The sequence below is a fragment of the Eleutherodactylus coqui genome, chromosome 3, assembly GCF_035609145.1.
Source record: "Eleutherodactylus coqui strain aEleCoq1 chromosome 3, aEleCoq1.hap1, whole genome shotgun sequence".
NCBI classification, from domain to species: domain Eukaryota; kingdom Metazoa; phylum Chordata; class Amphibia; order Anura; family Eleutherodactylidae; genus Eleutherodactylus; species Eleutherodactylus coqui.
In genome coordinates, this window is record NC_089839.1 from 132,299,844 (window position 1) to 132,547,041 (window position 247,198).

The window sequence follows — 247,198 nt, forward strand, 5'->3', positions numbered from 1 at the left end:
ACAAAACTGACCTTCCTGTGAGCAGATTGAGTTTCTGGAGCATCACATTTGTGGGGTCAATTAAACGCTCAAAATGGCCAGAAAAAGAGAACTTTCATCTGAAACTCGACAGTCTATTCTTGTTCTTAGAAATGAAGGCTATTCCATGCGAGAAATTGCTAAGAAATTGAAGATTTCCTACAACGGTGTGTACTACTCCCTTCAGAGGACAGCACAAACAGGCTCTAACCAGAGTAGAAAAAGAAGTGGGAGGCCGCGTTGCACAACTAAGCAAGAAGATAAGCACACTAAGCACATTAGTCTCTAGTTTGAGAAACAGACGCCTCACAGGTACCCAACTGGCATCTTCATTAAATAGTACCCGCAAAACACTAGTGTCAACATCTACAGTGAAGAGGCGGCTGCGGGATTTTGGGCTTCAGGGCAGAGTGGCAAAGAAAAAGCCATATCTGAGACTGGCCAATAAAAGAAAAAGATTAAGATGGGCAAAAGAACACAGACATTGGACAGAGGAAGACTGGAAAAAAGTGTTGTGGACGGATGAATCCAAGTTTGAGGTGTTTGGATCACAAAGAAGAACGTTTGTGAGACGCAGAACAAATGAAAAGATGCTGGAAGAATGCCTGACGCCATCTGTTAAGCATGGTGGAGGTAATGTGATGGTCTGGGGTTGCTTTGGTGCTGGTAAGGTGGGAGATTTGTACAGGGTAAAAGGGATTCTGAATAAGGAAGGCTATCACTCCATTTTGCAACGCCATGCCATACCCAGTGGACAGCGCTTGATTGGAACCAATTTCATCCTACAACAGGACAATGACCCTAAACACACCTCCAAATTGTGCAAGAACTATTTACAGCAGAAGCAGGCAGCTGGTATTCTATCGGTAATGGAGTGGCCAGCGCAGTCACCAGATCTGAACCCCATTGAGCTGTTGTGGGAGCAGCTTGACCGTATGGTACGCCAGAAGTGCCCATCCAACCAATCCAACTTGTGGGAGATGCTTCTAGAAGCGTGGGGTGCAATTTCACAAGCTTACCTCAACAAATTAACAGCTAGAATGTCAAAGGTGTGCAATGCTGTAATTGCTGCAAAAGGAGGATTCTTTGACGAAAGCAAAGTTTGATGTAAAAACAATGTTATTTCAAATACAAATCATTATTTCTAATCTTGTCAATGTCTTGACTCTATTTTCTATTCATTTCACAACGCATGGTGGTGAATAAGTGTGACTTTTCATGGAAAACACAAAATTGTTTCGGTGACCCCAAACTTTTGAACGGTAGTGTATATATAATCTACTTTTAACCCGCATGAGTTCATATAAGAAATACATATAATATGTTTTGTCCTTTTTTTCTTCTACTCTCCCACCCTCTACCTCCTACTCTGCCTTCTAATGTGTATTTTATAGCTTGTAAGTTTTAAACACCTGCTAAACTGACTAAGGGGTTATCCCCGAAACGCGTTTCCATAAGCTGATCACGTACTTTATTAAATAAAAGAAGTTTTCCACACCTTTGGTCACTTCCTACTTGCTTTAACCTGGAATGTTGCGCCTTCTCCACTGCCAGTTTTTAGTCCTATTCTCTTACTCTATCATGCCCACCTAGGTGGTGTGTCATCTGGTTAGGCAGCATCTCCACTATTGAAGTTATCACTCTACTCTCTTCACCACATATGTAGTATCATTGTTCCCAACAAACACAGCTGTACGGGTTTTGCTCCACCCCTCTCTTTCTTCCTCATCCACAGAGAACAGTGTCAGCGAAACCATATTACAGCCTGCAGTTCTCCCCTTCTGACAGCATCCCATCCTCTTCTCAAGTGAAGATCGCCACCTAGCGGTGAATGTAATATAAGCACAGATCTCCATCTACATTTGATTTTAGCTGTATGTCTGGCTTCCGGGAGCTATATTCCTCCTGAAATATGGTAAATAAAAAGCTGCAGTCCAGCTAAAGAGTTCTCCACTGTACGGGGTCCCTCTAACACTACGCCATGTATTGTGGGTATCAGCCACGCCATTCCTGCCACTACACCACCTGGCGCAGCACATTATGCCATAACACCACCAGCCGCAGCATCACCTGCCACAGCACCACCAGCCACAGCATCACTTACATCAGCTCTACTAGCTGCGGCATCTCCCGCAGCAGCATCACCTCTAGTACATGGTGACACCCTAACGCCACGCCACACAACTTTGGCGCACCCTCGCAGCTACTTACTGTGGCCATGTAGTCACAGAGCTGCGTAGCTCTGCACTGTCACATTCAGCTTTCACAGCATTCAAGGTCCACATAATCGAACCTATCACTTTGCATTTCATTCTTTTCATTTGAATGGCCAGAGGAGGCCGTAAAAAGACCAAAATATTACTTAAGAGTACAGAACAATCAGTAGTAGACTTTCTAGAAATGGCGTCCACTCGTTCTAATACACAGGATAAACTGCATTCACCGATGAAACAGCAAACAGGCTCATTGCGGAAATCATCCTCAGCCTAAAGCCAAATGACACCTGATCCTTTCTCTCAGACACCGCATAGCCCTGACTCTGACTTGCTGGAGTTCCATGTCCAAGAAGGTTCTGACCTCACTCCCAATACACAAGTAGATCAAGAAAACCTTGCCGCAACCTCGGTACCAGCCCCTTGGTGCCAACCAACTAACTCCCCAGATGCCATTCTCCTCTAAATTTAAAGAGATGCTATCCAACGAGCTCTTCAAAACTACAGCGACTATAACTAAAACTCTCAGACAGGACCTATCGGAGATTGGGAGGAAACTGGATTCCTTGGATTCTAAGGTGAATTCCACAGTGTCCAGAGTGAACCAGAACTCCAAGATGGTGTCTGACCTACAAGAACGCTTGGAAGCCGCCAACATGAACATAGAGGATCTTGAAATCAGATCCAGAAGAAAAAAATTTCAGGATTAGGGGACTTCCAGAAAGTATCCCAGACATTCCCAAAGCAGCCCACTGGGCCCTGACAGCACGGCGCAAGGAGGAGATATCATTGTTAAACCGCATTATTATTCCATTAAAGAACAGGTAATGCAAGCTTCCAGAGGGAGTCATTCCATCTCCATCGCAGGCCACGAGGTCCAAATTTTCTCAGATATTTCAGAGGCAAACTGAGGCCCTTACTGCTCTGTCTGGCAAGCAGAGACATATGCTATCGTCTTTCCCTTTTTGCCTTTGCTTTTTATACAAGAACAAGCAATACGGATTTCAATCCTTTGCCGAAGGCAAATCATTTCTTCTTCAACTTGGCCTCCTTTCAAAAGAGCCTCCCCGCATTATTCAAGACCACTCTCACCACTTTGGAAGTCCACAACTAAGTCGAAAGCTGGACCCACAACATGAACTTTAGTGGTAACAGCGTTTCATAAGGGATCTCCCTTATATTTTTTTTTCCTCTTTTGCATTGAATGTCATGCAATAATACCTTTTTGTTATTAGATATTGGTGGGCCATGTATGTCTCATAGGCATCTTTCTACTTATAGTCTCTGGTAGAGGTTTATAGTTGTTTTTCTGTATTTAACTTTGATGTTCATATTTTGCACCTTCAATGTGATCGGGCTTCAGGAGCTTCTGCTCCCTACCACGATGGACTGGTGGTGGATAGTCATATCCATTATCTATCCATTCTATGTCGCTATTGCAACACTACTTTAGGGAATATATAACCCACTTTTATAGTTTTTTTTGTTAGTATTTTCGTGTTCTCGGTCTTTCCCTGTTGTATGTCTGTTGTCTTCCCTATTGTGCACTCCACCGTTTCCTTCCTTTCAGGGCTCTAGACATTGTCCATTATGGCGGGGTAACCTGGACAGTTTTTTTCTAGGTCATTTTGATCCCCAGTTCCCTCACATTTGGACTATTTAGTTTAGAAAAAAAGACAGCTGAAGGGCGTTCTAATAACTCTGTATAAATATATCATGTGACAATACATAGATCTCTCTATCATCTTTTTATACCCAGGGCTGTGACAAGAGGGCTCTCTAATAACTATGTATAGATATATCAGGGGGAAATACAGAGATCTCTCCCATCATCTATTACACCAAGGACTGTGACTATCACAAAGTGGCACTCTTAAAACTATGTATAAATATATCAGGGGTCAGTACAGAGATCTCTCCATCATCTATTATACCAGGACTGTAACAAGGGGGCGCTCTAATAACTATTTATAAATATATTAGGGGACAATACAGAGATCTCTCCCATCATCTATATATACCCGGGACTGTAACAAGGGAGCTCTCTAATAACTATGTATAGATATATTAAGGGACAGTACAGAGATCTCTGTCATCATCTATTTAACCAGGACTGTAACAAAGGGACTATCTAAACACAATGTATAACCAGGACTGTGGATTAAAATGCTATCCCTAACCAACGCTGGTGTGGCAGACCCTGCCTAAAAGCTGAGTGATTTCCCTGTCTGGAGTGAAGGCACTCATTGGTGTCCAGTGCTGATTGATAAAGCGTGTGCCTCGACAGCACGGTCATGTGTGCCGCAGCTGACGTCGTGACTGGCTCCACTTCCTGAATGTAGCTGGTGCTCTGCAACACTATTTTAGTATAATATAAGTTTGAATAGGTCTAAAAGTTAGGTGAATGAATTGAAAAAAATAACATTACTTATTTAAAACTGCAAAGGCACTAATATTGTGTGCAATGAAGTAATAGTACATTTCTAGCTTATGTTGATAAGCATTTTCATTTATAATAGCTCCAGATAAATTGTTAGTTTTGTTGTTCTTTGTTAGAGCAGTAATTATGATGCCAACATTACTCAGGCATAAAAATAAAACAAATTACAGTGTTCCAAGAGAAAAATGTCAGGCACAAGTTTTGTCAAACATCGAAAAATATATAAAATCTATTATAAAACAAAATAGGATAATCACAGTTTAATATCTAAGTTGTATGGATCTATTTTTTTTGCAATTTTTTAATAATCAAATGTCTGTGTGTGACATGTATGTAGCAGAGCCGTGTGAGTGTGACATGCATGTAGCAAAGCTGTGTATGTATGATGTGCATGTAGCAGAGCTGTGTGTGTGACATGCATGTAGCCAAGCTGTGTGTGTATGACGTGCATGTAGCAGAGCTGTGTGTGACGTGCATGTAGCAGAGCTGTGAGTCTGTGTGACGTTCATGCAGCAGAGCTGTGTGTATGACATGCTTGTAGACGAGCTGTGTGTGTGTGTGACATGAATGTAGACGAGCTTTGTGTGTCTGTGATATGTATGTAGACCGGTTTTTGTGTCTGTGACGTGCATGTAGCAGAGATGTGTGTGTGTGACGTGCATATACCCAAGTTGTGTGTGTGACATGCAGGTAGCTGAGCTGTGTGTGTGACATGCATGTAGCAGATTTGTGTGTGTGTGTGATATGCATGCAGCAGAGCTGTGTGTGTGACATGCATGCAATCAAGCTGTGTGTGTGATGTGCAGATAGCAGAGCTGTGTGTGTGACGTGTATATAGCAGAGTAGAGTTTGTGTGACGTGCATGTAGCAGAACTGTGTGTGACGTGCACGTACCTGAGCTGTGTGTGTGACATGCAGGTAGATGATCTGTGTGTGACGTGCATATAGCAGAGTTGACTGTGTGTGACATGCATGTAGCAGAACTGTGTGTGTGACATGCATGTAGCAGAGCTGTGTGTGTGACATGCAGGTAGCCGACCTGTGTGTGACTTGCATGTAGCAGAGCTGTGTGTGTGACATGCAGGTAGCCGACCTGTGTGTGACTTGCATGTAGCAGAGTTGTGTGTGTGTGACTTGCATGTAGCAAAGCTGTGTGTGTTACGTGCATGTAGAAAAGCTGTGTGTGACATGCATGTAGCAGAGCTGTGTGTGTGTGACATGCATGTAACCAAGCTGTGTGTGTGTGACGACCACTTGTCTGTGAGTGAGTGACTGTGTGTTACCTCATGTGATCAGTCATAGGGGCTCTGAGCTCCACCTCTGATCACATGATGGTGACATAATCACAGGTCCTTCATTCCTGTGCACCGAATGAAGGTTGAAGGGCAGACTACATCCCCCATAAACTCACACGGCCTCAGAAGTACTCAGTCTGGCAGTTTGTAACTGGTTGTGAAACAGCTGGACACCTGTGTGGAGACTCCAATAAATGACACCTCACAAATGTACATATATATAGTGGTGAAGCATAGACCTTCATCTCAACCGTTGTCCAGTGTTGAAACAAACCACCAACATGTCACCACAGAGTGTTCAACGCAACTGTGAAGCTAATGCAGCTCACATGACACAGCGACAAGCCACAATTTCACCTCATCCACCAGCTGAAGTTTGTACATCACGTGCAGCTGATATGTGAAAGCTACGAGCGAACATGTTTGCATTGTTCAGCAAAATTGCAAATAATTGCAACAGCTTACTATTTGCACGGAAATATTTTGACCAACTCCTATCCCTTCCACTTTATTATATTACTAAATGGTGCATTGTGCCACCAGAAACACTGGTACGAGTATAGCTTTATATGCGTTGCAGGTTGATGTGAGCTGTATACATGCAACTTCAGCAAGTCTCACTTGTAGTGGCCTCAGGTAGTCAAATGATTTAATAGAGTTGTCTGAATGGTTTGTGCCTGACCACTGTGGCAATCACTAGAACAAAATGGCAATGGTGCAAGGAAAAATCTATGCTACCTTACTGGGTGGTCTTCTTGTCATTTTCTAGAGGCCGCATGCATAAACAATGAATATAATAGGCTGACTCAACAGACTGCTGAGCAAGAAAAGAAAGGCTATCAGGAAACAAACTGGCACACTTTTCTGGCACCACTACCAGAGCCAGATTAAGGATCTGCTGGCCCTAAGGCACATTTTGATGGGTGGCCTGAAAATACAGATATTTGAAGCTCACCAATAAAAGGAACAAAGTTAAATTTAACAACAGAAAATTTATTTCAAACAAATTCTGAACCACAATTTTTTTAGACAGTACTTTAATTACTATAAGATTACATTAGCTAAATTACAACTTGCATGCTTCTGTAACTGGAAATTTTTTTGAGTTAGGTTTTTGAGGTCAATTTTATGAAGCTAACCCCTTTCAATGCAGAGAAGTGCCAGTATCCCAGGACCCACAGTTTATCGTTTAACATCTTTAATTCTTTTTAGTTGCAAAAAGACTGTTTCCCTCAACAAATCAAAGCCATTATAATTAAATAAATACATTCGGAGTGCTAGTTCCATGTTTGGAAATGTATAATGAATAGAGATGAGCGAGCATACTCGTCCGAGCTTGATGCTCGTTTGAGTATTAGGGTGTTCGAGATACTCGTTATTCGAGACGAGCACCACGCGTTACTCGAGTCAATAACATTTACTTCCAATGTTAGCGCCATTTTCTGGCCAATAGACATGCAGGGAAGGCATTACAACTTCCTCCAGTGAGGTTCCAGCCCTATCCCACCCCTCTGCAGTGAGTGGCTGGCGAGATCAGGTGACCGCCGAGTATTTAAATCTTTCCCGCCCACTGCTTGCCTCAGACACACGCCGGCAGAGATTAGAGAGAGTGCTGCTGCTGCTATAGGGAGAGTGTTAGCGTCTTCAAGAGCCCCAATGGTCCTTCTTAGGGCCACATCTCACTGTGTGCACTACTGTTGTGGCTGCTGGGAGCAGTTTTGCACAATTTTTTTTATTTTTTATATCGGACGTGCAGGCTATAGCGTTCTCAGGCTGCAGTCTGTACTACGTAATATAGGGGCAGTATTGGTCAGGTAGGGACAGTGGGTAGTGTACAAGAACCCCAACGGTGCTTCTTAGGGCCACATCTTACCGTGTGAATTACAGTTGTTGCTGCTAGGAGCAGCTTTGCACCAAATTTTTTCTTTCATCTTGGGCTCTGCAGACTATTGCGTTCTCAGTCTGCAGCCAATTCTACAGGGGCAGTATTGGTGAGGCAGGGAGAGTGATACTGTAGAATCCTGTCAACAAGTACCCCCAAAAAGCACCTGTTTAGGGCTATCTGTGACCGTCTGCATTTAACTCCGTGGCTGGTGGTAGTTGTAGTACCTCATTATTGCACAGCTAGGTGTGCTTGCAGTCTTCAAAATAATTTTTTTCCTGGCTGCAGTTTGCGCTGTCTCACTCCAACTGCAGGCCAATGAGAATTCAAAATTTTTTTACACTGCCATGTGTCTGCTGTAAACTGCACGCACGGTGACAGATCCCCAACAGGAAAACTCACATTGGCACAATATAGCGTGCATTGCATTGCATTGCACAAAAATTACCAAAAAAAACCTGAAAATCCTTACGGCTAGCTGTGACTCTCTGCATTTCACTGCGTGGCTGGTGTGAGCTCAGGAGTATCAGTATTGCATATTGCACAGCTAGGCGTGCTTGCAGTCTTCTGAATAATTTTTTTCCAGGCTACAGTTTGCGTTACATAAGCGCTGTCTCACTCCAACTGCACGCCAATAAGAATTCCAAAATTTTTTATACCGCTGTGAGTCTGCTGTAAACTGCACGTACCGTGACAGACCCCCCACACAGGGAAACTCACATTGGCGCAATATAGCCTGCATTGCATTGCACAAAAATTACCCCCAAAAAACCAGAAAATCCTTACGGCTAGCTGTGACTCTCTGCATTTCACTGCGTGGCTGGTGTGAGCTAGCTGAAGCTTTCAGCTGACTGGTAGAGCAATGGTGGCTTCCAACTTGTTGGTACTGCTAAGTCCAAAGATAAGCGTACAGCTGAGGTCAGAATACAGGTGACTATAGAACACAGCATCCCTGCAGGGCAAGGGACAGAGTAGCAGCAGGCACCGATCCTTGGTGGAAGCAGGACAGCTGAGAACCACATACTCCCTGAATGATTTTGGACTGACTGATGACGAGGCCTTTACTTGTGATCATCTTTGGTAATTCCTAAGAAAGATGCGTGGTAGTAGCCGGAAACTTGGATTGCTATTTGCTAACACTTTGAAATGGACAACAGAAAACATATGAATGAAGCCTTTCCATATTTCAGCTTAAGATGAGGAGTAGTGCAGACTTTCAGTACCTTGAATATCCTTTTCATTGCAATCAAATGCCCCTCTCTTGTCTCAGAAAATTCTATCTTTTCCACATAGGTATCGTTTATCTGTCTATACTGTTACTACTGAAATCCCACTAAGGGCTTAGTCAGACGGGCGTTTTTTGCCGCGATTTGCGGATCGCATGACGGCATCCGCAAATCGCGTGACCGGTGCGCGCAAGTCGCCCGCAAATCGCCCGAAAATCTGCTCCTAGCCGCGTTTCATTAGAAACGGGCCGGAGCTGTCCAGCGCATTGCATTCAATGGAGACGGCAATACAGCCGTCTCCATTGAAAGCAATGCGCTGCGGGCGAGCCGGGGATGAATTGTCGGTAAGGGCTTAAATATGCAATTCATCCTAAAATGTGTTAAAATAAAAAAAAATTGCATACTCACATTCTGCCGGCAGCTCCGAGCGGCCGTCCTGCAGTGGGTGTGAAGGGGGTGTGAGTCAGACCTGCCCCCTGATTGGCTCAGCGCTGAGCCAATCAGAGGCATGCCTCACTCACACCCATTCATGAATTCATGAATGGATGTGAGTCAGACCTGCCCCTGATTGGCTCAGCGCTGAGAGGCAGCAGTCACTCACCCATTCATGAATGGGTGTGTGAGTGTTTTCAGCCTCTGATTGGTCAGGGCTGTGACCAATCAGAGGCAGATCATTCAGCAGGCGGGGATTTTAAAGCCCCGCCGGCTGAATAGTGCAGAGAAGCAGTTCAGGAGAACTGACAGCGGCCGCGGCTGGACTCCGGCTGCAGCGGAAAGGTGAGTATACAATTTTTTTTTATTTTAACACATTTTAGAATGAATTGCAGGGAAGGGTTTATATATTTAACCGCTTCCCGACAATTCACCCCGCGCACGCCGGCAGCCCATTGCTTTCAGTGGAGCGGCTGTATTGCCGCTCCATTGAATTCAATGGGCAAACATCGTTCTTCTCTGCCACAGCTGTTACAGCTGTGGCAGAGAAGAATGATTTGTCTTCTATATGTTCTCAATGGGGTCGGCGCTGCTGCCGCCGGCCCCATTGAGCGCATATACAGAAGCGAACAGGAATCGCAGATCGCAGATAGGTGCGATCTGCGATTTTTTGTTCTATAATTTATCGGACGAGCGCATAAAAAGCGCTCATGTGTCCGATACCATTGCAAAGCAATGGTTTTAAAAAATCGCCGGACGCATGCGCAAATCGCGGCAAAAAACGCCCGTCTGACTAAGCCCTAATACTGGGCTCTGCCTATACTGCGGTTTTGGAAATGTTACAGGGGTCTGTTGATACCGTTGCTACTGAAATGTAACTGATACTGGGCTCTGCCTATACTGCAGCTACTTAAATGTTACTGGGGTCCGTCTATACTGTTACTACAGAAGTGTTAATAGGGTCTCCCTAGACTTCTGCAACATAACTGTTAGTGGGGTCAGCTTATACCTTTGCTACAGGAGTATTACAGGGGTCTGTGCATACTACGGGTGCACTAAGTGTTCCCATCGCGGTGTTCAATGTACGTGGCCCCCCAAAAAATTACCCAGACTGACTAGGCCGTCAGAAGTCTACCTGCATTTTATCTCACATTACCTTAGCTATTCGGGGCACTGCAATGTTATGAATAATTCACAAAAAAGACAAAAATCCAATACCCCTTACTCTTCAAAGCAGACACGGTCGCCATAGGCAGTATCGCCACAAGGCAGGCACAATCGCCATCGGCAAAATCACAGTAGGACAGGCGCAACCGCCATAAGCACTACAAATATGCCGGCAGCCAGACAATGCTGTGAAGGACAAACTTGTCCATGGCAGGCTAATATGCTGTCACTCACTCAACCCACCCTGTCGGTGGGTTCCAGGGAGCCACCCATACTGTGGGTGCACACAGACTTCCCATAGCGGAGTTCTACGTACTTGTCACAATGTAAATTACACATACTGACTGGAGCATGCAGTGTGGGCCAAAGCCAACCTGCATTTCTTCCGCGTTACCTCAGCTTTAAGGGAGGCACTGCAATGGGATTTATTTATGTACCGTCGGTGGCTTCCTGGGACCCACCCCTGCTGTGGGTGCACACAGAATTCCCATTGCGGAGTTGTACCTGCCTGTGTCTATTTATTAAAAAAACCCAGTCTGACTGGGGCATGCAGTGTGGCCCAAAGCCCACCTGTATTTAATCTGATGTAAGCTCAGCTGTGCAGGGCACTGCAATGGGATGTATTTATGTACCGCCGGTGGGTTCCAGGGAGCCACCCATGCTGCGGGTGCACACAGAATTCACATAGGGGAGTTGTACCGGCCTGTGTCTTTTTATAAAAAAACCCAGTCTGACTGGGGCATGCAGTGTGGGCCGAAGCCCACCTGTATTTAATTTGACGTTAACTCAGCTGTGCAGGGCACTGCAATGGGATGTATTTATGTACCGCCGGTGGGTTCCAGGGAGCCACCCCTGCTGCGGGTGCACACGGAATTCACATAGGGGAGTCGTACCGGCCTGTGTCTTTTTATAAAAAAACCCAGTCTGACTGGGGCATGCAGTGTGGGCCAAAGCCCACCTGTATTTTTTCTGACGTTACCTCAGCTATCCGGGGCACTGCAGTGGGATTTATTTATGTACTGTCGGTGGCTTCCTGGGACCCACCCATGCTGTGGGTTCACCCGGAATTCACATAGGGGAGTTGTACCGGCCTGTGTCTATTTATAAAAATACCGAGTCAGACTGGGGCATGCAGTGTGGGCCAAAGCCCACCTGTATTTAATCTGACGTTAGCTCAGCTGTGCAGGGCACTGCAATGGGATTTATTTATGTACTGCCGGTGGGTTCCAGGGAGCCACCCATGCTGTGGGTGCACACGGAATTCCCATGGCGGAGTTGCACCTGCCTGTGACTATTTCTAAAAATCCCCAGTCTGACTGGGGCATGCAGTGTGGGCCAAAGCCCACCTGTATTTTGTCTGACGTTACCTCAGCTATCCGGGGCACTGCAGTGCGATTTATTTATGTACCGTCTGTGGGTTCCAGGGAGCCACCCATGCTGTGGGTCCACTCCACACAGACTTCCCATAGGGGAGTTGTACCTGCCTGTGTCTATTTATAAAAAAAGAACCAGTCTGACTGTGGCATGCAGTGTTGGCCGAAGCCCACCTGTACTTTATCTGACGTTACCTCAGCTATCCGGGGGACTGCAATGGGATTTATTAATGTACCGTCGGTGGCTTCCTGGGACCCACCCATACTGTTAGTCCACTCCACACAGACTTCCCATAGGGAAGTTGTACCTGCCTGTGACTATTAATTAAAAAAACCCAGTCTGACTGGGGCATGCAGTGTGGGCCGAAGCCCACCTGTATTTTATCTGACATTAGCTCAGCTATCCGGGGCACTGCAATGGGATTTATTTATGTACCGTCGGTGGGTTCCAGGAAGCCACCCATGCTGTTGGTCCACTCCACACAGACTTCCCATAGGGGAGTTGTATCTGCCTGTGACTATTAATTTAAAAAAACGAGTCAGACTGGGGCATGCAGTGTGGGCCAAAGCCCACCTGTATTTAATCTGACGTTAGCTCAGCTGTGCAGGGCACTGCAATGGGATTTATTTATGTACTGCCGGTGGGTTCCAGGGAGCCACCCATGCTGTGGGTGCACACGGAATTCCCATGGCGGAGTTGCACCTGCCTGTGACTATTTCTAAAAATCCCCAGTCTGACTGGGGCATGCAGTGTGGGCCAAAGCCCACCTGTATTTTGTCTGACGTTACCTCAGCTATCCGGGGCACTGCAGTGCGATTTATTTATGTACCGTCTGTGGGTTCCAGGGAGCCACCCATGCTGTGGGTCCACTCCACACAGACTTCCCATAGGGGAGTTGTACCTGCCTGTGTCTATTTATAAAAAAAGAACCAGTCTGACTGTGGCATGCAGTGTTGGCCGAAGCCCACCTGTACTTTATCTGACGTTACCTCAGCTATCCGGGGGACTGCAATGGGATTTATTAATGTACCGTCGGTGGCTTCCTGGGACCCACCCATACTGTTAGTCCACTCCACACAGACTTCCCATAGGGAAGTTGTACCTGCCTGTGACTATTAATTAAAAAAACCCAGTCTGACTGGGGCATGCAGTGTGGGCCGAAGCCCACCTGTATTTTATCTGACATTAGCTCAGCTATCCGGGGCACTGCAATGGGATTTATTTATGTACCGTCGGTGGGTTCCAGGAAGCCACCCATGCTGTTGGTCCACTCCACACAGACTTCCCATAGGGGAGTTGTATCTGCCTGTGACTATTAATTTAAAAAAACGAGTCTGACTCGGGCATGCAGTGTGGGCCGAAGCCCACCTGTACTTTATGTCACGTTAGCTCAGCTATCCGGGGCACTGCAATGGGATTTATTTATGTTCCGTTGGTGGCTTCCTGGGACCCACCCATGCTGTGGATCCACACAGACTTCCCAGAGCGTAGTTGTACCTGCCTGTGACTATGAAAAAAGGCCAGACTGACTAGGGCAGTGATGGCGAACCTTTTAGAGACCGAGTGCCCAAACTGCAACCCAAAACCCACTTATTTATTGCAAAGTGCCAGCACATCAGGGGGCGGGGCTTATCACGACGTATGATTTTACCCCCATTGTTCTAAAAAGGACAGGGCCACTTCAAAAAAGACGGGGTGCAGATTTTGACTGCTTTTTGGATGCGGAAACACTGCAGAATGTCCTCAGGGGGAATTTCTGTGGAAAATTCTGCAGCATTTCCGCATCCAAAAAGTAGTCAAAATCTGCACCCTGTCTATTTTGAAAGAGCCCTGCCCTTTTCCGCCACATGTCAACATTCTCCAGCGGTAATAGTGACACCCCACCCCCCCACCCCCAGCCGTAATAGTGACCCCCACATCACAGCGGCCCCAGCGGTAATAGTGACCCCCACATCACAGCGGCCCCAGCGGTAATAGTGACGCCCACATCAAAGCGGCCCCAGCGGTAATAGTGACCCCCAGCGATAATAGTGACACCCCCCAGTGTCCTCAGGGTTAATAGTGACCCCCACCCCACAGCGGCCCCAGCGGTAATAGTGAACCCCGCCCCACAGCAGCCCCAGAGGTAATAGTGACCCCCGCCCCACAGCGGCCCCAGCGGTAATAGTGACCCCCCACAGCGATAATAGTGACCCCCACCACACAGCAGCCCCAGCGGTAATAGTGACCCCCACCCCCCAGCAGTAATAGTGACACCCCCAGCGATAATAGTGACCCCCACCCAGCAGTAATAGTGACCCCCACCCCCCAGCGATAATAGTGACCCCCACATCACAGTGGCCCCAGCGGTAATATTGACCCCACAGCGGCCTAAGCAGTGATAGTGACCCCCAGCCCACAGCGGCCCCAGCAGTGATAGTGACCCCCACCCCACAGCAGCCCCAGCGGTAATAGTGACCCCACAGCGGCCCCAGCAGTGATAGTGACTCCCACCCCACAGTGGCTCCAGCGGTGATAGTGACCCCCACCCCACAGCGGCCCCAGCGGTAATAGTGTCCCCCACCCCCCAGCGATAATAATGACACCCCTAGCGGCCCCCCAGTGCAATAGTGACACCCCCTAGCGGCCCCCCAGTGCAGTAGTCACACCCCCTAGCGGCTCCCCAGTGCAGTAGTGACACCCCCCCAGTGCAGTAGTGACACCCCCCAGCGGCCCCCCCATGCAGTAGTGACACCCCCCCAGCGGCCCCCCAGTACAGTAGTACAATAGTGACACCCCACAGTGGCCCCCCAAGTGCAGTAGTGACACCCCACAGTGCCCCTCCCGAGACCCACATACTTACCTTCTCCTCCTCCTCCCCCTCCTTCTCCTCCTCCTCCTCCTCCTGGAAGCTCAGTTCCTCTTCTGGTCAGTGATGGTCCCAGCATGCATATTAACTTTTTCTTCCGCACTTCTGCCTCAATAGGTAATTCCCAGCAACCTGATTGGTTGTTTGGTGAATCACCCAACCCAAACAACCAATCAGGTTGCTGGGAATTGCTGATTGCTGCAGAAGTGGGGAAGAAAGTGTTACTATGCTCCCGGCACACACTCTGACACATACGCTGCTGGACGTCTCCCCCTCCCGGCGGAACCAAGTAGTAGGAGACGTCGGGGCAGGGGGGAGAGGGATTCCAGCTGCACGCTGAAGTCAGTGTGTGCCGGGATCAGCGCGGCTAGCAGTGCCGTTTGTGAATACCGGCAGGGGAGCCGCGGCCCCTGCTGGTATTCACAAGTGGTGAGCGGCCGATGGGGTGCATGCCAGTAGGGAGCGCTCTGCGTGCCGCCTCTGGCACGCATGCCATAGGTTCGCCACCACTGGACTAGAGCATGGAGTGTGGGCCGAAGCCAACCGTTAGCTCAGCTATCCGGGGCACTGCATTGGGACTAACTAGAGGAGCAATACAGCGCTAATCAGATGTTCACAGCTACGCTAGCATAGGACCCACCTATGCTGTTGGTGCACACTTAGTTCCCATCGCGGTGTTTGACCTGTCTGGCCCAAAGACACTGACTGACTTGGGTAGGGGGAAGAGTGCAGATGGCTTTCCCCTTGCAGTGTCGATTGAGCTATGCGACACCTAGACAAAATGAATACTGTGTGGGCACATGGATTCACCATTGCTATGTAGCTCATGCCCACGTTTGCAGCTCCTGACGGAGGTGGCACAGGATTGGAATGAAGATCGAACGTCAATTTCTCATTGATTCTCTACAGCATTGTGGGCTATCGCCCCGTCCCTTTTAAAGAGGGTCACTGCCTGGCCCTGCCAACCCTCTGCAGTGTGTGTCTCCAGTTCCTCCTCATGGCAGACGCACTTATAAATAGACATGTGGGTGGTGTGGCTATGCAGCCAGCGTGTGGCATGAGGGCAGCTGAAGGCTGCGCAGGGACACTTTTGTGTGCGCTGCGGACGCAGGATCGTGCATGGGGGTTGGGCACCATGTAACCCAGTAGAAGAGTCAGCGGTGTGTCCCGCAGGCAGTGCTTGTGCTTGGTTGGAGGTAGTGTGGTGCTTAGCTAAGGTGTGCCTTGCTAATGAAGGTTTGTCCGAAGTAAAAATTGTTAGGGGCGGGGGGTCCACTCTTGCCGCTATTGTGGCTTAATAGTGGGACCTGGGAACCTGAGATACAGCCCTGCATGTTGCCTCTCACCTGCCCTATCCGTTTCTGTGTCGTTTCCATCACTTTCTTGAGTTTTCTAGATTTTCACAAATGAAAACCTTAGCGGAGCATGGGTCATATACAAAAATGCTCGCATCGCCCATTGACTTCAATGGAGTTCGTTACTCGAAACGAACTCTTGAGCATCGCAGAAAGTTCGACTCGAGCAACGAGCACCCGAGCATTTTGGTGCTCGCTCATCTCTAATAATGAACGGCAGTAGTGTGCAGCATTTCAAACATCACCTGGGCACTTCCAGTTGGTGCTATTTCATCGGGTCTCTGCTCTTTATACCAGCATAGAAATTGCCGAAATTCAAAAGGCCAAACCTCTGCAGCACCATGGAATATGCCTCAATACATTTTTGTAGTGCGCCCTTCAGTTGATCGATGATGACATAAAAGGTGTTGACTTCAAACTTTTGCTGGCCCGAAGTCCCTTCCACAGCATTTGTGGCATCTCCATCACTGACATGCTTCTTACGCTTAAGTCCAATAAAAAAATAAAACCCTAAGGCCTCGTTCAGACAAGCGTATTTTCGTGCGCAAATATGCGCGCATAAAACTGCGCGCCTATTTAAAACCATGGAGTTCCTATGAAGTGTTCACATGGGCGTGTTTTTACTGCGTGCGAACGCGCGCAGCAACGAAGAAAGGACATGCGTGGCAGTTTGCTCCGTACTGCGCTGCTCTTAGCATTGGCTCCTATGGGACACGCTGCACGCGAGTCCGCTCATGTGAACGACCCAATAGACAGCAATGTAAATTTTTTTTTTTATGCTAAAGCTAAATGCTTTTGTGTCTTTCCCTTGGCATAAAGCACTCCATGTTGTGTTTCGGATGTGGTTGTAAACACCAATTAACGATGTGCAGCCTGTTATATAAAGGAAGAAACTTAGTAATCCAAAGTTCGCTGGGGCGCGAAAAATCGTGTGTCTCACAACTATCAATACTTAAAATACTGCCGCCATGTATAATGGCTGGGATGCTGATACAGCTCAAGGTATGAAGTGCATCTACATGCGCTCCATGCAGCCAAAATCACATTTGCTAACACGCATAAGTAAAGCACGGACCTTCGTTCACGCGCATTTTTGCGCGCACGTTTACACACGCGAATGTACGCGCGAATTAACGCATACGCTCGTCTGAACAAGGCCTAAATGGTTGAAAATCAATGACTAAATAAAGTATTATAAAGTCATTTAACCCCTTGAGTGGCGTGTTTCCTACCACCCTGTCGTGCCCACCAGGGCAGGTTTTTTTAAATGGTCTAATCATTGAATTTCAACTAATTTTGCAGTTGCGTCTCAAGAGCCATAACCTTTTCATTTTTCCATTGACATGGCCATATAAGGGCTTGTTTTTTGCGGGACAAGTTGTGATTTTTTTAAACAGGGGGGAGGAAAAAAAGAAATGGGGAAAAAAGAAAAAAAGGGGCCATGTCATCAAGGGGTTAAATAATATATTAACTTCCTTCTATGGGCCATTACGACGCATGGATACCACATGTGTGATTGTATTTTTGATTTTTTAGAAAGTAAAGGGAGACAAGTGTTTTTATAATTTTTTTTATAATTTTTTTTTTTTTTTATAAATTTTTTTTTTGTCCCTTTAGAGGACTTCCACAGGGACCCATCAGGACCCCCTGATCACATTCCGGGGGTCCAATGGTGACAGCCCTTTACATGCTGCAGTGACAGCCCTTTACATGCTGCAGTCACATAGACTGCAGCATGTAAAGGATTAACACAGCGGAGATCGGAGGTTTTCTCTGATCTCTGCTGTAAGAGCAGGTACCTAGCTGTCCTCTCACAGCCAAGCACCAAGCTCTCCCTGCCACAGAGACCATCCGCTTGCTTCTGACAAGCCGATGGTCTCTATGGCAACCTGTAAACAACGCAGGAGATTGCCGGCACATCGGCAATATCTTCTGCTGGTTTTTCAAAGCCCTTGCTTTGTTCTCTGTGGGACTGTGCAGGCAGAGCACACTGTCACAGCTTGTGGCATTGTGCTCTGCAGCTCCCATAGTGATACATAGCCCGGAAATCTTCCGGGCTATGTCGCTATGAGCAGTGGAGCTCGTCCCGGAAAATTTCCGGGCGTGCCACTCAAGGGGTTAAGGATCATTGCATGTATACAAAAATGGTAAAGAAAAACCTGTAGAACGACAGGGCCTGTCACAAGCTGCCTAGCGAATTGATAGCATTTACTTGTAGAAATTGACTTTTATTTGGTTTAAAATAAAATTCGTAGAAAACACAACTAAATAGGATAAACTTAATTATTTAATAAGATTTGTGTATTTACCTTTGTACAAAAGCGTAATCTTCAGTTATACTTCGGTTTAAGTTAAAATTCTTTCTCAAATAATGGACAGGCACACCTGAGATTTAGACTTCTTTCACATGAGCGCATATTGGCCAGCCATTTCACGGCTAGCCGATATGCATTGTGATCTGATGCATTGGATTTCAATGCATCAAATCACATGGGCGTATTTGAGAAACGTAAAAGCGCCCGGCCAGCCCAATATAGCGCCAGGCATTTTTACGTTGGACCCAAAACATAGTCCTGAAACTATCTTTTGGGCTGGAATATGTCGGCCGCTGCATGGGCTACTATAGGAGCCCATGGCAACGGCTGTAAGTGGGAGGGAGTTTAGCAGCGTGGCTGCTAAACTCTTTCCCTCTGCTCTCTTCCCCCCCAGGCAGGCTCACCTCTCTTCCTCCCCCCTTGTTCTGTGCAATAGGAGTGGGCAGGACAGGGGGCATAGCCAAGCGCCAGTCCGCTCCGCCTCCTCCCATTCATGCTATGGACAAGGGGCGGAGCTAAGTGACCACCCTCTCCCCGCCCCTTGTCCATTGCCATCAATGGGAGAAGGCGGGGTGGACCAACGCTTAGCTCTGCTCCCCCCCATTGCACAGAACAAGTAGGGAGGAAGAGAGGTGACCCTGCAATGAGGAGGGAGGGGAAATGGGAGATGGCGTGGTGAGGTCAGCACCGGCCTTACAAGGCCATATGAACGTGCGCACAAACGTTCACCAGCTTTTTCTCCCCCAATGTGCGCTCATGTGAAAGAAGCCCCACACTGAGAGAGAGTGGCACGGACAGAGTGAAACTTGAAAATTCCAAGTCTTCTCATCACCTGATAATTATATTATTTTTACTTTTTTTTTGTGGCTTGGATTTTTGGCTGGCCCTAAGGCACATGCATTATCCGGCACTGACCACTACCACTTTGCTTCAGAAATCTCTGGAGTCACATTGGTCACACCCACTAACAATCAGATGTAGATAGCATAATCTAGTATTACATACAATAAATGTATTTCCCAAGACAACCTTTTTAACTTTATGACTTTAAAAACTACCATGTTTGTAATATTTCTTCTTACGTTCTTGCTGTTGTTTATCAATTTTTATAGTTATTGCTGTCAACAAGCTGATAGCCATATTCAATAAACAAATAAACCGTGTAAGTCAACTGCAGCACTCTCATAGAATCTATGTGATCAGATTCTGATATTCTGCTGTATAAGCAGTGAGGAGTAAATGGATGCACCAGCCCAGTTTGGTCTGGATCAAAACCTTGTAGTCATCAGAGTTGCAAAGTGTAGACCAGGCAGCATCAGATGTAATTTCAAATAATTTTCAACCTTTATTCCTCCATAAAAAAGACCAGCGACGTTTTGGCCACTACTTAGGCCTTTCTCAAGCTTAGTCAGCCAACATACAATGACACATATATATATACCAAAAAACATAATGACACATACTCAATAAACAGACTTCCTCATTACCTTGCAATTATTGATTATTAAGTGAATACTTAACATACGCATATTGGGTAACTTTTGTATGAGCAGGGCTGCAGAGGATGAGATAACTAATCCAATGAGAACAACAGCTGATTTACAGAAAGGGGCCATAATGCCGTCAAGGTGCTAAAAAGAAATACCAATTTAATAACAGTAGTTGCTTAATGCCTTTCCATGTTATACAGAACATTACAGGTAAAACAAATTCTGGTAGCAGCGCAATTTCCCACAGAGACAGATATTCGGTTATCAGTGGCTGATAGCAAAAGAGTAGAGCAGAGTCAGTGGACCATGTAATACCAGCTGTACATATATAACTACTAGCTGATATACCCGGCTTCGTCCAGGTTAATTTGGTACTGGTGTTTATCTGGTGTTCACACGGAAAATCTTATGAAGTTGTGGTTACTTTAGAAATACCGAGGAAAAAAATATGTTCACCATTTTGCATGGTTCTTTGCGTTACCCAGGAAACACCATGTGGAGGTAACCATGCAACGTTTCCTTTATATAAAATGACCTCAGGAAGTTAGAGCATTAGATTACGTACGTAAAATTTGGACGCTAATTCTTTTGCGCTTAGAATTGAATAATCGAAATGGGACACATTAACTTTCCCTATTCATGACACAATCAATGCCCCGTGCCAAATTTCAAGTGTCTATGACACCGGGAAGTGAGAGAATTAGATTCCGTACGTAAAATTTGGAAGCTAATTGTTTGCGCTTAGAATTGAATAATCGAGTTGGGACCCGTTTACTTTTCCTATATTGGACATAATCTGTGCTTGTGCCAAATTTCAAGGTTTTATGACATCGGGAAGTGAGAGAATTAGATAACGTACGTAAAATTTGGACGATAACTCTTTTGTGCTTAGAATTGAATAATCGAGTTGGGACCAACTAGCTTTTCCTATTTATGACATAATCAATGCTTGTGCCAAATTGCTAGTTTCTATGACATTGGAAAGTGAGAGAATTAGATTCTGTATGTAAAATTTGGACGCTAATTCCTTTGTGCTTAGAATTGAATAATCGACTTGGGACCCATCAACTTTTCCTATTTATGACATTATAATCAATGCTCGTGCCAAATTTCAAGTTTTTATGGCATCGGGAAGTGAGAGAATTAGATTATGTACGTAAAATTTGGACACATTCTTTTGCGCTTAGAATTGAATAATCGAGTTGGGACCCATCAACTTTTCCTATTTATGACATAATCAATGTCCGTGCCAAATTTCAAATTTCTATGACATCGGGAAGTGAGAGAATTAGATTATTTACGTAAAATTTGGCTGCTTATTCTTTTGTGTTTAGAATTGAATAATCGAGTTGGAACTCATTAGCTTTTTCTATTTATGACATAATCAATACTCGTGCCAAATTTCACATTTCTATGACATCGGGAAGTGAGAGAATTAGATTACGTACGTAAAATTTGGACGCTAGTTCTTTTGCGCTTAGAATTGAATAATCGAGTTGGGACCGATTAACTTTTCCTATTCATGACACAATCAATGCCCCGTGCCAAATTTCGAGTTTCTATGACACCGGGAAGTGAGAGAATTAGATTCCGTACGTAAAATTTGGATGCTAATTCTTTTGTGCTTAGAATTGAATAATCGAGTTGGGACCCATTAACTTTTCCTATTTATGACATAATCAATGCCCGTGCCAAATTTCAAATTTCTATGACATCGGGAAGTGAGAGAATTAGATTACGTACGTAAAATTTGGCCACTTACTCTTTTGCGTTTAGAATTGAATAATCGAGTTGGAACTCATTAGCTTTTCCTATTTATGACAATCAATGCTCGTGCCAAATTTCACATTTCTATGACATCGGGAAGTGAGAGAATTAGATTACGTACGTAAAATTTGGACGCTAGTACTTTTGCGCTTAGAATTGAATAATCGAGTTGGGACCCATTAACTTTTCCTATTCATGACACAATCAATGCCCCGTGCCAAATTTCAAGTTTCTATGACGCCGGGAAGTGAGAGAATTAGATTCCGTACGTAAAATTTGGATGCTAATTCTTTTGTGCTTAGAATTGAATAATCGAGTTGGGACCCATTAACTTTTCCTATTTATGACATAATCAATGCCCGTGCCAAATTTCAAATTTCTATGACATCGGGAAGTGAGAGAATTAGATTACGTACGTAAAATTTGGCCGCTTACTCTTTTGCGTTTAGAATTGAATAATCGAGTTGGAACTCATTAGCTTTTCCTATTTATGACATAATCAATGCTCGTGCCAAATTTCACATTTCTATGACATCGGGAAGTGAGAGAATTAGATTACATACGTAAAATTTGGACGCTAGTTCTTTTGCACTTAGAATTGAATAATCGAAATGAGACACATTAACTTTTCCTATTCATGACACAATCAATGCCCCGTGCCAAATTTCAAGTGTCTATGACACCGGGAAGTGAGAGAATTAGATTCCGTACGTAAAATTTGGAAGCTAATTCTTTTGCGCTTAGAATTGAATAATCGAGTTGGGACTGGTTTACTTTTCCTATATTGGACATAATCTGTACTTGTGCCAAATTTCAAGGTTTTATGACATCGGGAAGTGAGAGAATTAGATAACGTACGTAGAATTTGGACGATAACTCTTTTGCGCTTAGAATTGAATAATCGAGTTGGGACCAACTAGCTTTTCCTATTTATGACATAATCAATGCTTGTGCCAAATTGCTAGTTTCTATGACATCGGGAAGTGAGAGAATTAGATTCTGTACGTAAAATTTGGACGCTAATTCTTTTACACTTAGAATTGAATAATCGAGTTGGGACCCATCAACTTTTCCTATTTATAACATTATAATCAATGCTCGTGCCAAATTTCAAGTTTTTATGGCATCGGGAAGTGAGAGAATTAGATTATGTACGTAAAATTTGGACACATTCTTTTGCGCTTAGAATTGAATAATCGAGTTGGGACCCATTAACTTTTCCTATTCATGACACAATCAATGCCCCGTGCCAAATTTCAAGTTTCTATGACACCGGGAAATGAGAGATTTAGATTCCGTACGTAAAATTTGGATGCTAATTCTTTTGTGCTTAGAATTGAATAATCGAGTTGGGACCCATTAACTTTTCCTATTTATGACATAATCAATGCCCGTGCCAAATTTCAAATTTCTGACATCGGGAAGTGAGAGAATTAGATTACGTACGTAAAATTTGGACGCTTACTCTTTTGCGTTTAGAATTGAATAATCGAGTTGGAACTCATTAGCTTTTCCTATTTATGACATAATCAATGCTCGTGCCAAATTTCACATTTCTATGACATCGGGAAGTGAAAGAATTAGATTACATATGTAAAATTTGGACGCTAGTTCTATTGCACTTAGAATTGAATAATCGAAATGGGACACATTAACTTTTCCTATTCATGACACAATCAATGCCCCGTGCCAAATTTCAAGTGTCTATGAGACCGGGAAGTGAGAGAATTAGATTCCGTACGTAAAATTTGGAAGCTAATTCTTTTGCACTTAGAATTGAATAATCGAGTTGGGACCCGTTTACTTTTCCTATATTGGACATAATCTGTGCTTGTGCCAAATTTCAAGGTTTTATGACATCGGGAAGTGAGAGAATTAGATAACGTACGTAAAATTTGGACGATAACTCTTTTGCGCTTAGAATTGAATAATCGAGTTAGGACCAACTAGCTTTTCCTATTTATGACATAATCAATGCTTGTGCCAAATTGCTAGTTTCTATGACATCGGGAAGTGAGAGAATTAGATTCTGTACGTAAAATTTGGACGCTAATTCTTTTACGCATAGAATTGAATAATCGAGTTGGGACCCATCAACTTTTCCTATTTATGACATTATAATCAATGCTCGTGCCAAATTTCAAGTTTTTATGGCATCGGGAAGTGAGAGAATTAGATTATGTACGTAAAATTTGGACACTAATTCTTTTGCACTTATAATTGAATAATCGAGTTGGGACCCATCAACTTTTCCTATTTATGACATAATCAATGTCCGTGCCAAATTTCAAATTTCTATGACATCGGGAAGTGAGAGAATTAGATTATGTACGTAAAATTTGGCCGCTTATTCTTTTGTGTTTAGAATTGAATAATCGAGTTGGAACTCATTAGCTTTTTCTATTTATGACATAATCAATGCTCGTGCCAAATTTCACATTTCTATGACATCGGGAAGTGAGAGAATTAGATTACGTACGTAAAATTTGGACGCTAGTTCTTTTGCGCTTAGAATTGAATAATCGAGTTGGGACCCATTAACTTTTCCTATTCATGACACAATCAATGCCCCGTGCCAAATTTCAAGTTTCTATGATACCGGGAAGTAAGAGAATTAGATTCCGTACGTAAAATTTGGACGCTAATTCTTTTGTGCTTAGAATTGAATAATCGAGTTGGGACCCATTAACTTTTCCTATTTATGACATAATCAATGCCCGTGCCAAATTTCAAATTTCTATGACATCGGGAAGTGAGAGAATTAGATTACGTACGTAAAATTTGGACGCTTACTCTTTTGCGTTTAGAATTGAATAATTGAGTTGGAACTCATTAGCTTTTCCTATTTATGACATAATCAATGCTCGTGCCAAATTTCACATTTCTATGACACCGGGAAGTGAGAGAATTAGATTACGTACGTAAAATTTGGACGCTAGTTCTTTTGCGCTTAGAATTGAATAATCGAAATGGGACACATTAACTTTTCCTATTCATGACACAATCAATGCCCCGTGCCAAATTTCAAGTGTCTATGACACCGGGAAGTGAGAGAATTAGATTCCGTACGTAAAAGTTGGATGTAAATTCTTTTGCGCTTAGAATTGAATAATCGAGTTGGGACCCATTAACTTTTCCTATTTATGACATAGTCAATGCCCGTGCCAAATTTCAAATTTCTATGACATCGGGAAGTGAGACGTAAAATTTGGACACTAATTCTTTTGTGCTTAGAATTGAATAATCAAGTTGGGACCCATTAACTTTTCCTATTTATGACATAATCAATACCCGCGCCAAATTTCAAGTTTCTATGACACCGGGAAGTGAGAGAATTAGATTATGTACGTAAAATTTGGATGCTAATTCTTTTGCGCTAGAATTGAATAATCGAGTTTGGACCTCTTTACTTTTCCTATTTTGGACATAATCTATGTTCGTGCCAAATTTCATGTTTGTACGACATCAGTAAGTTGGAGAATTAGTGGTGAGTATGTCAGTGAGGGCTTTCGTCTTTATATATATAGATTTACAGATACCCAGGTTATACCAGCATGGTCCATATCACTATATACTGGACTAAAACGAACAGCACGAAGAACTCCATTGACTATAATGAGATCCGTCCACTTTCCACCCAGCTATCTGGCTTTTGGACGAAAGAAAAAGCACTGCATGAATGAGGACATAATATGGCACCCCAGTTGGAAACTTGGGCCCAGAAATTCTTCAAAGACCGCTCCAACTTTTAGCCTATAATGGGGGTAAATCTGCTGTGCTTAAGTCTCTTGGCGACCTCCTGAAATTTCTAGGAACTTTTGATCTTCGCATGATAGATTTATCAAACTGACCTACCCACCTCCCAGCTCCTTGCGCCCCTTCCATACCCAGAGAGACATAGCATACTGTGGAAGGAAAACCACAGCGTCAGCCTAACAGTTCAAAGTCAGGACATAGTTGATGCTCTTAGCCTTACTTATATTTATTTGTAGTCATACTTTTCTTGCCTTAGACGGTCCATTCATTTAATTTTTCAGTTATTCTTGTTGTGGTGGAAATGATGTGGGAAACACCCCTTGCTACTGGCTTCCTCTAACCCTCTGTAGGACCTACAACACTAGGTGCTGTTTAGAATTGTAATTTTATCTGCATAGTTTGTTAATGTTGTAGGAAATAGTTACCTGGTATAGTTTTTGTTATAGTGCCCCTCCCTCCCTTCCCTCCCCACGCAAAAGGGGTTGGGCATTTGACTGTAAGGTTACTCCTATATCACCATGATTATTGCAACTTTTTGCAGATACAATACTAAAGGCCTCAATGTCCCAGAAAAAAGTAGTCAAATTTTATATCACATACACAAAAAGAAGATCATAGTGGCCTTATTTTAGGAGACCCATTGTACAGCAAATAACATTTCCAGGTGCATCTCTAAATCTTACACTTCTTGGTTCCAAGCCCCCTCCAGAAAGGCCTGCGAGCTGTTAATAGACCCAGCAGGCAGGTTTCTGTTTTTGAAAATATCTGTATTGAATGATGTGCTGACTCTATCTAATGTTTATTTTCCTAACCGTGATTTTGCAGAATTCGAGATGGTTCCAACATCCTATTAGGAGGAGACTTTAACCTGGTGTTCGACTCGGCAATAGATACTTCGTCAGATGAGTCCTTGGTCTTCCTGTCAGCACTTCGCACAGTAGTAAAAGAACTGAGAGCCCTACATCTTGTTGATTTATAGAATCTTCTTCATCCAGGTGTCAGGGACTATAGCTATCTCTGTATGGCACATAATAGTTATAGCCACAGTTTTAGATCAACTTTCCCTAGGATTCCGGGATAAAGTTAGGAGAGCCTTCTTTAAATATGAGGACAATTGTGATCGATGGTTAGCCAGAACTCTTCACCCCTGGTCACCTCAAACATGTCTCGGGGATCCAATCAAAGCAGTGAAGTGATTAACCAAATGGCAGACATACTAGACGAGATCCGAGCATTTTACAAAAAGCTATATAATATAAAAGAAGCAACGCTGGTGATTCTCCTGGCCCCATAGGTTTGTTAGAGGCGCAGCAAATGGATTCAGGCTTCTCAATAATTGATTTGCTAGAAACAACAAAAGAGTTGAAATTAGGCAAAAGCCTGGTCCAAATAGTTTCTTCCTGAGATTTTACAGAATGTTTAAGCTCCTTTAATGTGATTACGAGTGGTTGCCTCAATATGTGGTAACTATTCTCTAAAAAAATAGTGGTACCTATTGTTACATCCGCGCACCACCAGAGCACCAAGCCTCAGCATGGACGCTGGGCGGCATTCACACAAACGCCATAAGCACACACACAATGCACACTGAACACCAAAAGTAGGATTGCATACTGAACTCATGGGCAGACATAACATTTCCCTACTCTAAAGAAAAAACAACCACCATGGGAAATCTTGCCTTCAAGCAGGGTGATCGTCCCGATAAGGACGACCCTGTGCTGGAATCTAGAGACCTAACTATCCCTGGATGCAAAATGATCCACAGCAGGACAGGACGCAGCTCACACCAACTCACAAAACAGGACGGCTCACACCTGGTGTCTGGAAACCTACACAGACACTGAACATGTCGCTGTTCACACCAACACACTAGGCATTGCATGGAGAACAGAACAGGACTCTTCATACACTTTGTCTGGCACCTTTACAGACCCAATGAACACAACACTGTTCATACACGTTTGGCCACCTGCACAGACACACAGCACACCTCATGCATAAAAGCAAAACTCTAGGGTGACAGAGAAACCCCACACGGAAATACCACTCAGAGCTCACAAGCATACAGATAAACCATTGCTAGCACAAGTGTACTCACACCTAGGGGAAACAGTCCGACACCAAACTGACATACAGGGAATAGTGTCAGGCATCACCCATCTGACACACATATAAGACATCAGATGTCTGGAAGCCACACCTTTTAAAGGGAAGGTAAGAGGGGATCAGCATAAGATGCAAAAGAGGACTACAGGTGTCCAGACCGTCCTCAGGGAAGGTGAGAGAGACACTTCAAACTAAACATGCATACAACCAAGCACAGAGTGGGAATAACACAGAATTCATAAACATGATAAAATGACCAGCATTCTCTGGCAAGAGTATGTGCAGCAGTCCAGAGAGATTGGCTGGTGAATACCCCACCCAGCCAGCTCAATTAACCCTCCCCTGTGAAGACATGCTCATGGAAACCTTTAGAACCATAGGTCCCAGCCCCACAACCTAACACCTATACAACCCCATATTCCATGCCTAATCCACAGGGAACAGGTAGGTTTTGTTCCAAGAAGAGCTGCGAAAGATAATGCCATCAAATCATTGTCACTGATTTCTCAGGCTCCTCTTTGCTTTCTGGTGGTAGATGCAGAGAAGACATTTGATAGGTTGTTGGACATTTTTAGAAACAACCCTTAGGAAACTTGGTTTGGGCCCCCATATGAGAGAATAGATTATGGTATTATATAATGGGCCTACTGCTCAAGTATGAGTCAATAGTGCCCTGTTAGACTCATTTCATATCTGCAATGTCACACTCCATGGTTGCCCTCTTTATCCATCTCTCTATATTTTGGGTATGGAGTCTTTAGCTAAGGCAATCAGACAAAATAACTCCATAAGAGGTGTTTCAGTGGGCACTTCAGAGCATAAGATGTTGCTTTTTGCAGACTATTTGCTTTTATACTTATCTTGTCTGATCATGGGTTTACCCATGATGCTTAAGAAGTTTCAGAGCTTTGGAAGGGAACATCACGCTGCCACAAAGTGATGGTGTCGCACTTAGAGAGAATGAAAAAAAGGTTTGGTACCATGTTAGCCAGTAGAGCAACGTGTGATTGTTCTCAGTGAGAGAAACCAAGTTATCTTGTAGATATGATGCCTTTTAATGGATAACAGAAATACATGATGTTACAGCTAGCTTTTGGATCCTCTATTGATCCTTCCTCATTTCCACTTCCATTTTAGCCTGAGGAAGGATCCATAGAGGATCCGAAAACTTTCTGTAACATCATGTATTTTTGTTAGCCATTAAAAGGTATCATATCTGTCAGATAACTTGGTTTCTCTCACTGAGAACAATCACACTTAGAGAGAATTCACCTTTACCCCCTTGAGTGGCACGCCCGGAAATTTTCCGGGACGAGCTCCACTGCCCATAGTGATATAACCCGGAAGATTTCCAGGCTATGTTTCACTATGGGAGCTGCAGAGCACACTGCCATAAGCTGTGGCAGTGTGCTCTGCCTGCACAGACCCACACAGAGCAATGCAGGTCTTTGAAAAAGAGAAGCAGGAAGATATTGCCGATCTGCCGGCAATCTCCCGCTTCTATTTTCAAAGTCCTGGGCTTGTCAGAAGCCAGCCGATGGTCTTCGTGGCAGGGAGAGCTGCTGCTTGGCTGTCAGAGGATAGCCAGGCACCAGCTCTTACACAGCAGAGAATGGAGAAAAACTCTGAGCTCTGCTGTGTTAACCCTTTAAACACTGTGGTCTATGCGACTGCAGCATGTAAAGGGCTGTAACCATCGGGCCCCCGGAATGTGATCAGGGGGTCCTGATAGGTTTCTGTGGAAGTTCCCTAAAGGGACAAAAATTAAAAATAAAAAAAAGGTTAAAAAAGAAAAAATTTATAAAAAAAATAAAGATAAAAACACTTGTCTCCCTTTACTTTGTAAAAAAAATTGAGAAAAAAATTACACATGTGATATCCCTGCGCCGCAATGACCCAGAGAAGGAAGTTAGTACATTATTTAACCCCTTATTGACATGGCTCCTTTTTTTATTTTTTCCTCTTTCTTTTTTTCCTACCCCCGTTTAAAAAATCATAACTCCTTTATTTCTCCATCGACGTCACTGTATGAGTGCTTGTTTTTTGCAGGACTAATTGCGTTTTTTAATGGTGCTATTTAAAGTACCATATAATGTACTAAAAACCTTTTACAAAATTCTAAGTGGAGTAAAATGAAAAAAAAATGACATTTCGCCATCTTTCAGTGCGTTTTGTTTTAACAGCGCACAAACTTCAACAAAAATGACATGATAACTTTATTCTATGGATCAGTACAATTGCGACGATACCAAACTTGTATGGTTTTTTTTGGCTGTAGTACTTGTATTTTTTTTCAAAGACATTTAATTTTTAAAATTTATTTCTGCTGCATCTTCTGCGAGCAATAATTTTTTACTTTTCCGTCGACGTACTTGAGCAAAGGCTCATTTTTTGCGAGATGTCCTGTAGTTTACGCTAGTGCTAATTCACAATACATACGACTTTTTGATCGCTTTTTATTGCATTTTTTCTGGGAGACAGGGTGACTAAAAAAGTGCATTTGTGGCGTTCTTTATTTTATTTTTTTTTACTACATTCACCATGCAGGGTAAATAATGCACTACTTTGATAGATCGGACTTTTACGGACGCGTCGATACCAAACATGTATTTTAATTTTATGATTTAGATTTTTTTAAACTGTGAAAAAGTTGCGAAAAAGAAAAAAACTATTTCAATTTGGTATTGGCATAATTGTACCAGCCTGTATAGTGACTTTGATACATTATTTATACTGCTCAGAGAATGCAGTGAGAAATAAAAATAAAAAACATGCCAGAGTTACAGATTTTGTTAATCTTGCCACTAGAAAACGTTTTTTGGAATGTGACGACACAAAAGCAGACCTTTAAGAAAAAAACATGTTTTAAATGTACAAAAAAAGGCAAAACATTAAAAAACCTGTATAAACTTGGTATCGCTGGGATTGTGTTGACTCATATGTTGAGAATAATAATCACACTATTTATTCTGCACTCTGAACGCCGTAAAAATGAAATCCAAAAAGCAATTTGGATTTCCCCAATCTCCCTACAAATGTTTTTTACAAAAGTTATGCAATACATTATATATACCCAAAAATTATGCCATCAAAAAGTACAACTCGTCCCGCAAAAACAGCCCCCCGACCCGGAACCCCCCCGACAGCGACGAGTTGTCAGCACCCCGACCCGACTGGTTGTCAGCACCCCGTCCCCGGCGGCAACTAGTTGTCAGCACCTCGACCCCGACTAGTTGTCAGCACCCCGAGCCTGCGAGCGACTAATTGTCAGCATCCCAACCCAGACTAGTTGTCGGTACCCTGATCCCCAGCAGCGACTAGTTGTCAGCACCCCTCCCCTGGCAGCGACTAGTTGTCAGCACCCCTCCCCCGGCGGTGACTAGTTGTCAGCACTCCTCCTCCGGCAACGGCTAGTTGTCATCACCACTCCACTGGTGGCGACTAGTTGTCAGCATCCCAATCCCGACTAGTCAGCACCCCGACCCCGACTAGTTGTCAGCACCCTGACCCCCGGCGGCGACTAGTTGTCAGCAACTTGACCCAACTAGCTGTCAGCACCCCGACCCCCGGCAGCGACTAGCTAGCAGCACCCCGAACAGTTGTCAGCACCCTAACTATTCACAATAGTCACAGGTCACCTCCTCTCCTCCCTGCACAGACAGGATTACACTAGTGTAAAGTGACTGCACCCCACAGTGCCCCCCCTCCACTAGTATAATGTGACAGCACCCCCCGCTACTATAATGTGACAGCACCCACTGCCCCCCCCCCGCTACTATAATGTGACAGCACCCCCTGCCCCCCCCACTACTATATGACAGCACCCCTTACCGCTAGTGTAATGTGACAGCACCCCCTGCCCCCACCCCACCCCCACTCTTCTAATAGTCAGCACCCCCACCCCCACCACCACCACTAGTGTAATGATACAGCATCCCCCCAGCTACTATAATGGGACAGCACCCTCTACCCCCCCCCACCCCCCCGCTACTATAGTGTGTCAACACCCACCTCCACCACCACTACAACGTGTAATGGTACAGCATCCCCCCCAGCTACTATAATGTGACAGCACTCCCTGCCCCCCCCCCCCCGCTACTATAATGTGTCAGCCCCCCACCACCACCGCTAGTGTAATGTTACAGCATCCCCCCCAGCTACTATAATGTGACAGCATGTGGTACGTTGGTGGTCATGACTCTAGAGGCAGTCTTATTAAATATACTTAATGGGTCTAATTCTAATATTAAAAAGGGCCTGCTCTGTTTTTTCGAACTTGCAACCAGACAAATCATTCCTAGATTGTGGTTGTTCACTACTGCACCTTCCAGGGTGATGAGGGTGGAAGGTGGCAGGAAGAGAGAGGCCAATTTGTCATGGATCGAGTAATCCGAGCACGCTTGCCACTACCAATTGTCATGGTGGAACCTCGATCGATCACTCTAGCAGGGTTGCAAGCGCAGAGTCAGAATACAGGTGGATGTCAACGGTAAGCTGGAGACACGGACTATGAATTATGAACACAATTTTCGAAGTTAAAGTTCATTTCAAAATGGACAAAGCTTGACTAATAAATTTCAGATTTATTCTAAAAAAGACTTGCAATGCTAAATATCTGTATGTATTCAAAAATATACAGAAAAGGACGTTACAATGGAGAAAAGTTTTTTTGAGACATACACAACCGACATTAATTTAAAATAAAACAAGGAGAGAATAAATAAACATACCAGATTTGGGATATTCGCCAAGGTTCTGATTTGTGCGGAGTCAGTGAAGCAAACGGCAAAGCCTTACGCCATTGCATATCCCTGAAGTCTCACAATATGGGTTAGTTGAGCCCCGAGTTATAAAGGAGCCCCCGTAACAGACCTTTTTCCCCGCCTCTGAGATCATTTAGAGAGGAGTGGATAGTGAATTGGAAAGCCTTATGCCATAGCGTATCTCCGAAGTCTGATCCTAGAAGCTCCTTGAGCGGCAAGTTATAAAGGATTCCCCAGAACACACCTCCACCCAGCCCCCTCTGAGGTCATTTAGAGAGGGGTGGGTAGGTGTGGACGACCTCTTAAAAAACATAATTGAAGATTTTAGGAATATTTCCGCAGCAGGTACTCTAAACTGTAATATATGCCTAGCATATTTCTGGTTATGATTTTATCTATTCAGTAATATCAAGCATGACATGTAAATTATAACCAGGTACGCGGATACGCCATTTGGGGGTGTTTTGAGGCCCAAACCGCAACATATGTAGATGCGTTTTATCATGCTGGCCTACCCTATTTCAAAAATAGAATTCATATTGGGCTAAGCCCTTCACACAACTAATAACCCCTTTTTGAAGAGATTTTCCCTTAATAGAAATTTTGGAGCTAGGATGTCTCTATGATATACTGGAGGTGTCACATTTCGCTGGCAGAGGGGTAATTAGAATCCCCCTGTCACTGAATATATTGCCATTATAATCAAAGACTTACTGGGGCCACATGGTCATCAAAGGCCTAGCAGTTGTTAGGAAGGGGGGAAGATATCAGTTCAACTTTCCTGAACAGCAGCTGATGATACTGCATTAATCCTTATACCACACTTCTCCATTTTAGAGTGGGTCTAGTAGGTTAATCCCCCAGATCACCTACTAAGCCCATCGCAGCTGCACTCCCCCAACAGGACAACCCATCATCTTTATTATGCTCACTGCCCTTTCTGAGCTGGATTGTGAAATCATATTCCTGCAGCATCAAGTCGGAGCAGAGCAGTTTACCATTGGCACCTGTGGCACTATCCAGCCAGCTGAGTGGGTTGTGATCTCGCCCATAGAGATAAGGCTGCAGCTTTTGCAGGGCCCACATGATGGCTAAGCACTCTTTTTCTATGGTGGCATATGCCACCTCTCTGGGCAGAAGCTTACTTCTCAGATATAACACTGGGTGCTCTTCTCCGCCAGAGCTTACTTGGCTTAGAACAGCACCCAGGCCATATGCGCTAGCATCAGTCTGCATGACAAACCTCCTGGTGAAGTCTGGTACATGTAGAGCTGGAGCCCTGGACAGAGCAGCTTTTAGGGCTGTGAAGGAACGTTCACCTGAGGAAGTTTTTTCTTGGTCAGGTCAGTGAGAGGCTTGGCCAGGACACGTAGCGAGGAACGAACTTGCAGTAGTACCCAGCAGTACCCAAGAAGGACATAACCTGTTTCTTGTTTTTTGGGGTGGGCCAAGCCAGGATGGCATCCACCTTCCCCAGCTCTGACTTTAGCCTTCCCCCTCCTACTCTATACCTTACATACTGCACCCCCAGCATGCCAATCTGGCACCTTCCAGGTGTGATAGACAGGCCTGTGTCCTGGATCCGCCTGAGCACCCGCTGCAGCTGCTCTAGGTGTTCCTCCCAAGTGGGGCTGAAGATGGCAATATCATCGAAGTATGCAACCTCACACTCTTCAAGCCCCTCAAAGAGATGATCCACTGCTGATAATCCAAGTGTTGGAAAGTGGCTGGAGCCTTCTTCATGCCAAAGGGCATCACCCCAAGCGGGGTGATGAAGGCAGACCTCTCCTGTACTTCTGGGGTCATTGGTATCTGCCAATACCACCGACTCATAATAGTAAGGTACTGGGCCCCGGACATCATGATGGCATTCAACCTCTTGTAGTTCACGCATAATTAGGTCATCCGTTCCTTCTTTGGTACCAGGACTACATGGGAGGCCAATGCACTCTGGGACTTCTGGATGATGCCCAAATGCAACATCTCCTCAATCTCCTGCTTCATATCTGCCTGCACCTCCAGGGAAACTCAGTAGGTGGGCTGCCTGACAGAGGGGTGGTCCCCAGTGTTCACATGGTGAACGGTCAACTAGGTCCTCCCTGGTTTCCTTGTCAACTGGGTCCTCCCTGGAGAGCTGCAAGTTGAAAGCTGCATCCTCGATGGATCCACCCATCTGATCTGTGGCTAGCAGATCCACTAGGATCTCTTCTTTGCTTTCTTCAGGGAGGCTGCACACGGGCAAGGGCATTCCCCCCATTGATAATAAGCCTTCATCATATTTACGTGGATGGCTGCCTGCTTCTTCTGAGCATGACCGATTGTGCAATTGTGATCACGTAGATCACCTTGTTGAGTTGCTGGTGCACAAGATATGGGCATTCCCAAGCAGCCTGGAGCTTGTTGTGAGTCAGTGGGACTAGGACCCACACCTTCTGAGCCACCTCATAAGCTTTTTCTCTGGCGTTCCGGTCATACAACTGTTTTGCTGGCTTGGGCCTGTACCACATTCTTGTGCACCAACTGGGTAATGTCTGCATTTTGTCACGAAATGACATGACATAGTCAATGACTGACACTTCAGAGGTGACCAGTTCTCCTTTCCAGAGCCAGGGGTCCCTGTACCCGCCTTCCATACAGGAGCTCAAATAGGGAGAACCCTGTTGAGGCCTGAGGTACCTCTTGGTAAACAAACAACAGGTGTGGGAGGTACTGCTCCCAGTTGCATCCATGGTACTCAACCAACATCTTGCACATTTGCTTCAGGGTGCCATTAAACCGTTCACACAGACCATTAGTCTGGGGGTGATACAGGCTGGCTACCAGATGTTGCACCTGCATCTTCTTACAGAGGCACTGCATGAGGCTGGACACGAACTGGGGCCCCTGATCGGTAAACATCTCCCTGGGAAATCCTACATAAGAGAATACAGCTATCAGGGTATCAACCACCTTCTCGGCCCACGTGAAAGACAAGGCCACGGCCTCAGGGTAAGGCATGGCATAGTCAACTATGGTCAGGATGTAGCATTTCCCAGAGCTGCTGGGGATGGCCAGAAGCCCGATAAGATCAACAGCAGCCCTCTGGAATGGCTCCCCAATAATCGGCAAAGGAACCAATGGGGCCTTGGGGCTGGGCCCCGATTTCCCCATCCTGTGGCACATCGCATATGACCGGTAATAATTCGCTATGTCAGTCCCTATCTTAGGCCAGTAGAAGTGGTGGGCTAGCTGGGGTTTTGTCTTAGCAACCCCTAAGTGTCTGGCCAGCGGGATCTCATGGGCAACTCAGAGCACCTCTCCCCTAAACTGCTAGGGCACTACTAGTTGGGTTTACTTCAACCAGTCCTGCTGGGGGTTACACGGGATGCTTTCCCGGTATAACTTCCTTTGTCCCGAAAGATGCTCTCCTTGTCAGATTCAAAGGGTGTCTTCCCTGCGAGGTCCCTTAATGCCCCCAGGCTGGCATCTGTTTGCACAGCAGCCTAAAATTCCTGGCTGGGCGTAGCCAGAAGGGACATTAACACTAGGTCCCCACTGGGCTTTTCCAAGGCAGGCTCTGGGCCATCCTCAGTCCTACTTGTTCCCATGGATGAAGAGGGAGAGTGTCCAAAAGGGAGAGGGGTCCCTACATTCCATGCACTCTGGCTGTGGGTGACCACCAGTATGCCAGCTGGCACCTGGGGGGGGGGCTAAACCACTCCCCCTTCAGACAAGCATATTCCTGGATCAGTGTTGCCTACCAGTCAGTCTTCTGGTATGTATAGGCTCCAACAGAGGGCAACCCACATTGTTACCACATTTTGGTTCAAACGCATTTTATTTGGTCGTACAATCAATCAATAAGAACAGCTTCTTACACAGTCACAGCAAAAAATAAAAACATCTTGTTCATATAACTTTCACTATATGAGTATCGAGTCTTCCATATATAAAACTATATCCAACATCAACAAAATAGTTTGAGGATGTCCTCGAAAGGAGAGTCTCCCTGTGCAGGTATAAAATATCAGGACATAGAGTAGCGAAAACAATCGAGATGTTACCACATTTTGGAACACTGTCACTACTTATTACCATAGGTATTGGAGGATCCTCAGGAACAGGACACATGGGTATGACATCACTGAATTCCGCTGTGCCACAGGATACATCACTATTATGACGCTGAATCAGTTCAATGAGTTCGAGAGGAGTGCACACTACATTCTCATTATTGTCGCTACATCCCTCTCAAGCATCACTGACCTCAGCAGGGTCCCAGATCACATTAACATTTTTATCAGCAAAAGCATTGTCATTACCCTGTTCACTGGATCTTGGGCGCTCCTCAGCCACTACGGGTTCAGGATCTTCCCCCAATAACGCATTTGTTGGGAGGGCCTCATACACCCCTGCCTCCTTCACCCCCCTCCCCACACCTCAATCCAGGTACACATGGGCCATCAGCAGGGAAGGGGATTGTGCTCCCAATTCCCATAACAGTCAGAGTCTTTCCGGGAATTACATCAGTGGGGGACACGAGTTCAGGGTGGACGTGGCTCATCTCTGCGCCAGTGTCCTAGAATCTCACAGTCACTGTCTTGCCCACAGTGACTGGTTGCAAGTTGGAGTTGACTCGCCCACCACACCCACCCACAAGGAAGATACCTGAAGCAGACCCGGGTGTCTTGGGAGAGGGAGCACTCTTTCTTGTCTTTGTCAGGACAGGTAATACTGAGATGACCAACTTTGCCACAGGTGAAATACCTGCGGAAATCCACAGTCGGCATGGGCGGTGAAAGGGGGCTGAACCCTGGGGGGTCTGTTGGCTAGGGAAGAGGGGTTGGAAGAGTCATGTTTTGGCTTACCCCTCTCCAGCTGGTTGCAGCTTTCCGTGCTCTCGCTGCCCTGTTGGCGATGTGCTTGCTGGCGATCTCGGCCACTTCAACCGAAGTCTTGGGCGTATGGTCCGCGATGAACTGTTGCACATGCTCCTAGCAGATCTCTGGAAACTGTTCTTTTATCATCAAGTCCCACATATTCTCCACTGTGGTGACGGTAGCCAAGCCACTCTGTGCGGTGGCATGGCTGTCTTTGGGCCCACTCTGAAGAGACTGGAACTTTAGGCAGTACACCTCCAGATTGAGGTTGTACTAGTGGGCCAAGGTTGCTTTGAGAGCTTGGTAGTCCCCATCCTACTCTGCGGGAAGTTCCACGAATACTTCCAGGCCTTTGTCTCTAAACCTTGGAGTTAGGAACTTAGCCCATTCTCCGGGAGGTACCAGGTACTGGCGACACCCCTTTTCAAATCCTGCCAGAAAAGTATCCAGGTCCTTGTCTGCTCCATCACAGGGAAGTCATTTGCCCCGGGGCCCAAGGATGCTATGTCGCAGGATTCACAGGCCTGTGGGGTGGAGGCTTGGCTATCGATTTGGGCCATTTGCAGTTGGTGCTTATATGCAGCCTTGCGCTCAGTCCGGTGTTCACGTTCTGCAGCCTCATGCTCATGGTGACAGAGTGCAGGGCCTACTGGAGCCTGTGCATCCCTGTCCTGCAGACTCCTGCCCACTGCTCCGATAAGCCAGCCTGCACCTCCATCTAGTTGCGGCCACTGGGCAGAGGAGTCCTGCGGTTTCACAGGATCATCAGCTGATCTGGTGGTGCGGCGCTTGACAAGGCCGGTCACCGCTCGGATAGCAGTGGGGAGACATATCCCCTGGCAGTGCTCTCTTTCCCAGTGTCTGCCAGCTCTCTCCTGCATCTAACAGCCCTAAGCAGCTGGAGGCTGCAGCTTGAAATCACCAAATGCCTAACCCTGAGGACGGTAGCCTTTTAATAAAGACAACGTGCTTATAATCAGACAGGCAAAATGGTAAAGCACACAAAAACCATAATCACTGGCAACTCCAGGGACCAGCCTGGAGTAGGCTCAGCCTACTAAAGAGTGCATTAGAGATCTCTTTAAGGAATTCAAGTTAGAATTGACCCTCTCGAAGATTCATGTGCCAAGACGATCAACTGCGCAGGAAAAGTCAAAGATATTTTGGTCGATAAGCATAAAGAATCCATAAACACGACCTGGAGAACTGCTCAAGATGTAACAATATATGCATATGTGGAGTCCCAGAAAATATCCTTGACAAAGAGATTCCCACCACCCCCTCCCAGATCTTCAGTAGTCTCCTCAAGAGAGAGAGAAAGCTGCAGACGTTGAACTGGAAAGGGCCCACAGGGTTTTTAGGTCTAGATCTGTGAAATCTGACAGGCCATAGAATATCCTCTGCCTACAAAGCTTTAAAAACAAAGAAAAAATTCTATACAGAATAGCAAAAAAAAATAGAATACAATGACAACAAGGTCCAAATCTCTCCAAATTTACACTACATCTGAGGATGTGAAGGTATATGTATATATTGCCATATGTTTTTTATGCTTTTATACCCGTATGCAAGTTATATGCAATGCTAAAATGCCAAAAACTTAATATGTAGCCTTAAAAATTATATCAGATATGCCAAGGCTTTGCAAGGCGAAGACAAATGTATCTTGAAAACCGCAAGGAAGAACCAGATACGAGGGCCGCGTGCTTGGCTATTTTCCCAGTATCTAGAAAAAAACTGTTTAACTACGTATATGACTAATATTGCCTCAGGCGGAACTGCGGACATCACATATATGGTTATGCGGTGGATTTGAGCCAATAAGACACACTTCTAATGACGTGATAAGGGGTATAAAGCCCCATGTAATCTGTAATAAAGTGCGCAGTTATTTCCCCTTGTGAGGAACTATACCAGAACTCCGTGTGTGATGTATCTTCCTTACCGCCGGCAACGGGGCATTGGGGTGGGCCTGATTGGTGCTGTACACAGAATTTCCCTGACAAGGAGACAACTGCAACCTTACAAGAGCATTAAGAGATCAAAAAATACCTTATAAATGGCTTTAGGTTTAGCAATCTCAAGCCCAAACAGAACAGATATCAAAATGCCAGAGGACCTCCCACTGGTTCTAAACATGCTAGATGAAATCCCAGATATCCACAGAGGAATTGCTAGATCTTCCTCCTCTCCCCAAAAGTCACTGCAAACACGCCAAGGAAGGTGAGAAGATTGGAGCAGGACCATACTAGTTCCCCAAGGGAAGGAACTTGTTGTTTGTATAGCACCAACTTATTCCACAGCGCTTTCATGTAATTTGTTTACATGCAAGCTGGGTACTCATTTTACCGACCTCAGAAGGATGGGAAGCTGAATCAACCTTGAGAAGGCTACCTGGACCATGCATAGATTAAACCCACAACCTTCAGGTGGTGAGTGAGAGCTTAGGACTGCATTCTGCTGCCTTAACACTCTGCACCACACATATCTAACAACTTGTTAGATAAATATGCACTTCTTGCTATCTATCTATTGCAATTTGACTATTTAATGTTGAATTTTTTCATGTTATTTTTTTTATCACGCTGGGAGATCTGACTTGACAAATCTAATCTGATCCAATCAGTTCAAGTAGCTGACATTTGTTGATATAGAATCACAAACAATCCTTCTTTGTTTGCTCCCCTTCCCCCATAAACTTTTTTGCTTTTGAACCCGAGCCCAGCTGCAAAACGTTACTAATTGTTTTTTTTCTTTAATTTCATCCTCATGTTAATGTTGAAGTTTTACCTTGTTCACTTTCATTTTAACCCCTTTACTCTAGAGAACTCTGCTGATCTTAACACACCCCATACAACCAATGGCTAAACTACAAATTACTACCTTTACCGTCAAAGGCTTCAATGTTCCCCAAAAGAGATCCCAAATCCTACACTATTTAGAAACAAACAAAACTGAAATAGCTTTCTTACAAGAAATGCACTTCAAGAAGTGCTACACTCCACTGTCCAAAAACAAAACATTTACAAAATGGTATAATCCTTCTTCTCCACTCAAACAACATAGAGGCGTGGCAATCATTTTAAATAAAAATCTACCATTTCAATTTATCAATGTCCAAACAGACCCAGAGGAACGATATATATTTCTCAAAGGCTCTTTGCACGAGTAAATATATAAATTCCCCAATATCTATGCCCCAAATAGTAACCAAGTAAGCTTCTTCCTCACACTCTTTGACCAATTAGATAAATTCAGTTAATTGTAGGTGGGCGAAATTTATATACCCCTACAGCCCTCTATTGATACCTCAAATGGTGCATCTTCAATATCCTACTTAAAAAAATATATTTTATGAGCTAAATCTAATTGACCACTGGAGGATGCATAACCCCTCTACAAAACCCCTCTTTGATTTTTCCTTCTATTTACTCGTGCATAAAAAATATTCCAGAATAGACTACATCACACCATTTACTCAGCTCTGTGATCAAATCAGCTTAGGACATACTACTTTTTTCAGACCATGCCCCCTTCTCTCTGGAAATAGTCCTTACAACAAACTGGATATTAAATGACAGCCTTCTCCTAAACAGAGAGGATGTAGCCACAATCAATCATAATATCCAGATATATTTTAAAGATAACGCACACTATTCCACAAAATCAGCAATCCTGTGGGAAGCACCAAAGGCGGTAATTAGAGGACTCCTTATACAAGAAGGCTCCAGAAGAGGAGAAAAGTAAGCTGACCTTATTGAACAAATCAAAAAACTAGAACTCCAACACAAAAAACAATTACATGTCTTATTGAAAAAGACCTTTTCGACTTACGCACCAAACTAAGGAAACTACTTAACCTAAACACTGCAAAATACCTCTTTTACGCCAAATTTAGGCACTATGCCCTATTAGACAAATGTGGGAAAAGATTAGCTTAATTGATCCAAAAACAAAACTCCAGAACCTTTATCACTAAAATTAAAAATAAAAACAATCAACTCCGTTACCCAATAGATAACATAGCCAAAATACTACTCTGACCTTTATAACATTGACAAACAAGAGAACTCAGAACCACATAAAACTAGGCAAATCCAAAAAATTTTAAATTCCATCTCTCTCTCACAGGTCACAGCTCCCCAAAAATTAGCGCAAAGCAACCCTATTTCTCTAAAAAAAAAATAGAGGATGCTATTAACGCCCTCCCCAAAGACAAAAGCCCAGGCCAAGATGGCTTTAGCTCTATCTACTACAAGACATTCAAAGATACCCACATCAATGCCACAAACAATTTCCTAAAAGAAGCTCTTATTTTCCTCATTTCATTAATCCCAAGGAAGGGAAAGACAACTCTCTCTGTAACAGCTACAAACCAATTTTATTAAGCAACAATCACATCAAGTCTTACCCTAAAATTCTCGCTAATAGAATTAAGCTTCTTCTTCCAAACCTCATTAATATGGAACAAGGGGGTTTTACTCCCTTTAGGGAAGTAAAAGACAACACTACCAGACTTATGAATGTAATACAACATGCTAAATACACCAAAACCCCTCTGGTGCTCAATACAACTAATGCAGAAAAGGCTTTTGACAGGGTAAACTGCCTATTTCTTAAACTAACCCTACAAAAATGTAGTTTCCTGGATAATTTCATCGACAAGATTATGGCCCTATACCAAAATTAACTAACAGAAAAAGCAGCTAGATACAAAATATATACTACAGGGAAGTCTCAGACACCATGTACCCTAATAGCATGCGACAAGCCAGATTGCAATATAGAGGAGCAAAAGGGTTCATATGCAGACTAATGAGCAGCCACTCAACTCAACACAAGGTGGGGGAGGGGTGACTGCTGACAAACCCAATCTGCACATTATGAACTATTGGATGGCAGCATTCCTTCAAATCAATGTCCAACACTTTATAAAGGTCTTAAAGGTTGGGAGTTGAAAACCAAGCCAGATTCCATTCACAGACAGCTGTTTCGGGGTATTTGCCCCTTATCAGTGTGCAGTAGGATTCTGGCATGGCTAGTGAGAGGCCTATGACATGAGTCAGGAAGATTATTATTTGCATATTACCAAGAGGAGCATGCATGGCCATATAAGTCTCCTCACCCACCTTCTAGGTGCTCTCTGTGCATGGAATCTGGCTAGGTTTTCAATTCCCAATCTTTCTTAAGACCTGTATAAACAGTTGGACATTAATTTGAAGAAATGCTGCCATACAATAGGTGGCACTGCAGAGGTACTGTTCCATCTTCTTTATTTGCATTGCTAGAATCCTAGAATGGTAGCGTTGAAAGGGACTTCCATGGTCATCGTGTCCAACCCCCTGCTCAATGCAGGATCACTAAATTATCCAAGACAGATGTCTGCCCAGTCTCTGTTTGAAGACTTCCATTGAAGCAGAACTTTCCACCTCCCGTGGCAACCTGTTCCACTCATTGATCCCTTTTTCTGTCTAATATCTAATCTTTGTCTCCTTCCTTTCAGTATCATCCCATTGCTTCTAGTCTTTCCTTGTGCAAATGAGAATAGGGTTGATCCATTTGCACTATGACAGCCCTTCAGATATTTGTAGACAGATATTAAAGGGGTTGTCCGGCCACGCAGGGTAAAAATGTTTATAATGCTGCTGCTTCCCTTTCAGTAAGGATAGTAACAGACAGCATACAGGGGCTCAAACCGGCCGGCAGATCAGCTGGAATGTCAGTTTCTTACCTTAGAATCTGATCTTCACTGCAGCTTTCAAAGATGGCGCCTCTGTGCTGCCTTCCCACAATGCTCTGCGCTCTCCCTCTTCTGTGTGCGCGCTCCCGATGGTAGTAAGAGACATGAAAAGGCAGGATTTCCCTCAGCTCACGTCCTAGCCCCGCCCATGACACGCCCACCTCTATTGAACTGCTCTACAGTCTCTCCCCGCCCAGGCCCCGCCCCCTGCTGCATACTATAATCAGAGGGGGTGTGGCCAGGGGAGACTGCGTTATACACTCATGTCAGGATAAAATCCTGGTATGAGTGTAAACAGCATTACTGTGCATAGTGAATGGAGAGGGGCTGGGGAGAGCCAAGAGAGAACTCTCCTGCAGCCCCCCACTGCAAGGCTACCTACTGCCCCCCCCCACCCTGCTAAAGTGAAACAAAACATTTTCCCACACTCACATGCCCTCATAGTGCCCCTCCCACAGCGACCCCCCCTCACAATGACCCCCCCTCCACAGTGCACTCTCCCACAGTGCCCCCCTAATGATCCCCCACAGTGCCACAAACAGTGCCCTCTACAGTACCCCCTACACATGCCCCCCAGTGTCACCCCTACAGTGCCCTCCAAAGTAGCCCCCCTCATTCCCCCCAACCACAGCATTCTCCACAGTCCCCCCTCAACAGTGCCCCCCCCCAGTATTCCCCCCCACAGTGCCCTCCGCAGTACCCCGACTACACATGCCACCCCCCCAGAGTCCCCCCACTGCACTCCAAAGTAGCCCCCCTCCACATGCCCCCCATCCACAGCGTCCCTATACAGTGCCCCCCTGTGACCTCTCCCACAGAGTCCCCCTTTACAGTGCCCACACACAAGTACACTAACAGCACCCCCCCACTCCCCCCTCCCCCCTCCCCCCGGGACCTCTGACAGCCGGGTCTCCTGACATTGCACACACACACACACACACATCACATCACTGCACCCCCCCTCCCCCTCCCCCCTCCCCCCGGGACTTCTGACAGCCGGGTCTCCTGACATTGCACACACACACACATCACTGCCGCTGCCGCCCCCCCCCCCCCCGGGACTTCTGACAGCCACTTGCACACATCCATCCATCCATCCTCCCCCCCCACAAGAGCCCGCCCCTCCTCTCATTCTTACCTTGGAGTTGAAGAGCCAGCAGACACGCCTCCCCTGCAGGCAGAACTGAGCTTCCCAGGCTGAAGTTCTTCTGCACATGCGCAGAGCTGTGCTGGAGAGGCGCGTCCCCGGTCGTCCCGACAAGAAGAGGACTAGAGACTTGTCGGAACCAGGAACCATGGCAACCGAGGAGCAACACAGGGGGGGGGGGCAACCCTAAAGGTAACTGAATAACGTCTGTTTGCCTAATTTACAATGCACAATGTATATTACAAAGTGCATTGTATTGGGCAAACAGAAGTAATGAGACCTAATGTTTATGGCCGGACAACCCCTTTAAGTCTCCTCTTGTTAAGTACCAATATGTCAGTCGCTGCCCACTGTTCAAGCTTGTCTGGATCTTTTTGAATCCTCTCTCATCTCCAGTGTTAGGTATCCCTCCCAGCTATGTGTCATCAGCAGACTTCATTTCTCCTTGTTAAATACCATTCTGTTAGTCAACGCCCACTGTTTAAGCTTTTCTAGATCTTTTTGAATACTCTCTCTCTTCCCTATCGTTAGCTATCCCTCATAGCTTTGTGTCGTCAGCAAATTTGATCAGTTTCCCCTCAACTCCTTCCTCTAGATCATTTATAAAAATGTTGAACAACCTTGGGCCCAGCACAGAGCCTTGTGGTACTCCGTTTGAGACATTCTTCCACTTGGATGCGCAGCCATTTATGACCACATTTTATGTACAATCACCTAGCCAGTTGTGGATCCACCTAACTGTTGTCTTGTCAATCCCATATTTGGTCTTGTTTTTAATAAGGATGGTATGAAATACTTTCTCAAATGTTTTACTAAAGTCAACATATACTATATCCTACTGCATTTCCCTGTTCAACCCAGTCAGTAATTCTGTCATAGATGGAAACTATGCTGGCTCTGGTTAATTACTCAGTCGCTGCCCACTGTTCAAGCTTGTCTGGATCTTTTTGAATCCTCTCTCATCTCCAGTGTTAGGTATCCCTCCCAGCTATGTGTCATCAGCAGACTTCATTTCTCCTTGTTAAATACCATTCTGTTAGTCAACGCCCACTGTTTAAGCCTTTCTAGATCTTTTTGAATACTCTCTCTCTTCCCTATCGTTAGCTATCCCTCATAGCTTTGTGTCGTCAGCAAATTTGATCAGTTTCCCCTCAATTCCCTCCTCTAGATCATTTATAAAAATGTTGAACAACCCTGGGCCCAGCACAGAGCCTTGTGGTACTCCGTTTGAGACATCCTTCCACTTGGATGCGCAGCCATTTATGACCACATTTTATGTACAATCACCTAGCCAGTTGTGGATCCACCTAACTGTTGTCTTGTCAATCCCATATTTGGTCTTGTTTTTAATAAGGATGGTATGAAATACTTTCTCAAATGTTTTACTAAAGTCAGCATATACTATATCCTACTGCATTTCCCTGTTCAACCCAGTCAGTAATTCTGTCATAGATGGAAACTATGCTGGCTCTGGTTAATTACTCTATTCTCATCCAAGTGCTTGCATTCATGCTGTTTAATAATTTTTCAAAGATCTTACGCAATATAGAAGTCAGGCTCACAGGCCTGTAGTTTCCTGGGTCCACCTTCTTCCTTTTTTTTGAAGATATGGACAACATTTTCCCATCTCCAATCTTCTGGGACTTCTGTTCTGCAGGAATTTTAAAGATTACGGGAAATGGTTCAGCAATTACCTCTGCTGTTTCTTTCAGTATCCTAGCATGTAATTCATCTGGACCTGGAAAATTGAATTCATATGTTAGCCAAGTGTTCCCTCACCATCTCATCACTATGCATTGTATTGAATTATACAAAATTGAAGAGAATTGTCAAGGTTTTTATGTTTTCTGCAGTGGTCTATTAGGACGATAAAATGACATAAAATAAAGAAATGCTCTGCTGTTAATGGGCCACGTAGGACAGCTATATAGTCCTACTGGTTAACGGAATATAGTCAAATTGGTTCAAGTAAGGTTAATATTTTACATCTGGAATTGCTGAGAAATAGATGACTGAAAATAGGAGTCTTTGGCCGCCTGCACATGGGCGGAAATCCCACGGCGGTATTTCCCGCGGGATTTCCGCCACTGAAAGTTTGCATAGGAGTGCATTACAATACGCACTCCTATGCAGACGGCCGCGGTTTGGCCGCGCGAAATCTCACGCGGCAAACAAACCGCGGCATGTCCTATTTCTGTGCGGGGCTCGCACTCACCCGGCCGCCGGCTCCGGTCTGCGCATGCACCGGCTGCGTGGCAGCCGGCGCATGAAAGAGCCGGGGCCGCCAGGCGCGGGTGAGTACGCGCTCGTCCCTGCAGGCTCTCGCTGCCGGATCCGACCCGCTCGTCTGCAGGCGGCCTTACTCTATTAGCTGTAGAGTGTAATGCTTTTTACTCCATAATGTTTGCAAATGTTCTTATTGCATAATAGTCAAAGCGCCATCTTTATGTAAGAATAAAATAAAATGTTGTTGTAGCCAGATGGGTTTTAAATGAAAAGAACAGCTGATGCAGGGCAGATGCTAAATTTAATTTCTACATCTTGCAAGATACTTTACATAATTGTGTGGAAACAGATGTTAAACAGCTTTTTTTAATGGTATGAAGAAATCACAAAACATTAAGTATAATAATCCTGCCAATCATATAACTTTTACTTTAGTAATACTGCATCAGTAATAATACAGAACAGTTTTTCTCTGAAATTTCATTCTAATCATGAGGCTAAATGGTTTCATTTTAAATGTTCCATTAATTAATATAGATACATTGTTTTACAGACTTTGGTGTAACACACAGCATATATTTCACTGCAATGCAATGGAAATAATTATGGCATAACTGTAATTCCCACAATTTTCTGGTACCTGGAACAATTTCCTTACTCCCTATTAGATAAGTGTTGACAACGGTTGATCGTGCAAGCTTACATGTTTATTTCCCTAGGGAAATAAAAACTGAATAATGGATTGGCTTGTGTAAACAGGTTCATCTATGAATAACTGACTGTTCACTGTGAATGGAGGCAGAGGGCCTGGCACAATCTCTGGCCTCCTCCACCTCCATTCACTAGCAATGATCATTCCTGTGTAAATTATCACTGGGGCAACCTGTCAGGCATCGGTGCCCAACAGGTCATTCGATAAGTAGTTATGCCAAAGATGGAATGTTTGGACGTGAGAAAATGGAGAAAGTTTGAGAGAGAATGTAAAGGTTGGATAGCATATCATAATGTAAAGTAATTGGATTAAAGTGTCTCAATAAGTCTGTGCTGAAGGTTACAAATAAGTTGAATTGAAATGCTGTTTTATCTATGGTGACTTGAATTTGACTGAGACAAAGGAGGACATGGAGAGAAGGGAAACTTCAGTTGTTGTGGTCTTGGCCCTGCCTCTTTGTCTTCTGCTGACAACGCAGCAGTGCAGGATTTGTACTAACTGTGGCCAAAAGAACCTCCTACTGCTGACTATTGTATCAGGGGGACCAAGGCTTCCAATCCCTGGTCACAACAACTAGAGTAAAACAAGAAGATACAGGAGCATACAGACAAACACCATAGATAGTTTTAAGCCACACTGCTTAAAAAACCCTGTAAGAAAAAAAAACAGACTGAATGATGCTGTTTAAAGGATTTCTTAATCCCAGCACTAGTCCTATTGGATTTTCTAGACAACTGTAGACTATTTAAACAACATACTTTGCTACCATGGCTGACTTGACTTCACTGTTTTTTGCTTACAAGGGTAATGGGTAATTACTGTCACAAATAGAGCCATACTAGGCTAAATGTAGTGTGGGAAAACCAGAGAATGAAAGAATAGGAAGGGATTTTGTGCAGTGTATACAACGTTGGGCTAAAACTTAGCTGGATATGAGCCCTATGGCTTTTGAGCACATCCACAAAAGAAAGACAGAAACTGTGATGAACTTTTACACCAGACTACAGATTCCATAGTTGGACAAGGGGTTTAAATCATACTCAGCAGGGAATGAGAGAATCCTCCACTGCTCATTTCTAGATGGGCTACATGCACCCATCCAGAAGGCAGTGATCGTAGCCAGACTGGAGGGTAAGACTATGACAGCTAGTGGCTAGTGGTCTACTGATCTGTATAGTTTACATGGGGACAGACAGACATCTGAAACCTTTGTCGTACAAGTTCACCAATCATGCCACGGGCAATTTACTAAATGCAATGGCCTACCTCAGCCGAGGAGAGATCTGATCCAGTCCAAATGTTACAATGGCCAGCAGATGGGTCACTATGCTCGCAGTTGCCAACAAGACCGTTTGCAGGAGCCATAGGGTGGTCCCCTAAGCCAACAGGAAGTTGGTAATCTGGATGTCTTGCACCCCCTTATTGCATTAGCCGTCTTGTGAGGAGAGAGTCAATCTGCTACAACTACCCTTACCCTACCAGGAAGTGAACCAATCAGTTGCTTTATGAACACTGGAGCAGCCAGATCAGTTTTAAGGACATCTGATGTGCCAACGGAATTGCTTTTGGGGGTGTTGACATATGGGATGAGACTAGTAAAGAAGTGGAGTTTAAAGAGACAAAACAATTAACTGCAACTTTACATGACACTCAAGAAGTTGTAGGTAGATTTTTTGTGTTAGAGACTTGTGGAGTTAATCTAGTAGAGGCAGACATACTTAAAGCAATACAAGAGACAATCAAGTATACCCCAAATGATATCAAGATGACCAGCCCTCTAACTAACCAACAGTTAACTATAATTTGTACTGTGATTAGTGTTACCGACTTTCAGGTAAATCTATGTAGCGGTTGTAAGCACTAGATTGGAGCCTCAGGTGTAATAGCAGCAGGTCTGGAGAATAGTCAGAAGGAAAGCCAGGGATCGATATCAGATGGTATCAGTTGCAGTACAGGTGGATAAGGCGAGCAGTGTAGTCAGAAGGGAAGTCAGGGGTCGATATCAGAAGGCTTCAGTATAATTGCAGAGGAGCAGGCAGAACTGAAGCTTGATTAAGGCTAAAAGCACAATAATTGTCAGGACTTGAGCCAGGAACCACTTGTAGTGCAAGCACTGACCCTTCTTATTGAGCTATCCAGTTTGTGAACACTTTCCCTGCAGAACTCTCAGCCTTGTTCTCTGATCCCAGTTATCTAGCTCATGCCTACTGTTCCTGACCCCGTCTCTTGCCATGATTGCATCTCCTATAAAAAGCCTGGCTTTGCCACTCCCTTAGTGCGTGATTATTGTGTTTCCTCGCCTTGAACAAGCTCCTCTTGCTCCGGCACCTCTACAAGCTTACTGATACCTACAGCTGCTGACCTTTGGTTTCCATTGAATATGCTTCTGTCTCATCCCATTTGTACTGCATAGCAATACATCCTGCTGCTGGCCTTTGGCTTCTATTGACTATGCTTCTGTCTCATCCATTTGTTCTGCATATCGTGACTTCCCAATAATGACTCCCGGCTACTCTGACTACTCTCCAGTGACCGGCTCAGCTACTACACCTGCAGCTCTAATCAAGCATCAGTAAGACACGACAATAATAACGCACAGGTCTAAAGAGTGGTAAGAAGGAAAGCCAGGGGTCAGCAGCGAGAGGTCTCAGTTCGCAATACAGGTGGATGAGGCGAGTAGCGTAGTCAGAAGGAAAGCCAGGGGTTGATATCAGAAGGTTTCAGTTACAGTACAGGTAGATGAGGCGAGTAGAGTAGTCAGAAGGGAAGCCAGGGGTCGATATCAGAAGGTCTCAGTAGAATTGCAGAGGAGCAGGCAGAACTGGAACTTGATTAAGGCTTGGAGCACAATAATCACACACTGGAGCAGTAGCAGGGTCAGGCTTTTATAATGAGCCTAATTGGGAACTGAGGTGGAGTGGGACCAGGGGGCAGGAACTAGATAACTGGGATCAGGGAACAAAGCTGAAAGTCATGCAGGGGAACTGTCCACAGACTGGATGACTCAGTAGTGAGAGTTACAGACTGGAGTGCAGGAAGTCCCCAGTTAGATTTCTGACAATCTATCTCCCTGTATGCAACAAGCTCTTGCATTAGTGCCAGGGATACTGTTGGCTAAAGACAAAATGGATATTGCATGACTGTCTGTCACTCCGGTAGATCTATACTACCCCAGCGTTGGGTACTCCAGCACTTTTAGAGCCATTTCCTATAATTAGGTGTATATACATTTTAAATGGTTTATCATGTGTTAAATGTGTGTGTTCCTGCAACCAAACTCTGCATGAGTCAGGTAAATTACCCCAACTCTCTGCTTTGTATGTCAATCACCCCTAGCTAGCTCAGGAATTGCCTAGTTACCTAACTAGTTGCCAGGGCTCCTGTGATTGGAGGATAGTCCCTTCATACAGATTGGGTGAGATAAAGAGGGTATAAAAAATAGAGGGGTAGGAGCTAGGTGAGTCTGGTCTGGGTCAGAACCGAGGAGAGTCAACAAAGAAAGAACATCTAGAATCAGCCAGTGCAGTGGGAAGGAAAATGAAGTGTGAGTACCAAAGCCAAGTTATGCTTGTTGGACAAAGAGTCAGCAGAAGAGAGAGGTAGAGAAAGGGGGATGTTCAGTCAAAAGAAACAGCAGCAAAGTGTTAGTGGAAACAAGCAACAAAGATGCAAGCAAATCTGAATAGTCAAGGGCAGAGAAATAAAGCTGGAGTGTAAAGTCAGGAAAACAAGGAGGGGAAATTCAACCCTAAATTCTTAAATCTAAGAAAAGTGTTTCTCTATCTCAGTTGTCATTATTTACTCAAGTAAATGAAATTTAAGTTGCGTACCTGATACAAAGTAAAGAACTCTCTTTCTCTCCCTGCTAATAAATTGTTAAAGTATTTTACCATTTAATCCTGCTTCCTGGAGTCCCTTCCCACTATCTACAACATCTGCACTGAGTTACCAGACTACATTCTCCAGGGGCAAGGACTATTACCCCATTTTTATTTAGTGCTCCACTTTTTGTAAATTATTATTTTTGTTCGGAACGGTTCCCTACCTGTTTATGGACTGGCATCACGACAAATTACCATCTTCCCCTACTCAACTACATGGGTAGCATCTTTGATTTTGCATCTTTTTGACACAGTAGAAGTTTTGTCAGATCATCAGGTGAAACAATCCAGAACGCAGAAGCAGTGTTGCTGTTGTACAAGGCTTTAGCTCTTCCCAAACAGGTAGCCACCATCAAAGTCCAGGCTCACACCAAGAAGACAACCCCTTGGCTTAAGGGTACCAGAGAACAGATGCAGCAGCCAAAGTAGAGGCTCAGCTCCCCTTGGATAATTTAATGTCCGTTAACCTAGTTGCAACCGAACCAGGCTTGGATATCTCTCTGTTGTCTATTTAGCAGGAACAGACCTTAAAGCAAGAAAAAGGAGTGACACAAAAAGTGTAGTGCCGGATGAGAGGGAAGTCTGGAGAAAAGGTAAACACCTATGCCTCCCCAAACACTAACACAGTATGTAAAGCCGAAAAAAAGACATATGCCCATCCAGTTCTACCCATCCCAGCTTCCACCCAATGTTGATCCAGAAGAGGGCAAAATAAAAAAAAATTTAAGGAAAAAAATTCCTTCTAGACTCCAGTCTGTCAATCGGAATAATCCCTGGATCAAAAACGCTTCTGAAGTCATAAGTGATTATAACATATAATATTATATTGCTCAAGAAAGGCGTGCAGGTCCATCTTAAGCTCATTTAGTGAGTTCACCATCACCATGTCCTCACACAGAGAGCTCCATAGTCTCATTGCTCTTACAGTAAAGAAGCCCCTTCTATGTCGGTGTAGAAATCTTCTTTCCTCTAGATGGAGAGACTGCCCCCTTGCTACAGTCATAGTCCTAAGTATAAATAGATGATGGGAGAGACCTCTGTATTATCCCCTAAAATATATATATATATATATGTATATATATATACATATATATATATATATATATATATATATATATATACATATACATATACACACACACACACATAGTTATTAGGTCACCCCTCAGCTGTCTTTTTTCACTAAATCCTAATATTGATAAATTCTCTGGGTATTGTAGTCCACTCATTCCATTTATTACTTTAGTTGCCGCCTTTGTACTCGCTCAAGCTCTGCTATAACCTTCTTGAGTACCGGTGCCCAAAACTGTATACAATATTTCATGTGCCGTCTGACCAGTGACTTGTAAAGAGGGAGAACAATGTTCTTGTCATGTGCCCTTAGACCTTTTTTTATGCACCCCATGATGCTATTTGCCTTGGCAGCAACTGCCTGATACTGGTTGCTCCAGTGACACTTACAGCTAACTGTAAACCCAAGTCATTTTCCATATCAGTATTTCCCAGTGATTTCCCATTTAGTGTGTAATGGTGACAGGTATTTCCTTTGCCCATGTGCATAACTTTACATTTATCAGTGTTAAACCTCACTTGCCACTTTTCTGCCCCCAACTTATCCAGATCCTCCTGCAACCGCATTCTGTTCTCTCTTGTGTTAATTTCTTTACATAGTTTTGTATCATCTGCAAATATTGATATTTAACTGTACAATCCTTCTACAAAGTCATTAATAAATATATTAAATAGAATAGGATCAAAAACAGCCCCTGTGGTACCCTACTAGTAACAGTGACCCAATCAGAGTATGTACTATTAATAACCCCTATCTGAGCCAGTTAGTTAACCACTTACTCACATTCTCACCCAGACCAAGCATTCTCATTTTATATACCAACCTTTTATGTGGCACAGTATCAAACTCTTTGAAAAGTCCAGATACACAAGATCCAATGATCCTTTGCGGTCCAGTTACTTACTTCGTCATATAAGCTAATGACTTAATGAGATTTGTTTGACAGGAGCAATCTCTCATAAACCCATGCTGATATGAAGTTATACAGCAATTGACTTTGAGGTACTCCAGGATAACATCTCTTAGAAACCCTTCAAACATTTTAACTACAATAGAAGCAAAGGCCTGTTTACAGACAACGATTATCGCTCAAAATTCGTTCAAACGATGTCTTTTGAGCAATAATCGTTGCGTGTAAATGCTACCATCATTAGCTTTTCAGCCAAATGATGATTTTTAGTTCAGCATAAAAACCATTGTTCAGCCGGCCAGCTGATAGCAGGGACCACACATTGTTTTCAGCTGTAGTCCTGCAGGAGAACAATGGAGCTGTATGCAGTTAACAGACCACCCACTGTTATTTACATACAGAGAAGGGAGCTTTATTTAAATTAGTAGTGATGCAAAATGATCACTCAAACTGTCTTTTGAGCGAATTTTGAGCGATCATCTTTGTGTGTAAATGGGGCTTTTGATTTACCGGCCTGTGAGTTCAAGGTTCACTTTTTGACCCCTTTTTGAGTACCGACACCACATTGGCTATGTGCCAATCCAGTGAAACAGACCCCATCACTATAGAGTCCTTAAATATAAAAAAACAAGGGTTTGTCTATCACATTACTTAATTGTCTTAAAACCCGTGGGTGTATGCCATCAGGACCCCACGATTTGTCTATTTTAATATTTTTACTACGGCTCTGCACTTTTTCTTGGGTTAGACTGGTAACATTTAGTGGAGAGTTTACATCACTCTGCATCTCCTCTGACATTTTATATTTCTCTAATATAGAGATAACTGGTAGCATAAGCGGATGTAGTGAAGAATGTTTTATTGCCCCATCACCATGGAAGCGACATTTCGGCCCTAATGGCCTTCTTCGAACTTGAAGAAGGCCATTGTGGCCGTAACATCGCTTCCGTGGTGATGGGGCAATAAAACATTCTTTACTACATCCGCTTATGCTGCCAGTTATCTCTATATTGGATGACTTACATTTTGGAATTTCCCTGGTTTGAATTCCTATCCTGGCTACTGCATGTTTTAGCCTGACCCAGTGTGGGATATATTTGCTGCTGCTGGTTGGATTTTTTTCCTTCTGGATATCATATTTCTCTGTGAATACACTGGAGAAAAACTATTTAACCCCTTAGTGACGAAGCCTGTTTGCGCCTTAGTGACGGAGCCATATTTTGGAAATCTGACATGCGTCGTTCAACGTAGCATAACTCCGTAAAGGGTTTACATATCCCAGTGATTCTGACATTGTTTTTTTGCCACATGTTGTACTTCATTTTGGTTGTAAAAAGAGACCGATATAAAGTGTGTATATTTATTAAAAGCGCCAAAATTGGGAAAATTTTGAAAAAATTTTCATTTTTTCACATTTTCAACTGTAATATCTCAAATATGTTCAAACATACTGTACAAATTTTTTATAAGATATATATTTCCATCTGTTTACTTTATTCTGAATGCACATTTAAAAAACTTTTGTGTTTTTTTTAACCATTTAGAGGACATACAAATTTAACATTACTTTTCAGCATTTTGAGGAACACTTTGTTTTCCTGCACCAAGCCAAGTTTGGAAAGGCTCATTAGTGTCAGAATAATAGATACCCCCCCAAATGACCCCATTTTAAAAACTACACCCCTTAATGTATCCACTGAGGGGTGTCATGAGTATTTTGACCCCACAGTTTTTTTTCAGGAATTAATTAAATTTAGAGGAGAAAATGGCGAACACGTGATCAGGAACCGCTCACCCGGCCCCCCGTGAAATCTCCAGGCTCTCGGCTAAGTTTTGGAGCCAGGAGCAGGGAGATTTTAAATTATCACAGCTTTTGCGCATGCACCTGCCATTGTGGCGACGGCAGCGTGCGCAGAAGCTGTGGTAAGGTCCGCGGATAAATCCACGGGCCTTAGGTACGTCATTTCATCCTCCCTCACAGATATGATCCGTGGGGGGAGATGAAATGCAAGCTTTTTTAACTTTTTAAAACTTTTTAAAACTTTTTTTTTTTACTTTTTATACTTTTTTTTTCACTTTTTACCCTTTTTTTTTTTTTTTTTTACTGTTTACACTTTTTTTTTACTTTACATGATCACTGTCATCCATTGAATGACAGTGATCATGTCCCTGATGACATACCTCTGCTCCGGGCTACACATGGCAGCCTGGAGCAGAGGGATTTTAAATTTCCCGGGGCTCGAGCCCCTCTGTGCACATTGACATCGGGCGCGCATGCGCAGACGGGCACTTTGGGTCCCGGGACATCGCAGAGGACCCGAGGTGAGTATTTTCACCTCCCCTCATGGATCCGATCCATGAAGGGAGGTGAAACTTTACTTTTTTTTTAACTTTTTAAAAACTTTTTCGCGATCGCCGCTATCCAATGGATAGCGGCGATCGCGTGCCCGGGGACCGCTCACAGCGGTCCCCGGTAACACCTCCTGGTTCCCGGCTACCTTCAGGAGCCGGGAGCCAGGAGTTTTTAAATCTGCCGGGGGCTCCAGGGCTTCTGCACGTGCGCGTGACGCCATCGTCTGGCGCGCATGCGCAGAAGGCCGGCGGCGGGTCCGGGAGGACCAGATCTTCAGCGGGCAGCGCGAAGAAGGCGGGTGAGTATTTTCAACTGCCCTGATGGATCCAATCCATCAGGGCAGCTGAATATCTAACTTTTTTCACTGTTTTATTTACTTTTTTGCGATCGGCGCTATCCATTGGATAGCGCCGATCGCAATGCCGGGGGGGCCTGCCCGCATCCTGGGATGACAGCTCCATGCTGCCGGCTACCTGCGGGCACCGACAGCATGGAGCTGTCACGTCCTCAGGCAAGTGGGCATTAATCCAAAGAGGATGCATAAAACTACGTCCTCTAGGATTAAAGCCCACTTACTGAGGACGTAGTTTCCCGATGGGGCAGTCGTTAAGGGGTTAATAGGTTAGCTTTCTCCTCATCACCATCTACAAGGTTAGGAGCATGACGTATCAGAACATATGATTTTTACCTGCATTGTTATAAAAAGGACAGGACCGTTTAAAAAAAAAAAAAATACAAGGAGGAGCACTGGGACACTGGATGGGCTATTGATAGACATATTTAAAATTAACATGCTGCGGAATTAAATACCGCACCGCAAAGATGAAAAAGGAGGGTGGAGCAAGACCCAGTGAGAGTGGTGAAATAGTTCTGGAATTAAAAATGTTTCAAATAATGGAGGTGCTGCCAACCAGATAACGCTCCACCAAGGTCCTTCTATTAGCTTAGAATGTTGCGCCTTCACACCAGTATTTTTCCACACTCTCTTTTAGCTCCTCCAGAAATTTACTGCCACTCATAAATGTGTATATTCCAGATCCAGACTCAAAAGAGGGGCCACATATCTTGCTTCCAGGAGACTGGATTGTCTCAGATTTGATGGTCCATACCAGATCTAACTGACAACTGCCACTTCCATCACACTGGAAGAAAAGGACTCCTGATACACGCCAGCCATAGTAAAAGGTTGTGGTTTCAGAGTCTAAGAAATGCTCAGAAGGTTGTTTCTACTGTTATGGACAATCCTTAGCATACAGGGACATCGCCTCTTCATGTATTAAGCACACCGTGTGCTGGGCGACATTATACTAAGCCTAGTGTCAGATTTTTTTTTCTCCAAAATAATTAAAATTATGATTTATACAAGAAGAAATAAACCTTTAGTAGTATAAGTAGGCGGGTCCATATGTGTAAAACGTCAGCCACTTTTAAACTTTATATTAGGCAACATAAGTGCCAAATTAGCTACCATTGGCTAAGCTTCACCTACTCACTTGTCTGATAGCCAAAAATGTAAGAACAAGACATTAGAAAATTTGACAGTTTTTTGCGCCAGATTAAGGCTTCTTTTCCATGAGCGCATATCAGCTGGCCTTTTGGATTCTAATGCATCAGATCACATGAGCGTATTTCTGAGACATAAAAACGCCTGGCCAAGCCAATATAGCACCAGGCGTTTTTATGTCGGGCCCAAAAGATAGTCCTGGAACTATCTTTTGGGCTGGGAATATGTCGGCTGCTGCATGGGCTCCTACGGGAGCCCATGGCAGATTCCGTAGGTGGGAGGGAGTTTAGCAGCGTGGCTGCTAAGCTTCCTCCCTCTGTTCTCCTCCCCCCAGGCAGGCTCACCTCTTGTTCCTCCCTGCTCGTTCTGTGCAATGGGAGGAGGTGGGATGGGGGGGAGCTAAGCACCGGTCCACCCCGCCTCCTCCCATTGATGGGTATGGACAAGGGGTGGGACATGGGTGGAGCTAAGTGCCCACCCTCTCCCCGCCCCTTGTCCAAAGCCATCAATGGGAGGAGGCCCAGCGCTTAGCTTCGCCCAGACCTGCCCTCTCCTATTGCACAGAACGAGCGGGGAGGAACGAGAGGTGAGCCTGTGATGGGAAGGGAGGGGAAATGGGCGATGGCCTGCTGAACCCGGCGCATTTGCACCAGCCTCGCCAGGCCATATGAACAGGCGCACAAATGTTTGATTTGTGCGCCCGTTCACCGGTTTATTTTCCGCCAACGTAGCCGATGTGAAAGAAGCCTTATGATTTGTTTTAGATACTTTCAGACTCTTTTTTTTTGTTGCATCCAAAAAAGGGGCATGGCTTTAATAAAAGAAAGGGATGGCCTAAATCTGACATTATGCATTTAAAAAGGGTGCCAAATTGGCACCTAAATTTGGCATGAATTAAGCCACCCAATAGGTGGTATAAATTTAGTCTAGACAGTTTAACGAAGCACCAGATTTATCATCCAGTGAAATCACAAGAATAAATCTGGCTAATTATTAGTTATTACTAAATCTGCATGATTGTATTTGAAAACCGCTTGCTTTTCAGAACACATTTTTGAACTATACTGTCAAGCTTCTCCTGTTTGCAAACTCTATTCTATTCCCAGATGCTGGACCTTTTCCCTGGAATTTCTGGTAATTGCTTCAATCCAGTTTGAATTTTGTCTGTGCTCTGTTTTATGTGCTGTCTCTTTGTGAGATTGTTTCCACCTGTCTACAATTCCCAGCAGCCTTAGGGTGCTACTACACATGTACTTTCGCTGCCACAGTTTTACAATAATTGCTGGACTGCACTTGCAATTTCAGGTGAAGCCCCGCAATTAGTGCTTTAAAATAGCATCCTAATTAAAACTTGCCTTTGGTGGATTCACACATGGCATAATTTCCACAGTGGAAAAGTCCACTGAGGAAATTTAAAACGTGTTAATATGGAGTATGCAAATGGAAAGATGGAACAATGGCTCTACAGCACCCCCTATTGGAAGGCAGTATTCATGACAACAATGACTAGGAATTATGAGCTAAAGCCAGCCATGGACAGGCAACTGTTTTGGGGTGATTGCCCCTCATCAGTGTGCAGTAGGTTTCTGGCTTGGCTAGTGACAGGCTATCTAGGTGCTCTCACTAAGGAGAAACAATATGCTTCCCAACCCACATCTATAGGCTTCTCACTAACCTACTGCACACTGATGTGGGGCAATTACCATGCAATAGCTGTCTGTGCATGGTTGGCTTTGGTTCATAATTTCCAGTTATTGTTGCAAGGCTTGTTAAAATGTCTGATATTGCACTTGCAGGAATGCTTCCATCCAATAAGCGGTGCTCTAAAGGTTTTGTTCCAGCTTTTGATTTGCATTGTTCCCAGAGGAGTATGGATGGCGTTATAAGGAGTCTCACACCTACTACTACTGAAGTGGCCACTAGGGAGCCTAATTACAGATATATCAGGCAGTCTGTGTAACAAAGAAGAGGTTTCTCTGCATTGGAGCTGGCCATTTAGACTTCATATGCTTCACCTCAGTGTGCTTTTAGGGCTCATTCACATAGGCATACTATGCGATGCTACAAACTCATTGATTTCTATTGGGCCACTCACATCTGCAATTTTTTCACGCATACATAAGAATGCAGCATGTCACATTTTGGTGTGTATTATACACCAATATAGGCTATGGGGATTTAACATATACAGTAAATACACATGTAGATGTGTATTGGCTGTGTACTGTGTATTTTACATACATGAAAAATACGATTGGACACATACACCAGTGTGAGTGAGCCCTTAGAGAGAAGAATGAACCTCTCAGTCCTGGCCTCATTCTGGATAGAAGAGGCAATGCTGGCCTCAGGTAGCCAGGCACAGCAAGGAAGGTAGTAACAAAAGCATGTGGGGTTGTGAGGGTGCAGGTTGTAGACATGTACCTTTGACATCTAGGGTATTTGGTTGTGTTAGGCCGCCTGCAGACGGGCGGAAATTCCACGGCAAGCTCTATTTCTGTGCGGGGCTTGCAGAGCCCCTCACAGAAACGTCAGTGCCCGGCCGCCAGCTCATCAAACAGCCGGAGCCGCGGGCGCGAGTGAGTACACGCTGTTCTCTGCAGGCGCTCGGGTCGGGTCCCGCAGCGAGAATCCTCACAGCCGGATCCGACCCGCCTGTCTGCAGGCGGCCTTAATCAGAGGCCAAACAGTACTAGGATTTTGTTTGGGAGGTACTTGCTAAATGTAAATAAAGCTGGTTGAAGCCAAAGTTGAAAATAAACTTTGCTGTGGAAGTGAATTACTTTATGTGCCAACTGTCCTATGCAGGAAGATGATGTTTCACACAAGTTGATATCCCCGAAAGTCAGAGGAGATTAAAAAAATACTGAGCACATATATGGAACGTATTTCTGCAGCTCGTTTGTCAGCTAATCATGTCTTTTCAGTGGGCATAAAAATGGACATAAACAGGGAGCTGTACAGCTGACCAATGAGTCTGTTTAGAAGGTAAAAACTGGAAAGGGGAAGGGGTTTGTCACTATGTAAGATCCTGTTTAAGGGTGCATTCAGACGACTGTATATCGGCCGGGTATTCACGCCGGCCGATATACGGCGTCTCTCTCTGCAGGGGGAGGAGGCTGGAAGAGTCGGGAGCAGTGCTCTGAGCTCCCGCACCCTCTCTGCCTCCTCTCCACCCCCTCTCTGCCCCTCTGCACTATTTGCAATGAGAGGAGGCAGGATGGGAGCGGGGTTAAGTTTCGGGAATTAGCTCCGCCCGTCCCGCCCCTCCTCATTGAAAATAGTGCAGGGGGGTGGAGAGGAGGCAGAGAGGGGGCGGGAGCTCAGAGCACTGCTCCTGGCTCTTCCAGCCTCCTCCCCATGCAGAGAGAGACGCTGTATATCTGCAGGGGTGAATGCACCCTCAAGCCCACACTACCGGAAGATGTATGGGAGGGAGCTGAACATGTGGAGTCTCTATGGGTAGAAATACATGTAAGGAAAAATGATAAAATCCTCATAGGGGTTTTCTATAGGCCACCAGATATAACAGAAACCACTTAAAATCTATTACTGAGGCAAACAGATGAATCAGAAAATCACAATGAGGTAATTATAAGGGTTTTTTAACTATCTGGATATAAAGTGGAAGGCTGAAAACTGATCTCATAAAAGGTAACAACTTCCTGTCAATAAATAAAGATAATTTTCTTACCCAACTTGTGTAGGACCCAACTAGAGGGGAGGACATTTTGGGCTTAATATTAATCAACAGACCTGACAGAATAACAGGGGTGCAGATTGGGGGGCACCTGGGAAATAGTGACCATAATATAATACATCTCCACTTGTCTTTAAAGAGAGAGTTTTATTGGGGAGCTACAAAACTACTAAACTTTAGGAAGGCAAAGTTTGATCAGCTCAGAGATACACTTAACCTTATTGACTGGTTTTGGCTTCCAAATACTGATGCAAAATACTAACCAAATACTACCGTCTGAAAGGGGCCTTAGACTAGAGTAAAGTATACATTCTTAGTAAATGCAGGCCTATATTATGTGGCAACCCAAGGTTAACTCGCCTCTGGATCACTGACCTCTCAGTCCAGACATGGACACCAACTTTGAAAAATTGGCTCGGGAGACTTGACTTTCTTCAAATCTGGTGCCTGCCAGTTTTATTCCACAGCAAACACAGCATGGCTTCACACCGCTTCCATTGGTCCAAACTCAACCTCAGGTTTGAAGCCTATCCAGCTCTGCTAAGCTGCAACTTCCTCTCCTAATGTCCACGGGTGGATCGGATTCTGCATGGGGACCTACAGAAACCATTTGCGGGACATCGCACTGCAGATCATCTGCACGGAAAAAATTTGCAACCACGCCTCCCTAATTGATTTTAACCTCCAAATCCACAGTGCATCCGCAATTGTATCATCTGCGCCCATTGACTTCTATTGAGCCCGTCTGCACAGAATCCGACTAAAATAGAGCATGCAGTGATTTGTTTTCTGCACCAAACAGTCTACAAATCAAATCCACATGCTTAAATTCAGTTGCAGATGCCAATGCTTCTCTATGAGCACTTAGAATTGCGGATCTTCTGCGCGAATTCCGCAAATCAAATCCACCCATGGACATGAGACCTGAGTCTTGCAGGATCTGATTCTTTTATCTAATTTTCTGCCCCACTCAGGTGTTTTCTCTCTGCCAGCATCAGAATGGCTCTGTCTAGCAGCCTCTGCAGGCCATTCTATGTACTGCATTTCCACAATTAACAAAATTAATTTCATTTAAAACGTAAAAATTCAGGACTGACTGCATTACATTAAATATATTTTCCCTTTTCACTCCTTAACACCTTTACACAAAATGACACACGCGTACTCCATCTGTAGGATGTTTGTAGCCATACTGTAGTGTTCCAGAACATCATTGTGGACCCCTCCATATTGTCATACATGTTTGTCTTATATAGATGCACTGTGCAAAGTTGTCATGTCTATTTTTCTGTATGTGTGTTGCACAGCTACAGTGTCTGAAGGGTTAACTACATTAAAATCATTGCTGTAAGTTTGGTTGCATGTTCGTTGTACCTATCTTGCTATGTCATGTGACGTGGTGTGGATGAATCTATAAAGAGGAATGTCTGTGAGCGGGAAGGAGGTTAATGATCTTTCATCTCACCATGCTGTTAGAGGACCCACAGTGATGCAGGGGAGCACCTTCAGCTCCCCTGTATCGAAAATGGCGACGAAGGAGAGGCTCCCTAGTAGGAGCTGAGGATCTTCCCTCTTCCCTTATCAGCTGGAGAATCCGCAGGGGCGCAGAGGGAAATCTCTGGTTACTTTGCACAAGAGAGAGCCGTGGTGAGCAATTACCCTTGCAAGTGACAATACGTTTATGCAGTTATATAACAGTGCAGAAGTCTACTGAACCTCTGAAGATAATATTGAGATTTATTGATGATTCCTATGTGGCCGTCTGAAGTATAGATCACCATATAGTGGTACACCTGTAACTGACACCCACTCGTGCTGAAATCTATGAGAGCGGGGTGATCATTATAGCCATTCTGTGGCCATTGACTTTCATGTCAAGTAATTGCTGAATATGTACTGTTTTTCCTGCACTGTAAATTCTGCATACTGAAGTCTACTGTATTTCCAAGAAAAGTCACTAGTAAAGTTTTACCAGGCCTCACCCGAGGTACTATGCACTTGTCATTAATGCACTGAATGTGAATGTCGGTGTATGAAACGGTGGCGTCCCGAACTGACAACTACAACCCCCATCATTGTCTGCCATTCCAGGTAACAAGAAAATGTTGTATATAGTTTATTCATCTGCCCCGTGTACAATTCTTGGCAGTCACAAACAGGATATATTTATATACTTTTATCTGTAACCTGCCCGTTGCAGAACTTGGCAGTCACTCACAGTATATATATATATATATATATATATATATGTGTGTGTGTGTGTGACCCCTGCCTATTGCAATACATGTAGGCAATTGTGGATCAACACTTCAGGGTGCAGTCACTAAGCATGGCGACAAGAGATTAGCGCTTCATAGCAATGCTGGGTGGCCACAGGACTTACAGTAGCATAAAGGGCCATCCTTGAAGGCACTGTTCTAAGGGGCAATCTTACTGTGCTCTGTAGTTTTTCGGGCCCCTGAATTCTGCGTGTTATCTGCCAATCTCTGTATTTTCCAGACTGCGACTAATCACAGCCCACCCACAGGAACGCCACTGTTTTGGATATGAATTTCTCCAGCAGTGTGTGAGGTATTCTGTAGCTTCCTAATTGCAAAACTCTGATATACGTGCGTATAAGAACTCAGACTGAGACACGTGTCCAATGCGAAGCTTACAGAGAGTTCTGGGGGAAAACAATCCCAGAGCATCTTTTATTAAAACACATAATACCTGCCCTTTATGGGTGTATAACAAATTAAATAGATAATGTATATTTATTTTTATTGATTAAGCTATAAAGAATCTCCTCCCTCCCCCCGCCTTCTCAGGACCTGTGTACAAACATGTGGTCAGGCAAAGACCAGTTTCTTTGTCTCAGAAGTGTTGAGGAGAGGGGGGTAGGGACAGGGAGCCGCCCAAAATATACTTTAAGTTTCACTGCATACCTATGTAATTTAACCCTAGAGGGGCTGCATTGGAACTTTACATTGGACTACTGATATAGCACACTACAGAGTCAAATCACTACAGCTGTGTAATACATCTAGTTTATACAAATCAATAGACATTTTACGCTAATTAATCATCATTTCTACTACAATCCCCCCTTGAAATGTCAATTCTTTAACTTTCCCTGGTAATTTTCACAGTCCTCTCCGGTTGACCCTCGTCAGTAACCCAAATCTAGGCAGGCCCTTCAAGCAAACCAAGGCAAGCTCTCTGAGCCAACCATGGGTTTTTCAAAGCCCTTGTGACTGGACCACAGCTAGCCTTGGTGTCCCGTAGTCACCGACTCGTAATTCCAAGAAGGGTGACCTGGCCCTATAACTGGAGCGCGCTGTAGGTTGGGATTAGGGTCTTCAAGGGGGTGTAGGACTTCTCCACTCCTTCTGGGGATGCATCCAGCAAACTCATTGTGGGAACGGCTTTTTCAGCAGCAGTTTGACAGGTATTCTGGACACAGGGGATAATACAGCAGACTAGAATGGAAAATATAATCAGTACACATAGAACAGTGACGCCTATCTGGGCCAGGATCCTTTGACACCCAGTCATCCATGAAAGTACTGGTCCCAAGGATCAGTTATCCCTGAGTTTCTTTTTAGCTCCCCTAATAGTGCGGTCAGTTTCTTAATGGCAACTGTGACTTTACCTGTGGGTCCGGTGTTGTCTGGGATGTAGGTACAACAAGTTTCCTCAAGTTTCCCCTATGATCTTACAGACATCCCCTTTAAAACTAAAATCATATTTAAGGCCATTCTATTTTGAAAAGTCATAGTCGAGGTAGGTCCTAGGTGGTCGGCTAGTCTCTGAAAGGCATCTCTGGTACAATTTATAAACCGTTGCTGATTATAATAAATATAATTAATCCAGTCACCATTTTTATTTACTGTAATGATTGGAAAAAATGGACTCGAACCCAGATTTAATTTGGTCTCTAGCTTTAAACTCGTCAGGTACCCCCCTTGACTGTCCTATGGTGTCAATGTACATGTTGTAAGCAAGCGGGGTGCACTTGCCTGCGGATCACCAACTCTCAAACTGGAATGGGCACCGACCACGTAGAAGTACTCTCTGGAGACGCGGATTTCCTTTAAAACCTGGCTCCTGACAGTCTTTATTCACAGTACAACCAAAGTAAACAGAGTCCATATAACGTTCTGCAACAAAATATAAAAGTCCACATACACACCCCACCTGGGTGTTAAGGTTAGGGTGGTCACCCCTGTCAGACTCTGGCCTTTTCTAGGCCACTGGCCTGCAGCAGCTTAGCTCTGCTGCACAGGTCCTCTCTGGATCTCTCAGCCAACATCTCCCTGAGTGTAGCAAAAATGTACCCTTATATCCAACTTCCTGACCACACCTATGGGAGTTTTCCCTTTTCTCAGGCACCAGAATGCCTATCTGTTGCCCCCTACAGGTCATTCTCTGTAGTGCACCTCTACAACGTGTAGATCAAAACTACCACCATGAGCCTCTCTTCTCGCTCTATGCTAACTATTGGGGGTAACCTCACTATCCTCAACGCTGTCTGACAGGATGTGGAGGGGCATAAGGGCTTTTGCTAAGGCACACTCCCTTGTCCAATTACCTTCCAGGCGGCTCCTCAACCTCATATCCCCACAAAGCCAGTAAACATCTCCTAAGGACTGGACCTGGTTTTGCGTCCATTCCCCTCCTTGTGTACTGTAGTAGGAGCAATACCCATTGGTGAGTCCCCCAAAAATCTCCCTTCACCCTGCCTGTTTGCATAGCAGGTGTAGTTTCCGGGGTAGACAGTAATGCTCTCCCCGGGGCGAGGTACTTGAGTTGTTATAGAGTATTCCTTTTTCCACTTCTCACAAGTAGTGTAATTACTGAAGGTGTTAGTGAAGAGACTAAGGAAACACTCTTCAGCATCTACAGGGAGATTTAGGGGGACCGTCCCCAAGTGTGGTGGGGCACTACCGCACATGAAACAGTTAGACCTGTTGCTCTTGTTAGCATTGTACCTCATCCACTCCAACCATAGATTCTGGTCAGAGTAACCAGTCTCTACTGTCATGGTGTCCTCAAAGGTAGGGTCGGCTATGGTCATCATGTTCTCCAAAGTCTTTTTTTAAATTATGGGCACGGGGCTAGGTGAAGGCTTCCATTTAGGAACATCTACAATATCCCTTATAGCGGCAGTCTTCTCCCCAGACGCAAACATATTGTATTTCCCGGGTATATAAGTCATATAACCAGCTGGGTTTGGCTAAATCTGGCCCGCGGTGGGATTTTGCTCCTAGACACAGGACCACAGTACAATAGTCAAACGAATATGTGGCTACTTGAGTGTTGGATGAGTTACACCAGAAAGTAACCGTACCCTCATATTCCTCCGACCAAGGATTCTAGTTGCCACCCTCCTCTCTCACTAGTCCGGCTAGTTTCACAGCTGTGGCAGTAGTCAGAAACACCTGGTAGGGACCATCAAACTGAGGCTCAAAAGGGTGCTTCCTGAGGAACTTCTTGACATACACCCAATCCCCAGGCTGCAAGATATGTGTCCCGGTGTCTGCCTCTGGGTCTGGAAGAGAACACCTGTGCATAGACTTTGGTTAGTGCTTTGGCAAGGCAAATCACATACTTGGTCAACACATCAGATTTTAATTGTAACTACTGGGGATAGTAGCAACCTAGCCTTGGGGCTGACCCAAACAGGATCTCGTAGAAAGATAGTGCATGATCCCCCCTGGGTGTTTATCTAACACTGAATAGGGCTATTGGGTGACAGTCTGGCCAGGGTAGCCCTATTTCCTGCGTCATTTTAAGCATCTTTCTCTTTAGCATGCCATTAAGTCTCTCCACCTTTTCACTACTCTATGAGCGGTAGGGTGTGTAAAAGGCCTGGGATACACCCAGAGCAGACATGATGTGTTGCATTATTTCACCTGCAAAGTTTGTACCTCTATCTGACTCAATCACTTCTAGTACCCCATATTTGCAGATTACCTCGTTCATGAGATTCTTTGTGGTCACCTACTTGTTCACCTTGGTAACAGGTTAGGCTTCCAACTTGAAAAGAAATCAACAATAACAAGCACATATTCATACATCCCAACAGGTGGGAGCTGAATGTAGTCAATTTGCAATCCCTGAAATGGGTAGAGTGGTCTAGGCAAGTGTCTTTGGGGCACCTTTACCTTCTGTTCTGACTCGCCTATGGCACAGATCATGCAAGTTTGGACAAATGTTGCAGCAGTTACAGAGAACTCAGGAGTCACCCGTCTTTGTGAGGCAAGATGGCTGCTGGAGGAGGAAGGGGCGGGCTTGGGGCTGCAGAGCTTCTGGGTGAGGCAAGATGGCTGCTGGAGGAGGAAGGGGTGGGACTTGGGGCTGCAGAGCTTCTGGGTGAGGCAAGATGGCTGCTGGAGGAGGAAGGGGCAGGGCTTAGGGCTGCAGAGCTTCTGGGTAAGGCAAGATGGCTGCTGGAGGAGGAAGGAACATATCCCTTATAGCGGCAGTCCTCTCCCCAGACGCAAACATATTGTATTCCCCGGGTATATAAGTCATATAACCAGCTGGACCAGGCGAAATCTGGCCCACGGTGGAATTTTGCTCCTAGACACAGGACCACAGTACTATAGTCGAACGAATATGTGGCTACTTGAGTGTTGGATGAGTTACACCAGAAGGTAACCGCACCCTCATATTCCTCTGACCAAGGATTCCAGTTGCCACCCTCCTCTCTCACTAGCCCCAATGAAAGCAAGGTCCACATCATGACTAAGCCTGGTCTCCCGGATCTGAGGCTTTCTTACAGTGCGAAGCATAGATCCAAGTGTGTCTTCCAGCTAGTTACACAGCTGTGGCAGTAGTCAGAAACACCTGGTAGGGACCATCAAATCGAGGCTCAAGAGGGTGCTTCCTGAGGAACTTCTTGACATATACCCAATCCCCAGGCTGCAAGTTATGTGTCCCGGGGGCTGCCTCTGGGTCTGGAAGAGAACACCTGTGCATAGACTTTGATTAGTGCTTTGGCAAGGGAAATCACATACTTAGTCAACACAATGATGATGTTAGCACTGGATACAGTGGTGTTGAAGAATTAGGCTTCCTGAGTGTAGCAAGATGGCTGCTGGAGGAAGGGGCGGGGCTTGGGGATACAGAGCTTCCGGGTGAGGCAAGATGGCTGCTGGAGGAGAAAGGGGTGGAGCTTGGGGCTACAGAGCTTCTGGGTGAGGCAAGATGGCTGCTAGAGGACAAAGGGGTGGGGCTTGGGGCTGCAGAGCTTCTGGGTGAGGCAAGATGGCTGCTGGAGGAGGAAGGGGCGGGGTTTGGGGCTGCAAAGCTTCTGAGTGAGGCAAAATGGCTGCTCGAGGAGGAAGGGGCGGGGCTTATGGCTGCAGAGCTTCTGGGTGAGGCAAGTCCAGCAGAGGCATCCACCATCATGGGGGGAAGGAGGCGCAGTGGACCTTGACACAAAGGCATTACATTGTTAATGATATAGGTAATACACATCCCCCACTACCCTCTCACCTCCTCCTCCACCCAATTCTACTCATGAATCCCTTTTGCTACTCTATACCACCCTTCAACAGCCTTAAGCACCATCCTGTCTGCCAGGGCCCCCTTCTTATCTCTCAAAACTATTTCTGCGTTCTCTGCAACCCAACATACTCTGTTCCTTTCTTTCAGCAATTAAATCACATGCTCTATGCCCCTTAACTTTGCTTGCTTTGTTCCCCATTCTCTGGAATCCCTGGAGAACCTGGATCTATGCACTATTCTACTCTGCCTGCTCATTCTATCCTGTCCTGAATTGCTGGGCACAGTAGTACTCCTTTTCTAGATTCCACCTTCCCCAAATCCTCCCGGTAGAATCTCTTCTTTCCCCGCAAATCACAATGCCTCTTGGTCTTGTGTACACTGTCTTTAACCATCTCAAACATGACATTCACAGCATACAGAATACCCCTAGACAGGTTACACAGTGAAAATTTGGAGTAGACAAAACTAAATTACCTGTCTTTTTGTGATTGCCAGCAGTCTGGCCTAGGGATAGGCAGATTAACAGTTGGAAGTCAGTTCACACAGGTAGATTAACGTAAAGCAATCTTACTATGCTCTGTAGATTTTTGGGGCCCTGAATTCTGCGTGTTATCTGCCAATCTCTGTATTTTCCAGGCTGCGACTAATCATAGCCTACTCGCCCACCCACAGGAATGCCGCTGTTTTGGATATGAATTTCTTCAGCAGGGTGTGAGGTATTCTGTAGCTTCCTAATTGCAAAACTCTAATATACGCATGTATAAGAACTCAGACTGAGACACATGTCCAGTGTGATGCTTACAGAGAGTTCTGGGGAAAAACAATCCAAGAGCTTCTTTTATTAGAACACATAATACCTGCCCTTTATGGGCGTATAACATATTACATATGTAATGCATATTTATTTTTATTGGTTAAGGTATAAAAAATCTCCTCCCTCCACCCGCTTCCTCGGGCCCTGTGTACAAACTAGCCTTTGTTCCCTCACTATGTGGTCAGGCAAAGACCAGTTTCTTTGTCTAAGAAGTGTTGAGGAGAGGGGGCTAGGGACAGGGAGCCGCCCAAAATATACTTTCAGTTTCACTGCATACCTATGTAATTTAACCCTAGAGTGGCTGCATTGGAACTTTACTTTGGACTACTGTTATGGCACACTACAGAGTCAAATCACTACAGCTGTGAATCCTTATGCTGAAGTGAGTAGAGTGGAGGCTGTATATACAGCTCCCAACCTAGACCTTGTTTTAAGTGACCGAAACTTTCCCAGGGCTGGGTTGAGAAATTCGAGAAGTGCTCTATATTCCCATAGCAGATGATGGAGAGTCAAAAGCTGATTTTCTCTTTGGACCCCTTTATCAAGCAGTTAAGGCTAAAGATAAAGATATGTTATGAAAATCTTTGCCCATGTAATGGGCCAATTCCTACGAGACTGGGAAAGGTTCGAGATTGACAAAGGTTTGCTCTGTCGTGTGATACTGTAAGATAATCACTCTGGCAGGTGTCAATTGGTTATCCCATAATGCTTCCCGAAGTCTACATGATCATAATGGCCATGTGGTCCCTGAAAAGACTTTTGGTTTAAGACTGATTCTACTGGCCTAAAATCAGAGACACTGTGACTTGGTTGTGTAATCATTGCCATTGCTGTTTACAACATAAGACTCTACTAGCTCGAGCGGCCTTCATGGGCCACTGGAAAAGTTCTGGTCCCATGGATCTTGTCTGTATAGATTTCCTTTGTATTGATAATGATTCAAGAGGATTTGGAAATGTACTTGTTGCACTTATCAGAGCCCTACAGCTGGCAGTCGGGGTGAAAGTCAATATCTTCACTGACTCAAAGTATGCCTTCCTCACACTCCATATTCATGGGGCACTGAGAAAAGAAAAGTGTCTGATCCCTTCAGTGGATCAAGAAGTGAAGAATGCTCCTCTCATTCTGAAACTGTCAGAAGAGGCGTGGGTCATTCACTGTAAAGGAAAACAGAAGGGGGACTCACTCGTTTAAAAAGGGAAACAGAGTAGATGCTGATGCCAAGCAAGCTGCCACTCTCCTGAAATGTCGAAAGTCTTGTCAAGCTGCAAGCCTTTTTCCTGGTTTCCGTAAGCAACTGGAACCCCCGGTACAATCTGATTGAACAGGAATGGCTAAAGACAGAAGATTGAAAATACACACCTGAGGGCTGGTTCATCCTTTTGGATGGAAGAAGTGTGGTCCCAACGGCACTAGCAATGGAGATCATTAAAAAAGTGCATGAGGGGACACTATGGGTCCACCACTATGGAAGATCTAATCTGAGATGTGCTGTATATCTCAAGACTTACCAGGTGAGCACCACAAAATGTGTCATTTGCACTGAAAATAAACCCAGACAAGGTCCTCTGAAGACTTCAGGAATATAACCTTATGGGGCAGCTCCCTTCCAAGATGTACTAGTGGACTTAACTCAAATGCCTGCAGCTGACGGATGGAAGTATCTCCTGGTCTTTGTCTGCACATACACGGAGTGGGTAGAGGCTTACCCAACTAGGACTGAAAAATTGATCAAAATGGCCAGGGCGCTACTGAGAGACAGAATTCCAAGACACATCCTACTGATGTGGATTAGGTCAGACAATAGACCAGCCTTGGCTGCAGAGATCATACAAGAGCTAGCCAGATGCCACACGATCAGATGGAAACTGCACACTGTCTACAGACCTCAGGAAAGGTTGAACACATGAACCGCACTTAAAAACTTGCCTTAGGGAAGCTCTGTCAGGAGACTCACCTAAAATGGCCACAAGTCCTATGCATTGCTCTGCTCAGGATCAGATCTGCCCCCACCAAAATAACTGGTTATTCCCCTCTTAAGATGATGTAGGGTAGGCTTAGCCAAGTAGTGTTGGTGATTAGAGCAGACAACAAAGTAGTGGGAGAGATGATAAATCACCAACAGATGCTTACCCTGGGTAAAACCATGAAAACCATCGCCAAAAGAGCAGGAGAAAGGTTACCTACTTGTTTGACTATTGCGGTGCAAAAGTTACCTATATGTCTGGATACTGCTGTGTACTCTTTTCTCTTCCAGGGAAAAAAGTCTAAGTGAAAGATTGGCACCAGAGGCCTTGCAAATCTAGGTGGAAGGGTCCATACACCGTTATCCTATCTACCTCAACTATTGTAAAAGTTGCTGATATGTGACCTTAAATCCACCTGACCAGAGTCAAATTGGCCTACATTGACTTTGTCTGCTTACCACACCCGACGGATTCCCTAAAGCTCACCTTAAAAACCTCCAGAAGTGCCTTGGACCAGACAGGGACCTTGCCCCCTCCTGGTAGCCCAGGAGGCACCAGCTGACAGTGTTTACTACACAGAGATAGTGTTTTCTTCACAAGACAATGCTTTTTATGAAACATCGTTTTTTCCCTCAAACACCTAGGAGAGGGAAAAGCTACAGCTGCAAGACAAGAATGAAAAACCTACTAAAGACTTTGTTTGGGGTAGTGGGATTACACTATACAGGAAATTGGAACTTGTGCCAATAATCATGATAAATGTATGCAAGAAGCTAGGATGGATACATGCATCACAAGAACATTAGTGTACCATACTTACTACATGGGTAGGGGGAGACAATTAGGGAGTTGCACATACAATAAAACAACCTACTACATGTGTGAACAAGGTTCACAGATCATATGCTATAATCCAGTATATTCTCCCTCTAAAACATGGATAGACACTGATGGAGCACGGAATACACAGGCTATACTCAAGTCTACGGGGGTATAAACCCATAAATTAGGATGATAGGCTATAAGCGAGTAGTAGCTATCAAAGGGAGGAAAATGTGGTACAAGGACAGAAAAATTGATATACTTTAACGTCTATTGCCTCTCTGTTATCAGCCAGAAAGCTGAAGTATGTTAGTTTTTCTCCACTCACACTGTTGTAATTGGATACCAAGATAACCAAACTTACATTCCACCCCCCACCCCCCCTGCTCTTTTGTAGATCAATTATTGCTGTTTGAGTTCTTCCTTCAAGTGTTGAAGGGGTTGTCCGGCCATAAACATCATCTCATTACTTCCGTTTGCACATTTCCATGCACTTTGTAATGTACATTGTGCATTGAAAATGTTGCAAACAGAAGTTATTCACTTACCTTTAGGGTGGCCCCCCCCCCCTGTGTTGACCCTCGGTCGTCCGTGGTTACGACAAGAAATCGTCTGGTTTTCTTGTCGGGCCGGCAGCAGCTATCGTCGGCGTGGGAACGCACTTCTTCCCCTCCGCGCATGCGCAGTCCTTCGTTCTTCCGCCGGGACCGCGCTCTTTACCTAATCATTGCAGGGGACGCGCGCCGCCGGTCGGTGCATGCGCAGTACACTCACTTCCTGGTTTCATATACCAGAGCGGAGTGAGTGACTGCCTGCCACTGCTGCTTGGAGAAGAGCCAAGGAGACACCATCGGGACTTGAAAAGTATGTGGAAGGGGAGAAGGGGAGAAATGTTGGAAATGTTGGAGAGGAGGAGTTGGAGGGGTGGAGAGGGAGAGATGGATGGATGTGTGCAGGGGGGGGGGGGTGCAGTGATGTGTGTGTGTGTTCGTAGTGTCTGTAGACCGGCTGTCAGAAGTCCCGGGGGAAGGGGGGGGTGTGGAGAGGGAGAGATGGAGGAATGGATGGATGGATGGATGTGTGCAGGGGGGGGTGCAGTGATGTGTGTGTGTGTTTGTGGTGTCTGGAGACCGGCTGTCAGAAGTCCCGGGGGAAGGGGCGGTGTGTGGAGAGGGATAGATGGAGGAATGGATGAATGGATGTGTGCAGGGGGGGGGGTGCAGTGATGTGTGTGTGTGTGCATGGACCCGGCTGACAGAAGTGGGGGGGGTCATTGTGAGAGGGGCACTATGAGGGCATGTTTGTGTGGGGAAATGTTTTACTTTACTTCAGCAGGGGGCGGGGCCTGGGCGGGGAGAGACTGTAGAGCAGTTCAATAGAGGTGGGCGTGTCGTGGGCGGGGCTAGGACGTGAGCTGAGGGAAATCCTGCCTTTTCATGCCTCTTACTACCATCGGGAGCGCGCACACAGAAGAGGGAGAGCGCAGAGCATTGTGGGAAGGCAGCACAGAGGCGCCATCTTTGAAAGCTGCAGTAAAGATCAGAATCTAAGGTAAGAAACTGACATTGCAGCTGATCTGCCTGCCGGTTTGAGCCCCTGTATGCTGTCTGTTACTATCCTTACTGAAAGGAAAGCAGCAGCATTATAAAAATTTTTACCCTGTGTGGCCGGACAACTCCTTTAACCAATAGTTATGAAACGGTGAATAAGCCAGCCCACATTGTATAAAGTTCTTGCAATTTTTTTGTATAGACACACTGGGCTTGAGATGTTAATCCACCAGTGTCGGTGCACACATAAAATAAACCCCATTTCCTAAGGAGGTCATGGGTGTCCTGTCAAATGTCGTACATCAAGTAGAGCTACGAGGCCGTTAGCCTGAGGTCCTATTTGAAACAGTGAGGTCCGGTGTGGACCAGGTCTGGACTCATCACGCGTCTGACAGAGGACACCCTCCAGATGCATCGGGCGGGGTAGTGATGGTGACCCTGTGGGTGGTAAACCCAGGACATTACATTGACTGTGTGATATGCTGTTTATGCCGTGCTATGAAATAAATTCTTGCAGGCGCCAGTTTTAAAGAAAGAATTGTCTCTGGAGCATCTATCTTGTGGTGCCCATTTCCAGTCCAAGAGGTCGGTGATCCGCAGGCGACTGAATCCCCGCTCTTACCACACTACTAATACCCTCACGTTGGGTATAAAACAAGAGAAAACTTTCAGCTGATTTATAATTGGGTTTGATACAGATTAATTTGAGCTTTACAAATTACTACTTGACTTGTAATCAGTGTTCATAATCTGCATCTTTTTTGGGTTGAAAGAGAGTATGTACAAAAACCTGCTTTTATTTTTCTGTTCTGGGCAGCAGGTATGAGTGAGTACTGTGTGTTAAATAGAAGAGAATACGCTGAGTTATTACCTAGGCTGGTCAGGTAAAAACACTGTCCATGCTATGCACTAAGATTGTATGGATAAGAGGGGGAGCACCAGGTCAGTGTAAGGTCAAATGAGATATAAAAAAATCTTGCCAAAACGTGCAAGTAAAAAAAAGGTTTTCCAAGTTTTGGTGACAATGGAAGAAGGAATAGGAATCCAAATTTCCCTTCCCAAAATGCCATGAACACGTGTTGTAAATGATCAGTAAGTGGTAAGTCTGCAATCTCTGTAAACATAAACAAAAATTTCTATCAAGAAAGGAAATATTTAATGTATATTCATATTTTACAGTGCACATGTCATTATCAGTATTCCAGATCAATAATACTGATGGGCTGCCTGCTACAGAAGACACAAGGCATCTCATTTGAAAAAGCAAATTGTGATTACAGTACATAGTGATGCAGTATAAATTCATCTTTATTAGAAAAACACTACATATTCATCTATTGACGCTTTTCATACGTCAAACTGGACAAAGTATTCTATCCAGAATTTTTACATTTGCATATTTTATAAGGTAACGCGTCTAGCAAAGATATATATTATATCTATTATAGACCAAACAAACCAGATACAAATCTAAAAAACGACCTAAAGGGTTCCATGGTGACCTAAATCAAGGCACATTTAACATTGGTATATTTTTGTCATTATTTCCTTCACATATGTGCAAGCCAAAGTCAAGAATGGAAAGATTTGTACCTGATTCTTGATTACAAATACCGCCACAAGATACTGATACAAATAATGCCGTGTGGCATCTTCCACGACAGTATTTGATCAGTATTTATTGAGAGGTGACCACACTGCTACAATCCATATTCATTTGGAGACAAGTTCTCGATTGGCTAGTTAGCGTTGCTGGTTATAGCATATGGTTTGTGCATATAAATCCAATATCCCTTGCTTGTCTGGTATCTTCTTCCTAGTCTAGCTTGTTTCTTGTCTGTGTAGTCCTGTTGTTATTGCTATTTCTAGTTTAGTCTTTGCTTCTTAGCCTTGTAGTTTTTGCTTGTGCTTTCCCTATGTGTATCTGTCTTGTCTTGCTGCATACCTCAGCTTTGCTCAAGTTTGGTTTTCATGACTCTGGGTCTTCTGGGTCGCTGGGTGCATTCTCCCTGTGTCAGGGTCTGTTTTTCAGATAGGCTTTCCATTAGGGATATATTTAGGGATACTTTAGGACAGTGGTGTCTTAAAAGGGTTGTCCAGTTGTAAATTACTGATGGTCTATCTGCAGATCAAGTCATCAATAGTAGATCAGTCGAGATCTGTTATCCAGGATTCCCACTGTTCCGCTGTTCACTGGGGCAGTGAACTTGTACACTGAGCTGATTCTTGCAGGAAGCAGAAAGCTCTGTTCTTACTGCAGGGGCCAGGCTTGGTATTGTAGGCCAAATTCCCATTGAAGTGAATGGGAACTTGGCTTGCAAAATCAAGCCTGGACACTGCAATAAGAATAGAGCCATTTGCTCCCTGCAGAAATCAGCTCAGTGTACGAGCACACCGCACTAGCGAACCACTGATCAGTGGGGATCCTGAATGACAGACTTCCACCGATCTACTATTGATAAACTGTCCTAAGGATAGGACATAAATAGTTTACAACTGGACAACCCCTTTAAGGAAACAGAATTAGAGACAGTTATTGTCAGTTTGTAATTATCTATTTTTCAGCATCATGTGCTCTGTTATCTGATACCATCATATTACCATCACCATTCTGTTCCTGTCATATGTTGAATCTGTTCCAATTCTTACATTTTTGATACCTACTAGTGTTGATATATGCTTGATATTTTTGTCAATCAACTCTCCAGTTATCACTTAATTCTGCCCTACTCTGAGTCCTAGGGGTATCTGAGTACTGTGAGACATAATTACCATAGTATCCGGATAATGTGACTGCTATAGATGAAGTCCAACTCTGCCACTTTGTTTCCAGCCACCATAATTACACCTGCAAGTGGCCCTAATCAGCTGTCCAGACACATGAAAAAGCTGAGAAGGCACTGAAGCTCAAAGGGGTAGTGTCCAAAAGATTAAAGCCTTTGTCACACAAACATATTTGGGTAGCGTTTTGCGCACGCAATACGCAGTAAATATAACCCATTGATTTCAATGGGTTTGTTCACATGTGTGCATTTTACGTGCGTATTCGGTCATCCAAAAAAATGCTACATGGTCTATTTTCCTGCCCATTTGTGTAGGAAAAGAACATATATTGAACTAATTACACTAATTGTCCATTTCAAGGAATAGGAGCTTGGTTGCTCTGCTTAGCTTTGCTAAACGGAATGAGGCAAGCAAAGCAGATATCCTAAAATGGTGCCTAGCGCTGTGATTACTCAGCCTGTACAGATCAATCACAGTAACCGCTAAAATTGAAGTGCTGTCATTGTTTTCCCCCATAGTTGGTAGTGACTGTCCAATAAAGCACTCATTACCACACTGGAAAACAGTGATATTTGTAGGTCCTACAAGGGGACTTCTATGCAGAGTGAGCATTCAGCAGTCTGAAAAGAGTCAGATTATCGGGCAGCACATAAACTTAACTGGTTGAGAACGTGGGAACGGGAGAGCAGGCGAGTGTAAAAAACTGGAACAATACCTCTGCAGAGCCACCTTTTGGAAGGCAGCATTCCTGCAAGTCAGACTTTTTAGACAAAGTGCCTTCCAAAAGGTGGTGCTGCTATTGAGGCATGTTCCATTTGCATATTTCCCAGAGAAGCATGCATGGCCTTCCAAGTCACTTCACACACCTTTTGGGTGTTTCCTTAAGGACAAACGATACCCTTCCTCACCCACGCCTATAGGTTTCTCACTAGAAAGCCATAAACCTGCTCCACACTGATGATAGGTAAAAACCCCGAAACAGGCGTCAGTGTATGGTATTGTGGGTTGGCCTACAATTCGTCATTATTAGAAGGCCTATTTAAAACGTCTGACATTGACTTGCAAGAATCCCGCCATCCAATAGCGTTGCAGAACTATTGTTTGATCTTCCCATTTGGGTTATTCTGAAATGCAACGGTATTTTAGAATAAACACAAGTTGATATTTGTCTGATTGACTTGGGAGAAGAACTCTTGAGTGAAACAGGTGGGCTACACTGGCTACTCCTGCTCATAGCATGTTAACTGCCAGCTCCTCTCCCTGCTTGTGTATGGGCAGAGAGCTGTCAGTCAACATGGTGTAGTAGAGTGAGAGGTGAAGTGTGGGACGGAAGGTACATCTCATGGAGACTACTAGCATTCGTGATGTAAACCCGGTCCGTTCCTCACTCCAGTACTGAGTTCCATCTGGCCCTGACAGGTGAGCTGTATAAATGGGTGCAGGTTGCAGTGTGAAGGAGGAGTTCAGAGCTGCCTGATATGAGTGACACAAGGTGCAAGTGAGCGGAGCTGCAGACTTCACAACACACTGCAACAAGGGTTTGCTGGGCCTTTGCCATGCAAATTTAAAAAGGACTTTGGTGTTTTGCTTTGCTGGACTGTTGGCGTGAAAAAGGACATTTTATTCCCGTTTTCTGTTATCTGGAGATTACCAGTGCATTTATGTTACATTCAGCCAGTGAATAAAAAGCAACACGGACAGTATTTTGGTTGTGGCCTGAAGTGTGTTCCCCTGCGTTGCTACAATTGGTGGAGGATGCGCTGGCATTAAAAGACCCACGGGTACATGTCCTCGGTGAAATCAGCGGTGAGCATGCAGGCGGCCAATACAACCATGGAGGAGTTGATAAAGCAGCTGGTGCAAAGGAACAGGCAGCAGCAACAAACGTTTGCTCAGCAGCAACAAATGATGGCCCAGCAACAGAAGGCTCAAGCAGATGTAATGCAAGCACAACAGAAAGCAGTCGCCCAGCAGCAGCTAGCGCAACAGGAGACAAACCAACTCCTGGTAAGGCAAATGGCCATGCTAACTGAGGTGGTGCAGGCCAAAGAGACTGTAGATCCCTCTAGGCAACATGCCCCTATGGACGCTTTAAAAACAGTAAGAGGGACATTACAAAAAATGACGCCACAAGATGACGTGGAGGCCTTCCTTGCCATTTTTGAAAGGGTGGCAGAGAGGGTGCAATTGTCTTAAGAGCGGTGGACAGAGGTTTTGGCCCCGTACTTAATTGGAGAACCCCAGAAGGCATATTATGATTTGGCGCAGCAGGATGCCCGAGAATACGCCAAGTTAAAAGCCAAAATCCTTGCTCGCCTGGGGGTCAGCACGGCAGTCAGAGCACAGCGGGTGCATAATTGGAAGTATTCTCCAGAGAAACCGCCCCGGTCTCAAATGTTTGACCTGCTACATCTGGCTCCAAAATGGCTACAGCCGGAGACGTCATCACCTGCTCAGATTGTCGAAAAAGTGGTGATGGACCGATTTGTGCAGTCCCTGTCTAGGTCCATGCAGCGTTGGATTGTCCAAGGAGATCCCAAGAATGCAGATGAGTTGGTGGGCCTTGTAAAGAGATATCTCACAGCAGAGAGATGTGTCTGTTATAAATGGCGCACCACAGAGTACAGGGGCGGGAGAGAGCTTCCCTCACTTCACCATTAAAAATGAGTTATTGTACAGAGTGACCAAAATTAGAGATGAGGTAGTGGAGCAGCTTCTAGTACCTGGTTCCTATAGACACACAGTCTTACACTTGGCACATATTAGGGGGCCATTTGGGGGCCGAAAAAACGCAGGAGCGCATCTTGCAGAGATTCTACTGGCCAGGCTGCTACAAGGAAATAGCTGAGTTTTGCCAGTCCTGTCCCACCTGCCAGGTGACCGCTCCTGCTCCACATTTTAAGAGCCCATTAGTCCCATTACCGATAATTGAAGTGCCATTCAAACGGGTTGCCATGGACCTTGTAGGGCCTTTGGTAAAGTCGGCTAGGTGTCACCAGTATATTTTGGTAGTAGTTGACTACGCAACAAGGTACCCAGAAGCAGTTCCACTGAGGAATACTTCCTCCAAAAGTATTCGAAAAGAATTGTTTCGTATATTTTCCTGGGTGGGTATACCAAAAGAAATATTAATGGACCAGGGGACTCCATTTATGTCCAAGGGGATGCAGGAACTCTGCAAACTGCTGAAAATTAAGCAGTTACGTACCTCTGTCTATCATCCCCAGACCGACGGGTTGGTAGACAGGTTTAATAAAACCTTAAAAAGTATGTTGAAAAGGGTAGTAGAGAAGGATGGACGAGACTGGGACTGTCTGCTTTCCTACCTGCTCTTCTCCATCTTAGAGGTCCCACAAGCATCCACAGGCTTCTCGCCATTTGAGTTGTTATATGCACAACAACCCCGTGGATTGCTTCATATTACCAAAGAAACATGGGAGGCCGAGGTTACTCCGCATAGAAGTGTGGTAGAACATGTGGCCCAAATGCAAGACAGAATGGCTAAAGTCATGCCCCTGGTGAGAGAGCAACTCCTCAAGGCTCAGGAGAGCCAAGCCCAGGTGTACTGGTACTGGTTCTTTTCCCCAGGGTAGAGAGCAAGTTCCTGGCCAAGTGGCAAGGGCCCTATGAGGTCGTAGAAAAAGTGAGTGAGGTCAACTATAAAGTTCATCAGCCGGGAAAAAGAAAACCTCTACAAATATATCACATTAACCTGTTGAAATCCTAGAAGGAGCATGACTCTCTGGACAGACCATGTTTGGTTATGAAGTCAGCGAGTGACATCCATGATGTGACAATAGCTGAGGCATTGTCAAAGTCCCAGGTACAACAATGTAGAGTTTCTGCAACGCAATAAGGACCTATTTACTGACCTGCCTGGTCGCACCAAGGTCATTGAACATGAGATTCTCACAGACCCCCAAGTAAAATTCTGCCAAAAACCATACCGAGTTCCAGAGGCTCGTAGAGAGATAGTGTCCGTCAAAATAAAAAGAATGCTAGAACTGAGGGTAATCGAGGAGTCTAAGAGTGGATGGTCAAGCCCAATAGTGCTGGTGCCTAAACCCTCAGGGGAATGGCGGTTTGGTAATGATTACCAGAAGCTCAATGAGATATCAAAGTCAGATGCCTACTCCATGCCCAGGGTGGATGAACTAATTGAGAGGTTAGGCTCAGCCAGGTATATTACTACCCTAGATTTGACGAAAGGGTATTGGCAAATTCCCCTCACAAAGGAAGCTAAAGAGAAGACAGCTTTTTCAACTCCAGACTGCTGTTTCCAATATAGGAGAATGCCTTTTGGGTAGAAAAATGCCCCTGTCATGTTTCAGAGGTCGATGGATAGATTGCTAGGTCCCCACAAATGATACGCAGCAGCTTACTTGGATGATGTCGTAATATTTATCCGGGTTTGGGAGAGCTATCTCAGTAAAGTTCAGGCGGTACTGGACTCTCTCAGAAGAGCAGGATTCTCAATAAACCACAAAAAGTGTGCCTTAGGCATGGAGGAAGTTAAATACCTCGGCTTCATAGTCAGAAGGGGTTTGGTAAAACCTCAATGCAATAAAGTAGAGGCCATACAGAACTGGCCCCAACCCCTGACAAAAAAACAAGTGAGAGTCTTCCTGTGTACCGGCTATTACCGGTGTTTCATCCCTGATTTTGCCTCTATGTCAGCCCCGTTAACAGAACTTATGAAAGGGATAAAATTGGTAATGGCACAATGGTCGCCAGAAGCAGAAAAGGCATTTGTAGAGTTGAAACGTGCATTGTGTCAGCAGCCCGTTTTGGTGGCGCCTGACTTCAAGAAAACATTTATAGTCCATACAGATGCATCTGATGTGGGTCTGGGAGCCGTTATGTCACAGGAGGTTAACGGGGAAGAACTTCCTGTCATGTTTTTAAGCCAAAAGCTTACCCCCTGCGAGAAAAATTATGAAATAGTGGAGAAAGAGGCCTTGGCAATAAAATGGGCATTAGACGTGGTGAGATATTGCCTACTGGGTAGGAAATTTAAGTTGGTCTCAGATCATGCCCCCCTAAAATGCATGAGCAAGAGGAAGGGGAACAACGCCAGAGTAACAAGGTGGTTCCTGGCCTTACAGGAGTTTGACTTTGAAGTTGAACACAGGCCAGGAAAAGCCAATGGTAATGCGGATGTCCTGTCAAGGGCTCATTGTTTGGTGGTTGGTGCCCAGCCCCCTGGCTTGGGGCAGAGGGGGGGGGGGGGGTATGTAGTAGAGTGAGAGGTGAAGTGTGGGACAGAAGTTACATATCATGGAGACTACTAGCGTCCGTGATATAAACCCAGTCCATTCCTCACTCCACTTCTGAGTTCCACCTGGCCCAGACAGGTGAGCTGTATAAATGGGTGCAGGTTGCAGTGTGAAGGAGGAGTTCAGAGCTGCCTGATTTGAGAGACACAAGCTGCAAGTAAGCGGAACTGCAGACTTCACAACACACTACAACAAAGGTTTGCTGGACTTTTGCCATGCTAATTTAAAAAGGACTTTGGTGTTTTGCTTTGCTGGAATGTTGGTGAGAAAAAGGACATTTTATTCCTGCTTTTTGTTATCTGGAGATTACCAGTGCATTTATGTTACATTCAGCCAGTGAAGAAAAAGCAACACGGACAGTATTTTGATTGTGGCCTGAAGTGTGTTCCACTGCGTTGCTACAATGGGGAGAAGCACATTCCATCTCTTTCACTTCAGAGCTCTGTTATCGAGTCAAACAGGCAAATTTCTAAGCGTGTTTATTCAGAAACTCCAAAGTGTTTCAGAAAACACATAGATGGAAACATTATCAGTCCTGGGGTCAAGGCGCCTGTGGTTCAGGAAGCATGAGCTCGGTGATAGGTTGCCTTTAGGCTGCCTGTCCATGGGTGTCGCAGTATCCCACGGCGGAGCCGGCGGCCGGGAGCAGGAGAATGCAGGCAGGTCTCCGCGGTCAGCCTTATCTTACAGATAGGCTGACCGCGGAGAATTGCAGCATGCTAAGATTTGCCGCCCGCAGGTGGAGAATCGCCGTGGGGAACGCAATTCAAACTCGCCTGTGGACAGGCAGCCTTAGGCAGAAGTATATTCTTAGTTGTCAGTTGTTTCCAGTCTCCATGAAGAACAAAAATTGCCAATGAATGTGTGCACTTTGTATGCAAGTTATAATAAACATGTTGTATACCTTGGTGACACTGTAAGGAAAATGAGGAAGGGGCTAGTCTAATAGTCTATGACATGCTCATGCTTAGCCAATAGGAAGCTCTGAGAAGTATCATGCCATACAGTTAGTGACAGTTGTTTCTGAGGTCTCAACTGTCTAAGGCCGGGCTCACATGAGCGGGTCGGATTCCACATGCGGGCGGACTGCAGTGGATTCCATCTGTGTGCCTGGCTGGTGGCCCTGCGTACTCAATGTTAACCCCTTAGTGACCAAGCCTGATTGCGCCCTAATGACCAGGCCAAATTTTGGAAATCTGACATTTGTCAGTTTAACATAGAATAACTCCGTAAAGGTTTTGCATATCTAAGTGATTCAGACTGATAGAATTTGTGTATATTTATTAAAAGCGCCAAATTTGGGAAACTTTTGAAAAAAATTGTCATTTTTTGACATTTTCAACTGCAATATGTCAAATATGTGCAAACATACTGTACACATTTTTAATGAGATATGTTTCCATCTGTTTACTTTATTCTGGACGCATATTGGAAAAACTTCAGGTTTTTAAAAACCATTTAGGAGACGTAAAAATTTAACATTACTTATCAACATTTTGAGGAACATTTTGTTTTCCAACACCAAGCCAAGATTGCAAAGGCTCACAAATGGCCTCATCTTAAAAAAAACAAACATTTAAATGTATTCACTGAGGGGGGTCATGAGTATTTTGACCCCACAGTTTCTTTTCAGGAATTAATGCAATTTAGAGGAGAAAAAATTAAATTCCATATCTTTGCAAATTTTTTTTTTTGTAGTGCACATGAAAATGAAGATTTGCACCTAAAATGGATACCCGTTTCTCCTGTGCTCAGAAACATACTCATTGTGGCCCTAATCTTCTGCCTCTATGCACAACGGCGCCCAAACTGAAAGTAGCAGCCGGTGGTTTTCAGAACAGACATTTTGCTTGAAGGCGTTTGAGGCCCCACCGCACACTTGTAGAGCCCTTGAGCGGCCAAAACCATGGAGAACCCCCACATAAATTACCCCATTTTAAAACCAGACCCCTTAACGAATTTATCTAGGGGTGTATGGCGTATTTTAACCTCACAATTTTGAATGACTCCAAGCAAAGCAGAAGGAAAAAATTACGATTTTCATTTTTTTGGTAATTATGTCATATAAATTTTTTTTTTTTTATAGCACACATATGAATGAAGACTTTCACCCCAAATGGATGCCCCTGTTTTTCTGGTGTTCAGAAATATATCCATTGTGTCCCTAATCTCATGTCCGTATGCAAAACTGGGCCCTAACCAAAAGGAGCAGCCAGTGGTTTTCAGAGCAGACATTTTGCTTGAAGGTGTTTGAGGCCCCATAGCATACTTGTAGAGTCCTTGAGCTGCCAAAACTATGTAGAACCCCCACAAATGACCTCATTTTGAAAACTAGACCCCTTAACGCATTTATCTAGGGGTGTACTGCATATTTTTACCCCACAGTTTTTGAATGAATCTGAGCAAAGCAGAAGGAAAAAAATTATGATTTAAATTTTTGGGGCAATTGTGTCATTTTGAAAACAGTTTTTTTGTACAACACACATATAAATGAAGACTTTAACCCTAAAATGGATACCCTTATTTGTCCCGTGGTCAGAAACCCATTGTGGCCCTAATATTGTGTCTGTATGCACAAAGGGGCTCAAACTGAAAGGAACATTAAACTTCAACTGTGTTTTAACTTTTATGTAATAGCCATTATCCATTGGATAACGATGATAACGTGACTGGGGACCGCTCACTGCAGCCCTCGGTCAGTGCTCCAGGCTTTTGGCTACCTGTAATACCCAGGAGTAAGAATACTTTACATTTCCCGGGCCCTCCCCAGCTTCTGCGCTTGCATCTGCCACTTCGCAGATGGGCACATGCGCCGTAGTTGGGGAAACGTCCACAGATAAAGATCCTGTCGGGGGACATCACCGGAGGCCTTAGGTAAGTAATTTCACCTCCCCTCATGGATCTGATCCATGAGAGGAGGTGAAACCTTACCTTTTGTTTTTCTTTTATGTGATCGCCGTTTTTCTGCCCCAAACCCCCCCCCCCCCTTCCGTGAAATCTCCAGGACCAGGAAGATTTTAAATTACCCTGTCATGAGCAGAATGTGCCGTTGGGGCCAGAAGGCCAGAACGCCCCAGGATATCATGGAGGACGGGGGTGGGCACTTTCAGCTGCCCTGATGCATCCGATCCATCAGGGCAGCTGAATCTTTAACTTTCATTAATTTCCATTGACTTTAATATGATTGCGGACATTCGGCAAATGTCGTCGATCATGTGACCAGGGAGGGGCGGCCCGGGATGACAGCTCCAGGTTGTCGGCTAACACGGGTGCCAGCAGCATGGAGCTGTCACATCCTCAGCTTGCAGAGTTTTAATCCCCGCAGGAAGCATGTTTTTACGTCCCTGGGGATTAAAGCCAAGCAAGCTAGGATGTAAAAACTCTATGGAATGGTCACTAAGGGGTTAATTGCGGATGGTCTCTGGGTTGGACGCCTCCATTGGCATCAATGAAGGCCATTCGCGTGGAATCCGTGGTAAAATAGAGCTTGCGGGACATGCAATTCATATCTTCAAGTGTGAAGCAAAACTCGAGAATACACGTCTTTCACTGCCCGCATTGTACCGTGAATTGTCTGCAATTCAAATCCGGTCATGTGAGACCGGCCTAAGAGAAGAACTGCCCCTGTTGTCTGTAGTAACCAATCACAGTGCAGAGCATTTTTAGCTGAGCTGATTGGTTGCTAGGAAGGAATAACACAACCATTTCTGAGCTGCTGACCATCCTAAATGGATCACATGACTCCACAGAGGAAGGAAGTGCCTTCACTTCTGTATCCTCTGTGTGGCACTTTGTGGGGTTGTTCAGTGGATATAATTTCACTCATTAGCACAGCTACTGTATATGAAAGAATTGCACTGATATCACCCACCAGCTTTAACACTTATTAATGTGGTCTGGTGGCAGGTTTTCATTAAAGGGGTTGTCCCGCCACCCAAAGTGATTTTTTTTTCCATTAATGCCCTGTAGAGTAAAAGCATCATACAATACAGAATTACACATAAAAATCGATATTCTGCTAACCTTTTTATTCCTTATCTTTTCCTTGTAAAGCTGACCTGAAAAATATTTCAAAGATGGCGCCGCTGGGGTAGTTCCCATGATGCACTGCTCTCTCTCCTCCTCAGTGGATGAGTAATTAAAAGTGAAAGTAACACCACACATGCTCCCCCACAAGTACAGTGACGGCACCCCCGCCCCTTCCCCCACAAATACAGTGACAGCACCCTCCGCCCCTCCCCTCACAAGTACAGTGGTGGCGCCGCCCACATAAGTACAGTGACAGCGTCCCTCTCCCCACAAAAGTACAGTGACAGCGTCCCACACATAAGTACAGTAACAGTGCCCCCCCACAAGTACAGTGACAGCGCCCCCTCCCCCTCACAAGTACAGTGACACCACCCTCCGCCCCTCACCCCCAGCAAGTACAGTGACACCTATATATAGATAACACAGGACCCACCATTCACAATAGTCACAGCTCACCTCATCCCCTGCTTGCACAGGCAGGATTACACTGAGAAGTGACACCTATATGTAGAGTACATATGGGCCACCATTCACAATAGTCACAGCTCACCTCCTTTTTTTCCTGCACAGGCAGGATTACACCGCGTGTGATAAATTACTGTGACAGCCCCCTCCCCTCCTCTTCCTCCAGCGACAAGTCTATGTTACCGCACCCCACAGCGACAAGTCTATGTAACAGCACACCCCACAGCGACAAATCTATGTGACAGCACCCCACAGCGACAAGTCTATGTGATACCCCCCAGCAACAAGTCTATGTAACAGAACACTCCCCCCTGGCGACAAGTCTATGTGACAGCACCCCCCGCCAAGTGTTATATGACTACCCCCAAACCGACCCCCCCCCCCCAAGTGTTATGTGACAGCACCCCCCTGCGAAGTGTTATGTGACAGCACCCCCAAACTGTCCAGAGTGTTGTGACAGTACCCCCCACCAAGTGTTATGTGGCAGCACCCCCAAACCGCCCTGCCAAATGTTATGTGACAGCAGCCCCCCGCCAAGTGTTATGTGACAGCACCCCCAAACCTCCCCCCCACCTCCCTCCCAAGTGTTATATGGCAGCAAACTCCACCCCCACCCCCCAAGTGTTATGAAACAGCACTCCACCCCCAAAGTGTAATACCTACCCTCCTGCCGATTCAGCTTCATAGCGCACTGCCTCGCGTCCCTGAGCCAGCAGGTGCTACTGCGCATGCACGAAGTAACAGGCGCGCATCCACGGCCCGAGTAGCGCTATTGCGCATGCGCAAAAATTTAAATGCTCGTTCAGGGACCTGATCTGCGCATGCCCGATGAATGGAGAAGACGGGAGAAAGCAATTGTCGGATCCAAGGACAACGGAATCCTCAACACAGGGAGGTAGGTAAGTATGTAACTTCTATATGGCAAAATTACAATGCACAAAGTATATTACAAAGTGCATTGTAATAGCCATACATAAGTGGTAATATTAACTTGTACCAACGGGACAACCACTTTATAGCACATAAACAGTAAAGCATGGCTGATTTCAGTAAAAATGGCTTCATGCATATATATCAGGAAAGTCTCTTCTTTCTAGGATGGAAACGTTGAGTGCAAGTAGTGAACACACATTTCCATTTCCCTCCTTGACATCTTCATGATTTGTGAGCTCCAGTTTATTTTTGGTAACAGCTGGTGACACTTGATACTGCTTATCATAACTTTTTCTTTACAAGTCTGGCATTTACTCATGTTTAAGTAACTAGGCCAAATTTATGTTGCAAAAGTACTCCAATTCATATGTATGATTATAGGCCTATACCTAGGGCTGAGCGCATCAATCCTACCTTTGCTGTGAAGCAGCACACTGCCCCCACTGCTGATGTGACAGTCTAGGAATCATGGCACACGACAGTCTGTCACCCCTAGTAGTGGTACGAGGGACTATGACAGCTCAGCGATATGTTCTGGACATCTTACAGCCCCATGGGTTGTCTCTCATGCCAAGGCTTCCAATAGGTATTTTCCAGCAGGATAATGCTCTGCCGCCAGATTTATCATCAATAGAATATGTATGGGACCATCTGGGACGCCAACTTCGACAGCCTATGAGTTTGCACTATCTAGAGGCTCAGCTACCGCAAATAAGGATTGAAGAGGATACCCTACGGAACCTGTATGCCTCAATTCCCATCCGTATCAAATCTTGTATCTAAGTTAGAGGCGTCCTAACAAGGTACTACAGCATCCTAGCCCACTAATATCACATATTGTATCTAAGCTAGAGGTGGCCCAACAGGGTACTAGAGCTTCCATGCCCACCCGTATAACATAATGTATCCAAACTAGAGGCAGTACAACAGGATACTAGAGCTTTCATGCTCACCTGTGTCACATCTGGTATCCTAGCAAGAGGCAGTACAACAGGGTAATAGAGCCTCCATGTCTGCCCATATTACACCTTGTATGCAAGCTAGAGGTGGCACAACAGATTACTAGAGCCCTCATGCCCACCAGTATCACATCTTGTATCCAAGCTATATGCGGTACAACAGGGTACTAGAGCCTCCATGCCTACCTGTATCACATCTGGTATATAAGTTAGGGGTGGTATAACAGGGTACTAGAGCTTCTATGCCCCCCTATCACATCTTGTATCCAAGCTAGAGGCGGCCAAATAGGGTACTAGAGCCTCCATGTCCACCCATATCACATCTTGTATCTAAGCTAGAGGCAGTACAAAAGAGTATTAATGCCTCCGTGCCTGCCAGTATCACATCTTGTATCCAAACTAGTGGTGGTACAACAGGGTACTAGAGCCTCCATGTCTGCCAGTATCACATCTTGTATCAAAGCCAGAGGCGGTACAGCTGGTTAGTAGATCCTCCATGCCAACCCATATCACATCTTATATCCAAGCTAGGGACAGTACAAGAGGGTACTACAGCCTTCATGTCTGCCCATATCAAATCTTGTATCAAGCTAGAGGTAGTACAAAAGGGTACTAGAGTCTCCATGCCTACCAGTATCACATCTTGTATCCAAACTAGAGGCGGTACAACAGAGTACTAGAGCCTTCATGCCCATCCGTATCACATCTTGTATCCAAGCTAGAGGTGATACAACAGGGTACTACAGCCTCCATGTCCGCTCGTATCACATCTTTTATTCAAGCTAGAGGCAGTACAACAGGTTACTATAGCTCTATGACCACCAGCATCACATCTTGTATACAAACAATAGGCGGTACAACAGGGTACTAGAGCCTCCATGCCTACCTGTATCACATCTAGTATTTTAGTTAGAGGTGGTATAACCCCCACCCCCCGTATCTAGAGATGAGCGAACGTACTCGGATAAGCACTACTCGTCCGAGTAATGTGCCTTATCCAGTACCGCTGTACTCGTGCTGAAAGATTCGGGGCACTCCGCTGCTGACAGGTGAGTCGCAGCGGGGAGCGGGGCAGAGCGGGCGGGAGAGAAGGAGAGAAAGATCTCCCCTCCGTTCCTCCCCGCTCTCCCCTGCAGCTCCCCGCTCCGCAGCGCGTCCCAAATCTTTCAGCACGAGTACAGCGGTACTCGGATAAGGCACATTACTCGGACGAGTAGTGCTTATCCGAGTACGTTCGTTGATCTCTACCCGTATCATATTTTGCATCCAAGTTAGAGGCGCCATAATAGGGTACTAGAGCCTCCATGCCCACCAGTATCATATCTTGCATCTATGCTAAAGTAGGCCCAACAGTGTACTAGAGCCTCCATGTCCACCCATATCACATCTTGTATTCAAGCTTCGATGTATATTTACATCTGTTTACTTTACTCTGGAAACATATTTGAAAAATGTTAGTTTTTTTAACCATCTAGGAGACGTACAAATTTAACATTACTTATTAAAATTTTGAAGAACATTTTGTTTTCCTACATCAAGCCAAGATTCAAAGGCTTAACCCCTTAGTGACCAGCCCAAAGTGTTTTTACGTTCTGCCTAAGTGGGCTTTAATCCCTGAGGATGTAAAAACATGCATCCTGCAGAGATTAAAGCCACATGAGCTATTGACATGTCAGCTCCATGCTATCGGTGCCCAGAGGTAGAGGACAACATGGAGCTGTCATCCTGGGCTGTGGGGAGCCCCCTCCCTTCTCGGCATTAAAGTGCAAAAACGTTTTTAAAAAGTTAGATTCAGCTGCCCTCATGGATCCGATCCATGTGGGCAGATCAGATTACTCACCCCCGTCCTCCGTGCTGTCCCGCGGTGATCTGGTCCTCCGGGCCAGGCGCATTAAATGAGCCGCATGCGCAGAAGGTCGGGGGCTGCAGCAAATTTGAAATCTCTTGGCTCCCGGGAGGCAGAAGATGTCACTAGGGACCGCGGTGCACGGTCCCGTGATTGCCGTTATCCAGTGGACAACGGCGATCAATGAAAAGTGAAAAAAAAAAGTTAAAGTTTCACCTCCCCTCATGGATCGGATACATGAGGGAAGGTGAAAATACTCACCCCTGTCCTCCATGATCTTCGGCGGCAATCTACAGCTGCCGCGGGCTTCTGCGCATGCGCCAATGTGGCGTGCATGCGGAGAAGGCCAGAAAGCTCAGCAAATTTAAAATTCCCCTGCACCCGGCTGTCAAAGATAGCCGAGTGCAGGGAGATGTCATCGGGGACTGCTGTATGCAGTTCCCGGTCACATGATCACAGTTATCCATCGGATAATGGTGATCAGGGAAAGCTAAAAGATGTAAAAAAAAAAAAAATTAAAAAATTAAAATTTCATTTGCAGAAGTCAAGGATTGCCCGAGAAATTAAAATGCCCCTGCTCCTGGCTCCTGAAGGTAGCCGAGAGCCTGGAGATGTCAGAGGGGCCCGCAGTATGCGGTTCCTGGTCACGTGATCGCCGTTATTACATAAACGTTTAAAAACAAGTGGAAGATTTATCTCCCCTCATTTCTCAGTGAGAAGAGATGAAACGTCTTACTAGAGGCCTCTGCATTTGAACATGGACCATTCCAGCTTCAGCGCATGCACCCGCCAGCAAGATGCCGGACACATGCGCAGGAGCCGGGGAGCCCAGGAAATGTATGTCTCTGAACACAGGACAAACGGGCGTATCCAATTTGGGGTGAAAGTCTTCATTCATGTGTGTGCTGTAGAGAAAAACCTGTTTTTTTAATTACACAATTGCCAAAAAAAAGAAAATCGTAATTTTTTTCCTTCTGCTTTGATTAGATTCATTCAAAAACTGTGGGGTCAAAATACACAGCACACCCCTAGATGAATTCGTTAAGGGGTCTAGTTTTCAAAATGGGGTCATTTGTGGGGGTTCCCCATTGTTTTGTCCGCTCAAGGACTCTACTGTTGGGCAATGGGGTCTAAATCACCTTCAAGCAAAATCTCTGCCACTGGTTGCTCTTTTCGGTTTGGGCCCCGTTGTGTATACGGACATAATATTAGGGCCATAATGGGTATGTTTCTAAACACGTGACAAACAGGGGTATCCATTTTGGGGTGTTAATTCTCATTTTCATGTGCACTATAGAAAAAAAACCTGCCTTTAAAATGACATAGTTGCAAAAATATGAAATTTTATATTTTCTCGTCAAAATTGCATTAACTCCTGAAAAACAGTAGGGTCAAAATACTCCTGACACCGCTCAGTGAATACATTAAGGGGTGTAGTTTTTAAAATGGGCTCATTTGTAGGGGTATCTATCATTCTGACATCTATGCGCCTTTGCAATCTTGGCTTGGTGGAGGAAAGAAAATGTTAATCAAAATGTTGATAATTAATGTTAAATTTGTACGGATCGTAAATGGTTAAAAAAAATTAAAACTTTTCAAATGTGTGCCCAGAATAAAGTAAACACATGGAAATATATATCTTATCAAAAATGTGTACAGTATGTTTGCACATATTTGATATATTACAATTGAAAATGTGAAAAAAAATGACATTTTTTGTAAAACTTTTCCCAATTTTGCCGCTTTTAATAAATATACACACATTATATCGGACTATTTTTACCACCTAAATGTGGTGAAAAAACAATGTCAGAATTACTTAGATATGCAAAACCTTTACGGAGTTATTCTATGTTGAAGTGACACGTCAGATTTCCAAAATTTGGCTTGGTCATTAAGGGGCAAACAGGCTTGGTCACTAAGGGGTTAAAGGTGTCAAATGACCCCTTTTAAAAAAAATATACACCCTTAAGGTCCCCTTCACACGGGTGACACGGAATTGCGGTGAGAAAATTGCAACGATAGCGCATTGCTGCACCATGCGATATCGCGTCTTCTCGCAGCAATACTGCGATTTTGTAGCACCACATGCGAGGATTTTTCAGGGGGGGAGGGGTGGGACTTGAAATATAAGCCATACCCAAAAAATATACCCTAACTGCAGAAAAAACAAAATTAAGAAAACCATACATCACCTAGACGCGCTTACTGCGGCTCAGCTGCAGCTTCTCCCCGCTCCCCTTGTCTTCTTCATCTCTTCTGGCTGGGGATTGAAAATCCCCGCCTACTGGAAGCACTAGCTGTGATTGGCTAAGCATCAGCCAATAACAGACAGCGCTTCCAGGAGGCGGGGGTTTTGAAGCCTGGCCAGAAGATGAGGAAGGAGAATAGTGCCGTGGAACTGAGGAGAAGATGCGGCCAGGCTGACAGTGCGTCTAAGGAGATGTATGTGTTTTTTATTTTATTCTTTTTCTGCAGCCAGGGCTCAGATTAGGGCTTTGACAGTAGGATTTCCTACTGTCAAAGTTGCATCACACCGCACGAAAATCGCGTTTTCGTGTGATATGATGCAACAGAGAGGAAGGCTCCATAGGGAAACATGGACTACAGAACCTCGGGTGTTGCAGGCATATCGCCGGACCTGTGAGGTTTTTGTGTCAGGTGGTTGCATGCTACGAAACATCGCATGTGTTAAGTAACCCATAGGAAAGCATGGGCTTCATATACATGCGATTTGTAGCAACGCAACAACATCGCGCGACTTTGTCGCTCGTATGAAGGAGGCCTTAGGCTGGTTTCACACGAACTACAAAACTGCATGACTTTGTAGCGATGCGACATCGCTACTAAATGCATGTATGTGAAGCCCATGATTTCCAATGGGTTCTTTCACATAAGAGATGTTTTGTAGCTTGCTAAATTGAGAGACTACAAAATTGCGGCATGCTCTATGTTGCCGCAATTTGCTATGTTTTATAGCCCATGTTTCCCTCTGAAGCCTCCTTGTTTATCGGTAGCATGAACTTGCGATTTTCATGCAATGCGATTTTAACATTAGAAAGTCCTATTAACTCTCACGCTATAAAATCACAGGCAGCAGCGACGCGGTGCTACATTTTTTCCAATTAAAAATCATCACTGACGCTACAAAACCATGTGTACATAACAGCGAAATCGCTGTTGCCCGTCTGCAAAAAGCGTTAGGCCTCATGTCCACGGGCAAAATATGATTTAAGATCCGCAGCGGACCTCCTGCATGCGGATCCGTATCCCATAGGGATGCATTGACCACCCGCGGGTAGATAAATACCCGCGGATGGTCAATAAAAGGCATTTAAAAAAAAATGGAGCATGAAAAAATCCGGACCATGCTCCATTTTCATGCGGGTCTCCCGCATGGGGAGACAAAAATCGGGATTTACTCACCCGCTCCGTTTCTTCTCTTCTCTGCGGCGCCATCTTCTCTCAGTCGCGGCCGGATCATTTTGCTTCGGGCCGGCGCATGCGCGGGGCACGTCACCGACGTCATCATGCGCTTCCGCCGAGCCGAAGAAAAAAGATCCGGCCGCGAGGCAGAGAAGATGACGCCGCGGTGAAGAGAAGAAACGGAGCGGATGGGAGTTGAGTTAATTCTGATTCGGCGCTCATGTCCGCGGGGCAGGAGGGACCCGCTGCAGATTCTACATGGAGAATCTGCAGCGGATCTGATTTTCCCCGTGGACATGAGGCCTTAATGTATTCACTCAGGGGTGTCATAAGTATTTAAACTGCAGTTTTTTCAGGAGTTATGTCATGTTAAATATGTCATTTTAAAAGACAGTTTTTTTTCTATAGTTCACATGAAAATGAAGATTTGCACCCCAAAATGGATACCCCTGTTTGTTCCGTCTTCAGAGACAAACCCATTGTGGCCCTAATCTTATGTCTCTACGCACAACGGGGCTCAAACCGAAAGTAGCAGCTTTCAGAACAGAAATTTAGCTTGAAGGTGATTCAGGCCCCATAGCACACCTGTAGAGCTCTGGAGACGCCAAAACGATGGAAAACTCCCACAAATGACCTCATTTTGAAAACTAGACCCCCTAATAAATTAATCTAGGTGTATACTGCATATTTTAAGCCCAGTTTTTGAATGAATCTAAGCAAATCAGAAGGAAAAAAATACGATTTTCATTTTTTGGCAATTGTATCATTTTAAAAAGTTTTCTTTTACAGCACACCAATGAATGAAGACTTGCACCCCAAAATAGATCCTCCTGTTTGTTTTCTGTCCAGAAACACACCCATTGTGGCCCTAATCTGCTTACTAGACACTTGGGAACTAAATAAATTCCAGGCCCCATTGCTCACTTGTAGAGCTATCAAGCTGCCAAAATTTATCTAAGTGTGTACTGAGCATTCTAACGCCAAAATTTTTCCAAAAGGTATTATAGATTAGGTGGAAAAAAAATTACTTTTTTCATGAATGTCACTTTCCTGACAGTTTTCTGTCTTTCAAGCAGGGAAACTGGGGAGATGCACCCTAAATTTTATAGCACCAGTACTTTCCCCATTCAGCCCTTATTGTAGCCCCAATCTACTTATAGGACACATGGCTATGCCTATAATGGAGGGAACAGCCACTGGCTTTCAGGGCACAACTGAATAAATACCAGACCCCATTTGCTTAGATGTGCAGAAAAAAAGTTGACTCCCTTAAAAGAATCCCCCCTTTAGCATTCTCTAAATCTTAGAAAAAAATAATATTGTAAACTGTGTGGTATGTCTCAGAACAGAAGTAACAGAGGCCTGGTTGGGACGGGCACATGGGGCAATAAAACTGGGTGTCCCTCCTCCTTTCATGCTTTCTGCAAACCCAACACTTTTTTGGGTGTATTTCTTGACCACAGTGGCAGCATTGGGGTGGACGAAATGTCACTCTGTGAACCTTCGCACCTCCTAAGACTCGTAAGCTTGCTGAGGTGTGGCGGTCTCACACCGAAGGCGCTCAACAAGCTGCTCCTGGAACTGCAGGAAGGTAAGGCCTCACATCCACTTGCACACACGGTTTTCACTGCTGAATCCCGCAGTGGAATCTGTGCTTGCCTGCGGCCATGGAGAGGGGATAGACATTTTCTTACTCTCCAAACGCTGGATCTTCTTTTCTTCTACCCGCTGGTAGCGTACCACGCGCATGCGCCCTGCACACTTTAAAAGAAATAAAATCTCCTGCTTTCCTGCGTATCCGCGGAACAGCACAAATACAGCTGCATTTGTGCCGCAGGTACGGACGGCTTCCATTGACTTCTAAAGGATGTGATAGACATGATGATTAGTCAGTATAAAATGTCTATTGATTTGTATAAACCAAATGTATTATGCTATTGTAATGACTTTTAACTTAGTGGAAGGTAATGGCCACACAATGTCATCATGGTATTTGCTAGACAATGGGATGGTGAAAGATGTGTGGTGTAATGTTAGCTGAGTACATAAGTTGCACATACAGCCTCTAAGAGTTAAAGGTCATAGTGTTATATGTATACTTGTCCAATACTGAGTGTTTTCCTAGCCCTCTTCCACCCCCCCACACTGAAGTTAGTTAAACAATGAGTTGACACGCACACAGAAATGCCTTCAGCTAGGACAAAGTCCACGCTACATCAAGACTTGAGGAAGGGTGGGCAGAGAGGCGGGAGATTCTATATGATCCGACAAATGAGAATCCTATATGTTACTGATGTAATCTGTTGCACGCCCATTAAAGGGCAGGTGTTATGTCTTGCAATAAAAGGGGCTGTTTGGGTGTTTCTCCCCAGATCCATTTTGGATATGAGACTCTCCCGGTTTTAGACCAGCATTTGTGTCTGATCTGGTCGATGATGTGTGCACACTATACAATTTGGAAGCTACAGAAATACCCAGAAGCCTGCTGGAGAAAACCATAATCCAGATCAGTGGCGTCCTTCTGGGTGGGCCCGAGTAGAGATTTTGATTTCTTTCATTCTGGAAAAATACAGAGATCGGCAGATAGCACGCAGAACTCAGGGGCCCGAAAATCTACAGAACACGGTAAGATTGCTTTATGTAAAATCTACCGATGTGAGCTGATTTCTGACTGCTAATCTGCCTGTTTCTGATCCAGAGTGATAAATCAATGAAAGGCAGGTAATATAGTTCTTTCTACTCGGAAAAGACCACCTTTTAACCTGCCTAAGGGGTATTTTGTATGCTGTGTATATTATGTCTGAGACGGTTAAAAATTGTGTATACAAGACCAAGAGATAAATTCTGTGAGGGTTAATGTGTCAGAAGGGCGGACTTGGCTGTTTAAGTCTGAGGGAGCACGCCAGAGACACTTACTCCTAGGAAAATTTATGATACGCATATTTACCTGTATGATTAAGCGTATTATGTTCTCATATGTGGAAAGGTATATACGCGGGAATTATAGCCGTGGTGTGACGGCAGAAGTCTCCGGATATTGTTGAGGTTTTGGTCATTGAAAATAATTGTCAGTCTCTGTGTATAGCTAAATGTCCTGTCCAGACTGTGTGCAGGGAGTGCTGTTGGGGACTACTAGTAGAGGGTGAGATATATACCTTGAGCCGTTGTGGGTATTCTCCAGTAATCCCGTCTGTTCGGTATTATAGAAAGAATGTGCAGTGTTTATTATTGGGGGAGGGTTACTGATAAGAGAGTGGACTGAAGTTAAGCCACTGAAAGCATTTCCCAATTAACCCTTCTGTTCCCTTTGTCTTGTGTTTTGTAGAATTAATGTGCATTGTGATCTGAGTGAGAAAGAGAGGTTATATTGGAAGGATTTGAAGAAAGCAGATTTTACAAGAGGAACACTACTGTGTCCAGAAACTTCAGATAGGATAGACTTGGTAGGTAGAATAGAGTTGAGCAGATTGAGAAGGTTAGGCATAGACGCAGGTTGTTTAGAGAATGGGGAGCAAAGTGAGCAAGGACAAAGGCCATAGAGCTTGTGATTTGGTTGCTGAAGGGGAGGGAGCAGAGTTTACTGAACAATGAGAAAGGACCAGGAAAAGTTGCAGAAAGAAATGTCGGGTTATGGACAGATAAGCAGAAAGAAAGGTGTTTTTAGATTGCTAGGAGGAGGTATAATGTAGGAAAGCGATTCAAGATGAGAAAGTATAGTGGGAGATGTGTATTGCTTATGAACAATGTAATGCCTTTGTGTTGACTACAGCCCCTCCCTGTAATGGCGGCCACACTTGCAATGTTTAAAACCCCACATAGTGTGACTCTGCAGCAAATGTGGTGAGCCCTGCCCCCACCCTGAAGTTACTTCCCCCCATGTGCTCACTTTCAAGGTGTGTGATGTTACTTCCGGTCCCTCCCCATCTGGGACAGGACCTGGCCCCGCCCCTTCCTCCTCCAGCGGCCATTTTGCCTCACCTGGAAGTGCTGCCGCCCCTGGCCCGGCCCCGCCCCTTCCTCCGGCAGCCATCTTGCCTCACCTGGGAGATTTGTAGCCCCGCCCCTTTCTGCCTCTGGCGGCCATTTTGCTGCACTTGGGAGGCCTATATTCCCCAATGCCACTGTATCCAGTGCTAACCTCATGATTCTCTGAAGTAAGGTCTTGTTTGACCAGACTTTGTTACACTCCAAGATGTGGCCACTTTGGATGTGTGATAAGTTCAGGGAAACAAACCTTTGTGAAGATGCAGCTTGGGACATAGTAGATGACTAAGCTGGTTTATAGTGTATGGAAGATTGGAGTTGATGCATGGGGGACAGAGGCCAGGAATACATGACAGGGGATGCTCTCTCATGTTCCCAGGGGCTCTGTTTTCCACTGCCCGCTTCTCCAATGGATGCTCAGACAGATGATGTTATGGAAGGCTCCTACAGATGGAATAATTTCCCTATAGTCACCCAGCAAACTTTTTCACGCAATTTGATGAAGTAATTTTACTTTTTATGTGAAGAAAGAGGGACTGAATTGCCCAGAGTAGGATGTTAATTCATCCGTATTCTTTAGTTTTTCCTTAAGTCTTTTGTATATTCTAGTGTCAGTCTACACTGAAGCTATAATTATATTCCGACAGGAGAGTGAAAGTTAAACGCTGGACATTCCCTGAAATACTATTACACTGGGTGACGTAAAATTTTACTTGTGCTGCGCCCCCTTGTGTTAAAAAATGCTAATTGCGACCTGAAGGAAAAAAAATAAAAAAAATCTAAAGGATATTTTCGCTCAGACTTCGCTGCATACAATGTCACCTTTACCTACAAAGTGCTTGTTTTTGTGCCTCTTGGTTTCCTTTTTCAACTTGTACTAGTTTGAACGCAATTACTCTTTTTTCCATTGAGTATTCCGGTTCAAAAGGGGGGAGGCATAGGTGATCTGGGTCATAGATGATCTAGGTGTTGTAGATCAGCTATTGGGTTTAAAAAAAATAATAAAATAAATGGAATAAGATAACAAGATTCCGAGCCATGTGAAATAGAACATCAACACGATTATTTAGTACTAATACAGTAAGAAACTGCAGGTATGCAAACAGTTACCGGAACCTCTGTTGATAATGCATATGTTGAGCATTTTGCAGATGGTACCAGGGTGAGGATTGATGACTCCACATCGGATATGCAGTGGTCACACAACAAGATGTCCTAGAAGCAGAAGCTCTGCCTCCGCATGTCTCAGCACAAGAAGCGGAATTGAAGGCCCTCACTGAGGCGAGTAGAGTGGCGAGAGATAAGACGGCAATCCTTTACACTGACTCCTGGTATGCATTTGGGATAGCTCATGATTACGGCCCAATATGGAAGGCCAGACAGTTTTTACCTTAGCAGGACAACCAATTGAGAATGGTGCAGCGGTACAGAGTCGCATGGAGGCCCTACTTCTACCTGACAAAGTTGAGAGTTCGCACCGATCCCTACACTGGAGAAGCGAGAGACGACACCCTCGCCGACAGCACAGTAAAGGCAGCAGCCCTCAAGCCGTGGAAGAAAGAAGAAAAGATACTGACAGCATGAGTCAGTGGTAAAAACTTTGGACATTGACAAAAACTTGGACTTTGATACGCTAAAGACTTTTACAGTTACAAGCCAGCAAGGAAGGAAAGAATAAATGGACTAATATGGGAGCAGCAGAAACAGGACTGTGTATGGTGAACAGTCAACAGCACTTGCCCACCACAGTTCCTGTATCCCATGATGGCCCAGCTGATGGACGGAAAGACCCACCTAGTAAAGCAGCAATGACGACGACGCTTGAAAGAGGATGGGCGACTTCTGGGTTCTCTGTAGCTGCTGCATCATTTGTCCAGTTTAGCATGATCTATGCCATGGGTGAGACAGGGCAGAAGTAAATTTGCCACATCACACTTGCCGGGACCACTCTACCCATTTCAGGGATTGCAAATTGACTACGTTCAGCTCCCACTTGTTGGGAAGTATGAATACGTGCTTGTTGTTGTTGATGTCTTTGCAGGTTGGAGGCTGACCCTGTTACCAAGGCAAACAAGTAGGTAACCGCAAAGAAGCTCATGAACGAGGTAAACTGTGAATATGGGGTACCAGAAGTGATTCAGAGTCAGACAGAGGTATAAACTTCGCAGGTGAATGTAACATGTCATGTGTGCTCTGGGTGTATCCCAGGCCTTTTACATACTGTACCATCTTTAGAGTAGTGGAAAGGTGGAGAGACTTAGTGGCACGCTAAAAAGTAAGATACTTAAAAATGACGCCACTTTGGAAAGACTGTCATCCAATAGCCTTATACAGTGTTAGATATGAACCCAGGGGGGATCATACATTATCTGCCTACGAGATTGTTTGGGCTAGCCCCAAGGCTAGGTTGCTACTATCCTCAGTAGTTACAATTACAATCTGATGTGTTGACTAAGTATGTGATTTCCGTTGTTAAAAGAACTAACCAAAGCCTATGCACAGGTGTTCTCTTCCAGACTCAGAGGCAGACACTGGGACACATATCTTGCAGCCTGGGGATTGGGTGTGCGTCAAGAAGTTCCTCAGGAAGCACGCTCCTGAGCCCCGATTTGATGGCCCCTACCAGGTGCTTCTGACTACTGCCACAGCTGTGAAACTAGCCGAAAGACTTACATGGATCCATGCTTCATACTGTAAGAAAGCTTCAGATCCGGGAGACCAGTCTTAGTTGTGCCAAAGACATTACTCTGGTTAGGGCTAGTGAGAGAGGAGGGTGGCAACTGGAATCCTTGGTCAGAAGAATATGAGGGTATGGTTACCTTCTGGTATAACTCGTTCAATGCTCAAGTAGCCGCATATTCCTTCGACTATTGTACTGTGGTCCCATGTCTAGGCGCAAGATCCCACTGCAGGCCAGATTAAGCTCAGTCAAGCTGGTTATATGACTTACATACCCGGGGAATACAATATGTTTGCGCCACTGATAACGTCTGGGGAGAAGACTGCCGTTATTGGGGATTAGTGGGATGTAACACAGGAATAGACTGGTCCTATAAACCGCGAAGTGCCTTAAATAAGAAAGATAAGAGCGGGAAATCCCTAATTAGTCGTATAACCCTCCTTGAGAATAATAAGGACAGCAGGTATTGGAAGGCTGAACGTAGTATGTTGCTTGGTTTTAATGCGGTTGTTACACTAACCATGGGAGATCCAAGCCCGGGGGGCGGGGGGACTTACAGTCTGGAGACATACCGGTACGGGAGGACAGATCCCTTAGGGAAGTTTAAAATAAGGGGTATGGTAGATGCACCCGAATGGAAGCCTTCACTTAGTCCCTTGCCCATAATTAACCCCCTCCGCCGTAAGATAAAGACCTTGACGAACATGATGATCATAGCCGACCCTACCTTTTGAGGACACCTTGACAGTAGCGACTGGCTACTCTGACCAGAATCTCTGGTTGGAGTTGATCAGGTACCATGCTAACAGGAGCAACAAGTCTAACTGTTGCGTGTGCGGTAGTGCCCGACTACACTCGGGGATGGTCCCCCTAAATCTCCCTGTAGATGCTGAAGAGTGGTTTATAAGTCTCTTCACGAACATTTCCGCTAATTACACTGTCCGTGAGAAGTGGAAGAAGGAATACTCTATAACTACTTAAGTGTTTTGCACCGGAAAGAGTATTACTGACTACCCTGGAAACTACACCTGCCAGGCAAATAGGCAGGGTGGAGGGAGATTTTTGGGGAACTCACCAACGGGTATTGCTCCTCCTACGGTACGATAGGAGGGGAATGGACACAGAATCAGGTCCAGTCCTTAGGAGACGTTTACTGGCTTTGTGGAGACATGAGGTAGAGGACCCGCCTGGAGGGTAATTGGACAGGGGAGTGTGCCTTAGTAAAGCCCTTATGCTCCTCCACATCCTGTCAGACAGCATTGAGGATAATGAGGTTACCCCCAATAGTTAATTTATCTCGATCCAACTCAGTCTGTGTTTTGTGGTTATCCTGTCATGTTGGTCTATCCTTGTTTTCCGCATAGGTACGGCGGTTCCTTCCAGTCTTGTCACTAGGTAGTGTAGGGTCAGTGCAGGCGGCCTGGACGTGTTCACCATCCGGACTATCTCCAGGAGGGACATTGGTGTGGGTGAAGATTAGGGAGTCCCAGGCCGTGCGTACCTGTGCACACTACTAGTATTGTAACATTATACTAGAGCGAGAAGAGAGACCCCTGGTGGTAGTTTTGATCTACACGTGTACATTGACGTCATAGGATAGCCAAGGGGGGTACCTGACGAGTTTTAAAAAAATAGAGACCAAGTTAAAACTAGATTCGAGTCCATTTTCCTGATCATTATGGTAGATAAACGTTGACTGGATTAATTATGTTTATTATAATTAGCAGCGGTTTATAAATTATACTAGAGATGCCTTATAGGGACTAGTTGACCAATAGGACCTACCTCGACTATGACTTTTCAAAATAGAATGGCCTTAGATATGATTTTAGCTAAAAAGGGGAGTGTCTGTAAGATGATAGGGGAGACTTGTTGTATCTACATCCCAGACGACACGTGACCCGCGGGTAAAGACGCAGTTGCCATTAAGAAGCTGACCGCACTAACTAAAAAGAGCTAACCTTTGGGACCAGTACTTTCCATGGATGAGAGGGTGGTAAAGGATCCTGGCACAGACGGGCGTCGCTGTTGTATGTGAGCTGATTATCTTTTCGTTCTAGTCTGCTGTGTTATCCCCTGTGTCAGAGAGACCTGTGAAACTGATGCTGGAAAAGCTACTCCCACAATGAGTTTGCTGGATGCATCCCCAGAAGGAGTGGACAAGTCCTACACCCCCTTGAAGACTCTAAAACGAACCTTCAACGCGCTCCAGTTATAGGCTCACACGCAGAGAACTGTGGAAATTAGATGGAGAGTTAGAGGATAGACATTTTAAGGGGGGATTGTGATAGACATGATGATTAGTCAGTATAAAATGTCTATTGATTTGTATAAACCAAATGTATTATGCTATTGTAATGACTTTTAACTTAGTGGAAGGTAATGGCCACACAATGTCATCATGGTATTTGCTAGACAATGGGATGGTGAAAGATGTGTGGTGTAATGTTAGCTGAGTACATAAGTTGCACATACAGCCTCTAAGAGTTAAAGGTCATAGTGTTATATGTATACTTGTCCAATACTGAGTGTTTTCCTAGCCCTCTTCCACCCCCCCACACTGAAGTTAGTTAAACAATGAGTTGACACGCACACAGAAATGCCTTCAGCTAGGACAAAGTCCACGCTACATCAAGACTTGAGGAAGGGTGGGCAGAGAGGCGGGAGATTCTATATGATCCGACAAATGAGAATCCTATATGTTACTGATGTAATCTGTTGCACGCCCATTAAAGGGCAGGTGTTATGTCTTGCAATAAAAGGGGCTGTCTGGGTGTTTCTCCCCAGAGCCATTTTGGATATGAGACTCTCCCGGTTTTAGACCAGCATTTGTGTCTGATCTGGTCGATGATGTGTGCACACTATACAATTTGGAAGCTACAGAAATACCCCGAAGCCTGCTGGAGAAAATATGATCTAGCACAAAGGAAGCCAGAGGAGCCGTCCATGAGGGAGATCCGCAGGAAAATGGAGCATGCTACGATTTCTTCCTGTGCGTGCAACCCGCATGGCGGGAAAAAAATCACATCCGCATGCTTTTAGCTAATGCATCCCTATGGGCAGCAAGATGCACGGATCTCCCATGTGGGGGCCACGCGTGGATTTTATAAATAAAATCAGCATGATGACATTGGGCCTGAGCGTTCCCAGGGACTTCTTGTAAATTATGTAGGCATTTACAGGTATTAGTCTGAATAGCGCCGGGCACACATGGCCGGAAATAGAATCTGCTTGCGGAGGCCTGCAGCAGATCCTAGCTGTGAGCCTGGCCTATGCACAACTGTGTACTCACACAGGCAGTCTTGCCAAGTACACAGTTTCTTTGTTTACATTCCTTGCGCCGTCGCTCAGCGATGACGTGGATACCTGTAGCCATTATGCAATGTACTTGCGTATAGGCTGCGGTTATATCCATGACCATAGAGCACAATGGACTCTATGTCATGGATATCCGCGGTAAAATAGAGCATGCTGTGTTATATTTTTTGCTAATGGATTACGTAATTTCAATCTGCTAATGTGAGTGGAGATTACAGGGAAAAACATCCCCCTAGTGTGACAATAATCACTTGCAACTCAGCTGTGCCAGGGAATCCCGGCGGTCACGTGATCTCTGGGTCGCATAGTGGAAGAAACACTTCCATTTCACTTCTTAGTACATAGCGTTCGTTGAGCGCTATGAAGACAGGAGTGGTTAAAAACCGCTTCTTCCTTCTCCTTCCTGTTTGCACAACGCATGCTTACACTCAATTTTGCGACTTTTGTACACAAAAAATGAATGCTAAGTCTTTTTTCCAGCCTTTTAACCCCTTGACGGTTTCTCTTGTACCTAGATCCACCTACGGACGTGGGGGAGGACACAGAGGTCTGCAATGAAGGGCTCATTCCCACTACATAAATACGCAGTGAAGAGAGCTCATTGATGGTGTGTATTAAGTGCCGGAATCACTTCCTGAAATCAATGGGCGTGAGAGTAAATACGCATTTACACATGAAGTCTATGGGATTTGTTTTATGCATAAAAATACGCTGCATATTTACAGACGGAAAAAAACTGCCGATACGCAGAAACATGCAGGGAATCTGCGTATTTTGGTCTGTGAATATGCTGCATATTCAGAGACCGACATATACAATATGTTCATGTGAACGAATTCTTGGGGTCATTCCCACAAGCGCATGCATAAAATGTTGCGCATATTATCTTTGTCCATTATGCAGGAAGCTCCCATAAACGTGTATGGCAGCAGGAAAAAAAGGGAGGGGGAGAAAGGACAATGCTGGGAAAAGAAGACAGCTAGCCCTAACTAGGCATTGAATTGCCATTCCGAGAATTTCTTCGGGTCGTTCCTTGCGATCGCGTCAGCGTGGTTTTTTTTTACATGCGCGCTGCATGGCGCAGTGTAAACAGCTTTAAATCCAATTACGATCAAGAGTTGAGCTGGTAAAAATGTATTCATGCGTTAATATGTTCCATATGGGCGAATATACGCACCTATGCATACGCCCATGTGAATAAGCAGTTTTTGTTTTTTGTTTTTTTAAATTCTCCACTCTGTGCTCTTTCTTTCCAACTCCTGTGCTATGGTGTAGGGTTTTAATGGCTGACAGAAACCCGTACCAGCAAGTGTAGCTATGGCTACGGCTGTTTAAGGGCTAATGACCATTGACGAATTTGCACCACGGTGTAAATCCGTGGCGGAAAAACGCAGCTATTAGGTGCAGTCCTCACATGTGGGATTCTGCCGCGGATTTACGCTGCGGGAAAAAAATCGTGGCATGTTCTATTTTAGCGTGTTTTTACGTGGCGGGAGGTCTCTATTAATATAGTGCGTTTTTCAGCGATCACCAGCAGGGTCCTTTTTGTTTATCCCCGCGGCGTAAAACTGCGGGTATATCGTGCTCTGTCAGTGGGCATGAGGCTCAACGCTAACACCCATGGACGGATTTCTGCCACGTTCCCCGCGGTGGAATAACGCAGCTATCAGGTTCTATTGAACCTAACAGCTTTTCCGCCTGTCAGTGCTCACATACGTGATCCTGACGCGGATTTCCAAAAATTAAAAAAAAAAAGTGGCATGTTCTCACCGCAGCGGACGCCTCTGTTACAGCAGGGACTTGTTGTTTACCACGGTGGTACTCCTGGGCATGAGCCCTAAAACGACCTGAAATTGAACATTCCACCCATGCGTTTTCATTGACTCCATTCACCATGTACGGTGCTATGCAGTGTGCAAGGCACGTGTAATACGCGGTGAAATCACGCCTGTGTGTATGAGCCCCTGCTGCTCTATACCTGAGGGCCCGGTAATTAGGGGCAGCACTTCCGTTTCCATGGGGACGAGCAATGTTGCCCATCCGTAGGTCTGTCTGTCACCGGCAGTTGCAGTGAGCGGTAATGGCACCGCGCCGTAGATAGAGGGAGTCCGCGGCTGCACACAGGCCGGGACAGGAAGAGGTAGTGCTCCCCGCTCCCCGACTGTCCGGCTCCCGAGCTGCAGCTATCCGGAGGGGCAGCATGGCCGCAAAGGTAAGCTTCCCCAGGAAAAGAGGAGGGGGCGAGCGGCGGCATAATGACGGGCGCTGACAGAAGCCGGAGCGGGCAGGGACTGGGCGCGCTCTCCTCGGCGAGGACAGCCCGGCGGCACCGACACTGCCCGGAGAGCGGGGCGGGCTGCTGTGTACGCCGGGCCCGGGGCACTTGTCATACGGGAGGGCCCGAGGGGGTGGCGGGGCTAAGGCACTGCAGCGGGGGCGGCGGGGCGGCAGCCTCCCTCTATAGACTACTTATCCGCAAGTAGCAGCCACATTGTTCTACAGACCGGGTGGCGAACAGTAAGGACCGCGGCCAGTGAGCACGGCGTGTCTGCAGGACGCACTGAGGGCCTGTTCACACCGGTGTGCGGTAACCGCTGCGTTATACACCACTGTCTGAGCTGGCTTTTCGCTGCGTATAGCAGCCATTTTAGACTGCGCATGACAGCGTATCGCGCGCCCGCTGCCATGCGCAGCCTTTTTTAAGCTCCCCTGTCAGTTTGGTATAAGCGCGGCATGTATCAGTCTGCCCTCGTTGTGAGGAGAGCTGCAAGCAGGATAACCTGCTCAACCAGCGGCCTGAAAAAAACAGCTTTTATTTTTTTTCAGACTCCTAAACCGCCATGTGTCTCCCAACTGCCCAGTAGTGGGCGACAGTGCGCACTATTGCTTCGTCCTCTAACACTGTTTTCAGGGTGTATTTACACGGCCGCTAGAGAGTTGCGCCTCAGATTCTCGAACCCAGCTCACCTTGTGCCGCACACGGAGCCCTCGTCTGCAGCCCGCCGCACACTACAAGTCTTGTTCTCAGGCGAGACACGGCCGTGTTAATACGGCCTTAGGCCTCATGTCCACGGGGAAAATCAGGCCCGCCGCGGATCCTTCATGTAGAATCCCGCAGCGGGTCCCTCCTTTCACGAGGACACGACGCTAAAAAGTAAGTATCAATTACCTGTCTGGACGCTGCGGATCTGCCCTCTGTCGCAGACGGATCTTCCTTCTTCGGCCCGGCAGATGTGCTTGGCACGCCGGCAGCATGCCGCACGCATGATGCGCCATGCACTACATTTGTTTTTTTTTTAAACTCCTGTTCTCCTGCGCCGGAGAGCGGGAATTCGGCTGTTTGTGTGCCGCGGATCCGGACGGCTTCCATAGGCTTCAATAGAAGCCTGCGGGAGCCGTCCACGAGGGAGATCTGCACTAACCTGAAGCATGCTGCGGGTGTTTACCTGCACACGCAATCTGCGCCTCAAGGGAAAATGACACCCGCAGGTATTTAATTACCTGCGGGTGTCCAATGCATCCCTATGGGGCGCGGATCACGGTTTGTTCACATTTTTATAGTTTGTGTCCATGTTTTGCCGTGCAAGTTAATGTTTTTTTTTCTGCGTATTCGTGCACCAAAGTTGTGTTAAAAATAGAAATCGCTAGGGCGGCTGCGAACGTGCGCACAGTACGCAGGTGGGTGGGTGGGGGGCTGCGAACGTGCGCACAGTACGCAGGTGGGTGGGTGGGGGGCTGCGAACGTGCGCACAGTACGCAGGTGGGTGGGTGGGGGGCTGCGAACGTGCGCACAGTACGCAGGTGGGTGGGTGGGGGGCTGCGAACGTGCGCACAGTACGCAGGCGGGTGGGTGGGGGGCTGCGAACGTGCGCACAGTACGCAGGCGGGTGGGTGGGGGGCTGCGAACGTGCGCACAGTACGCAGGCGGGTGGGTGGGGGGCTGCGAACGTGCGCACAGTACGCAGGCGGGTGGGTGGGGGGCTGCGAACGTGCGCACAGTACGCAGGCGGGTGGGTGGGGGGCTGCGAACGTGCGCACAGTACGCAGGCGGGTGGGTGGGCGGCTGCGAACGTGCGCACAGTACGCAGGCGGGTGGGTGGGCGGCTGCGAACGTGCGCACAGTACGCAGGCGGGTGGGTGGGGGGCTGCGAACGTGCGCACAGTACGCAGGCGGGTGGGTGGGGGGCTGCGAACGTGCGCACAGTACGCAGGCGGGTGGGTGGGGGGCTGCGAACGTGCGCACAGTACGCAGGCGGGTGGGTGGGGGGCTGCGAACGTGCGCACAGTACGCAGGCGGGTGGGTGGGGGGCTGCGGAGTTCCACTGGAGAAAGAACATATCTGGAACTAATCAGCCATTTGACTCGGAAGTGTGCCGCACACAAGTGATCATAGCCTGCGGGACAAAAAGTACACAGCAAAATATACCGATGCTACGTGCAATACAGCCCAGCGATACGCTTGGTAGTGGCGAGCCTGTTAGTGCATGCACCCACGGGCAGATTATCACTGCGGAATTCACAGCCAGACGCCCCCTGCAATGTCTCTCCATAGACATGCTGTGTTAAAAGATTCTCCCAACTTTTTCTGCTTGCAGAGAGAATCGCAGCATGTTATATTTCGTGCAGAAAAACGCACGGACGGCTTCTACTGCAGTCAATGGAAGTCGTCCGCCCTGCGATATTTCGTGCAGTGAGCGCTGCGGAAGTATTGCAGGAATCCGCGTCATGCCCTGCACATGTACGCCGGGTGAGACATTTGCGGGGGATCCGCACAGGTGAATATAGGGTCTCTGGTGGGCGCTGAGTCTGTTTCTGCTGCGATATTTCATAGTCTGAGTCCGACCTGGCCGTGGGCAGACTTACAGCTGTGTGCTGCTGGCTCCATGGAGAACTTTGCTATTACCGCTCCAGAAGACCAATGGGATTTTTACTCCATAGCCGCAGTGCCGTGGCATTTGTGGTTTCGTTCTGGTTGTATTGTGTATAAGAAATTGGGGAAAATACCGGAGACCCCACAGGTTTGGTTTGTGGAGAGGGTCCATCCTCAAAACTGTTCCTGCTGTCTATGGAGAAGTCAGAATATCCCATTCTCACATCTAGCTGGTGTAGTATTCTTCAAGAAGAATCCCAGCCATTACCTCAATCCGCTTGAGAGCAGAGCAGTACAAGTATAATGTCATGCGATAACTATAAATACATGATTTGGGCTCGCCTGTCAGCTGGTAGAAGATATTCCACATCTGTATGTTCTTCCTCGGAGCTTCACAAGAGTGTAGAGGTTCAGCGCGTCACCTGAAAGTTACGAGCTTTCATGTCCTCCTCCACCTGAGATGCAAACACATGAGCTGCGCTTTACTTATTAGCACTTTGAGGGACTTTCATAAATGTAGAAAAAAACGAAGAAAAACTAATCTCACCCGATCCCGCTGTTCGTTTGCACGCCGTTTCCAGTGCTGCAGAGCGGCGGGGACGCTTCCACGGAGCGGTTGGAGATATATAATTCTATCCAACTTTTCTTTTAAAAAATGTGGCTACTTTCACAAATGCCGTACTGATGCGGTTTGTGAAGCCAATGTCAGGAGAGGATTGTAAAGGGAAGTGTATAGGGAAGATTCTCCTCTGCTGGTCTCATCTTCTAGAACGACACAAAGCAGCATGTGTGACTCCCCAGCCGCAGCTATCTCTTCCACAAATGTGAGGTATGCCAGGAGATGTTGGTGGTGAGGGTGAATGCTGAGACCCTACAATCCACAGAGCCAAAGGGCACAATGCATTATCTGAGTAGCATTTGCTTTCCTTGGTACTGTGTGGTTAGACCTGATGCCGTCTGTGATTCCCCTTCTGCTCTGTACGCTGATGATGATTCTGCTCAGCTCGGCAGTTTTCGTTGGCTGTGGACGTCACGAGGACCTGAAGTTTCCCTTAATTCACAGACCAGTCGTGATGTTACTGCTGCTTTTGGGAGACTCCAGTGTTTCCCCATGAGTAAAGAAGTTGTAACTATATTTTTATAAGACTGCCACTATTCATAGGAAGAACTTCCAGGACTTTCATCTGTGCAGAATTCAGCTACACGTGGAAGATTCTGCACCCAAACACCCGTGTCTTTGTGCTGATTTTGATGCGGAATTGAAAATGGATTAATTCTGCATTAAAATCTGCATGTAGAATGTTGTCAAGGATTGTTTGGCAGCCACAGATCCGGCTGCGTGTTGTGGACAGATTGCGGCCCTTGTGGAAACTCCCTAAATCGCCTTTACAGTAGAGGTGTGGGTTTCTAATGAATTGTAGGTAGCTTTTCTTCTTTTTTTCCTTTATCGGTGGAGCCCTAGCCTTATAGCTATTTGAATCCTCACCAAGCACATTTTTTGATGTTTCCTTTCTGTTACCCCTTTATGGGTGTATTTGCACTGCAGGATCCAGATTCAGCGTTCACCTCTGGATCCCGCAGTAAATACCGCCCATAGGACATGCTAAGCAAAACGCTTTTGCATGGCCACAAGCCAAAATCAACTGTGATTTTCCACTCGGGGGGGGGGAGAAATCGCAGCATGTCCTATTCTAGTGCGAGCCTCGCACAGACGGCCTCCATTGGAAGCCAATTGCCGAGTTGCAGCGGATCCGTGCCATCGCCGGTACACCCCTCTGCACTGCACATGTGCGGCGGCACATCCCCAAAGCAGTGAGATGAAAAGACAGGTACGCGGGGGACAATGCGGACTCGGCCGTGTGTATTCGGCCTATGGGTGTGTGTTCACAAGACTGGTTCGTGTCGGACATCTGCAGCGGCTAAAAACCTCGCCAAATGCTGCTGTTTGTGTTGTGTGTTGTTAGGACAGATTTCACCCTTTACATTGCAGCTTTAGTGCAGCAATGCGTAAACTATGAAGAAACGTGTCAATTTCTGAGTACATTTTTTTTTTTCTTTCTTGAGCGTGTGGATGAGATTTGTTTATATGTCACTTCTTACCTCGTGTGTCTTCTGTATAATCCTATTCTATATGGTTTAGTATCATGCTACCTTCTTCCTTCACTATCCAAATGAATGTGTTAAAAGACTACTGCCGCGAAGCTTTTTGTCATTCATTATGTAACTAGTCCCCCAGTATATTTAGGCTGCTATTACATGAGTGCTAGTGGCAGCCGCAGATAGCCAGTGTTACCTTGTTTAGTCGTTTTCCTCTGCTGGAAAATTCTCTTTAGGTGTTTCATGTGACTTCACTGTGAGCGTGTGGGAAGTACTGCATGTACTGTACCACACAGGCTCTTAATGGGTGAAGGGGGTGCCAAACTCGTATCACAGTTACTGATGATGATTAGAACCTCCTGTCACATGACTTTTAATGAAGCAAATGACAGTTCATCAGTTCATCCTCCTGTGTACTTAGGATATTTAGCTTAATTAGGAAACTAAAGAGGGTGACAATTGCACTGTCCTTCTAATAGACAGAGATGGTACTGGCTCTAGCTGGTCCTGTGATGTTGTGCTAGCACTGCGCAGAGGAAAAGATGGTGACTGATAAGTATCAGACAGGAGTCTGCACTGCTTGAAAGTGACTGCTGTAAACACAATGTCCATAGTGTGACAGACAGTCAGGTGGGGAAATCGGAGAGGGAAAAAGTGGCCCTTTAAGTTGGCCCTAAAGTCTGGACCTTTTTTTCCATCTATAAAGTTATTAGGCTTTTTCTGGTTGTTTCTAAAGTTATAAAGTAGATAAGTTGCTTTTGCTGTAAAAGGGCTCCTTCACATTGGTGATCTCGGTTTTTGCCGTGAAAAAAAATTGCGACTTTTTTCCTGCGTGGTTGTTTTTGGGTTTTTTTTGGAATGGCAGCGCTGCTTCTTGTTTTTCTCACATGATTTTTGCTGGAATTTTTTTTTTTTATAGTGCGAAAGCCAATAGGACTTTCTAAAGTTAAAATGCATTGCACAAAAATCGCAAGTTCGTGCTTTGCGATGCGATTAAAAACAAGTCTCCATAGGGAAACATTGGAGATAAAAAAAGAAGAAAAAAAAAGTCGCACTTTGCAGAAAAAAAAGGACATGCTGCGGGTTGTTTTTTTCCCTCAGCATCGCACGAGTGGAAGCATCGCAAATGTGAAGGAAACCATTGAAAATCATTGGTTTCAGAATTCTGAGTTTTTACTCTCGCCTCACGTCAAAATCACGCGATTTTTCTCACCAGTGGGACAGTGCCCTAACTCTAGTTTAAAAGCGCAAAAGATATTTGAATTGAGCAATATTTGTTTTATCCTTTTTTGTGTAATTCATGCAGATTATAGATAGATCTTAACTTGCTACTTTTTAAATAAAAAGTACGGCTGTATGAAAAAATAAATTCATCCTCTTCTCCGCGACTGTAAATGCTATAGATTTGTTTCATGTAAATATATTTGGCACAGAACTTAGTCCTTTAGGCCGGTCTCCCACAGGCATTTGCGCATTAAAAAGCGCTGCAACGCACTAAAGTAGAACAGACAGCGTTCATCAGAAATACCACGCTAAAACACTTGTTTGAGAAGCCCCATTGAAATCAGCATTCTGAGTGGGTGTTTCAAACACTTGCTAAAACGCTGTAAAAAAACCCTCCTGTGTGAAAGCGGCCTGTTGGGTTTTTATGTCCTGCAGCTGCGGGCCATGTAGGAAGAGAGATCGCGCAGCGATCTCCCTCCATACAGTGCGAGCGCTGGCTGTTTCTTACAGCCGAACCCAGCGGCAACAGCTCCGAAAAGCGTCGCGGCTCATCAGCTGTTAACCCTTTAAATGCTGCGGCATTTAAATCCCCCAAACGATATTTGGAGTTCCCGTACAGTTCCCCGTGATGAGATCGTAGGAAGCTGTGTGGGTGTCATGGCAGCTGGGGCCCTTCTGAAAGGCCCCAGGGCTGTCATAGCAGAATGCCTATCATGCCATGACCGTGGGGGTGGCTTGATAGAATGCCTGCCCGATCACAGTATAATGTAATGCTATGGCATTACATCATACTGCAGGAGCGATCAAAGCATTGCAAGACGTCCCCACTGGGGACATTAAAAAAAAGTTAAATTAAGATGAATAAAGTTTTTTTATTTATTTAAAAAAAAAACAAAAAAAACCCTTTTGCTATATTTCTAATAAAACAATAGTACATATTTGATATCGCTGCGTCCGTAAAAGTCCAATCTATCAAAATAACTCATTATTTGCTCCGCATGACGAATGTTGTCAGAAAGAAAAATGTCAGAAATGCGTTTTTGTTTTTTTGGGGGGGGCACACTGACTCCAAGAAAAAATGAAATAAAAAGCGATCAAAACATTGTATGTATTCCAACATGTTACCAACACAAACTACAGGGCATACCGCAAAAAATGAGCCCTGGCACAGCTATATCGACAGAAAAATAAAAAAGCTATTATGCGCAGAAGATGGTGGCAGAAAATGTTATTTCAAATTAAATATCTTTGAAAAAAAATACAAGTAGTAAAGCAAAAAAAAACCCCATATAGGTTTGGTATCGTAATAATCGTACTAACCCACATAATAAACTTACCATATATACTCAAGTATAAGCCTAGTTTTTCAGCACATTTTTTCATGCTGAAAAAGCCCCCCTCCGCTTATACTCGAGTGAGGTGAAAAAGCCCGACAAAAAACCTGCAATACTCACCACCCAGGCTGCGTCTGTGTCCCCGGTGTGATGGTCTTCCCGGCGGTGCGGCAAGCTGCTTGAGAATTCTTCCTGCTGTCATCACGCTGCTCTGCTTTAATTCCCCTGCCGTCAGCGCTGTGTAGTTAAGCGCTGTGATTGGATCGAGTGCCAGCCAATCACAGCCAGTGCTCGATCATACACAGCCATTCAGTGGATGACATTACTGAATAGCTGTAATTGGTTTATCGAGCACCGGCTGTGATTGGCTGGTGCTCGATCCAATCACAGCGCTTAACTACACAGCGCTGACGGCAGGGGAATTCAAAGCCGAGCAGGGAGATGACAGCAGGGAGAATTATCAAGTAGCTTGCCGCATCGCCGGGGAGACCATCGCATCGGGGACACAGACGCTGGCTGGGAGGGGAGTATTGCATTTTTTCTTTACATAGTATAGCTAGGCTTATATCGAGTCAATAAGTTTTTTTACCAGTTTTTTTTTGGTAAAACTTATTGACTCAGCTTATACTTGGGTCGGCTAATACTCGAGTATATACGGTATGTTATTTTTGGTGCAGTTTGTGGAAAGATGCCGGAATCTTTAAATTATTTTTTTTCCCATTTTACTCCACTTAGAATTTCTTAACTCTTTCCGTACATTATATGGTACATTAAATAGCACCATTGAAAAATACAACTCGTCCTGCAAAAAACAAGCCCTCATGCAGCAATGTCGATGGATAAAGGAGTTACAATTTTTTAAAAGGGGGGGAGGGGGAAAAAAGCCTAGTCACGAAGGGGGTCAAACCCCTTAACGCTACAGGGCGTACAGTTACATCTGGAGACTTGGGGTTTGTAGGTGAATCGGGGTTCGATCCACTCCATACATTGCAGGTGTCGGCTGTTTCTTGCAGCACTGCTGATCCGAGCTATTAATCCTTTAAATGCCACTATCAATAATGACTATCCTTTAAATGCCACTATCAAAATATTTAAATGCCTTGATCGAAGTTCAGGAGTCCTGCACTGCCCCCACCCCCTCCCCCCCGACACTGGGCGCTGCGTTTCGCGGGAACACCCAAATATAGGACATGCCGCAGTTTTTTTCCTGCATCGCTAATGTATGTCGCAATTTAAAAAAAAAAAGAACTTAAAATTCATGGGCTATTTGTCTCACAAATGCACAAATCTCATGTCATTTTCTCAGCCGCATGAAAGCGGCCTAATTGGTTTAAGGGGTTTTACAGGGCTTAAAAAAGAAAAGTTAAAAGGGCATTGTTTTAAAGACCCGGAAAACCGCCTTTTAATGCCATAACTAATTTTAGCCTTAAGAACTAGTAAATCATTTCCCCTTTTGTGTTTCAGTGGTCATAACTTTTTTTTACATTTTTCCATCAATCTAGCAGTATGACATCTTGTGTTTTGCAAGACAAGTTCGAGTTTCTACATGAATCAGTTTTGGGTACATATAATGTTTAACTTTAAAAAAAAATATTTGATGGGGAGTAATACAGAAAAAAAGCAATTTCTTCATGATTTTGGAATTTACCGTATTTTTCGCTTTATAAGACGCACTTTCTCGTCCGTATCATTGGGGGGCCACAGCCTAGACCATGGGATATAGCCACTGCCACTAGGAGGCGACACTAAGCACAAGTGTTAGCTCCTCCCACTGGCTATATCTCCCCTGCAGGCACTCAGCTAATTAGTCTTTAGCTTAGTGTCTTCAAGGAGGCAGACGAGGCTACATGCGGGAATCCGGGGAGTCAGGGCTTTTCCCTGGCTTTCCCAGCCTCCCGGGGAAGACGCCGGCAGAGGGTGTCTCCACCACTCTGCAGCGTCTTACCCAGAGAAGAAAAAGGGGCCCCGACCCTGCCTTGTGCATTGGCGTCGGAGGCCCGCCAGCTATAGGGTCCCCCCTCCGTGGAGTGGCGCTTCCCATAGGACTGACGCCAAGGGGGGAAACCCTGCTGGAACATGCGATGCATGGGCAGAGCAGGACCCGTCCCCTCCCCCCTCCGGCGGCATGAAGGGAGTTACAGTACCTCGGGCTGCGGCGTGTCTGGAGCTCCGGAGCCCTTGGAGGCGGCAGCACAGCGCGGCAATAGGGGCCGGGGTCAGCGTATGGTGCAGGCACGGAGGCTTCCCCAGCACAGCGGAGGAACAAGCGCGGCGTCCCGGGGGGCGGGGCGCGCGGCCGCCGCGAGGGAGACTGAGCACTTCCGGGTTGCGGCCCGAGCCTCCAGGGCAGGCCACGCCCCCTCCGCGCGGGAAGATTGAAAGGAGCGGCCGGGAAACAGTATGACCGCTCCTGTGAGAAGGCACCAACTTGTGCAGCAGCCAGTTTGTGCGTCACATCGCAGACCATGCCCCACGTCGCAGCAGCAGGCAGCAGCAGTACAGACACCGGACGCTGCCAGCCAAGCGGCTGCGGGATTTTCCAGGGGGTCGCCCATGCGGCTCCACCGTTCAGGCCACCCTCTCAGGCTTGGGACCTTAATCTAGTTTTGGAAGCGATGCTGAATCACCCGTTTGAGCCCCTGAGAGAAATCTCTCTGCGGCTATTATCCTGGAAAGTGGTGTTCCTGGTTGCGATTACTTCGATTCGAAGAGTCTCCGAGTTGGCGGCCCTGTCAGTAGAGCCACCATACATGACGTTCCATAAGGACAAGGTGGTGTTGAGGCCGGCAGCAGGGTGACACCACCTTTGGGAGGAACCCTTTCACATCAACGAAGAGATCATTCTACCCTCCTTCTGTCGGACACCGGTACACGCGAGGGAGAAACAGCTGCACCGCTTGGACTTGGTAAGGGCATTGAAAATTTACGTGAAAAGAACCCGAGAGTTCCGGCGGACGGATACTCTTTTCGTAATCCCGGAGGGCCCCGCAAGGGCTCGGCAGCTTCCAAGGGAACCATTTCAAAATGGGTAAGAGCCTTGATAACGGAGGCGTACCGCGCTTTAGGGTGCTCGCCGCCCTTCTGGGTTACGGCCCACTCCACACGGGCGGTGGGGGGCCTCCTGGGCGGTTCGCCACGGGGCTTCTGCGCTACAGGTATGTAAGACAGCTACTTGGACCTCCCTTACATACGTTCTCAAAATTCTATAAGGTTCACACGTCTGCATCTTCAGACGCCGCTCTCGCCTGGAAGATTTTGCATGCGGCGGTCCATTGATCGCCTGTTTTGATCAAACTTGTAAATAGCCCACCCTATTCTGTTGGGGACTGCTTGTTGACGTCCCATGGTCTAGGCTGTGGCCCCCAATGATACGGACGAGAAACGGATATTTTTGGTATAACTTACCGTAAAATCTTTCTGGTCTCGTTCATTGGGGGACACAGCACGCACCCCTTTAATTTAAAGAGCGGTTGCTGGAATTTTCTGTTCTTTGGTCATATATGGCGTAAATTAAAGACCAGGGACATTATATGTTACAGATGTATGAAAATGTATTGTTTGATGTCGTACTCTCACTGGTTGCTCCTACTGCTTGCATACAGACTAATTAGCTGAGTGCCTGCAGGGGGGATATAGCCAGTGGGAGGAGCTAACACTTGTGCTTAGTGTCGCCTCCTAGTGACAGTGGCTATATCCCATGGTCTAGGCTGTGTCCCCCAATGAACGAGACGAGAAAGAGATTTTACGGTAAGTTATACCAAATATATCCGTGTTTTTTTTTACCCCCTCCAAAGCGGGGGGGGGGGGGGGAGTTGCTACGTCTTATAGAGCGAATGTGCCCAAAAATTTGTTCCGAGCGCAATTTAGTTAGCGTGATTGCGTGTTAAACTCGCGATCGCACGAACAAATGTGCGACCAGTCTCCTCCCCATTGCCGCCCATACATACCTCTGTTTGGTCGTGAGCGCCGGCGGGTACTACTGCTGCTCCCCGCCTCCACCAAACGGCTTCCTTTCTTCCTCCTGCTGCACAGACGCGCCGCTGTGATATGGAGTGCTGGTTTTTCGGACCTCTGCTGCTCCCTCTGCTCCGTCACCCAGCACTAACCCTGCGCTGTCCCTAGGTGAGTTCAAATTTTTTTCCCCTATTTTCCCGCTCTAAAACGGGGGTGCGTCCTATAGACCGGTGCGTCTAATAGAACGGAAAGTACGGTAATTTTACGGCGTTCACCATGTGGTATAAATTTTCTAATTCTGTTCTGCAGGTCATTACAGTTAGGAGAACACCAAATTTATATAGATTTTTTTATTATGTTTACTATGTTTGCACAATATAAACCTATTATTTTGTTTACAAATACATTTTTTTTGTGTCGCCACATTCCAAGACCAGAGAATTTGTATTATTCCTTCTGCTGAGCTGTGTGAAGACTTGTTCAGATGGTGCGGACAGTAATGACTGCAGCATACGCAGAGTTAAATGGTGCAACGGAGTGATTAGATGAGCAATTTTTTATGTTTTCACTCCTTTTCTTGGAAAAAGACCCTGTATGTGACCATGAGAGAGCTAATATACTCTCTGATTAATGGGGGCAAGGAGGGGAGGGTCATAACGTGAGGAAAAGTCCTTGCAACCCCTCTCCTGGGACAAGGGGAGAGACAGGAGGGTCCCAGATCTTCTATTCCGCCTGCTCGTCCCTCTCTGCTCTGCACACTGACTGAAAAGTGAGAGCTGTAAATCCAGTATTTCTGACCCAACTTCCAATCTTCCGGCGGCTGTAGCTCCAGTCTGTAAGTGCCAAGTTTTTTGTGTAATATTAAAAGATGTCAAAAGAAACAGAAACAGAGCTCGTCCTAAACTGTAGGGGGTTGAACTATTGTGGATACACATTTGGCAATGTCAAACGATGGTTCTCTTGTAATTTGTTGAGAAACATATTGCTCAATTGTTCAACAAGTCTGTGGAAAACGTGACACCGCTGCTTGGGAAATGCTGCATAAATTGTGCTAAAGGTTTATTATATCACTAGTGATTTTCTTGTGAAACAACAGTATTTTGTTTAGTTTTCTGGTTATATCCACACTTTGCACTAATGAGGGTTAATTTTCAACTGTTTCATGTGAAATAGGAATCATTACAGTAAGGGCTAATGCCCACAGACTGATTTCTACCGCTTTTCCCGCGACAGAAATCCGCTGATTTCCCCCGCAGCTATTCGGTTCTATTGAACCTAACAGCTTTCTGCCTTTCAATGTTCACGCTGCAGAATTTTGCAGCATGAAAGAAATCGCAGTATGTTCTAATAGCCATGGAAAAAACGCGTGCCCTTCTTCTATTGTAGTCAATGGAAGCCGTCCGTCATGTGATACTTCCGCTGTGAGCATAGCGTCCGTCGGGAGCTGCACTGGGCATGGGCACTGGCTCGCTGAACAGGACTCGCGCAGCGGATCTGGAGAGGCGAGTATGGGGTCTTTAGGAGGCGCCATGTCGAACTCTGCTGCGATATTACGCTGGCAGAGTCTGTCACTGCTGTGGGCATGAGGACTAAATCAAAGAAATGTTTATGCAAAGTGACAATGTGAAGGTGTGTGACTGTATGTAACTGGTTGTAGATGACCACATTGTGTTACAACTTAGTTCACACTTGTTACACTGCCATGGAGAACAAACTACAGTAAACCTCTACTAATATTGGTAATCTGTCCAAAAGCAATCTGCTTTACTGGAAACTGTTGCTGCTTGAGGTAATTATTTCCATAGGAATCAATGTTAATCCAATTAATTTGTTCTAGACATACCAAAAAACACACCAAACCACCGTTATTCGAGAATGAATATGGTCTTTAATACCATTAATAATAATAAATATGAAAGACTACTGTAAGAATAAAATGAACATTTTATTGAACATAAAACGGTGTGTTATCTGCGGTGTTACATCTAATACATCCTCTGTCCTCAGTGTTATCACTGTGTTCTCTGTGCTGTTACATTGGAGTGCAATTGTACTGTACTAGTGTATTACCAGTCGCCGATGATGGAGAAGGGTGGGTTGCATTAGCAGCAGGAGGAGGAGACACTGAGCAGGAGATCACGTGGGTTCAGCAGCAAGGTCACATGGGCCGGCACATGCTGATGTTATTAGAGGCAACCGATGTTACTAGAAACAAAATTTTGTCTAAAAAAAAAATGGCCTTACTCGAAATCAGCCTTAGTAGATGTCAATGCTAGTAGAGGTTTTACTGTATTGTGCTATCTAATATTGATGATTTTGAAGAGTGCCTGTTGTCTATTTTAGTAAATACTTGTATTCCCCGTGAAATAACAATTCTGGAAAATCTTTTCTTAGAGCTCCGCTTTGTACTGTTCCCCATCCGAGACGTGTAGGAATACATGGAGAACCGGTTGCTGTCATTTCCTTGTCTGAGTTGGGTCCCTATACACACTGGCAGCACTGAATGAACCATTTCAGAGTGTGGAGATTTTTGGGCCATGTTAAAAAAAATATTAAAACCCTAAAGTCTGTTAGTGACAGCTAAGGCAATTGTTAAGGGGTTAAATGTATGGCTGAAAAGATGTGTTTACCCATTGTTTTGTTTTTTTAAGTCTTCCTGCTATATTGGCACTGGAGGAGAACTTGGTGCCGAGGTACCCTGTACCGTAGTTTACAACTGATTGCCAGGGGTCTCTGATCAGCTAATTGCTGATAGAAACCAGCTAATGCCTCCTTATTTGCAATGTTTGTCATAACATCCAGCATATACCCTCCCCAAAGGCTGAGCTCACCTGTTGCAGCTGAGTTACATATATACATCACCTGCTGTTATGACAACATCCATGTAAGAGCAGATCCGCACACTGCACCGAGCCCACCGGCCCACCTGTCCTTGTATAAACATTACACAATACCACATAGCATTCAGACTCCCATGCGACCTGCTGAGGTGTCGAACATACTGTCATGGATCACTAGTAATAGCTGAGCACTTCCTTTCCGTGTACACATCAGTAACTTTCCAATTAGTACTGTAATGTCAGAGCTAGGCCGCTTCCAGGCGAGATCATGACCCAAAATGGATCGCCTATCCTCAGGATAGGCCATTAATATGTGATCAATGGGGGGTCTTCTACCCAGGACCCCTGCTGATCAGCTGGTTCAAGGGACACGGGGATCGTCTGCTTGCTGCAAGCTCTTCATGATCCTGTCTGTGTTTAGAACACCCTTTATCCCACAACAGCCGTTTTAAGTACTGTATGCTTGCCCGGTACTCAGATTCGCCGCTATGACAATATACGGGGTTCCTTGGATCGGGCCTAGACATTCCCCGCATCTTTGCTCTTTGGATGGTAACAAGTAATCTCAACTAGATGTTTCCTTGTCTTAGGCCGAATGCACACGGCTGGGTCAGATTCTGCATGCGGAATCCAGGCCGGTGACCCCTGCGGATCTCTACTGCCGATAGGCCGGCCGCTATTGATTTCCGCTCGTGGGCATGGAAACCTGCGGTGCAAATCCGACTGTCCATTGGGCCTTAGAGTTTCTTAACTGGATTCAGGCTCTGGAATGCCTGCAGACAGGACTACCAACTTTTTGCTCCCTTATCTCTCTTCCATTCATCACCCTTTCCTCTGCCCATTCTTTTTCTTCTCCATGTCCCCAGTTGTCTGTGACTTCATTTTTTGCTGTCTTTCATGTTTGTACTACAAAATACTACAGGAGATGTGGAACGGCGCACAAGGTACGCAGGGTGACTCAGTAGACCTGTGTTTATGGCCTATTTATATGCTGTCTGCCTTGTGATCAACCAAATTCTGTGTTTTTGTTGTTTTTTTTTCTCTTCTCGTATTTATCTGTCATGCGCTCTACACATTTTCCTGACCATAAAATACTTTGAAGCCATAAAAAATACAGCGCTGTGGGCTCTAACCTGATCCTGCTCAGATGTCGGCATTGAAGACTGCGGCCCCTACAAGCAGCTGATCAGTGAGGGTCCTGAGTGACAGACATTCACCGATCAGATATTGATGGCCTGTTCTCAGGATAGGCCATCAATTTTTAAAGCGTGGGTAACCCCTTTTGTTGATGCGCTAAAAATATTTACCATGTCTCCATAGAACCTCCTATTTCTGTGTATGTCATTGCACATGCTGTCTGCGCTCTGGAAAGAGCCAGCAGTCAACGAGAAGCAACCGAGTGGAGATTAGACAAGTATTCTCGCACAACTTTGATCTGTAGACATTACTGATTAGGAGACAAATGATGACATAACGGTTATTCAGACAGACGATTCATGTTTATATACCTCAGCGGTAAGGACTTTCTACATGCCTCGATAATCTGGCACAAACGTTCACCTGATTACACTGCATTATAGGAAAACAAATTTGTCTACTACCTGGGGTATTTCAGGTGTCCTAAACTGAGTGCGTAGAGTCCAAATCTGTAGTCGGATTTCTAGGACGCCAGGTTCTGAAGTTATACACTGTATCATTGGCTATTCATACAGATGCGAGAAGCTGATTTTATGTTGGTTATACAGCCACTGTACATAACTATACTGTACTTCACACCTGAGAGATTACAAAAACTTGTCCACATTAACCAACGTTTAAATAAATGTTCACTTGAGTCTTTACGCAGTGCACATACAATGTTCCAAAGTCCTTTAGGCACTTGCTTTTGTTCTTGTGAGTGTCTGATGTTGACAGCTGCAGAAGCTAGCAGTAGTCGGCCATCATGTTGGGGTTGAAGTGGCCTTGACTGGCCATATCTTGGTGGAATCTTTCCCCATGTTCATCACTCGAGTCACCCAAAAAATTCTGATTAGAATGTAAGAAATTAATTTTGAGCGACATTCAGCAGCTGAGTTGCTGTTACGCTACTAACATGTTGCTTACAAGTTCAATATGGTTGTTAGCTTGACGGTTGCCAAGAAGGCTTTTCACAGCTAACACAAATGCATCCCAAGCGGTGAGTTCAAGTGCGCTCAATTTGGATCTGAATGTCATAACGCGATAATTCGTAGATTTCAGGACCAACAAAAATTCCTGCTTTAGTTTGGCTTCTGTTTTTGGCTTTTCCAAACTTGTCCTTCAGATACTGGAAACCATTTCCATTCTGATCCATAGCCATGACAAAGTTTCCCATTAGGCCCAGCTTAATGTGAAGTGGTGGAAGGTACACTATCATTGGATCAACCAGCGATGCGTGTAGCACATTGTACCTGCCAACAGTGCGCTCAGCTCTGGGTGGCCGCTGCGTCACTTTGTAAGGATTGCTCACAATCAGTAGAAACTTTTTTTTTTACTTATTTGAAAATCCAGCAAGATTGGTCATGCAGAAATGGCCGTCCGAGTGATGATCTTTCAGTTAGCACCAAATCATAGGCACAGCATTGCCTTTCTTTTGCCATTGAGCTACTGTGTGAGGCCAGAGCAGCAGATGCGAGGTGCCCATCTTTTGTGCTGTTCTCCAACTTTACACCCAAAATAATACTTGTAAGCAATCTTCACTTTTTGTCAGGTTTTTGCGCTGAACGCATGTGGTGCATTTACCACCAATGTAGCAAACATTGTCTGGATGGTTAACACATGCCTGTTGTTTGGCTGCACATCATCCTGAGTAAAAAGAGGGTTGTGCAGCCAACCAATGTTGGGTCTAGAGGGGCAAAAAAAGGACAATAATGACTGTTCGGTCCCATAGTAAGATAATCTGTTTGTGTAAAAGGACCCTTAGATCGGTTTTACATCTGTGTTGAAACCGCCAGCCGAGTTTCTGTCACAGATTCGGATCAAAATGCTAGAAGTAATAGAGCTGCATGCAGCGCTTTTTCTTTCATCCAGAAGACGGGCAGCTGGGTGTAAAGCGGACTGTCCCCATTATAGCCAATGGGGTCTGTCCGCTGCTGGTCAGATCCGTCCAGAGACAGAACCATTTTGCCACGGGGATTCCCCTTTCCTGCTCCCCGAACGGAACAGGAAAGCTGAATCCCGAAAGCAGATGTGAAACCTCCCTAAGAATGCTAGATTATTTTTATGTTCCCTTAATCTATTATCTACACCATCGACAAATGTCTTATCGGTAATCGTTCAGTTGCTTCTCCAGTTGTTTAGCCCATATCTGTCTAGTTATGTGCTCAAGTAAAAGGGTCTCAAGGGCCTTGTGCAGGGGCTGATTACTGAGCACAAATGTTCCATTACTTGATTATGAGTGTAGGTCAATAGAAAATATGAAACGCACTACAGCTTTTTTTCTTCTTGTGGCATTTTTCCTTCAATTGTCTTGTATTTTGGCTCCATGGAGTTTTTTTTTTTCCAGACGCAGCGTTCTGTAGGGTGGTTTTATTTTCATGTGTTTTCCCATAAATTTCTTTGTAGGAAAAAAAAAAAGCCTAAAAAAAAAGAGATTCTTGGCATCTTACAAACCTCAAAAAATGCCATAAAAACTGTGTGACAAAAGCCTAAAAAGACTTGCAGTTTTTTTTTTTCTTGTTTTTTTTCAATTGGCATGAAAGTAGAGATGATCGAGTATACTCGCTAAAGGCAATTGCTCGAGCGAGCATTGCCCTTAGCGAGTACCAGCCAGCTCGAGACGAAAGGTTCGGGTGCCGACGGCGGGCAGGGAGCTGCAGGGGAGAGCGGGGAGGAAAGGAGGGGAGATCTCTCTCTCCCTCTCTTCCCCCCCCCCCCCCCCCCCCCCCGCTCCCTCCTGCTGACAGCCGCTACTCACCTCTCCCCCGCGCCGGCACCCGAACCTTTCATCTTGAGCGGGCAGGTACTCGATAAAGGCAATGCTCGCTCAAGCAATTGCCTTTACCAAGTATACTCGCTCATCTCTACATGAAAGCCTTTTGGGTTTTCTTTGTAATACATAATTAAAGAACTCTATAACTGTTGTAGTTGTTCTGCAAGTGGAAGAATACAAGTTACAAGCCTCATATTTTTCTCTTGCAACATAAAGTTCCACCCTTTGTAGTGTAATTAATAATTAATAGAGGGAAACAGTTTGCTAACAATTCTATGAGCTGGTTTACACTGGGTTCCGACTGGGTATTTATTTATTTTTATGGCTATTTTTTAAATTATCTATCTGTTTTTAGTTTTTTTTCACAAGACTGTAATTGCACAAATTTGAGTGAGTCGGGCATGATTCTGACAGACAGCACACTAACATTTATATGCACAATGATACATGGCAGCTAAAGGAAGCCAACAGGCACATCCGATGCCATTTGTTGGGTCTGAGGGCCATATAATTGTAACAACTGCCCTCAAAATATTAACCTCACATCATAGAAGTCAGGGTGTATGGGCACTGTTTAGAAACAGGTCGAATGCAGATGGCAGAGTTGGACTCCGACTGCAAGATCCTCGCAGTGGGATGCAACATGCGCAGTGCAGACCCGGAGCGTCATATTTGATGTGGCTCTGCGAGGCTCTCACTTGAATAGGACTTGCTGCAATTTCTACCCCGCGAGTGTAATATTGCAGTTGATTTCCACTTGTGGCATGGAAATGCATTTTTCAGTGCATGTTCTATGAGATGCATTTACTGCGGGATGTGGAGCTCCGGATACCGCAGTGCAAATATGCCCGTGTGAATTAGGCCTTAGTGTGTGTAGTAATAAGATGACTGATGCAGCAAGTTAGCTTTAAAAAAAAAAAAAAAGGGTAAATTGTTTTAGTTTTAATAAAAATTTAGAACTGTTTAGTTTAGAGGGACACTCCTAAATGGAAAGCAGAAGGTTTTTATGTGACACTGCTAAAGCTCAGTGAAAAGAAAAAAGTTTGGTACTGTCTTCTGGCCATTTTACATGGATCGAGAATCTCACAATTCTCGTTTGCCCAGCAGAACGAGCTGGTGACGTCCTGACTGACTCGTTTGCACTTGGGCAGCTCGTTTAGACTGTATGGCACAGAGGAGGAGGACTGAGCCCGGACTGTTCTCACACACAGCTGAATAAGGAAGTGCCGTCACTCCTGGATTTCCCAACGAGGACTGAATCCCAATCACCTGGAGTGACCGCTCTGAAGTGCAGTCTGTCTGTTTTAACCAGCTGAACTGATGGAGTTTTTCCCATGGAGGCTGGTGGTCAGAAGAGATCTCAATGCGCTTGGTCTCCATTCACTGGACGACTATAGCTCCTGAAAGCACAAGAGCAATAGTTGTTGGGATGGCCGTGTGGCACTTGGGTGTCTGACAGTCAGCCCATGTAAAAGCACTCGAAGCCTGGGACTACATGAAGACTTTTTAACACGACTTTCCACTTTTAAACCAAACTATTAACAATGGCTCATCAATTAGACAACTGAACAGCGAGTATACTCTTGCAGAATCTACACACAGTTAAAAAATCTCTAGACTACTGTACAAAAAACACAATTTAATGAGAAATTATAAAATCCAATTAAAACAACTATAATTTGACAAACGGCAGGGCCTTTTCAGAAACAAAACACATAATAGAACAAACTGGCATTGTTAATAATCTACTGGAACCGCTATTCTTTATAGTGTCTCTTAACGATCTAGAGACAATCACACTTATGGAGTTCCTTCATTAACAGTCACTTTTAACCTTTTGAGTGACAGCTGCATCAGAGTACACTCGGTTGTATGCAACTCAACAGTATTCTCCTTAACTGCAACTGAAGCTTGTAAGTTAAATAGTGGCTGCACTTTTCTGAAATTTGACATGTCAGAGACCCCCGCTGATTGCAAGAAAGAACGGTCTGCAATGCTCACCCAACACTGTTCCTGTTCGGCTGTCTTGACTGCTTTTTGGCTGCAGCCAGCAGAGGCAATAGAAGAATGGCCACTGAAGCCTGTGAGTGACTGAACGGTCACATGCACAGTGAACAGCACATGACCGCCTGCCTCTCTGGTCATGCCGTCAATCAAAAAGTAACATGAATTCCCAAAATGGTACTAATAGAAACTATAGGACGTTCTGCTAAAAAAGTAGCCATTACACAACTATTTCAACGGCAAAATGGCTTAAACTAAATGGATCTGAAGGGGTGTATAAACTATATGGACAAAAGTATTTGGGCACTGCATTTTTTCAGAAAAAGTGCTTTATTCTATGTGGTAACATGTAGGCCATCCTTTTGCTTGTATTACAGCGGCAGCACTTTTGGTAATGGAGTCACCTCTTGGATTTCTTCTGTAGCGTACAGATTTCACAGTCACAATTTATGCCAAACGGCTCATCTGCAAAAATGGCTGGAAATATTTTAGCTCTGCTTTTGGATGCTCGCTTTGAGGAAGGGGGAAACCCTCTTGAGTTACGGAGTACAGGAACTATATAAGATCCCCATCACCATCTCAATACACCTTCCAGCTTCCTCTAACAGGTAGCAAATTATCACTGCTTTCATCTTCATCACTGAAAGTACCATCAGTGAAAACAGTGACATCTTCATGGTGACTGTCATCGCTGAACTCTCCTTCACTCTCTCTCCCCCATAATCTACCTTGCAAGTTCCTCAACGATAACTCTCTCCATCCCTGCTCTTTCCCTCTCAAATTTTGGACACAAAAACGTGAATTTTTTTTTATTTATTTTTTTTATAAATACTGGAAAAAGGATTTGTTTGACCTTTTTTTAGTAGTCCTTTTTTTCTTTTTCTTTTTGAAAACTAACTTTTTTTTCCCCACTTATTCTTACTTTTTTCCTTTTTGTAGTCCTCACAGGGGACTTTTAACTTGCGGTTGTTTGGTCGCTTATAATATTATGCTTAAAAACCTTCTGCTGGCATTGGCAGCTGTACTGGGGACCTTCAGAAGCCCCCCGAGCTGCCAAAATAACTAAATGGCACCCTACAATCACATGGGGGCTGATTGCAGCTGCTGTGAGTTGGTGCGCATGGAGTGGGATCAGCTTCCAGTCTTACTCCATACAAACCCTGCGCCCTGGAGGGCATGCATGTACACTCTTTAGGTCGAAAGGACATCTGTCGGCATCCCTGAAGCTTCTGAATGAACCAATAGTGTGGCAGAGACGTGATATGAGAGACTATACCTCTTCTGCTGTGTAGCCTGCCTTAAGAGCCTTAAAATGTGCTTTTGAAACTACCATACGCTGTGCGTAAAGCAGGCTAAAGTGGTCCAAAGGGCGGTTTGTTGCTGGATAGCAGTCCTGCGCTTTCTGCAGTAAGTGGTCAATCCCCCTCTGCCTGTTGATGGGTTCGCAGTGTGTCCTATCTTTCAGCGTCTCTTGCAATTTCCCATGTTTCCCTTTTTATCGCATCGCAAAGCACAAACTTGCGTGTTTTTTTTTTTCTTTTTTTGGTTTGTTTGTTTTTTATGTGCGATGCGTTCTTAACATTAGAAAGTCCTATTGACTTTCATGTTTAAAAAATCATGGCAAAATCGCGTGGAAAAAAAAAATGCGTGAGAAAATCGCAAGTGGCAGGGATGTTTTGTGAGGGAAAAGCAGCTCTTGTAGGAAAAAAAATCACGATTTTGCCACAATTTGCACGTGGCGATATTGCAATCGCCAGTGTGCAGAAGACCTTATATTTCACATGCCAATCAAGAACTAGGGGTGGAGGGGCTGCTGATCCCATACTACAGGAAGCACAGAACCCGCATGAACCGCCCATCAGACTGTTCTAGCATGATTCATGTATGATGCCTGGTGTTTTCAAGAATGGATTTTGGGGCTTCTGAGCAGTGGAAGAGGTATGTACAGTCAGCCGGGTCAGTGTTCCTGCCCTGCTGCTGGTTTAGTAGCCGCAGAGATGCGGGCAGATGCCTTTTTATCTGTCAATTCAGAGTAAATGAACAGTTGAGGGAAGGGGGAGAAGTTTGGGACGTCCTCTTTTTCCAATAAGATATTGCAAAGTCTCTAACATTCTCTTGTACTATTAATTGATTTCTGAGAAGTTGTTTATAACCGGAGGTACACTTCACTTGGCTGACCTATAGAACAGTATTTTGCGTTTCTTTCTTCACTTTAATGGTATGTGAAATCTCTCTTGGAGGATCCTCGTCTGCCTGTTTTCTGGACTTTGCTGACCTTGGTCTCCCTGATCTTCTGTATTTCTGGGGAACGGCCATTAAAAATAGCACCGGTGAGGCATGGGCTTGGCAGGGTTTTACTAGGAAGAAGTACTTTCGTAATGTTCCTGCTGGTAGGATACACCCATGTAATGTTTAGTTTTAAAGCACAGAAAGGGTTTGTCTAGATTCATTTGCAGCTGCTTGTTTGCTTAGTATCCTCTCAGTACACACTTCCTAAACTGTACATGGTGAGTAACATTTGTATCAGTTTTAGTTCTCGCTCTTTGCTTACATTTTAAATTAAAGGGGTATTCCAGTACTATCAAGTTATCCCCTATCAACAGAATAGCGGGTAACTACCCGATTGGTGGGGTTAGGACTCTTACCAGTCACCAGAACTAGGGTCCTCTGTTCAACCGCCACTGCATTCATATCACGGAGACTGTTGAAACATTCTGCCGTCTTCAGCAGTCCCACTTGGCTATTTCAAGTAGTTAAGTGAAATTTTTGTAAGAATCCTAATAAGCATTATCCTTTGCTTGCTGATATTTTACCCCTAGATGTTTCCAGTAATAGTGCTGCACTGATGCTACATGCTGTATGATGACAGTTAGTGAATATTATATGGCTTTGCTGTGTGCGTGTGCGTCCTGAGACTTCCTTGCATTTTATGACTTGGTATGCTGACGAAAAAGTTGAATGCACCTTTGTGGTATCTTGTTTCTGTTACTAAATGCAATTGCTTTTTGAGGTGTTCACTAGAATATTCTAGTAAAAAAAAAGTAGCTGGTCTGCAGTTAGTGCTAGTTTGTTATTGAACTGACCCATTGATCTGTAACCAGTTAGTTACCGGAGGGGTTTGACTTGAGGATCTCTGGACATGGAAAAACATACTCCAGTGGAAGGAGATATTGAAGAATAATGGGCTATTTAAGCAGGATGTGGAGATTGGAGGAGATTAAAAGCAAAGTGCAACAGAAAAGTGGAGCAATTGTTCGTGGCAAACAAGTAGACTCAGTTTTTGCAAACTGGTTTGTTGGAATGGAGCATGGCTCCACTTTCTCTTGCACAGGTCTCCAGGATGAAAAAAATCATCTTTGTGGTTCCTTATCGCTTGTAGATTTCCCCCCGCCTTTTTTTTCTTTTTTTTTCTTTTTTTTACAGTAGTCCTGTCTTGTAAGATATAATACAAGTTATGTTCACTATGTTGACAAAAGTATTGAGAAGGTGATGCAATTCGGTTTTCTTTACATTTTTCCATCTGGTGTTGGGCCACCTTTGGTCTCAATGACTGCAGTAACCGTCCGTGGCCACTTTCCACCAAAGTCCCCTAGATGTGTGGAGGACTTTGCCTATTTTCCTCGAGGAGAGCTTCAGATAGAGATGCTGGGGATAATGGACATGTTGGGCGTTGTATTGCCAAGCACAGGTACGGAGTTCTAGTTCGTCCCAAAGATACTCAATGGGATTGAGAGCAGGACTTTGAGCCAATGAAGTTTGCAGACGTTCTGCTCTTGCACACTGCATGCTGTATGACATGATGCTCAGTCATGTTGGCAGAGACACGGATTGTAGCAAAGTATTGTCACAGGGTAGGTGATGCCATAGTGTCCGGAATGTCTGTGCCCATTGGTGTTGGGGTGGACTTCACTATAACCAGCGGCCCTAGTCCTTTCCATCTGATTTGCATATCTCCTTCACTTGACTGCACAGAATTGATGGGGGTCCTAATACGTTTTTCAACATAATGTATACTACAACTATGGAAATTCTAATGTATAGTGTACATTTACATAGCAAAAGGCACCCTTCGATTTGTAACTGATATAATTATATGTGTGATGTTGTAGAGCATATGCCCAGAAAGTAGATGGACGTGAAAGTAATCAGCATCCGTGTAAGTGCCGGAGTATCGCAGAGCTGACAGTATCTCCCTTATTAACCTCGCGCTCCGTTTCTTTCTATGGGAGTTACAGGGACCGCGTAATGCGGCTGGCTGCGGCTTACAAACAAGTACAGATAGTCCCCTACTTACGAATGGGTTCCGCACGGCTTGATAGGCGCCCTGGGGCCTTTCAGAAGGCCTGCGACTTGCCTAGCAACTGCACAGCATCGTGCGATCTTCCCGGACAGGCTTGATAAAAGCCTGCACAGTATGCTGTAATGCCATAGTATTAATCATACTGTGCAGGACAGATTGTTCTATCTTACGAAGTTCATAACTCGAACATTCGCAAGTAGAGGACTATCTGTATACCCATCTCGGGCATCATTGGCTTAGATGCTAATACCCCTTTTAAATATGTTTTAAAGAAAACTTATCACCACAAACTCAGTCTGTTTATTTTTTTTTTTTTTAAATCTATTTTCTGTCTGTAAAATAATTATTTTACTAAATGGGATTTGTTAAAAACTCAATCACTGCCATGTAAGTTACTCAGCTCCCTGCAAGAGTTGAGCACGGACTTCCTGCACATCTGCTCCTGACATCCCAGTCAGCGGCCTCCACTTTCAGATCACAAAATCTTGCTTTTTGGCTAAAGCGCTCTTCTTGATTTAGGTAATAATCCTTTTCCTGACCACATAATATAAATATACGTCATGAGGGGTTTGTGGATCGGACTCTCGGTAGCAGAGTCTGCTCCATATCGGCTGTTTTTGACAGCTGACAGCAGGCAATAACTGTCGCAGTTAGACCTGGCTCCAGTTTGACTATTTCTGGTCTGTCAAAGCAGTCTGTACATCTTTTGGAAGCGCCCGACAGCCCTTTCACGAACAACCAACCAACTATTGTTCCTATGCTTGCAGTGGTTTTTTGTTCTGCTAAAAACCATCTGACAAGCGATTTCTCACTCTGTGCCCAGTCGGCAGCCACGTGTACATGGGATGGTTATCGGCCAAATTTGCTATTACCAGCGATAATTCGGGTGATAATTGCCCAATGTAATTGTACCGTAAGCCAGAGCCGCGGCTTTCTCCCCTTTCCCTATTCGGAAAACCTATACATGTGTATAAGGAGGAATAACTTATCTAAATTCTAATAGCTTAGCCTGCTCTCTAATCTGCTATCTTCAAATCTGTGTTCAGGGGTTCTGTAACTCTGCACTAGTATGGGAAAGGGAAATTCCCTGGCCAAATGTAACATAGTATGGAAGGCCAAAAAAAGACAGATACCCATCTGATTACGACTATTACAACTCCACCCCCTCCCAATAAAAAACAATGAGATAGAAGCCAGTTTTCCTCGTGTAAGGGGAAAAAATTCCTTCCTGACTCCAATCTGGCAATCAGAATAATCCCCAGATCACCTGCTGTTCTGAGTAATCAGTGATGTAACCTGTAATATTGTAACACTCAAAGGCATCCAGGCACCTCTTATATCGAGTTCCCCATCACCACGTCCCCAGGAGAGAGTTCCATAGTCTACTCTTACAGTAAAGAACCCTCTTCTATGTCGGTGTAGAAACCATCTTTCCTCTAGACGTAGACAAATGACTGTGGAGTCGTGCATCAGTTGAGAAAATACTTGTGTAGAACCCATTGAAATCAATGCATTTTATTCACAGCGTATTGTCCGCATGTTAATGCGCAGCTTATGTACGCCCGTAAGTTTTTAAACCAGCTAACAACAAAGCGTGCGTGACTGCTGATCTCCCATAGCACAAATCTGTAAGAGATAATTAGGAGATCTGAAATCTCATCAGTTATCTTGGCTTTCTTTTTAAAGAAGAAACAATGTGGTTTGTCTGCGGATCCATTATTGTGCAGTTGATCCCTGGATCATACAAAACTGAACAATAATCATTCAGTGTACACACGGCAAACAATTGAACAATAATTTGTTCGCTTAGCATTCATTCTGCTTATGCGGCGTAAAAACTTGTCAATAATCAACCCCTGTAAACAATGAGTATCCTCTATGAACTGCATGCAGGCGGGTGGCTGAAGAGACCTCCGGAGGACTCCACCTCCAATCGGTGAGCGCTTATTGCTCCTGTGTGAAAGCGCAGGCGGGACGATCGTTGGAACAACTGTTGGGCAATTACGCCTCGGCAGCCGCCTCGTGTAAAGTACCCTACTAAATGCTGCTTCTCGCATATTTTGACCTGCAAGTACAAGCGTAGATTACGCCTGTAACCCTGAGACTCTGAGTCACATCTAGTCATCAGCGAGTCAGATGGTATTTTTAGTTCTACTGCAACTACATATCGATCCGGCACTCTCAATTTTAAAATGTTTCTCTTCTATTTTCAGGCTAAAGTTTTGTATGATTTTCTTGCCGAACCTGGAAATAATGAGCTAAGTGTGAAAGAAGGGGAAGTAATCACAATCACCAATAAGGTAAGTAAAAAACTGAAATATTTCTTAAAGGTTGTGGTTGTTGCTGTATCCTAATGACCGTGTTCATGTTACTGTTATCATTCACTAATAATGGATGAATACATATGTGATCATTCCGCTGCATGTAATGTGTAACTGGAGCTGACACTAAAAGGAAGCTGTCTGGAGAGTCGTACTGTCTGAGCTACCAACAGAATTCTAGTCAGTGGGGGTGGCGCGTTTTGATTCTGTCCTGAGACCGAGCCGTTTGGCCATGGGGATTCTCCCTTCCTACACCCCAACTGGAGATGTGTGACCACCCTAAGGCCAGGCTGACATGAACGTATTTGAATTGCATGTTACATGCACAATGTACGTGAAGGAGTCAACAAAAGTACATTGATTTTCATTGTTCCCTTCACACTTCTGTATATTTGTGTATATTAGGTGCGTAAAAAAGAACGCAGCGTGTTCTATTTTACTGCATATTACATACAGCGCTATTGTTTTTTATGGGTGTGTTTGGAACACAATTGCGCGTTTTTGTTTTTTTTGTTTGTTTTTTACATGTTGCTAGGAAACGTGAGTTAAATTGTACCGTACGGTCCCGTGAGCCTAGCTTAACTCTCTACAGATAGCTCCTGTGCGTGTTTATTGAATATTATTACATAATGAATGAAAAACAAAATCACCGGCATGAATAACAGCAACAATAGATTCCAAAATTGGAAGTCACAATTATGACATTTTTAGACCTCTAATCTGCCTACTTGTAAGTGAAGTATTTAGGAAGGTTCTGGACTGAGGAGAGCTGAAGGGCCTTTTTCACAGGATCTGGCAGGAGAGTTCACTGATCACTGGACCATGTAAAAGGGACAACAGTCAGCATAAAAACTGCTTGATGGTCGGTTCCAAGTCTCTTGGTGCAAACAGGAAGATGTGCAGCCAAACCGTGATGACAGCATGGGGAAGAATGATCATATAATCATCCATCCACATACTGCAGATTATCTGCCTGTTTAGGCATTGTAACCGAGCAATGGCCAGCATGCTCCTTATTTGTTAGTCCAGGTAGGTTATCTGCCCCTGGAAAAGCAGTCTTAGAGCACCAAATTGTATTGAGCCCCCAAAAATGTGTGAGTGTGCTAGATATGTAAATGGTTGTAGAGCTCCGTTCACACATGACATTTGTGCCTCATTTTAGTGGAAAGATTACAAAACTTTAGGCAAACCACAATGAAAACAGTCTATGTAAACCATCTTAATTCCATGCTGTCCACTGTATTAGGGTGTAGAATGTTTGAGCTTGTATTTATTTACAGCCATTTGCAATTTCAATATACGGTGGAGAATAACTACATTAATGACTTTAATGTCTACATTTTGAAGGCCTCCACTCGGCAGTGATAGCAGGACTTTAAGGAAAGCTGGCCTTCACATGAAATGTTATCTGCTTCCCTGCCTCTACTGTCCTAGTAATGCCCTTCCTCTAGATACTGTATGCAGTGTGGGGCAGGGATTCCACTGCTCTTTCCTGTTAGTAGACTTTCTATCTGTAAGTCTTTAACCCCTTAGTGACCAAGCCTGTTTGCGCCTTAATGACCAGGCCAAATTTTGCAAATCTGACACGTGTCACTTTAACATGGAAAAACACCAGAAAGGTTTTGCATATCCAAGCGATTCTGACATTGTTTTTTCGCCACATGTTGTACTTCATTTAGACGGAAAAATTACACCGATAGAATTTGTGTTTATTTATTAAAAGCGCCAAAATTGGGAAACTTTTAAAAAATCTGCATTTTTTTCACATTTCCAACTGCAATATCTTAAATATGTGCAAACATAATCTAGAAATTTTTGCTAAGATTTATATTTCCACCCTTTTACTTTATTTTGGGCGCACATTGGAAATACTTTTGTTTTGTTTTTTTAACCATTTAGGAGACGTACAAATTTAACATTACTTTTTAGCATTTTGAGGAACACTTTGTTTTCCTACACTGCGCATAATTGCGTACTCACACAGGCGGTCATGCGCAGTACACCTTTTTTTTGTTTGTATTTCCCGCGCCGTCGCTTAGCGATGACTCGCGTACCCGCAGCCCGTACACAACGTAGTTGCGTATGGGCAGCGGGTATATCCATGACCACGGAGCACAATGGGCTCTATGTTGCGGATATCCGCGGTAAAATAGAACCTGCTGCGTTCTGTTTTCTGCGAGTGGATTACACAATTCCGACCCGCTAATGTGAGCGGAATTTAATCCAATGCGATTGATCTGCGTATATACACTAAATGGAGTACTGCTAGGGAAAAGGGAGATGGAAAAAGACCTGGGGGTACTAGTGGATTGTAGATTTAACTGACGCAACCAATGCCAGTCAGCAGCTGCAAAAGCAAAGAAAGTCTTGGGGTGCATTAAAAGAGGTATAGGGGCGAGAGCATTATTCTTCCACTATATAAGGCACTTGTCATGCTCACATGGAATACTGTGTACAGTTCTGGACGCCAGTACTCAGGAAAGATGTAGCAGTGCTTCAGGGCGTCCAAAAAAGGGCAACTAAACTAATACATGGAATGAGGGGACTGGAATACCCAGAGAGGCTCTCAAAATTGGGATTATTCACCCTCGGATAAAAGACGGCTAAGGGGCGATCAAATAACTATGTATAAATACATGAGGGGACAATACAAGGATCTCTAGCATGATCTGTTTATACCCAGGACTGCGTCGGTAACAAGAGGGCATCCGCTACGTCTAGAAGAAAGCAGGTTTCATCACCAACACAGAAGGGGGGGGTTCTTTACTGTAAGAGGAGTGAGACTGTGGAACTCTCTGCCTGAGGATCTAGTGATGGCAAAATCTATAGAGGATTTCTATAGCAGAAGGATATTTCAGGACCAGCGGGTTGTTGATTCTGGTCTTACATTCAGGTAGAGGTAGGTATCGGAGGTTGATCCAGTGATTATTCTGACTGCCATTATGGAGTCGGGAAGGACTTTTCCCCCAAAAGGGCTAATTGGCTTCTGCCTCTTGGGGTTTTTGTCCTCCTGTGGATAAACAAGGAGGTTGAAACAGGCTGAACTAGATGGACATTGTCTGTTTTCAGCCTAACATGCTATGTTGTACTAAAGCTTATGTTCATTCAGAACATTATTATAAATTGTGATGGTTTAACCTTCAAGCACCTTTGTAGACCTGAGACAAGTATTAGAAATGAGGTACAATGTCCATCTTAATAACATTAATTCGACCAAAGCTGGAGAGATGTCTATTCCAGGATTTCTGAAGGTCTTATGGACTTATGGCAGCAGTTATTAGTTAAAGGGGTTGTCCCGAGGCAGCAAGTGGGTCTATACACTTCTGTATGGCCATAATAATGCACTTTGTAATATACATTGTGCATTAATTATGAGCCATACAGAAGTTATAAAAAGTTTTTTACTTACCTGCTCCGTTGCTAGCGTCCTCGTTCCCATGGAGCCGACTAATTTTTGGCCTCCGATGGCCAAATTAGCCGCGCTTGCGCAGTCCGGGTCTTCAGCAGTCTTCTATGGAGCCGCTCGTGCCAGAGAGCGGCTCCGTGTAGCTCCGCCCCGTCACGTGCCGATTCCAGCCAATCAGGAGGCTGGAATCGGCAGTGGACCGCACAGAAGAGCTGCGGTCCACGAAGGCAGAGGATCCCGGCGGCCATCTTCAGCAGGTGAGTATGAAGACGCCGGACCGCCGGGATTCAGGTAAGCGCTGTGCGGGTGGTTTTTTTAACCCCTGCATCGGGGTTGTCTCGCGCCGAACGGGGGGGGGGGTTTAAAAAAAAAAAAACCCCGTTTCGGCGCGGGACATCTCCTTTAATGCAACCCCCATTTTAGCTGCTCCAACGAGAACGCAGGGAGGGGGAGGCCAACAACCACTGCAGCTCCGGCACTGACAACCCCTGCTTGTCAGTGTTCTGGGGACAGATAAGTATATACAATTTCTGTCTGCCCCATTGAAATGAATAGAGTGACAGTACTGCATTAATTTCAGTGGGACAGACACATAACCAAACTATGCGCTTGATTATCTGTGTCTGTGCCACTAAGCGGAATGGAGCCGCTACTGTGCAGGTGCAACCGGCAGCTCCATCCCACTAAACTACAGAGATTACTCTTCTGGTATTTTGGTTTACTCTTGATACTGTGGAGCCTACTTTGGAGTCTAGTGAAGCCATTCTTCTCTCAATATCTAATAGGTCTTGCCTAAAGGTTTTGGTTATGGTTGCCGTAGTCTTGGATAGTTCATTGAAAGCAGATCTTTAAATCTGGATAGGATGATGGCTTAAGGCAAAAAAATTGGTTGGCATGGAAGAGCTGGTCCAGTCAATGAAGAAGAATCTGGGCTGTTGTGGGTTTCAGGTGCAACTTTAATTCCTTTTTGGTCGTAGAAATCTTGGGACCTAGAGTCTGTGTCCGGACTATGTGCAGATAGAGAAAAGTTGTCAGTGGACAACTGGCTCGGGGCTGAGGAAAATCTTTGTGTTGAGCTTATTTACTGTATTGCTGGTAGTTTATCATGCATGCTGGAGCGAGTATTGACTATTTGAAGGAAGTCTTTTTAACTGACCGTTCTTTGCTGTTAGGTGGCGTTTTAGTTTTCTTGTGGCCTCCTGGGCCATTCACCCGAAATAGGGTGATTAAAAGGTATGAGGGGTTAGATTGCATAGACTGCAATGTTGATGCAAATGCTGATTTGTAGCTGGATGGTGTGGAGCTACGCAGCTCAGCGACTGCAAAGCCTCTGTAGACAGTTGCACGAGTGCACCCAAATTATAGTGATAGATGATAGTGTGGTTTGCTAGAGTTCTCATCTGTCTCCGGTCGTAACCCAGAGCCATGAGTACATTACTTGATAAATGGGAGCGTGGACCTATTCTATGCCTTTTTTAACCCCTTAGTGACGAAGCCTGTTTGCGCCTTAGTGACGGAGCCAAATTTTGGAAATCTGACATGCGTCGTTCAACGTAGCATAACTCCGTAAAGGCTTTACATATCCAAGTGATTCTGCCACTGTTTTTTCGCCACATGTTGTACTTCATTTAGGTTGTAAAAAGAGACCGATATAATTTGTGTATATTTATTAAAAGTACCAATATTGGAAAAATTTTGAAAAAATTTTCATTTTTTTCACATTTTCAACCGTAATATCTCAAGTATGTCCAAACATACTGTACAAATTTTTGATAAGATATGTATTTCCATCTGTTTACTTTATTCTGAATGCACACTTGAAAAACTTTTGTGTTTTTTTTAACCATTTAGAGGACATACAAATTTAACACTACTTTTCAGCATTTTGAGGAGCACTTTGTTTTCCTGCACCAAGCCAAGTTTGCAAAGGCTCATAAGTGTCAGAATAATACCCCCACAAATGACCCCATTTTAAAAACTACACCCCTTAATGTATTTACTGAAGGGTGTCATGAGTATTTTGACCCTACCAGTTTTTTTCAGGAATTAGTTCAATTTAGGGGAGAAAAAATAAAATTTCATATTTTTGCAAATATGTCATTTTAAAGACATATTTTTTTCCTATAGAACCCATGAAAATGAGGATTTACACCCCAAAATGGATACCCCCGTTTCTCCCGCGTTCAGAAACATACCCATTGTGGCCCTAATCTTTTGTCTGGATGCACAACGGGGCCCAAAATGAAAGGAGTAGTCGGTGGCTTTCAGAACAGAAATTTAGCTTGAAGGTGATTTAGTCCCCATTGCCCACTTGTAGAGCCCTTGAGCGGCCAAAACGACAGAGAACCCCCACAAATGATCACATTTTGAAAACTAGACCCCCTAACGAATTTATCTAGGGGTGTACTGTGTATTTTTACACTACAATTTTTGAATAAATCTAAGCAAAGCAGTAGGAAAAAAATTACAATTTTCATTTTTTTGGCAGTTGTATCAATTTAAAAACAGTTGTTTTTTTTTTTGTACAGCACACATAGGAATGAAGACTTTCACCCCAAAATTGATACCCCTGTTTGTCCCGTGTTCAGAACCATACCCCTTGTGGCCCTAATCTACTTAAAGGACACATGGCTAGGCCTATAATGGAAGGAGCACCCGTTGGATTTTAGGGTACAACGGAATAAATTCCAGGCCCCATTGCCCACTTGTAGAGCCATTGAGCGTCCAAAACTATAAAGAACCCCCACAAATTACCCCATTTTAAAAACTACACCCCTTAACGAATTCATCTAGGGGTGTACTGCGTATTTTGACCCCACAGTATTTGAATAAATTTAAGCAAAGCAGAAGGAAAAAATTACGATTTTCATTTTTTTGGCAATTTTGTCAATTTAAAAACTGTGTTTTTTTTGTACAGTGTACATAGGAATGAAAACGTTCACCCCAAAATGCATACCCCCGTTTGTCCCGTGTTCAAAAACATACCCATTGTGGCCCTAATCTACTTACAGGAAACATGGCAAGGCCTGTAATGGAGGGAACACCCGTTGGATTGCAGGGCACAACTGAATAAATTCCAGGCCCCATTGCTTATTTGTACGGAATAAAAATTGACTCCCTAAAAATATCCCCACACACACCTAGCCCTCCGCGCGTTCCCCAAATCTTAGATAAAAGTAATAATGTGAACTGTGTGGTATTTCCGAAGACAGGGGTAATTACAGAGGCTAGTTGGGATGGGTACATGGGGCAATAAAACCGTGTATCCCCCCTCCTCTCATGCTTTTTGGGGGTATTTCTTGACCTCCGTAGCGGGTATGGGGTGTTAAAAGTGGCGCTCTGTGAGTCTCCGTAAGCTTGATGAGGTGCGGCGGTCTCCTATAGAAGGCGCTCAACACGCTGCTCCTGGAACTGCATGATGGCAAGCGTTCCCGGGGCTTCTTGTAAATTACGTATTACAGGTAGCGGTCTCAATAACGCCGGGCTCACGCAGCCATAGGTGGAATCCGCTTGCGGAGGCCCGCAGCGGATCCCAGCTGTGAGCCCGGCTGGGACCCTGTGTACGGCCGCGTAATGTACTGCGCATAACTGCCTACTCACACGGGCGGTCATGCACAGTACTTTTTTTTTCGTTTGTATTTCCCGCACCGTCGCTTAGCGATGACGCAGGTACCCGCAGCCTGTATACAACGTAGTTGCGTATGGGCAGCGGGTATATCCACGGCCACGGAGCACAATGGGCTCTATGTTGCGGATATCCACGGTAAAATAGAACCTGCTGCGTTCCTTTTTTCTGCGAGTGGATTACGCAATTCCAACCCACTGATGTGAGCGGAATTGTGTAATCCAATGCGATTGATCTGCGTAATACCGCGGATCAGACGCATGCGGAATCTGTAATTCCTATCCGGTCATGTGAGACCGGCCTAAGGTAGATCGCTACCTTTTTATCACGTGACCGGGGACCGCTCAACGAGGCCACCCGTCACTGCTCCAGGCTCTCGGCGACCGTTGGTCACTGAGAGTAAGGAGATTTTAAGTTTCCTGGGCTCCCCGACTCCTGCGCATATGTCCAGTGTTTTGCCGGCGGTCGCATGCGCAGAATACGGGAAAGTTCACGGAAGAAGATTGCGTCGGGGTGCAAATACTGAGGCCTTCGGTAAAAAGTTTCATCTCCTCTCACCGATCGCATCGGTGAGGGGAGATGAACCTTCACCTTTTTTTAACTTTTACGTGATCGCCATTATCCATTGGATAACGGCAAACACGTGATCAGGAACCGCTCACTGCGGCCCCGCGTGAAATCTCCAGGCTCTCGGCTAAGTTTTGTAGCCAGGAGCAGGGAGATTTTAAATTACTACGGCTTTTGCGCATGCGCCTGCCATTGTGGCGACGGCGGCGTGCGCAGAAGCTGGGGTAAGGTCTGCGGATAAATCCGCGGGCCTTAGGTACTACATTTCATCCTCCCTCACGGATATGATCCGTGGGGGGAGATGAAACGCAAACTTTTTAAAGTTTTTTTTAACCTTTTTTTTTTTTTTTTAACTTTTTTTTTTTACATTACATGATCACTGTCATCCATTGGATGACAGTGATCATGTCCCCAGTGACATCCCTCTGCTCTTGGCTACACATGGCAACCAGGAGCAGAGGAATTTTGAATTTCCCGGGGCTCAAGCCCCTCTGTGCACACGCCTGATGTCAATCATCGGGCGCGCATGCGCAGACGGGAATTTCGGGTCCCGGGACATCGCAGAGGACCGGGGGTGAGTATTTTCACCTCCCCTCATGGATCAAATCCATGAGGGGAGGTGAAACTTCACTTTTCTTTTACTTTTTCAACTTTTTCGCGATCGCCGCTGTCCAATGGATAGCGGCGACCGCGGGCCCGGGGACCGCTCACAGTGGTCCCCGGTAACACCTCCTGGTTCCCGGCTACCTTCAGGAGTCGGGAGCCAGGAGATTTGAAATTTGCCGGGGGCTCCCGAGCTCCTGCGCGTGACGTCATCGCCTGGCGCGCATGCGCAGAAGGCCGCTGGCGGGTCCGGGAGGACGAGATCTCCGGGGGACACCGCCGACAAGCCGTGTGAGTATTTTCAGCTGCCCTGATGGATCCGATCCATCAGAGAAGCTGAAGTACTACTTTTTTACACAGTTTTGTTTACTTTTTTGCGATCGCAATACCGGGGGGGACTGCCCGCATCCTGGCGGGGGGGACTGCCCGCATCCTGGGATGACAGCTCCATGCTGTCGGCTACCTGCGGGCACCGACAGCATGGAGCTGTCACTTCCTCAGGCCAGTGGGCATTAATCCAAAGAGGATGCATAAAACTACGTCCTCTAGGATTAAAGCCCACTTTCTGAGGACGTAGTTTCCCAATGGGGCCGTCCTTAAGGGGTTAAAGGGCTTTTAATCGAAGCAGTCTAGCTTTGTGATCAGTTTTTATAATGAACGGAAAATTCATGTTTGGTTAGGCTCGCTGTGTAGGAGAAATGGTGATGTTTTGCCCTGTCAAGCAGTCACCAGGGGACAGTTTGTTGAGCCCGCAGACTGCGCTGCAGCCATTTGTACCCAGATGTCAGGGTGGTGGTTTCCTGCAGGGAAACGAGCAGGTTGCTCCCAGGAGCTACAAATGTTGCTGTATGTGAGGTGAGGAGGGATCAGGGCTTTCTATCCCCTCGGGGGGCTATTATGTAGGCCTCCCAGCGGCGACCAGGCTGCAATTTTTGGGGCTATGAAAAGGGGCGCCTTGCCTCTTGCCACCCATGTGAGGGGATGTCTGTGGAGACACTACTGAGCAATCCCCCAGCTGCAGGAACTCCAGACTGCTGCTACTACTGCCGCCGCTGCTATAGGCCACGCGGGTCATCCTTACAAATTTTAGCCCGCGGCTTCACAAGCTTCAGTAGGCCGGTAGCCTCTGCGGCGTCCATTCGAGCCACAAAGCCTCTTTACTTTCTCCTCTGTGTAGGGAGAACATTAGAGGCACCCAGGAGAGCGTGAAGTGCAGCAGGAGGCCCGGTAACACAGAGTTTTCTATTGGTAGCTGAACTGAGATTTCCTGCTGCGTGTCCTTTCACCATGATGGCCAGGCCACCTCAATGGAATGCTTGCTTGCTTTGCTACATAATGTCTTGGTCCATATTCGCTGCACATGATTCTCGGGCAAGACTCAACAAGAATAGGACATGCAACAATTTTTCAAACCATCAGTCCAAGTAAAGAATTGCTCAAGTGAATGTTTTGTTTTTCCCCCACGTGCATGTTTTACCCGTCTCTGCCATGAACAGACCGTGCACAGAGTTCTTGTCTGTATGAACATGCCCTCAGATTGTCTTTTGGATGGGAAGCCTGGGATACTTATTGGAGCTACCTCCTCAACGGTTTACTTTGTTTCAGAGCTGCCCTTGTGTTTCTCCCCAATTGTTTTGTAGTCTTCCCGTCTCCACTTGTTTCCTGAAGTTATCACCTTGTCCAGAGTATGACGTATAGCTGTATGTGCCTGGACAAGACGTGTTTGAACCATTATTTGGTTAGACCCATTGCCCTTTACTATGTTCTATACTACTGATATGTCTTTTATACTGTGTATGTAAACTACAGTAATTTGTAAAAGATCCAACACTTAGTCGTGACTTGAAGTTTCTCAAACCAGCCTCGCCCATACAGCCATGTAGTAACGTATGTAATTGTCACATGTGTGGTTTGCACATGGATGTCACACTGATGTGCTCTCTTGTAGGATGTTGGTGGAGGATGGATAGAAGCCAAGAATAACCAAGGTGACAGAGGCCTCGTACCAACAGATTATGTAGAGGTAAGTGATTGATTTTCAATAAGTCTTGCATTCTCTGCAAATCAGTGAAAACTGTGGAGATTCTGTAGTTTCTCCCTCCATCCTGAACAGTTGTTCCCATAGTGTACGTTTCATAACAATATTGCCAAGTGAATTCGCACCTACTATGAACTACCTGTAGGATGAATAAAAAGTTCTTATTCCCTTTCTGGAGGACAAAGTTCAGTCACCTGATGATTGTTGCAGAATACTTAGTTTTATGGTAGTCATGAGGTCACTCGAATCGTTTTGCCAATAGGGAATATTTGAGGTGGGGAATGTAGATTTCATGTGATTCTTATGTTTCTCTTGGATGGACATATAAACGGCTGTCTGTATGAGACAACCCCTTTTAACACTTTCATAACTTTTTAACAGCAAACCTAATTTAAATATCGCTAAGCCTAATTTAAATATTGGGGTTTTTTTGTTTTGTTTTTTTATAAGAGATCTGATGCTATTAAAGATGTTAAGGTACTTGTACACACATTACATGTGGATTTAAAGAGGATTTCATCTCCTTGTTTGAATCTCAACGTATACTGCATTTATTTTTATTTAATTATTTCTTTTTTAGAGTGTGGATGAAATGTCATAAATTTTTCTGTTATCAACATGGCCATACCCTAAAGTCAGATCTACACAACTGTATTTGCGCACGCATTTGCATGTTAAAGTTTGTTCAGAAAAAATGTGCAGCATGCTAATTTTTCAGGAAAAAAAAAAACACATCTTGAACTCATAAAACCAATTGGCTGATAGCATTGGTGCATGTATTTTTATGCATGACTTGCCTGCACAATAAGTACAGCAAAATACACCAAGACGCACACAAAAATGCAATGAACATTTCGCAAAACATGTTGCAAATAGGTATGCAAATACGCTTATGCTGGTGTGAATCCAGCCTAAAAGTACAGGAGAGCAATACAAGAATAAACTCCGAACATACAAATAAAATCAATGAACAGCGTGATTACTCGGTAGTCAGTATAATTAAAGCATTGGTTTAATCCTAAGGTCAAAAGTGATATGCACATCATTATCCACAGAGGATACTTAAAGGGGTTGTCTCACGGCAGCAAGTGGGGTTATACACTTCTGTATGGCCATATTAATGCACTTTGTAATATACATCGTGCATTAAATATGAGCCATACAGAAGTTATTCACTTACCTGCTCCGTTGCTAGTGTCTCCGTCGCCATGGATCCGTCTAGATTCGCTGTCTTCTGGCGTTTTTAGACGCGCTTGCGCAGTCCGGTCTTCTGCCTTGTGAATGGGGCCGCTCGTGCCGGAGAGCTGGTCCCGCGTCGTCATCGTAGCTCCGCCCCGTCACGTGTGCCGATTCCAGCCAATCAGGAGGCTGGAATCGGCAATGGACCGCACAGAGCCCACGGTGCACCATGGGAGAAGACCTGCGGTGCATCGTGGGTGAAGATCCCGGCGGCCATCTTAGAGAAGGAAGAAAGAAGACGTCGCAGAGCCGGGATTCGGGTAAGTAATATATATTTTTTTTTTAACCCATCCTTTGGGTTTGTCTCGCGCCGAACGGGCCTATTGAAAAAAAAACAAAAAACGTTTCGGCGCGAGACAACCCCTTTAACTTGTTTCTCCTTAGCTGCTTTTTAGCTCCACTTCATTAGGACAGAGCAATGATCTATTGCTACAATGTATATACAGGGAGTCTGAGGCTGCTTTCATACCTGCGGTGGGGGGTGGAGGGGCTCCGTTATAGGAGCAGGTAAGGGGAATCCCCTGGCTGAACAGATCCGTCTTATTACTAAACCGAACAGGGCTGAACTACAATAGAGTCCATTCAGCTGACCGGCATTTAATGGATGAAAAATTAATGAATGCAGGACTTGTTCTTCCGGTGTTTAGTGCCGGGTCTGCGACTGAACCTCCAGTGAAGATGTGTTGTTCACAGACCACGCCTAAAATTATACATTTTTATTGATAAATTATTAAAACAAAGAGCTAAATGTAGTCAAGCAAATTGTGTTATTTTCACAGTAAAGTGATTTTTATGGCGTGCAGGGTAATGTCCAAAAGCACGTGCCAAAATTGTTTTGAGGAATCCTTACATCTCTCCGTACTCTGAGCCAGCCACTCTCAATGTAAATGTCTGCAGACATGGAGTTCCAACATGGAGCCTCAAAAAGAGATCAGTTGCCTTGAGTGCATAGTTATAGCACCTAGCGTGGAAATTTTTTTGCTCAAAATCAATTAATTCTACTGGATACAATAATGGGTTTAATGGATATGTCAGTTTCCACCTACTATTTGATCTACGCTATACTGAAAGGGGTTCAGTTCCCTTAACAAAAGACATTTTTCAGGTAATGATAGTTAACTAGAACAGATTTCTGGCTTGACCAGCGGAAATGTAAAAGCAGCCATAGTCTTAAATACACTGCCTGTTACATCATTGGTTCAGGCTACTGTTGGCCCTCAGAGACCATCTGAAAACTGTCTCAGATTACTGCGGGGATGAAGAGAATCTCCCGCTGTGTCTGTCACAGCCGCTGCAGAAGATAGTGGAGTTCTCCCACTGCTTTCAATAGGCCCCGTGCTGCAGCTATCAGCCCCATTGAAAACAATGGGGCTGCGATGCGAGATAACGCAGCCAGTTGGGACTTGATGCAATTTGTTTTTCTCCATAGCATCGCGTTGCGGTGCCATGTGGGAAAACATTGCTCATGTGTATGAACCCATTCAAAATGGGGTTCATATTTGTGCGTCTCCAAATGCATAAATCCCACGCAATTGTATCTCCTGTGTGAAGCCGACCTAAAGGCCCAATTACACACAACGATTATCCCTCAGAATTCGCTCAACAGCCATCTTTTGAACAATAATTGTTGTGTCTAAAGGCACTGACATCTTGCACTGTTCGGGCACTATCCGTTCATTGCTGATTTCTAGCAAGCTAAAAATCAGCAATGACTTATCAGTGCCGCGTGCTGAGTTCTCAGCGGGATACCAGCTGATAGCATTCTTTCAGCTGGTATCTCGCACGGAGCTCTCAGCAATAGCTCCGAGAACAAAGCAGCTCCTGCTGTTCTCAGCGCTATTAGCTCAGTGAAATACCAGTTGACAGCTCTGAGAACAAAGCATCTGTTTGCAGAAGACAGCAAACAGCGGGAGCCTTCATTTACACACTAATACGCTCTTAAGTAGCTAATTAGCTTATGCAAAGTGATCGCTCAAAACTGTCACTCAAACTGCCCTTTGAGCGATCATCTTGTTGTGTAAAGGCACCCTAAGTCAATGCTTGGATTGCTGATTCCCATTGCAGCAAGGGCAGAATTATAGACCACCAGTAAGTAAAAGGATTATCGGGTAATTGCCACATGTGTATTGAGGAGAGTAAGCTTTTGTAAGGGGGAGCCTGGAGTCTTACTTTAAAATCAAATTATAATCACATACAGATAGAACAATCTCAACACTGCTAAAAAGGTCCAAAGGCCGCATCCTCCAAACTACGGAAATACATTTTTAGAAGTAAAAGAATAGTGAAGGACATGAAAAGTAAACAAACCAATGCATACCGTAGTAACCATCTTATTCTTTGAATAACGCCCAGAGACCATACCCAGCCACCAGTTCCTCCATACACGTGTAATTAATTTACACAAGTCATACACCTAGCAAAGAATAAAGAACAGCCTTCATTGTCTTAGGGTCACCAGCACTGAGAGACTACCTTAAAGGGGTTGTGCTAAGATCCACAGGATAGGGGATAACTACCTGATTGGTGGGGATTCGACTCCTGGGACCTCCTCCAGTCACAAGAACAGGGATCCCGAAGGTTGAACATGTGTCCTGCCATTCCATTGATTTTAGTGGGCCTGTCGGAGATAGCAGAGCTCTTACTTAGCTATCCTTGGCTGGCTAACTTAAATGAATGGAGCAACGGTATGTATGCTCAGCCAATGCACCATTCACATGGAGTAAATGGGACTCCTGTTCTCATGGCTACAGTTGTTGCACTCCACCAGTTTGATAGTTATTGCCTATCCTCTAGATAACTATTTATCTTGGCACAACCCCTTTAACCTTTTAAGGACCAAGCCTATATTGGTGTTATGGGCTGCAGGAACTTATATTTTACAGTATTACTTAGTTTTTTTATGGTATATTAACTTGATGGTTTGACAACTTCTTATTGTGTGTTAATTTTCTCATATGGATCCTCTTATAAATATTTTGTATCACCCCAAATGTAAGTATGTTGACCGTCTACAGGACAACAAAACCTCTTTCTATGATATTGTTTCCTGTTTTCATACATTTAAAATTTGTTGACTTTTTCCTTTTAACTTTTTTTTGGGTTCTTTTGCTTTTAGTTAATGTCAGATGGCGCTCCTTCCAGTAATTCAGCTGCTGATTTGGCCTTTTTTGATTCCCTTTCTGGAAGTACTGCTCAGAATGCCTCAACCAATAATGGTGAACAGGTGCGTTTGTAGCAAGAACCTTTATCATGGCAACTTATTGTCAGAAAATAATTCACATTTTCTATACAGAAAACCTCATATCTATATGTCTATAGACAGAAGCCTGGACGGAACAATGGGGTCTAATATGTGGAATAGAGACCGCCTTCATCTCCATTTCATATGGTTCTTGTCCCTATCAAATTTGTTAGCTGGATAGAAAAAACTGGAAAGGACAAAAACCGTGTGAAATGTAACTTTATCTCACAAATTAAACCCTTTGATCTCTATGCAGTTTTCTGAATAGAAGACATAAATCCAAGATTGAATCGGCTCAGCACTGGAGATAAAATCGTAGCGTGAAAAGAGCCCAATTAATAAACTTCAAAATGTTTCAAGGATTTCGTTATAGATGAGTTACTAACATCTGATCCTGTCACTTTATGTAGTTATGCATTGTAACCTGATATGTACATATAAGGGTCTGACGCATCACATTTCAGCCATTCATCAAGTGTATACGTTTTAATACAAAAACATTAAAACATATTGCTTATAAGGAAGATGGAATAATACCTGCACAGTGCCACCTATTGGAAGGCAGCATTCCTACAAGCCAAAGTTAGACTCTTTGTACAAGCCTTGTAACAATGGCTGGGAATTAAAAACAAAGCCGGAATCCATGTACAAACGGCTGTTTCAGGATGTTTCCTCTTCAGTGTACAGTAGGAGTCTGGCTTTACTAGTGGGACGCCTGGGACGGGGCTCAGAAACACTCTCTTTTCTCCTTAGGGCTCATGTCCACGGGCAAAATATGATTTAAGATCCGCAGCGGATCTCCCGCATGCGGATCCGCATCCCATAGGGATGCATTGACCACCCGCGGGTAGATAAATACCCGCGGATCGTCAATAAAAGGGATTTTAAAAAAAATGGAGCATGGAAAAATCTGGACCATGCTCCATTTTCGTGCGGGTCTCCCGCGGGGACGGCTCCCGCAGGCTTCTATTGAAGCCTATGGAAGCCGTCCGGATCCGCGGGAGACCTAAAATAGGAATTTAAAGTATTTACCCATCCGGAGCGGACCGGGAAGGTCTCCTCTTCCTCACGGCCGCATCTTCCTTGCTTCGGCTCGGCGGATGTGCCCGGCGCATGCGCGCGGCACGTCGACGACGTGCCGGCGACGTGCCGCCGGCGTGAGGAATTCATCCGCCGGCCGAAAAAGAAGATCCGGCCGTGAGGAACAGCTGACCTTCCCCGCCCGCGCCGGATAGGTAAATGCTTTTAAATTCTTATTTTCGGCGCTCATGTCCGCGGGGCAGGAGGGACCCGCTGCAGATTCTACATGGAGAATCTGCAGCGGATCTTATTTTCCCCGTGGACATGAGGCCTTAGGGAGAGTGTTTCTGTAACAAGGGGGTGCTCTAATAATTATGTATAGATATATCAGGGGTTAGTACAGAGATCTGTTTATACCAAGGACTGTGACTGTAACAAAGGGGCGCTCTAATAACTATGTATAGATCTCTGTACTGACCCTGATATATCTATAACTGTATAGATATATCAGGGGACAATACAGAGATCTCTCCCATCATCTACTTATACCCAGGACTGTAACAAGGGGGCGCTTTAATAACTATGTATAGACACATCTGGGTTAGTACAGAGATCTCTACCATGATCTATTTATACCCAGGACTGTGACTGTAACAAGGGGGCGCGTACTATGTCTAGAAGGAAGAATGTTTCTACACAATATAGAAGTGGGTTCTTTACTGTAAGAGCAGTGAGACTATGGAACTCTCTCCTGAGGATGTGTTGAAGGTTAATTTGATAAGAGTATAATAGGTCTGTACGCCTTTCTTGGGTGATGCAATATTACATGTTATATCACTGTTTACTCAGAAACGTTGGAGATCCGCGGATTATTCTGATTGCCAGATTGGAGTCAGGAAGGATTTTTTCCCCCTTAAATTAGAAAAATTGGCTTCTATCTCATTGGAATTTTTTTGCTGTCTTTAATTAACATTTGAGGGGTAATAGGCTGAACTGGATGGACATATGTCTTTTATTTGGCCTAACATACTATTTTTATTATGTTATCTACAGATGCATAAGATTTCAATACAGTTTGACCTATTTTATATTAGTAAAGATTGGGTCTAGTTTTATAAGCTTTTAGGCTAATGCCCACAGATAGTTCCTGCGGCGTAAATCTGTGGCGGAATAACGCAGCCATTAGTTTCTATTGAACCTTTATGGCTCAGTCCTCACAAGCGGGAATCGGCTGCGCATTTATTGATGGCGCCTCCTGAAGCTACACCATTAATATCTGACCGTGCGGGTCTGCTGCCTGGGACTCCTGCGGATCAGCTCATGGAAGACGCAGACCACTATAGTATGATCCTGATTGTACTTGGAACGCCGTACTTTTCGTTTTGGCTGTTTTTGAGAACTGCGGGCTTGTCCCATTTCAGGGTGCTGCATAAAATATAAACCAACAAATGCCAATCTCTGGAATTAAAAGAAACGCATGGGGTTGTTTGATTTCTCAAATTAACAAAAAAAAGCAGTAAATGCTATATTTAATAAAAGAAAACTTACCAAAAAACCTCTCCTTCAGTCCACCACAGATGCCCTGGAGGTGCCTCCAGTTTTTGTCCACAAAGGACCAGTTTGTGCCACCTGCAGTCAGTTGGGGACTTTGGCGGTCAGGTCCTTGTACTACTGGTGTCCTCTCTTAGCAATGGGAGGGATAATGCCCGCAAGCGCCTGCTGACAGCTTGTAAACAAGGACCACCTCTGGAGTGCCTGTGCTCAAACGGCAGTGAAGGGTTGTACCGGCAAGCGGTAATTAGTATTTAATACAATTTCCTACTGTCTAGTTTTCTCAAGAAACAGGATAACCCATTTGCTGTGTAATACACCACCTCCACCCCTACCCCCCCCCACAATATGACATCTGTGCGCTTACTACTGATTTCAGGTATTTCAACATGGAATCTGCATTAAGATTGAGACTGTTTTCGGTGGTGCAGAAAAAACCGTGCCAGTTTCCATTTGAATGTAAATGGGTTAGTAAAAAGGTGCAGATTTCCGCACAGAACACTTCAGATTTCTGAACTCCGACGTCTTCACCTTTTACCCTTCTTCCCCACATAATCCAGAGCAATAAAACTAAGGTTTATCTTATGATACATTGTCCCATGTACAACGTCTTGATGTGACATTTAAATGCTGTGCAGTTCTTGATTTGTTAACTGAAAGGGCCGCTGCGCTCCGAAAGCTTGAAAATATACTTATGGTTAAAGCTTCGGTATTCTGCTATTATGTTCTTATCAGTACTGGCATAATGAGCCTTGGATAACTGCACTCATGCCTCCATGGTAGGTCAAGGTTAGACTTTTATTTGATGAATATGATAGCAAAAATATGTTCCCATTGAAAATAATTTGGCAGTCTGTCACTGGAGGCTTTTGTGACAAGAATCCAGGCATTATGAATGATTAGCATAGTTGACCTTATTTTTCAACTTTTTTGTCTTTGAGTGATACAGATTATAAGGTCACCTTCAGGCCTTGAACGTGGTAGAAAGTAATGCAGAGTGGCACACACAGTACCTTGCTCTGCCATTATGATGCCCCCTATGGCACCGTATGACAGTAATCCTCTTCTGCTCATGATCAAAAATAGATCTACAATAATGCAGAATAATATGTAATCTAACAGTAAAGAATTTTGGATGAAACTGGGGACATATGAAGAAACATAAAGGCCCCCTGCACTCAGGCGGAAATTCCGTGCATGATTTCCTGCAGAATTTCCTCTTGTGGCCGCTGCATAGGGTTGCATTAGAAAATGCAATCCTAGGCAGACGGTTGTGATTTGTCTGCGCCAAATCACACGCGGAAAACAAATCGCGACATGCTCTATTTCTGTGAATTCTCGCAGCGGGATCCGACCTGGCCGTCTGCAGGTGGCCTAAAGAGAACCTGTCACGTCCTCACAGCCATATAAACGAAGTTTTGGTGCTGTTAGGGGACGTGACAAGGAGCTAGAGATGTGGGTTTTTTTTGTTTTTGTTTTTTTTATACTCGCCCGTTGCCTGGTTCCTGCACTGTTACCCTGTGAAGATCTGGCGAACAGGAAACTCTGACTCTCTCCAGAGTCCCATGCACATGCTCTCAGTAGATTTGTATGGGAAAGCACAAGACTCTGAAGAGTCACGTTTTCCTGCATCTCTTCTATGGGTGCTATATGCTATATCATGACTCTACAACATGAGCCCTTAGACTATTCTTTTAGTAGCTATAATTGGTATGTTCAATGCATTATTTTTTTTCCAAATGCCTGTAATTATAGAGAACTTTCCGTATGCATTTATCTGAGAATTATCATACATTTCCATTAAGGTGCCCGCTACAAATGACCCGTGGTCAAGCTGGAATCCACCCAAGCCTTCTGCGACCAATAATTCAGTGGATCCTTGGGGTGCAAGCCAGAAAGATTCCACAGCAGACAACTGGGATTCTGCATTTGGTCACCCACAGGCGTACCAAGGTCCAGGTGAGATAAACCACATACAGGGAACTTACTTAGAAATGGCTGCCTCTCCACAGGTGTAGCAATATCCTAGGAGCAGGGGATAGCTGACGGTTCCCGCACTGAGCCTATGGAAAGCGTTCCCTGCCGCGGGTAACTCAATGTAAATTCGCCCATGGACAGGCAGTCTTAAGCAGCTTTTCATTGTCGGGTGATGTGCATAGTTGTAGTTCTTCGACAGTTGGAGTATAACAAATCTAGTGACCTTTGCTCTGCTGGATAGAATAGTCCAAACAGCACATAAGTTGGTGGTTTTGAATGAGACATTTGTCTATATAGAATAAAACGAAAATTTGCTCTTCTGTTGCAAAATAAGGTTTATTTCAGATCTGATAAATCTTTTGTTTTACTTTTTTTTTTCTTGTAGCCCATGTCTTCCATGTTGTTGTTTTTGCACTGTCTTGAATTTTGTGCAGACAGGTGCTTCAGCCCAGCAATAAAACCAGGTTTAGGAAGAAATTTATATTTGCATTTTTTTTTACGGTTTTTGCTGTGCATTTTTTTAATACATATCTGGGAAAAGGGGTTTTGTTTCGTTTTTTTGTTGTTTTTTTTTACACTCTCTATGTCCCTGAAGAGGACTTGAACTATAGCAACTGTGATATCTATGATGAAGCATTGCAGGACTTACATAATGCAATGCCTTGCCTTATCGCTTGTAATAGCAATCATTGGCAATTGCAAGCCATGACATCGGTATCTGTTGTTTACGCCTTGTGGCGTTAAGGGGTTAATAGCCTGTCATAAACCTATTTGGTGACATCTTAGAGGTAATCATTTGGAGTGGTCTCACTGTTTTATAACGAAAATATAAATGCACACAAGCATTTTCATATGCCATCAACTATCAGAGACGCTGCTGTTTGCATAGTTTAAAGGGAACCTCTCATCACTGTTGAACACAAAAAGAAATGTTATAGGGTGTAAAGGTAAAGAAACGGGGCGTCTAAGAAGCTGTGTTTCATACAGGGAGCCCTGTTCCATCGCTGTGTCCCCCCAAAGTTGGTGCACGCAGCGTGACTCTATTCAGACAGCTCTTCGCAACTTCCAATGATTGCAATGAGATCCCAGCTTGCAATTACAAGCGCTGGCCACTGCATGGGTCTGAGCAACGTCTTCTTCCCTCCCCTGCTGTGTCCCGGCTATGACAGTGGGCGCTGCCTGGAAAACTCCTTTAAATATGTGTGTTAAGTGCCGTGAAATATTTTTGCTTTTAATATCTTTTGCCGTGAAATATCTTTTGCTTTTAATAACAGTTTTTTTATTTTTTTTTTATTTTATTAGGAGCTGTTGATGATGATGAGTGGGATGATGACTGGGATGACCCAAAATCCTCTCCCCCTGGCTACCTTGGCTACAAGGATTCAGAGACCTCCGATGCAGGAGCTATTAGGGGAGCAGGGAAGCAAAGCTCTATGAAGATACCTCTTAATAAGTACATAACATTTAAAATTTGAATAACATACTGAGCAAATATTTTTTGCTTGTCCCCCATGTATCACTGTTGGAACTTATTTGTGAAGCAGAAGAATAGTCATGTTATCATAGGAATATTTCCCCGCCATTCTCTGTACGTAGGTAGACAAAGCAAGAGAACAACTTACTGTTCTGCTCCCCCTGTGTCTGGGGGGAAATTAAGAAAAAGGCTAAGGACTGGCACTGCCTATAGGTGAAGAAAAGGCACTTGGTGGAGACTTTAGTGACCTGAGAAAATACTTTATTTGAGATCCAATTGGGTAACGTGTTTTGAGATATTAACCTCTTCCTCAGATACCTTTTTATATTACACTTGTTCCAAGACAAAATGCATATAGGAGTGTGAAAAGGAGAGGTAGGAGTAGCGATCGGGCATAACATGCAATATGTGGGAGTTTGGTGGACTGTTTGTAGCTATGTAAAATAATCAAAGTAGAACTGATGTTCGTCTCCCTGTAACCCCACTGAGGAGGGCAAACAGGACGGAGCTAACCGTCCTGTTGTCTGTTCAGTCCGAGAAGAAAAGGAGACACATCCAAGCCAGCTTTAAAGGGGTTGTCTCGCAAAAGCAAGTGGGGTTAAGTACTTCTGTATGGCCATATTAATGCACTTTGTAATGTACATCGTGCATTAAATATGAGCCATACAGAAGTTATTCACTTACCTTCCCTGCGCTGGCGTCCCCGTCTCCATGGCTCCGTCTAATTTCAGCGTCTAATCTCCCGATTAGACGCGCTTGCGCAGAAGGGTCTTCTCCCATCTGTTCGGTCCGGCACGAGCGGCATTCTGGCTCCGCCCCCTTCTACGCGTCATCGCGTAGCTCTGCCCCCATCACGTGTGCTGATTTCAGCCAATCAGGAGGGGGCGGAGCCAGAATGCCGCTCGTGCCGGACCGAACAGATGGGAGAAGACACTTCTGCGCAAGCGCATCTAATCGGGAGATTAGACGCTGAAATTAGACGGATCCATGGCGGCGGGGACGCTAGCAACGGAGCAGGTAAGTGAATAACTTCTGTATGGCTCATATTTAATGCACGATGTATATTACAAAGTGCATTAATATGGCCATACAGAAGTGCTTAACCCCACTTGCTTTCGCGAGACAACCCCTTTAAAGCTGGCTTGGATGTGTCTCCTTTTCTTCTCGGACTGAACAGACAACAGGACGGTTAGCTCCGTCCTGTTTGCCCTCCTCAGTGGGGTTACAGGGAGACGAACATCAGTTCTACTTTGATTATTTTACATAGCTACAAACAGTCCACCAAACTCCCACATATTGCATGTTATGCCCGATCGCTACTCCTACCTCTCCTTTTCACACTCCTATATGCATTTTGTCTTGGAACAAGTGTAATATAAAAAGGTATCTGAGGAAGAGGTTAATATCTCAAAACACGTCTAGATCTAGCCATAGTGCCCCACTCCCCTCCTTCATTTTATTGGAGGTCTCCCTTCCTTGGTAAAGGCAGGCAAGCGTAAGACGAGGAACACTGCTGGAACTATGGATCACGCCATATTGGGACGCTGGATTGGTGGGGCCATCCGCAAAGATGGGTAAGTGTTGTGATCTCTCGGGCACGTCCATGGTTATCTAGGTGAGGATTACCTGTCGCATCTATTCCCTGTCCCATTATCCCTTAAAGGGGTTGTCCTACGCCGAAACTGGTTCTTTTTTTTTTTCAATAGGCCCCCCGTTCGGCGCGAGACAAACACAAGGGATTGGTTAAAAAAAACAAAACAGTTTAGTACTTACCCGAATCCCCGCTCTGCGGCGACTTCTTACTTACCTTACCAAGATGGCCGCCGGGATCTTCACCCACGATGCACGGTCCATTGCCGTGCGGTCCATTGCCGATTCCAGCCTCCTGATTGGCTGGAATCGGCACACGTGACGGGGCGGAGCTACGAGGACCGGCACGAGCGGCCCCATTCACCACGGAGAAGACCGGACTGCGCAAGCGCGTCTAATCGGGCGATTAGACGCTGAAATTAGATGGCACCATGGCGACGGGGACGCTAGCAACGGAACAGGTAAGTGAATAACTTCTGTATGGCTCATATTTAATGCACGATGTACATTACAAAGTGCATTAATATGGCTATACAGAAGTGCTTACCCCCACTTGCTTTCTCGGGACAACCCCTTTAAGCAGGCGCAGGTACGAAGATTGGCTCAGGGCTGACTCCAGAGAGCAGCAGCAGTGTTTGTTTTTTACTCTCTGCTCCTCTCGTGTAAATGGTGAAGGTCAGCCAGAGAGGAGGGGGGGATAGGATCCCGGCCGCCAGCAGTCTTTTGCCCTTGCCTCTCCTAGAGCCGCCTATTTTCTCCACCTCTGGTGCCATGTAGCAACACAGCTTAAGTTGCCAAAGTCCTTCCCTGCTGCTGTATGGGGCCTGTATGGAGCGGAGGTGGCTTTGTACACTGCTCTGCAGGCAGAAGAGCAGACTTCTCCATATTTACTATTTCTGTACAGATACCTGAAGACTGATGCGGCTTAGCTACGTTTCTTAGCTGTATGTGGATGTATAGCGCAGCAGTTCAGAAGGCTTTTCCTACTAATAATGTATAGAATAGGCTGACTAAACCTATTGGAAAAATGCTTATTATTCTGTGCCTTCCAAAAAAATTAAATGACATTTACACTTTTACAGTCGCTTTTGATGCCAAATTGCAGAGCCACAATCCACTTTCAAAATGTGTTTGTGTTTTTATGAGTACTTCTTCAGGCTATAACTCAAGATTAGTGTTTCTGTAACTCTTACCAATAAAAAAAGTACGTGGTTTTCTTTTCTTTTGTTAGATTTCCTGGTTTTGGAAAGTCTGGAATTGAACAGTATCTGTTATCCAAACAGACAACGAAAACCAAAGAAAAAATCCCCATTATTGTAAGTCTTGATCTGTTTGTTGTGCTCACTGGGAGTGTACAAGTAGAACACTGCTCAACAGCATTTTTGCATCTGGATTTTTGGGTGTAGAATTTGAATTTACCCTTTAGAAATTACGTATCACTTAAGGTTTTTATGTAATTTAGATTTTTTCCATTTCTTTCAAAAGGTTTTTGTGTTTGTGATCATTTTCTGGTGAATTATTTATATAAAATTAAATCAGTGACTAAGCTAAACTCTTTATTTGAATGTACTACACAGTGGATGAAGTTCTAAAAATGGTCACTAGATGGCAGAACAATGTAGTTGAGCAGGAAGGTTACTGACATGAGCCTATCTGTACTGCTATTTAGTATTTGTTGTAATCTGCATGAAGCACTTCTCTTCATTCTTACCTCAGTATATCTGTATTTTTTTTGAGTTTCATTCACAAATACATTACCAGAAAAACATTGAGTTTTGAGTTTTTTTGGTATTTAAAACCAGACAATATTTGGCAATACTGTATTATTGTCTATGTAATAGTACTATGTATCCCAGAAATGTGACGTGATAGACAGAATTCAGCACCCCAAAATTAGTTGAATCAACCGGTTTCCAAACCAGATACAGACATTTTTGTTGTTTTGTTGACCAGTGTAATTTGACTCAATAACAGAAGAGGTTGTTGCTAGGCTTCACTCTTCTCGCCTTACTACCTGCAGCAGTGAGCCCTTTCCATGGCATCTTGTCTGGTATCTTTCCCTGGCTGTCATCGGTCATCTCGCTATAATATTTTCGTCTTTTCTCTGGTAGGTTTTTCCCCTCCTTCAAACATGCTGTTACCTTCCAATTACTAAAATGGGCAACTCTTGATCCGCCTTGTTCTGCCAACCCATCTTCAATCTGTCCTTCATCTCCAAACTTGTTCATACTCTACATTCTACAGAAACCACCCTTACAAAAGTATCAAACAACCCTTCTAACAGCTAAATCTAATGGTGACTTCTCTCTACTGATCCTCCTGGATCTTATCTGCAGCATTTGACATTGTAGATCACCAACTCCTCGATAGGCCTGAAGGATACTGCTCTCTCCTTGGCTCTCCGACCTCCCTGACTGCATGTTTAGTGTATCATTCTCTGCCTCTTCCTTTTGCTGTTGGGGTTCCTCAGTGTTCGGTCCTAGGCCCACTCCTTTCTTCCATTTACACAGCCCATATTGGACAAACTGTCAGCAGATTTGGCTTTTGGTACCACCTCTTCTTGAGACATCACACCCTCACTACTGCAAAACACCAGTGACTGTCCGCTGTCTCTAACATTATGTTGTCTCATCTAAAACTAAATGTTTTTAACACTGAACTACTTGTATTTCTGCCATCTAATCTACTTAATCCCAATATTTCCATCTGTGTGTATGGTATCACCATAACGCCTTGGCAGCACGCCTGCTTTCTTGGGGTCATGTTTGAGTTTTCCTTTGCTCTTTATATTCAGTCACTTGGTCGCTCCTGTCACCCACACCTCAAAAACATCTCCAGAATCCGTCGTCATCTTACAGTAAAAACGGTTAAAACTTTTATTGCTGTTCTGATGCACTCTCTCTGCTTGATTACTGCAACACGTTACTAATCGGTCTTCCCCTCACTAAACTCTCTCCTCTCCAATCTATCCTGAACACAGAAGCCAGATTCCCCCCCCCCCCCCCCCGTTCCATTCATTATACTAGTCATGTGTGCAGTATACAATTCAATTTAAATTTCTTACTCATCCATAAAGCTCTCCACAGTGCTGCACCGCCCTAGATCTCCTCCTTCATCTCTGCCTACCGCCCTACCCGTGCTCTCCGTTCAACCAATGACCTCAAGTTCTACGTTACCTCGTACTCCTGTCTCCAAGACTTTGCCTGGGATAGCACATTACAGAGAACTAGAGCAGTTCGGAAAATCTGCTTAATCCGCAACACCCGCAATCTTAAGCAAGCCCTAAAGCTACATCTCTTCAAGGGGGCATATCACATTCCCTAATCTTACTCTTTCTGTACTCCAAACCCGATAACAGCATTCTTATCATCCCATACATATAGTTATGTAGATATGTAGATATTGGCTGGTGACCGGCTCACATAGAATTGTTTCCACTACCCTATTTATATATGGTGGCCGGACCATTGAACTAAACAATCACTTGTCCCTCATGCGCCAATCCTTTTCCTAATAGATGGTAAGCTCTTGTGGGCAGAGCCTTCACCTCTGCTGTTCTGTTGTGTTCTTGGTTTTATATTACATGTAGTGTCTAACTTCATTTCTGTATGTGCCCTTTGATTTGTAAAGCACTGCAGGATATGATGGTGCTGTATAGTGGTGGTGGTTGTTACAGAATCACATATGTAGTTTTTGTAGCAGTTTTTCTAGCAATGTTTTGAGCCAGCATCAGGAATCAATACAAAAGATGGGAGAAACATCTTCTATCCTTCAGACTTCTCGTTTTTCAATCCACTCCTGGCTTTTACTCATAAAACTGCATGTAACACACTAGGCTAAGCACACCAGTACAACGTGCGGTTGTGTGTCCATTTTTTCTGTGTCTTTGCTTATCACAAATTGTGTCAATAAATGTAGTTCGTTTTTAAAGCTGCTACATTTTTTTTTGTCATGGCTAAGTAAAGTCATGGGGCATTTTACTGCGGGGAGGGGGCTGGAGTGACTCCACAAAACTGCCATGTGCACCTTAACTGAATGGCAGCTTCTGCTTGCGTCATTTATCCCTGCTACAAAACACTTTAGACCCCGAATATACATAGGATTTTGAGTAGTGATTTAGAATTTTCTTATTAATAGAGGTGGTTAACCATCAGTGCCACAGGTCTTATACCTTTCTTTTCATTTTTTATTTTTGTCTGGTGCTCTGCCTAAATGACCACTAGGGTTCTAGGACAAGCTGTCCAATATAGATCAGACTATCAGCTAATGCTTCTTTAAGGCAGACTTGCAAATCCTGCTCTAGCTGAATTAGGGACTTAAAGGGGTTGTCCCGCGGCGAAATCGAAAAAATTTTTTTTCACTTACCCCCGCATTCTGCCCCGTTAAAAAGAAAGCATAGGTTCGTTTTTAAAAATAGCATTGCGCTTACCTGCATCAGCATTCTGCAGCTTCTTCTTTTCTTCTTTTAAAGATGGCGCCGCTGGTCTTCTCCCACGGTGCACTGCGGGTCTTCTCCCATGGTGCACCGTGGATTTTCTTCTCCTTCCTTGCGTTCCATTGCCGATTCCAGCCTCCTGATTGGCTGGAATCGGCACACGTGACGGGGCGGAGCTACGATGACAACGCGGTGACCAGCTCTCTGGCACGAGCGGCCCCATTCACCAGGCAGAAGCACGGACTGCGCAAGCACGTCTAAAAACGCCAGAAGACATCGGAATTAGACGGAGCCATGGAAACGGGGACGCCAGCAACGGAGCAGGTAAGTGAATAACTTCTGTATGGCTCATATTTAATGCACGATGTACATTACAAAGTGCATTAATATGGCCATACAAAAGTGTATAACCCCACTTGCTGCCGCGAGACAACCCCTTTAAGGCTGATTGTCGACTATATGAGCAGACCGCTTGTTCAAATACTTTAGACAATCAGATTAGACCAACTCAGCATCTTCTCTTTTGGTCTAAACTGCTAACAGGTAGCCCTAATATGGTATGAACAGGACACCTTGCTATAAGGGTCTATGTCCATCCAAATAGACATTGACTTTCTTGGTCACCTCTATGAGGCATCAATTAGGTGACCTCTCGACTGAACTCCATACTCGAGTCTGATCCTTCAAAGCGGGGGTTAGCCACTAACTAGGCTGCCTTTGGGTTCCCTAACATAGTAGAATCTCGTCCTGATGCGTCATTGCACGTATTTTACACAGGTCAAGATTCTTTATACATGACCTTACCAGATGTCATACACTTCTAGCCATCACCACGTTGTCTCGCCACACGATTTGGTCTGACAAGACAAGGGACATAAGGAAAGTGCCTTAAAATACATTCTAGTTTTGCCATAATAGTCCGTTATATATCTTGGCTCCTAATGAACCACCTTTATTAGTGGGGAAACGCGTTGCAATTCTAGAATTGCTGACTTGCGAACTGCAACTATTTATTTAGCTGTGAATTATACAGCTTTCTTTCAGCAGTACTCCACAAAAACTGACTATCTGTCATACTTATCTGGATATACATAGATCCAATCCATCGTTGTATATATCGCACTTACCTGGATATACATAAATCTAATTTATTCTCTCGTGCACATGAAAAGTATCATACTGTAGTACATGAGAAGTGTCTAGAAAGGATATCGCTGTATCCTTCATCTTTATGTTTAGTCAGTCTATCAGCCCATGAATGTTTTAAAGGATCTCAATAAAGATTTATATTTTTTTAGTCTATAACTGTGAAGGGCTGAATATGCAATTAGTTTGGCTGCCTGTGGACACAACAAAACCTGTGTGCAATTTTATTATGGGTTGCCACAGTTTTCTGCTGTGCGACTTGGATAAGCATGACACCCAACACTTTACAATCACACTGCTTCATGGAATTTCAAATCAACCCTATCCTTTTTATGGGAAAAAAATGCATAAAAAATCCTGTGTTTAAAAAATAAATAAATAACAATTAAAGTCTAATTCAAGCAGAAGATCAGGATGTGCAGTGTGTTACATGTACTAATCTGCACATATATTTATGAGAACTGAAGAGAACAAAAATCTCTATGATGCAAATACCAGTATACTTCACTGGAGCCAGCAAATGTGCTGATTTGGCACATGGTTAATTAGATGTGCAACTGCACACCTTCTCACTTTTTTTTCTTTTTTAGGACCCCTGTCCCCAAGTGTGATATTCGAAGGGCAAATATCCTACCTGATTTGCAAGATCAGTGATAAATGCTCCTTCATTTTCTCCCACCCACCCTCTTGGGTCCCCAGAAGACTGTATGAGAGAAGAGATGATTACCGGCCATGATCTTTCTTTTTGATGTAACTTACAGCCGCCCCTCCTATTACTCCCTAAAGCAATCAAAACTTTTTATGTTGGTCCAAAATATTGCACCTGTATCACATAAAAGCTAAGATTCTTGACCTTAATATAATACCAATATCTATTCTCTATAGCGTAGCTGCACCAAGCACTTAGTCACGATGCAATACAAACATCCTTGGCCATGAAACGGTTAAAGTGTAGCTAACTTTTACACAACTTCTGCTCATCTAATAGCCTCTGTGCATCTCAGCAATCTTGTAATATACTTTCATTTAAATTAAATATATATCCTTGTAAATCAAGGCCAAAGTGAAGCCCATCTTAATATATAGAAATCTCTATATATGCTAAGAATATGCAAACACAAGGCCTGGAAAAGCAGGTAATAAACTGGGGACATGTGTAATGCCTGCAACATAAAGAGAAGTGCACATAGCAGGTTAGGTAACATCTGTAGAGGCAGAGATTGTTTACACACTGGCTGCAGATCTGAGAGCAGTGAAAGGGCAGGGAGCAGCCTGAGAAAGGCAGCCCTTCCCCCACCGCTCAGAAGATGTCCTAGTTGCTAGACGCTGAATGCCTAATGACAAGCCGTGAACCATGGTGTGGCTGCACTTCAGCCTTGATTTACAGTGGTAAGACAAAAAAATGAATGAAAGTATATCACAAGATTGAGACACACACAGTCTATTAGAAAAGCTAAGTTAATTAGTATGGCTAATTATTATTTTTTTTCCAGATAGGAGATTATGGGCCAATGTGGGTTTACCCAACTGCAACGTTTGACTGTATTGTAGCTGATCCACGAAAGGGAAGCAAAATGTATGGTCTGAAGAGTTATATAGAATATCAGCTAACACCAACTGTAAGTAAGCTTCAGCTTCTAATGTAAGGAATAGGGAATTTCTCATCTGAATATCATTAATAACTTAATCTTCAACTTATTAATGATATACACACCCATCTTCAACGTGACAATTAAAGGGTCTAAAACATGATAAATGTGATGTAAAGCATACAAGATAGTTTTCTGCTGTATTTTCAATACTAAATCTGCCTCATTGTGTAAGTGTGCGTGTAAGAAAGTCTTATGATATCTGCCAAACTACATGGGTACCAAATGCCTCCAGATCTAAACCAGAGTCTCAAAGCTTTGATTTGACTCTTTCTGGTCTTTTGTTTATAGCATCATCTTTGTCTCTTCTAGAACACAAACCGTTCAGTAAATCACAGGTATAAGCACTTTGATTGGCTGTATGAGCGTCTCTTGGTGAAGTTTGGCTTGGCTATTCCCATTCCTTCTCTTCCAGACAAACAAGTCACAGGTAATATTTTCAGAATTCTTCCAATTAGGTTTTCTATAAAAGTTATGTTTACATGTGGCAGACTTGTAGCAGACTAAGAATCTGTCCCATACACATTATCTGCAGCATGTGCATAGATAAGTGAAAAAAAACAGAAGAGAGTCACAGAAGTTTCTACAAGAAGTCTTCCCCTGGAAACATACCCTTAAAGTAAGGGGGTATCTACTAACCTTTCAGAATAACTAATGGCAGTTCTGTAATGGGGCTTCCCAGCTGCTTGTAGCTGAAAACTGTTGTGCACTAATACAACCTGGGGTGTTGTAGTTTTACATACATGACACGCATTTTAAACCATATGGCCGCCTTGTATAGCACATTAGGAACCTTGTTACCTACTCTTGGCTGCTGGGTCAGAATCATTAACAGGCATAATTGTTTTTTACATCAGCGCAATATTTCTGTTGCTTGGTATCTTCTAGACTTACACTACCGTTCAAAAGTTTGGGGTCACCCAAACAATTTTGTGTTTTCCATGAAAAGTCACACTTATTCACCACCATGCGTTGTGAAATTAATAGAAAATAGAGTCAAGACATTGACAAGGTTAGAAATAATGATTTGTATTTGAAATAACATTGTTTTTACATCAAACTTTGCTTTCGTCAAAGAATCCTCCTTTTGCAGCAATTACAGCATTGCACACCTTTGACATTCTAGCTGTTAATTTGTTGAGGTAAGCTTGAGAAATTGCACCCCACGCTTCTAGAAGCATCTCCCACAAGTTGGATTGGTTGGATGGGCACTTCTGGCGTACCATACGGTCAAGCTGCTCCCACAACAGCTCAATGGGGTTCAGATCTGGTGACTGCGCTGGCCACTCCATTACCGATAGAATACCAGCTGCCTGCTTCTGCTGTAAATAGTTCTTGCACAATTTGGAGGTGTGTTTAGGGTCATTGTCCTGTTGTAGGATGAAATTGGTCCCAATCAAGCGCTGTCCACTGGGTATGGCATGGCGTTGCAAAATGGAGTGATAGCCTTCCTTATTCAGAATCCCTTTTACCCTGTACAAATCTCCCACCTTACCAGTACCAAAGCAACCCCAGACCATCACATTACCTCCACCATGCTTAACAGATGGCGTCAGGCATTCTTCCAGCATCTTTTCATTTGTTCTGCGTCTCACAAACGTTCTTCTTTGTGATCCAAACACCTCAAACTTGGATTCATCCGTCCACGACACTTTTTTCCAGTCTTCCTCTGTCCAATGTCTGTGTTCTTTTGCCCATCTTAATCTTTTTCTTTTATTGGCCAGTCTCAGATATGGCTTTTTATTTGCCACTCTGCCGTGAAGCCCAAAATCCCGCAGCCGCCTCTTCACTGTAGATGTTGACACTGGTGTTTTGCGGGTACTATTTAATGAAGATGCCAGTTGGGTACCTGTGAGGCATCTGTTTCTCAAACTAGAGACTCTAATGTGCTTATCTTCTTGCTTAGTTGTGCAACGCGGCCTCCCACTTCTTTTTCTACTCTGGTTAGAGCCTGTTTGTGCTGTCCTCTGAAGGGAGTAGTACACACCGTTGTAGGAAATCTTCAATTTCTTAGCAATTTCTCGCATGGAATAGCCTTCATTTCTAAGAACAAGAATAGACTGTCGAGTTTCAGATGAAAGTTCTCTTTTTCTGGCCATTTTGAGCGTTTAATTGACCCCACAAATGTGATGCTCCAGAAACTCAATCTGCTCACAGGAAGGTCAGTTTTGTAGCTTTTGTAACGAGCTAGACTGTTTTCAGATGTGTGAACATGATTGCACAAGGGTTTTCTAATCATCAATTAGCCTTCTGAGCCAATGAGCAAACACATTGTACCATTAGAACACTGGAGTGATAGTTGCTGGAAATGGGCCTCTATACAGCTTTGTAGATATTGCACAAAAAACCAGACATTTGCAGCTAGAATAGTCATTTACCACATTAGCAATGTATAGAGTGCATTTGTTTAAAGTTAGGACTAGTTTAAAGTTATCTTCATTGAAAAGTACAGTGCTTTTCCTTAAGGACATTTCAATGTGACCCCAAACTTTTGAACGGTAGTGTATTTACTGAATGTTCAACAAATTTAGCAAAAATCAGTAGTACAGGTGAATATAAGAAACCTTGTAATATATCTTATTGGGGAAAATGCTGCTTTTCTCCTACCCCCCTCACTCCAATCTGTTCACTCGCTCTGAAATATGGCTAGAATTCATTTTGAGACAGAAGACTGACTAACAGCTCACTGACAAATCCCATTCCATGCTGCACATAGAAGTCTATGGAGGTGGAGAAGGAGCGAATGCACAGAAGCTATTGAGGCTAATAGTGTCTTACTGTTACTGCTGGATTCACATCTACATGGCTCAGTACTTCTGTGATGGCCTCTATGCTGCTGCTTCTCTGTACATGAGGTGGTGATAGAGCAGCAGGATCTTATTGTGTGGAAGACATCGCAGTAGCCATTCATCTGGGAAAACTGAGAATTACAGATGGAACTTGTAGAGAGGAAAACTTCCAAAAATACAAGATCCATGTCCTATAAAGGCCAGAAAACTGTTTAATTCCTCATGACACACGGCAGCTTATGCTGAAAAGCCATCTGAAATGCTTTCATTTTATTTTTTTATTTTTTTTAGGACTAATAACTAAGAATTATTTGATGAGAACCTGGAGTTTGTGTATTAAAATGTGCCCCTGGTTCTTAAGAACTTCAGAAGTGTTACAGAAATGTTCAAAACCTTATTTTATAGTCCTGCCTTCTGGTTGTCAGCATGAAGTTTGGGCTACTTGTTTGCTTTGCTTTTTGATTGACACTCCACAATTTTGTGATTCCTGCATTTGTTGTTTAGGGAAAATGAGCTCCACCGTAAAGTAGTATAGAGAGAGAGGTCGGGGAGAATGCCATAGTCTCTATAGGAAGCATCTCTTTCTGGAAACCTTCCTAGTTTTCTGTGGGAGGGAGGGAATGCTTGCTTGGATGCAATGTCAGTAGTCTTCAGCAGTGAAAAGCATTTCCATCCACCCTGTGAGCCGGATCATGCCGTCGCCTGCAGTCTCTCGCTTTGCAGAGCTTCCCTTTTGCATTTAAGGACTACCTGTTGAATTCACAGATTTAATATGTTGTAGGAAGATGCACTTAGTTATTCTTGTTGCACAAACTTTTTTTAAAACCTAAGTTTAGTCTTTCATAGTTTTAAAGGAAGATGTAAAAACTTTGCCCCCCAAAGGAGTCCATAGTCTTTAAAATCTCTTCAATAATAAATAAGAACCTTCAATCACTACTTGTCCATGGTAATCACAGGGGCTCACCTTATGAGACGGAGCTGTGATAACTGTAGTCTAAAGGTGCTAGCTAGAGATGAGCGAGCGTACTTGCTAAGGCAAACTACTCGAGCGTGTAGTGCCTTATGCGAGTACCTGCCCGCTCGTCTCTAAACATTCGGGTGACTGCGGGGGAGAGCGCATCCCAGATCGCATCCCCCTACATGCCTTCATTTAAAGAGCATTAACATATTACATTGTGTTCTGAGACCATAATATAAACTAACTCTTGTGGAGCCATTGCTCCTAGAATTCCCTAATAGGTCATTCTGGGAATTTGTTGAGTAATAGTGAGCCACTAGTTGCGTAAAACTCACTGAATTTGATAGCACAGCATGTGTTTTCTACATTATGTCTGGCTTAGGAGAATATTTTCCCTTTCCTGTTTATGCCAGATGACTCACAAAGACCAGACCGGAAAAGTACTCCAGTCATGAAAGAGATTTGGCTTTAGCAAAAGAAAGTACAAGTATGATAGTTGCTGAAAAACCTTGTTCATTTTAGTCTTTAAGATTATGTCAGAATCATGAAAAATAATTTAAAATAAAAGTATGATCTCTGGCAAGCTATAGCCTAAAGATTACTGCCACGCGCATCCCTGCCTCACCTATAGCAATATTTAATTTGCTTGTATATTAGAGATTTGCACTCGCTACAAGCAGTTCTATTGCCCATATGGTCACCTCGCTGCTGCTCACGGATCATTCAAGAAGCTGTGGTGATGTCCATCTGCTCTTCTGCCTTCCTCCAGCAGACTGGCCTTCACAGCACTTTTGTTCTCTTCGGTGCTATCAGTCCGTGAGTCTGTTGCTTAGTTTTGGTTTTTTTTTGTTTGTTTTTTAAATATGTTTTTATTAATCAACTCGGGACATTCAGTAGGTACAACAGCGGTTATGTAGCTTTTCCATCACAGTTGCATGAATTTTCCCGACTTGCTTTTTATCATAACAATTTTCTCAAAATTAAGGAAAATAAACAACGTTTGTGGAATCAGGGTTATAAAGACGTGGGAGGGAAAGAGGAGAGTATAAAAAACTAAGAGAAAAGAAAAAAAGAGGGGAGGGGGGGGAGGGGAGGGGCAAATACTTTAAACCGTACTCTTGACCTGTTTTAACAGCTGGTGTGTTGGTTCTTTGACCATGATATTGGAGATCTTCAAATAGACTTTTGGGAGGCCCCACACGACCACGGCACGACTGGTGTATCACCCTAAACTGGCATGTTACCTAACGCTGTCAGTTCCTGGAACCAATATGTGTATTGGAAGCAGCTTTTCAGTTTTTCTTTTACTCTATGTGGCAGCAGTTGGAGGAAACTTCCCCAAGTTTCAAAGAATGCTTGTACCATTTTTTTCTTTGAACAATGAGGTCTCTGCCCAGTCCATTTTAAATAGGAATGCTAATTTATCTAAGAATAGTCTGAATGGGGGGCTTGTTGGTTGTGTCCATGTTTGCAGGATGGCTTTTAGTCCCGCTGCCGCTATAAAATGTAGTAGCTTTCTGACTCCCCTTGAGCAGTGGAATGTCTTGGGATTTAGGTATCCTAGTATTGTCCATATTGGTTCCTGTGGGTAGAAGTTTGTCAAGTTTTTGTTTTTGTGTATTCATGTATTCGTGTCCAGAAAGTTTGTATCGCAGGGCATGTCCACAGACTGTGATATCGGTTGGAGTTTGGCGTCTGGCATTTGAAACAATTTGATGTGGTATAGATTCCCATGTTGTATCCCCTAGCTGGGGTGAGATAAGATCTGTGGACAATCTGCAGTCTCATCTCTAGGAATCTGGCAGACGGCAGATATTTATGAGCCGACGATAGGGATTCCATAATCGTTGTGGGTGTGAAGTCTGAATTGTCCACCGACCACCTCCCAACCCCTGGGTCGATGTCGTTCTCTCATATTTCTTATTGCCCTATATCAGTGATGGCGAACCTTTTAGAGACCGAGTGCCCAATTTGCAACCCAACACCGACTTATTTATTGCAAAGTGCCAATATGGCAATGTAACCGGAAGGGCGGTTTCAGAGGAGTTTGAATGGCCTAATTTAAAAAAACAGTTCATGCGCAACTATGCTCTGTAGTGGCGAGCATAATTGCACATATGGCCTTCTGTTTTACCCTTAGGGGTAGTTTTTAGGCGAACGTGGTTTCCCACCTTATGCTGCTGTAATAATCACGGCCGTATAACGGGACAAAAAAAACACTGAAGCCGATGGATTTCAGTGGTTTTGTTTTAACTAGTTCTTTACTTGCCCTTTAATACTATGGCCGAGAAAAGATTAGCCCTGCTCTGTAGTAAACACATCGTGCGGACAAGATTGGGCAACACCTATTTTCCCACAGTTTTTTTCCCAACTCCTGCGCTCTTGTGCAGAGTGTGAATGATCAGCAAAGGGGAAGAAATTGCCCTCATTCAGGCACAACTGCGCCCCGTGCCGGTGAGAGTAGTTGCACATACGGCCATCTGTTTTTACCCTAAATAACCTACTCTGGTCTTCAGCTCAGCTCAGTTCTGTAGACAGAGATAGGCTTAGGGCTCACACCAACTTGTGTTTTTTTAATGTTACGATATCACAGTTTTTTTTTACACGATTGTCAATGGGACTTTCTAATGTTAAAAACGCATCACACTAAAATTGCAAAGCTCCAACTTGTGATGTGTTTTTAACATTAGAAAGTCCCATTGACAATCGCAGCGATATCGCAGTGTTATAAAAAACCCAAGTGGGTGTGAGCCCTCATTGAGAGGGGTGAACTGTGCAACAAAGACAGCGATAAAATTGACAGGTCGCAGATTAAATTTCGCACCACAAGTCAGTTTCGAACATGTTTTTGTCCGGGTTATTTCCGCAGTTTGTGGACGAGATTTTCAAAATCTTGTCCACTTTGCCAATACTGTAAATGTTGCAGAATACCACTCCGTGTGAACCCCACTGATATGTTTACAGTTTGCTTATTAACCCCTTGAGTGGCACGCCCGGAAAATTTCCGGGACGAGCTCCACTGCTCATAGCAACATAGCCCGGAAGATTTCCGGGCTATGTATCACTATGGGAGCTGCAGAGCACAATGCCACAAGCTGTGACAGTGTGCTCTGCCTGCACAGACCCACACAGAGCAGTGCAAGGGCTTTGAAAAACCAGCAGAAGATATTGCAGATATGTCGGCAATCTCCTGCACTGGTTTGTTTACAGGTTGCCATAGAGACCATCGGCTTGTCAGAAGCAAGCCGATGGTCTCTGTGGCAGGGAGAGCTTGGTGCTTGGCTGTCAGAGGACACCTAGGTACCTGCTCTTTCAGCAGAGATCAGAGAAAACCTCCGATCTCTGCTGTTAACCCTTTACATGCTGCAGTCTATGTGACTGCAGCATGTAAAGGGCTGTCACTGCAGCATGTAAAGGGCTGTCACCATCGGACCCCCGGAATGTGATCAGGGGTCCTAATGGGTCCCTGTGGAAGTCCCCTAAAGGGACAAAAAAAAATAATTTTTTTTAAATTAAAAAAAAAAAGTAAAAAAATTATTAAAAAAATAAAAAAAAACACTTGTCTCCCTTTACTTTGTAAAAAATCAAAAATACAATCACACATGTGGTATCCGTGTGCGTCGTAATGACCCAGAGAAGGAAGTTAATACATTATTTAACCCCTTAATGACATGGCCCCTTTTTTTCTTTTTTCCCCATTTCTTTTTTTCCTCCCCCCTGTTTAAAAAATCACCACTTGTCCCGCAAAAAACAAGCCCTCATATGGCCATGTCAATGGAAAAATGAAAAAGTTATGGCTCTTGAGACGCAACTGCAAAACTAGTTGAAATTCAATGATTAGACCATTTTAAAAAACCTGCCCTGGTGGGCACGACAGGGTGGTAGGAAACCTGCCACTCAAGGGGTTAACCCCTTCCTGCTATATAATGTACATTTAGGTCATGCAGGTGCGGGGTATTATGAAGAGAGATCGCGGGGCGACCTCACTTCACGCAGCGTGGGTGAAAGCTGTTTACTACAACTGAATCCCACGGGCAATAGATGCAATCAGCAGCAACTTTTAAATTTCGGCAAACGATGTTTGGGGGTCCCGTACGCCCACCTCTGCTGTGAGATGGCTTGATAGGCTGCCTGTCGGATCGCAGTATGATGTAATGCTACGGCATTACATCATACTGCAGGAGCGATCAAAGCATTGCTAGTTGTGGTCCCCCAGGGGGGCTAAAAAAAAAAAAAAGTACAAATAAGATCAATAAAGTTTTATTAATTGTAAAAAATAAAAAAAATCTAAATCCTAAAACAAAAATACATATTTGGTATCATCGCGTCCGTAAAAGTCTGATCTATCAAAGTAGCACAATATTTACCCCACACAGTGAACGTCGTCTGAAAAAAAAAATAAAGAACGCCAGAAATGCACTTTTTCAGTCACCCTGTCTCCCAGAAAAAATGCAATAAGAAACGATCAAAATGTCCTATGCATTCCAAAATGATACCAAAATAAACTACAGGACATGTTGCAAAAAATGACCCCTCGCACAACTATGTTGATGGAAAAATTACAAAGTTATTGCTCACAGAAGATGGTGGCAGAAAATAATTTTAAAAAATTAGAGGTCTTTGAAAAAAAATAAAAGTAGTACAGAAAAAATAAACTATTAGTTTGGTATTGTAGTAATTGTACTGATCCGTAAAGTTATCAGGTAATTTTTGTTGCAGTTTGTGCGTCGTAGAATCAGAACGCAGCGAAAGATGGCGGAATGTAGTTTTTTTTCATTTTACTCCACTTAGAATTTTTTAAAAGTTTTTCAGCACATTATATGGGACTTTAAATAGCTCCATCGAAAAATACAAGCTAGTCCCACAAAAACAAGCCCTCATACAGCGACGTCGATGGATAAATAAAGGAGTTATGTTTGTTTTTTTTTAAAAGGCGGGAGGAAAAAACGAAGATGGGAAAAAAAAGGGGCCGCATCATTAAGGGGTTAAATGTGACCTTTGAGACGCCTGCACACAGCTGGGCCAGATCTCGCAGCGGAATCGAACCCTGAGCCTGGCCAGTGACCTCTGCGTACCTATCTGGATTCTTCATAATCTGTATTGCGGATGTGTCAGCCAGCATGCAATACAGATTATGCCGCGCTGACACGGGTCCTGCGGCCATTCTGCAATCATGACTGCAAAATGGGCACAGGACAAACTGCTTCCATTGACTTCAGTGGAAGCCGTCAGTGCGTAGCCCGCACAGAATTACTGCATGCTGTGATTTCTCCTCTGCGAGCAGAAAATCGCAATCAATTTCTGCTCATGGAAGTGATACCGCCCCATAGCATGCTAGGGAAATACGTGGTATGTGCTGTGGAGTCCGGAGGTGGACGCCCGCTGTGGACTCCGCAATGCAAATCCGCTGTGTGCGTTTGGCCAAAATAGAACATGCTGAGATTTTCCATCCGCGAGCGAAAAGTCGCAATTGATTTCCGCTCGTGGACTTGGAAACGTGATTTTCCATAGCGTGTCTATGTGCAGTATTTGCTGTGGAATCCGGAGGCGGACGCCCACTCCGGATTCCGCAGTGCAAATCCGCTCGTGTTCATGTGTGCAGCGGGCAGTTGGTGAACTGAGAAGGGTTTAGCAGTGAGACCCTCCTGTCAGTTACTTTCTTCCACAAGCTTCTGTACATTCAGGTGTTTTTACAGGAACTTATACTAATGATGCCCTTATCTTTGCAGTAAGTGCTGTTATCTTACATCACCCAGGCAGCAATGGTCTTGGTCTTCCTTTTAACCTCCGTCCAGGTTTTCCTTACTGCTGCATACAAGCTCTGCTCCATCCTGCTCACAGGGCAATCACTTTGAGTGCAGGCTGCTGTCGGCTCCGCATATGAATTGCCCGCCTTCCTTCTGACAGGGGAGGAAGCACTCTGATTGGGCTGCTGTGCGGAGGGGCGGGGGTTACAAGGAGCTGCTAGATAACAGCTCGTGCCGGCAATCCCCTTCACCTCAGGCTGCCGTCAGCTCTGGATTTGAACTGCCCGCCTGTACTTCTGACAGGAGAGGAAGCTCTCCTATTGAGCTGCAGTGCGGAGGAGAGGGTGATACTAGCGAACAGCACGCGTTCTGACAGAAAGGGCTCGGCGTGCCCTCTCCGGCATGCGTGCCATAGGTTCGCCAACACTGCCCTATATAGTTTGAAAATCATTCCCCTCAGTCCCGAGGTTTTAGTCATCCAACTATTTGTTTCCAGTCTGGTTCTCGTATCTGCGGTATGAGTCCCTGGATGTAGTGTCTAGCCTGTAAGTATGAGAATAGTGGGATCGGGAGTTCAGGGTATTTTTGTTTCATTTCTTCACATGTTAGGATCCGCTTTTCTCCTTTGTGTATGATTGATTTTATCTATTGAATCTATTCCTTGGGCCCTCCATTCAAATAAAATGTTGTGGGGATTACAGTCTTGGAAATTAGGATTATTTATTAATGTCAAATATGTGGATGTGTAAGGTGAAGTCTGTCTCGTCTCTTATTCCATGCTTTCCAAGCTGCGAGTATCAGGGGGTTGTGTTTAATCTTCTCTGGTAGTTCTTTATATGTGCAATGGAGAATGTTCTGCAGTTGTATTTTGCCTGCCATTGTCTGTTCGAGTGGCTCATTTGTGAAATATATGATTTGGAATGGATCCAGTCATGTGTGATTCGTGCCTGTGCTGCTAAGTTATAATCTCGTATGTTGGGCAGGTTTACTCTGCCGTTGTCTTTGTGTTTGTGTAGGGTTTTTAAAGCTATGCGTGGTCTTTCACCCCCCCCCCCCCCCCCCATATGAACTTTCTATATAGGTAGTTTATTTTTTTTACATCTTTTTGTTTTAAGAATATAGGTAATGTGTGTAGAATGTATAGCAGGCGGAGAAATTCTATCATTTTTAGAAGGCTGATTCTCCCCAAGAAGGAGACCATAAAGTTTTTCCATGTGTTCAGTGTTTCCAATTTTTTGATATATGGTTCTATATTTGTGTTGTATAGTGCCGAGGGATTTCTTGTAATTTGGATCCCCAGATACTGTATTGAACTTTTTTCCCACTTGAATGGGTATTTGGTTGCCCACTGGGGTTTAGCTGGTCCTCTGAGTAGAAGGGCTTCTGTCTTGTCAAGATTTAAGGTGTAACCCGTGAGTTTTCCAATTTTTTCAATTTCCTTTAATAAGGGTGTTAATGTGTCTCTGGGGTTGTTGACTATTATTAAGATATCATCTGCAAACGCCTCTACCTTTATTTTCACCTTTCCGTGGCATGTCCCTGCGAACTGAGTTGTGTGCGTTAGAAATTTGAGTAGTGGGTCTATTCACAGGTTGAACAGTAACGGTGAGAGGGGGCATCCCTGTCGGGCCCCTCTAAATACATCAATCTTTGGCGTGTTCTGTCCGTTAACTGTGAGGGTCGTTGTAGCATTCGTTTGTATAGTATTGATGTAGTTCCTGAAAATCTGTCCAAACCCTCACTTTCCCAGCAGTATGTTCAAGAATGGCCATGCCATTTTATCGAAAGCTTTTTCAGCGTCCAGACTTAAAAGCATCATTGTCGGGTTTTCAGGGTTTTGTGCTACGATCGTTGCCGCTATGGCGGCTCTAATGTTTTTTAGGGAGCTTCGCCCCTGGTGTGAAGCCCTTTTGTGATGGATCAAGTATGGACGGTAAGATTTGTTGTAGCCTATCTGCTAGGATTTTGGACAAGAATTCGTAATCGCAGTTTGAGTGCTATGGGTCTGTAGGATCGTGGGTCTGTTTGGTCTTTATTTGGTTTGGGGAGTAGGATTGTTCTGGAAGTTCCGAAATCCTCCACCAGTGTGTCGTTTGTGTATATTGCATTGTAGAGTTGTCAGTATTGGCACTATATCTACTGATAGCATCTTATAGTATTCTGTCGAAAAGCCGTCTGGCCCTGGTGTTTTGCCTCCTGCTGCCATCGTGATTACTTCCTGGACCACCTCCTCCGTTATGTCAGCGTCTAATAGCGCCCTCTGTTCCTCAGAGAGTCTTGGCAGGCTTACGGTTTCTAGCAGGCTATTTATGTCTTGCATATTGGCGGGTTCTGCTCTATATAAATCTTCAAAGTATTCATACAGTATCTGGGTTATCTCTTCTTGTTTTGTTGTGAGCTCTTTTCCATTGGTGTGTTTTAAAGTTAGTATTGGTTTATGTGGTTGTCTTTGTTTAGTCAGGTTGGCTAGTAGCTTCCCTGTCTTGTTGCCCCATCTGTAGAATTTATTTTTTAATTGGATTTGCCAGTGTGCGTGTGTGTGTGTACAAATGTATTTAGATGTTTTGCTGTAAGGAATATTTGATACGAGTTTTCGTCTTGGAGATCTATGTGCGCCCTTTGCGCTGTCAAAAGAGAGTCATGTAGGGTCTCAAATTCTGTTTGGAATTTTTTCCTTCTATGGGAGACGTAGCCTATGATGTGACTTCTCATCACTGCCTTTGAGGCTTGCCAAAACAGCGCTATGTTGTCTATATGTTCTCTGTTATCGTCTACATAGTTGTTCCAATGTAGTTTTAAGATATTCCCTTAAGTCTTCCGACTCTTTTAGGAATGAGGGGAAGCGCCACAGCCATGACATTTTTCGGGGGGTGACTACTTGTAGTTTTGTTGTAATTGGTGCATGGTCACTGAGAGATATTGGATGTATTGTGGATTTTTGGTGGTGGTCGAATATGTTGTTTGAAATCAGGAAAGTCTATACGTGAGAAAGAGTGATGGGCGTTGGAACAGCATGTGTATTCCCTGCTAGAGGGGTTTAAGATTCGCCATGGATCACATAAGTGAAGTTGGTCTATCAGTGTTAATAATGCATGCGTAGTTGAAGTTAATTGAGTAGTTGGCCCTGTTCTATCCAGTGAATCATCCTGTACGCTATTAAAGTCTCCCCCCAGAATTATTCGGTCTTCCATATATGGTTGTAGTTGCTCTACCAGCATAGCGTAAAAAGCTGATTGTTCTGTGTTGGGGGCGTATATATTTACCAGACTGTATGTTTGTGAGTCTATGCTGATTCTCAATATTAGATATCTTCCCTGTGGGTCGGCTATGGTTTGTTTTATTGTATATGGTAGATTTTTTTCTGATTAAGGTAGCCACCCCTCGGGAAGCCGATTGTATGTGATGCTGTGTAGCATGCCTCTATCTATGGTGCCCTTAGTTCGCCTTTCCCTTCCTTTTTCCAGTGTGTTTCCTGTAGGTACATAATGTCTGGCTTATGTCGTTTTAGGTGTGTGATTACTTTTTTTCGTTTTATGGGGGTGTTTAGTCCGTCTACGTTCCAGGATAATATTTGTAGTGTTTTGGGTGTTTCATATTCTACTGTCTCTGTGTCTAAAGGCATCGTGGTGTAGGTTTTTTGATCTTGTTTACCGTTTTGTTTGCCTCTTTGTCTTTGTTGCATCCTTCGGTCCCAGCAAGCCGTGGATGCAACTGGGTGGTGGTCGTGCCTTGTCGGCGGGGTCCTCCGATCTTCTTTTTGGACCGTTTTCTGGAAGTTAAGCAGGTCAGAGTTAAAAACATTAAATTTAACATTTAACATCAGCTTCTTTTTTCTTTTGCATGGACGTCACCACATCCACGTTTTTTGGGGCAGGGTTCTTGCGAAGGAAGGGGACGGGGTTCTTTCTATTTGTCGGTCTTATTCCTGTTCTCCGTTCTCCTCAATGTGTAGATGTCGTCTTGCTTCTTCCGGTGTGTTGAATATCAGGGACCTGTTGCCATCTTGAACCCGGAGTTTTGCTGGATATAATAATTGGAAGCGAGTGTTCTGCTCGTGTAGGGTTTTGCAAATTGAAGTGAATAGCTTGTGTGTTTGCGATACTGCTGCCGAAAAGTCCTGAAACAGGAGAATCTTGGCTCCTTGGATTGTTAAGTTTCCTTGTCTTCTGTAAGCCTGTAGAATTGCTTCTTTTGTTGCCCAGGGCATATACTTAGCTATCACTGTGCGAGATCGAGCTTTATTGTTGCGTCCATCTCCTGGTGGGCCAATACGGTGGGCTCTTTCTATTGTTAAAGGGTCATTAGGTGTGTCCAATTGAAGGGCCCGTGGGAGGTCTGTGGTTAGGTATGTTATCAGCTGGTTATTTGTTATTGATTCCGGAATTCCCACGAAGCGCAGGTTATTGCGTCGATGTCTGTTCTCCAGTTCATCAGGTTTTTTTTGTTTGTTTGTTTTTTTTCTTGTAGTATTTCGGTTTCTGATTGATTTTTTTTTTGTAGCGTGGCCTCTAGATCTGTTAGTCTTTGAGTATTGTCTGTGATTTGTGACAGCGCTGGATTTATAGATTTGTGTAATGTCTCAAGTCTGCTGTCAAATAGTGGAATAAGTAGTTTGGAGACCTCGTTGTCGCTTGTGTCATTTCCATGTTACTGTTTGTTGGTGTTTCGGAGTTTTGTGGAGAGTGGGGGGTCCATTGTTTCGATGCTATGGTCTGATGTGTTTGAGGTTCGGGGTGGGGTGTTCCTTAGGGGGGATGTAGGTTGTTGCGGGTTCTTGCCCTCTTTTTCCTTGATGGTTTTTGATGGGTCTGTTTTTCAGTTTTCCTCCTCTGTTTGTTTTGTCTGTGTCTGGTTGGCGTGTTGCTCTTGTTGAGATACTTGCGCTGCGTTCGTTTAGATCTTTTTTTTATATTTTCCCAGGCTTTTTGGTTACGTCGGATAGATGTGTGATTTATATGGTTATTTTTGTCTTTTCTTTTGTACTTTCTCCCTTTCACCCCACTTTCTCTCCCTTCTCCCCCTCTCCCTCTCTCCCCCCGCCTCCAATAATTCAGTTGCTTTGCTGCAGACTTTTTCTTTTGTGGATGTGGTTTTTCATTTTGTGGTTTATCTTTTCATTTCTATTTGTTTGGTTTCGCTGGCTTGTCTTGCAGCCAGTCTTTCCTTCTTCCTCTCTCCTCTCCTTGTTGTCTCTGTTATGTGCTTCTTGTTTGGGGACACCTGGGCCTCTTGTGTTTATTTCTCCTTTGTTTTCTTCCCCTCTATTTATTTACTTATGTTTTTCTTTCCCCCTTCTTTTACTGTCTCCTCCCTCCCCCTTTGCCTCCCCCCCCCCTACATCCTGGGGCTTGTTCTTCCGCACCTGCGGGGGGATGTGGGGTTCCCCCGCTCTGTTTGCGTCTCCCGACTCCTCCCCCTTCCTGTTGTGGTGGGCGGGGTTTGCCGCGGGCGTCCCAGCCGAAAATTTAGGCCGCGGTGTCTCGGCTGGCCCTCTGAGGGGTCGCTGCCCTGGAATGGTCTCCCGGGTCGTCCGGGTGCCTCCCCGAGTCTCTCTGCCCGCACAGTACCTGACGGGGGCTGTTGCAGCTGCGGACTGGAGCTGCGGTACCCGTCGCTGCGTGGCCCCGATCTTCCAGCAGTCTCCCGGTGAGTTTGCTGTTCTCGGGGGGGGGGTCCCCCGTGGGGGTCCCCCGTGTCTTTCTGTGGTTCCCCGGGGTCTTCTCCCTCTCCATAGTTCTGCCGGGGGGTAGTCGCGGTCCCCGTGACCGGAATTCTAGGCCGCGATCCTCGGTGCGGCCCGGGGCGCGGTGTCTCGGGGGTCTCTGGCGGGCACCGGCAGACTGGCAGGTCTTACCGGAGGTCTTTGGGGAAGGTAAGGTCCCGGTCTCTTGTGGGTTTTCTGTCCTCTTTCCTCCCGTGGCCACGTCCTGGTTTGCGGTCTCTGCAGGTCTGGTCGGGAGGTTCACCGGGGAGTTTTCGGGTGCCTTTTTGGTATGGGAGCCTTCCGCTTAGCAAGTGGGGGAGATGTTCGTCCCCCACAGCTGCTTTTTTGGGGCACCAGAGGGTCCCAGTGTCTCTGGGTTGTGGTGTTGGCAGGAGCTCTGTGGGGCACGTCCTGCTCCCTCTGTGTCCTGGGTGGAAGTCTGTTGCTTAAAGTTTATGCAGATAAAACTACCTCCAGCTACTGAGAGCGTTGTGACGGCTGTTTTTTTTGTGTGTGACAGAATAACAAGTAAGAAGATGGAACAATACTTCTGCAGCACCACCCATTGACTGGAGCATTCCTGTAAATCAATGTCAGACTCTTTAAACAAGTCTTTATCCAATAGGTGGCACTGCAGAGGTATTGTTCCATCTTCCTTATTTGTATATATTTCCCAGAGGAGCTTGCATGGCCTTATAAGCCTCCTCAATCGCCTCCTAGGTGTCTCCACGCACCTTCTAGGTTCTCTCCTTAAGGAGAGATGATACCCTTCCCGAACCATGGAATATGAAGATGCACTCTGTGGCCAAAAGTACTTGCTCATCACACCTATATAAGACTGTTAAATCCACTATTTTCTGAATCGCCTGTGGCCAATGCCACTTTTAAGGTATATTTTTTGCTGTGGATATGTGTGTTGAAAATTTGCAGCGTATCACAGTTCAGACAAAATGGAGTAGATTTCAAAAAACCTCAGCCAGCATAGATTGACCTACAAATGCGAAATTAAAAAGGGCATGGACTCCATTTGTTTGCTCGCTTGTCTTTGATTTTTTTTTTAATCTGTATATTTTTACATAAAAATCGCTTTTCAAATTGGATGTAAACATTTTTAGCAGTTTGCCTTCTATGCTTATAGTGTAGCATGTTGCACTGCAAGCTGGAGGGCTAGGATTCTTGTAGAATCTGTCAGTCTCTCTGAATCTTTTAGTTGGAGTGACTGATAGACTCTAAAACTATTGACATTAGGGGGAGGGAGAGATCCGTTGCATACAGTTTTTAGCAGCGAGGTAAGAGAGGCGCTATATCCTTGTTACAGCGGGATAGAGGGGGTGCTTGCAGGATATAGTGGAATAGATGTGGCTAGTTATGATTTCATCACTCTAGCTAACTATGTGCGGTGGCCAGCGCTGTTATCTAGCTGTCATTACTAGTACTGACTGCTAGCTCCTTACATGCTATGCAGTCCAGCACTCAACCTTTATGTAGTACAGCCTCCTGTATGATACATATCAGACACAGTGCTGATTTTCTCTCTGCTTTCTCCTCCTCTGTGCTATCAATATCATAATCCATCAGCACAGTCTGACATGACCAGCTAGAGCCAGTGCCACGTCTGCCTGCTAGGAGCATAGTATGTGCCGTAAAAGTCACTGATCTCTTCAGTGATACTACAGATGTTTATCTAGTGCTGTGCTTTATTTTACAGCCGTTTACAATGGGGGTGGCTGAAACACCTAAACCCCATACATTTTACATGCTGACATGTTATAAGGGCTGGAGCTTATTATATGCTTGAAGGGGAATAGAAACTTGCAAAAAAAACTAGAACCAAAATTGTGGAAGCAGCAGACGACGCGGGTTTCTCCCTCCATTCCAAACCTATTTAAGGTCTCCACTCCACACTGCCACAATTGCCACAGTTTTTTTTGTGTGCAGTTTTTAGCGGTGAAACAAGTTCGGAACACCTGGGGGCAAAAGTACTAAAAGTGTGGTTGGTGACAATGTGGCGCACAAGCTCTGAGTGTAGAGCTTTCTTTACAGGTTAATTAAAGAGAGCCCGTCATCCGTTTTTTTTCCCCATGCAATCTAAGCTATGCATGTAATGGTGCTGACAATGTGATTGGCTTTTAACTATATACTGTAATATGTGCCCGGTACCTTTTACAGTCCTCTCTTGACCTTTTCCAGCACTCTATTAAAATGAAATCCTGCAAAAGCGCTGTCAGCAGATGCCCACGCTTGTGTACTAACCTCCATTTTTTACTTGCACTCCCTTCATGTGCTGAATGTGCATGCTCTTTCAAGGCCATCACTCGAATGGTCACCTAACAAACAGCCGAACGGCGTCTGATCTATTGTAATGGATTTATTATAAGGTGGGGAGGGCAGGATGTCACTGTCATTTCTTCTACACTATTTAATGAATTAAGTGTACACCTCTGATTGCTGCTTTTCAGTTTCTGCATTACAAGAAGCGATGATATAATCTCCAATTCAACACCCCATTTCACCTTTATACGATATGTAAAATTTTATATTTTTGTCCACATTTTATTCAAAAATTTACCTCATCAGCTCTTCTCTCCGATTTTTTTTAAATGAACGGAAGCAGATATATGAACAATGCTTATATTTTATGTGTATTAGGTCGCTTTGAAGAAGAATTTATTAAGATGCGTATGGAAAGGTTACAGGCCTGGATGTCTCGAATGTGTCGACATCCTGTTGTATCAGAGAGTGATCTTTTCCAGCAGTTCTTCACTTTCCGAGATGAGAAGGTATATTGACAGGGCAATATGTTCATATATTGCTTACTTGTTTTGGTTTGTCTTTTAATAATATTGTATTTCTTTTCTTGCTATGATATACTGTTTGTAATAGGTGAGTCTGTTCACACATACTGTTTTGGGGGTTTTTTTCCCTTATATTTTTTGTTTAGAAAATTTAAGCTACTACATATTAAATAACCTTTGAGAAATTCCATCCACACATTGTGTTTTAATTAAAAAAAAAATTTCAAAGCATGCAGTAGTTATTTAACTCCTTCCCAACAGCCATGTAGATATACGTATTTAAATGTCCTGAATGAGCCCATCACGATAAGTGTGTGGAGGTGCTGTCCAGTTGTCATGATAAGCCTGGGACTTTCTGAAGGCCTTTTAAAGAGGTTCTGTAATTTAAAAAAAAAAAAAAATTCTATACTCCACTATTCCTCCCTCCTCCAATTTTCTCCTGTCTCTTGCCATCCCTGGTGGGAGGTCACCCAACCTCCAGCTGGCTGATTCTTCATTTTCCTGTGAGGTTACGTACATTCACAAGCCGTCTTCTTCCTGCCCAGCAATGTATGCTATGTCACTAGTGCACAGGCCTGCAGGGAATGTCAAGCTATTGCAGAGACTGCATTGTCTCTGCAATAGATCAGCATTCCTTCCTAGCCATTGAACGCTACGTCACAGGGATGTCACCTGTAGCATGTCTTTTTATGGTTCAATAGGTTTTTATTTATTTAGTCTATCAGTGACATACAGTAAATGCAATTTAGTGAAACTAGGTATCAAATAAACAGTGTTGACATACAAAGTATTTGTCTTCATTTTTCAGATTACAATTTCGCTCTTCTTGAGGTAGCTTGTTTTAACTGTAGAAACACTTTTACGTAACTCTTGTAACGTTTATCAATAGCATACTAATTACTTAAACATATATAAGTATGCTGATATGAAAAAGAACAAAAAGGAAAAAACCCAAAGTGGGCTATGTTTTAGAACAGGTCTCGAGTCAATTGCTGTTGGCAACTTTCTCAAACTTTTTGTTAACACTTATTATTATAACTAGACCTTAGAGGGTTGTTTGTGCCTCAGATGCATTCGGGAAGGCGGGAGTTCTCACCCACTCCTGTAGCGTGGGTCTTGTTGATACTATTCTTACTTCGCACTTTCGGCTTTGCTATTAAGGAGAGAGGAAAGAAAAGAAAAAGAAGGGGGGGGAGCGAAAGGGGTATAAGAATGGGAGGAAGGGGGGCGATATCCAGGGGGAGAGGGATAGAGGAGCCACTAGGGGCTCTGGGAAATGAGATCAGAGGGGGGTTCTGGTCCGCTCGGCAGGAACCACCCACTGTTGGACACTGTCTGGGGCAGTGTCCCATGGTAGTTATATTCAGGTCGGCACCACTCCGCTATTTAACCATTGATTGAATTTGTCCGAGGAACGAAAGCTTATCCATATCGCCCATGTAGCGTAATAAGTAGAAGACTTAGCATCATCCCTGGCCCTTAGTTCCTCCATGTATTGAATGTCGTCCATGGCTTTTGCCCACATTAAACATGTGGGAGACTCCGTTGTGTTCCATTTTTGCGGAATCACCTGTCTCATTGCCAGGAGAAAAAATTTGAGGATTCCCTTCTTGAGCAAGGCTTCGGGGCCTGGAGTGATGGAGAGGAGAGCCATCTCTGGTGTAAATGAGATCTCCTTTTTGGACAGGACATTGTATAATGCATTTATCGCCCTCCACCTGGAAGACACCAGAGGGCAGGACCACCAGATATGAATCATCGACCCTAGGTCATTGAGGCATCTCCAACAGTTGCTGCTAATGTTGGGGTACATCTTGGCCAGGCGCACCGGGGTGCGATACCACCTGGACAAGATTTTGTAGTTCATTTCGTGGTGTCTGCCTGAGACAGACATCTTGTGGGTCATGATAAAGGATTTGGCCCAGTCGCTATCCTCAAGGTGCTTGCCCAGCTCCTCCTCCCATCTTCCCCTGTAACCTACCCCACCGTCTGGCGCATCCCCGGCTACCAACATGCCATAGACCGTGGAGATCTCCCTTTTCCGATCAGGGGACGTATCACACATCTGCTCGAAGGGGGTGGGCTGGCGCAACACCTCCGAGACCTGACCCTGTGCCCGTATGAAGTGGTTTAACTGTCGGTATTGAAACCACGCACCGGCCCTCTGGCTCCCCTCTCCCAGTAGAGCCTCTAGTGGCATGATTCCCCCTGTTGTCGTTACATCCTTTATTCTAGGGATAGGTGTCTCTAACCTATCTAGTAGGGGTAGACCTCGTGCACCCAGCGGAAATTCCGGGCTACCTACTAGGGGTGTCCAAGGGCCGGGTATCGAAATCAGGCCTGTTTTTGCTGTGAAACCGTCCCATTGTTTCAGGATGGTCTCTAGGAGCGGAGAGACCGTGATCTCTTGGCGCCCAAGACCGCCCCTAAGCCAGAACAGGCCCCGCCCATTGAAGAGAGCTGAATCCTGTTCAAGCTCAACCCACCGCTTGGTATTTCTTCTGAGCATTAGGTCGAGTATACATTTGCTTATTGCCGCCCTATGATACTTTGCGAGGTTCGGGAGACCCACCCCTCCCTTTTCTTTTTTTTGGGTTAATATTTTATAGCTTAGTCTGGGCCTTGCTCCGTTCCACACAAATTTCACCAGCGCTCTTCTGAGACGTGTGAAAAAGATTTTAGGGATCTGGATCGGTAAGGTCTGGAACAAGTAAAGGAATCTGGGAAGAGCGTTCATTTTAAGTGTGTTAATCCTGCCGAACCACGATAAGGTCAGGGGTCACCACCTCTCTAGGTCCTTCTCTAGCGCCGAGCACAGGGGTTTGTGATTGATATCGAACAGGCTGTCTAGCTTGGAAGAGATATTAACACCCAGGTATCTAATGTGATCGTCTTTCCATTTCAGTGTGAATCAGGATTTTAGGAGGGCGACTTCCGCGGGAGGTAGATTTATGTTTAGGATTTCTGACTTGTTGATGTTTATTTTAAAATTGCTCAGTCGGCTATATCTTTTAAATTCTTGTAGTATGACTGGGAGACTAGTTTGGGGGTTAGTCAGATAAATAAGTCATCCGCGAATGATGCTAGTTTATGTTCGGTGCAGGGGGCTGGGAAGCCTTTGATATCTGGATTGCTTCTTATTGCGTTTGCGAGGGATTCCATTACTAGGACATAGAGGGTGGGTGACGGGGCAACCCTGTCTCGTGCCGTTGCGGATGTTTACAGGGGATGAGAGCCTGCCGTTGACCCGGATCCGCGCCGTAGGACCTCTATATAGTGCCATGATCCAGTTCCGCAGCCTAGGCCCGAGTCCTATTTTTTGGAGTGTGGCTTCTAAGAAGCCCCATTCCACTCGATCAAACGCCTTTTCGGCGTCCACAGATAGGAGGCATAGGGGGTCTTCCTTCTTGTTGGGCTCGTCCAATCAAAGATATAGTCCGTATGGTATTGTCTCGTGCCTCACGGCCCGAGACAAACCCCACCTGGTCTCCATGTATCAGCCCTGGCACAAGGGGTTGTAATCGGGTGGCTATGGTTTTAGCAAAAAATTTTAAGTCCACATTTAGAAGGGAAATTGGTCGATAACTTCTGCATTGTAATGGGTCTTTACCCGGCTTTAAAATCACTGTTATGATTGCCTGTAGCGCCTGAGGCGGTAACGGGCAATTCCTAGAGATGGGGTTGAAGGAGCTATGTAGTAGGGGTGCTAGTAGGTTCCCGCATGTCTTATAAAATCTAGGCGTGAAGCCGTCTGGGCCTGGGCTTTTACCGATTTTGAGCTTCTGGATCCCCTCTAGAATCTCCTGTTCGGATATGTCGGCCTCTAATGCCTCTGACTCCTCGCCGGATATGGGGCCTGGGCCGTGCTCCTCCAAGTATGACACCACTCCTGTGTCCCCGGTTCCCTCAGGGCCCGTGTCGTTCTTGTGGATGTTGTAAAGCTCCTCGTAATATTTACGGAAGCATTCTACTATCTCTGTGGTGGTATGCACTTTTTTTCCTCTAGAGGCATTCAGTGCAAAAATGTGTGAGTGTGGTTCTCGTGGATTTAGGGCTCTGGCTAGCCCAGCGCTACATTTGTTTCCATATTCATAGTATCCGCCTCTCATTTTATCTCTAGCGCATAGGCTAGCCTGGTCCATGATTGATAGGATCTGTTGGCGTAGTAGGGAGATTTCTGCACCTGTAGTTGCAGTGGCTTTTGTTTTGTTGGATAGTTCTGCAATATCCAATTTTGCCAAAAGTCCCGCAGTCTATCCGTCCTCTCTCTTGAGCCTAGCGCCGTGTGAAATAAACACTCCCCGTAAGACACATTTCAGAGCCTCCCATTTCATGGGCGGAGCCGTTTCATCTGTTTTATGATTTTCTATGAAGTTTTCTATAGTCTGGCGTATCTCGCTCAGGCAGCAGGGGTCTCCCAATAAATTATCATTTAGACGCCAGCTGTGTTGCCCAATCCTGTTGTCTCCCCCCGTTAGTGCCCCGTAGACCGGTGCGTGGTCCGACCAGATAATTCTGCCTATCGAGCTTTTGGGTGCTAGGTCTAGGAGGCTATGCGAGATAAATAAGTAGTCTAACCTACTATAGCTGTTGTGTGCAGCAGCGTAGTGCGTAAAGTCCTTGACCTCGGGGTGTATTGTCCCCCAGAGGTCAATGAGTTTGAGCGCTGTCAGCTGTCTCCTCAGTCTGCGCACGGCCGCCAGGGAAACGCCAGACCTACCTGATGACGAATCAAGTTGTGGGTCCATGCACAGGTTCAGATCTCCTCCCAAGACAATCGGGGTTCCAGAGGCGAACCGAGCCAGCTCCCCCAGCGCCTGGATGCCGAAGGCGGTCTGGCCTGAGTTAGGAAAATAAATATTAGCCACTGTAAGTAACTTGACTCCTACTTCCAGTTTTAGAAAAAGGTATCTGCCCTCTGGGTCGGCCTCGGAGGAGAGGAGTTTTGTATGGGAGACTTTTGTGCATTGCGATGGAGACTCCGCATGCCTTTTTGTCAGGGTGAGTACTGTGATGCCATTGGGAATAATATCTGTTGCTACACTTGGGGACATGGTCATTTTTAAAGTGGGTTTCCTGGAACATTGCAATGAGAATGCACTTTTTATGCATATGTGCCAGAATCTGGCCTCGTTTTGACGGACAATTTAAACCTCTTGCATTGTAGGTGCTAAAGGATATATTTGTCATGTTGGTAGATTATTAACCCGGGCTGTCGTTGCCGAGCAGACCAGATGGGTTGGAAGGAGGGATAAGGAAGAAGAAAGAGAAGGTAATTGGGTGACAGAAGTCCAGTAATCTGTCAGTTGGGGGAAAGAGCCCCAAACTTAGAGGAGTAGGTATCCGTCTGGCCAGAGCCAGGGATTAGACGGCACTTAGTGGCGTCTAGCCTATTGAGGGGACACCATCGTGGGCCCTCCCGCCTCACCCACCAGCTGGTTAAATCTGTGAGTAATGCCCTAACTGAGCAAAGATATATAACCCGCAACATTTTTGTAAATGCGTATCCACAGCAGCCTATGTGGTTGTGACTTGTTCAGCCTGTAAACATATGCAAGCGTTTAGATGACGGAGAGGGGGGAGATGAGGGAAGGGGGGATTTTAAGGTAAAGGGGGAGGTGAGGGGGGGAGGAAATTAGGAGACTTAGTAATCTCGTCGTCCGCAGACGTTCTCAGGTCCGCCCGTGGAAGAGCGTCTCTCAGGGCTCCCTGGTTTAGTGCAAGTCTTGTCTTGATCTCTCATGGATCTCAGGTGGAAGGGGTGCCTCTGTAGTGGCCTTTGCTTCTTCTCTTCTCGGGTTGCACCTCTTGCCAGGTCTCTCTGGGAGCTATTACTGGAAGGGATGGTAGGGACGGCCAATCTGGTATCGCCACCATGGGGAGCTCCAGGACCCCTAGGAATCTTGGGAGGTCTGTTGGGGTTTTGAAAACTGCAGTTTTGCCGTTTTTGGATGCAGTCAGCTGGAACGGGTACCCCCATCTGTACAATATATTTATTTCTCGCATTGCTTGGAGAAGCTTCTGTGGATACGATCTATTTCCACTGGTTGGGAGCGATCACGGTGTAATAAGGAGCTGAACATGTTTCTGGCCCAGTTTTCCAACTGCTGGGGGGTTACTTCTTCCGACAGACCTCTCAGACATATGTTATTGCGCCGGTGTCTGTTTTCTAGGTCATCTAGATAGGATAGAATATCCATAATCTGACGGGTCTGTGCATTGATAACTTTACTGTGTGTATCTAGCAGGGAGAACACTTCTTCTTGGGACTCCTCTACCGTTTGTAATCTGTGACCCACGTGTCTCAGTTCTTGTTACATGAGAGACAGGGCTTGTTTGTGGAAGTCCTCTAGCCTCTGAAAGTCTCTTTTTGTGGGCAGAGACCGTAGGTGCTCCTTCCAGTCCCAGGAGTCACCTTGCGGTAATTCTTCTGGGCGTTCGCATATAGGCGAGGTGTTGTAGCTATAGTTAATGCTGCGGCTCTGTGATTGGGAACAGTCGCTGTTTCCAGATGGGAGTCGTGCCCGGTCGATGTTATCTTTCTGCTTGCGGGGTGTTACTGCTTCTGCATTATGGCTGTCTTGGCCCCCATTGTGCTGCGTAGCGTGACCCCTGTCATGGCGGTTGTATCTGGCAGATGGGCTTATTGCTTGGGGTTGCAGGTGTGCTGTAGTCGGCTTATTGGCACTAGGGTTCTCCTGAGCCCCCCCTCTTTGGCTCTGTGTGTGGTGCTTTACACTGTCACCTCCATCCTCCTGTGAGGGCGCTTGGGAGGGGGGCTCTTGATTTATGCCCCATGCAGGTCTCTGGCTGACTTCAGTGCAGCTGCCCAGGCTTGGTGACCTGTCGCTCCCCTCCCGACTATCACTGTTATCAGGAGACACTGGAGGCTGGGAGGAGCTCACCACCTGTGCTGGCGCTGGTGTACTGCTCTGTGCTTCCTCCTCCATATCTTCCTCTCCTGCCGAGCAGGAGTAACAGCGGTCTCCGGTGTGACTGACAGGTTTGGGAGTCCCGTTGTTGCGGCCTGGGGGTGAGGAGAGGCTGCGCGCGCGGCCCGGCGCCATCTTGGATCCGGATCCCGCGGCTCCTGAGGGCTGCATGAAGCGCTGTATCCCGGTCGGACCTGCTTCTGGAGGCGCCGTAGCGCGGCTGGAGACTCTTCTGCGTCCCATGAGGGTAGCGGTGGGTCTGGTAGGCTGCTGTGTGGTGTTTTTTGCGGGTTTTTAGTAGCGGGATCGGCGGGAGCTGAATGCCTGAGATGCTCACGCCGCCATCGCCAAGCCACGCCCCCCTGTAGCATGTCTTTTTAATAGAAAGCCTGTTTAAAGCAATACCGTAATACTGCTTATTACTGTATAAGTGATCAAACCATTTCAAGTTCTATATGGGGACCAGGAAAAAGTAATAAGTAAAATAAAGCGTTTTTAATTAATATTCAAAAAGATAGGAAAAAAAGAAGAAAAAAGTTTAAAAGCATACTAGCACCCTCCCCTCCCAGTTTTTATATAAAAACAAAGTAAAAATTGGTATTGCTGTATCCTTAAAGGCCCTTTTTCTAAATATTATTAATCCCACATGGTGAATGCTGTCATTAAAAAAAAAAAAAAGAAGAAAAAACGCAATGCCAAAGTTGCATTTTTTTTGTTACTCCATGTTCAAAAGTAATAGAATGAAAAACAATCCAAAATTGTACTAATATAAACAAGTCAGCCCTCAAAAACAGAGGTCTTGCAGCCCTACCAACAGAAAAGTTAAAAAAAATTATGGGGTTTAAAACATGGCAGCAGAAAGTAATTTTTTTTAAAAGTTCTTTTTAGTAGTGCAACATAAAAAAAACTATAAATTGGGTATTCCTGTAATTTTCCTGACCTACAAAATATAAATAACATCATTTATTACTGCACCGTGAACGCTGTAATGACACACTCCCTCCTCGCCCAAAATGGTATAATTGCATTTATTTTCCCCACTTAAAAATGTTTACAAGTTTTCCAATACATTATATGGTATGTTTATGGTATTGCACCATTGAAAAATATAATTTTTTTTTTTTTTTTTTTTAAACATTAGATTTTTTTAATAATTTTAACAAACATACAAGTCATTGGTACATAGTAGCATAAGAGATTTGCACATAATCAACGAATATTTAGTATCAGATTCAGACTGTGCTATTTGTGTTAGTATTTTGATTAAGTTACTTTACTACAACAATTGGTAACATTCCACAACTTTACAATCAAAATATGTAACTGGTATGGTAACCACTCTGTGCTATATAGGGTAGTACTCTATTGAGATTTTATTGCACATTCTTATATTGTGGTTATGGTATAGTCATGTACTATTTTCTATAACTTACACTTAGCGTAATCGTTGTGTTCCTCTGACAACCTGTATTCCACACATATTTTGCAACGAACATATAACATATGAACAAACTCAGTAACAAGGCTTCACGCATCTGTGTGATTCAACTGTTACTTTTTTAAGGATATTCTCCAAGTCTCCCAGGTCTCATTAAATTTTTTGGTGTTCTTATTCCGGAACGCCAACCATTTTTCAAAAATATATTGTTCGTCCATACGTCTTTTAAATTCTTCTATGTCTGGGGGTAATGGATTTTTCCAGTGTCTTGCTATTATGGATTTGGCGGTCATTAGGGAGTGAGCAAGTACATATCTTATCTGTTTAGGAAACGTTTCCAAGCCCATCAGCAATATATACATTTTGGCGTCTTTAGGTATGTAGCACTTCAATGTGCTTTGTAAGAACATGGTTATGTTTTCCCAATATACTTTTAGTGTTGGGCAGGACCAAAAAATGTGTGATAATGTGCCTTTTTGGCCGCAGCCTCTCCAGCACAAACCATCTCCCAGGTTCGATCTATTGTATAAAAGTGATGGGTTGTAGTACCATCTTAGGTTAATTTTGGTTTGTACTTCTAGTATGTTAAGTCCCATAGTGGATTTTGTCATTAACGTATTCGAGCTGGACCATTGATCCAGAGGTATCTTTTCTTTGAGTTCTAGTTCCCAGTTCGACATGTATGTTTTTTTTGTCATTGCTTTGTTGTTGGTTAGTATGTCATAATAGTCTCTTGTCTCCGATTTACCTTCGAGAGGGTTTGTGAGAATTTTCTTAAAGGAGATGTCCCGCGCCGAAACGGGTTTTTTTTTTTTTAAACCCCCCCCCCGTTCGGCGCGAGACAACCCCGATGCAGGGGTTAAAAAAACCACCCGCACAGCGCTTACCTGAATCCCGGCGGTCCGGCGTCTTCATACTCACCTGCTGAAGATGGCCGCCGGGATCCTCTATCTTCATGGACCGCAGGGCTTCTGTGCGGTCCATTGCCGATTCCAGCCTCCTGATTGGCTGGAATCGGCACGTGACGGGGCGGAGCTACACGGAGCCCCATAGAGAAGAGGAGAAGACCCGGACTGCGCAAGCGCGGCTAATTTGGCCATCGGAGGGCGAAAATTAGTCGGCACCATGGAGACGAGGACGCCAGCAACGGAGCAGGTAAGTATAAAACTTTTTATAACTTCTGTATGGCTCATAATTAATGCACAATGTACATTACAAAGTGCATTATTATGGCCATACAGAAGTGTATAGACCCACTTGCTGCCTCGGGACATCTCCTTTAATGATTGTGGTCGGGAGTTTTACTTTGTGTAAGGGTTTCTCTCTTAAGAGAGAGCAGATTCTAAAGTATGTAAATTTTTCGCTCTGCGGGAGGCCATAGACAGTACTTATTTCTGTAAAGCTTTTAATTTCTCTCTTGGATGTTAAGTCCTCTACGTATCTGACTCCTCTAACGCTCCACGGTTTCATATCACAGTTAGGTAAAAATAGATTGAGTGTCTCGATAGGTATGCGAGGAAATTCCGTTTCATCGGATATGCTTATTTTTTTTAGTAAGTTCTTTCCATGTTTGGATCGCGGCTTGTAATGTAGGGGGAATGTTTTTAAGTTGGGTGTCTATGCTTTTTGGGAATATTAAACCGTCTATTGAAGTAGCAAGCATTAGTGCCTGTCCAGGTAGATCATTTATATAGCTTTTTTCTACATTGGGCCAGCCTACTGTGTTGTTGGTCCTGATTAATTGTCTAGTTTGGTTTAGTATATTAGCTTCGTAGTATGCCCTTAGATTTGGTACTCCCGCTCCTCCCTTTTTCCGGTGGAGTGCTAATATTGACAGGGCTAAACGTGGTTTCTTTCCACTCCATAAAAAGTTGTTTAGTTGTTTTTGGAGTTTAGAAATTGTAAGCTTGGAGATAATAAGTGGTAAGGTTCTAAAATGGTACAGGACTAGTGGGAGGACTTTCATTTTGTAGGATGTGATCTTGCCCATCCACGACAGTTTTAAACCTGATAAATGGTCAATTACTTTCTGGGTGGAGTTAAGCAGTTTGGGGTAATTTTCTAGTTCTATATCTCTGGTGGATGGTGTCAACGTTATTCCCAAGTAGGGTATGCCTTTTTTTTTCCACTCAAAGGGAAATTCCGCCCGTATTGCATTTTCTAGGTTTGTAGATACCCCCAGACCTAGAATAAGGGACTTGTCTATATTCAACTTGTATAGAGATACATTACTAAATTGGTTGATTATTTTACATGCCATTCTTAAAGATTCTAGGGGGCGGGTCAGTGTCAAAATGACATCGTCAGCGAATAATCCTATTTTGTATTGTCTGTGATTTATTGGAATTCCCTTTATTTCAGAAGAGGTGCGAATTAGTTCTGCTAGTGGCTCTATAGCCAGCACGTACAAAATAGGAGACAATGGGCAACCCTGCCTTGTGCCATTCGAGATTGATAGGGGGACCGACAGGGTACCATCCACCAAAACAGTGGCTGTGGGGGCTGAATACAGGGCCCGGACGGCACTTATCGTGTTTTCTCCAAAACCAAATTTTTTCATTGTCTCAAAGATGTACTCCCAATGGACTCGGTCAAATGCCTTTTCGGCGTCCAGGGCCAGCATTGACGGCACCTTAGATGTTTCTATTGAATGTATTAGATTTAGAATTTTCCGTGTGCCGTCCGAGGCCTGTCTCCCCTTTACAAACCCCATTTGGTCAGAGTGTATTATGTCTGGGAGTATGTCCACCATTCTACGGGCCAACGTTTTAGCGTAGATCTTAGTATCGGTATTAAGTAATGATATAGGACGGAAGTTAGTTGGTGTATTTGGTTCCTTTCCAGGTTTTGGTAGGACTACAATTGTGGCCTGCAGCATCTCTTGTGGGAAGAAGCCTCTTTCTTTGATCTTGTTAAATGTGTTAGTGATATGGGTTGAAAGTTGAGGTAAGAAGTTTTTATAGTACTCTGCTGAATACCCGTCCGGCCCAGGGGCTTTCTGGTTCTTTAGGGATGCTATGGTGTCTATTATTTCCGAGACGGAGAACGGGGCGTCCAAGAGGTCCGTTTGTAAGGATGATAGCTTCGGTAGGTTAACCTTTTGCAAGAAAGCATTGATTGATTCCTTGTCTGGTTGTTTTGTTTGGGGATCATTTTTTAAGTTATAAAGTTTGCTGTAGAAAGAGCAAAAATTGTCTGCAATATGTTTGGGGTTCGATAGTTTTTGTTTTTTGTCCTGGAAATTCCAAATGTAGGGGATATTTGCTTTTATTGTTTTTCTTTTAATCAGATTTGCCATCCATTTGGATGGCCTATTAATTGCTGAATAGCTGTCCGCTCGTTGAGCAGTAATTTCTCTGTCAAAATCCCCTAGTAATGTTTTCCGTAGGGCCAGTCTCAATTTATGTAATTCGGTATGTGTGTTTTGGTCTGGGGAAACTTTTAAAAGGGATTCCTTCAGTTGTATTTGGGTTAGAATTTCATCTGTTTTTTTTGTTTTATCTCTTTTGTATTTGGAGCCTAGTTTTATTAAAATTCCTCTTATGTATGCCTTATGGGCGGTCCACACCATTGCTGGGTCTGTTTGTGGGATGGCATTGAATTTAAAGTATTCAGTTAATGCTTCTTGTATTTTTTCCCTGTATTTGGGAATGCTCATTAAATAAGTGTTGTTCTTCCATGATTTAGTCGGTGCTCCAAGGCCCCTTACATTCAGTGTTGTTATGATTGGTGCGTGGTCAGACCAAGTAGCCGTCCCAACCTCCGCTTTTTGTATTGATGCTAAGAGTTTCCTCTCAACTAGACATAAGTCTATGCGCGAGAAGGATCTGTGTCTATTTGAATAGTGTGAGTATTCTTTTGCAGAGGCGTTGGAGCACCGGAACGTATCATAAAGCGCATTTTTGTGTAGCCATTCTCCCAGGGTGGCATTTCTTTTAAGTTTTGGGTTTGTACTGTCGAGTTCTCTATCAGGTACTAGGTTGAAGTCACCATTTATCATTATTGGACCTTCCGCTACTTGGTTAATTTTTTTTTTGAGTTTGTTAAGAAAATTAATTTGCTTTGAATTTGTTACATATGTGTTTACTAAGGTTATTTTTGTATTCCTAAGGGAACCTACTAAGATTAAATAGCGACCCTTCGGGTCACCAATCTGTTTATCGATGGTGAACGGAGCTCTGTCTCGGAATGCCACCATCACACCCGCCTGTTTTTTTGGGGCACAAGCAAATAAGACCTGCGGAAACATTCTATGGGACATTCTGCTTTTATCTACTTCTAACAAGTGGGTCTCCTGGATACACATAATGTCAACATTTTGCATAATTGCCTCTTTCCACGCAGATCTTCTCTTGAATGGCGAGTTCAAGCCGTTGGCGTTAAGCGATAGGACTTTCACCGCCATGTGGATGGTGGGTGGCGGCAAAGTTGGAGACTTGGGAATTCCTGTGATGCGCGAATGCCTGAGGAAACAAAATAACAAAAAAAAGAGAACCAAACAATATCCTCATTTTGTATAGGGCCAGAACACACGAATGCGTTTGGCGTGAGAGTCAGAATGTTGAGGATTAAACTGACAAATACAGGGCAAGTTAGAACTTGCATTTTTCGGTGGGGGGAGAAAAAGTTCAGCTGTCTTGAGCAGGCACTTCATGAGACGTTGTTTTGTATCTATTGGAGGTGAGGTCTTCTGAATCATTCCGGGGGTGAGGAGCTCCGGCTGGTGTGATGCTGGCGTCTGTTTTTTTCTGTGTTGGCGTTTGTATAGGATAAATTTTGCAGTGTAATTCCCCAAGAGTTTAGGGTGTCTGTCGCAGATTTAGGGTCTTGGAGGATATGGGTCCTTCCTTCTTTTGTAACTATAATTTTTGTGGGAAATCCCCATTTGTACTGGATATTGGCTTTTCTTAAGGAGGCAGTGATCGCTGCGAAGCTTCTCCTCGCTTCCAAGGTGGATTGCGATAGGTCAGCGAATATTCGCAATTCAGAGTATGGGTTTGGCAGGGGTTGGAGCTTTCTTGTTGCGTTCATTAGGGCTTCTTTTGCGCCAAAATAATGAATTCGAGCTATAACGTCTCTGGGGTATTCCTCTTTAAGGAATTTTGGGCGCGGTAATCTGTGGGCCCTATCTATCTTGAATTCTTGCATTGGCGTGTTGGGAAGCATGGTCTGCATAAATCGTGTAATGTAGTTTACGATTTCCGCATTGGAGACATTTTCGGGTATCCCTCTTATTTTGACGTTGTTGCGTCGATTTCTATCCTCTAAATCGGATAGTTTGAGTTGCAGTTTGTTAACTTTTTCTTCTAGATCGTAGTGGGAGTCAATTAATGAGTTATGCGAGCCCACCACTTCCTCCAGTTTTTTATCATGTTTTTCTATTTTGTTGTTAATGTCCCGAATGGAGGAGTTTACTGTCGAGGTTAACATTGAAATGTCTGCTTGTATGGTGTTTCTCAGCGCCAACACTATTTCCTTTATATACAGCTCAGTCACCGGTTTGTTTGATGCAGTGAGGTTATCTAATTCTTTGTGGTCTCCTTTTTCATGGAGATAATCAGCTCCTGAAACACTTTCAGCATTTTGAGACATCTTCTGCCTCTGTTTTTCTGGGCTGCTTGTGGGGGTTCTTAGTGTGTGTGTAAGGGCCCCCTTGGCATTGTTTTTCCCCCCATTCACTGCTCTGTCTTTTGAGCCTCCCATTGTGGCTGTGTTATACTGTGAGCCTCCGGCTGCCTCAGCAGGGTTATCTGTTTCTCTCTCTTCCGCTATCACATATAAGTGTTCAGCCTCCGGATCACTCTCAGCAGTCTGAGATATTCTCAGCTTCTGCTTTTCTGGGCTGCTTGTGGGGGTTCTCATTATGTGTGGCAACGTGGTCAGCGCCATTTTGGGTGCAGGGGGTCCCTTGGCAATGTTTTTCCCCCCATTCACTGACCTTTCTCTTGTGCCTTTCGGTATAGCTGATGTGTGCTGAGAGCCTCCGGTCGCTCCGGCAGAGCTGTCAGATGCAGTCTCCTCTGCTGTGGTTTCTAGTGCAGAGCAGCTGTCAGTCACTTGCTCCCGGCAGGGCACGATCTCCTGTGCGGCCATTACAGAGGGAGACCCACGTGCCACAAAGAAGGACTCCAGCTTTGTCGGCACTGGTTTCGAGCCTCTCCTTCTTGCTGACATGCTGTCCTGGTAGGTTCGTTTATCTGCTTTTGCGGTTTTCCACCTCCAACAGTGCTTTTTATGGCTAGAAGTGCCTGTTTCCAAACGGAGCCTAAAGATTTGCTGCCGTTCCGGTGCCTCTCCAAGCCACGCCCCGAAAAATATAATTTGTCTCACAAAAAAGAAGCTGTCATGTACATATATATGTGCCTTATAACATTATGATTTTTTTAAAAGTAGGAATACCAGAACTGCAGACTTGATCATAAAAAGGTTAACATTGTAGCATGCACTGTCCCTTGCTGTTCTTTCTTTCAGTAATGTTGCATTTTTTAACCCATTGACTTGGAAAAAACACAACCACAAAATAGTACCAATACCGATAGCAGCATTTCCAGGCCACTGCAGATGTGTTTCTACGGGAACAGAACCTGAAAACATCAGCCTCATTACTGTCATAATTACTGTGTAAGAGAAGTGTTCCACTATGAAAGCAGGAAAACTGAATCCACTGGATGAACAATTCTGTTTTACGATTGACTATAATGGGGTGCGTTCAGTTCCTGTGACTCCGTCTGGCATTTTACTGGACAAATCTTGCATGCTGGCATACGTTATCCAGGATTTAAAGGGGTTGTCCCGAGAAAGCAAGTGGGGGTAAGCACTTCTGTATGGCCATATTAATGCACTTTGTAATATACATCGTGCATTAAATATGAGCCATACAGAAGTTATTCACTTACCTGCTCCGTTGCTGGCGTCCCCGTCTCCATGGTGCCGTCTTATTTCAGTGTCTAATCTCCCGATTAGACGCACTTGCGCAGAAGGGTCTTCTCCCTTCTCTTGGGTCTCGGCACGAGCAGAGTTCTTGCTCCGCCCCCTTCTACGCGTCATCGCGTAGCTCCGCCCCGTCACGTGTGCCGATTCCAGCCAATCAGGAGGCTGGAATCGGCAATGGACCACACAGAGCCCACGGTGCACCATGGGAGAAGACCCGCGGTGCATCGTGGGTGAAGATCCCGGCGGCCACCTTGCTAAGGTAAGGAAGAAGTCGCCGCAGCGCGGGGATTCGGGTAAGTACTAAACGGTTTTTTTTTAAAACACATGCATCGGGTTTGTCTTGCGCCGAACGGGGGGCCTATTGAATTAAAAAAAAACCTGTTTCGGCGCGGGACAACCCCTTTAATGCTAGATCTGCACTATTATTTTACCATGTACAATCAAAATCTGAAAACCCTTCACAGTTAGGGGCAAAAACAATTGTGGGCTATGGGAAAATGTATTTTAGTGCTATAAGAAGTAACTGCTCCGCCGCATTACAGCGTGGCAAGTTTGTGTGTCACAGTAAAATGAACATAATCTACTCAAACGAAAACAGGCCTTCATCTCTTTAAGTAAAACATCGCCCAGATGTAATATGTATTCAGGAAACCTACTTCTCCTATCACAGCGGTTGAAAAAGCTCTCTAGTGGACAGGGGCGACTTGCCAGACCGTCTTCTAGCAGCCAGTCTCCAAAATTGAGCAAAGAGTCAATAGTGTCTTCAAAATAAATACAACCCAGGGAAAAGTGACCTCTAATCCTGACTTAATATAGAATACCTTTCACAACTACTGCAACACACTTTATAAGGCCCAGGCGAATAAAGCGCCACCCCCAGAAACCTCATTTCTAGGAGCACTGAATCTTCCCTCCCTATCAAGTACCCAACTGGTTTCTCTAAATGCTGCAGTTTCTGATGAGGAAATACTAGACACTATAAAAAAATCTTAAACTAGGAAAGGCACCCAGCCCCAACGGATTCACCGCCCTCTATTACAAAAAATATCGATATATTATAGTACAACTCCTGAAAAAAAGATCTTTTGAAGGGAAGAATGCCGCCTATTGAATTCCTAGATTTCCACCTCACAGCGGTCTCGAAAATAAAGACCACCTGTCAGTGAAGAACTATAGACCCGTTTCATTACTTAAGTGAGATTACAAGATTTTCACCTCCATTCTGGATACATGACTAAACCGCCTGCTCCCAGTCTTGGTTCACAGAGACCAGGTGGGATTTATACTGACGAGACAAGCTTCAGATAACATACGCAAGGTCCTAAACGTTATAGACCGTTTTGAAAATAACTCCCAAGAAGACCTTACGGGCGCTAGATCTGGAAAAGGCCTTTAACACTTTGTCATGGAGCTACCTTTTGTGGTTTCATTAGCGCATGGGAATCGGGGGGCCCTTTCTCTCCGCGATCTCTGCTCTTTACTCGGCACCCTCTATGTTTCTGAAACTTCCCACCACTAGGGAAACCCCTATTAGAATCCATAGAAAGACCAGACAGGGTTGCCACCTGTCTCCGGCTGTGTTTACTCTGGCTATTGAGCCTTTGGCAGTGGCAAATGTGAGGAGGGAGAGGGGGCGGGGGTGGAATGGAGATAGTGAATATAAAGTAAGCCTATTTGCGGACGACCTCTTGTTGACTTTATTCGAGCCTTTAAAGTCCCTGCCGAATTTAATGTCTATAATTAGACACATGGGCTACCTTCTCGGGACGTTGAGTAAATATAGATTAATCGGACATAGCTTTTATTATTACCCCAGAACATCTAAAAAAAAATAATTTCCAATTTCAGTATAAACAGCATTACATAACCTATCTGTCCTGGGTGGGAAGAATAAATGCAATTAAAATGGTCACATTACCACGGATACTTTATCTTTTCAGATGTTTGCCAGTCCCTATTCTTATGTCTTCTTCTCTCCGTGAATTACAACGCGCCATATTTAAAGTTATCAGGGCCAACAAACGCTCTAGAATCAGGCACATGGTAATGCACAATCACCGACGACTGGTAGGTCTTTCAGTGCCCAATCTGGTTAAATATTACAAGTTGGCACTAATAGCCCAATGGGCGGTCTGCCTGTGTAGCGCAGCGGCCTGCTTTAGGTGGACATAGATGAAAGATGCATAAATCCACACTCTACATGTTTTTTAACCTGGTCCATGAATCCCCTCCCCCCATGACTGCTACAGATGAGCCCTCTTTCATACTATTCCCTTTCATACTATTCCCTGTGGAGAAGCGCCGATTTTAAGTACAATGTTTCATCTAAATGCTCCCCAATGCTACCGATAATCCCTAACCCGCAGTTCTCTCCAAGTCTTGATCTATCTTTTTTTACATGGTGAGGAATTAATGGTATAACCACACTTCATCATTTCTAGAACAAAACAAAGCTTTTTACCATACAGCAATTTATAGCCACATTTAAGCCACCTACACAAGAATATCTTAGGATCAACCAGGTATTTCACTTTGTCCACTCCTTATCTGTGCCTCCTATATCTCCCTTATCTCCCCCACCCAACCTATTTGAAAAGCTATGTGCCAGTGATCCCTCCCAGAGATGATCTTAAATAGGCCGAGGAGAAATTCTTGTTCATGAGAAGATGTGGGAGGAGGATCTAGGGAAGGAGATGTCCCTAGGAAGATGGCGGCACTGTTGCAACACACTCACTAGGGGCAGCTACCAGGTTTCCCTCATTGAGCTCTCTTTCAAAATTCTGCACAGAACGTATTTGGTACCACAGAGACTGCACCACCTATTCCCATCCTCCTCCCTGCTTTGTTTCCGAGGCTCTCAGGTTTTAACCAGTATGTTTCATACCTGATGGTCCTGTCCGGAGGTGCCGAAACTGTGGATGCAAATTCATAATTTGCTAAATGAGCTGTTTGGGGGTCCGATACCTAAATCATCCACAGTTTTCCTCCTGGGGGATAGCTCTACTAGGATTAGATTCGAAGCCCATAAGCTTATACAGGTTATTTGTATGGCCGCAAGGATCCACATCGCCTCTAGATGAAAATCCCCGAACCTCTCTTTTCCAGAGGTGATCAACAGAGATTCTACAATTATGCTATAGGAAAGGATACCATGCTATTCGGACGGATACCTTAACAAATTTTCTAGCTATGTGGCAACCTTGGATTAGCTATCTTAAGTCCCAGGACTACGTCACCTTTTCTCATCTACCTAAAATTTCCCCACTGGAAGCCGGCTCCCGTTTTCTATTAGGCTTTGTCAGGGAGCTGGTGTGGACCTTTGACGACCCCCTGTTTTATACCCTTTGTTATCCCCTGTCAATACTCCACACTAGGAGTAAAATGTTATATTAAAATCTAGTGTACTCTGAGAAGACAATAATTGGCCCCCTGCAGGGGTCGTAAGAATGTATATTCCTGTACCACTTTTGAAAATGCTTCAATAAAAGCCCTTGAAATGAAAATGAACATAACCTAGATATACAAATGTACAGATGGTCCCCTACTTGTGAACGTTTAAGTTACGAACTTTGCAAGATGCGAACAATCTGTCCTGCACAGTATGATGTAATGCTATGGCATTACATCATACTGTGCAGGGACCCGACAGGCTTCTATCAAGCCTGTCCAGTCAGATTGCGGGATGCTGTGCGGTTGCTAGGCAGCCAGGGGCCTTCTGCATAGGCAGCTCTGGGGCCTTTTAGAACGCCTATCAAGCCGTGCACTTGATAGACGCTCTGCATAGGCATCCCTGGGGGCCTTTCAGAAGGCTCCCGGCTGCCTAACAATCGCACAGCGTCCAGCGATCTTATCGCAGGACACTGTACAGGACCCCTGAACGTCGGGTGCAGGCTGTTCTTACAGCGGACACCTGGCGGCAGCAGTTCCGACGAGCCGCGCCGCTCATCGGAGCTGTTAATGCTTTAAATACCGCTGTCTATTCTGACAGCAGCATTTAAAGTGTTAACAGGTCCGCCGAGCGGCACAGCTCGTCGGAACTGCTGCCACCGGGTACCGGCTGTAAGAATAGCCGGCACCCGCCATTGTATGGCGCGGGATCCACCCGCAATCCCCTCCATACAACAAATTGTTCGGACATACGAACAAATGTACTTGCAAACAAGTTCCTGGAACAGAACCTGTTCGCAAGTAGGGGAGTATGTGTATATAATATGTTATGCGGTGTATTTTATGAATGCCTTTTAACTCCTTAACGACACACGATATAAGGTTACGTCCTGCACGTTCGAGGTGTGTATGAAAGGAGATAAGGGGTGGGTTCCCCTCTATACATCGCGGCTGGCGGCTGTTTCTTACAGCCGACACCCGCCCGCAAAAGCTCTGGTAAGCCAATTCTGACTGTGGCATTTAATTCCCCTGGCTAATGTTCTGGGGTCCTGTACGTACCCCCCCCAATGAAATTGCAGGAAGCCGTGCGGGTTTCATGGCAGCCGGGCGTCTTCAGAAAGGCCCCAGGGCTGTCTTAGCAGGATTCCTATCAAGCCATGGCTTAATAGGATGCCTGTCCGATCGCAGAATGATGTAATGCCATAGGCAGGAGTGATCAAAGCATCGCAAGTTTTTGTTCCCCCTGGGGACAAAAAAAAAGTAAAAATTAAGTTTTAAAAAGTTTTACGAATATTAAAAAAAATAAAAGTTTAATAATAAATAAAGGTCAGATCTATCAAAGTAACGCTTTATTTACCCCGCACGGTAAACGTTAGGAAAAAAAATAAAGAATGCCAGAATTGCACTTTTTGGGTCACCCCCATCTCCACACTCCCTAGTTCTCATAGTGTCCGCTGATTCCCATAGTGTCCAGTGGTTAAAGGGGTTGTCCCGCGCCGAAACGGGTTGTTTTTTTTTTTTTTCAACAGCCCCCCCGTTCGGCGCGAGACAAACCCAATGCACTGGTTAAAAAAGAAAACCGGACAGTGCTTACCTGAATCCCCGCGCTCCGGTGACTTCTTACTTACCTGGTGAAGATGGCCGCCGGGATCTTCTCCCTCGGTGGACCGCAGGGCTTCTGTGCGGTCCATTGCCGATTCCAGCCTCCTGATTGGCTGGAATCGGCACGTGACGGGGCGGAGCTACACGGAGCCGCTCTCCGGCACGAGCGGCCCCATTGAGAAAAGAAGAAGACCGGACTGCGCAAGCGCGTCTAATCCGGCGATTAGACGCTGAAAATTAGACGGCACCATGGAGACGAGGACGCTAGCAACGGAACAGGTAAGTGAATAATTTCTTATAACTTCTGTATGGCTCATAATTAATGCACAATGTACATTACAAAGTGCATTAATATGGCCATACAGAAGTGTATAACCCCACTTGCTTTCGCGGGACAACCCCTTTAAGATCACACCGGGCACTAGTGTGATCGTCTGAGTGACATGCACACTCTCCCATACAAGTCTATGGAAGAACGCGCATGTCCCTCAGAGAAGAGTCGCACATCTTTGTGCCCAGCAATATTCACCAGTGGACACCACGGGGATTGGGTGAGTAATAAAAATTAGATCCCCCCACTCCCCATCATCTCCCAGAACAGCACCATTACTTAGTTTATGATGCTGTTCTGCGAGGTGACAGGTTCCCTTTAACATCTTGAGCTATGTTAATATTTGCATTAGAGGATCCATAAGGAGCCTCTGTCACATGTGACAGAAACATGGGCAGAACGTGACAGACCCAAATCACTGAGATCTATTGAATACCATTTGACTGATCTGCCACTGTGCCATGGTTTTTGTTATAATGACACAGATGTGAACAAAGGTTTTAAAAGCTTTGTGAAATAAGTTGGTGCCTTGGATATGGTAAATTATATCTTTTCAAATTTGTAGGAGTGGAAGACTGGGAAGAGGAAAGCGGAGAAGGATGAACTAGCTGGCAGTATGATTTTTTTCACAATGGAACCAGAAGCACCTGACTTGGACTTAATAGAAGTGTAATGTCTTGGTTCTTACTTAATAAAAATAAGTGTGTTTTTATGGTGTAAATCAAAAAACAAAAGATTTATTTTTCAGCATTCTGTTGCCTTCGATCAAAACATTCATCATAACGTTGCAACTACTGTGATATTTTGGGGCTTTCTTTGAACTTTTAATAATAAATTTTCCCATGTTTAGGATTATTTCATGCACAAGTTTTTGTGGCAGTTTTTTGTGCAGTTTTCTTGTCTGTATCATTCGGGACACATCTGGAAACTGTGGATATAGCCATTGCCACTAGGAGGTGGACACTAACCAGAAAGTGTTAGTTCCTCATGCAGGCACCAAGTTTTAGCTCGGTGTCCGTTGGAGGCAGACCTTATTGTTGCCGGTCTTCAAGAATTTAAGGAATACAGGGAGGCAGGACTGTCCCTGTTAACACACTGCGGAGGGCGTACAGAACGGCGTTAATTGTGCTTGAACGTGACCCGCCAGTCATAGTGTACCCTTTTTTTTTTACCAAAACACACTCTTCCTCTTTAAACGCAAGGAGCGACACTGTGGAGCTCACCTTCTTTGTCGACTAAAGGTAGGTAAGTATTATTCAATCAACCCTTACTGTCCACTACAACCCCCATCATCCCCATAGCAAAGCGCAGGGCATTGTCCCTGTTCAGGGAAATATTACTCTCCAAGCCGCTGCATGCAGGTTGGACACATGTCGCCTGCCAAGTCTATTCACAGCCCTTCCTCCCTTTATCCCTCCCATTCTCCCTACTTGATTTTCCTGCTATTCATGTGGGTTACTCCTCATACAGGCTGGTGGTAGAAAGCTTGGTACCTGCATATGCTACCCGACGGCTGCAGGCGAGCAACTTCACTCGGGCACTTCTGAAACTTGGTGGGGCTTAATGCTTCTGTATTCCTCCAGGGCACCTGGCATGCGGTCGCTTTACTTTTGGGGGCTGACTGATCACGGGCCGCCGCTTCTTTTCTTATGGCCCAGGCTGGTGCTCAAAGGCAGTCACTCGGGCCCCCTGGAGCTGGTGGGGGGTGAATGCTTCTGCACTCCCCCAATTTTTTTCATATTATGGGCTGCTGTGCCATATGCCACCCCTGTGCCTGGAGTCCACAGAGATTCTTTCCTAATACTGTACTCCAGATTCATCCTGCAGTGATCAGCCGGTCCATCGCTCCCCAGACCAGCTTCAGATCAGGTAAGCTCTGCCTGGTGGCTGGCTCGCCTGCTATTTTTACACTATAACCCATAAGCTCGAACAGTGGACGCACTAGTAATTCCATGGATAGACTTCTGGTTCTTGTACATCTGCCCCTGCTCCCCACCCCTACCCCTTTCCCACTAATCCCATGGCTTCTTAAGAAGATCATGATTGAAGGCCTTCCATTAATTCTTATTACCCCGGAGTGGCCTTGCCGCGCAGTAAGCCAATCTTGTCGACTCTCCATGGCGCCTTTATTCTTCGAGAAAATCTTCTCTTACAGGGACCCCTTCTTTCCCCTGACTTTGTACATGCTTTAATGGCGTGGTCGTTGAAGCCGCAGTATTCAAAGCCCATGGATTTGCGTAACCTGTCATTCATACCATAATGAAGGCTAAAAAAAACCCTCCTACTTTCTCTCTGTTTTAGCGTCCCGTTCGGAAAATTTTGTTTCTTTGGTGTGAACGCAAATTAAATCCTAGGCATTTCTCTTTATCCCACCTCCTATCCTTCCCGCAGAAGTTTCTGAATATGGGCCTGAGCCTTAGTTCATTTAAGAATCAGTTATCCACTCTATCCATACTTTTGCAACTCCCCGGCCTCCAAGAATGCCATCCATACTTTTCTACAAGGGGGTCACTCATGCTGTGCCTCCATACCATTCTCCTGTCCCACCTTGGGATCTTAATGTAGTACTGGATATGCTACAGTATCATCCCTTCAAGCCCTTGAGTGAGGTTCTAGTTTGCCTTTTAACCTGGAAAATGGCCGCTTGTTTCTTGATCCAAAGTGAGAAGTGTTCCTGTTGGATCCACCTCTGGCATTGATTCGAAAAACTGCATGAAAACCTGCGTGTAAAACAACCCTAACAAATCGGCTTATTTTCGTTCATGGATTAATTTGCACTGGTAAAATGCTGCAGATGATGGCATGAGACATTTTAGTGGAAATATTTTATTCAGTTCAAAATTTTATATATAATATTATATATATATATATATATATATATATATATATATTTTTTTTTTTTTTTTACAATTTTTCTTTTTTTTTAAAATTTTGTTTACTGTAAGTTTTCAGAGTACAGTAGTAATGACAAAAGCATATAGAATCTCCGGACCATATTGAGTGCACAATAAAAGTACTGAAAAATTACAGGAATAAGTCTTGTACCTTTTTTTATTTTTATATCTAAAATAGCCAGTGCTCCAGATGATGGGAAAGGGAGATTGAATTGTCACAAGACATACAATTATACAGAATAGCAGGATTTCCTTTTTGTTGAGTTTGCATTTGGCATATCTAACGGCCTATAAATCATAACTGCTTATGATAAGTGTTTTCCCTCACAACTTCTTGTAGGTCATCACTATTGTACTATGCTAGTTTATGAATCTGTTGTGCAGTAAACAGTGTAGAATTCTGTAAACTTACAAATGTAGGTTTTAACGAAACCTCTTTTCTGCTCTCTGTAATTAGTGGTGCTTTTTATGTTTAGATCTAACTGCAACTGACAGCTGGAGGGAGACTGAAATGACACACTGTTCCTCTCAAGTGTCTCTCCCCCATACTAATTAGCTCATCTTGTGGTGTGTGTTCAGAAATCTTCTTTTTACAGTAGCACCTGCTAATTGGAAAATGTGTCCATTTAAAAAGCTTTTCTAGTTTAACATTTTTTTTCTTGATTGTATTCTAAATATTCATTTGTTTCTGCAGGGAACAGAAGTGTGAAGCAGTCAGCAGGTTCACCAAGTCAATGGATGATGGTGTAAAGGATTTGCTCAATGTAGGCCAGGAGCATTGGAAGCGATGCACAGGACGTATGTTAATTACTCACAAAAACTTGAAGATGACATTAAAAAAAACTGTATTGTTGTGTAGTGACAACAGAGCTACTCCTACAATGAGATTAATTGCAGCCCAGTCTCAATGTAAATATATTTCCACCTCCTCGCAGATAGATGTGCCTGTACTTCCTTTTGGCTGACATCATTGAATGGCTGTGATTGGTTAACGCAGCGCCGTCTTTCATTGGCGGACGCCGCGCTAAGTTAGCTAATCAGGGCATTAGCATTCTGGAGGCGGGGCATTCAAGCCCCTCATCCAGAAAGCAATGCTCTGTCGGTGTGGAGGACGGAGCGACAGCCTGCAGGAGGTGAGTATTGATTTTTATTTTATTTTTTTTTCTACAGCGTATTTCCTGCGTATAAGTCGACAGTTGGGGGTCGTCTTAAACGCCGCAAAATACTGTACTTTAAAGTAGCGCCATGAAAGAATTCAACTTGTTGCACAAAAAAGAAGCCGTCATTGAGCTTTGTTGATGGAAGAATTAAAAAAAAAAAAAAAGTTGTGGATCTCTGAGAAGTGATGCAGAAACATTCGTTGTGGTCCTAAACACCAAAACAGACTCCCCGTGCTATAAATGAATATATACAGTTTTTATATGTACATACACTGTATATATCTTAATGTACATATATTTGTTAGAGAATGTGTGTGTCCACATATAAGATTAATGTGATTATAATTCTAGAATCCTGTATTGTGCAGTAATGCTTAAAAAACGCAGTACACTGCATTGTACTGCATTTTTACTCCGTTTTTCATGCATGCCAGCACCGATGTGTGTCAAAAACGCACTATACCGCTCCTCTGAGAGGCCCTATTGAAATGAATGGAGGTTTACTGCCGAGTTTGAAAACTGTGTTGAGAATGCACAGCAAAAAAAAGTCTGTGTGAGAGTGGCCTAAGAGGTTTCAATCTATGTAGTTAATTTTTTTTACTGATTTTACTATTACTATTTGCTACTTAGTTTGTCAGGATACACCATACAAGACTATATTTACTAATTTACATAACTGATGGATAAATAAAGTTTTTGGGGAGCTTTATTTTCATAACATTTCTTTGTTCATTGTCTTTTTCATAGCATTACCCAAGGAATATCAAAAGATTGGAAAAGCGTTACAGAATTTGTCACTTGTTTTCAGCACCAGTGGCTACCAAGGTATATCCAAGCATATAGATTGTATATTTAATGTTGTGTCTTGTATTTTATTTGTTATGGGAATAAATCATATTCCAGAAGATTTCACTGATCTGCTCCAGATTTGGTTATAATGAGAAGCTTTATGCATGAACATATGTATTTTAACTGACTGGTGTTATCCGTCAGATCCCAATACTCTTCTGATTTATTCAAAGTAAGTACAATACAAATATAGTTGACCATGACGCAGCAATTACATGCACGTCCCTCCAACATCATAACAACTCATGATTGGCCTAGTATGTAATGACGCTAATGATTAACATATGTTTACGCCCCAGGTGTATGTCGCTATGTGAACATGTAATTTCTATATACCCAAGTAGTATAGACTTTATTAATATTCCAGTCTGAACCAAAGAAATGCAGTCTTTAGATAAGAAGTTCCTACCCTTGATGGCTAGCGCTTGGAAGATGCGGAGGGGTTTATCTTCAACATTGTACTTGTACATACCAGGGTTATAATCTTGAGCTCGTTAACCATTTAACTGCTAGCTATTTCCTATGAAGGTGGATGGATATATATAATTTGCCTAGGCTGATTTAAGAAACACATTTATATTACTAACACATTATTTTTGGATTTTTCATTTAAGGGGTTCTGTCAAAAAAAAAAAAAAAAAAATTCTATACACACCTATTCCTCCCCAGGCAGTCTACTTACCTCATCTTCTCCCCACCAATCTTCTCATGTAGTCCCCCAGGTCACCCCACCTCCAGCTGGCTGATTCTTCAGCTTCCTGTGCTGAATTGTCCATTCAGAGGCATTCTTTTCTCTGCCCGTCAATGTAGGCTATGTCACTAGTTCACAGCCTAGCAGGGAGTGCCAAGCTATTGCAGAGATGGCGAATCTGCGCCGTCTCTGCAATAGATCAGCATTCCTTCCAAGCCAGTGAACGCGATGTCACAGGGACATAACCTTCACTGACTTGCGGGAAGAAGAATGCGAGAAATGCACGCATAACAAGAAGAGGACGATCTGGACGGCTGGAGCTGAGGTGACCCAGGGGACTGGAGAAGATATGATAAGGAGTCTGCCTGTGAGTGTAGAATTTTTATTTATTTTTTTTTAATGACCAAACCCCTTTAAAATGGTGAAAAATAATACAAATCTAGATTGGCACAATGAACCATTACTGGTGTCCATTGGGCAGTTGAATTCTTTTTTTTTTTTATGCCTTCAGTAAATTGGCTGTAAACTATCTCCATCTAGCAATTTTTTTTTTTTGTCAATTTCAATAGACATGTCTTCTGCTCCATAGGCGAAACTGATTTAAACAACGCTATCACAGAGGCTGGGAAAACATATGAAGCAATAGCCAACCTGGTGGAAGAGCAGGTAAGATACTTGACGCAATTTGTCTCATCCACTCCCACATAGGAGTTTACATGTAGACACATTCCAAGATGTTCTAGTGTAAAAATCCACTAAAGAGATGAAAAGAAATGTTAAAATTAATTGATGATATGTAACACCAAAGACGGGGGGAAAAAAACATTTTTTAAAATAGTTTTTATTGAATAAACTACTGTAAACATCCTCATAAACATACAAAGTCGAATAACCAATTTTAAGTCATCACCTCTATTAAGATTAAAAATAATGGCAGGCTAATGCAAATTATGCAGAAATGTAAAACATTATGGCTGATTACAAGTAAGAAGGCACAAATTGCAAAGATGCCTCAATGAAAAGGCCAAAATGAACTTTGTCCTTTCAAGAGTTAAAGTGCATGGAACACTAAATTTGCATGTTTGTGTCATATTATGTGCAATTTGTTTTGGGAATCGTATATGTATAAAGCGTGTGTATACTTATAGTAGCTTCAACAACTTATATGGTAACCATACACATAAAATAGCTGTCAGGTAAATCATGCCTGAACCACTCTTAGAAATGGAGGTTTAGCTCAATTAACACGTTCCATTTAGGAAAAGGTTTGCTTAGGTTTTAGGGTAGGCCTACATGGTGTCTTAAGGCGCAAAACATGCTGCGTGACCAATGATTGCAGTGTTGTACTGCCATCCTCGCGTGCAGTGCAACATGGTGGGGTTCGGTTTCCACTCAAATGCAGTGTAAGAGTACAGTTGTGTTGCGACTTTAAAGTTGAAGCAATCCAGTAAAGAAATAGTGGCAGCATCACTGGTGTAGATTTAAACAAAAGTTTATTTCATACCATCCAGGTGCAACGTTTCGGCCATCTGGCCTTTTTGAAGCATGGTCAGATGGTAGAAACATTGCGCCTGGATGGTATGAAATAAACTTTTGTTGAAATCTACACCATTGATGCTGCCACTATTTCTTTACTGGATGTGGTATGTGGATCATGGTTCAGGATCCATTTATTCTGGCTTTTGCATGAATGCTTTGCTCGCTGGATACAGCTTTAATGCTGCTGGCAACTCCTTCTTTTCCTTTAAAGTTGCAGCAGGGAGGTAAACAAGTTGGTGTAAGAAGGAGGGATTTGGGTTCCTGGAGAACTGGGCTGACTTTGCTGTCGGCTACAGGCTCTACCGTAGGGATGGGCTGCATCTTAATGGGGAGGGTGCAGCTGTGCTGTGGGAAAAGATGGCTAGAAGGCTGCAGGAGTGTTTAAACTTAGGGACTGGGGGGGAGGGCAAAATGAGAAATAGTGGGGTAGACAGCGACCTGGGTCAAAGAAATGGGAATGGGGGTCGAGCAGGGTGGGGGGGGGGGGGGTAGTACAGTTAGAAATGTGAGGTCAGCCATTAGTACGAATAGCAGCAAAACGAATTTAAAAAACAAAAATAACAATATCAATTGTATGACCACAAATGCACGAAGTCTGATTGATAAAGTGGGTGAGCTTGAAGCAAGAAGGACTGATGAGAGTTATGATATAGTTGGAATAACGGAAACATGGCTTGATAAGTGTGATTGGGCGGCGAATTTACAGTGGTACAATCTCTTCAGAAGAGACCGAAGGAACCAGAAAGGGGGAGGGGTATGTCTGTACGTCAAATCGAACTTAAATCCGAGACTACGGGAGGACATAGGGGTAGGAGAAGAACAGGCGGAATCTCTGTGGGTAGAAATACAGGGAAGAAAAAATAACAAAATCCTGATAGGGGTTTTCTATAGACCACCAAAAGCAACAGAAGAAACTGAAAACTTACTATTAAGGCAGATAGAAGAAGTGTCAAACCGCAATGAAGTAATTATAATGGGGGACTTTAATTATCCAGATATAATATGGGAAAATGAGACCTGCAAATCTCACAGGGGTGATAAGTTCTTGAGAGTAATTAAAGATAATTATCTGAACCAACTGGTGCAAGAACCAACAAGAGGGAGGGCCATTCTGGACCTAGTACTAACTAACAAACCGGACCGAATAAAGGGGGTACAGGTTGAGGGGCACTTGGGGAACAGTGACCACAATATAATCAACTTCCAGCTGTCATTCAATAAGAAGTCTGATCAGGGAGCGACAAACAAACTAAACTTTAGTAAAGCAAAATTTGATGAGCTTAGAACTACTATTGGTAACATTAAATGGGACAACATCCTCAAAAATGCCAGTACGGAGGACAAATGGGAGAAGTTCAAAAGGATCCTAATCACTTCATGTGAACAGTTCATTCCCTTTAAAAATAAAAGAATCTCAACCAAAAGGAAACCAATGTGGCTCGACAAGACGGTAAGAGGGGCAATAACCGAAAAAAAGAAAGCGTTCAAACTACTAAAGCAAGAAGGCAGTGAAGAAGCACTAAAATCGTACAGGGAAAAAAACAAAATATGCAAAGATACGATCAAAATGGCCAAGGAGGAGGCGGAAAGACTGATCGCCAAAGAGAGCAAAAACAACCCAAAACTAGTTTTCAACTATATTAACAGCAAAAGGATTTGCAGGGAGAGCACTGGCCCTTTAACAAATAATGCAGGGGAAATCATTGAATATGATGGAGGGAAGGCAAATCTACTAAATAGTTTCTTTTCAAGCGTATTCACAAACGAAAAGGAAATGCCACACGAGATACTGGGGAATAAAATAAACCCCTCGCAAAATATGTCATACCTAACGCAGGAGGAAGTGCGGAACAGGTTAAAGAAGATTAAAATCGATAAATCGCCAGGCCCAGATGGAATACACCCAAGGATACTAAGGGAACTAAGTGATGAGTTAGCTAGGCCGCTATACCTAATATTTCTAGACGCTATCAAGACCGGTGTTGTACCATTGGATTGGCGCATTGCCAACGTGGTTCCAATTTATAAAAAGGGGACCAAAAGTGAACCTGGCAACTACAGGCTGGTAAGTCTCACTTCAGTAACTGGAAAAATTATCGAAGGGATTCTGGGAGACGCCATCGATGAGCACCTCAAGGAGAATAAGGGAATAACTCCTCACCAGCATGGATTCATGAAGGGTCACTCATGTCAGACAAATCTGATCAGTTTCTACGATGAAGTAAGCTCTAAGCTGGACCTGGGAGAGTCTATGGATCTCGTATATCTGGACTTCTCTAAAGCGTTTGACACCGTGCCACATAATAGGCTAATATACAAAATGGGACCGCTTGGATTGGGTGAAAACGTGTGTAATTGGGTTAAAAATTGGCTCAGTGATCGAAAGCAGAGGGTGGTAAGAAATGGCTCATACTCTGATTGGGCCACAGTCACTAGTGGAGTGCCACAAGGTTCAGTATTGGGCCCCATTCTGTTCAATATATTTATCAACAACCTGATAGAGGGACTGAACAGCAAAATTTCAATATTTGCAGATGACACAAAATTATACAAAATAATTAATGCAATGGAGGACAATGTGCAGCTACAAACGGACCTAAGTAAGCTGGGGGCTTGGGCAGAAAAATGGCAAATGAAGTTCAATGTTGATAAATGTAAGGTTATTCACTTAATGGGGTACCGCTAGGGAAAAGTGATATGGAAAAAGACCTGGGGGTAGTAGTGGACTATAGACTAAACTGGAGTAACCAATGCCAGTCAGCTGCTGCAAAGGCAAATAAAGTTTTGGGATGCATTAAAAGAGGTATAGGGGCGAAGGACGAGAACATTATCCTTCCATTATATAAGGCACTTGTCAGGCCTCACATGGAATACTGCGTACAGTTCTGGTCACCGGTGCTCAGGAAAGATGCTACAGTACTGGAGGGGGTTCAAAGAAGAGCGACTAAACTAATACATGGAATGATAGGACTGGCATACCCAGAGAGGCTATCCAAATTGGGACTATTTACTGTAGAAAAAAGAAGGTTAAGAGGCGACCAAATAACCATGTATAAGTACATGAGGGGACAATACAAGGATCTCTCCCAGGATCTGTTTATACCCAGGACTGCAACGGTAACAAGAGGGCATCCGCTACATTTAGAGGAAAGCAGGTTTCATCACCAACATAGAAAGGGATTCTTTACTGTTAGAGCAGCTAGACTGTGGAACTCTCTGCCTGAGGACGTAGTGATGGCAAAATCCTTAGAGGAGTTTAAAAGGGGTCTTGATGTCTTTCTGGAGAGGAAGGATATTATAAGCTATAAATCTAAGATTATTTGTTAATCCGGGTATACAGGCAGGTAGGAACTATTAGGGGTTAATCCAGGGAGCAGTCTGATTTTGCCATTAGGGCGTCGGGAAGGAATTTTTTCCCCAAAAGGGCTATTGGCTTCTGCTCTTGGGGTTTTTTGCCTTCCTCTGGATCAACAAAACAGGAGGCTAGACAGGCTGGACTAGATGGACATTGTCTTCATTCAGCCTTACGAACTATGTTACTATGTATGTTACTAAGTGATAACTTACAATTGCAGAAAAACCTGTAGTTTTGACTTTGACTGAATGCAGCCGCATTCAGTTACATTGCTTGCAAGGAAGGTAGCATGACACTGCCATCTTTGGTCATGTAACATGTTACAGCCAAAGTTGCCGTTGTAGCCCTAACCTTACAAAGGTAGAAGTGGCAGGGAAATACCCACTTGTCTCTTAAACGTGAACATATCTAATTGTTTTGAGAATAATTATAAAAACATAGCATGTTGGGCAGAAAAAAGACACTTGTCCATCCAGTTCAGACTATTACCACCCCAATGTTGATTCAGAGGAAGGTAAAAAAAAAAACACAATGAGGTGGAAGCCAATTTTTCGTCATTTTAAAGGAAATTATTCCTTCCTGACTCAAATCTGACAATCTGAATGACCCGCCCCTCCCAGATTAACAACCCTTCTGGAGTAATCTGTGACTATAACATATAATATTACACTCCAGGCCCCTCTTGAACGCTTTTATCAAATTTGTTATTGCCCCATCCTCAGGCAGAGAGTTCCATAGTCTCACTGCTCTTACAGGTTAAGAACCCCCTTCTATGTCTGTGTAGAATCCTTCTTCCCTCTAGATGTAGAGAGCACCCCCTTGTTAAGGTTACAGTCCTGGGCATAGATAGATGATGGGAGAGATCTCTATACTGACTGATATTTTTATACATAGCAATTAGAGCTCCCTTCAGCTGTCTTTTTCTAAACGAAGGCCTCCTTCCCACGAACGGATTTCGGCCGCGTAATTCACGGCGGAAATCCACTGCGTTGCCCGCAGCTATTAGGTTCTATTGAATCTAATAGCTCAATGCTCACGGTGCGGAATTCCGCACTGTGAAATCTCCCGTCCTCACCCGTGGCATGCTCTATTTGCCGCTGGTGTACGCTTCCCTGCCCACCGCCGCCGCGTCATGTGACCAGATCTGCAGGTAAGTTTGGGGTCTCCTGGGGGGCGCCGTGACGGGCTCCGCCGCGGAATTTCGTGGCGGAGTCCGTCACGGCCGTGTGCAGCCGGCATAAATAACCCTATTTTTGATAACCTCTCTGGGTATTGTAGTCCACCCATCCCATTTATTACTTGCCCACCTTTGTACCCGCTCAAGCTCTGATTTGTCCTTGAGTACCGGTACCCAAAACTATACACAGTATCCCATGTGTGATCTGACCAGTGACTTGTAAAGAGGAAGAACAATGTTCTAGTCATGTGCCCCTAGACCTCTTTTGATGTCCCCCATGATCTTATTTGCCTTGGCAGCAGCTGCCTGACACTGCTTGCTCCCATTAAGCTTACAGTTAAGTAAAATCCCCAAGTCCTTTTCCATGTCAGTCTTCCCCAGTGGTTTCCCATTTAGTATGTAATGGTGACATGGATTTCCTCTGCCCATGTGCAGAACAGTACATTTATCAATGTTGAACCTCATTTGCCGCTTTTCTGCCCAAACCCCAACTTATCCAGATCCTCTTGCAACCACATTGTGTTCTCTTTTTATGTTTAATATCTTTACGACGTTTTGTATCATCTACTAATATTGATATTTTACTGCACAATCCTTCTACCAGGTCATTAATAAATGTAACAGAGTATAGGGCCCAAAATCGACGCCTGTGAAACCCACTAGTAACCCCTCCTTTACCCCCCACGAGTAATGGTGACCCCTCTAATACTCCGTCCTGTAGTACCCCTCTGGTTTAACATAAATTTTATTAAATTTTTGTATAGAATAATGTTACATACAAAAATGATTAAGCATAGCAGTCAATAATAGGAACATAGATAGAGTAGAACATAGAATAGAGCCTTTGGTCTGAAACATATCAAGGAAGATACTGACCCTAAGAGAATGTCGTACGTACCCAGTGAGGGTGTTAGAGGCAAAATACTTCCTTACCATTATGAAAATAATCTATCTGGGAATAATTTCTTAAACTCGTGACAGCGGTAATTAAAAGAAAAAAAAAACAAAAACAGTAAACTGGGGTCAAAACACAAAAGGAAAACGGGAAAGTGGGTGGGTAGAAGTTGGGCGACTTCCTGAAATGTAGAATTCTTCCGGCCCTGTAGTACCGCACTGGTAATGGTGACCCAATTAGAGAATGTACCATTAAAACCACCCTTTGCTTTCTATTACTGACCAGTTACCCACACTCACCCAGACCAAGCACTCTCACTTTATATACCAGCCTTTTATGCGGCACAGTATCAAATGCCCTGGGAAAGTCCAGATACACAAGATCCAGTGACTCTCCCCGATACAGTTTAAAACTTACCTTCTCATAGAAGCTGATCAGGTTGGTTTGACAGGAGCAACCCGCCATATACCCAACGGAGTTGTACAGCTATTTTTTTTTAAGTACTTCGGGATAGCATCTCTTAGAAACCCTTCAAACATTTTACCCACAATGGAAGTAACACTTAATGGTCTGTGGTTTCCATGGTCACTTTTTGACCCCTGTTTGAAATTCGGCACCACATTAGCAACGTGCCAATTCAGTGGAACAGACCCCATTACTATTGAGTCCTTAAGTAAAAGAAACAAGGGTCTGTGTATTACATTACTTAATTCTCTTAAAACCCCGGTGTGTATGCCATCAGGACCCGGTGTTCTGTCTAATTTTTTTTTAAACTCGTTTTATTGAACAATAATTATACCATACAATATATGAACTTTGCATGCATCGTAAATTTTTTAGATTAAGGGAGAACTACACAGGTACATTGTTACAATCGGCATATAAATACAGTTCCTTAGCGCATTAGGTTACAGTGTCAGTAGTGTTTGACAGTTGGCACCCACATTACTGAACAGCCCTAGATACAGTTCTGTTCAATAAACCTTGGAGAAAATCTAGTGTGAAAGACATGTTCGTTGAGCCGCGAAATCTCGCGCTGCAAACAAACCGCGACATGTCCTATTTTTGTGCGGGGCACGCACTCACCTGACTGCCGGCTCCGGTCTGCGCATGCGCCGGCTGCGCCGCAGCCGGCACATGGAAGAGCTGGGGCCGCCAGGCGCGGGAGAGTACGCGCTCGTCTCTGCAGGCTCTCGGGTCGGGTCCCACGGCGAGAATTCTCGCTGCCGGATCCGACCTGCTCGTCTGCAGGCGGCCTAAGGTGGAATTAACAATATTCTGCCACATGAAGAGTGTTGGGGGAACGTCTATCCATCCAGCGTAAAGCTATCGTTTTGCGGGCCAGGAACAACACCTTAGTAAGAAATATCCAATCATGAAATTGCCAGTGCTCTTCATCCAAAACACCCAACAAGCATATGATCGGGTAAAGTGGAATTGGCAACCCCATTAGCTGGCTTAGAAATTCTGTAACCTCCTCCCATATGCATAGATATCTGGGCTGCTCCATATTAAATGATTAAAATTTGTCCCTCCTGCTCGGCATTGATGGCATTAGTTGGTAGACACCCTTTTCATTTTATAAAGCCTAGTCGGTGTTAGATAGCACTGGTGAAGTATATATAATTGAGTTAATTTGTAGTAAGGGGGGGGGGGGGATAAGTCCCCTCCATCTATCCATCACAGACATTGGCGTATAGGAAATTTTAGAATGCAGCAGATGGGTGTACATTGCCGATATCAGACCCCTGGGGCCTTGAGTGCGCATTATGCCTATCAGAGGGTACAGAGACAGAGGTTGCCTTGGTTGTGGGAATTGTGCCATAAGAGTATGCCGGAGTTGCAAATATCTATAGAATCCAGTCCTAGGGACTTGGTACAACTGCTGGAGCTGTTCAAAGGAGGCTAGTACCCAGTCAATATACAGATGTTCCAATGTGGTAATTCCCAGGTTCACCCAGAACTGCTTATCTGGTAGATTCACAAGATGTGGGAGTTTTCTATTATCCCACAGAAGAGTTTCTAAAGAGGTACCTACATATTTAGTCAGTAATTTACATGTCTGCCATACTAACCGCCAGTTTATGAATAGGTAGCATCTGCTTGGCCAACGGGTCTGGTTTCTCCAGAACAATCCAGAGGGAGATTTCGGACAAAAAACCATTAGGTGGTGTCCGGAGTTTGGGAGGGGAGAGTTTGACAACCAGTGCTGAACATATCTAAGATGTCCTGCCAAATAATACAGCTTAAAATCTGGAAACGCCGTTGCTGCCATGCCTTTAGGGCGCTGTAGGGTCTCCATATAAAGCTTAGCTCTAGATTTCCCCCAAATGAAGGATGCTACTGATGAGTTGGTCTTATTGAAACATTTCTGGGGTAATGATTGTGTCTGCGTGTTCTAGGCAATCTAGATATTTGGGAGAACAATCATTTTTTCTACCAGCCACAGATAATGGTAGGGTGCTCCATGTTTTGAGTTTGTTACAGAGACGTTAATAGAGGGGCAGTATTCAAAGCAAAGCTCAGCGTGTGATCTCTAGAGATATAAATCCAGAGATATTTGAATTGGGAAAGGATCTGTAGGTTGTAGAATACCTCTTCTATCTGCCACCCCTCGAGTCTCAGGGACATAAAAGCAGACTTCTGCCAGTTAATGCGTAAGCCTGCAAATCTTCCAAGCCCATCTATTAGAGAGATAGCCAGTGGCAAAGTGTGCCTAGGTTCAGACATATCTAATATTAAATCATCAGCGTCCAAACCTATCCTATCCTCTCTAGCTCCGATCTCGGCGCCGTTGTATGACCCATGTTGCCGAATTATTAGAGCCAATGGCTCTATTGCAATAGCAAACAGGAGGGGGGAAAGTGGGCAGCCCTGTTGGGTACCCCTGTGTAGTGCAAAGGAGGTGGAGGTCAGGCCATTCACCATGACTATGGCTACCGGAGATCTATACAGAATAGAGATGCACTTAATAAATGATTCTCCAAATCCGAATCTCCTAAGTACCTTTATCAAATATGGTCACTCAGCAGAATTGAATGCTTTAGCAGCGTCTAATGAAGTCAAGGCCCAGTCCGACCCCCACCTCCAGTCCACCTGCGTAAGTACCTGTGTCCTAATATTGTCCGAGGTTTACATTCCCGGGATAAAACCTGCTTGGTCAGAATGTATGCTTTCTTTTATGACTTGATTCAGGCGAGAGGCCAATATCTTAGTGAGGATCTTATAATCAGTATTTAATAGTGAAATGGGCCTATATGACCCACAGTCCTACGGGTCTTTTTCGGGCTTTAAAATGAGCACTATGCTAGCTTCTGACATAGACCCTGGAAGACGGCTCTCCTCAAATATATATTTGTATAAAGAAAGCAAGTGTGGCACAATTGCTTCTTTGTATTGTAAATAGACTTCAACTGATAGACCATCCGATCTCTCGGTCTAGCCTTTACTCATGACCTTCGCGTTCTGTCTATTTTATTCTTTTTAAGACTGCTGCTTCCTGGGTTAGACTGGAAACATTAAGTGAAGAGTTTACTTTATTACTCTACATCACATCTGACATTTTATTTTCCTTTGTGAATACACTGGAGAAAAAGCTATTTAACCTTAACGACTGCCCCATCGGGAAACTACGTCCTCAGCAAGTGGGCTTTAATCCTAGAGGACATAGTTTTATGCATCCTCTTAGGATTAATGCCCACTTGCCTGAGGACGTGACAGCTCCATGCTGTCGGTGCCCGCAGGTAGCCGACAGCATGGAGCTGTCATCCCAGGATGCGGGCAGTCCTCCCCGGCATTGCGATCGGCGCTATCCAATGGATAGCGCCGATCGCAAAAAAGTAAATAAAACAGTGAAAAAAGTTAGATATTCAGCTGCCCTGATGGATCGGATCCATCAGGGCAGCTGAAAATACTCACCCACCTTCTCCCCGCTGCCCGCTGAAGATCTGGTCCTCCCGGACCCGCCGCTGGCCTTCTGCGCATGCGCGCCAGACGATGGCGTCACGCGCAGCAGCCCGGGAGCCCCCGGCAAATTCAAAAACTCCTGGCTCCTGAAGGTATCCATTGGATAGCGGCGATTGCGAAAAAGTTTTTAAAAGTTTTAAAAAAGTTAAGTTTCACCTCCCCTCATGGATCGGATCCATGAGGGGAGGTGAAAATACTCACCTCGGGTTGTCTGCGATGTCCCGGGACCCGAAGTGTCCGTCTGCGCATGAGCGCCCGATGATTGACATCGGGTGCGTGCACAGAGGGGCTCGAGCCCCGGGAAATTTAAAATCCCTCTGCTCTAGGCTGCCATGTGTAGCCCAGAGCAGAGGGATGTCACCAGGGACATGATCACTGTCGTCCAATGGATGACAGTGATCATGTAAAGTTAAAAAAAAAAGTATAAAAAGTTAAAAAAAAAAAAAAGTTAAAAAAAACTTGCATTTCATCTCCCCCCACGGATCATATCTGTGAGGGAGGATGAAATGACGTACCTAAGACCCGCGGATTTATCCGCGGACCTTACCCCAGCTTCTGCGCACGCCGCCATCGCCACAATGGCAGGCGCATGCGCAAAAGCTGTGATAATTTAAAATCTCCCTGCTCCTCGCTGCAAAACTTAGCCGAGAGCCTGGAGATTTCACGCGGGGCCGCGGTGAGCGGTTTCTGATCATGTGTTTGCCGTTATCCAATGGATAATGGCGATCACGTAAAAGTAAAAAAAAGGTGAAGGTTCATCTCTCCTCACCGATGCGATCGGTGAGAGGAGATGAAACTTTTTACTGGAGGCCTCCGTATTTGCACCCCGACGCGATCTTCCTCCGTGAACTTTCCAGGATTCTGCACATGCGACCGCTGGCAAAACACCGGACACATGCGCAGGAGCCGGGGAGCCCAGGAAAATTAAAATCTCCTTGCTCCCAGGCGACCAACGGTCGCCGAGAGCCTGGAGCAAAGACGGGTGGCCTCGTTGAGCGGTCCCCGGTCACGTGATAAAAGGGTAGCGATCCACCTTTGGCCGGTCTCACATGACCGAATAGGAATTACGAATTCTGCATGCTTCTGATCCGCGGTAATACGTAGATCAATCGCATTGGATTACACAATTCCGCTCACATTAGCGGGTCGGAATTGTGTAATCCACTCGCAGAAAAGAGAACGCAGCAGGTTCTATTTTACCGCGGATATCCGCAACATAGAGCCCATTGTGCTCCGTGGTCGCGGATATACGCGCAGCCCATATGCAACTACCTTGTATACGGGCTGTGGGTACCCGTGTCATCGCTAAGCGACGGCGCGAGAAATACAAACAAAAAATATATATATACTGCGCATGACCGCCTGTGTGAGTAGGCAGTTATGCGCAGTACATTACGCGTCCATACACAGGGTCACAGCCGGGCTCACAGCTGGGATCCGCTGCGAGCCTACAGAAGCAGATTCCGCCTACGGCTGCGTGAGCCCGGCGTTATTCAGACCGCTACCTGTAATACGTATTTACAAGAAGCCCCGGGAACGCTCGCCTTCATGCAGTTCCAGGAGCACCTTGTTAAGCGCCTTCTGTGTGAGACCGCCGCACCTCAGCAGGCTTACAGAGACTCACAGAGCGCCACTTTTTACACCCCATCCTTGCCACTGAGGTCAAGAAATACCCCCAAAAAGCATGAGAGGGGGGGGGATACCTGGTTTTATTGCCCCATGTGCCCATCCCAACCAGCCTCCGTAATTACTCCTGTCTTCGGAAATACCACACAGTTCACATTATTACTTTTATCTAAGATTTAGGGAACGCCGAAAAGGGTTCGGAGTGTGTGGGGGAGGGGATATTTTTTTAAGGTGTCAATTTTTATTCCGTACAAGTGGGCAATGGGGCCTGGAATTTATTCAGTTGTGCCCTGAAATCCAACGGGTGTTCCCTCCATTATGGGCCTAGCCATGTGTCCTGTAAGTAGATTAGGGCCACAATGGGTATGTTTTTGAACACGGGACAAACGGGGGTATCCATTTTGGGGTGATTGTCTTCAATCTTATGTACACTGTACAAAAAAAACAGTTTTTAAATTGACGAAATTGCCAAAAAAATGAAAATTGTAATTTTCTGCTTTGCTTAGATTTATTCAAATACTGTGGGGTCAAAATACGCAGTACACCCCTAGATGAATTCGTTAAGGGGTCTAGTTTTTAAAATGGGGTCATTTGTGGGGGTTCTTTATTGTTTTGGCCGCTCAATGGCTCTATAAGTGGGCGATGGGGCCTGGAATTTCTTCCGTTGTACCCTGAAATCCAACGTGTGCTCCTTCTATTATAGGCCTAGCCATGTGTCCTTTAAGTAGATTAGGGCCACAAGGGTTATGGTTCTGAACACGGGACAAACAGGGGTATCCATTTTGGGGTGGACGTCTTCATCCCTATGTGTGCTGTACAAAAAAAAGCAGTTTTTAAATTGATACAACTGCCAAAAAAATGAAAATTGTAATTTTTTTCCTACTGCTTTGCTTAGATTTATTCAAAAATTGTAGTGTAAAAATACACAGTACACCCCTAGATAAATTCGTTAGGGGGTCTAGTTTTCAAAAGGAGGTCATTTGTTGGGGTTCTCTGTCGTTTTGGCCGCTCAAGGGCTCTACAACTGTGCTATGGGGCCTAAATCACCTTCATGCTAAATTTCTGTTCTGAAAGCCACCGACTACTCCTTTCATTTTGGGCCGCCGTTGTGCATCAAGACAAAAGATTAGGGCCACAATGGGTATGTCTCTGAACACGGGACAAACAGGGGTATCTAATTTGGGGTGCAAGTCTTCATTCATGTGTGTGCTGTACAAAACAAGCAGTTTTTAAAATGACAGAATTGCCAAAAAAACGAAAATCACATTTTTTTCCTTTTGCTTTGCTTGAATTCATTCAAAAACTGTGGGGTCAAAATGGGCAGTACACCCCTAGATAAATTTGTTAAAGGGGTGTAGTTTTCAAAATGGGGTCACCTGTGGGGGTTCTCTTTGGTTTTGGCTGCTCAAGAGCTCTACAAATGTGCCATGGGGCCTAAAACGCCTTCAAGCAAAATTTATGTTCTGAAAGACACAGACTACTCCTTTCGTTTTGGGCCCCATTGTGCATCCAGACATAAGATTAGGGCCACAATGGGTATGTCTCTGAACACAAGAGAAACAGGGGTATCCATCTTGGGGTGCAAGGCTTCATTCATGTGTGTGCTGTATAAAAAAAGCTGTTTTTAAAATGAGAGAATTGACAAAAAAAAACAAATCACAATTTTTTCCTTTTGCTTTGCTTGAATTCATTCAAAAACTGTGGGGTCAAAATTGGCAGTACAGCGCTAGATAAATTCGTTAAGAGGTCTAGTTTTCAAAATGGGGTCACTTGTGGGGGTTCTCCTTGGTTTTGGCCGCTCAAGAGCTCTACAAAGGTGCTATGGGGCCTAAAACGCCTTCAAGCAAAATTTATGTTCTGAAAGACACCGACTACTCCTTTCATTTTGGGTCCCGTTGTGCATCCAGACATAAGATTAGGGCCACAATGGGTATGTCTCTGAACACGGGACAAACGGGGGTATCCATTTTGGGGTGTAAATCCTCATTTTCATGGGCACTATAGGAAAAAAAATGTCTTTCATATTTTTGCAAAAATGTCATTTTAAATTTTATTTTTTTCTCCTCTAAATTTAATTAATTCCTGAAAAAAAAACTGTGGGGTCAAAATACTCATGACACTCCTCAGTGAATACATTAAGGGGTGTAGTTTTTAAAATGGGGTCATTTGGGGGGGTATCTATTATTCTGACACTAATGAGCCTTTGCAAACTTGGCTTGGTGCAGGAAAACAAAGTGTTCCTCAAAATGCTGAAAAGTAATGTTAAATTTGTACGTGATCTAAATGGTTAAAAAAACACAAAAGTTTTTCAAATGTGCATTCAGAATAAAGTAAACAGATGGAAATATATATCTTATCAAAAATTTGTACAGTATGTTTGGACATATTTGAGATATTACAGTTGAAAATGTGAAAAAATGACAATTGTTTCAAAATTTTCCCAATTTTGGCGCTTTTAATAAATATACACAAATTATATCGGTCTCTTTTTTACAACCAAAATGAAGTACAACATGTGGGGAAAAAACAATGTCAGAATCACTTGGATATGTAATGCCTTTACGGAGTTATGCTATGTTGAACGACGCATGTCAGATTTCCAAAATTTGGCTCCGTCACTAAGGCGCAAACAGGCTTCGTCACTAAGGGGTTAATTTTCTCCTCATCTGCTTCTACAATTTTTCCTAAATTACTTATAAAAGGGCCAACCCTTTCAGTATAAATTTTTTTATTAATTTATCTTAATTATATAATTGAAGAACCGTTTAGGGTTACCGTACATACCGGCGTATAAGACTACTTTTGAACCCCGAAAATCTGCTCTGAAGTCGGGGGTCGTCTTATACGCCGCTAATACAAAAAAAAGAAAGTGTCAAAAAAAAAAAAATCATTACTCACCTCCCCCGGCGTTCTGCGGCGCTGCTGCAGGCTGTCGCTCCCTCCTGGTCCCCGGCAGAGCATTGCTTTCTGGACACAGGGCTTGAAATTCTCGCCTCCAGAAAGCTAATACTGTGATTGGCTAACACACGCTGTCAGCCAATCACAGCCATTCAATGACATCATTGAATGGCGTGATTGACTGAAGGCACGTGTGTTTTAGCCAATCACAGCCATTCAATGATGTCATTGAATGGCTGTGATTGGCTGGCGGCCCTGCATCCAGAAAGCAATGCTCTGCCGGAGACCAGGAGGGAGCGACAGCCTGCAGCAGCGCCGCAGAACGCCGGGGAAGGTGAGTAATGATTTTATTTTTTTTTTGCTCCACTGTATTCCCGGCGTATAAGGTGACAGTTGGGGGGTTGTCTTGTACGCCCCATCACCTTATACGCCGGAATATACGGTAGTTTTACTCTTTGGAAATATGGAAAAATGGAGATCTTTGCTGCTTTTATCTGCATTTGACGTTTTAGTTTCTTTTCTTGTTTTTGTTTTTCTTTATAGGTTTTTAGTGCATCTTTGCTGCCTTTTTGTTTTACTGATTTTAACGCTTTTTTTTTTTTTTTTTTTGCTGTTTTTTTTTTCTCTCCTTTACATCTTTATTGAGCCACATTGGTTTTCTTTTCCATCTGTCTCTTTTATTCTTATAAGGTATGAACCATTTTCGTTGGAGTATCAACTGCCATAGATCAATACTTGGAATATTTGTCTGCATCACACTTTGGATATTTCTAGTGAATATGCAAATCTCAAACTGAATGACTTGAACTTTGTGGCTACCTATTAATAATAGAACAAACTATTAGGCTTGGTTATTAGCTTTGTCCAGGAATGTCATCAAGGATTTCTGTTTAAAATTGCTGAAAAGAATAGTGTAGTGAACTGTGCTATTCTTTCCAGCACAAAATGCCAGAAATAGGGCTCTGTTTCAGCAGTTTTCAATGCTGCTCGAGATAGGTTACAGAAACCCTGACAAGATCCCTGGACTGAACTAATAAGATGTGAACTGAGCCTTAGTAACATGTATGTGTGCTTTAATACGGATTTTCATTGATATTTTGTCACATGAAAATGTCCTCAAACTAGCACGTGCATGCAACAGTGTAACCTTATAGTTACCTAAAAGGAGAGAAGAAAAGTATTTATTGGTTGATTTTTGTTTGTTTTTGTTTCTTAGCCAAAAAAAGATCTTCATTACCTGATGGAAACCAATCATGAGTACAAGGGATTTTTAAGCTGCTTTCCAGATATTATCTCTGCTCATAAGGTGTTTTAAAGATACTATTTGTTTATTAAATAGCACTTACTAATTGTTCATGTTAAAACTCTTTATGTGTTAAACAATTCTTTTTTTTTTTTTTTTCTTCTCCAATTGTTGTTCTCAATTCTCACCTAACAAGAACTGCAACTTTCTTATTTTTCCATCAACATAACTTGGTTGTATTTGTGAGAGAACCTATGAGGTCCACCGTCACCACAATTTTATTAATGCATAGATCAAAGCAGAAGTGACTTATTATAGCCTGAAGTCTCCTGTACACAAACCTACTGTTCAGGATAGTCACCGTTGCATGCAATACATTTATGCCATTGTTGAACCCAAGTATGAAATCCAGTTTAGGAAGAAATGACGGAGACAACGGTGCTGTACACAGCTGATGGCTATCCCTCCCAAACTCCCCAACCCATACACTCGCTGGTGTATGTGTTCTCAGTAGGGAGAGGAGAATAAGGCAGTGCCAGACATTCCTCGTGCAGTGACTTAACTCCCGCTGCAACAAAGGATATAGTATGTTGAAATCCATCAGGCCCCATCCAACTTTACCCTGGCATCTGCTGTTTGAAGGAGAGTTGGAACATCCCAATACACATTATATTGTCGCCTGGTCCCACGAAAACTGTTTGGTTCTACCAGTGTTCATCTACCATTTTTAATAAGCTTATACGGCTATTGCAGATACGTGCCTCCTCTATCACACCTCTTGCTGTCTTTTATCATTGCAGGCAGCCATTGAAAAAGTGAAAGAAAGTGATAAATTAGTAGCTACAAGTAAAATTACACAGCAAGACAAATTAAATATGGTGAAGAGAGTGAGCACAATGTCATTTGCACTTCAGGGTAAGAAGTATAGAGCATTAGCAAAACCCCTACTGTGTATTCTAGCCATGAATCCTCCATTTGTCTATCAACTTCCCATCTTCTGTTTTGCCTGTAGCTGAAATGAATCATTTTCACTCCAATCGAATTTATGATTATAACAGCGTTATTCGTCTTTACCTGGAGCAGCAGATAGAGTTTTATGAAACGGTAAGACTTGCATTTTATTGTCCTTGTAAATTATCAAATGCTACCATTCTGTGAACAATATGGTCAAGGAGAGAGCCAGCTTTACAGGACGCATTTCTAATGTGCAGCTTTGGTGATGGAGTTAGCAGCGGCGGCCCTATTGAGAGCAAGGCTCTTAACAGTTTCTTACAGTTCCAAACTGATTCTCTTATTTGTGAGATGAAGTTGCCCAGTATCTGTGGCAAATCCTAGTAGGCCATAGGTGGAAAATCCTAGCAGGCCATATTAAATCCAGTGGAGACAGTTTAATGAAAACTGGCAGAGACTTAAAGTTGTTGCCCTGAAATACAGCTTGAGTGAAATTACATCCCACATACTGTCCTGTCTGGTTTTCATTAATCAGGCAACTGTGTGTCACAAAGGTTATGGACACCTTTTGGGGCTAATTTTTCACTTAAATGAATATATTTTTGCTGTAGGGTTTGATTAAACATTTTTCACTGTTTGGCTTCTGCTTATCACTGTACAGTGGTGCCTTGGGTTAAGAGCTTAATTTGTTCCGTGACGGAGCTCTTAACCTTAAAAACTCGTAAGTCAAATCAATTTTAACTATTGCATTGAATGGAAAAGCCATTAATCCATTCCAGATCGCGAAGCTCTCACACTTATTTCAATGGGGATGGTGTTGCCCCATTGAAAACAATAGGACGCCGGCACCCCCGCAATGATTTTCGGGAAAGGGCTTCAAATATAAGTCCTTCCCTGAAAATCATCCCTAGCTGTAGTAAAAAAATATATATACTCACCTGTCTGCCGGGGCTCAGGTGCGTCTAGCTGCCACTTGTTCTCCCTGCACTGCTCTGAAGCTTTTCAGCTGGTGGGGATTAAAAATGCAGGGAAAACAGGCCGCCGCTATACACGCCTGAGCAGCGGCAGACAAGTGTGTGTGCGTGCGTGTGTGTGTATGTATGTGTGTTATATTTAAAAATCAGCGCAGGGGTTGCCGTCAGGCCATTGCTTTTAATGGGACCACCGGCAGCAGCGGCAGCCCTATTGAGAGCAAGGCTCTTAGCCTAAGTTTTTGCTCTTAAATCAGAGCAAAGATTCGGGAGAGAGCCTGCTCTGAGGTCAAAAAGCTTGTAAGTTGAGGGACTCTTAACCCAAGATATCACTGTATATAGTAAACCACACGCTCAATAGGAGATCCCTCAGTGTGCCGGTCTAAGGGGCCAGGGCCAGGATCCCTTTCATATAGGATCGTGGTGGCGAACAAATGGCAAGCCTGCTGGATGGACCATGCAGAGCCCTCTCTGCTGGTACGCGCGCTGAAGGCTGCTCACCACGATGGCCGGTAATCACTTAGCGGCGCTGATCCCAGTGCACACTCTGACATCAATGTGTGCACCCTGGATCCTCCTCCCCTGACCTCTCCTCCTTAGTTGCGCAGGAAAGGAAAAGGGAGGAAACGTTCTGGGCGTCAGACATTGCGGTCAGTGTGTACACCCTGGATCAGGGCCAAGAAGAGGAGGAGCGGCGCTGACTACAAGGAGAAGGTAAGTATATGGGGGTGGGGAGGGAGGGGGGCTATTATTACTGGGGCTACTGTGGGCTCAATATTTCCGGCGGCTTCTGTGGGGTTTATAGTATTGCTGCGGCTTCTGTGGGGTTTATAGTATTGCTGCGGCTTCTGTGGGGTTTATAGTATTGCTGCGGCTTCTGTGGGGTTTATAGTATTGCTCGAGCCACTATTGCGACTGGGGTCACTCTGTGTGTGGCAGCATACCTCAAGCTGACTTTGGGTATGTTTACACGCGTAAATGTTGCAGAATGTACGCAGCGGAAATTTCCGTGGCAAATTCCGCAGCATTTCTGATTTTTATACCTGCAGAAACTTAATTACTAATAAATTATCATTCGGTTGCTGTCGGCATTAACACCACTGACCATTTATCCTTCAAATTCCTGTGATCCAGTGATCTGAACGATGGGATCAGCCCCTGTAAAAGGGCTCTTATCTTCACTGACAGAATTGCTACGAGAGTTCGTCTGCATGTACTTTTATATGTAGCGATAATCGTTTGCCCAAATAAACGATGCAGCTCACGCGATCAGTTCGAACACGAAGATAAATCATATATATTTTTTTTTTATAGGATTGTTGAGTTCTGTGCGGGTGAATGAGAATGACCCGTGTTTAAACCGAACAATTAGCGAACGAGCCAACAATGATTTTCATGCTTGCATAAAATGAATGATAAGCGAGTAAATACCATTCAATCTTTGTCAGTGTTCACACTGATTATTGTTCAAATTTGAATGATCTACCAATTTTCTTTTTTGACAGAACACTGGTCAACAGTGAAAGTCTTGAAAATAGGTACCATATTTTCTGGCATATAAGACTACCCCGACTTTTCGTCTTATATGCCAGGAATACAGTGTTAAAAAAATTAAATCAATACTCTCCTCCGGCGGTGCTGCTGCAGGCTGTCGTTCCCTCATGCACGCTGGCAGAGCATTGCTTTCTGCAAGTGGGGCTTGAATGCCCCGCCTCCAGAAAGCTAATGCTCTGATTGGCTAACTTAGTCTGGCGCTAGCCAATCATAGCCATTCAATGACGTCATGAATGGCTGTAATTGGCGGATCTGTGGAGACTTGAAGGTCATTGCAATACTGTTGGGCATGCAGTTGGGATACTCCAAGTACTGCTGTTTCCTGTGTCAGTCGGACAGTTGGGATGGGTCTTCTCACTATACGATAAAAGTCTGGTACCCAATGGAAAATCTCTGCCCTGGAGAGAAAAATGTCCATCATGATCCTCTGGTAGAAAGAAACAAAATTCTTTTGCCCCCTCTACAGAAAAAAACTTGAACTCATAAAGTACTTTGTAAAAGGGATTAACAAAGGTGAAGAAGCTTTTCAGTACCTCAGAAGACCATTTTCACAGCTTGGTGATGCTAAAGTTAAAGAAGGTATCTTCATTGGCCTGCAGATTCGTCATCTTCTTAAAGATAAAAACTTTGAGCAAGTTCTTCAGAGTCATGAGAAAGCAGCATGGAAGGCATTTAAAGATGTGCATGACTTCCTGGGAAATCGAAGAGTTGACAACTAAGTTGAGATTGTGAATAAACTTCTAGAAAAGTGCCATTAATTAGGTTGCAACATGTCACTCAAATCCATTTCCTATGTTCTCACCTGGACTTCTTTCCTGACAACTGTGGTGCTGTGACTGATGAACACTGAGAGCGATTCCATTAGGATCTATCGAAAATGGAAGCTTCTCTGCTTGCGGATTACTGTTGGACAGTGACAAGAGACGCTTCAGAGAAGGAGTACAAGCAACTAGCAAAGCTCATCCGCTCACGTGATTAAAGGGGTTGTCCCGCGGCAGCAAGTGGGGTTATGCACTTCTGTATGGCCATATTAATGCACTTTGTAATATACATCGTGCATTAAATATGAGCCATACAGAAGTTATTCACTTACCTGCTCCGTTGCTAGCGTCCCCGTCGCCATGGTGCCGTCTAACTTCAGCGTCTAATCGCCTGATTAGACGCGCTTGCGCAGATGGGTCTTTTCCCTTCGGCTCGGCTCGGCAGCAGCGGCATTCTGGCTCCGCCCCCTTGTGCGTGTCATTGTGTAGCTCCGCCCCCGGCACATGTGCCGATTCCAGCCACACATGTGGCGATTCCAGGCTCCCTTCAGGAGCATTTTGTGGAAATATTCCGCCTGGGTCAAAGCACCCTAAATGAAACTTTCGCCATGAACACTACAGGATGCACTAACTACAGAACATGTTATTGATTTAAACATAAATTTACTTTCTTTGTTTCCAGATCGCAGAAAAGCTAAAACAAGCACTTGGCCGTTTCCCTGTCATGTAAATTATCCAATACTGATGTATGATGGATTATTGGAAGTGCCTTTCTATGTATTAATAGTGAACATTGCAAAATAGCCTTTGGACCTGCCACAGAAGGATGAAGCGGCACCTTACTTTGCAAGTACAGAAGATGTGTGTACAATAACCGAGATGGCCAATCTGAAGTCAGTTAGATTTTTCAGAAAAGATACTTTCCAATTGCACTTAAATATAAGTTTTATTAAATGCATGTCCATGTTTAGTTAATATCACAGCGTACATAACACAGCCGCCTGCTTCTCAGCTTGTTGCCTGCAAGAGGACAAGGCTCCTATAGAATTGCTATGGGGAAAGAATCTCAAGTCCTTTTCCTGACGTCTTGCCGGTGATCACCACAGCTGCCTGTTTGATTGGACCCTTAATTTTCTGTCTGAACTTTCTGAAATTCTAGAAATCAAAATGTGTTTCATTCGCTAACACTAAGTGCGATTGAATTGAAAAATTTCTATTTGCACAGCAGATAATTTCCAGTTGTGCTATATTCATTGTGCAATCTCCATGTGATGGACACCATTATCTTTGCCTAGCCTTGTTACAACTGCATTTTCTTTATGTTTAATCAAACTTGGTTGTGCAACTCAGGTAAAAAAAAAAAAAAAAAATTAAGAAAGGAAAAAAAAAAAGTTTCTTTTTTATTAATAAACAAGGGAAACTTATATTTCACTTATGTTTGGTAAAGGGTTTTTTTTTTACTGCATAAAATGAATATTTACACCACGGTAAACAAGCAGGGATACAATTATTGCAATATCTAAATCTGGTCATGGATTGGAGATTGACAACTGGTTGGACTGTACTTCTGGGCTGTGTCAGACGTACATATTGTACCGCGTATAACGTGTTCAGGTTTTGTGCGTAATACGCGGTACCAATTTTTACATTACTTTCAATTGTACCTTTCTCACAAAGCACACAATGCGTACCCAAAAAAACATTGCAGCATGCACTTTCTTGGCACATATTACACGCGCATACATGTCAAGATAGTGTATGGGGTTTGTCCATATGCAGCAAGTACACAATGCATTGCATACTGCTGCGTGCTCCCGCGCTGCCAAAAAAACGCTCAAATGAGAGAGACTTCCAGCTGAATACTTCTACAATCTTCTGCATATATTTCACTTCTATCTACCACACAATGACGGAAATAAGTTCAGAAGATTTTCTATGAAGTACTGCAGGTGATTAGACCTGACTTTTGTTCTACGGAATAGCACAAGGAAAAAAGTGAATGTCAAAGTGATATATTATATAATGTTCTCATCACCAGTTTTGCAGGAAGAGCAAAGGGACCAAATGTACTTTTTGAATCATTTCAAATGTTCACCCGTCTGTATGAGGAGTGTTACTTTCTCCACTATATACTGTTAAGAAACATTTAGCATAACACACACACTGGATTATCATATAATGGTCTGAAAGATAGTCACTTTATTATACTGTTCTAAAAAATGTGATATAACCATAGGCAATATTTCTCCAAAGATTCCCAACTTGGGTTTCGTCATGTTGACGACTTCTGAGACTGAAGTGTGTGTCCCATTTTATATGTCCACTATTATTGTACAGTATACAAAGTATTATCCTGCAACGTTGATCTAGAGGAGGACAAAAAACACTCCATTAGGCAGAATCCAGTTTTCCTCATGTTCAGGAATTAATTCTGGATTCCTAGCTATCAATTAACAACCATCTCTACTGTTCTAGTGCACAGAGCTTCGAAAGCTAACACTTTCAAGAAAACGTTCAAGATTCTTCTCGAACTCCTTTTAATGCGTTCCCCATTATATTTCCGCATGTAAAGAATTCTATTGTCTCAATGTACTTTTGCAAAAAGAATCCTTTCTGTGTTGATGAAGCCAAATGCCCCCTTGTTATAGTTACAATCCTGGGTGTATATAAATCATTAGATTTGAAGTGCCTGCCCATTTTCCATCAGGATAAAGGCTTATTCAACGAGCGTATATCAGCCGCCGTTTTCACAGCCAGCCGATATACGTTACCATCTGAATTGTCTTTCCCCCTTCCTCCCCTTTCTCCAGCTCTATTCCTCTCTCCTCCCCTCCAGCTGTTTGCAACACGAGGTGGCCAAGCTAACCTGTCCCACTCCCTCCCAATGCTGGCTACCAGCAAGGGGGGAACGTGAGCTTAGTTCCAAGCCCTCCTATTGCAAAAAGCTGGAGAGAAGCCGAGAGCCGGTGAGTGGGGGGAGAAGGGAAAGACAGCTCAGATGCTAATGTTTATCAGCCGGCCGTAAAGACTGCAGCTGATATATGCTGCTGTGAATAAGCCCTAAAATTGTAGATGAATTAGGTAACTACTTTGATTTCTTACTAAGAGTGCAAAGATTGTGACAGAAACTTTTACCTAGTCTTGGAAACTAAAAAAATAGTATTGAACATGGCTAACATAGGTTTTGGATGCAGACATAGAATATTTAAAAGGGTTGTCAGAGTTGTAAGTCTGTTCCCCATGCAATAACATAACAGTCATGTGCTCGCCTCTCCCTGCTCTGTCCCGTTTGGTCCTCCGCTACTTGTTTGTTTACAGCCTGCAATCCTATCCGCTTTAAAGGATGGCGTTGAAGGAAATGACTGAGCTCGGTGATCAATCACTGAGCTACATCATTGGCTGCAGGGTCTGTGACATTAGAGGGGTGACCCGAAGTGGCGGTGTGGGACACAGTGGGAAGTGTTGAGTATATGACTTTGTTAGTACATACAGAATGGCAGTTACAACTCAAACAACCCCAGTGAATATGTTGACCTACACCGATGACAGAGTTCACAATATTGGCTCATATTAATTTCAATACCACTTTTGCCAATGTATGGTTGTAAATTGCCATATTTGCCCTGCAGTACTTGTGCTCTGGATATCTGCACCTGTAAGGACTTCTGAGTGTCTGAAACCCAATGCCAGTAATGCACCAGCAGTAGCTGAATATTTTTTTGAAAAGCATGGTGGTACAACCTTGGCTTGCCAAGCTACTGTTATAGAAAGAGTTAATTTCTCCAACAGAAGTGACCAAAAGAGGTTGCTGTGAGGCATTCTGCATCTTAACCCTGAATACCAGACACCTGGCCAGCTAGAATCACAGGTAGCATCTAGAGATGAGCGAGCATACTCGGAAAAGCACTACTCGCTCGAGTAATGTGCTTTATCCGAGTATCGCTGTGCTCGGGTCTGAAGATTCGGGTGCCGCTGCGGCTGACAGGTGAGTCGCAGGGGAGAGCGGGCGGGAGAGAGGGAGAGAGAGATCTTACCTCCGTTCCTCCCCGCTCTCCCCTGCAGCTCTCCGCTCCATGCCGGCACCCGAATCTTCAGACCCGAGCACAGCGATACTCTGATAAAGCAAATTACTCGAGCGAGTAGTGCCTTTCCGAGTACGCTCGCTCATCTCTAGTAGCATCTAACATATTACCCACTGATCTGTCCCATCTCACTTCATGGGTGACAGGATGATTTATAATCTGTTGATATTTTGCTTTCAACTGGTTTTTATTTATTTTTTTGCAGAAAATGCTTGTTCATGTAAGGTAAGGATGGTTTTACACTGTGTTGGGAAATAAATTCACATTTACTGGGAATTGGTGTGCTTGATTACAATTAATTTGTCAGGAACTGGCACTAATCACTACCCACCGATTTCCTCAGAGTACCATATACTGAATACGGTAGTAGCCAAATGTTTTCTCGGGTGGTTCTTAATGCAACGCCAAAATATCAGCCCAATAAAAGGAGAGCTGTACGACACTTCACCAGCATGAAATAAAAAGCAATTCTTTATTTTGGTGCTTCATAGCAGATATACGTACCTGCGGGGGACCATACATCACATGACTCTCTTCTCAAGGGCTTCATATTTATCACTGATGAAGTGTCGGAGATCTCTACTTTTATGTACCCACCAGAATTGACTGCAATTGCTTATTTTTTGGAGAAAAGACATCAAAAGGAATTGTGGATGTTTTTGAATTTATATTCAATAGACTGTAAATCATGGCACTCTATTAATGACAGGAGATGCTAGACCCCCAATGCAGATCAAATGTACAAAAAAGGCTCAGTACTCTCCAATCGCAACACAATTCTTTTAATTATTAGACAACTCGAACAATCGAAAAATACAGGTCACAAACCTATTCGGTCCTAAGATCTTTCCCAGATCATCAGACTGTTCTATTGTCAAACCATATCAATTCTAAAGAACCATGCTGAAAATTTTATATTGAGCTCTTCTTTGTATTCTATTTGCACACAGATTGGAAGCCAAAAGTGCTCCACAAACTTTCAAGCTCCTTAAGTTACTACTGACATGGTGAAACATTAGATTAGTCTAACCACTTGTCCTTTGAACAATGCTACCTCATCTCCTTTAATACTTCTCTAATGAGCAAAACTATCTGGGGTCGTGGAAAGAACCCACCACGTTCTAATTGGCTGCTGAGCGCTTGTCCATCATAGCTCAGCCTGTTCTCATTGGATGACAAGTGATCGGAAGCCACCCAGTAAAGCGCTCACACTTGTAAGTCTCAGCCCAGAGAGGTGCATGCATCAGAATTTCTGGAGGAGTTCACGAAGTTGCAGGCAAGGCAATGGGTGCTTTGACAGCAGTGCTGTAGCATACATTGCCCTGGCTGGAAGTAATTCATCAGCAATATACTGAATGTCACGGGGAAGGTAGAAAGGGCCATCGAAGTATAATATGACGGTGCGGAATGCTAAAGAGCAACATATGGAAATAGCACTTTTTGTTAAATTATTTTCTCTACTATCTGGTCCCCACTCGAATCGCACATGCAGTCCCGGGCTACTCAAAAGAACGTTTCAGAGGTTGTTCTTCCCCTGGAGACATGCTCCATATATGGTGGTCCTGCTCCAGAGTCAAAAGACTTTGGATAAGAACATACTCCCTAATCTATTCAGTAACGTACCATAACCTGCGCAAAAATCCATGGGAGGCCCTGTTGAACAAAAAGATCAGGAATATATCCCCAAATTCCAGAAAGTTGATTTCTTTCCTCTTCCTAGCTGCAAAACAAACCATTGCCCATTCCTGGCGTAAAGCTTCTCTGGATTTTTCTGAAGTTAAACGCCGCATGAATTGGTACCTGATAAATGAAAGGTTAACCTCGATAGCAGAAGACAAAATTGATAAATTTCTTAGTATATGGACTACATGGATAAATTATGCCTTTCCTATGGAGGGGACGAATCTACTAACCTAAATACGACTTCTTGATGCCCTTGCCCCCACGGGCGGCAGTCCTGAGAGACAGGGAATACCCCCACGCCAGAGTCCCACCCTTCCCCCTTTCCCTTCCTTAAATACTAGTTGGCCCTGGCCAGGCCATTGATATTTGTTGAGAAATGTTTCTCCTGGTAATTAGCACCAACAGCTGTGTACTAACATAATAACTGATCGCTATTACTTCATTATAGTCTTATTCTCAGAAGAAACAAGGCCTGCAACTACATTTTTGCATTTAGATTGGAAACTCTTCCATAATGCTGTGCCCTTGTATGTATACTTATTTGAAAACTCAATAAAAATTATTGTTATAAAAAATTATATATATATTCTCTACAATCTGTTTAATACTTGTTTTAGTATGCCAGATGGCTATGAATTTGAGCACTTCAGCCCAATGCTGTTTCAGTAGCTCCCATCGAAGGGAATGAGACCTACAGAAATGGCGTAGCACAGTGTGCTACGCTATTTCCGTGAATTAGGGAGTTATGGAAACAGCATAGTGCACTGTGCCGCACTGTTTCTGTAGGTCTCATTCACTTCAATAACAGCTATGCAAACAGTACTCCGCTATAACCGTTGGCTGTTTCCATCTTTTAACGGCGCTGCGTTAGAAGCCTGTCGCGGGTCCCTCATGCCAGGGAAAGTGGGTGCTCAGCTGTGGGATGACTTGCTCTGACACCAGGGAACTGGTGTTTAACCTTTACATGCTATGGCAGCACTGACCGTGGCTTGTAAAAGGCTGTAAGAGGGAGAGGGGGCTCCCTTTGTTAGGCCCAATGTCCACGGGCAGATTTTATTTGCGGAATCCGCGTGGATTCGCTGCCCATAGAAATGAGTGGAGTTTCCGCGATTGATTTTATGGTATTTATTTACTATCCGCGTAGATTTACAATCGCAGCATGCTCCATTTTCACCACGGATTTCATGCGGATCTTGCTCTATTGAAGTCTATGGGAGTCGCGGATCCGCAGCGATATACAAATACATTTAACCCCTTAATGACATGGCCTATTTTCTGCTTAAGGACGCAACGATTTTTGGCGATTTTCATCTCCATTTTTCAAAAGCCATAACTTTTATTTTTCCGTCGACGCGGCCGTATAAGGGCTTCTTTTTGTGTGGAGAACTGTAGTTTTTGATGGTGCCATTTTTGGGTACATAGACTATATTGTAAAACTTTTATTATTTTTTTTTATGATAACGGAGAGAAAACGCATCAATTCTGCCATAGATTTTTGGGGGTTTTTTTTACAGCGTTAATCATGCAGCATAAATGATACAATACATTTTTTTTCTGCGGGTTGGTACAATTACAACGATGCCAAAATTCTTATATTTTATTTTATGTTTTTCCACTTTTTTACTGCCCTTCCATGCCTTATCGTTTATACAACGATCATAGGCTCTGGCAACACAGGACGCCAGTATCTGGCGTCCTGTTGCCATGGCGACAGGCCGGGCTCTCTGCGATTATATCGCGAGAGCCCGGCAACTTCACAGAGGGAGCACGCTCCCTCTGTGAACCCTTACCATGCCGCAATCTACTTAGATTGCAGCAGGGAAAGGGTTAACAGTGGGGGGCGTATCTCCGATGCACCCCTGCTGCTGCAGCGGGAGGCCGGCTATCAATGACAGCCTGGTCCCGCTGCAGGATAGCGCGAGATCAGTCATGATCTTGCGCTATTCCTGTGACGTAAGGGTACGTCATTTTGCGGGAAGTACCACCCTGCCATGACGTACTCTTACGTCATGGGGCGGGAAGGGGTTAAATGTATTTGCAGATCTGCTGCGGATTTGAAGGTTAGAAGTAATTAGGGAGGTGGGGAAAAGGCTTGGAAGGGGTTTGGTTTCTTTTTCCCTTTTTTTTTTTTTCATTCAATTTTCGAGCGGAATCCACAATTCAAATCCACGTACACCAGTGCGGAAAAAACACACAATCTGCGACCACCCGCAATTATTAAAAAAAAAATTTTTTAACACTATCTGCAGTCCACCCGCTGCGGATCTGAAGCTTAGATCCGCAGCGGGTGCACTGCGGATGCACTGCGTGCCATGGACATCAGGCCTTACCCATCAGATCTATCTCTGGCTGAGCTTCATCAGCTTTCTAATGCACTACTGTACTGATGATAGAAGAGTGATAAAAGATGCTGATATTCGAACCCCGTAGTGGGCCAAAAAGTTTAAGTATTTAAAAAAAATAAAGTAGTATCGCTGCATTCATAATGACCCATAGAAAAAAGTTCACTATCTAACCTTCACTGTTCTGATTTCTTCAAGTATATAAAACTTATTATTTTTAACACGACAAAAAATTTCAGACATATAAAATACTATAAGACAAAACAAAAACGTATAGCACAGTCCGAGGACAACAATACATCTGATCAGTTACAGATATGTCTTGTTGTGGTGTCTGAATAAGATGTACCTAGGACCAGAACAATGTACAGTTTCAATATACATAGTATACTATTTTGAGCTAAGGATAGTGTACATACTCATGGGAGTACCATCATGTAGATACCCAGTTGTAGTATTCCCCACTAATCTGGGGCTTATCAGTACAGGAAGAGAGTGGTTAAATCACGGAGACAAGAAGGCTCTTTGAAAATCAAGGAACCACTCACTGAAAAAGGCCTAAGACTTAAAATATAACTTTTAATAGTTTTACTACTAAAAAAACTACACCTCTTATTGCGAGGAGATTAGTCGTGGACAAAACACACACACACATAAAGAAACAGGAGACCCTATAGTGAAAGGAGTACGTAGGTACTCTAGGAGGCAATATTTGAACCAAGTCCAGTGTAACCTACAGTTCGCCCCTATGTAACAATTCTCAGGGATTTAATAACTATTTCCTCTGAGAAAGATAATAAAGTTATTAGTGTGATGTTTTTCGGGACATAATGGCTATAGATAGTCAATTTTTGTATGTATACCCACTATTAGAACCACAAAAATTAGGGCTGTAGTATATAGTGATTTCCTAGTTGTGTGGACAGTTTGGGGAAAAAGCTCCTTATTTTCATTGAACAGTTACAAGTAAATGATTTACCTCTGAAAGTTACATTCACATGTAGAGTCGACCTCCATTACTGTTTTGAACCCTCAAGGAGACTACAGATTACCTACCAAAAAAACACCAGCCGGTAACTTGTATTAGCCGAAGGTCACCACTCAATCCATTTATCAGTGCAATTTCAATTGGGCCTTCTCTTCACTTATGAAGAAACGGTTCTAAGAATGAGGCGTTTCTTCTTCTGTTTGGCGACTTTTTTTCTCTTCATAATTGTTATAAGAGTTTTAATAATCTGATAACGTTTATTGTACATTCACACGTAGCAGAAGCGGTGTGCAAATAGGTTTGTGTGTAGTTTTCCCTTTAAGTTGTGAACTTGTCGTGTTTTTGACATGTCACCCTCAGGATGTGCTGCAACAGAGCCGTTGCAGCACATCTGAGACGCTGCTGCAAGCTCCAGGTCTCTAATGTTTTAAGTAATTGACTGTACATGGGTAATGGCCACACAGTGTCCACACGGGCATTAACCGTGAATAGTCAATCTCTTGTGAGCTGGAGCTTTCAGCCTCTGCTCAAATCCATGACGTGAATCTGTACCCTTATTGAGAACTTCCAGTGCCGGGCATGCAGGTACGTTCACAGGCTTGGGTCGGAATGCAGCTGTGATACAAGCCAGGGAAAGTTCATTTTTTATTGTTTACTATGGTAATTCTATGTGCAGCACAGACTGAGTTCAGCTGATGTATTGATTGTCATTTGGCTGAAGGTTTTGCCCTGTCTTCCTGTTTTGTTTTGTGCAGGAAACGTCTCAAAATATGTACGTGTAATCCAAGTCTAAAGGCCCCCTGTCCACGGCCGTGACGGAATATCGCTAGCGATATTCCGCCGCGGGGGAGCAGTGGGGAAAGCTGTCAGATCTCTGCGCTGAGCCTATCTGACAGATAGGCTCACTGCGGCATGCCGCGATTTGAATCCCGCGAGCAGAGAATCGCTATGATTCTCCACTCGTAGACGTCGGGGCTGCGCTTTCCATAGCAATGCTATGGAAAGCGTTCACTGCATTACCCTGGCCGGATTATTGCCGCAGATAACGCAATGAACTATCGCCCATGGACAGGAGCCCTTACTGATTGTCAGGCTTGTCACCAGTACTTATTCTTTAAAAATACAAATAAGGCTGCATGTCCACAGGCGATGATCGGCCGGCGGATCATGCTGTGTCAAGCTTTCTATAGCGTTGCTATGGAAAATACAGTGCTGGAGTTCGCGAGTGGAGAACCATAGCGATTCTCTGCTCGTGGGATCTAAATCGCGGCATTGTTGCGATTTGCCATGATTCTCTGCGGTGAGCCTATCTGTTAGCTAGGCTCACTGCTGAGACCTGTCAGCGTTCCTCCCTCTTTCCGCGTGGCTGAATATCTCTAGCGATATTCCGTCACGGCCATGGACAGAGGGCCTAAGAAAGATGGAACAATACCTCTGCAGCGCCACCTATTGGATGGCAGCATTCCTGCAAATCAATGTCTGACCCTTTACACAGGTATTTATAACAATGATTGGGAATTGAAAACCAAGCCAGAATCCATACACAGACTGTTGTTTCAGGGTGTTTAATCAGTGTGCAGTAGGTTTCCAGCTTTGCTAGTGAGAAGCCTATGACTTGAGTCGGGAGGTATCCTCTTTCCTTAAGGAGAGCACTTAGAAGGTGAGTGAGGAGACTTATAAGACCATTCAGTTAGCAACAACCTTTAGGCTGGGTTCACACGGGGCGTATTCCCGCCGGAAATCCCGCGGTTTGGCCGCAGCAAAAACTGCGAGATTTCCGCCGTGGAAAAACCCGCAGCAGCTTTGAAGCGGCCCGACCGCTCGCTCTTCCGCTGCGGCCGGCACTCCCATAGAGGAGAGCGCGGGCGCGGCGGAAATAAAAAAAAAATAGACATGCTGCATATTTTGAAACCGCGGCAGCCGCTATTTCAGCCTGACTTACCGCAGCGGATTGGCCGTCCCGTGTGTACGAGATTTCTGAGAAATCTCGTCCACATGGCTGGCTAATCCCGAAATTAGCGGCCGCAGGCGGATTTGCCGCAGCGAAATTCCGCGCAGAATTTCCGCGGCAAATCCGCCCTGTGTGAACCCAGCCTTACATGTGCATATAAATACCCCGCACACCTCAATATTTTGGGAGAATTAAATGTATTTGTAAACTGAGTAGCAGGTTATTGTAAAGAACGCAGAGGACTCCAACCCAGCTATGTACAGGCATAGGAGTAGGTAGTTGGCATAGTTTTACAGGGAAACTGTGGAACAATTGGTCACTATTGTGCCTCCAGCCATAATGAATTGAGCTGGTACATGCCCATTGCCCACACTTATTGAATCACTTCATCACCTCCCTTTTCAATACGCTAGTAAAAGTTGGCTAATAGTTTGAATAGAAACTTTTCTCACTGCAATAGTCATCCCCCAACATCTTCTCTCACTACTATCAGGTACATTTATTCCTGCTGCTGCACCACAATACTGGCATAGTTGCACAATTTTTTGCTACTAATAGAGATGAGCGAGCACCAAAATGCTCGGGTGCTCGATACTCGGGACGAAATTATCGCGATGCTCGGAGGTTCGTTTCGAATAACGAACCCCATTGAAGTCAATGGGCGACCCGAGCATTTTTGTATTTCGCTGATGCTCGCTAAGGTTTTCATGTGTGAAAATCTGGGCAATTCAAGAAAGTGATGGGAACGACACAGCAACGGATAGGGCAGGCGAGGGGCTACATGTTGGGCTGCATCTCAAGTTCATAGGTCCCACTATTAAGCCACAATACCGGCAAGAGTGGGCCCCCCCCCCCCCCCTCCCAACAACTTTTACTTCTGAAAAGCCCTCATTAGCAATGCATACCTTAGCTAAGCACCACACTACCTCCAACAAAGCACAATCACTGCCTGCATGACACTCCGCTGCCACTTCTCCTGCGTTACATGCTGCCCAACCCCCCGCACGACCCAGTGTCCACAGCGCACACCAAAGTGTCCCTGCGCAGCCTTCAGCTGCCCTCATGCCACACCACCCTCATGTCTATTTATAAGTGCGTCTGCCATGAGGAGGAACCGCAGGCACACACTGCAGAGGGTTGGCACGGCTAGGCAGCGACCCTCTTTAAAAGGGGCGGGGCGATAGCCCACAATGCTGTACAGAAGCAATGAGAAATATAATCCTGTGCCACCGCCATCAGGAGCTGCACACGTGGGCATAGCAATGGGGAACCTATGTGCCACACACTATTCATTCTGTCAAGGTGTCTGCATGGCCCAGTCAGACCGGGCTTTTTAATTCATAGACACAGGCAGGTACAACTCCCTATTGTGAAGTCCCTGTGGACCGACAGCATGGGTGGCTCCCTGGAACCCACCGGCGGTACATAAAAATATCCCATTGCATTGCCCAACACAGCTGAGGTAGTAATGTCGTGCTTAATACAGGTGGGCTTCGGCCCACACTGTATGCCCCAGTCAGACTGGGGTTCTTTAGAAGTGGAAACAGATGCATTTATAATTCCCTGTGGACCCACAGCATGGGTGGGTGCCAGGAAGCCACCGGCGGTACATAAAAATATCCCATTGCATTGCCCAACACAGCTGAGGTAGTAATGTCGTGCTTAATGCAGGTGGGCTTCGGCCCACACTGCATGCCCCAGTCTGACTGGGGTTCTTTAGAAGTGGAAACAGATGCATTTATAATGCCCTGTGGACCCACAGCATGGGTGGCTCCCTGGAACCCACCGGCGGTACATAAAAATATCCCATTGCATTGCCCAACACAGCTGAGGTAGTAATGTCGTGCTTAATACAGGTGGGCTTCGGCCCACACTGCATGCCCCAGTCTGACTGGTAATATGTAACTTAACAGTAACCTCGTGGTGGTAATGTGGTGGTGACTGCGGACCTGGTAGCGCGGTTTTATGTAGTTGGTTTTCGGAATGTGGCCAGGATTAAGTGGGCCGTGGCGGGGGGATGGTGGTGGTGCTCTCTTGTGTCGTTAAAGGTGAAATTCTTGGACTGCCACCAGACGGACCAATGCAAAGGTATTTGCCAAGAATGTTTTCATTGTTGGAGGAGGAGGGGGATGTTTTGGAGGCACTATGTGTCCTCTACACGTGTCCGTGGTTATATGCACGTTAACAGTAACAGCGTTGGTTGGAAATGGCCTCGCCGCCATCATGTCTTTGTGAAGCCTCTGTTTCCACACCCCAGTGACATACCATTAGCAGCGGTATAGGCAGAGCCCAGAATTATTAACATTTCAGCGGTAGCATTAGGGACAGGCCCCACTAACATATCACTAGCAGCAGTATAGGGGGAGCGCAGTCTTAGTTCCATTTCAGTAATAGTAGCACTCAAGACAGGCCCCAGTAACATTCCCATTGCAGCAGTTTAGGGAGATAACAGTGTCTTTCACATTTCAGTAGCTGCAGTATAGACAAGGCCCCAGTTACATTTATGTAGCTAAAGTGTAGGCCAACCCCACACACCTTTCTGTACCATGAGTGCAGGCGAAGAACATAGAAATTACTATGATTGATTACACTGTAGGTGAGGGCCCAAAAAAATTGGTGTACCAACAGTAGTAATGTACATCAGAAAAAATTGGCCATGCCCAACCAAGATGGCAGGTGAAACCCATTAATCGCTTTGGTTAATGTGGCTTAAGTGGTAACTAGGCCTGGAGGCAGCCCAGTTTAACGAAAAATTGGTTCAAGTTAAAGTTTCAACGCTTTTAAGAGCATTGAAACGTATAAAAATTGTTGAGAAAAATTATATGAGTGAGCCTTGTGGCCCTAAGAAAAATTGCCCGTTCGGCGTGATTACGTGAGGTTTCAGGAGGAGGAGCAGGGGGAGGAGGAGGAATATTAGACACAGATTGATGAAGCAGAAATGTCCCTGTTTTGGATGGTGAGAGAGAACGTAGCTTCCATCCGCGGGTGCAGCCTACGTATTGCTTACGTATCGCTGCTGTCCGCTGGTGGAGAAGAGAAGTCTGGGGAAATCCAGCCTTTGTTCATCTTGATGAGTGTAAGCCTGTCGGCACTGTCGGTTGACAGGCGGGTACGCTTATCTGTGATGATTCCCCCAGCCGCACTAAACACCCTCTCTGACAAGACGCTAGCCGCAGGACAAGCAAGCACCTCCAGGGCATACAGCGTGAGTTCAGGCTACGTGTCCAGCTTCGACACCCAGTAGTTGTAGGTGGCAGAGGCGTCAGGGAGGACGGTCGTGCGATCGGCTACGTACTCCCTCACCATCCTTTTACAGTGCTCCCGCCGACTCAGCCTTGACTGGGGAGCGGTGACACAGTCTTGCTGGGGAGCCATAAAGCTGTCCAGGGCCTTAAAGACTGTTGCACTGCCTGTGCTGTACATGCTGCTCGATCTCCGCACCTCCCCTGCTACCTGGCCCTCGGAACTGCGCCTTCTGCCACTAGCGCTGTCGGATGGGAATTTTACCATCAGCTTGTCCGCCAGGGTCCTGTGGTATAGCAACACTCTCAAACCCCTTTCCTCTTCGGGAATGAGAGTGGAAAGGTTCTCCTTATACCGTGGGTCGAGCAGTGTGTACACCCAGTAATCCGTAGTGGCCAGAATGCGTGTAACGCGAGGGTCACGAGAAAGGCATCCTAACATGAAGTCAGCCATGTGTGCCAGGGTACCTGTACGCAACACATGGCTGTCTTCACTAGGAAGATCACTTTCAGGATCCTCCTCCTCCGGCCATACACGCTGAAAGGATGACAGGCAAGCAGCATGGGTACCGTCAGCAGTGGGCCAAGCTGTCTCTTCCCCCTCCTCCTCATGCTGCTCCTCCTCCTCCTGAACGCGCTGAGGGTGCCCTAGACAGGAGGGTGCTCTGACTATCCAGCGACATACTGTCTTCCCCCGGCTCTGTTTCCGAGCGCAAAGCGTCTGCCTTTATGCTTTGCAGGGAACTTCTCAAGATGCATAGCAGAGGAATGGTGATGCTAATGATTGCAGCATCGCCGCTCCCCACCTGGGTAGACTGCTCAAAGTTTCGAAGGACCTGGCAGATGTCTGCCACCCAGGCCCACTCTTCTGAAAATAATTGAGGAGGCTGACTCCCACTGCGCCGCCCATGTTGGAGTTGGTATTCCACTATAGCTCTACGCTGCTCATAGAGCCTGGCCAACATGTGGAGCGTAGAGTTCCACCGTGTGGGCACGTCGCACAGCAGTCGGTGCACTGGCAGAGTAAACCGATGTTGCAGGGTCCGCAGGGTGGCAGCGTCCATGTGGGACTTGCGGAAATGTGCGCAGAGCCGGCGCACCTTTCCGAGCAGGTCTGACAAGCGTGGGTAGCTTTTCAGAAAGCGCTGAACCACCAAATTAAAGACGTGGGCCAGGCATGGCACGTGCGTGAGGCTGCAGAGCCGCCACCAGGTTACGGCCGTTGTCACACACGACCATGCCCGGTTGGAGGCTCAGCGGTGCAAGCCAGCGGTCGGTCTGCTCTGTCAGACCCTGCAGCAGTTCGTGGGCCGTGTGCCTCTTATCTCCTAAGCTGAGTAGTTTCAGCACGGCCTGCTGACGCTTGCCCACCGCTGTGCTGCCACGACGCGCGACACCGACTGCTGGCGACGCGCTGCTGACACATCTTGATTGCGAGACAGAGGTTGCGTTGGAGGAGGAGGAGGAGGAGGGTGCTTTAGTGGAGGAAGCATACACCGCCGCAGATACCACCACCGAGCTGGGGCCCGCAATTCTGGGGGTGGGTAGGACGTGAGCGGTCCCAGGCTCTGACTCTGTCCCAGCCTCCACTAAATTCACCCAATGTGCCGTCAGGGAGATGTAGTGGCCCTGCCCGCCTGTGCTTGTCCACGTGTCCGTTGTTAAGTGGACCTTGGCAGTAACCGCATTGGTGAGGGCGCGTACAATGTTGCGGGAGATGTGGTCATGCAGGGCTGGGACGGCACATCGGGAAAAGTAGTGGCGACTGGGAACTGAGTAGCGCGGGGCCGCCGCCGCCATCATACTTTTGAAGGACTCAGTTTCCACAACCCTATACGGCAGCATCTCAAGGCTGATAAATTTGGCTATGTGGACGGTTAACGCTTGAGCGTGCGGGTGCGTGGGGGCGTACTTGCGCTTGCGCTCAAACACTTGCGCAAGCGACGGCTGGATGGTGCTGTGCGAGACATTGGTGGTTTGGGCCGAGGACAGCGGAGGTGAGGGTGTGGGTGCAGGCCAGGAGACGGTAGTGCCTGTGTCCTCAGAGCGGGGTTGGATCTCAGTGGCAGGTTGGGGCACAGGGGGAGAGGCAGCGGTGCAAACCGGAGGCAGTGAATGGCCTTCGTCCCACCTTGTGGGGTGCTTGGCCATCATATGTCTGAGCATGCTGGTGGTGGTGAGGCTGTTGGTGGTGGCTCCCCGGCTGATCTTGGCGCGACAAAGGTTGCACACCACTGTTCGTCGGTCGTCAGGCGTCTCTGTGAAAAACTGCCAGACCTTAGAGCACCTTGGCCTCTGCAGGGTGGCATGGCGCGAGGGTGCGCTGTGGGAAACAGTTGGTGGATTATTCGGTCTGGCCCTGCCTCTACCCCTGGCCACCGCACTGCCTCTTGCAACCTGCCCTGCTGCTGCCCTTGCCTCCCCCTCTGAAGACCTGTCCTGAGTAGGCGTTGCAAACCAGGTGGGGTCAGTCACCTCATCGTCCTGCTGCTCTTCCTCAGAATCCTCTGTGCGCTCCTCCCTCGGACTTACTGCCCTTACTACTACCTCAGTGATAGACAACTGTGTCTCATCGTCATCGTCCTCCTCACCCACTGAAAGGTCTTGAGACAGTTGCCGGAAGTCCCCAGCCTCATCCCCCGGACCCCGGGAACTTTCCAATGGTTGGGCATCAGTGACGATAAACTCCTCTAGTGGGAGAGGAACCACTGCTGCCCAATCTGAGCAGGGGCCCGAGAACAGTTCCTGGGAGTCTTCCTGCTCCTGAGCATGTGTCATTGTAGTGGAGTGAGGAGGCTGGGAGGAAGGAGGAGCAGCAGCCAGAGGATTCGGATTTGCAGCACTGGACGGCGCAGAACTGTGGGTGGATGATAGGTTGCTCGAAGCACTTTCTGCCATCCACGACAGGACCTGCTCACACTGCTCATTTTCTAATAAAGGTCTCCCGCGTGGACCCATTAATTGGGCGATGAATGTGGGGACGCCAGAAACGTGCCTCTCCTAATCGCGCAGCAGTCGGCTGCGATACACCTTGATCAGGAGCTCGGCCTGTGCCCACACCCTCACTTGGGCCTACTCGGCCACGTCCACATCCTCTAGGCCTACCCCTACCCCTCAGCATGCTGTATTACCAGTGATTTCCCAGGCAGGAAATAAATTGGCGCAAGCCTGCAGGCCAAATAGAATGTTTCCCTTTTTTTTTTTTAAAGGGAAGGCCCACTGACTATATTCAATCACATAAGATTAGAAATGTGTTCCACAGAACTGCAGTGTTATATGAAGTGCAGCAGAGCGGTGATTTTTCCCAGGCAGGAAATAAATTGGCGCAAGCCTGCTGTTAAACGTAGCTGGCTGCGTATGATTTCTTTACGTTCTCCACCCACCACACACGTATCCAGAACGCTGAGGACTGTCAGAGGCAGGCCAAATAGAATGTTTCCCTTTTTTTTTTTTAAAGGGAAGGCCCGCTGACTATATTCAATCAGATAAGATTAGAAATGTGTTCCACAGAACTGCAGTGTTATATGAAGTGCAGCAGAGCGGTGATTTTTCCCAGGCAGGAAATAAATTGGCGCAAGCCTGCTGTTAAACGTAGCTGGCTGCGTATGATTTCTTTACGTTCTCCACCCACCACACACATACCCAGAACGCTGAGGACTGTCAGAGGCAGGCCAAATAGAATGTTTCCCTTTTTTTTTTTTAAAGGGAAGGCCCACTGACTATATTTATTCAGATAAGATTAGAAATGTGTTCCACAGAACTGCAGTGTTATATGAAGTGCAGCAGAGCGGTGATTTTTCCCAGGCAGGAAATAAATTGGCGCAAGCCTGCTGTTAAACGTAGCTGGCTGCGTATGATTTCTTTACGTTCTCCACCCACCACACACGTACCCAGAACGCTGAGGACTGTCAGAGGCAGGCCAAATAGAATGTTTCCCTTTTTTTTTTTTTTAAAGGGAAGGCCCACTGACTATATTCAATCAATAATATATGTCTTCTGGCCCTGCCTACACAATTCTGTCCCTGTAGTATTACTGCAGGGCACAATGCTCTGCACAGCCGATTTTGAAAAAGAAAAAATATGCAACACTGCTAACAGCAGCCTGCACAGTACTGCACACGGTTAAATGTGGCTCTAAGAAGGACCGTTGGGGTTCTTGAAGCCTACACTCACTCCTAACACTCTACCTACAGCAGCTCCAACACAACAGCACTTTCCCTCAGCTAACTCACAACGCATCTGAGGCGAGCCGCGGGAGGGGCCGATTTTTATACTCGGGTGACATCTGATCTCGCCAGCCACTCACTGCAGGGGGGTGGTATAGGGCTTGAACGTCACAGGGGGAAGTTGTAATGCCTTCCCTGTCTTTCAATTGGCCAGAAAAGCGCGCTAACGTCTCAGAGATGAAAGTGAAAGTAACCCGAACACCGCGTGGTGCTCGTTAAGAGTAACGAGCATCCCGAACACCCTAATATTCGCCGGAGCATCAAGCTCGGACGAGTACGTTCGCTCATCTCTAGCTACTAATCAAATGTCTAGATGAGTGTGCAAGGTTGTTTTTTTTTTTTTTTTGCTTTGCCAGGATTTAGAGACATTTAAAAATTGTGACTTTTTAAAAAGGCGGAATGCTTGTCACAATATCACTGCAGTAGCTGGGTGGCTTAAAAAGTGACTCTACCTGTCACTGTATTTACCACTTTGGGCTTATGGCCGTATGCGTAAAACACTGCAGATCTCGTCTCCCCACAGCGGTTTACACATTTTTAGCCATACATGTTGCCGGCAGAGACCGCATATGGCTGCTCCTGACACTATGCATATCCACGAATCACTCGCTCACGTACATATGTAGTGTCTTTTGTATATTTAAGTGTCACCCCCCCCCCCCACCCACCCACCCCCCGGGGATGCATATGGACACAACGTATTGCATATGCACTGAGTTTCATACACAGCCCATACAAGTGTATAGTGCTCACACTGTGGTATGCAGAGAAATAGAACATGCAGCACTTTGTCTTTTGTGTATTTACATGCAGTGTCCATGGAACAATGAAAGTTCATTGACTCAGTTCACCGTGTATCACATGATACTTGGTGAAATCACAGTCGTAGACATGAGCCCTTTAGTGGCTACACGCATGCCTTTTTATGGTGGTCACTAAGGAGGCTTAAACCTGCACATACGCCTTTTTACAGCACTGCAGGGTGAACCAACACTGTGTCCCACATCGGGAAGGGACAGGGCTCGCTTTGCTGATGACAGCCGGGCTTCTGATCTAATGAGTGGGAATGGAGAAACATCTGTTCTCCAATATTTAACTCCTTCCATGCTGTGATTGATGGTGATGAGTGACAGTGAGGGGGCTTTCCCTGTCACGCATTTGATTACCAGGACACGATTAGGATGTGCTGATGGGCTCCCACAACTGTGAAAGGCCATAAAAAGCCCTGCAGTGTTACAATGCTAGTGATCGCAGGACTACAAAATTGTGTCAAAAGTTAAATAGTTTGAATTATTTTTTTTTAAATTAGTGTTAAAAATAATAATAATTTTTCCCCACAAGACATCTTTAATTAAAAATTTACAGCATCCTGGAGCAGGAAAAATGACATTATGTGCTTTGTTCTATGGGTCAATATGATTATGGTGATACCAAATTTATAGGTTTTTTTTCTATTTTAAAAAAGAAAATGGCTTTCTTTAATCATATTCTGAGACCTATAACTTTATTTTTTCAATTGGGTAATGTTAAGGCTCTTATATTGTGTGTGTGTGTGTGTGTAGAAGGGGGTGAGCTGTAGTTTTTATTAGTACCATTTTGGTAAACGTCATTTCTGAATTTTTATTCAAATGTTTTGAGAGCTGCGATAGCAAAAGAAAAGAATAGCAATTCTGGAATTCCATTTTTCTTCCTCTTATACGGTCTTTACCATATGGGATAAATATTATCATATTTCAATAGTTTAAACTTTTAGGGCTAATGCCCACAGCCGGTGACGGAAATCCGCGATGTTGCCCCTGCAGCTAGAACCTAATAGCTCAATGTTCACGCTGCGGAATTCCACCGCGTGAAATAAATCGTGGCATGTTCTAAATGCCGTGGGAATACGCGTGGCTGGCTTCTATTGTAGTCAATGGAAGCTGGCCGTCACGCTATACTTCCGCTGTAGCGGAAGTATCGCATGAATACGCGGCCCCGCCCACTGCTGGATGCGTCATCTGACACTGCCAGTGCGTCATGCGTTGTAATGCGCATGCACATCGGCCCTCCATGCGGGACGCGTACGGCGGGATCCAGAGTGGTAAGTATGAGGGGTTTGGGGGGCGCCATGGCAGACTCCGCTGCGATATTTCGCTGGCGGAGTCCGTCACGGCCGTGGGCATGAGCCCTTATGTGCCCAA

At 44.7% G+C, this 247,198-nt stretch overlaps 1 protein-coding gene across 1 annotated transcript; it reads left to right on the forward strand.

Annotated features, from left to right (window-relative positions):
- Nucleotides 1–104,960: 104,960 nt before the first annotated feature.
- SNX9 (sorting nexin 9) lies at nt 104,961–227,935 on the forward strand. The gene is made up of 18 exons (XM_066596089.1): nt 104,961–105,116; nt 131,690–131,776; nt 141,947–142,021; nt 146,391–146,498; nt 150,893–151,046; nt 152,367–152,517; nt 155,360–155,444; nt 161,203–161,328; nt 161,671–161,788; nt 179,206–179,336; nt 200,540–200,643; nt 203,563–203,666; nt 204,776–204,853; nt 206,158–206,234; nt 222,241–222,330; nt 223,068–223,182; nt 223,280–223,371; nt 227,187–227,935. Exons 1-18 carry the CDS (start codon nt 105,105–105,107, stop codon nt 227,232–227,234), a joined length of 1,755 nt encoding a protein of 584 aa, XP_066452186.1. The 5' UTR covers nt 104,961–105,104; the 3' UTR covers nt 227,235–227,935.
- The last annotated feature ends 19,263 nt before the right edge of the window (nt 227,936–247,198 follow it).

Bases quoted from the DNA above. Each gene is read 5' to 3' on its own strand.
- SNX9 (XM_066596089.1), top strand. The intron at 152,518-155,359 runs GTACATAACATT...TTCTTTTGTTAG, and splicing joins ATGAAGATACCTCTTAATAA to ATTTCCTGGTTTTGGAAAGT. The intron at 206,235-222,240 runs GTAAGATACTTG...TTTGTTTCTTAG, and splicing joins CCAACCTGGTGGAAGAGCAG to CCAAAAAAAGATCTTCATTA.